General features: G+C 41.2%; 10 protein-coding genes across 11 annotated transcripts; 8 read left to right on the forward strand and 2 right to left on the reverse strand.

Annotated features, from left to right (window-relative positions):
• Positions 1 to 11,067: 11,067 nt before the first annotated feature.
• gpc2 (glypican 2) lies at positions 11,068 to 23,957 on the reverse strand. The gene is made up of 11 exons (XM_034093145.1): positions 23,741 to 23,957; positions 21,876 to 22,034; positions 20,589 to 20,723; positions 18,917 to 19,092; positions 18,719 to 18,799; positions 18,027 to 18,192; positions 17,159 to 17,289; positions 15,942 to 16,088; positions 14,861 to 14,997; positions 13,836 to 14,008; positions 11,068 to 13,487 (listed from the first exon to the last, which is right to left on the reverse strand). The coding sequence occupies exons 1-11, from the start codon at positions 23,916 to 23,918 to the stop codon at positions 13,213 to 13,215; spliced, it is 1,758 nt and encodes a 585-aa protein (XP_033949036.1). The 5' UTR covers positions 23,919 to 23,957; the 3' UTR covers positions 11,068 to 13,212.
• A 1,586-nt stretch (positions 23,958 to 25,543) lies between these two features.
• On the forward strand, positions 25,544 to 77,408 carry LOC117454067 (cohesin subunit SA-1-like). Its single transcript, XM_034093144.2, has 31 exons — positions 25,544 to 25,847; positions 26,541 to 26,637; positions 26,918 to 27,148; positions 28,236 to 28,332; positions 28,650 to 28,726; positions 29,070 to 29,274; positions 43,929 to 44,080; positions 44,346 to 44,543; positions 48,219 to 48,317; positions 48,878 to 48,957; positions 53,889 to 53,996; positions 55,926 to 56,022; positions 57,318 to 57,420; positions 60,680 to 60,783; positions 61,215 to 61,307; positions 61,886 to 61,978; positions 62,091 to 62,291; positions 63,314 to 63,381; positions 63,478 to 63,565; positions 64,592 to 64,672; positions 66,382 to 66,474; positions 67,129 to 67,297; positions 68,968 to 69,095; positions 70,230 to 70,331; positions 70,529 to 70,662; positions 70,994 to 71,116; positions 71,976 to 72,151; positions 73,789 to 73,978; positions 76,149 to 76,250; positions 76,398 to 76,500; positions 76,911 to 77,408. The coding sequence occupies exons 1-31, from the start codon at positions 25,819 to 25,821 to the stop codon at positions 76,959 to 76,961; spliced, it is 3,672 nt and encodes a 1,223-aa protein (XP_033949035.1). The 5' UTR covers positions 25,544 to 25,818; the 3' UTR covers positions 76,962 to 77,408.
• Positions 77,409 to 78,260: 852 nt separating this feature from the next.
• On the forward strand, positions 78,261 to 88,408 carry mcm7 (minichromosome maintenance complex component 7). Its single transcript, XM_034093495.2, has 15 exons — positions 78,261 to 78,490; positions 81,069 to 81,148; positions 81,816 to 81,980; positions 82,310 to 82,434; positions 82,577 to 82,757; positions 83,610 to 83,747; positions 83,843 to 83,992; positions 84,126 to 84,240; positions 84,368 to 84,499; positions 84,757 to 84,840; positions 85,125 to 85,336; positions 85,426 to 85,691; positions 86,070 to 86,238; positions 87,202 to 87,311; positions 87,813 to 88,408. The coding sequence occupies exons 1-15, from the start codon at positions 78,460 to 78,462 to the stop codon at positions 88,033 to 88,035; spliced, it is 2,181 nt and encodes a 726-aa protein (XP_033949386.1). The 5' UTR covers positions 78,261 to 78,459; the 3' UTR covers positions 88,036 to 88,408.
• A 1,763-nt stretch (positions 88,409 to 90,171) lies between these two features.
• On the forward strand, positions 90,172 to 92,518 carry LOC117454475 (uncharacterized). The gene is made up of 4 exons (XM_034093730.1): positions 90,172 to 90,228; positions 90,564 to 90,608; positions 90,691 to 90,851; positions 91,518 to 92,518. The coding sequence occupies exons 1-4, from the start codon at positions 90,177 to 90,179 to the stop codon at positions 92,274 to 92,276; spliced, it is 1,017 nt and encodes a 338-aa protein (XP_033949621.1). The 5' UTR covers positions 90,172 to 90,176; the 3' UTR covers positions 92,277 to 92,518.
• Positions 92,519 to 93,963: 1,445 nt separating this feature from the next.
• cops6 (COP9 signalosome subunit 6) lies at positions 93,964 to 99,617 on the reverse strand. The gene is made up of 10 exons (XM_034092864.2): positions 99,507 to 99,617; positions 98,138 to 98,263; positions 97,924 to 98,055; positions 97,559 to 97,647; positions 96,939 to 97,001; positions 96,809 to 96,856; positions 96,604 to 96,718; positions 95,365 to 95,457; positions 95,036 to 95,136; positions 93,964 to 94,391 (listed from the first exon to the last, which is right to left on the reverse strand). The coding sequence occupies exons 1-10, from the start codon at positions 99,547 to 99,549 to the stop codon at positions 94,251 to 94,253; spliced, it is 951 nt and encodes a 316-aa protein (XP_033948755.1). The 5' UTR covers positions 99,550 to 99,617; the 3' UTR covers positions 93,964 to 94,250.
• A 59-nt stretch (positions 99,618 to 99,676) lies between these two features.
• LOC117453848 (F-box/LRR-repeat protein 12-like) lies at positions 99,677 to 103,279 on the forward strand. The gene is made up of 4 exons (XM_034092863.1): positions 99,677 to 99,756; positions 99,943 to 100,183; positions 100,319 to 100,394; positions 101,125 to 103,279. Exons 2-4 carry the CDS (start codon positions 100,083 to 100,085, stop codon positions 102,166 to 102,168), a joined length of 1,221 nt encoding a protein of 406 aa, XP_033948754.1. The 5' UTR covers positions 99,677 to 99,756; positions 99,943 to 100,082; the 3' UTR covers positions 102,169 to 103,279.
• Positions 103,280 to 103,679: 400 nt separating this feature from the next.
• On the forward strand, positions 103,680 to 113,445 carry aurkb (aurora kinase B). Its single transcript, XM_034092827.2, has 9 exons — positions 103,680 to 103,784; positions 104,685 to 104,723; positions 104,893 to 104,974; positions 105,055 to 105,100; positions 105,218 to 105,406; positions 106,664 to 106,802; positions 110,221 to 110,369; positions 110,487 to 110,661; positions 112,876 to 113,445. Exons 1-9 carry the CDS (start codon positions 103,779 to 103,781, stop codon positions 113,047 to 113,049), a joined length of 999 nt encoding a protein of 332 aa, XP_033948718.1. The 5' UTR covers positions 103,680 to 103,778; the 3' UTR covers positions 113,050 to 113,445.
• Positions 113,446 to 118,704: 5,259 nt separating this feature from the next.
• On the forward strand, positions 118,705 to 136,422 carry bod1l1 (biorientation of chromosomes in cell division 1-like 1). Its single transcript, XM_034093494.1, has 30 exons — positions 118,705 to 118,942; positions 119,705 to 119,829; positions 119,969 to 120,162; positions 120,719 to 121,174; positions 121,799 to 121,945; positions 122,053 to 122,207; positions 122,390 to 122,486; positions 122,576 to 122,678; positions 122,759 to 122,816; positions 122,912 to 124,613; positions 124,704 to 124,762; positions 124,954 to 125,077; positions 125,206 to 125,331; positions 125,414 to 125,457; positions 125,531 to 125,582; positions 125,666 to 125,730; positions 127,540 to 127,621; positions 127,742 to 127,800; positions 128,154 to 128,229; positions 128,844 to 128,890; positions 129,044 to 129,206; positions 131,263 to 131,315; positions 131,707 to 131,833; positions 132,208 to 132,260; positions 132,813 to 132,888; positions 133,412 to 133,479; positions 133,701 to 133,788; positions 134,017 to 134,161; positions 134,544 to 134,615; positions 135,520 to 136,422. Exons 1-30 carry the CDS (start codon positions 118,826 to 118,828, stop codon positions 135,650 to 135,652), a joined length of 4,866 nt encoding a protein of 1,621 aa, XP_033949385.1. The 5' UTR covers positions 118,705 to 118,825; the 3' UTR covers positions 135,653 to 136,422.
• Positions 136,423 to 144,829: 8,407 nt separating this feature from the next.
• nkx3-2 (NK3 homeobox 2) lies at positions 144,830 to 147,232 on the forward strand. Its single transcript, XM_034093424.2, has 2 exons — positions 144,830 to 145,441; positions 146,145 to 147,232. The coding sequence occupies exons 1-2, from the start codon at positions 145,069 to 145,071 to the stop codon at positions 146,567 to 146,569; spliced, it is 798 nt and encodes a 265-aa protein (XP_033949315.1). The 5' UTR covers positions 144,830 to 145,068; the 3' UTR covers positions 146,570 to 147,232.
• Positions 147,233 to 152,306: 5,074 nt separating this feature from the next.
• On the forward strand, positions 152,307 to 181,724 carry rab28 (RAB28, member RAS oncogene family). 2 transcript variants are annotated; one of them, XM_034093610.1, is made up of 8 exons: positions 152,307 to 152,768; positions 157,421 to 157,517; positions 160,473 to 160,561; positions 163,043 to 163,172; positions 174,894 to 174,997; positions 175,094 to 175,171; positions 178,062 to 178,163; positions 180,817 to 180,904. In XM_034093610.1, the coding sequence occupies exons 1-7, from the start codon at positions 152,694 to 152,696 to the stop codon at positions 178,155 to 178,157; spliced, it is 669 nt and encodes a 222-aa protein (XP_033949501.1). In that variant the 5' UTR covers positions 152,307 to 152,693; the 3' UTR covers positions 178,158 to 178,163; positions 180,817 to 180,904. The 2 variants fall into 2 exon arrangements, with proteins under 2 accessions (XP_033949501.1, XP_033949502.1); XM_034093611.2 differs by lacking the exon at positions 178,062 to 178,163 and having other exon boundaries at positions 180,817 to 181,724.
• Positions 181,725 to 288,358: the final 106,634 nt, after the last annotated feature.

Genomic DNA, 288,358 nt, shown 5'->3' on the forward strand with positions numbered 1-288,358 from the left:
CCTTGAGGTTTCTCCCATTTTTCCCTTTAAACTGTGGGTTTTCTCCGGAAGTTTTTCCTTGTACGATGTGAGGGTCTAAGGACAGAGGGTGTCGTATTGTCATACTGATATTCTGTACACACTGTGAAGACCACTGAGACAAATGTAACATTTGTGATATTGGGCTATATAAACATTGATTGATTGATTGATTGATTGATTGATTGATTGATTGATTGATTGATTGATTGATTGATTGATTGGTTGATTGATTGATTGATTGATTGATTGATTATATATAATGGAGGTGAGCTTCCTTGAATCGGTCTTAAGTGATAAGAAAGAATCAATTATCGAATCAGGAGGCCGGCCTGGAAATTGGGGGTATTTCTTTTCCACAAAGTGCCTGATCTGAAAGAATGGGAACAAGTGAGAACTTGGAAGGTCAAATGTGTTGGCTGAATCTGTAAACGAAGGGAAAACACCACCAGCATAAAGGTCGTTAATAGACCGCAGGCCTTTGTCTGACCAAGTCCGAAAGACAGGATCCGAGCACGACGCGAGGAAAAGGTGATTGCGATAGACCGGGGCTAGACCTGATGACACTTGTATGCCAAACTGCTTCCTAAACTGACCCCAAATCTTTACGGTGTTAGTTACAATCGGATTGCGAGCAACTTGTTTAATTGGAAATGGCAATTGAGAACATACCACCGACCAAAGTGGGAGACCCGAAGAGGAAGCCTCCATCTGGGCCCATCGAGGGTGTTCGCCCTGTGCCAAATTAGTGTTCCACAAAAGAAGCTTATTAATATTACATGCCCAATAATATTGGCGGAGATTAGGCAGGGCCAGGCCACCTTCAGACTTAGGGAGTTGAATAACTACTCTTCTGATACGAGCCCTCTTGTTGCACCATAAAAAGAGTTAATCTGCTGGTCAAGTGCTGAGAAAAAGGATTTATTTATAAATATTGGAATGTGTTGGAAGGAATATAAGAACTGAGGTAGCACCACCATTTTTATCAAATTAATGCGTCCCATTAAGGAGAAAGGCAAGGAGGACCATCTAGCTAAGTCTGCTTTGAAGCACTCTACTAATGGACTAAGGTTCTTGGCAAAAAGCTCTGTAAACGATTTAGTAATATGGATACCCAGGTATTTGAATCCCTCTGAGACCTTATTAAAAGGAAAGAGAGCTTGGGGAAGTTTTTCAGCAAGGGTGTTAACAGGGAAATATTCGCTTTTCTGGAGGTTGAGTTTGTAGCCAGATAGCTTTTTAAATTGCTCTAAAATGCTTAGAATTATAGGAAGGGAGGACGATGGGCTGGAAATGTACAGTAAAAGGTCATCTGCATACAAAGAGAGCTTATGCAAAAAACCAAAGCGCGTGATGCCCCTAAATCCTTCCTCACTACGAAGCCATAAGGCTAGAGGCTCGACGGCGAGCGCAAATAATGACGGAGATAGAGGGCAACCCTGCCTATTCCCGCGAGAGAGCGAGAACAGACCAGACTTAACACCGTTGACGTTAACTGAAGCTACCGGAGATGTATAGAGGAGTTGAATCCATGAAACAAAGTCCCTGCTGAAACGAAATGTGTTAAGTACATAGAACAGATATCCCCACTCTACTCTGTCGAATGCCTTTTCCGCATCCAAAGAGAGAACAACTTCAGGGGAACTAGTAGAGGGAGAAAAAATAATGTTAAACAACCTTCTGGTATTAAAAAATGACTGTCGTCCTGAGATAAAGCCTGTCTGGTCGGAATCGATCAGGCCCGGTATCACCCTCTGGAGACGGCTAGATAGAACCTTAGCCATGATCTTAAAGTCTACGTTTAAAAGGGATATCGGCCTATAACTGCCACACAAGAGTGGGTCCTTGTCTTTCTTCAACAGTAGAGTGATTGATGCCTCAGACAAAGTAGGTGGTAACTGGCCTTTCAGAAAGGCATCATTGAATACTCTCACCAGGATCGGAGAAAGTACAGAACAAAAAGTTTTTAAAAACTCTGTGGAGTAGCCATCAGGACCAGGCGATTTACCGCTCTGTAAAGATTTGATAGCCTCTGTTACTTCAGAGATGGTCAACGGAGCTCCCAGATCACCAGAACCTCTTCCATCAACTTGGGGATAAGCTAGAGTGTCTAAGGGGTTAGGGTTGTCCCAATCCTGTGGAGTAGACTCTGAAGTGTATAATTCAGAATAGTAGTCTGAGAAGATATTACTGATTTCAGCAGGGTCTGTTGTAATATCACCTGTTGGCGACTTCACTCTAGGGATCAACCTGGAGGCACCGGCCACTCGCGATTGATATGCAAGTAGTTTGCCTGCCTTATCTCCCTGCTCAAAAAATCGTTGCCTGGTTTGCAGAAGTTGCCTCTCGATCTTACCAGTTGATAACAGATCATATTGAGATTGAAGCTGAAGCCGTTTTTTATACAAAATAGAGTTGGGATTAACCGAGTATTGGCTGTCTACATTTCGGATATCAGCTGAAATTTCTGTCAATTTGGATTGCTCCGATTTCCTGAAATGTGAGACAAAAGAAATGATCTGCCCACGAAGATAAACCTTAAAGGACTTCCAGAGTATATCACTACCAATATTCAGAGTGTCGTTTATCTCAAAGAAAAATGTGATTTGTGTTGCAAGAATAGCCTTAAATTAGGGTTCGGACAGTAAATGAGGACTAAATCTCCAGAATTTAGAGGGTGGTCTACCATGGGGAAAATTGATTTCTACAGAAGTGGGTGCATGGTCGGAGATAACTATGCTATGGTATTCACAGGAAAGAATGTTATCTAATAGTTTATCGACAAGTAAGAAGAAGTCTATCCGAGAGTAAGTGTGGTGGACATGTGAAAAGAAAGAGAAAACTTTACTGGAAGGAAACTTAGTCCTCCACTGGTCCCTCAAGCCCAGCTGGTCGGCGTGACATTTTAAGACTTTGGTCGATTTAGTAAACTGCTTAGTGGACGATCTATCAAGCTCTATATCCTGGACCAGATTAAAGTCACCTCCAATTATAATTTGATGCTCATTGAGATTAGGTATAGAAGTAAAGAATTTGGATATGAATTTGTCATCGTCCCAATTCGGAGCATATAGCGAGGCCAGGACCACAGGTGTATTTTGTAATTTGCCAGATACTATAACGTACCGGGCGTTCGGATCAGATATAGCAGTGTTTAGTTCAAAGGCAATATCCCTGTGTATAATGATAGCTGCCCCTCTAGCCCTCTCGGAAAACCTCGAATGAAACAAGTGACCCACCCACGGCCTCTTGACGCGAGACATTTCCGCCGTACGGAGGTGTGTCTCTTGTAAAAAGCAGATGTCTCCTCTAACTAAGGTAATTTCTAACAGCATATCAGTCACAGGAGTCATGTTTCTGCAAAACAAGTACTTTTACTTTTGATACTTGAGGACTTTACTGTATATGCAGGAATTGTCTTTGATTTGTACCCAAAATATCTGAGTAAACTTCAACATAAAATACTTATACTGTAACTGTGGCTGCACAGTGAGCTTAACTTGTTTGTGTTTTCCAGAGTTCCTTCACAGTAAAGGCATAAACAACCAGTGGATGGGAGTGAGAGTGGCGAGCCAGGGTCCTGGTAAAAATGTAATGGTAAGCTAAACACCTCATGTTGATATAAAGAAATAAAAAAATTCATTTTTTCATCTTTCCCTTGTTAGACTCGTGCTCATCGGTACAAGCAATGGAGCCCTCATGGAATATGTTCCTAACTTAATGACGGGTCAATGTTACCTCTTAGGAGAAGACCTGCAGGTCGGGAAGGAGGACAGGACGTGGAGGAGGGTCGTTTGTGATTATGAACACCTGAGCAGACGACAGAAAGATCATGATTGGTTTGAATACTGCCAACAGGGTCATGGAGCATCTTTTGCAAAAGACAACACATCTCTGATATTTGGGGCACCAGGAGCGTATCAGTGGAAAGGTAAAAAGAAAACTTCCAGCTCTTGTTTCATTCACCAAAATGAACGAGCATATATGCCAGACTGAGTGGAAATGAACTTAATTATTTAATCATTTATTGCATCCCAAGAAATAGAAACACAATTATTATTCAATGCACTTTTCAACATGAAACCCAATATAATGGATGCTGGTCCTCATAAAATGGCATTTTTGCACATCTCTTAATACTCACCATCTTCCCCAGCTTTCCTGTGGCTGGCAATCCAAGCACTGGATGAAGATGTTATTTCTTAAAAAATGGGCAACAAATATATTCATTGATTTTTTTTAAAGGCTTAGAAATTACCTTAAACATCTGAGTGCTCTAGTTATTTACCACCAGGAGTAATTAGAGCATTTGTCAGAGGTTTTAAGCCTGAAGCTATATTTAATCAGATTTGATATAATCAATAAATGCAATTGCTTTATTCATGTACATTAAAGCTTTAATTGTCTTTGATAGGGCCTAAGACCAGGCTTAAAACCCGAGGGCATCGAGCTTTCGCAGCGGCTGGCCCTAGGCTCTGGAATACTTTGCCCCTCCATGTGAGGTCGGCCCAGACCCTGGGGTTTTTTTAATCAACACTTAAAACTCACTTTTTCTCTCTGGCTTTTGTTTAACTATTTATTTATTTAGTTATCCTCAGAATTGATACTATTTTTAATATTATTAAATGTTATTAATATTATTGGGGTTTTATGGGGTTTCAGTTTTTTATGATTAGTAGGTTGGGGGCGGGGAGACCTTGGAGAAGGTTCTGACTGGACTGACTGGTTGCTACGTCTGGTTGCTTGGAGCTGAGTTGGTATAACCCTGAATTAGATTAGAACATTTTAGAAATATGAGGAATAACCTCTTGGTTTTATAAACCGTTTTGTAATTACTTCTTGATCCATTTTTGGATCTCTGCTGGGTTTTCTTTTAAAACCTTAAACCCCCCCCTTGGGCTTGGTCCCTCCCCTCTCCCTCTGCGGATCTAAGGTCCGGTAGAGGGAGATGGGGCACAGAGTCGCTTATCCAGGCGGAGGAGTGCATCTGACGAAGAGATAGGTTGTTGTGCTCTCTATCTCTGTTTCTTATCCTACATTTTCACCCTGGACTAGAGGGAAAGCGTTCTTGGACGCCTTCTCAGCTCTGTTTCTTACTATATTCTTCCTACCCCGTTTACCTTGAACTATTCTAAGAAAGTGTGTTGACGTTGACTCGTTGGGCCTTTCCTCCTGTACTTGTTTGTTCCCCAGTTCTTTCCTTTAACTGAATCTAGGAGAGGGCATTTAGGCCTCTCTACTTCCTTCTTTTGATTAGATTAGTTTTTCACCCCCTTTCCCTTGAACTAATTTATACGGGAGAGTGCATTTACGTAGTTACGTTGTGCCTCTCGGCGTATACTTTGACTTTCTGTCTCTTTGGAGCGTGCTAGTACGTTGGAAACGTTGGGCTTTTTCACTGTTGTCCCTCTTCACCAGTATCCCATGTCCCCTCTTAATAATTTGGGTCTTCATAATTTCCACCCTATTCTAAGGAGAAGCATGATGGTGCCTTTTCTTTTCAATTTCTGGCTTTGTGTTTCTTCACCTCTTACTCGTTTAATATTTAGGAGAGTGCATCTACGTAGTCACGTTGTGCCTCTCTTCCTCTGTTTCTGGCTATTCTTTTCATACCCTTGTTTCTCTGAGAAGAGAAGAAATACTATTCTAAAAAGGAGCTGACACATGGTGTCTCTTCACTTGTACACTTGAGGAGTCAGAGTTCATATGGTGAGGGATTCCATGAGCGATATGCGCCGGCCTGTGCCTTTACCTTGGACTTCTAATAGAACTGCTCGGGTCTTGATAGATTGAGTGGGGAAGTTCATGAGATCTTTCTAGAGGGTTATCAAGAATAACTTTTATCCAATGACCTTTTCCCTCTCTGTCTGTGTCTGTGTATTCTCTTGTTCCGATTAACCCAGCCAAATCTTTTTTCTTGTTTTGTATCTATATCTACGCCGGGATCCGGAGTCGAGGCTGATCCTCTTGCTGTAGTCCTGTGTCTTGGATCCTCTATCCTGAGTTCTGGATTAAGTCGTGGACTTCGGGTCGTGGCTGAACCTGTCTCTGCGGTCCTGCCTTGGGTCTCGTCATGCTGCTTCCACAGGATTGTAGCTGACATCCTCGTGGATTCATCTTCTTCTTACAGACACATGCATTTCCTAACATTCGGTCTATATGCTGTAAAATGTATTATCTCTTCGATTTACACACGGCATCTATTGCACGTATGTCCGTCCTGGGAGAGGGATCCCTCCTCTGTTGCTCTCCCTGAGGTTTCTCCCATTTTTTCCCCTTAAACTGTTTTCTCTGGAAGTTTTTCCTTGTACGATGTGAGGGTCTAAGGATAGAGGGTGTCGTTTTTCTCATACTGATATTCTGAACAATCTGTGCTGTTGTATTTGCTGTAAAGTGTCTCTATTGTAGGCTATTTTTATTATTTGTAAAGCACTTTGGCTCGACCAAAAATCGTTTATAAATGTGCTATATAAATAAAACTTGATTTGATTTGATTTGAAAGAGATGCAGAAGGGAGTAGCATTGTTCAGGTGTGTGTGTGTGTGTGTGTGTGTGTGTGTGTGTGTGTGTGTGTGTGTGTGTGTGTGTGTGTGTGTGTGTGTGTGTGTGTGTGTGTGTGTGTGTGTGTGTGTGTGTGTGTGTGTGTGTGTGTGTGTGTGTGTGTGTGTGTGTGTGTGTGTGTGTGTGTGTGTGTGTGTGTGTGTGTGTGTGTGTGTGTGTGTGTGATTATTTGCTCCCCTCAGGTCACTTTTTATGTCCTATACTCGCAACATCTGGCATCTCTTTGAGTACAAAAGATGTGAATGTCACCCTGCAACTTGAAACGTCAGTAGGTTTATCACGTTGGAAACTTGCATACAAGTTGTTGTTTTTCTAAGTTCTGTGGATGAATAAATAAAAATGTGTTATGCCTGTGATGCAGGTCGAGTGTGCAGACTATACAACCAATTGAGGTGTTAGCCAGAGTAGTTTTTAAACTAGAGCTGCAAGTATGGGTATGTAGAGTTGCTTTTTTAAATGTATTTTAAATTGAGTTATTTCACAAATATTTTATAGTTTCATAAATACGTGTTATCATTTCAAGACAAATGTAAATTACCCATCCATTTTTATGATCATGCTATTTTTAAGTGGAGAACAACAGTTAAAATTGATTTTTTTTAAAGCTATTTGCAAAAACCGTTGGTCTTAAAAATGTTTTTATATGCTTTTGAATAATCAAATAATGTAACATCGTGGTGTATCATTGTTTTTCAGACTAGCCAGACCTTCTCAAGTGTCACTTGGTAAACACTTGCTTCTCTTCTGTTAGAACTAATGGATTAATCTCAAAACCTTTCCCCTTACACCGTGGTGTGAGGCAAGGGTGTCCAGTTAGTCCCCTACTTTTTATCATGGCTCTAGAACCATTAGCCTGTGCAATTCCCTCTAATGGTGACATACATGGTGTGAACATTCATGGACACGATTTCAAATTAAATATGTACGCTGACGATATACTTCTTACTTTGAGCAAGCCAGCACTCTCTATACCCGCAGTTCTTGATATGATACATTTATTTGGCAGCTTCTCTGAAGCAATCCCACTTAACTCATACACATATAAGCACAACCTAATGAACACCCCCTTTATTTGGAAAACAAATGGAATGAGGTATTTGGGAATTAACATCGTCTCTCCTATCTCTAAAATCTTTAGCCTTAACGGCCCTGCTATTTTCCAGTCCATTAAAGAGGACATCCACAGATGGATGGCCATACCACTTTCTCTATGGGGCAGAGCAGAAACCTTGAAAATGAATGTTCTCCCAAGGCTTTCTCATATTATCTCCTCTATCCCTCTTGAATTTCCACTAAAATGGTTTAAAGATATCAAATCCCTATTCACTCAGTTCCTTTGGAATAATAAAAAGAATCGCACATAATAAGTTGATCATTCCAAGATCAATGGGAGGTTTGGGAGTCTCGGATGTATTCCAGTATTAGCTGTCCTTCAATGCAAAGTATCCATTATCGTGGGCGTACAAAAGTGCCTCTCCGGTAGGCAGTTGGCAATGGCTGGAGCAATCCATCATGTCTGTAAACCAAAACATATCTCTGGCATCAATGTGGTACTGCCCAAAACCACCACCCTCAATGGATAATACCATCATCCGCTTTTCATGCTCTATTGTAAAGCAACTGCACAGGAGACTCAACATAGAGGGGTTCTCTTTGCCATCTTGCCCCATTTGGAGTAACCCCTGTCTTTGTGCAGGAGGAGGCACCTTAAGTAATAATATCTGGCAGATGGCTGGTATTACTGCAATTGGACAGATATATAGAGACCCCCCCCCGTTACGTTTTGTTTAGCTGTTTGTTGTTACATGTTTTGTAGTAAGTTGAGTTCTGTAACTTGGTAAACACTTGCTGGGTGAAAGCGCCATAAAATCAATAGACGATATTGGAGCTTGAGTTCAATACGAATTTAAGGTGAACCATAATTGAATAGTTATCTTACTGTTAGACACTAAAAGGTCAAAGATAACGGTTCTTGTGTCTTATTTTTCCACCAGATAACAAACTTAGGGAGACCAGTGGCGTTTTTACATGTACACAAGTGGTGGGGCACAACAAACTTAGATGTCTATAGCTTCTGCAGTGAGGTTCATGGCTGGTGAGGCACTGGCACTGACTCTTCAGGTTTACAAATATTATATTTTGACCTAAATCAAAATATAATATTATTTTCAAAAGCTTTTTTTGTCTGATGCTTCAATTAATTTTAAACAGACAGTTCAACAAAAGGATACCCAAAACATGTAATTTTATCATTTAAATATTGAATTGTTCTCTCTTAGTAAGATCCCATTTTCAATAAAATTGCAGTCTTACCTTGACTTGAAGATTAAGTCCATTTGCCTATCCCTCTGGACAAAAATCTCTATTACTTTTTTGTAAAAGTCCTCCTTATGTTCTTGTAGTTTCAAAAGTCTATCATAAATCTAATCTAATCAATAGATTTATGATTCGGAAATTATAAAAGTAGGGTAGACATGTGGATATTATCCGGCTGAACAAAACGTGCATTTATCTAACAGTTATGTTTCCCACAGACCTTATTTGGAGCTATTTTCTAAAATCCTATGGGGAAATCTCATTGCTTTTTTGTCGAGGGAAGCCATGCGCAGCTTGCTTCCGGGTTTTATGACGCCTCACTGCAGGGTTGCGTTCCAATAGTCCATTTAGCTTAGGAATCTTCCTAACCAAGTGAAATGACCCGGAAGTACGTCAGTGGCAGCCATGATATATGCCGTTCCAATTATCTAAAATTTAGAGAATTGGAATTCTAAATGAAAGAAAAGGAGGTTTCAAACTTCCTTTATAACCTCCTTTAGCTTAGGAACCACTGGACCTCCCTTACCGAAAGGAGAGGAGAAAATGCTGACCACAATGCCTTGCAGCCGCAGCATTTACCGTCACACAACAGTCAACAAACGATTATGACGGAGAAATTATATCATGAAAGTTACGGTGCTTATTAAGCATTTTAAAACGTATGTGGTAACTTGCCAAAGTGCTTTGTTTTGAACGTTCATCAGTATTATAATCAAAAAGAGAAATATGAACGTTAGTTTTTAGTTGTCCAATGTGCTTTGTTTTTTGGCTTTCAGACCGGCTCTGATGGACTGAAGTGTGTGGAGCTACGCTGTCCTCTGCTGGGTTTGGACAGTACTGCAGTGATTGTCCTGAATTCACGCTTGTGGAACACCACATTTACAGGGGTGATTTATTTCTGTAAAGCTGATTTACAATTGGACTCTTTGATGCATGCTTGTAGCCCTATCATCATTTTTTGACTGTCCCATCTAGGATTACAGCTCTTGGAACTACCTGAACATTGTTGTGGATGATTCTCTCAGTTTGACAAACTCTCCAGAGAATATTGGACTTAAAACTGAGACACCTGGGACAAAGGTAACACCAAAATGTTCTTTGATTTGTTAAATTACTTATATACGTTGGAGATATTATAGCTTTGGGCTTGGAAAAACATTTTTGATTTTGCAGTACAATCACAACATGGAACTAACATGACAAATGTGTGAACACGGTAAAATCTCTATATCCACAGGTTACATTTACAGTGTTCATCGAGAGAGAAAATGTATCCAAAGTTGCCTGGTGGATAATCTTCTTGACGATCATTGCATTTCTCCTGTTGTTGGCAGTTCTTGTCTTCTTATTATGGAAGGTAATCAAAATCAAATGTATAATAGTGTTTTTTGTAGCTTTGGTGAACTAACTCAATGAAGATAATAATGCAATTGCATGTATGTTATCCAAGAAATTCAAATGATTGTCCTCTTAAATAAGCTCACTGTTCAATAATGATTTTATTATTTCTGCCTCCATGCTAAATATTTACTGTCTACGATTAAGATGTTTCAATGCATTGTCTGCATCAACGGAATGATACACCAGTCTTAAATTAAACACTAAACTGTCTAAAAGTACTTATACTTAAATGTCTTCAAAGTTTAAAGTAACTGGAGTATGTTTACCTTTGGGAGATATTAAATTGCATTTAATCTAGAATAGTTGATATTCTATAATGTGAATAATCTAAATTAAAAAAGTAGTGAAATACATGAAATGCCTGCTATTATTTACATTGAGGTTTAATATGTTGCATTAAGTGATTTGTCACTTATGCTTTATGATTGTATTCACTTTATACTACCTTTTTCATAGTGCCTGAGTAAAATGTGGTCTGTGAATGTTGTTTTGACTCTCCTATATTATCTGTTGTCAGCGTGGATACATGAGCTCACAACAAGAAGCCCTTGCACGAAAAAGACCCAAACACAGAGAACGCTCCCCTTAAAGCCTGAAGCTTCAGTGCTATGAGACACAAATAACCATGAACACTTGAGGTTAAGAGTATCCAACCCATAACATCTAATTACATACATGATTTGTTGTGATATATTTTTGAGGCAGAACTTTTCTTTAACATTTGTTTCATGTTTTGTGCTTTCTTAAAATGAAATAAGAGAAAATAACACTCTTTTCTTGAGGATATTTTTAATGGATCAGAAAATATCACTTGTTCGATACCAAAAAACTGTTACAACATGAAAAAAGTTGTGCTTTACTTTCACCATGAAGAAATGTGCCAGTGGTTGGGATGGATGAGTGGTCGTAATAACTTACAATTTACCTGAAATTCAAGGGAAATATTGCAGCCACATCCTTTTTTGACTGCTGATAATACAATCGATTACAATACTGTTGCTTGTGAAATACTGTGTTTTCATTTGTAGTTGTGCCACATAATACTGTGTTTGTAGTGAAGTTGTGTATAAGGTCAAACAGACTTTGAAGGGTTTTATTCCTTACATTTCACATTAAACGTAACAATTAGATTGCTAGTGATTAGGAGTTAAATGTGAATGTTCTTAGCCAAATATGAGAATTAAACCCTCCTCATTTTCAACAGGACATTTGTGAATTTCCTCATTCAACAGAAATGTTTATTTTCACATTATCTATAGCCTACATTCTTTTAATATCCGCCATCCTTATCTCTGTCATTTTTTGTAATCCTATCAGGATTTCAATATCTTTAAAGAAGTGGTTAACCATTTTGAAAAAAATTGCTTTCTTGCTAAAAGTTGGAAATGGTGCAAGCAGCTAGTTAGCTTAGCATAACATGTAATTATTTTCAAGGGTAAACAAACACCTCTCAGGCTCACAAATGTTATTTGGTTAACTTATATAAAAACCTAGGTATCAAAATGTGAATTTGCAGTTTGGGTGTTGCGTGCGGTAACAATGTTTATGCTAAGCTAACTGGCTGCAGCGTCACCATACAAAAATGAGGGCCATTGATTTATCCTCTTCTCATCTAACTCATTAAAACTAGAGTATGTCAAATCTTTTAATTTGATCTAGTCCTGCGCACTGTCCATGTTTCCCTTCTTGATTATTCTTTGATTTCATCTTCATCAAACAACATTCAGCGCATGATAATTAATAGCCACACTTGACAGCATCTTTCTGTCAACATTTGGTCCAAGTTTACACTCGCTCAATGTTTTCATCATATTTTGTTGCTTTTAAGAAAAAGGGGTAAAAAAGCACGGCATTAAAAAACATCCCAATCTTCTCAACATGACCCCTGAACAGTGAAACCAGAACATACAACAGACAATATAAAACCATCTTACAAACACACGCACTTCTCCTTAATCTCTGACTGAAAATAATCAATATAGTCTTTTGACCACATATTGTATAATAGGCTAATTAAGTGTTTGGTTGTTATTGGTTCAATAACAATATTTCATAATGATTGCTTTACGGAAATGATCAATAAATACAACTTGTTTTATCCTTTTTCATAACACAGAGTAAAAAGGCTGACACCTTAAAAAAAGATAACACTCAACCCTTTCCAAAATCATAACAATAAGAACAATGACATATTATATTACAAATAAATTAAAAACATCAATATATTACATTAGTTAACCCCTTGTTGTCACACGTAACCCCAAAGGATCTTGAGCTTTTCGGTACATTCAAAATAAATGTTGTTTGGTTTGAAGAGTCACACTATTGACTTTCTTTTTTAATCTCCAAGCCAAAATACGGAGGTTTAATTAAGTAAGTAAATTAAATCCTACTACTTCCACAGATTAAAATGAACCACCACCACACTGAAACCAAGATCGATTAAACAAATTAACTTAATTTCATGAGAAAGCAGCAATAAACCACAAGCCTGCTAACTGAAATAACATGGTGATTATCTCCATCTAAAAGACCACCAAACCATGAGAACATGACCCAATTAAATTCCTGCTTTTGTACTTTTTGTTTCCCTCAGACGTATATGTTCCAGCAATACATTCAGCATCAACACTCCAATAGGTCAAATGAATGACAAAAGAAAATGGCAGTAATTCTAACGTATTGTTCATAGGAATCAATGCCTTGTTATACCTCTTTTGTAGCTTGGGCAGTAGGAATGATATTCACTTTAACCTATTTATGATGTGCTGTTTAAAGGTTTTTAATTATTGCTAAATTAGCCTGATTGTGTCTATTTGTTCCTGCTGGTTACAAAATGGAATGACTTATTTATTCATAATGTGCTTTAGACTCTAGTGTGACATTAAACCTCCACCTACAGACTGTATTCACCAGCTATCTCCACATGGGGGCAACAGTGACCATGAAAGGCAACAACAAAGGAACCGGGGAGAAAGACAGCTTGCTTGTTGCTGATTTGATCCGACCTTGGCCGTTGTTTTTGTTCCATTTGGATCCGTTTCTTTCACGGACCCGAGGTGGCTTTGCAGGGTTTGAAGCGGGGCTGCGAGGGGGTTTGTTGTAGGGCGGGGAGTAAGGCCCATGGCCGGGCCAATCATCATTGTACCTTTCCCCGTCATCTCCACCTCCTGAGCCACTGCCCTCCTCACCTGGAACAAGGAAAAAGAGAATTAAGACTATAAGTTGTATCGCTTGTTTTGGAAAAAGTTCCTTTTTGTAATTGACCAATTGTCCTTCAATGTTGGATAGTTATTATATTACAAAATACTTAAATTTTCATATGTTTGCCTGTAATTCAATATTTGACCCTTTATAGGTCAGATCATTGTAATAAAATAAAAAGTTCAACATATTTCCCTGAAAAATAGCTGTCAATGGAAAAGATTCAAATAAAGAACAAATACTCTAGTAAATGTATCTAGTTGCATTTCACCACTGCATACAGGAAATGCATCACTTAATACTCCTTTAGGTTATACAGCGATTTGAACACTGACTGTCCATGAAGTCCATGTCCTGTCCGGTCTGAGCGTTTTTCAGTTTGTTGGTCACGACCCTCAGCTCCATGATCAGCTGCCTGGTCCTCACATCCGGCCGAGAAATGTCCACTTCCACCTCGGGATTATTGATCTGGCTGGCCAGCCCGTCGCCCATCACATCTGGCAGGTACCTGAAAACACGAAAACACACGAAAACAAACACACACACGAGAAAACACACACACACACACACCAAAACTCAGACATCATGAATGCACACAAGCACAGATATTTTTAAAGCTATGCTGTGCAATTTCACACAGTTTGTGTTGATAGGAAACAGTCTGTAACACACAATTAATGAGCATAACACCACATGTGAACATTGTGTATTTTTACAATAACTATGTTCACCACAATAACTAGCTTTGTTCCCGAGGGGGAGCAACCCACTCTTTTTTATTAAATTGCAGCAATGTGACCCAGACTTATTTAAAAACTTCCATGTGTAACTTTACAAAATTCCATGTTTTTAATGACACAGCTGGCCTTGATATGAACTTCAGTCAGCATCAAGTCACAAATGATATATAACAGTACATTGTTACATGTTATACCTTTACCTGTTGTGTTTAACAACAGCCTTACAGATCTGCTAACTAGTTACTCTTGTTCGAAGCCATGTCCCTTTTCTTTTGGACTGTCTTTTGATTTTTCAATATAAACTGGACAAACTATTCCACATTTTCATTCCATTTTTCTTTTTTGTGTGATATGAAATACATGTCTGTGTTAGGCTGTCTCTTTGAACATAAAATAAACCAGCCCCACACAGAGAGCATGTGGTGGTGGTGGTGGTACAATTTAATTAACACAATTCTATCTGTTGCATGCGTTCCACCTCTGCACCATCACTCACTCCTCCTCCTCCTCCTCCTCCTCCTCCTCCTCCTCCTCCTCCTCCTCCTCCTCCTCCCTCCTCCCTCCTCCTCCTCCTCCTCCTCCTCCTCCTCCTCCTCCTCCTCCACTCTCATCTCGCTCACCTCCCCCGGGTCTGCCCGTTCCAGCAGCGGTCCTCATTGGTGACGTCGGCAGCTATCCTCTCATCGTTACAGATGGTGTGTGGGAGGGACACCCAGAAGCCACGCATAGGCCGCAGTCTTTCCTTCAGCTCGGTAACCTGAACGGAGGCGGAAAGAAATCAGTTATGAGTAAGACCTGGTCAAAAGTAACCTTGTTTGGTATGGCTGGCCGGGGGAAACATATTGAGCTTCGGTGCTGACGCTGGCCAAAGTCATAAACTGACTTGACACTGTACTTCTCAGACCACATCTCTTTTTATGTTTTATAAATAGATATGAATACCTATCTTCCTCCTTCTCCCTCCTCTGCTCTTGGTTTCAATTATTTTCCTGCACTTCTATCTTTCAATACCACTCAGCAGTCACAGGAGTACTGTCTGGCCTCTGAACTCTATATTATTAGTTTTTCGCACCTGGCTACATCACCAGTTTGTCCTCTTTTCTTCCTCCTCAGTCGCTATGTCTGAACCCTGACTCATGCTCAGTGCAAACATGTTGCCTTTTTGTCTTTATTACAGTTTCAAAAGCATGTACTGAAATCCCACTCAACACAAAAATATGACCTGCACCAAACATTTTTGGTCTGCTGAGTCTCTAAAACTGCAATATTGTGAACACAGTAGTGATTTCATCTGAGGTCCATGCAGTTTTTCATCTTTTAGCTCATGGTTTTGGTTTCCTTGCATGCAACTAAAATGTATTGAATGATGGCTGACATTTATTTATGCATTTAGCAGCTAAAGAGACCAATAATTCCATAATTTTGAGTCTATTACAGACCTAAAAAAAGAAAGAAACTACGCACTTATGCTTGTCTTTCAATGGTAAACAGGCCAGGTACTAAATTTCAAATGAATGCTTATGTTACTGTCTTTGCTGGATATTTAATAAGCCCTTTTTGCCACAAAGAGATTAAAGTTTTTTTCTTTGTAGCTTGTTGTGCTGACCAAAAGAGCCATTCGTGCAGTTTTAAAGGTGTCTCAATTTCAGTATAGTAAACACATCTGACTGAATGAGTAGCTACAGTATGCTTGTTTCTCACCAGTCGGTCCAGGTTGGTGCCTGCAGCCGTGGTAGGTTTCTCCTCGGGGGTGTAGGTGCGGAAGGGCCTCCTGTTTCCCCCTGACGCTTTAGGGGAGCGTTTGGACCGTCCTGGAGCTGGACGGGGGCTTCCACAACCTTGAAACACCTGAGGTAAACAACAACAAATCAATACAGTTGAAACCGCTGTATAAAAAGTATTATAACAATTGTAATATACCATCATCATCATCACAACAGGCTTTGAGGAATCTCTGGGATAATCTTGAACATATCTTCTCCAGTCTATAGGACATAGTTAAATAACTCTTTTATTGCATTGACTATCCTTCAACCTGCATCCTTTTCACCTTCTACTTTATTTGGTGATACTTTGCGGCATCCCATGTTTTAGGAGTCAAGGCGTCCTTTGTTGCATTGCATTCTATCTCTCTTCTAGTTTACGGTCATTTCTTTACTTTCAAAATCTCTAAGAAAAGTGTAAAAATAACCTGCCAAAAACACGTGAAAGTGATCAAGAAACAAATATCTGCATCTACCTACCTGCAATTATTTTTGTATTATAATTGCAGCATGACTCTCTATAGTGGTGTTCAGGATAATTGTTGCATCATTATCGTATGTTTACAGAATAACGTAATTTAATTTTATTTAAAAACTTTATTTCGCTTTTAAAAAATATTGAGCTTCATGAAATTTGGACCAGTTAGTATTGCGATTTTGGCGAGAATTCCAATGAAATCTTAACCGCTCTATTTTTTACACCTGAAGGTGCTGCAGGTAAACAGAAAAAGTCGTCCATGACCTCTAGAATTACGCCAAATGACTTCAAGGCAGCATCACACAAAGCTGAGCTGTAAAGGAAAGAGCTGCCTCTCCTGAAGCACCGCTAACACAAACCAGGATTTTCTGGATGTAACGAGATGTGGGTGTCTCTCTGGTGGATAAGCTGCTGGGATTTCTGCCATGTTTTAATCATACTGTGAGGCTGCCATGCTCCCTGTGAATAATTCCTATCAGGTTTAATGCATGCTGTCACATTAGAAAGATCCAGATTTATTTTTAAAGAAGGTGAAAAATGATCTTTATGCACTTACAAAGGTTTGATAAATACTAAAAGAAAAGCTAGTCTGCAAAATCGGAAACCATTTAAAAGAAATACATCCATTGAATTCCCTATTTGTAGGGGAATGGTTGGCATTGGGCTCTCTTCCTTGCCTTAGTGGATATGGTGACGCTGTTTTCCTGCATGTGCATGATGGCCTCCGACACTTTCACAGAGATGGAGTCGGCGGCAAGCTCCATGTTGAACGGGCCCTCCAGCTTCTCTGAAACCTGGTACAGAGCATCTGACAGAGGAAATACAAACATTAGAGATGCAAAGGTAATACGGTTCTACTATAGTCACTCAACTTCTGATTGTATGGGGTTAAATACAAAGAAAAAAAGTGGTTGATGAGCCTATTAGTAACCCTGATAAACATCAAGCCGGTTTCCTGTGTCTTGAAACTCATGTTGAACCAACTTCAAAGATGTTCATCTGTGTCTGAGATTACAGGATTGGAAGATTGGGAAGCAAGCCAACACAATATGAAGAGAAGTGTGAAGAATAATGGATGGTTAAAAAGGGTACATGGGGGTGATATGGGTCCGGGTGCAGTGCACAGGGATTGAGTGATGAAAGGTGAGAGGAAGCACTGCACATGAATAGGGGGGAAAGGGGAAGGGACATCCGGGTTTGATGAAAGGGGAAGGGAAACATAGGAAGACAGATCAATTGTGAAGGAGCAGAGAAGCATGAATGATTAATGGATGAGGAATTCATTATGGGGAGAGAGGAAGTGAAATTAAATGAGTGACAGAGGGCAATAAGAGGTGTCTCCTTTTATCTATGCACAATTGATAATAATAATAATTGAAAAGGCTTTTAAAATTTCATCTGGAGCAGAGCAGTTTTGTTCCTTTACGACCTTATTTAATTAAAACTGAAGGTATTGTTGCCCTTTGACATATGAATAATTTGTCTCAATGGGTCATGCACCTGACCCTAAAGCTACTTCGAGTTGTTGTTTTCCCTACCACCCACCTATGAAATTGTTCCATTCGGTTTCCAGGTCCGCCTGATTGGCTAAGCAGCCCTTCATCACGTTAAGGCACAGGGAGTGGCAGGGTCTCACTGAGGGCATGCCCCGACACAGAGGGCAGTACCACTGACGCATCAGACCACGCACACACTCTGATTCTGCAGTCAACTAAAAACACACAAAGCAGAGGGTCAGAGGGTCAGGACAAGAAGAATAACATTAACATTATTAAAGACACCATTTATAATGTTCTGCCACTAGTTGTATCTGATAGGGAATTATTCATATGGCCCTTTGTTTTATTCTTAATCATCCTGTTGTTTACCTCTCCTCTTACTACTCTCTCCTAGGGTATGCAGAGGGGATACATTGCCATTATAACTCAACAGATGAAAACTGTTTTAAGTTGCATCACTAGACACCTTTTCTAATATATTGGAGTCCAACTTTTTAAAGGTCATCCCACATTTCAGAACTTCCTGGCATCTTATAGAAATAAAAAATAAACGTGTAATATATTTGACACAAACTACAGATATTTTAAGTTGCATCACTTTTTCTAATATAATGGAGTCCAACTTTTAACAAATAAACTGAAACTTCAAGCTTTAGGATTCTTGATGAGGTTTTCTCAAACTTTATTTTGCAGATTAGACATCCGTACAAGAACATCTCAGTACAAATAACAACTCACCTTTGTTGCTTTGTTAACAATATCCCGACCAGTAGCCAAGCCCTGGGATAAAGCTCGGGCTGCGATAAAAGCCCTCATCACCTGATTTCAAAAGGAAAGAGAGCACAATAACGTAAGTCATTTGATCATAGTAAATCTGCATAACTGTGAATGCAGTTCTGCAGTATCAAAGCCTTCTTAACGTGTTTTATCACATACTTGTACGCGTAGTCTGCGGGGCACATCCCCAAACGGCTGCAGCTGTTCGGCGTGTTTACTGACACACTCCAGGTAGTCCTCACTGAACTGATACTGGGGGTTGACCAGAGAGAAGACCCGCTCTACCAGCCTGGACCAGAAGTCTGAGAGCACCTCTGACAGGCTGACACTGCCCCCTGTGTGCACAAAAACACCCGTCAGCAGTTGATGTATGCTGTTCCAGAGCTTTACATTGGGATTTTCATCTGAAGCTCCATACACACTTTAGAATTAAACCCTACAGAAAATACAGACGACATTCAGAAAAATGCACCTAACTTTTGTTATACAGTGTAAATGTTGACTACACACACTGTACTCGTGTTTGGAGAACTTTGATGGTTATAAAGATAGCCAAGTAAACTTCAATGTTTTGGAAAAGGCTTAGCTGAAAGTAACTATCAGGGCTAACCACATTAAGTGGTCCAAGCTCCAGTCCTTCAAATGTTTAGGAAGTATCAAATGTTGGGAAAGTATCTCTTTCTCAACAAGTGTATATTGTGCTCAGTAATACAACTCTGGTTGGTGCAAGCAGCTACAGGATATTGTCAACAACTAAAGTTAAAGTATATTGGCACATTTTTCTTAACAGACTACATAAAAGTGAAGAAGTGACAAACCTTTCTTCAATGAATATTGTCTGTTCAACCCTAGCATTATATGTGATGTGCTCAGGTTTTCCTCATGACCTTAAATGTGTATGGGTGCTTGTCATTCTCCGTGCATTAGCCAACTGGCAGACTAACATGTGACTCTCCAATGTGTTGTCTACAATGCGGCCTTAAATAAGCCATACATGTTGTTTGGCAGACAAAGACAGGTTGACTAAGCAGCAACAGCCTGCAGACAGACTCGCCAGCAAGCCGCTGTCCTGCCAAAACGGAGCGATCCGGAACACAAATAGAAACTGTCGTCTGTGGAAATCCAATTCTCTCTTTAATTTTTCTCCAATTCTTCTTGCCATCCCTATTCTCCTCAAAAGGCAATGCTTCCTTTTTATCAAAGTGGCTGTGGATTTACCTCGGAAAGGATGTCGACTGCTAAAACGAGACTAAACTGCGACTGCAACATAGAATCATCACAGCTCTTTACCAGATTACCATTTTAACCAGACCAGCCAAACACTTCTCTGTATTGATTCATTCGTATGGTGGTGAGGTAGGAGTACGGTTATTTGTCTGAATAATTGTCTCTTGAAGGGTATTTTTTGTTGTCAATTCAGGCTTTTGACTTACTCAAACATCTAGTGTTCATTTCATTTGGAAAATATTTTTTTTGTCATTTAGTTTGAAAGTTGGGAATGAGAGAATAAGAGAGCATGGACTTGAATTGACGTTTGCATTCCATGGTATGCATCTTAAACCAACAGGATGTCCATGATTTATATGGCAAAATCAAACCCACTGGGATTTATTTTGCATATACCATTAGATCATTTCAATACATAACAAACTAAAATACAGTGATCAAACTATTTAAAACATCCCAGTTTCCAAGGTGGTGTCTTAACAAGTTTTCTTTTGCTCGTTTTAAACCCAAAGATATCCAGATCTACATTTGTGAGAGGCTGAAAGCAGCCTTGTCAATCGTCTACTCAGTTAGTTGAATTATCGTTGCAACTGACTAAACTAACCAGAATAATATCTGCGCAGCTCCACAAACAGCTCCTGGAACACGTGTGCGTTCTGGGTGAAGAGCCGTCCGTAGGTCTTGGTAAACATCTGGTTCATCGACTTCTCTGACAACTCGATGAGCTCTCTGAAGAATTCTGCAGACAACAGACAGGAAAAGCAGGTTAGATATTAATTTATCATCCATTTTATTCTCTTCCGATATCTTAGCCAGGTTTCTAGGTACGTGGGCGCACGATTAACAGCTCATAGGGACAGTTACATCAGATCCTGCACGCTGTTAAATGAGAATAACAACGTGTACTCTATTTAGAACTCGTATGTAGTCTCCCACTGCTACAGCTTCTTTAAATGATTCACCATGTCCATTATATAAACGGATGAGGAGAGAAAAAAAGGTGATAGCAGTCCACCGGAGGTAGGAGGAGAACGTGTAAATTCAGCTCTGTGCTGGGGCTGCAACTAACCCGCAGCCATACATACAGAGATTGAGACAACGTGGGCTGAATTCTCTGAAATACAGCCACTAAAGCTGTCTGGGTAGATTTCCCTACAGCCACCATTTGTTGACAGGGAAACTCGACCAATTTTTATACAAGTTCAGTTTTCAGCTACGGTTAGGTTTTGTTTATGAGGTTTTCTGTGGCTCCAGAGGCAGCGCTCAAACATCTGAAAAGAAAACCTGCTGGTGTCATAGTGATGTCATCAGGGCTACGGTTGGCTACCGCAAAAAGTATAATAATTTGTTACAAACTGGAGCTGTACATTTGTTTAGTGGGGTATTTACCATTTACCAGGCAAAAAGGAATCTAATCAAAGTTGTGTTGCATTATGGGAATTGAGGATCTAGTTTTCTGGATCTTAACCCATACTAGGGACTAACTGTCAGGATATCCCAACCGTTGCTACTAATCATGATTCAATCATTTGTATATCCTGTCTCTTGTGAGTCCCTCAACTTTATGAGAGTGCAATGCTAAAGTTTCTGAAGTTACTTTGGTTTCAGCAGTTATTGTGTGTCGGTTAAACATGAATAAGAACCATGCAAGCTATGCAGGAACTTTGCAATATTCATGCACTGCTGCTTATAGATTCCAAAGTGAAAAATTGAGACTCAGAATCCAACCATCTGAGAGGAACTGTGCCGTTGAATATCCTTAATACGTTTTTAATCTCTGCACTCCATTAACTCGGTAGAAGAGGGTGATGTGAGGAGAGAAGACTTAGACTACATTTAAGAACAGATAATATGACCATAAAGAATAACTGCTTCTGAGTCAGCCTCTCACCGTCAAACCTGCGGTGTCTCTGGGTAAAAGTAGTCAAAAGGAACTGGCTGTTCTCCTCGACGGCTTTTAAGAAATCCCTCTCGCTCTGCAGGGCCAGCGTTTCCTCCATCTGACTGGAGCAGCAAGTGTAGTCTTGAGGACAGAGCCGCAGGTGCTCACCTACACAAAGCCAGGGAAGAAGGTCAAAACATAAGTGGAGAAAATGAATTTGGCTTAAACACAAGATATTCTATTGTTGTGTTTCTGTAAGGCACTTTGGGCTGCATTTATGGCTAAAAGCTGCCATTAAAAAAAAGTCATAATTAACATTTTAATGAAAACAAAGCCCTTTTTTCAATGACATCAGCATCTTTTATCAGGTTAAAGCAGATGTTTTAATGGAAAACCAAATTCCTCCAATCATCAGTCTGTTCAGTTACTGAGGGGAAATCCTATCAAAGATAAGGATGTGATAGATACATTTAATTTCCCTGCATGAATTATTCAGCTTCAATCTGTCTTTCTTTGTCAACTCAGGTTGGCTCTTTGATATGTCAGAGGTAATGATATGCAAACGACAAGCAGGGGAGACAGACAGACAAACAAAAAAACAGCGCTCTGAATGTGGAAAAGGTTTGAATTCTTTGTCTGTATAATTCATCTAACATGAATATTGCTGCTGTTAATACAGGGGAAAGTCTCCCAACTCCACCCTCGCTGATGTCCCCCTCTGCCTCTTTTGTTCTCTCTGTGTGTCTCACTATTAGCCCCTCTCTCATCCCTCTATTTCCATTTCTAAACTGCTTCTCTTCCTCCTTCGCTCTCCCGGCCATCTGCTCCCCTGGCCCACGGGACAGGGAGCCAAGACTCAGGCAGAGATAACACACACACTCACACACTCAATCAATATTGCAGTTGTCTCACTGACTCTCACACACACACAGATAAATTGCCACAAAATAAATCCTCACACACCAGAGATCCACTGTTTTGCATAACTACAATTTACTCAAACATTTGACAATTTATTTAGGGAAAGCTCCAAGTCTGTCTAAGGGTAAAACACACACACAATGTTATTCTCTCACTGATTTAAATGCAAGGCTGAACTTCCAAGAGGTAGACACATCTTTAGCCACTCATGTTCTCCAACATTTGATCCCTCACTTGGTCAGACATCAATATTTAACCAAATGTTCCCTTACTTCCCATCTTTCCTGTATCCCTGCCTCTAACCAAAACTTTAAATTATCCAAAACCCACAGATATTAATCCATGTGATATGGTTCAATTTAGCAGATAAGATTATCTCCAGTACACAGAGCCTATGGGTATATGCAGGGTTTAACATTGGCTCAGTAGGCAAAGACTAATTAGGGGCGAGGTTCTTTGTTGCACCGGTGTTGGCAAATTGCTCATCCCCTTAATCATCCTATTTAAACAGCACCAGGGGGAGGAGGGGGCGGGTGTAATTTGTTTTAAACCACCCGGTATTGTTTTTCCGGAGGAAACCTCACCATTGATATTCCCACATTATGTCTCTGGTGGATATAAGTGAGTTGTGTGCAACCTTGTACTTTTAGATATTACTTTTCTATCGTGACTTTAGGTATTTTATTTAAAGATAACCTAGTTTTTTGCTATAATGTTCCCATGATAAATAATTTGTGGTGGTGAGCAGCGAGTTCATAGTGACCTGGATGTGCATAATGGTGTTTGTATGCATGTCATGACAAACAAGGGCATTTTGCTGCAACATGTATCTTACATTTGAATCAAAACTTGAATTAGTCACTTATTTTCTTATGGATCATGGGACGGTTCTGCATGAGCCTCTTATCTAAAAGTGTGTGATTCATCCCACTGCAGGGTAGATGCAGTCTTACCGGAGATTTGAGTCACCGGAGCGGTGCCGGTGCTGTAGCCCTTCTCCGCGTACACCTGCCGGGTGTCGGCGCAGCTCCTCCCGGCAGAAGCAACGGGACTCCGGCTCCCCGACAGCGAACACACCGCACACAGAAGCACCAGAAGCGGGTACCTGGAGGAAGAAGAGCGGGTATCCATCTTCACCGCAGGACGTAGAAAAAGACAGCAGGGGAGAGGGCGGCTTTAAATAAAACCAGACGGTTGCAGCACCTTTTAAAAATGAATGAATGGGCGGTTTGGATGCACGCAAAAGTAAAAACAGTATCCCAAAGCCTCAGTCGTTTAAAAGAGTCATAGTTTTCCCCGATAAGTGCAATGAACAGATGCATCCGGGCTGGTTTTTACATCACACATAAGTCTCCATGCACCGTGTCCAGTTAATTTACAGTCCTTCCTGGGAGATCCTCTGTTGTACTTGGATGTAAAGGGAGTGTGAATGGGGCACTCCCGTCGCTCAGACTCATCCAGCTCATTCTGTCAAGAGGGCAGGGCTGGCAGCACGATACCGGAAAAGGGCCTGTTTTCAAAATAAAAAGCTATTTTAATGTTTTTTACAAGGTTTTTTTTTTATGCCATAAAATAACATCATAACATGTATAGGCCTATTATACAAATGACATGTATTTAAAGGAATATAAAAAACAAGAGTTTTTTTTAAAATGACATACATTTGGTGAAATTGAATCAAATATAAAGAGAATAACAGTGCCATAATAAATAAATGATCAGTCCGAAAAAAGCCTCCTAATATGTAATTTTGTATAGATTTTGCATTGAATGATTATCAACATATAATCTCAAAAATCATAAAATTCTGGGGGGGGGGGGGGGGTATTTTCAGTATTTGAAGTTTCGACTGTATCTGATTTTTCTAAAAAAAAAGCAATTTTAGGCAAAGGCATTTTATTTTAAAGGTTCGTACCAGAAGTTGTGTGTTACTCCAGCTGGTTTGACCATGGTGGTTAAGCCTATCAAACCCAGAACAATGGACCGTGCAGAGGAGGATCAACAGGGGAGAGAGGGTGAGGAGCCCGCGGTGGAGGGGCGGCGAGCAGCTGAGACACACCTCAGGGTCCTAAAAACTGGACAGACAGACAACAGACAAACACAGAGCAGACAGACTGCAAGAATATAGACAGTAAATAAAGAAACGTGTAAAATAAATGTCCTTTAACAGTGTAAATCCAAATGACATCCTATATTGTGAATGCGTATAATTATACTTATTTAGCAATAATTAAATGTATAGTTTGATTTTATTATATCATTTTCAAATTAATTCAGTTTGTAATGACGTCCGTTGAATTGCATGGAGATAGTCACATTTACGTTACCGCCGGGTGTGTTGCCATCAGTCTATGGTTGCCATCTACTAAGCAGAATTACTTGTTTTGAGTGACCAATGGTCATCCAGTGACCTTCTATAGGGACCAATCACCTTCAGATCTAAGGAGGCGTTGGCCAATCAGCAAAGATAATCACTTTGCATACTTTTACGCGCCCTTGAATCTACTGAGGACAGAATAATTCACGCTAAATCCTCAAAGATTGGAACAAACTGATCGATTATTTAAAAAATCATTACTTAAAACGCCGTAACTAGTAAGTAATTATTCGATTAGTATGTGTCGCTGTAGTAGCTAGCTGGTTACACGTCTTGGAAGCTTACCTTTTCTGTTTTGAAGCTAAGGGATCGTCTGCTAATGCGTCTTGTCCGTTAGAAACTCATAACGAATAATCGGACATTTCCTTCATTAGCCAGTATATTTTTGTCTCATTTAATTAATGTCGGTCGACAAAATATATATTTAAGCTAGTTAGAATTGCGGTTGCAAGTCCTTTAACTAACTAGCTAACGTCATTTTAGCTAATGCTACGTTCATCGTTAGCTTAGCCAATGCTAGGTGTTATCTATTGGATAAGGAGTAAAGTTAGCTTACTAGTCTTGTAACCACTTTCGTATCTTCTCCCCTACAGTAACTGTCACTGCAACAGTGCAAAGATCAACCTACATGTAGATCTAAACCAATCACTGAAAATGGCAGCTGGAGACTCCTCATTTGAAAGGTAAAGACAGACACGCCTAGATGGTTCCTTTTGCCACCTGAATGTGTTTAAACCCACTCAATACTTTAGTGACTAAGTAAAACTTAATCAGTTTTGGATATTTAATTTAGGATATTTATCATTTATCCTGCATACATATATTTCTAATAAGAAAATGCACACAAATGAACAGCACAGTAACAATCTGCTATAATTGAATAAAGAGTTGTCAAAGACAACATTTTCTGCTTCACAGCCACAACTCAAGTATATATATATATATCCAATTATGTTTTGCTCTATATACAATAATAAAGCTTGTCATCTATAATTGCCTCATTGATAATATCCACAGATCTGACATATGAGTTCATTTTCACTGCCCCAGCAATATGTGTGCATCTATAACAGCTAACACATAGCCAGTTAAAAGTGCTGGAATAAAACTATGAAAAAGTAGTTTGAAGAAACACAGTTAAATGGAGTAAATACAATGATGATAACATATTGAGGTACACTGGGAGTCTCCTAAGTTATTCTACTATTGGCCACAGAAGCAGAGTGCTACAGTAATGTAAGGAGTACAAATACAAACTTCTGAGCTCAAATTATCAACATGTGTATCTAAATACCTGTCTGGCTTTGTATTTTTGTTAACCTTCAATATTTGTTTATGCTGGAGGAATGTATTCATTCTGTTTTCTTGTCCATTAGTCTTGACGAGATAGGCAACTTCTCGGATTCTGGCAGTGACTACGAGGCGACATTAACATCCACAAAGCGGAAAAAACAGGCAGTGACTGGTCCAAAGGTAAATTATGTTGTTCTCTCTCAAACTACTTTACTCTCATTTACAAACCTATAGTTTGCATTATTCACAATGGAGTAGATAAGGGCAAATATACATTTGTTATTAATTAAATTGCATCATTGTCGATTATCTTTCCGTTCTTAAAAAAAGCCTATCCAGAGTCGTAATAGCTGTGATAAGCCTGTACCTTATCTTACCATGGCTACCACTAATTCAGTTGACAACATCAATTCACCTCAAATCCTCTGCTGAGCTGCCCTCCCTTTTCTTTCATCTAAAGCTACCCAAGAGACCCAGGCATAAAGCTGCATTGAGGGGGTCCAGCCTCAGTAGCACTAGCAGCTCCATCCCCACCCCTCCAACCCCCCCCCTGCAGCAGCAGCAGCAGCAGTCCCGAGGGAGATCCAAGCAGGCCTCTCCTAGACCGGTGACGAGAGAGAAGGAGGGGAACCGGGGAATCAGTGCAAAGGATATCTATGATGCTGTCCGCTCTGGAAAGAGTGCCATGGTGGTGAGCAAACCCTCAGCTGAAGAGCAAAAGGGGGAAGGGGTTATAGAGATAAACACATGCAGGGATGTACTGTAGGTGCTGAAGGAGCCATGTGTAATGAGAAGAGAAACAAGGCTCTAAAGCAACAATGACAGAGATTATCATCTGCTGTCAGTGGCTGACTGATCTGACCCTACAGAATTAGCTTTGATACGCAAAGAGGAAGGAGTGCTTTCACTGGGATGTGTAGTCAATGATTGACAGCATGCGTCCATCCCATCCTTTGTTGTTCTGGTCCCAGTCTCTTCTGGTTAAAGACTACAAAAAAAGGATCACATAACAATAGGAAGACAAAAAAGAGTGGTGAGCAGTAGTAAAAAGAGTCTGTCACTACAGTGTAGAAAGGCAGCACACTGCAGATGGTATTTCTAGGTGAAGACAACACATTCAGCAACTCTGCATTTCACAACATTATAGTCTGTTACGGAAAGGTTTCTCAGTTATTTTTGTCAATATTCTCCTCCCCCCTTCCTTTTTTATATATATTTTTATAAATATTTTTGAATTATTTAAATGTTACACTGACAGTATTCAAAGCAGATTCGAGTTGCAAAATGTAGTCAACTAATACATTTTCCAATCCACTGTTTTCCGCCTCTCAAATATGTAGATTTCCAGCTTTTATCTTTTTATTACACTTGATATATTTGGGTTTTTGACTGACATAACAAGACCTCTAAACAAATCATCTTAGACTTAGAGATACTGAAATGGACATTTTTTTACACATTTCTCACATTTTATTTACCAAAAAGAATCTGGATTATTTAATAATACAAATAATTGTTATTTGAAGCCCTACAGCAGTTTCTTAGGTAGTGTCCATTTATTTGTATTGGTGTCATTGTTGCCAAAAAACATGAGCACGAATACAAGTGGAGAGAACTTTAGGGCATACCCACATATGTGACTGAGAAAAACAGAGGCCATTGTCACGAAGAGGCTGAAATCCATAATTGTATTGAATTATATATTGTTATATGATTCATCCACCCTATGATCTAAACCCAGCGTTCTCATTGGCTGCTTTCTCCTTGTCAATCTGAAGACGGTGGTGGACGAGTGGCTGGACAGCTACAAGCAGAGCCGAGAGGCGGGGCTGCTGGTGCTCATCAACTTCATTGTTCAGTCCTGCGGATGCAAAGGTCAGAGGTCAAGAGGGAAACCACGCGATGGGGGGGATGGGAGTCAGAGTTCAGGAGATTATCTTTCAAATTTTAAGCTCAGGCAATGATCAGCACTCAACTATCGATCTCCCAATGCGGTAACGATGCTATGTCTAGGTGCTGTGTTAATCCTCTGTCCATTGACAACGCAATATATCATATTTTGTGAGAGTAAAATAAATTGAAAATAAGTCATACCATGCCATTACATTTTTTAGGAGAACCAGAATGATTTCATTTCTACCTTTATCTATGTTAATGTGTTTATCTCTCTTGTGTGGAATACTTGTGTACAGGTGTGGTGAGCAGAGAGATGTTGGACAGCATGCAGAACGCTGAGATCATCAGCACGCTAACCAAAGAGTTTAATGAGGTAAGATAATTAAGATTTGTTTCAATACTTACTAGACGATAAAGGTTATTCTCCCAGACCTGCGGGTTCAAATCTAGTTCATCACAATGTTTCTCATCCAGTCTCAACTGTAATTTGCTGAGAAATCAACAACCTCTATATCCCAGGATATTGTTATCCCAAGGACGAGTACAGTGTGATTGAACACACCAATTAAAATCTCATGCTGATAATTGGACACATTAATTAGTTAATTACTCCGGTTTGCCACTAAATTGTCATTATAGCAAACCTCTGCCTCAAATAGCTATGGTGAGAAAAGTGTAAGATATTTTCGCTTTCTGTTTTTTCTGTCTTCCTCCAGGAATCAGTGAACTACCCTCTGTGTACTCCAGGCCCTGAGCTGAGGCGTTTCAAAGCCAGCCTGTGTGAGTTTACTCGGGTTCTGGTGCGCTCCTGTAGGAACAGCCTTATTTTTGACGAGTACCTGTTCCCCTCCCTGCTGGCTCTGCTCACCGGCCTGTCCGACTCGCAGGTCAGAGCCTTCAGACACACCAGCACCCTGCTCGGTAAGTACATCTGTATAGTAATGGTGCATGAAATCAGGGTGTCCGCGGGGTCTTAAAAAGTATTAAAAGTCGATCAATCAATTTAGCGAAAATGAAGGCTATTAAAAAGTATTACAAAGTATTAAATGGCATTTTCCAAGGTATTACATTTTGTAGCTTGTTTTCAATAAGTATATAAATTGTCCAAAGGGGTTGTATTCTACAGTTTGCCTGAATGTAATCATTGCATCAGCAGTGTTTCCCCTAGGATGGAGTCATAGCAGCGTTGCTAAGACACGTGGGCCCAGCATAATGTGAGCGTGGAGCGTGTGGAATTTTTTTAGTGTGTGCGAAGTGCGCCCCACCAATTTGTTTCTATGTGTCTGCCAGCACAAGAAAGGCTCTTGAGGCCTAGTACCAGGGCCGGTTCTAGCCAATTTGCTGCCCTAGGTGAGATTGTATATATAAAGAATAAATGAAAAATCTCTACAAAATACACAACAAAAACAGAAACTTATTGACATAGGTAATATACGTCAAAATGGCTTTAAATGTATTCAGTATTGTATGAACTTGTTTTAATTGGGGGGTGGACGTCACATCCTCTAGGGCAGGGGTTCCCAACCTTTTTTCCCAAGAGCCCCCCCAAATGACTCCTGTTGGAAGTTGCGCCCCCCCCCCCCCCACACACACACAAAGGGGGAGGGGGGGGGGGGGGCAACAGCGGTAATTAAAGTTTAAAAGTCTCAAAAATGCTACAACTACTGTCACAAACTGGATGAATGTGAAGTCTTTTGTTAAAGGAGGATGAACGCGTAATTAAGGAGCACTATGGAGTGACTTTGATGGTTATTGGACTCGGGATTAATTCATTTGGATTCCCGCTGTATGAAGAAATGAAAGGACAACGCAAGTGGAAACAATTCACAAAGGGATTAAACTGTTTAAAACACATGCTCAAAGTAAGCCGGATTTTGCCGATGTGTTTATGTGGATTCAAAAGTCGTAAATATCTACAATATGGAGGAGACCGATCTGATCGGAGCAACTGTGACAAATAATCCAACTGAAACCGGCATGGACAATGACTATGTTTGAAAAATGCACTTATCCAGACAAGCCCGGTTTGGAAACTTTATGAGCAGAAGAAACATTTCTATAGAAAGAATGATACATTTCTGTCTTTTTATGCCTTTTAATAGCTACTAACTTGAATTTTTATTAAAATTAATTCATCAATATTTTTTTATATTTTATTGTAATGTAGAGACAAGGCTTTTAGTGACAATCATGTATTGCCTTACAATTATATGTACAAAAAATAATAATTGAAATGTAAAAAAAAGAAAAAAAAGTCTAAATATGATATTTGGCCTCAAATCATCTGAGGCCTGGCGCCCCCCCTGTGATCTTTGGCACGCCTCCCTTGGGGCCGCGCCCCCCAGGTTGGGAACCACTGCTCTAGGGGGTCCGGGGGTATGCCCCCCCCGGGAAGATTTGTTTTGAACATTTTAAAGTAAAATGCTTCAATCTGAGCACACAATTACTAGAGACTAGATCTATGGGGTACAACTCTAAAACACCCATATGAAATATATCTCTCCAACTTAAAACAATATTTTTGGTTTACTGTCCTATAGTATACATTGGAATGATTTCAAACCTGTTTTTATTTATCCTAATCATTTTAAATATGTGCCTTGGAAATATGTGTTTACATAATTTGTAAACACATATTTGTTTGAGACCCACTGTGATAACTTAGACTAAAATTAACTATCTAAACACTCAGAGAGTCCTTTACCTCACTGAGCCTCTCAGTCTGACAGGAGAGCTCTCCTCCACCCTGGTTGTAGAAACATCTACTTCTTATATCCGTTAGCGCAGCTAGCACCAGATTCTAATAACAACAGCGCCAGTAACGGTGCGCCCTCTCTCTCCCACGCTCGCACTTTGGCTGTGAGCTGCGGGCGCCTGATAAGCCAACATCCCCCACTTTCATTACTTACAGCGCCCATCCTACAGGGCAAATGAAAAGTGTAACCGGGGTGAAAAGGGTGTTACATATACTTAATTATGAATGTTGTTACATCAAGGCCAAAAATTAGGATGAGCGCCAACGGTCCAAAAAATGTTTCCCCTCCCAGAGCTACCAGCGCAGCGCCCCCCAGATCTGGCGCCCTAGGCGACCGCCTATGCCAAAAATCGGCCCTGCCAGTACAGACAGTGGCAATGTCTCAAGATTTAGCAAAAATACACCTCTATTGAACATACAGTAACACAAATACTACAAATCCACATAACAAACAATCAAAAATCTATTTAAAAATCTATGTAGTTTATTTATGGCATCCCGTCGGATTTGACGTCATCTGAACAGGACATCGCACGCTCACTGCTTGATAGCGTGCAATGGTCCGTTTACGTCGGTTTTTAAACAACATCGTTATGGGGAAATGCAAGTTTGCGTCCAAATGGTTGGAAGATAAGGAGGAAGGACAATCAATACTGCATATAGTAAAAGTGAGGTAAAGTGTGTCGCCAATGTAACCGGTTAAAACTCGAAGTGGCGATGAGGTCTAAAATGTATGGAAAGGGTCTTAAAAAAGGGTCTTAAAAAGGTATTAAAGTTGACTTCAGGATTCCTGCATATACCCTGAAAATGGAAAAGTAAACACACTCAAAACACACTCAAAACTGACTTCACAAGAAAACTTTAAATATAGTTTTGAGTCTAAACCTATTGATTGGTGGTAATCATGTTTGCTAGGCATTGAAGTTTTATTTTTTTATTTATTCTACTAAAATCATACAAAAACGTATAATTCATACACACAAATGAACAAAATTAGTAGAAGCGGGAGGGCTGAAGCATAGCTTATGGGGAGTAGCCCTCACGTGCATCATCATTAGCATCAATATAATAATGGCACTTATTTCGTCAAAAACGTATAGAAATTAAGGAGTACAAAAAAAATAAAGAAAACTGGAAAAAAATTCATAAATAAAATAAAAGTTAGGGCAAGAAAAAAAGTAAATGCATATATGAGTAATACTGGGAATATCAAATACTTGTTAGCTGGAGTAATCTGCAAATATAATTGTTTTTACTTTAGTTTTGAATTGTTGATGACTAGTAATACTTGAAAGGTCTGAGTGAAGTCCATTCCACGTTCTAACTCCGATTATGGATAAGCTGTGTGATTTGATGGTTGTTCTACAGGGCTTGCTACACAACCAGTTAAGATGCCTGGTTGGGTGTTTCCTGACTGTGGTTTGGAACTGCTTTTGAATGTTAGTAGGCATTTTGTTATGGTAAATGTTGTGCATAATCAGTACTGTTTTAAGCTTAACTATATCAACAAATTTGAATAGATTGAGTTTTTTTAAATATGGGAGTTGTGTGTTCATATTTACCAACACCACAGACTATTCGTAATACTTTTTTTTTAGATGTTATTATTTTTTGTAGATTTGTTGCGTACGTGTTTCCCCATATTTCGGAGCAGTAATAACAGGGTGTCTGCGGGGTCTTAAAAAGTATTAAAAGTTGATAAATCAATTTAGCGAAAATTAAGGCTATTAAAAAGTATTTCAGTCAGACAACTCACGTGTTCCTTTAACATGTTTATTAGAAGCAGCATATAGTTGAGTTTGGCGACTAGGCTCGGGCATCATCACTCCATAGATATACATAGCACGATGAGTGATGATTAAATAACTAACCCCCGAGCCTACAGGTGGAAGCTGGGGTGGTGGTGGGGCAGGCAAGCAGCAGCAACATGAAACACAGCAGCACGAACATGAACGCAGCAATAGCAAGTGAACGCAGCAAGCAGCAGCGACGTAGCTGCAGCAATAGCAGCAGCAAGCAATGCATGGAGAGAGATCTGGCAGGTTAAATAGAGCGGCATATTAAGGAGACTCTGTTTGGTTGGTTGTAGAGCGGCAAGGGGGCGTTATGTATGAATGCAGCATAAGTGCTCGAGTTGACTGCCTGAACTAGCTCGCAGGCTTCGCCCCATTTCAGTCAGACAACTCACGTGTTCCTTTAACATGTTTATTAGAAGCAGCATATAGTTGAGTTTGGCGACTAGGCTCGGGCATCATCACTCCATAGATATACATAGCACGATGAGTGATGATTAAATAACTAACCCCCAAAACTGCGTGGAGATTAGATACTATCCCCCAAAACTGCGTAGCCCGAGCCTGACGCTGGTGATGTGAGACTGATAAGTAGAGGGCCTGGCGAGCTGCCATGTGGCCATTCCCCCTAAGCACAGCGGCTTTAAGGGGAATATACTACTAAGTGAGACTGCTATGTGTAGGCCTGAGGAATAGCCCAGAGCCGATTCTTCCCTGAGCACAGCGGCTTTGAGAGGAATATACTACCTATATATGCTACCTAATGAAACTGCTATGTGAAGGCCCGGGAACAGCCCGAAAAGCCATCCCCCTTAAGCACCGCGGCTTTCAGGGGAATATACTACCTAGTGACTGCTATGTGAAGGCCCGGGAACAGCCCGAAAAGCCATCCCCCTTAAGCACCGCGGCTTTGAGGGGAATATACTACCTAGCGAGACTGCTATGTGTAGGCCTGGAAGTGACCAGTGCCGACCCCCCCCCCCAGCACCGCGGCTTTGAGGGGAATATACTACCTATCAAGACTGCCGTGTCTAGGTCTTGAGGCAGCGACAATGAGCTTTCCCCCCCAAGCATGCAGCTATGAGGGGAATATACTATAATGAAATAAATATAATCTAACCCAGCAACCACCTGGTATGCAATAACAGGATTCTACAGATATACATCTTGAACGTTACTCATCATCGAGTAGTGCAAGAGCTCATGGTTGTTTGTGCTGAAAGGATCTCATTCATGTGAGGCATGATATAGCGCTGATGGGCAGAAGATGACCGACGGCCCAGGATACTCAGGGTTGAGGTAGGCGGATATAGAGCTGCGGTTGTGGCTGTGCAGATTCTTAAACAGTGGGAATAGCGATCTGGGGGCAGGTCGCAGCTTAGGCAGAGATCACGCAGCTTGGAGGAGAACCCTCGTCGTTGTGTTTGCAGCCATCGAATACACATGGGTGCCAACGCATGTGTCAGAGGGCAATGATGCGAGAAGTTCAGCATGGAAGATAAAGGACAAAGAAAACAGTGTTAGTTTTAGCAATCATTATTCGGGGTTCCTTGACTCCCCAATCAGAAATGTCAGACATTGAATGTTTCAAAAAAGTGTGTATATTTGATCTCCAAAGTTAATTCAGTAAGGGAGAGATTATGCTGAGGATTAAAAGGTGAGAGGTCTGTGTCGCCACCTGAGAAACCAATAGAAAGCTGTAACAACTGCATCTGACGTTTATCAATGTATAGTGAAACCCCTTTGCCTGAATTTATACATTAACCTTTGCACGGGTGCGAAGTTAAGAGGCAGTCTTTATCATTGCGTGGAGGACGTGCCTTCTTAAGGCCCTTGAGGAGCAAATTAATGAACTCTAGCGTGGCTTAATACTTAGCACTTGAAGATTGCAGGATTCGAATGAAAATACAATTAATGCATGAACAACTATTACATCTATTGCATAAGTACACAGAAGAAGATAAAGTACCAAGCTGAATTGTATGCTCTGAATCATGCTCTTGGTTGGAGGCAGAATATGGGAAATTCTTGAGGGCTTGACGTGTAGATCCAGAGTCGTTTGGGGCTGGTGGGGCAAACCACTGCATTGTGAAATCCCCCGAACCAGCAGAAGGCGCAGCATCTGTAAGTAACTAGAGAGGATCTGAGAACACCGCAAGGTCATTATAAAAGAATGAACGTAACCTTCCACTCGTCGCAGCGGGGCTAAGGACCAAAGATCTGAGCAATAGCCATCTCTAAGATTGCATTCATGCTGAATAGTCCGCGTCTTTACACCAGACGCAAGTGTATTACATCGTTTCATTTGCAGAAGGTTGGGTTTGCGTTCACCCAGTCAACCTCAAACAGACTATGAACTGTAAACTAAAGTCATTGTACGGAGATGCTTTTTCAACAATTGGCGGGACATTAAGCGGATAAAATGCAGATCCCAGCAATTCCTACAGTAGCCTGCATCATGGAGCATTGGCAGGTTATTTTCATACTGCTTTTAATCTGGAGAGCACATCAACAGACTATGCGGCCGGCGCATAGGATTATAAATCAGACAACGTGCATTACAAACATTATAACACATGATGAGACGTTATGCAGTGAGGAGGTTTCACCGATGACAGGTGGCTCTGATGAAATTGTACCACTGCCTTTTCTCTGTACACAGGGGACCAGTGAGGTAAGCAGTCACCAGAATGAATGCATGACCCTATAGGTTACTGGATGTTGCACACAGCATAGATAGCAAAACAAGCGATGACGCGCAAATAGTTGTTTCCCATGTTTTGATGCGGACTACGTCACACCAGCAATGAACCTCTCCAGAATTTACTAGCGAGCGACCCGAGACCACCTCTTTTAGGCGGAGCAGAGGTATCGGACTGCTTCCACACCAATCCAACGAACCACATCAAGGGGTTAACGCTACAGGGACCGATTCAATAGTACTAACCAAGCAGGTGTGAACGTGACCTAAGACTATGGTGCCTTAAGGTCATCACGTCATTGGAGGCAGTCGCAATGTCTACAGGCTCGCACTACCTGTTAGCATCTGGCATCTGTTAGCATCTAGCTCTCCTGCTTACAAACTTTTAGCCATCCCTGCTTATACAAGTAGTAGTTTTAGTTGTCTGCGATCTGCCGAGGCCGGCTGTACTGAGGTGTTTTACCTCCGGAGACGGAGCGAAGAGACGGAGCGGCTCCACCTGTTGCTGCCTGCGATCTGCGATCTACGGAGGCCTGTTCCCACCTGTAGAATACGGCTGTACTGGAGAGGTTTTTACCTCGGAGTCGTCGCGGAGAGACGGAGTGGATCCACGCTTCGGGCTTGGCCTGCTTCCACCGGGCGTGTGCTGCTGTACGGAGGAGGATTTTACCACCGCTGGGGCCTGCTTTCCACCTGTCCTGGTTCTGCTGTTGCAGAGCCTGCTTTCACCCCGGGGATACCACGGAGGGACCGGAGCGCTTCCACGCTGCTGTTTTCGCCTGTCCTTTGCTGCTGTACTGATTTTCTCCAGGAACATCACGGATACTGTCTGCTGGTCTGGGAAAATGGCCCATATCGGGATTCTGCTGTGCCTGTTAACTGTTTTGGACTATGAGAAGATCTCTAGTCATTCTGAGAAGTCTACTGGATTCAGGTCTGTTCTGCCACCCGCAGTGGGCATCCCCTGCAAAGGTTCGGATGTGTTGCTCAAACAATTACCGGTTACCTTGACACAGACAATCTGCTCGACGAAATATGTTTCTGCGATGATGGTTCTTCAGGACTGCTTCTTAAGCTCAAATCACACTCTCGCAGACTTTTCCGGTGTTTCTAAATGAGATGACAATGTATATGTGTCGTAGAGAATCCAGCATAATGCTTCTGGTGTCAAAGAAACGTGGGCTACTATGGCAACCAAATGCACATTTGATTGTAAAACCTTAAAATATATATGCCACAGAAGGCATATGGGATGTCTGCTTTCCCTGCCATGTCATCTACAGAGCAAAGAAACTGGAACAATTTTAGTAGTTAATACTCTTAACAGAATAATTGTGAGGAACGGCTCAATAAAGAAACGTTGCTAGAATAATTCCTCCTAGCACTAGGCTAGGGGCCTGTTGTGTTTTTAAACGTTTAAATAGCAGCACGTGTAATACTCCTGGCTCCTTCAGTGCAAACTTCAGTCTTGAGTGCAGGTTTCAACAGACATGGGTCCCTGGGAGCCAGCATAACTTGCTAAGAAACCTTGATTTAAGCCTGTGATAAGGTAATTTGACGAACATCTGTGATTAGGAAGAGCTTGGAAACGATTTGCAGCATGAAGCCTCCTGAGGCACACCCAGCGAGGGGCAGATATTGCAGGTAGAGCTTAATTCCTGTGAGCAAAAACTCTTCTTTGGTAGGTGATTAAATGTACATGGCCGCTTGGCAGAGAATGATTCATGGTATTCATAGAAAAGACACTGTAGGAGATTGAAGTCTAAAATGATGGTCAAAAATGTATCGAGCTTCCCTTCATATGCACGTGATGGAAATTATTAATTTATTTCCGTGTTTAATTTCATTGATTTATAGTAGGCCTAGTATAAATACTTATATACAATCAACTTCTGTATAATTGCCTCAAATATGACTTACTGCAGGCCAAATATTTCCATAATAAAACATTGCGTATGCAGAATAGTATTATATACCTGTCAGGAAGCAAGAACTCGTGGCTGGATCTGGGACTCCAATTCCCAGACTCCCCGGGAGTGTGACGTCAGCGGCACAACGTGGTTGAACGCGGAAGTAGAAACATTTGTTTACATTGCAGGTAGAGGAAATCGAGTTTGTTCACGGGAATATATCGTGCAATTAAAGGCTTCAAGCGCTGATTTTACTTCGAGAAGGTAGGACAGGATGGCAGGTATTTTGGGAATGCAGGAGTCAGCTTGCTCCTGCCTTTTTTGGTGTTTAAATACCCACCGACCGAGAGACAGTGCGACTCTTAGCTGACACACAAGAGAAGGGTTGTTACCAGAGCTGGCGTAGAACTCGGGACTTCCTCTGGCCCAAAGGATATTAAAAGTTACTCCAGATGAGGACGGAAGGGACACCTGAATGTGTGTCGTGCGGGAGCTGTGGCTCGTTCCAGCGGCGTCTGAACCATGCTCTGAGCTAGCCTGTGTTTCGGGAATGAGGCATTTCTTACGGCTTCTTGCGTATGATGATTCGGTTCCGGAGTCGGAGATTGCAATAGACATTTGCAAGGACAGCACCGGCAGGCAAGCAGCAGCAACATGAAACACAGCAGCACGAACATGAACGCAGCAATAGCAAGTGAACGCAGCAATAGCAAGTGAACGCAGCAAGCAGCAGCGACGTAGCTGCAGCAGTAAGCAATGCATGGAGAGAGATCTGGCAGGTTAAATAGAGCGGCATATTAAGGAGACTCTGTTTGGTTGGTTGTAGATCGGCAAGGGGGCGTTATGTATGAATGCAGCATAAGTGCTCGAGTTGACTGCCTGAACTAGCTCGCAGGCTTCGCCCCATTAAACGGCATTTTCCAAGGTATTAAGAAGGTCCACAGCTACGACAACATGAGACACCCTTTAATTTACTGAAACAACATGTCGGGAAACCCCTCAAGGTGGCCCCATGCATAGCGTGACATAAAATGCTGCTTCTTATTTTAAGTTTCGTTGCCTTGCTCCGCTCTGTGGGGGGGGGGGGGGTTTATCTGCTGGTGGACTACCTGAGAGATATACAGCAGGAGAATACGCCGTCCACCGCGGAGAATAAACAGAAGGGCAACCATGACAACCATGCTCCGGGGTCTTCTTCCCTGCTTTTGGTGTATTTTGTGGCGGCAGCAGCGCCACTTACAGGCCTGGCATATGTACTACAGCGTTTCCAGCATTTCCAGCGGTCTAGTGTGAACGCACACGTTAATGAATCGAATGCGTGTGAACGGAAGACTTTTTTTCGTTTGCGTATGTGTTTTACTGTATGCGTCCTCGTGGGGCCGGGGTCTAAGCCAAACTATATCCGGTCACAGAGATCTGCTATTTTAAAGTAAGGTCAACACATATCGACCCTAAATATAGTCTATATTAAGAACGAGAAAAGTCTTAACATGTATATCGTCTTTTGTAAACATATGACAAATGTGAGAGGGTGATGACGTCAGAGCATCGTCCTATGTGCCGGGCTTAGCCCCGGACAGCCCCAGCCCAATTTAACCCCTGGGTATTTGTGAGGGAGCTCCTATATGGCATTACCCCGCTGAAGCTCACCAAAGTTTCATATATTTCATAGTTCAAAGTTTTGTCAATTGTTTTGTTTATTGGTCAAATACTGGATTCTACTGGTTTCTGAGGAGCTGTACTGGAATGAAAGAGCACAGAAGCAACAAAGCAGCATACTGCATTAAACCTGACCTTCACAGAGAGGTTGAAGTTCATGTGGAGAGGAGGCTTCAGTAGTCTGTCTGCACTCTGTTTAGTTGTGCTATCTTACAATCAATATAGTAAATGTGAGGTAAAGTGTGTCGCCAATGTAACCGGTTAGACCTTGAAGTTGCGATGAGGTCTTAAAATGTATGGAAAGGGTCTTAAAAAAGGTCTTAAAAGGTATTAAATTTGACTTCAGGATTCCTGCATATACCCTGAATAAAGGTAAGGGAGAAATAGACTGTTATAAAGAGTTCTGAGTATTTTTTCCTCAAGAATGTTCTTGGTACGATACAAAATACCTATTATTTTTGACAGTTTAGTTTGCACATAATTTATATGGTGCTTGCAGTTGAGTTTTTCATCAACAATGAGTCCTAAAAATGTACATGCACCAACTTTCTCTATCTCAGTATTGCAAATCCGTATAATACAGTCATCTCTACTCTCAGACTTTGTATTAAATAACATGTAATTTGTTTTGGCCACATTAAGGGATAATTTATTAACTGCAAACCAGTTACATAGTATTTATAATTCTGCATTAACAATTTTAACAAGATCACCAAGATTATGATAGGTGCAGAGAATGGTGGTATCATCTGCAAACAAAATGAATTTGAACATGTCTGAGGTGTTGATAATGTCATTAATATAAATCAGGAACAGTTTTGGACCTAAAATTGGTCCTTGAGGGACTCCACATGTTATAGGAAGATTGTTTGATTTCGCCTCGTCTATGTCCACATATTGTAGCCTATTTATCAGATAACTCTTGACCCATTCTCTGGCTTGACCCCTTATGCCATAATGTTCTAATTTGTGTAGCAGTATGGTATGGTTCACAGTATCAAAAGCCTTTTTAAGGTCAATGAATATACCAGCTGTAATCATTTTTTCCTCAATGTTGTTGGTAATTTCTTCAACCAGTTTAATTACTGCTGAAGAAGTGAAAGTGATTTTTCTGAAATCCATATTGGCTGGGGCATAGTATATTACATTTGCTGAGGAATGACTCCAGACGGTTGTTAAAGAGTTTTTCCAGGAGAATTGTGGTAGTAATGAAATGGGTCTATGATTATTAAAACTAGATTTATCACAAGATTTGAAAACCGGAATCACCTTCGCGATTTTCATTTCATTGGGAAAAATACCTTGTTGGAACGATTTATTGCATATATTTACTAGGGGGGCTACAATGTTTGGTGCAACTTGTTTAACAATATTCATACTAAGTCCTAAATAATCTTTGACTGTTTACTGTGTTGAGTATTAACAATATCAAGCAGTTCATTTTCTGTAATTGGGTTCAGGAACATACTCTGTTGGTTGCAGTTTTTCAGAAAATCATCCACTTTAGATGAAGTTGGGCTGATTTTACTCGCCAGGTTGGGGCCAATTTCAGTAAAGAACTCATTAAAGCTATTTGCAACATCCGTTGGGGTTTTTCCTTCGGTTTGGAATTTCTTGAATTCGTTTCTGTTGTCAATTATTTTCTTCTTCATTATGCTATTTATTACCTTCCAAGTGGTTTTCATATCTCCTATGGCATTTTCAAATTTTTCAGAGAAGTATCGTTTTTCACAGTTTCTAAGGATTGTAGTCAATTTGTTTTTATACAATTTATAACCACTTTCATCTTCAGTGCTTTTACTTTTCAAAAATGTCCTATAGAGTGCATTTTTCTTACAGCAAGCATTTTTCAGTCCACGAGTGAACCAGGGTTTTGAGTCATTATTATTCCTGTTGCCAATCTTAATTTTAATATATGGACAACATTCGTTCATGTTTTGCATGAAAATCCTTACAAACTCATTATAGGATTTGTTTACATCTTTAATCTCAAATACTTCTTGCCATTTTTCATTTTTTAAGTTAATATTTAATTTATTTAGAGAACTGCCATTTAATGTCCGCTTAGTTATGCATGTATTTTGTTCTTTGTTATTTACAGGTTCTTTTCCGCAAATTGTGAATATTGGCAGGTGATCACTGACATCAGTGATGAGGGCCCCACTATGATGTTCCGTTTCAAGGACGTTAGTGAAAATGTTATAATTAACGTTTCAGTAGTGCTAGTTAACCTGATTGGTTTGGTTATTAGAGGGAGAAGCCCGAGAGAAGAAAACATATCCATGAAGTGTCTCGCCTGTTGGAGCGAGTTGGATTTTATAAATTAACGTTGAAATCTCCACACACATAAAGGTTTTTAATTCTATGAGGTCTGAGCATTTTTTCTACTTGTTCATTAAATTCCTCAAGATTACTTCCAGGCTTTCTATACATGCATGAGACGAGTATACGTTTTTTCTGTTTTAGCTCAATGTCTACGGTGACAGATTCAAGTAGGTTGTTGCAGCAGAGGGAAAGACTTTCTACCAATCTCGCAGAAAGTGTGTTTTTAACAAACAGTGAAACCCCTCCACCTCTTTGGAGTTTGCGATTCATATGAAAAGCCACATAATCGGGTACAAAATTCTCAACAGTGTTTGAGTCAGTTTGCCAGGTCTCTGAGATTGCAATGATGTCAAAAGATCTATTTATGAGTTGAAGATATAGTTTGATTTTGTCACTATTTGCATTAAGGCTACGGGCATTAAAGTGTATTAATGAAAAGCTATTAATAGCTTTAAGTTCTAAGTTAAAAAGTGTTTCACTATAGTAGCAGCTGTTGTTGGTAAGATTCCTGAAGAAATTAGAGTCTGGGTCAATGTGGGAGTCGAAACAGTTATGTCTTATTAGATTTTCATCAAAGAGATTTAAATCCTTAGAGTTCACTGTGGTCACTGGGACCGGGGGATTTGAGTCCATGGTGCAAACACGGAGGTAAGTTCATGACTGATCATACAATACAGAGGATTTATTTTAACACTCAGGACAAAATACAAAACTGAATATAACGGATTATTATCGAGTGGTCGATGTAACTTTTGACTCACGCTTAATGAATGAAGTGAGGGAAAAGAGAGCATAGATGTAATTGCATTATTTGTCAATACTTTACCAATAGCGGGAGTAATATTCTTATCCTCAGAGTTCATTCAAATATAGATAAGTCCTCACTGTCCTTCACAATCGATACTTTTCCTTCGTTTGTTTTGATGAATATTTTACAGTCCCTGGTCCAGGTAGCTTCGATTTTGTTCCTCTTCCTCAGGTCTCTCGCAGTTCTTGCGATATCCGCGTTCCTTTTCGTGAGGTGCTCGTTAATGTAGATTCCGGTCCCTTTCAGTTTCTTGGCATTTATCATCATACGAACTTTTGTCTTTCTGCTCACAAGTTTTATGATCACCCTTTGGAATCCACTTTCCGACGGCTTCCCAAGTGTGTGGCAGATCTCAATCTCCTCAGACTTCAGGTACATGCCACGATCGTTAAGTGCCTCGAGCACCTGTGTTTCGACCGAATCATGTCCGTCTCTGTCTGTAGAAGGCGCAGAATCTCCTTTCACTACCTGGGAATATGGTTTTATGATTTTTAATCCGGTCACGATAACATCCTCTTTTCGGGTGTGTTGTTCAAGCTCCTCGATCCTTCTCTCCAGCGTGACAATCTTCTCGTCTTTTTCCTTCATTATCCTCCCCATGCTTCCGATCGTTTCCAGCAGTTTTTTAATTGTTATGCTGTCATCCTTTCGGGTCTTATTTAAGTCACTTATATCCTTGGTAATACTGAATAAAGCGCCCTTAATTTCTAGGAGATCTGCGTTCGCAGCATTCGCTCGTGTCGCCATCTTGAGAAACAGGTGAAGTCACCTGCTCAGGGAAGAAATCTATGCTCCGTGCGCTCCGTGACACCAGGGGGTTTTCTTTTCTTCTTCTTACTCCATTCAGCTGACATCTGTTTCAGTTGTTTGAGAAGTTATTTTGTTTTTCAGAATGTACTCCTCCTGTAAATGTTTCTCGTTGTTGTTTTTTAAACCTCAGCCTTTGAAAGCCCATTAATTTGGTTGATTTCCACTGTTCAACTAAAACCACAAAATGAAAGTCCAACAGCTAATTTACACTTGGAGCAGGCTGGTTAGTACTGTTTGTTGGGGAATAATTTTCTTAGGTATTCAACCTTTGACACAGTTCATCATTTTCTCCTCTCACTGTCTCCTTTCCCATGGCCTAGGTCTACAGCCTTGGTTATTGCTGCTATCTCTCTTAAGGAGGGGCAGCTTGGGCGCATTGTTGTTGCCAGTCTGTGACAGCACAAGCCGCCATGAGGTAGTTTATTGTTCAGGGACGTAGGTTCCCTGGCGCACATTCTTTCCTATGGACGAGAGCTCTAGTTAGATTCAGTGTCCATAATTGTTTAGTCTCGCTGATGAGGAATGTTGATTATTACACTGCGAACTAGTTAAAACCTGGAGCTACAGAAAGAGTTCTTCAGAATTGGTTTGGCAACCGCTGTGTCAACTCGTGACACACCACCTGTCTTGTCAATTATTTTTTTACTCCAAATAAACCGTCAGTGTTTGCCATCAAAGCTCCAGCTCTCCTCGTGTCTCTCTGAGTCCTGTTTCCAATTGCTTCAGAAGTTTCCCCCACACTGTTGACCGTACGATACATTTAGATGTGTCAGTGCTCTCTATCGCTGACAACCTGCATGCTTCTCTGTGTTAGCCATGAAGCTGATGACTGGGCTGGTGGAAGTGGCTGTCATCGTGTCTGTTCAGCAGCAGACCACCCAGCGGCAATACGACCAGGAGAACAGCAAGAGAGCATCTGACAGAGCCTCTGACGGACTGGAGGAGCTGCGGGCCACCATCAGTCAGGTGACACACACACACACACACACACACACACACACAAACAAACACTGGTATAAATGCACGCACACTATCTCATAATAAAAATGTGCTGTTTTTTTCCATGGGAGAGGATACAATTAGTGCTTGGAGAGATCCTACTAAAGTATTCATATTGAAGACACTTTTGCAAGTAGGAAAAAGAGAACATGCTCTTTGCCCTTTTTTATGTTTAAATGATGTTCATAATAAATAAAATCCAGAAATTCTCATTGACATGTTTGTGTTGTAGCTGCGGGAGAACAAAGAGGAGGTATCCTCCATGATGAACGCTACGTTTCGTGGTGTGTTTGTGCACCGTTACCGGGACCGGCTGCCTGAGATCCGGGCTGCTTGTATTGAGGAGTTGGGCGTTTGGCTGATAAATGACCCCGAAGACTTTCTGAATGACGGATGTATGAAGTACCTGGGGTGGACCCTACATGACAAGGTAGACACATAGAGACAGGACTAGAACGAAAGAGTTAAGAAATGTTTTTGCATTAAGCTTCTATTTTGGATAAGAGTCAAGCTCTGATTGTCTGTATTTAGGACGAAGAAATCTGCAAACGACCCTCAGTTTGGATTAAGTTTCATCAGATTTTTCATTCTTATCAAATCAACTTTGAATGCTTGCCATGTTGATTTTCTGCAATTTCACAACTGTTGTTTTGTGCAATTTTATTTCTCGATATTTTTGTTTTTGTGGCTATACAAATATAATTTATGTTGCTGTAATGCCCCTTTCACACCAACGCGGTTCCAGGGCCGGTTCGGAGCTAGAGCCTGATAAGCACAGTTTTTTCCTGTTCACACCGAAAACCGGTGCTTACCAAGCACCAACAAATTGTCGGTCTAGAAGCAAGAACCGCATACGTCACGCTTACGTCGGAGGGGGGCAAGATTAACCTGAGCTAACAGTTTATGGCGAGTACGGCAAATACAAGTTGTAACAAGCAGTAGCGCTGAGCAAAGTGACTAGAACGTAACCACACACTTTATAAAGTCAGGCAACACTAACCAGGCTTCTTGTGATTCTGTTTATTTGCGCCTTACTTTGACCATCCGTTCGCTGTCATTGATCATAGTGGAGAGCAGGCAGACGTTTTGTTTTGTATTATAGCAGCTATCGGATGGAATCAATACATGGGCTGCACAGGTTGTCATGTCCAACTATCACAAGTAGAATCATAATGGAAAATACGCCGGTATAATGTGCCTGTAGAAAACGGTTTATGCCACAATAGGATAGCAACAACAAGTAGTCAAGATAGTCAGTTTAGCTTCGGTTGCTATGCTAACATCACCCATTTTATACCAGAGGAACTTTCATAACAGCGTTGTGAGGCCAAACCAAGCCCCCAGGAAGTGCGCCGGAATCTGATGAAGACATTCGTTGTGTCCAAACGGCGGTACTACCGCAAGTGCTAGGACTGTCTTAGGGAAGAAAGCTTTTAGTTGTGCAGCTCCACTAACTTGGAACAGTCTGCAAAAATGTTTTAAACTGAGAACTTTGGTTCCCCTGCATCATTTTAAAACTCGGCTGGGTGACATGCTGTTTGATACTCATGGTACCTGTCACTAGGGATGGGTATCGTTTGAAATGTATCGATTCCGGTTCTGCTTATCGATTCCGGTTCTTATCGATTCTCCGTTTCAATTCCAAAATTGTAAAAGAAAGAGGTCAAACTGTTAGATAATAAAAATATCTTTATTCTTTTAAGCTTTAACTGACATTTTTACAAATAAAAAATATACATGCAATACAAATGTGTTGCACAATAGCTGTGCTTTATTTTAACTGAGCTATGCCTGTGGCAAGCTATTAACAGGCATTACACTGTGCCAGAGTTGGGTGTAACGCGTTACTTTGTAACGCGTTACTGTAATAATATTACTTTGTCGGTAACGGAGTAGTGTAACGCGCTACTTTTATAATCCAGTAATCACACTACAGTTACTAACATTGCCCCGACACTCGTTACTTCGTTACTTTCTAAAATCAGTCATAATCAAACCTCAACAAACACCTGCAAAGAACACATGCTAGGTGAAGCTAACGCACATAGCTGTTGTTTATTTATATCACACACACGTAGTTCTTCTTCTCTGTTTTCCGGTTGTTGCTTGTTTTGAATGACGAATACACACTACCGCTGCCTGCTGGTAAGGAGAGTTATTGCCACTCACGCATGCGCAGTTCGTACGTGCTCGGCTGAAGTCTGGCTCCAGTGCAACACATGGCCAACACGCAGGAGAACACGCTGACGCAACAGCGTGAGCAGAGATAGACTGCGCAAAATATACAGATAGCAGGAGACAGAGAACAGCCACGGTCAGATAGCAGGAGACAGAGAACAGCCACGGTCAGATAGCAGGAGACAGAGAACAGCCATGGTCAGATAGCAGGAGACAGAGGACAGCCACGGTCAGATAGCAGGAGACAGAGAACAGCCACGGTCAGATAGCAGGAGACAGAGAACAGCCATGGTCAGATAGCAGGAGACAGAGAACAGCCACGGTCAGATAGCAGGAGACAGAGAACAGCCACGGTCAGATAGCAGGAGACAGAGGACAGCCATGGTCAGATAGGAAAACATTCAGGAGCTATCTGGATCAGTCTTATGCGACAATGGAAACTGAACTAAAGAGAACATTTGAAACTTTAGCAGTCTGCGTGATCTGCCTGTAGGGAGGGGCGGGCCGGCCCTGCGAGTAAAGTAACGAGTAAAGTAACGAGTAAAGTAACGAGTAAAGTAACAAATTACTTTATGTAGATAGTAACGAAGTAGTGTAATATATTACTTTTTTTTAAAGTAATATGTAATATATTACTTTTTTTTAGTAACGACCCCATCTCTGCACTGTGCCTTGTCTTTTTCTTTTTTAGTGTAGTGGAGCCTCACTTTAGAGCATTTACCGCGATCCATCTTTGGTGTTATGAAGTGACTGAGCTCGTGAACTGTCTACGGGAGGGCGGGGGAGCCTCGCTGCGGCGCAGCTTACATGATGCCGTTTTTAAAAATTAAGGGCGGTGCCGGCCGTCATGTTACCGAGCCGGCCGTCAACGGCCTGCTGACGACCGGCCGTTCTGTGATTCTCCAGAACACACAGATGGCCAGTCCGCCCTTACCCTGTATTCAGCAGCACTGCAGCGGTCGATAAATGCCGCTGAAACACATTAATAAACAATGAACCACGGCACTCTGGAGAAAAGTATAAGGTTGGAGAAGTCGTTATTTAATTTAATCTGGCTTCGTGTGATTAAAAGTAACACGATCATCGACCTGACGCAGTCCCCCATTGTTGTTGTTGTTGTGAGCGCCGTTGGGGAGAAAATCAGCGACGTAAACGGTGGCGTCATGACGCAGCAGAGGCAGCACCAGTCGGGCTCTGGGCGGTGTGAACAAAACGGTGGCTGAAAAGATCCGGTTCCGAAACCAGAAGAGCACTAGCACGGAGCTAGGGAACCGCGTTGGTGTGAAAGGGGCATTAAGATTGCTTCTAGACCTGCCACCTATACACTTGTGTGTATCCCTCTATATTAGCGAAGACGAGAAACATTTTCACACAGTACAAATTATGTTTGAAAGGGCTTATGGCCAACAAATATTGATTCTGTTGGATAAGATCATTTCCGAAATTCAAGGTATGTATTTAACCAACTATTTATACATGTTTTTATAATTTAATACTAATGATATTAGTTCATCTTAAACCTAATCTGCAATTAAGCAGAACCACCCAGTTCAAACAGAATGAATAAACATGCAAAAATAAAACCTGTGCCCCATTCAAATGTTAATTTATAAGTTTAAGGTCAGCGTATTTTGAATGAAGCTTGAAACTGTTCAGTACGGCCCTTGAATCTCACCTGTGTCACAGTGGCAGCAGCTGTTTGTCTGCAGCTCTCTGCAGGGCAGCAGTGGACTGCAGTGTACAGGCTATAGGCATCTTTTCATGTTATATTCAAGATTTATAGTCAGAAAGCCTCTCACACCAGACGGCGCTATTGTAGAATATCTGTACACATACCCAAGAAAGTTCACTCTACCTCACACAAAGAGAAATGTCCTCTCGGTCTTATATCAGTCTGTATGTAGTTACAGTGTGTTTCTTTCTTCAGCAAAGTCCAGTGCGTCTGCAGTGTGTCCGTGCCCTGCAGGCCGTGTACCAGGAGAAGGAATTCATTGGCCGCCTGGAGCTTTTCACCAGCAGATTTAAAGTGAGGCCTCCCTCTGGATTGGACTCATCTCATTTAATGTCTCTTTTCCCCCTCCTTCTCCCTCCTGTCTGTCTGCCTGCCTGCCTGTCCATCTGTCTGCCTGCCTGTCTGTCTCTCTGTCTGTCCTTCTGTCTGTCTTTCTGTCCGTCCCTCTGTCTGTCTGCATACCCTTTCTTTAATCTATTGTGTCAGCTTATTGTTTCTATTTTGCTGCCTGTCTTCGCAGTATTATTGTGCCCCTCCCACTTCTTTGCCTTTTTTTATTTATTTTCTATTATTATTCACCGTTCTGGTTTGTTGTGTTGGTCTTATCCTTTGTCTCTGGGTGTGTGTCTGGGATCATTAATTGCTGCCAATTACTGTTGGTTAATAAGCTTTGTTCAAACACATACAAACCCTCCTAAGCCACATGTGCTGCTGCAGATAAATGGTTTTCATGCCATGGCTTTGTGCCTAATCAGTTGGTTTGTATGCGTGCATGCATGTCTGTGGGTACTTTAATGTGTGTCATTTTTACACCCATGTGTCTGCTGGCATGGCTGTTCTTCTGTCTGTTTAAGGAGAGGATGCTCGGCATGGTGCTGGACAAAGACCTGGATGTGGCAGTGGAAGTGGTCAATCTGTTGCTGCTGATCCAACAGTGAGCACTCTCTCTCTCTCTCTCTCTCTCTCTTTCTCTCTCTCTTTCAATTCAAAGGGGCTTTATTGGCATGAAAGTTAAAAGAAACAATGTTTCTACGTCATCGAGTGGAGCCGAAGGACTGTTTTTTTTTTTTTTAAATCTTTTTATTGGCTTTTTGACAGACATCACAATGGCAGTACAGTAGGTACACATGTATAGAAGATGGTCTGTAGGAAAATTAAATAGTTACCTCACCCCTATGGGCTATGATCACATTATAAACAAGACATAAATCAAAAAGTTACAAAACATAAAACACCAGCATCAAAAAAAGAAAGACAAAAAAAGGGTAGAAATTACATGAAATACAAAGACCAATAACTGAAAATTACATACAAATACAGATGCTTCTTCATGTTAATAGTCAGTAAAAAATAAATACCAGGGAAATAACGGTACTGCAAGTTACATGAGGAAACAGAAGACAAAAAAAGTAATGGTGAATGTATTAGGGAGATAAGGAAAGGGGGAAGTGAAGGTCTCTCCCCCCCCCCCCCCACCGGGTTCACTCACACCTTATCAGCATCAGGGTTGATTGTAAGGTCATTGATTAGCAGCAGTAAGGGAGTCCAGGTCTTATGAAAGAGTGTCAGGGATCCTTGTAGTGAAAATCGTATATTTTCGAGATTAGTACACTGTAATAGTTCCTGTATCCACCTGTCATGTGTGGGTGGGGAGACGTGCTTCCACTTAAGAAGAATGGAACGCCTGGCCAGCAGGGTTGTGAAGGCGATGACCCGCTGGGTCGTGGTGGGCATGTTCTGTGTTGCGGGGACGCCAAACAAGGCAGTTAGAGGGTTACGGGGTATGGGTGTGTTAAGGGCCTGCTCAAGGGTTTTGAAAATACTAGACCAGAAGGCATTCAGGCTGGGGCATGACCAAGACATATGTGTGTGCTTGGCAGGAGATTGCTTGCATCTGTTACAGGCATCGCTTCTAAGAGGAAATATTTTTGGCTAGTTGAGCATTGGTAAAGTGAGCCCTGTGGAGCACCTTACACTGCATTAGACCATGCCTAGCACAGATAGGTGAGGTTTGTCCCAAACAAAGAATGTCCCTCCACTTACTGTCAGATATGTCTACACCCAACTCACCCTCCCAGGACTCTTTTATAGATGTAGTAGAGGCTAGGTCAAAGGAGGCAAGTTTCCCATAAATAGTAGATACCAGCCTTTTTTGGTCACAATCAAGGGTGAGAAACTGGTCAATTCCTGACTCAGGGGGGGGCGGTTGGGAAAATGGGGAAATTGCTTTTGAGCAAAATGCCTAATTTGGAAGAAGCGGAAAAGATGACTGTTTGGCAGGTGATATTTGGCTGACAAGGATGCAAAGTCAGAGAAAACCCCATCCTTGTAAATACTACTGATTGTGACAAGCCCGTTGGCGGCCCACATTCGGAAGGTGGGTTCCGAGCAGGATGGAGAGAATGAGTGATTATTTAGAATCGGGGATTGAGGCTCTGTGTAAGCCATGTTGCCTTCTGAATTGAAACCAAATCTTAATAGTACTGGTAACAATTGGGTTGACTGAGATTGTGTGCGTCATTACGGGGAGTTGGGAGCAAATCACAGAGTGTAACGGTACGTCCACACAGCAGCTTTTCAAAAATCTTGAAAATCTTGGAGCTGGGCGTGTCTGACAGCTTGGGGATTTTTTGCGAGCAATGCGACCAACAACCAATCACATGAATCTCCCGCCCCCGACATACAAAGCAAAAAACCCCGGGGATTTTCGCGAGCAATATATATATATAAACTCCCCAAACAGGCGAAAACCTACCAGTTTCACCCACTGTCTCTGCCACCTCCCTCCATGCCTGGTTCCTCCGGTTTGTATCCCGGTAATAGTTCTGGTCGTAAAGAACCGGGTGATTTGCTACCGTAATTTCTCGTTTGGAATATGAGGAAATGAACTGCGGTCTGGTTCTCCCTGCTTACACGCAGTTTGATTGGCTAGCGCTTCTACTGTCAGATTTGCATAAACGTGTTTGATTGGCTGGCGCTTCCAGCTCAGCTTCAAAAGTTGAACATTGCTCAACTTTGGAATCCTGGACATCCTGGAAATCTTCGCTTCGCTCCCCCACAATGCAGTTCGGCGAAAAGCATGGCAAAGTGACGTCATCCCCATTCAAAGTCAATGGGCAGAGAAGCGTTGGAAGCGGTGGAAGTTTCTTCTGAAGCTGCTGTGTGGACGTACCGTAACGGCCCCTACACACGGCGGCGTGCGTTGGCGGTGGGCGTGTCTTGAGCTTGGGGAATCAACGCGAGCAGCCCGACCAACAACCAACCACATGAATGTCCCGCCCCGGACATACAAAGCAAAGCATTCATGCTACATCCATGCTGGCTAAATATACTGTCTATGCTTGCTAGCTGTCCATTCAAACGAAATACACTGGATATAAACTCCCCAAACAAGCGAAAACTTACCAGTTCCCCCCACTGTCTCTGCCACCTCCCCCCATGCCTGGCTCCTCCGGTTTGTATCCCTGTATGTTCCCTACCGCCACGATCATTTTCTCCTCCTTTTGTTGACATATGGGAAATAACTGCGGTCTGGCTCTCCCAACATACACCCGGTTTGATTGGCTACTGCTTGTACTGTCAGATTTACATACGAGGGATTTGATTGGCTGACGCCTACGTCGAGGCGGCAAAAGTAGAACATTGCTCTACTTTTGCAGCGAGCACCTCGAGAGAAGCTAAGCTTTGCTCCCACAATGCAGTTCGGCGAATCGTGACGTCACCCCATTCAAAGTGAATGGGCAGAAGCGTTGAAGCGGCAGCGCACGCCGCCGTGTGTAGGGGCCGTAAGGAGCTAGAGGAGGAGGAGATCTCCATGTGAACCCATGGTGGGCTGGAGTTAGGAGTCTTGGGGCCAGTCCAGTAAAGGAGTCGGTTAATATTAGAGGCCCAGTAGTAGTGACGGAAGTTCGGGAGTGCCAAGCCGCCCTCCGACTTGGGGAGCTGAAGAATTGATTTTTTAAGACGGGCGGGTTTGTCATCCCAAATGAACGCATTTAGTTGACTGTCAAGACTGGTGAAAAAAGATGTATTGATGCAAATTGGGATATTCTGGAAGAGATATAAGAATTTCGGCAGAATTACCATTTTAATAAGATTGACACGGCCAACCAGGGATAAGGTAAGGGAAGACCACCTAGATAGATCCGATTTGCATTTAGCTAAGAGTGGTTGAAAATGTTTGGGAAACAGATCTTTAAAGGAGCTGGTGATGGATACCCCCAAGTATCTGAAGCCGTCTGATGCAATATTAAAGGGAAAAGCGGTTGGGGGGAGTGTCTTCGCCAGTTGGTTGACAAAAAATAGTTCGCTCTTTTGGAGATTTAATTTGTAGCCTGATAAACGACCAAACTGCTCAAGGATTGACAATATAGGAGGGAGAGAGGACACAGGATTGGAAACGTATAGGAGAAGGTCATCCGCGTGAAGGGAACGTTTGTGATGCCCTCAAACCCATTGTGGCCTCTGAGCCATATAGCTAGAGGCTCGATGGCTAAATTAAACAATAGGGGAGAAAGCGGGCAGCCCTGGCGTGTCCCACGTTGGAGAGGGAAGGCAGACTATTGAATGCCATAAGTGTTTGCCGATGCAGAAGGGGAGGCGTATAAAAGCTTAATCCAAGAAATAAATTTGGAGTCAAAGCCAAACTTTTCTAAAATGAAGAACAAGTAGCTCCACTCCACCCTATCAAAAGCTTTTTCCGCATCGAGTGAAACTATGCCTTCGGGGACATTGTACGGGGGCGAGAAAATAACATTAAGTAGCCTCCTGGTATTGAAGAAAGAGTGTCTCCCTATCATAAAGCCTGTTTGGTCAAGCGGAACTATAGAAGGTATCACGAGTTGGAGGCGGAGGGACAAAATTTTAGCCAGTATTTTACAATCAACATTTAGGAGGGAAATTGGTCTGTAGCTGCCACAAAGAGTAGGATCGTTATCCTTCTTCAATAGTAGAGAGATGGATGCCATGGACAGGGTTTGAGGTAATCTGCCCCATGATTATGCGGTGATTGTCTGCGTTCGGGATTTTAGCAAAAAGGTTAATAAAGAATTGGTCATCATCCCAGTTGGGTGCGTAAACGGAAAGACTGTTTAAATGCATGTTAAATGCCCAGCATTCGGGGCCACTCAATTACGTAGTATACTTGAAATGGCTCTGCAGCAGGTATACTCGACATTGAGAAACGGTCTCTCTCTCTCTCTCTCTCTCTCTCTCTCTCTCTCTCTCTGAAGGATTCACCTTTATCTGCAACATACATTACAGGAACTTAACTGGCATAGATCAAAACAAACCAAATATTGCAAGTTTTTTACTATTTCCCTCTTTTTGCTTGGATTGTTTTGTGCTTTATTAAAACAAATGATATTAATATAATTAGTTATAATGTTATCCAGTTATTTGATTCAGTTGGTCTTTGATACATGAAAGTGCCTGAATAAGAATCTTTTTATACCAAATTCTCACTTAGAAATGTGAGATGAAAATCCCAAATACTGCAAATAGATCCTGGTTGTCCTCCTTCCAGGTCCAGTTTCTCGACAATAGAAGTGAAATGGTTACTCATAGGTGTGATAACACTCTTTGTCGTACATGTGGATGAATCACAGTGTGATTGGCCAACATCTCCCACCACTGACTCCACTCACAACTTAGATGTAGATAACTGAAAGAGAAGACAATGTGATTATGAAATGTATGGAAAAATCCTACTGATTGTTAATAAAGGTTATATAAATAGCATAGTGTACTGTGTTAAATACCTGTTGAAATAAAACTGAAACACTTTTAGACAAGAGGCAAAACAATGTCGGTTTTTAACCTTGTGTTTTACATTGTCCAGTAAGAGTTGTATGTGCACATATGCAGGAGCACAGAGGGTGGTCTGAGAGAGGAGGAGTGCGGACACATCTATCCGCTGGTCTACGCTTCAAACCGAGGCCTGGCGTCTGCCGCTGGCGTCTTCCTCTTCAACAAGTACATTTTCATGTTTCCTTTCTGCAAACTTTCAGACTGTTTTAGAACATTTGTAGAGTAGAGAAGCATAAAGATAATACTGATTCAAACCATGGATGTATAATAAGAACGGGATACAGCGTCGGAGGCGGGGTCTCGTTCTTTCCTATGAGAGCTGCTCATTGGTGCTTGAAGACAAAATGGCCCAACCTTTGAGAGCGAAACGTCACAGATTACCCATCATGCCTGACTGTAAGAGTCAATGTTAGTCAATGGGAAAGAGTATTTCCGGGCCCAGGGACATCACGGACTGATACGGATGTTGCAGTACCGCCGTTTGGACACCATGAATATTTTCCTCAGAGTCCGGCGCACTTCCTGGGGGCTTGATTCAAACCGGTTGATTGTCAGCTAATCTGCCGTCAATTGTTACCATTGTCTTAAATTCCCACATATGTCCTGTCCCACATAATGGTTTTACGTTGCACACAAACACACCGGTGCAGACAGCAACCACCTATTGTCATAGCAACACACACAACTGGGTTGCTAACGTGTGGACTTTCTGCCTAAGTGATGCGTCTTTCTCTTAGCATCTTTTTAGGACTAGCAACACATTTTGCAACTCTCACACCTTTACAATATTCCTCATTCATTTATGGTTTGGTTTAAACAAATACATTGCTCTAGATAGATAATAAATAGTTGACTCTCTGTTGTTGGCTTCTCCGTGGTAGAAAATATGTGATGCTGTCTTATAGCTATAGAAAGAAAATTGGAAGTGGCAGGTCATAAATAATACAAATGAAAAAGAATAGAAACTGGAATTTGCCAAGGAAATTGCATCCCTAGTGGTGTGGCTCTTCCTGTAGTGGACAGATATGTTTCAATTTCTATTTGTTGATTGATTTTTTTATCAAAGACATTCCGCCAAATCAAATCATTAGATGTCTTTCATGACCTTGATACATACTACATGTTACAAGCAGTGTAAAACACATATGTGACCCGCTCTATCGAAATCAGTCGGAAGTCGCAACGGCTCATTTCAAAATGAACGTGGATTTGCGTGTGTTTTGTTTGATTTTAAATAAACAAATTCTTGACTTTCAGAATATGATACTTTTATTTCCAAAGTCACACGATAAATACATGTTTAAAGCTTGTAAAGGGAAGATGACAGCCACCTCTCACTCGCAATCTGCTCTTCCGCTGCGCCGCTCCCCCTCCCTCCGGCTAAAATGATGAATGTAAGGCGTATAGTGATCATAGATAACACGGCAGGGTCCGTTACAGTTTGTTTTCATCTGATTTCAAATAAACAAAGTCTTGGCTTTCAGAATATTAAACTTGTTTCGGCAAATTCAGATGATAAATACAACTTTGAAGCTTGTGACGGCATAATTACAAGCGGAGAACGGAGTAACTTGACGTCACAGCAGGCACAACAACAGCCGGTGTTTCTTGTGAGTGTTTTCCCCGGGAAACAAACACAATACACACAAATGCAAAATTGTACAAACACACACGTATACACACACTCGCGAGCTTCCCTCAGACCAGTAATCCAAACGAAAATATTTTCCCTCCGTAGTATTTTGATCATTGGCTAATAATCAATCAGATCGATGGATTCCAGAGAAGAGGAAACTTTGCCTTTTTCTCAAAATGAGGACTCGGTGACAGTCATTATATCATGTGACATATTTTGCTTAATATGTGGAGTACAACAACCATCCTGGTATCATTAGAAAGCTAGGAATCTCCTCTTTCCAACAGTATATACAACTCAAAATGTGTCTTGGGTCAATGCGACTGATTTCGATGGAGCAGCTCACATATGTATACTTCCCTTTGTAACTAAGCATCTGCCTTAAATCAGTGAGCAATGTTCCCATGCCAGTTCTTTATTTTTGGTTGATGTAAATATTTTGTGTGTTTGTCTGTCAGGCTGAAAAATGTGATTGGCAGTGAGAACCAGGTGAATGGTACAAGTGGAAATGCAGACCTCCTTCAAATCCTCATCTCCTTCTACATGCAGAGTGAGGTAGTGTCTCTTTCTGCCCTCATTTCCATCTTTCCAATCATGTTTTCTGATTAAAAGTACTGTTCAAATCCTATAGAAACATGTAATCCAAATCCTTGTTCACCTTAACACAAAACCGTGGTTCAGTTAGGTCAACTTTTGGTCTTTAAAACCCTTATAAAACTTGCCCCTGGGAAACGCTCTAAAGTCACGCAATAAGATTAATTCTCTGGCAAATCCATGTTTTATTTTGAGTTCCCTATGGACGACTACATTTATCCACCAGGCTTAGCAGGACATTTTACAGAAGAAACAGTAAAACAACACTCATGTAAAAAAAAACGTCAGGAGTAAGCCAAGTCTCACAGCAATGAGTCGATTCGCAAGACCAATTTTTGTAACTCGTGGCCAATTCTCAAGTCTGCAGCTCTCGGTTAATGCATGCCACGTCTCAGAAGTCTGTATTCTGAAAGTCTCTGCATGACGCAGTACATGTTTTTATGCGTTTGAACTGCAAACTATCCATGTGTCATGGGTAAAGTAAATGCCATAGAGAGGCCAAGTCCCGCCCATCTACTTCCGACCCATGGGACCTTATTTCGGAAAAATTATGTATTGAAGTCAATGGGGAGAGAAAGATTATCTTTCGATCCCGTTTGAATTGTGCCACGAATTACACATATGATGTTTGTCAATCTTAAAAAATCATTTCCATGTCAAAAAAGTCACAGTTTGTCGTAAAACTGTTGAAATATAAGACTATGAAAAATACGCAACTAGAAAGACTACAAATCCCAGAATCCTGGTCCCGCATGCTGGCTCTTACGGAACCGACTAACTCCCCTTGTGTGTATGTACAGCTCTCAACGTGCCCAGACTTGGAGTGATTTTCACCTCGTTCAATACTTTTCGCCTCATTCTGAAAGAAAGAAGTGAAATGTGCCAACGTGACGGCGGTCTTGGTGTGTGGTGCGAGGCGGGAGATGTAATTCATGGAGCGGTTTCACACAAAAAAAAGTGTTACTTCACAGTTTTACGAAAGAAAAAAAAATGTACTTGCAAAATTATCTTTTAAATTGACAAACATCATATGTGTAATTCGTGGCACAATTCAAACGGGATCGATAGATAATCTTTCTCTCGCCATTGACTTCAATACATAATTTTTCCTAAATAAGGTCCCATGGAGCTCCCCCGGAAAGGGAGGGACTTCGCCTCTCTATAATTGTTCAGAAGCAGATAAGTGTTTTGCAGCTGGGTATTAAAAGTACGTTTTTAGAGTTAATCTAAAACAATGTCCCTTCTCCCCCTGACAGTTCCACGAGCACGGGGCGTACCTGGTGGACAGTCTGTGGGGCGTGGCGAAAGCTGAGCTGAGAGACTGGGAGACCATGACCACGGTTCTGCTGAAGGAGTCTGGTGAGGAACAACAGACCTCAGTCTGAGCTGCAGCAGAGATAGAGCTCAGTGAGGATTTCTACAAGGATATGAAGTCCAGCCAATGGGAATAAAGTAGCCTGCCATGGGACCCTCTGGAGAAATGTTCCATCAAAGCCCTAACATTGGTGGCTTCATGCACATTATAATGCCAGTATAGCTTCATACTCATTATTAATACATATTTAAAATCATAAATATTTATTGAGTTATTGGAACAGGTTTAGGCTTCATGTGCGTTTAAACCATTCTGTAATCAGCAATGTACTACTACAACTATTTCTAAATGAGCAGTTCCAAAATGAAAAATCATTTAAAGCTTGTTTTTTATTGATTTATTTAGACATGCCGTAATAAAAACTGAAATATGGTTGTGGTATGTTTTGTTTGACTAGAATCATAAATACACTCTTATACCATGACAATAGTTGACGTTTTCAAAAGAGGGCAAGTATTGGTTGTAATTTAAATTATTCATAAGATAAATGTATGTTGAATAGAAAAGTGTGACCGCATTGATTAATCAGGTGAAACTACTGAATCAACTCGACCTTTAAAAGCAGTCTGTGAATAAAGATAATCAATTTAAATGTATATAACTCATGTTATATCTCAGTAAAGGCCGGGACACACCAAGCTAATTTCGGCCGTCGATGAGAGTCCTGTCGCCCTACTCAGATTGGTGTGTCCAGCACCGTCGTGTCTTTTCGGCCGTGCCGACACCTTCCGCTCCCGATTCAAGTCTGTCGGCAAAATAAATCACTCTGATTGGCTGTTCAGCTTAGCGAATCAGTGCATGAGAAGCGAAACTTCTAAAAAGAAGTGAATTAATAATCTTTTTTCTCAAAGCAATGATACGCCTGTGTGTTGGATGTAGAAAAGTCAGAATCAATATAGAATTTTTTTTATTTTAAAGTAAATTCAGATTGAACACAGTAAAAATGTGTTCAATGTAAATGATTGTGTCAGTCCTAAAACAAACCCATTACTTATAGTGAAAACCACCCTTGAATGATGGAATCGGAGACTAAAAGCTTTAAGAATCCAAACTATAACATATAATAAGTACCCTGTATCAAGATTGATGCAAAACAAGTGAAATTTGACCTTTTTAAGAGAGATTTAGCACAAAAAACACTTCTGGGGTCATTTGGGTGGATTTGACCTATCTCTGGCCCACCTCGGTATATTTGATGATTGACATCTCTTTTTAACCGTTAGAGCCAATAGAATCGAGAGGAAGTTCCTAAAATCCATCTAAACATTACCCATTGGTGAATGAGTGATGCGTAGCCAGAATGCCCAAAACCGGAAGCTGTCATACACTCTAGTAGCTATCGTAGCAGCTAATATGAAAACTCCGTTATTGACATGGGCTGCAGTCGGATAGTTTAAAAATCAGCTCCTAAATTCTAACCCTATCGTCTATTCCTTGACCTCTGAGTGAAACGTCACGGGGTTAAGGGATAGTGGATAGGAGAATCCAAAAGGACTTAGGAGAAGAGACTGCGGTACTTTAGAGAATCCGACTGCACTTTCACTATCCGACGTGTTTATAATGCGCCAGCGGACGTCCTGAATGTGCGTCTGCTGCTGTGGGGAAACCATGGAAACCACAGTTTTCTATACAGCGGACTACAACATGGATGTTTAATGAGAACGAGGGACTACTGTAAACTCATCTAGAGACTCTGCCCCGTGCTCTGATGCTGCTGCTTTGCTTTATGAACGTGGACAACAGAGAAACATATTCTTCAGGACCAAAGTTGGAATTGAAATAAAAAAGGAAAGTGAAACTTATGCTCGTCGCCCTCTCCCTCCGGTCCACATTAATACTAATGATCCCAAAGATTGTATGAAAATCAATACAGATGTATTTATTATAAACGTTAGTCCTTAACATCTATCACTGTGTATATCACCATTCAAACATCTTTTAAAAGTTGAACAAACCCCACACAGCTCAGTAAAGACTGAAATGTTGACTTTATTTGATAATTTCAGTAAAAACTAACGTTCATATTTCTCTCTTTGATTATAATACTGATGAACGTTCAGAAAAAAGCACTTTGGCAACTTACCACCTATGTTTTAAAAAGCTTAATAAGCACCGTAACTTTCATGATATAATTTCTCCGTCATAATCGGTTGTTTCCGTGAACGGCCGACTGTTGTGTGACGGCAAATGCTGCGGCTGCAAGGCATTGTGGGGCAGCATTTTCGCTTCTCCTGTCGGTTAGGGAGGTTCAGTGGTTCCTAAGCTAAAGGAGGTTATAAAGGAAGTTTGAAACCTCCTTTCCTATCATTCTAGAGAATTCGAACGGCACTTATCATGGCTGCCACTGAGGGACTTCCGGGTCATTTCACTCCTTTAGGAAGGTTCCTAAGCTAAATGGACTATTCGACTTCAGCCTTGGAATGATGGATTATCAGTAATCATTTGAAAGTGACACAGACACACTGGATTAACCTTCAGCAGCGTTGTTATCGTTTTAATGCCATTGAACACAACTTTTGATCAGAACAACAGCAAAGGTAAGACAATGTCCCGTGTTTGCTCCGTAAAGCTACGTGGTGTGATATCTGGGATTGTTTCCCATGCTGTGAATTTTGATCGCTCAGTGATGATACTTATATTTCTGGAATCTGTGGAATCTCAGCTTGCTAATCGATATCTTGCTTGTGCGGATCCGATAATTAATAAGGGTATTTTACAGTGAGTTCTGTGCTTAGTGCGTCAGCATTTTTTCGCTCAGGGCTAATTCAGAGCCTTTGTTATTACCATTGTGTTTCGTTTAGCTAAAAATGGTTAATATCGTCTGATAGCTGAGTTTCTTCCCGTTAAGTGAGTATGACACATTCATAGTTTGTTAAATGTTAAGAAACCCTCAGACGCTGTTTCTTGCAAGATGTTGCATTTTTCCCCCTGCCGTCAGGGCCGTCGAGCTTAACTGGTTAAGAATACACACTACCGCCACTTGCTGGTAAGGAGAGTTATTGCCACTCACGCATGCGCAGTGCGAACGTGCTACTGAAGTCTTTGCGGTGTGTTCCAGTGCGACTTTTTGGCCAAGACGCAGGAGACGTGAGGCGACACAACAATCGGGTCCATTGGGACGTGTTCTTTGGTGTCAGTTTGGTGTGTCAGGGCCTTAAGTTGTTTCCATGTGCTGCTCCCTCGCTGCATGGTGCCTCATCAGCTGTCATCCTCTCACTTCTGTTCATCTGTGTGTGTTTTCAGGTCTGATGTACGAGGAGGAGGGGGCTCTCGTAGAGCTGATGATATGCGCCCTCAGACAGGCAGCACAGGCGAGCCCCCCTGTTGGGAGGACTCAGAGCAAGAAGGTGGTGACACCCAAACACATGCATAATAAACCCTGTAGTTTGTGTCTAATCTGGAACAGTCAAGTTAGTGGGCGAGAGAAATGTCTTTGTTTTTACTTCAAATGTAACCATCATACAAAAAGTTTTAAAGCTTCTATACGCAACTTTGTGACACTGTGTTCATCTGTTCATGTCTTATCAAAAATGAGTGCTTATCGTGATATCGTTATCTAGTTTAAGTAACTTTTATTAGGATAGAAAGTTGCATATATTACAGTTTCATAAAAAGTATATCCTTTTCATTTATAATTGTTTGAACTTTACTGGAAATGTATGGTCACATTACTTTGAACACAGGAAGCACACACACATTTAATCAATTTCTCAATGTTTCTTTCCTCACATATGGTTGAATTGCTGGCTTGTGACTGTTGTGTCTGATGTGGGATCAGCTTCTCAGTATGAAGGATAAGAAAGCCCAGGAGCATGACAGGAGGCGCCTCACCATGCACTTCATCCCGTTACTGCCACAGCTGCTGGCCAAGGTACGCTCGAGGCTATTGATATTATACCGTTACATTTCTTACATATTACACAGTGTCCTGCACGAAACAGTTGCACAGTATTGCCTTCACCATAGGTCTATATATAAATATACTTTGGAATGTAAGGGAATATATGGAACAGCATTATGTAATAAGGATAGAAAAGACGGAAACAATGAGTGTATGAGTAGTGTTTCATTTACTTTTAGTAGGATAACTATTTAAAATTCATTACGAAATACTTTTTTTTTTTTTTTAAACTACCGAAATATCCAAATGTAATTCTATTGATATTTCAACATTTGCATATTTGTTAATAAGGTAATCAAACTTAAAGTCATCAAGTTAGATTATTTCAATATTGTGAGAATTGGATTAGGCAGTTGACTACATTTTGTAAAAGCTCATTTGTACTTGTATCTGAAAAAAAACAGTGTTACCCTCCCGACTTGTATATTGCTACCTCATTTCATTGTGAGTGAAGGTAAAATGTCTATGCCAAGTATAGAGAAGCAGTATTTCTTATTTTCTTTGTTGATGTAAAGCCAGTGTTTCTCTCCTCTCTCCCTGGGCTGCAGTACTCAGCAGATGCAGCGATTGTGACTCTCCTTCTCAAAGCTCCCCTCTACTTTAACCTGGAGATGTACAACAGCGTGCCGCGGCTGGAGAAGGTAGGAGTGAAGAATAATCCATTGAAAATGACCCCGTCCCCATGTTTTAATACTACTAAATCTTATTTTAAAGTACTACTAGTTAACCAGTTCTCTATGGATCTCCTCCCAGCATCTGGACCAGCTGCTGTTTCAGTTGTGTGGGATCGTGGAGAAGCACACGGCGGTCACTGTGCTGCAGGCTTGCGCCACCCTGTTCAGCGCCCTCTGTGCCGACAGCTACACCTTCTCCTCCCGCTCTCACCTGGCCTTCAGCCAGCTGCTGGACGGCCTGACCGAGTGCTTCAGCTCCTACCTGAGCGACCTGCTGCAGGTGAGAGTGTGTGTCAGTGGAGCTCTATACAGGCAAAAGGAGCAGGTTAAACATGCACATACTTGGTGTTTATTAGTATGTTGTTATTGGATAAAGTCATGCCCACCAACTATATTCAATTAAACTATGCCAGGACAACTAGGTCTTTGTCGTATACAAATGACAAAGGCTTAGAAACCATTATATATAACAACTGACAGCTTGCGTACCATGCTGTGTATGGATCTGGCCCTTCCTACATCCAGGACATGGTTAAACCATACAGCACGTGCACTCCGCTCTGCGTCAGCCAAACAGCTCGCTGCACCCGCACTGCGAGGGGGACCCAAGTTCCCATCAGCAAAAACACGTGGGTTTGCTATCCTGGCTCCAAAATGGTGGAATGAGCTCCCCATTGACATCAGGACAGCAGATAGCTTACACACCTTCCGGCACTGACTGAAAACTCATCTCTTTCGACTCCACTTCGAGCGATAGAACTATTAACAAAGCACTTATATACTAATAAAGGACTGGCTTATCTAAAGCTAGTTGAGTAGTACTTGAAATGTTTTGGCTCTATGAAACCTGATGTACTTTATGATTCTGTTTTCTTCAAGTTTGTATCTTCTTGGTCGAATGCACTTTGTGTAAGTCGCTTTGGATAAAAGCGTCAGCAAAATGTAATGTAAAGGAATACTACTCCTACAAAATGACCATTTGTTTAACAACTGTTTACCCCACGTCACCTTGCGTTCTTGGAAGAGCATTTTTTTATTTGGCATGCCTAAACTATAAATAAAGAATTAAAAAAACTAAAATTGGGTCATGTTAAAGAACAGCAAAACCATATCAAAACATCCGTTCAAAATCTATAATCCAAATCTCATTTATCTAATTGTATGCTCGCTTCTTCCCAAACACATGCAATTTCAAAAAATAAATGTATGGTTTCAGGTCAGCACGTTGTTTTCGTAGTTGGACTGAAAGAAAGGGTTGATGAGCATGGGTTCTCTGAACAGTGAGTGTGTTTCTGTACTCAGGGCACTGCAGATGACGATAGCGTCTACAGTGCAGCCACTACTCTGAAGAGGATTGCAGCACTGAGCAGGTAAGTGTGTGTGTTTATGATAAACATGGCAGCAGGAGTACATGTTATTTCTTACACAGAAGTGTGTGTGTGCATTTTTGTTTATTTGTTGCGCAGTGCCAAGGACACGACAGTCTGGAAGCTGTTCGACCCTTGCCTTGAGCTTCTGAAGAGTAGGATTGAGTCCAGAGACCTCGACAAAGAGGTTTGTGATAGGGTCGGATCATTTTATATTCTAGAGAGAGCCTTTTGATAACCTTTCAAACGAGGCATTTTATTAGAATTACATGCATTTCAGCCGCCTCTGAAACTGCTCCACGTTGTATAACTATCGTACAGAACATTATAGAGAGGCGAAGTCCCTCCCTTTCCGGGGGAGCTCCATGGGACCTTGTTTCGGAAAAATTATGTATTGAAGTCAATGGCGAGAGAAAAGTTATCTTTGGATCCCGTTTGAATTGTGCCACGAATTACACATATGATGTTTGTCAATTGAAAAGATAATTTTGCAAGTCAAAAAAATAAAAATGTCGTAAAACTGTGAAGTAACACTTTTTTTTGTGTGAAACCGCTCAATGAACTACATCTCCCGCCTCGCACCACACACCAAGACGGCCGTCACGTTAGCACATTTCACTTCTTTCTTTCAGAATCAGGTGAAAATCACTCCAAGTCTGGGCACGTTTAGAGCTGTACATACACACAAGGGGAGTTAGTCGGTTCCGTACGAGCCAGCATGCGGGACCGGGATTCTGGGATTTGTAGTCTTTCTAGTTGCGTATTTTTCATAGTCTTATATTTCAACAGTTTTACGACAAACTGTGACTTTTTTGACATGGAAATAATTTTTGTGTGTAATTCGTGTCACAATTCAAACGGGATCGAAAGATAATCTCTCTCCCCATTGACTTCAATACATAATTTTTCCGAAATAAGGTCCCATGGGTCAGAAGTAGATGGGCGGGACTTCGCCTCTCTATAGTTGGGCTGAACTAAGTGTGTAGGTTCAAACATTTTAATCAGGACATTTTCAGCTCTGAATTTGTAATGCACACACATGACAAAAATATCTACATTTTAAAGGGCATTTTCTACTAGTATTCTTTTAAAACAAATCCTGTAATACCGCAGTCTTTCCGGAGGTGTTTATCAGGCAAGTTGACATTACATGTTGTGCAGCCATGCATTGTACAAAATCTAAACAAATTGAATTATTTTTGTCTGATTTCAGCTCATGGTGCCGGCTCTGAAGTGTGCTGCCTTTAACCTGATGTGGGCTAAAATGAACGCAGTCAACTCAACTCCAGCTGAGGTGTTCTTCTGCAGCAATGTTTCTTTTCTCCGACATTGCATTCACCCTTTTATAAGACGCTTAAAAATAGTTTGACCTTCTCTCAGTCTTTCTCACACACACACACACACCTTGGCTCCTTCCTACCTGCTCTCGATCAGAGCAAACCCTCAGTGTGTCCTTTCTGTGTGTTTGTGGAGCTCCTCTCGTCTGTGTTGTTCAACAAGTCACCGGCTGCACAGACAGCAGGCAATTAACACAACAATCTGTTGCGTTTCCAAGCCCACGATGACACTCAGACATTTATTTCCCACTGGTTCACACTTTTTCATTCTGTTTCTTTTAATTAATTAATTATTTGTCCTCCTCTCTTGAGCTAATTGTAACTTCTTTTTTTTACAGTATTTCTCTCACTTTCTCACACATTATGAGATTATTATTATTGATTTGGGTGTTTACATAAACCAGAGTTCGAGAAAACGCATGCTATCTCCTCCTTGTGTTGCATTTTGTCTTTCATGTATTAATAGCAGCACAGTTTGGCAGGTTCTTCACACACACACATACACACACTCTTGTAGGCTAGAACAGAAGCTGAAATTATGGTGACTTTAATTTGTGACTCATCACTTTATCAATGTCTAGTTTGACAACAGGACGACAGCACTTGTAGCAAAAATAGTTTTTTCTTTCCTTTATCCATCATCAAGAATCAACATGTATATTTTCTACTTTCTTGTTTATTTCTAGTCTTTTATTTTTATTGTACAATGCCTTGTCTTTTTCTGCTGCTGCAACACAAACATTTCCCAAATTGGGATCAATAAAGTACTTCTTACCTTATCTTATAGAGTGCCACAGTGAAGAGTCCTAAAACCCGGAAGCACTTTGCCACTTCCGGTTCCTTCGCCAGAAAGCAATACAATTTCTCCATAGGATTTTGGAAAATAGCTGGAAACAAGGTCTGTGGTTGAAACACATTTAAGAGACGGATCACGTTTTGTTCTACGACATTAAATACATCAGCAGTGACCCGCTGGTGATCTTTGAAGAGTTTACGTGTCTGAGTTAACAAGTGGCTGAATAGGACTACAGAAGTTGTCGAGGCCGTTTTACGTCATTGCACCGAACACATAAACACTCCCGCCAAGTTGGTTTTCCCCCGTGTTCTGCTTGAGAGCAAGTACCTGCCTCCTGCAAACTTAAAACAAACGCTTCAACTTGTACACTTTTGAATCTGTATTTTTTAATATGGATCTTAAGTTGGCGTGACGTTGAAGCAGCGACCCTGCTGTAGTTCGCTTATAGCATAACGTTAGCATTTTGCTTCTGGCGACTAGATTTATGTTTAAAAAATTATAAAAGTAGGGGAGACATGTGGATATTCTCCGGCTGAACAAAACGTGATCCTTCTCTTAAATGTGTGTCAACCACAGACCTTATTTCGAGCTATGTTCCAAATTGCATTGCGTTTTTGTCGAAGGAACCGAAAGGAGTTTACTTCCGGGTTTTAGGACGCGTCACTGTGGCACTCTATACTGTGACCCTTTTGTTGAATGACAAATAGACGATCTTTATAAAGCATTACGTGGACTTTGGTAATCATCATATTTTATTGCCACAGTCTTAAATCCATATTGGTTAACTCTTCTTGCCCCTCATCCTGTCCTGCACACAGACATATAGAAATGTAATAATCTGAACTGAGATCTGCTCACCTTCTGCTCCAGGAGGAATTAAAGCGTCTGAAGAAGGAGATGCGCTCGTTCTGCAAAGTGTGTGAGATGTGTCTGTCTCTGAACCAGACGGAGATCAGAGATCAGGTGAGAAACGTCGACCCATGTGACCTCAGTGGGACAATGTTAATTATGTCTCCTGTTATGCATTACAGATAACTAGTTGCCCTGTTCAAATGAAACAAGTCATTTAACTGTATAATAATTACTTTTTTTCCAATAAATGGTTAAAACTCGGTAATACAGATGGAAAGCCGATGGCGTTGCACGACATTGGTGACCAGCATTGCCTGGAAATATGCCACCAGAACGAATGTAATCTTATATTTTCACAGAAAATTATAAATATAGATGCAACCACTTTGTAATTACCAACAATTTGATTAGTAATTCAAATGTCCTTCACTAACTGTAACGGATTACCGTTCCTTCATTGTGTAATTTAATTTGAAGGGAACCAGACACTCCTCGAAACAGTGAACTGATCGTGGCCTTGCACACTAAGACTGTATGTTATTGGCTTGTTGCTTGGGGAAAAGGTTATTTTTTCTTTTATGCTCTTATATTCTGACAACATTCCTGTCAAAACAGGTAGACGTATTTGTCCTCGAGCCCTCCTTTACACAAAGACACAAAAAGACTCCTCAGACAAAGTGCTGGTGACCTTTTTGTAAGCGCTGACGTGCTTACCTGTCTGTCTTTTCAGAGATTTCTTATATAAAATGGTCCTTTCCTCCGCAGGCGTTCGAGCTGCTGTGCGACCTGCTGCTCCTGTACAGTCAGACTTCGGTCTGCTCGGCGCCCGCCCTCCAGACGCTGGTCCTCCTGCCCTCAGACTCCCTGCGCTCTGAGATGGCTGCGTTCCTCGTGGACTACGTCTTCTCTGACTCTGATGATGACGAGCTCAATGGTATTTTCAAAATAACGCCTACTCTAAATAAATATTTGCATTAACCGTGGTACTTTCCAGAACCACTTCCAGGTTGCGGTCGGATAATCCAAAAATCAGCTCCTAAATTCTAACCCTATCATCTATTCCTTGACCTCTGAGTGAAACGTCACGGGGTTAAAGGCCCTGTCACACTGTCCCGAAATGGACACCCGATGGACACACGATAAAGGAAATGTTCAAATTCGGCTGTGATCGTAGCAACATCGGGCCATTCGTGAGGGCATCTAAGCCATCGTATGACCGCCGGTGGAGTTTCTCAGGCTCCGGCAGCAACTTCGTGAGCGGCAACTTCGTAAGGCACTCGTGAGGGCATCTTGTCAAATCGTGTCATCTTCGTGTTATCATCGGTGCATTCACACTCACTCTGATCGGGGCGAATGCCCGATGGCACCGAGGATAACAAGATGCCCTCACGATGGCCTTACGAAGGGCAAAATTGACACACTAATTCAACACGAAAATGAACCTTCGCAAGGTCCTTCGGCAATTTTTTGGCATGCCAAAGATTTTGCCTCCGCTCACGAAGTTGCTGCCGGAGCCTGAGAAACTCCGCCAGCGGTCATACGATGGCTTAAGATGCCCTCACGAACGGCCCGATGTTGCTACGATCACAGCCGAATTTGAACATTTCCTTTATCGTGTGTCCATCGGGTTGTTTTATTGCACAACAAAATCATGTAAATATATTATGTAAATAACCCAATTTCTGTTCTGTGAAACTAAAAAGGATATAATATATTATTTTGAAGGACAGTTGACAGGAAATTGTTGTTGTTATGGAAACAACATTACGGAGAAAACGTAATATCTTCTACATATAAAGACGGATAAAGTAAAGAACAAAGTCTGAAGATATCAGTACAGTATCATAGTACTTTAACATAATTGTTTTTGTTACTTTCATTGCAGTTGTATGTCTTAAATGTAATGTAAATGTTGCCTTCGTGTGTGGTTCGGGGCCATCTTCGTGCGAAATTCACAATTCCATATTCGTGTGTCCATCGGGTGTCAATTTCGGGACAGTGTGACAGGGCCTTTAGGGATAGTGGATAGGAGAATTCAAAAGGACTTAGGAGAAGAGACAGCGGTACTTTAGAGAATCCGACTGCACTTTCACTATCCGACGTGTTTATGATGCGCCAGCGGACGTCATGAATGTGCGTCTGCTGCTGTGGGGAAACTATGGAAACTACAGTTTTCTATACAGCGGACTACAACATGGATGTTTAATAAGAACAAGGGACTACTGTGAACTCATCTAGAGACTCTGCACCGTGCTCTGATGCTGTTGCTTTGCTTTATGAACGTGGACAACAGAGAAACATATTCTTCAGGACCAAAGTTGGAATTTAAATAAAAAAGGAAAGTGACAAATCTTAACTCTGCCAAATCTCTCCCAGAGGACCCTCTCCTCATTTATGCCTGCAGATATAGTTTTTGATGTCTTGTTTTGAGAATCTGCTGCTATAACAAATCCTTTTTTTCTGTTTTTACAATGTTCTGCTAATTCCCAAACAAAATACCAGTCTTTCATCACACGTTTTGCCTGTGCCTTTATCATAACCTGACTGTTGTTTTGTTACTGTTGCTCCTGCTCTCCTCCACCCTGGTTCTGCTCTCCTCTTTAGTTGAGGAGGAGATGAAGATAACGCTTCTCCGGAGGAAGCGCAACCAGCTGGCTGGCTACTGTAAGCTGGTGATCTACGGCGTGCTGGACCTCAACGCCGCCACCGCAGTCTTCAAGCACTACAGCAAGGTGGAGATGAAGGGTTTTAAATGTCACCTATCATGCTATTTTTAGGCAATAGCATACGTCTCAGATATATATAAAAATATAAAAAACATGTCTATGAAGTGTAACAGTGAACAGATCACCCATTCTAGCCATATCCCTCTATTTCACTTCCTGTTTCAAAAGTGCTGATTCTGGGTATAAACAGGTCTCTCTTGAGAATGAGACCCTGTGTCTCAATGAGATTTGCACCTGTATAAATAAAGGCAAAATAAAAATAAGAGGGGGCGGAGCTTATGCCGGCTCATGCGTCTAAAATGCTGCAGTGATGAAACGCAAGGATTATTAGATCAAGGATTATTTCTGAAACAGTCTGGAGCTCAAAGGCTTTCTCTCTTGCCGGTTATACCACAAGGTGAGTTCCTTTCTATTTCCTGCTTCTTCACACACATGCTCTCCAGTTCAGGTTAGCTCTGAGTGTTAGCGATGCTAATGTAAACACCGACCATATTACGTCCAAAACAGTCGGGCATTGTTTCTGATAGCAACGTTTCTGATAGTGCTGTGGGTCCGCCGCCGATATTACGTCATATCGGCGGCAAATCTGTATCAGCTCCGTTGTACCCCCGTTTTTAGAGATATGGGTACGGAGGAAAAGAGAGGGTTTTATGACATAAAAGATATTATGTATAAAAGACATCAAAAAGTGCACTTTGCATGATAGGTCCCCTTTAAGGTATAGTTACATTTAATTAGATACACATGTATACTTTAACATTAGATTGAATTGGTGTGAGGGTTGGAGATAATAGCCCTCTAGAATATATCATTTCCAAGTAAAAAAACTAAACATTTGAATTACCCACATCCATGATATGAGCAGTTCAATGTAAGATTTTTTTCTCTCAAGGATTACACCCATAAAAACTAGCCTCTTGTCAAGAAAAATAGATGAATAAAAGCTGAATACTTGCGAGGATGTGTAAGAGAGTGGAGGATGGTGATAAAATCTGTTTAATGAACCAGCGAGGTGCAGAGAGTGAGGGAAACTGATTTTAAAAAGCACAGATGACTTAAAGGGAATTATCACAATGCTGATAACTTAATCTGTTAATGATCATGCTTGAAGTAACTTTGAATGTTTGTGTTATTCTCCAGTACTTTAAAGACTTTGGCGACATCATTAAAGAGACCGTAAGCAAGAGCAAACTCATCAGCCCCGTCCAGAGCGCCAAGACGGTCTGCCTCAGTCTGCAGCAGGTGGGCAACAAAGGGCCATAACAGACTATAATCATTACATTTATGCAATACTTTAATTGAATCTGTCCAGTGAAAGATAATTATATCACTTTCAGTGTGAAATAACAGCTAAAACAGACAGATGTTTATCAGCTTGTGGCACATCAAGAGCTTTTGGTGTAACATGTTTATGTAAAGTCATGTTTGTTTGTGCTCAGCTGTTCTCGGAGATGCTGACGGAGGACCACAGCCAACAGGATCTCAGTGAGATTAGAGAATTGGCCAAGAAGCTTGCCATGAGCTTTGGCGTTGATCTTCATCGCGTCCGCAAACCACTGGTGGCCTTGCACATGTACGAAGCACACACACGCGTCTCTGACACACACACACACACACACACACATACAGACCAGCTCTGACAGACATTTTGATTTGAATGTTTTTACAGTCGCTTACACCTCATAAGGGCACGGGTTTATATTTATATTATTATCTCTGTCATGATAATCAACTCGACATTGGTTCAAAGAAATGTCATTTAACTGTTACAAGTTTTTTTTTGTTTTTTATGTTGCGTTTTTCTCCAGTGCTTTAAAGACTTAATTAAAGAGACTGTAAGCAAGAGCAAACTATTATTTAGTTTTTTATGTTAGTTCTATTGTGCTTGTTGTTTTTGATCCTAGGGATGGTATACATTTTGCATTTCGGAAGCCACGGGAGGGGGAAGAGACGAACATGAACTTGGCCTTCCTGGAGATCCTCAGCGAGTTCAGTTTCAAGCTGCTGCGTCAGGACCGCACCCAGCTGTGAGAAGCAAAAAACTCCTTCACATGAACATGTTCAGTCAAATATCAGAGGAATACTAATATCACAATATAAGCATAATATATAAACAGACATACCATACACTTGCTTTCCTCATTCGTCGATCACCACGAGGCACCTCAAAGGACAAAGTTACATTTTCCTTTAGCCTACTAAATCAAGATATTTATATATTGATAAGCAAACACAGAAAATAATGTGATCATTCTTGAAATGTCACTCTGTTAAGGCTTTTCCACACGTCGTTTATTCACATTCGAAGCTTGTATTTAGATTCCAAGTGAAAAAAGTGATGCATTTGATTATTTAATAAAACAACTGATTTCTCTGACGTCTTTCTACAGTTGTTAGTATGAGACTGATAAAACTGTCTTCATGGTGTTCCAAGCGGATACATATTTTGATATTTTATAACGACCTCAATAATTGATTCTAATAGTGTTCGAGCAGAGACATGTTTTTTGTTATTTTGGTTTTATAAATGTTATTTTTTTATGCGGCTTATGATGCTTTGTATGCGGCAAACTGTTTTTATTTAACCGCAAATATTATGGGGGAAAATGGATAAATACCTGGACATATGGATTCCAGAAGAATATTTTATGAGATAAAAACATATTATTCATTTTGGAAAGGGTTTAAACAGAACGAATAAACGTGAATTTAAATGTTAAATGTTATCTTAATGAAGCTTCAAACTATTCTCTACAACCGCACAAATTGAAATGGACTCATCATTACTAAGAGAAACCTGAAAAAGCTCTACATAACCTGTAAATATTAACAAAGGGTTATCTGTCTTTGTCCTCATCTCTCTGTCACTCTGTCCTCCCCTCCCAGCGCTGCCTATCTGAAATCAGAGTGTCCCTCTGCTGCCCTCTCCTGGCCGTCCGTCAGGATGTATCAGTGCTCCTTAGAGGGCCGCTCCTCCTCTAAACCCAGAGAGAAGGAGGGAGGAGATGCCGCCTCCTCTCACGATACACCTGCAGCTAAACGCAAGAGGACCACTACCCCGGGTGAGATGGACACACAGGCTAGAAACACAACAAACTGTTCAAGGATTCACAGCTCGTGTTAACAGTTAAAGATAAAAAGATGATCTGTCTTTGATTCACTTTCTCAAGAGATGGGTCAGGTAAGGATCGGGCTGAGTATGCTAAACTAGTGAGAGAATCGCTGGCAACATATGAACACAAAAATGAACATATTTGACCGTGATTTAATTGTAATACACGTTTCAAAATGATGCCGAAGTAACAACATACTGATACCGGTTAGTAAAAACCATGAATTAATGCTTTGACAAGTCTGCAGACAGACGGCAGGTGAAAAACCCTTTAAAATGCGTGTTTTCTGAATGGAGATCGGCTAAGCTAACGTTGTATATGCTCCGTCCGTCCACACTCACAACAACGGCCTACAGACATAAATAAACCAGCGATTGTATTCGCCATGACACAGGCAGTCTGTGGTTTGTACTTGTACTTTTGTCTAGTTTCTGAACAGATATGAGGAGCTGTGAGCTCTGAGGGCTAACAGCTAACGGCTGATGTTGGTTTTGTGGTTCGCATTGAAGATGGCGTCACGGCTCCGCCTACACTGCATTACTATAGTTACTTCCCCAGCTACTAAACTGCCCGTGCGAGGCCCTGCAGTGGAAATGCGCCATAAGAGATTATTTTAATAATAATTATGTGAATGGAAGATGGCTTCAACTCCAAAATGTAACTAATGGCGCGTTTCCACTACAGCGCGGAGCCCCGTTTAAGAGGGCTGTGACGTCAGCGGCCCGCTTTTGGTTGCGTTTCCACTTGGCCTAGTACCGGCTAGCGGGTCCTAATTCACAGTTTTTCTGGCCCCATAAAATCGGGGTTCTAGGGCCAGGAACAACCAGGCTGTGACGTCACTCTCGTCTGCTGATTGGTCAGAGAGAATCGTCGCATATAAATATATATATATAAAGCGAAGCTTGCAGCATTTTTATAAACAGCATTTTTGTTAACAGAGGATCAACAAAAATGGCAAAGAAAAGCACACCGTGGTCCGCCGAGGTTACGACGTTCCTACACTTTATTGCAGATGACAAGATCCAGCGGGAGCTCGACAGGACAACTCGTAACATGAAAGTATTTCAGGAGGTCTCTGTCTTGCAGTGTAGGGAAAAACTGATGAAGAGTGAGTATCGCGTAGTGAAGGACAACAACAAGCCGATCGCTCCGCCTACACTGCGTTACTATAGATACTACCACAGTTCCTAAACTGTAATGGAGACGCGCCATAAGTGAGCCAGTCCTAACGAGCGAGCCAGTCCTAACGAGCGAGGCTGTGTAGTGGAAACGCGCCATTAGTAAAGGCTACAACCAATATACTTTGTGGAGTTTTTCTGTAGTCTTCTTCCTTTTTTCACAATTTATCACAAAAACAGTGAAAATGCCTCACGACTTCCACCAAACCTAGATTTTTTTTATTTTACATTTGTAACTTGTGATTCAGTTCTTGGAATAAGACCCCCCCTCCCAGTTTTCTTCTACCTACAATGGCCTTAGTAAGCCGTTGTAGGGCAGGACTTTGTGACTAAATCTTGTCTGCAATTGTAAAAACCCACACATTTAACAAACAGTTAGTTAATGTAGTTGTCTCCTGTCTCCTCCAGGTTCAGTGGCCAGCTCAGCCAGAGAGTCTTTGTTGGACAGCCTCAGTTTCCCCAGCAACCTGCCCACCCCCGCCCTCACCTCCACTGCCCTGAGAGTCGGAGCCAAGCAGAAAGCCGCCTCCGGAGCCACACAGAGTGATGAGGGCAGCGGCTTCACTGAGCCCGAGTCTGAGGATGACTTCTCCATAGGGTCAGTTAACGTGTATCCTTCACATTTCAATATCTACGATCTCTATAGAGAACTGTAGGGATGGCTTTGTCACTCTCGTTCGCTCTGCATCTGGCATCTTTCCATCGGATCTTGGATTCATTTACAGGGTGTCCGTTGGGTCTTAAAAAGTATTCAAAGTTGATAAATCAATTTAGCGAAATGTAAGGCTATTAAAAGTATTAAACGGCATTTTCCAAGGTATTACATTTTGTGGCTTGTTTTCAATAAGTATATCAATTGTCCAAAGAGGTTGTATTCTACAGTGTGCCTGAATGTAATCATTGCGTAGGTGTGTAGTGTGACTCTGTGTAGTTTATTCATGGCATCCCGTTGGATTTGACGTCATCTGAGCAGGACATCGCACGCTCACTGCTTGATAGCAGTGAGACTACCTATGTTGCAAATGTATTATCTTTTCAATTTACACACGGCATCTATTGCACGTCTGTCCGTCCTGGGAGAGGGATCCCTCCTCTGTTGCTCTCCCTGAGGTTTCTCCCATGTTCCCTTTAAACTGTGGGTTTTCTCCGGAAGTGTTTCCTTGTACGATGTGAGGGTCTAAGGACAGAGGGTGTCGTATTGGCATAATGATATTCTGTACACACTGTGAAGACCACTGAGACAAATGTAACATTTGTGATATTGGGCTATATAAATAAACATTGATTGATTGATAGCGTGCGAAGGTCCGTTTACGCCGGTTGTTAAACAACATCGTTATGGGAAAATGCAAGTTTGCGTCCAAATGGTTGGAAGATAAGGAGGAAGGACAATCAATACTGTATGTAGTGAATGTGAGGTAAAGTGTGTCACTCGAAGTGGCGATGAGATCTTAAAATGTATGGAAAGGGTCTTAAAAAAGGTCTTAAAAGGCATTACATTTGACTTCAGGATTCCTGCAGATACCCTGATTTAAGATGGAAAAAGCTCTGGCAAACAAAAGTTTATGATATTTAGAAGTTTTGTTCAGCAAGATAATCATCAAAACAGAACACCTACAGTATGTTCACATGAAGTTAATATTACGGTTCACTGTCCGCAGCACTCCTATCTGACCCTGTCAATACGGCATCTCCTGTGTAATGTCTTGTGTATGTAACAATTTGCTGTCTTAGGAAGTCATCCTTGCATCCCCCCCCCCCTGTTATGTCTTCTTTAGTTGCTTGTTGTTGCGTGTTTTGTTGTTTTTTCTGTTATCTGGGGCAATGTCTGTGTTTATCTTATAACTGGAAAAAAAAAATATATATAAAAAAAAAAAACATGAAGTTAATATTAATAAATCCAAGTTAATCCAGACCTCTGAAATGTAGAGCAAGCTCTTATTCCCACATCTATTTAATAATCAAGTGCGACAACAAACTAAGACATCCTATTGTCCAAATTACATTATGTAAGTTTCGCTACAGCTGACCTGACTGGGTATATGTATGTTCACTTTCATTCATTTCTTATTTTATAGTTATTTACCATTTTTAATTTGTATCTTTTTTTAAAAATTGTATCCTTAATCTGTGTGAATCTGTGCTGTCGTCCTGTTTTTCAAATCTTACCCTGTTGCTGTTAAACTACTGAATTTCCCCACGGTGATTAATAAAGGTCCATCTTAATCTTATTTTTCAGGATAATACACACAGGGTTCTTACGGTCATTAAAAACCTGGAAAAATTATGGAAAACAATATTTTTCCCAAAGTTTTGGAAAAGTAACTAAAGTTGCATCAAATATAATTTATATTTGATCTAATCGCCGAAATAGTAATACTATAACGATAATACAAACTGTATCGTATAGTAATGAAACGTAAAATGGCATTTAACTGTTGAGGTATTTTGCTGGTGAGAGATTTGAGTTGCTTTAGCGTGTAGAAGCTAGTAAGCCTATTTGATTTGTTTTAGATAGGCACAACATGTTTCATATGCAGACCTTATTTTCCTGTAATAAACCATTTTCAGTGGTACCGCTGAGAAAGAGTAATTTTTTTGGTCATGGAAAATTAGGCAAAGGTCATGGAGAAGTCATAGAAAATCATTGGTGAAAAAGTGTATGAACCCTGGACACAGAACAAATATAAGCACCTTCCACAAAAGATGCTGGTGAGCTCCACATGTAGTATTCCTCCCCCTCATGTTAACCTGCTGCTGTTCAACAGGTTCACTATGCGCAAGGTGAAGCCCGCCAAGCAATGCCATCTCTCCTCCAGCCAGACCGGCACCTCTCTGGATCAGCGGGACCTGAACTCCAACCTCACATTGTAAGTCTGACGTTATAACGTTAGAGGAGAGTACCAAGAGAAACGTTTAAATATTTAGAAAATGTGAATATATATATATCGTGTCTTTCATAGCTTTTATCCGGCAAGAATGCATTACATTAAAAATGAACATTGTTTTCTCCCCAGACTCTCTCTGATTGAGGATGGTGAAGAAGAAGAAGCAGAAGAAGAAGAGCCTGAGATTGATGATTATGAGAGTGGCTCCGATCATGAATCTGAATTTTCACTGGTAAAAAAACTAAAATGCACTTAAAAGAATTTATTTCCATCACATACTTCTCTTACGATTGATGAGTCTGCTTTAAATTACACAGTTGTCTGCATTATTTCCAAAGTTTGGCTATTTTAGACAATTTTGATTCAATTCAGGTATTTCCAGTCTTCATTCAGTTCAGTAGCAACTTATAATACACTGCTGTAACGCTTTGGTGGACTTGATCAGCTGAGCTACAATTGAATGAATGTCTGTAAAAGTGCATTATACTGGTGATTTGTGGAGCTGACTAACAGCCTAATTAATGGTACATTATGGCGGCAAACAAAATGCATGATTGGGGAACTGTGTTGGAATGGCACTTTGGTTTCCAATGAACATTCCTGTCAAGCTCCAATTTTGTTCGTCCTGTTTTTTCTCTGCAGCCCTCCACGCGCCAAACCTCCGCCAGCGTCCTCGATGAGCTCTTTGACTGAGGACACGGAGACCTGTACCGTCGGGGGAACAACCGTTGTTTTTCGTTAAAGTATCTCTTCAACACTACTGCGTTTTCTGTGTTCTCAGTACATTTCAGTGTACTATGTATTTGGGGCATCTGTTTTTCTACATGACCACTTACCAAGTTTATCTATCAGATTTATTTCAGTCACTAATTTTGTTGGAGGTGAAAAGGAAAAACTAAATGATTATGAGTTTTGAGGGGAACATTTTATGCCATTTCACCAAAAGGAAAGTTTATGTTTTGAAATAAAATGTTTAAAGGAGTGTTCATGTTCAGTTAGATTCTTGTTGGTTGATTCTTGTCTGGCAGCAAGTTAAAAGTATCTCCTGTGTCCCACTTTTTGAAGTTAGGTTCATAACATATTTCACTGTTGTTGACTGTTTTTTTCGTGTGTAACGTTTGTTTATATAATTATTATTAAAAGATCCTTTATTGAGCAAACGGTGTTTTAATGAGATCACAAGAAAAGATATGTAAAAACAGATGAGATGTGATGCACATGCATGCATTTAGAGAATGCACAGTACATCAACACCTTTTAAACAAGTTCAAATATGTGATTGTATGTATTACTGAAAATAACTAATAACAAGTAAGCTTTGCGTTTCTGTTTCCTTTTAATATCATGCATTTAGTAATGTAATTTGTGAACCAAACGATTACAATTAAACAACCAGAACACAATTCACTGGAGGAAATGTCTACATCAGAAAGTCACACCCTTTATATTTCACATTTTGAAAAGCCAGATGAAAATACAAAAACACCAATACTCAGTCTCAATTGCCATTGCATTTTATTTATGTATTTATTACCCTACAATGATTTTGCTCTAAAATAAGTGTTACTAATACATTGATGGCAAAAACCTTTACCCCCTGAGGTCATTACACTTTCTGCTGACGTTATAAACCTGTATCTTATTTTTAAACAGGTATCTGCTTGGAAACTACCCACATGATCAATATGTATACAAGTTAACACAATAAATATCTGCATTAATTATTATTATGAAGATTGTATAACGTTTGCCTTACAAATAGCTTGAATTGATATTTGGAGTATTTGGCCATGACTCGGCAGTGTTTACAAAAGTTGTACTACAGTCTGTTTGAGTTCACTCTGGGTTCACTCTGTTGTATAAAATCCAATCATTGCATTTCGCGCCAATCCTGACTAACAGGGCGGAAGTTTGTCGAGTCACGTGACACGTGAACGCCCTCAACTTTCGCGCCACCACGAAAACCCCGCCTCTCACTGCGGAAAGAAGCCACGGGATTGGCTGCTGGCTACGTCAGACTCGCGCCACTTCTTGCACGGAGACCGGGGAGAACCGCAAGCTGCCAGTGAATGAATACTAGTCTCCGGTGATATTGGAGTCATTAAACCGTGAATTTAAACTATTTGAGTCTGTAGGTATCATTAGGATTTTGGAATCAAGTTATCTCACCTGAGGGTCAACGTCTGCAGTCATGGCTCGTAAGGATTATGCGGCAGAGAAAGGTAATGTGTTAACTTTCACAATAACGGCATGGCAGCAACAGGTTGGCCCAAGTTAACGGAGCTTAACTTTAAACTAAATATCTTCTTCAATATCCCTTTTTGAAAACTTACGTTCCTGATTTGTGTAATGCAGTGTAGTTGATAAAAATGCAGCTAATCTGAAACGAGTCGTGTTTGTGCACAAACAATTGAGTAGCCAGTTTGGTTACTTTACCTCTTCGTTTTCCCTCTCCTCTAACTCCAGTTCATTAGCCCACAGCCCATTAGGTCATGCATGTGTATTTTAAAACGTTAGGTGAAAAAGAATCCGGGAAAATAAACGTTGCAGTAACTTTTCTCCTAAGTAACTAGTTAAGCATTACCTCTGTTAGACACAGTGAGTGACCCGGATGGAACCGTTTAAACAAAGGAGCAGGCGCCACTGTGGAAGCACATGTCCAACAATAACTTTTTGAAAAACGAAGAGGAATTTCTCAAACAACATATTTCGCTTAATATCTAGACATCATATGCTCATTGTTATTTCATGTGCATTTTTACGATTTAAACTCACAATACACAACCTCACGCATGCAGTTTAAAAATAATGTGTGAAGTTAGACATTCACGTTTTTTAAGTTACTTTGTTCACATTACTTGAAGCATACCATTTAGGATAACAAGCTAATGTTGTTTCTTTGGTTTTAAAAAAAAAGGCTCTTTCTCAATGATTAAAAAGGTACACTAGTAAAAAGTCAATAAGTTATACAGTTGCGTAACCTCCACGTTTACCCATCAATATATACAAGGCCAATCACTTTGCAGGACTTTAAGTCAAAATGAAATAACTAAACTGGCACTAATTAACTGCTAGCTTCCACAACCTACGTTAGCATGCTAGCCGGTTAGCTAGCGGTGTTGCTTGTCAGTTGAACAAGTTAACGTACCGTTTTGCATCCAACTGTTTTGATAAAAAATGGCAGATGGGTAGTCACCTTGTTGCCCTATGCTTTGCTAAGGATACTTGCTTGAAATGCTGGTTTATGTAGGGGATTGAGTCCACGAAGTTATAAATAAACTAATGGTATTTGTTTTAATGTTAAGGGCACCCCAACGGAAATGCCTAATATTCAAAATGATTACACAACAATTGAATTTGAGTTTTAAAATGTGTAACCAACCATGATTTTCCTATTTTATTTAACTAGTAGTTCTGTTAGACTGGCATTTTATTGAATTTGCCTTCAACTTAAAAGGCCATACCTAACAATACACCGAGAAAATGTATGTATTTATTCCACTGTACAGTATTTAATTGTACATTTTGTTCTTGTTTATCTTATTCTATCTACACGTATATAGACACACATTTATTTATTACTACAATAACTATTTATTCCACTGTACAGTATTATGTTCTTTATCTTATTCTATTTACATGTATATAGACTTCTGCATTGACTTGATCACTTGCCAGATTTAGTTTATTGCATTTTATTTTAAATGTATATCGTTTACTTATGCATTAATTGCCCATTGGTCTTGCAACATACTCTTTATTCCTACTGTTTCTTCTTGCACTATTTTGTTTTTATTTTTGTATATCTTATATATTTATGTTGCATTGTTGGAGGAGCCTGGGACCTAACAGTTGTATTGCCATAACTACTCTGTAGCTATTGTGCATATGAAGAAAAAGCCTTTGAATCTTATAAGTTTTACTTGGAGGATAGGATCCATCAGAAATCTTGGAAGTTTGAGTCAAGTCGGCGACATTTTACCGGCTAGGGATTATGTAAATAGCGGCTAATATCGACGGACCTGTCCGTGTTAGAAACACTCAGCTAACCCGAGCTAACGTTAGAAGATGGCTGGCCCTGCTTTTGAAAACAACAGCCAGGACTAGTTTTAAGAGCGGAGGGATACTCAGTGACGAGGCTAAAAAGCCATGTGCTGCTTTGTTTACAATAACATCCTCGAACAGAGAAATAATAAACCAGATGTGCGGATTTTCTGCTAAAGCGACAAAGTAAGTAGAGTGTTTTAATAATCGCGGTAGGGCTGATTTCATTTCTTGTAACGTGGAATTAAATATTGTTAGTTGCTGTGGCTCGTTCGAGAAGTGAAGGATGTTTTTGTCAAAGAAAAATGGACCCTGAGCTGAGCGCTCCTGTTGTTGTATTTACATTATTTCACCGAAGAAATCTGCTGCCTAATTGTCGGTTATTTCACTTTAAAACTTTGATAGTTGGTACACACGAATGGAATTTGGTTCATGTATTACAGCAGAGGCACTCTAATGAAGGCAATAGTGACTCATCGAGATTACAGGATGCCATGTTACTCAACAAAGGGGTCGTCGCATGACAACAAATTAGCTTCCAGGCCCGGTGGTGGTGTTGTTAATCACACATTTATACTCAGAAAAGCAGCTTTAATATATAAACAATTTAAAAGATAACTCCAGAAAACAATGATGTATCTGTTTGAATAATATACAGTATGGTGGACAAACAAATCTCCACCTGGTGTTTACTTGATGTAGCCTGTTTTGATTTTTTTTGCTGTGAAATAATTCTGAAGATTTTTCTTTTTGCAGACAAATGCAAAAGGGTCCTGCAGGAGTTTTATTCTGAGGACGACAATGGGAAGAAGGTGTTCAAATATGGAGCTCAACTTGTAAGTAGTACATTTATATTTCTTATTTTGATAGTCAATTAATGTTCAAAGAAGATTAAATAGTATTTTAGCACCTCAAACAACTGCTTTTCTGTTTCTATATTATAATAAACTGATGTTATCTTTAGATTTTTGACTAATAAACGAGATGTTTCAAGATAAAACCTTTGACTTTAAGGGACAGGGAGGGAAAATGTTTTATACCAAACAATTTATCAATATAAACACCAGCTTAAGCAACAAATAAAATAATCATGAGTTGCAGCCACAAAAGCTTTAGGAAGTGGCTTTCCCCCGGAATATAGATTTGGACATTATCACACAAACATGAATAATTTAAGTGGAGAAGCAAGCTCAAATTAAATGGATCAACTCGTTATCTTTTGTCTTTAATAGTTTAGCAACCATTTTGTCCTAATGTAATTTCTGAAAGTATTGACTAATCTATTTTCTTCAAAACTAAAGGAAGGCCTCAAGCAGCAAAATGGTATTAACTGATAACTTGGGGGCATCCATGTTGCTTGGGTGTTAATAATCTGAAAAATACTTTTTTCCCACATTATAAACTCAAATTTATCACAGTTTGAAAGTGTAAAGGTGTCATTGAGCCTTATCTGTGCATAAAAGGTATTTTAATGAAGTGGCTCATCATGTTGTCTGTTCACAGGTGGCGCTGGCCCACAGGGAGCAGGTGGCTCTCTACGTGGATCTGGACGATGTGGCCGAGGAAGACCCCGAGCTTGTTGAGAGCATCTGTGAAAACGCCAAGCGCTACATGGACCTGGTCGCTGACGCCGTCCACGAACTGCTGCCAGAGTACAAAGAAAGAGATGTACGTGTAAATGCACAGTTGAGCTTTTACGTTTCAAAGATAAAAGCATGATTAGACTCAACATACATCTATCAAGTCACATTATCTAACACTTTATTGTTCTTTTTGTAAATGGGTCGTGACGTTTTAAATGGCTTATTTTTAAAAGGTTAAGATTATCTGTTACTAGCATAATGTTAAATATGAACCGCTGGTAAAACAAAGGGACAACATACATTAGCTGCTGGTATAAAACCGTTTATACACATTATTTTTTACCAATTTCATGTTAACTTTCAAGACTATAAAGGCGGGTGTTATTTATTAAATGGAAATGCTTTTATATGTAGATTGTTGCCAAGGATTCTTTGGACGTGTACATTGAGCACAGGCTGATGATGGAACAGAGGGGTCGCGACCCTGCAGACACCAGAGACCGTCGTAACCAATACCCTCCTGAACTCATGAGGAGATTGTAAGTTGAGACTTATTTAGGTTTTCATTTTTAATAATATTTCAGGCTTTTTGATAATGGCTGCTGTGGTCTTTCTTTTCACTAAAGCACATGCAATTACATTTTGGATACCTTTCTCATGAACTGTATCCTCCTTCCTCAGCGAGCTGTACTTTAAGGCTCCCACCACTTCTAAACCCAAAGTGGTTCGTGACGTGCGAGCGGACAGCATCGGGCATCTGGTGAACGTTCGCGGAATAGTGACTCGCGCCTCTGAAGTCAAACCAATGATGGCTGTCGCTACGTACACATGTGACCAGTGTGGTGCGGAGACCTACCAACCTGTAAGAATGGATTTTAGTCCTCTGGGCCCAGAAGTTCAACACTTGTAATTCAGATCAAATTTGGATTTTGGGTAGTTCAAAAACAGGATTAGGAAATCCAATCCAAGCTTTAATCCGGATCAAATCTTCAAAATGGGTAGTTCAAACAGACAACACAGGATTGGGATCAGTTTGATACCAAAAAACTGGATTATCCTGATCCCACCAGAGGGGTGGATTACCAGAGCAACATTTACTGTACACTTTATTTTAAAATATGTTTCAATTTAAATTAGATGGCAAAGTTTGTTACCTGAAATAATACACAATGTTTAGCCTTAATGGGAAATACATTTTATTTTTCCATTTTTGCTCACATTTGTGGTGGCCTATTTTGTTTTCAACCAAATGTTGATGACATAAATGTTTATGCTCATAAAAGTATCACAACAAAGATTGTCAATCACAAATGTAATTTACATTAAAGTAAAAATATCTTCAACAAAAAAAAAGTCTGTCATCACCTTTCAAATTGGACATTATAGATGTCTCTGCAATGTGGTCTCTTGTTTTCCTTGTAGTATTTTTCATATCCACTAGATGGCGATCGGTAGGATTAAAGCACTGATATTCAGGATCTAGTAATCTGGAAAAGTCTGAATCTGGATCAGGGTGATCCTATCCTGAATTGCTTTGAACTACAGGGACAACATCTGGCCGACTTGTCTGATCCTGGATCACAAACAATTGGATTTCAAAATCTATCTGATTGAGATTAAAAGTTTTGATCTCCTGGGCCCAGATCATTATATACTCGGACAATTCAGACATTTATCACGTGTTGCTCATAAATCAAATGTTTTTGGCCTTCAGATCCAGTCTCCCACCTTCATGCCCCTCGTCATGTGTCCCAGCCAAGAGTGTGTCACCAACAAATCTGGAGGGCGGCTCTACCTGCAGACCAGAGGCTCAAAGTTTGTGAAGTTCCAGGAGCTGCGTATTCAGGAACATGTAAGGAACTTCAAATAACAAAGTTCCCCTCACTGTTGCCATGACTTGTATTCTTGTGTTTACGGCATGTTTCTATTTATTTTTTTTTGTCACAGAGCGACCAGGTGCCCGTCGGAAATATTCCAAGGAGCATGTCTATTTATGCCCGCGGAGAAAACACACGTCTCGCCCAGCCAGGAGACCATGTAGCCATCAACGGAGTCTTCCTCCCTCTTCTTCGCACAGGATTCAAACAGGCCACTCAGGTAAGGGCTTTTATCCTGAATTAAGTATTTTTATCTATCTTAACTTAGCGCTCAAGCATACCTGTAGACATTTTAAGGCGCTGTATTTGTTTGTCTTGACATCTTTAATAATGAAAATGCATCCCATCTCCAGGGTCTTCTGTCAGAAACATACATGGAGGCTCATAGCATCACACTCATGAACAAGTCAGAGGACGATGAGCTTGGCAACGATGATCTGAGTGAAGAGGAGCTGCGCAGCATCACAGGTGAGAGCCTGCATGCGTGTGATGGCTCTATTCAATAACACTAGAACTGTATGACTGCCAAAAACTGACATTGATGATAACGTTGTCGCTCTTTTAGCAACTGACGTGATTTTATTATCTGTTACAGAGGAGGGATTTTATGAGAAGCTAGCCGGCTCGATAGCACCAGAGATCTATGGACACGAGGATGTAAAGAAGGCTCTGCTCCTGCTGCTGGTGGGGGGGGTGCAGCAGGCTCCCAAAGGCATGAAGATCAGAGGTGAGCAACAACTAGAGTTCCCTTTGAAAATCACTTCTTAAATAAAGCTGGTCCCAGTGGCAATTACTGAAAAACTTATTTCATCTAACAATAAAGTTTATTACAGTAACGACATTAATCTTAAGGTTATGCAAATGTGATGTTATTAATTCAATAACAGATTGTGTGCACGTCGCCAACTGCTTTCCTATCCATATGTTCGGAGCACAAAGCCTTTTATGAAATGTTCTAATAGCTGCAATGCTCTGTCCCTGAAGGCAACATAAATGTCTGCCTGATGGGAGACCCCGGAGTGGCCAAGTCTCAGCTGCTGTCCTACATCGACCGTCTGGCTCCTCGAAGTGAGTGCAGTCCTGTTTGTGGGAGTGAAAGTCCTGTCTCTGGTTTAATGTTTCATCCAGTCAGGCATTTACTTTCCATTGAGGCTACATGGGGAAATATTAACTTTTGGGATGGGACTGACTTACTACAGAAGACTAAAGACTGTTGTATTGTTATTGCTTTGTGGGTTTTTAATAACTCTACCCACGACTTTGACAACAATATTATACCTCTCTAAATACCAGTTGAATAAAATGCTGCCATTCCATGTGTTTGCTCACTTCCTCGTGTCTTCGTTTTTCAGGTCAGTACACGACGGGTCGCGGTTCCTCCGGGGTGGGTCTGACTGCAGCGGTGATGCGTGACCCCATGACCGGAGAGATGACGCTGGAAGGAGGAGCCTTGGTGCTCGCTGACCAGGGAGTCTGCTGCATTGACGAGTTTGATAAGATGGCCGACGCTGACCGGACAGCCATCCACGAGGTTATGGAGCAGCAGACCATCTCCATCGCCAAGGTAAAGTCAACAGCACTGTTCATTGAGTGAGATATTTAAATCTAACGCCTGCATCACATCTAAACTCATGTTTTTAACTATTTTTCCAGGCCGGCATCATGACCTCCCTCAATGCCCGCTGCTCCATTCTAGCAGCCGCTAACCCCGCCTACGGCCGCTACAATCCCAGGAAGAGCATCGAGGCGAACATTCAGCTTCCTGCCGCTCTGCTCTCCCGTTTCGACCTGCTGTGGCTGATCCAGGACAAGCCGGACGCTGACTCTGACCTGCGTCTGGCCCAGCACATCACCTACGTCCACATGCACTCCCGCCAGCCGCCCACTCACTTCACCCCCATCGACATGAAGCTGATGAGGTAAACATCTGCTTTGTGTTTGAAAACGTTTAAGAGGAGGCGCTACAGGTTCTTAGGGCAATAGATCCCATCATAACATTCCCCAATAAACTACTTGCATGAAGACGAATACATTACTCTGCACTGCATTTTCTAATTGTTTAGATGCACAAAATAAGCCTTATCTGATGTTCTACTTTGCCCTGTTCACAGTATCACTGGTACACCTTTGACAGCTTTTTTAAAAGTCTGAAAGAAGACATGTTATGGAAACACGCAAAAAAAATAAACCAGTGCATGTACTGTCTCGCAAGTTTGTCTCTGAACAGTGTTTCAAACTAATAATTGATTGTAATACTCAAGACATTTTAACAAATTCTCCATGGTTAATTCCTCCAGGCGTTACATGGCTGCGTGTAAGAAGCGGCAGCCGGTGGTGCCGGAGTCGCTGGCTGATTACATCACCGCTGCCTATGTAGAGATGAGGAAGGAGGCCCGAGTCAGCAAAGACACGACCTTCACCTCGGCCCGAACCCTCCTCTCCATCCTGCGTCTGTCCACTGCCCTGGTGAGAACTTCACCTCCACTGTGAAAAGCTTGAAATCATTGAAACTGTATGGGTAATTTTTTTTCCAACACAGGAGTGAATTTGACGTCCCTGTATGTCTTTCATCAATCGTCCAGTTTGTGATAAAGTGCTTACAGTGCAGGTAGTGATTATAACCTGGCCTACTGCAATGTGAGCACTTCTTTCCCACGGCGGACAAAATATCTACCAAATATTCATCATTCGGCAAATCGCATAAATAAATGCAAGTGTTCTTAAATGTATTTGGATCTCTGGAATGGCATCACTAGAAGTTAATTTCCTGAATTCAACTGATTCATGGTCTGTTCTCTGCCGCTGGGTGTCAAAAGTGCTGTTTGTGCAGGTAGCAGTCATCCACCTACTGCAAAACCAGCACTTCAGGCACACGGTTCGGCCCTGTGCTGCACACTGACGTCCACCAGGAGGCGAACTGCTGCCGTCCGATTGAGTTGTACATGATTTAAAGAATGAATGTATTTTCTGCACATAGACCAAATCGTGTGTTTGTTTGTGATGTTTTCAGTTAATCGTCTTGAGGGAGCTCTTCCTCTGATCCTGGCCAGCTTTGCAGGGTCGGCAGTCAGCCTGTGTACTCTAGGTGCAGCTGTGCAAACCCATGCAAAACTGACCATGGCCAGAACCGTCATCAACATGTTCGATCCTCTTTGTGTGTGATTTGAAGAAGAAAAGACTTTGAGCTTCAATGTTATTTGTACCCTATGGTGTGTTTAATTTTCACATGTAGAGAGACTAGCTGGTGTTGAGAGGCGGAGACTTGGGCAATTGCCGGCCATACCAGAGGGCATTGCACTTGTCTCGGTCTGACAGTGCCGGCACAGCGCAGCCTTCGTTATCGAGAGATCAAACCAAATATTAAAGCTGCTGCGTGATTATTCTTTTCCATCTCAATCAGTCCCCACTCGTTTTGTCCCCTCTCTGCAGGCTCGCCTTCGCTTGATGGAGACAGTGGAGAAGGAAGACGTCAACGAGGCCATGAGACTCATGGAGATGTCCAAGGATTCACTTCAAGCCGACAAGTCCAGCGCCTCAAGGTCAGTGTTTACACTTTCCTACTGATGGCATTTGATTATCTGCAACACGAGTGACCGGATATCGGCCAACCCCAAGTCCCCTTTATGAGTTTGTTATTTGCCCGTAACGGTAGCTGCGTGTCCTGGAGGAAGCCGTAAAACGTCTCTTAACGAGCTCTCTTCACACGGAAGCATGTATACTGAGAAACATGTTGGCGCCCCTTACCTTATATAGATTTTAAACATTCAGGAGGCTTTAAAAAAGAAATGTGAAAGGGAAGGAAGCCAGGTTGTTTTGTCCTTTCAAAATTGTTTTAAAACAAAAAGTAACTTCTTAAAGATATAGCTTTATATTATATATGTTGCTTATTTGCCATCTTGCTGAAACTCCGCTAAGTATATATGACGCTCCTGTTATTCAAGAGGCAGTAGATGGTTAGCTTAGCATAAAGACTGAAATCATAAAGTGTACAAAAGCTTCAAACTGTCTTCTGATGTCCTCTCTGATTCCCTTCTCTCCAGGGCTCAGCGTCCGGCCGACGTCATCTTCTCTCTGGTGCGAGAGCTCTCCTCCGAGGGCGCTGGAAAAAGTGGCGCGGGCGGGGTGGTGCGAGTGACTGAAGCAGAGCAGCGTTGCACCTCCCGTGGCTTCACCCCAGCCCAGTTCCAGGAGGCGCTGGAGGAGTACGAGGAGCTGAACGTGTGGCAGGTGAACCAGGCCCGCAGCCGCATCACCTTCGTCTGAAGAAACACCCCTTCATGCACTCCGAGGGAAAACTCTTTGTTGTGGGCTTTCTACAGACTTCTATCGGGGCTCTGCTCATGTCCTCCGACAGCATCAAGCAGAACCTGGACATTTTGAAGCCTGGCTATTTTGCAAGAGTCCCTGCTGTTGGAAAGTCCATCGCTTTTTATGTTAGGATTCCTGTTGTTCCTAAATCTCTTGTAAATATGTATGTCAGAATTTGGGATTGTGTAGCATTTGCAGTTACGAGTTTAACGCTTCCCCTTTTTTTGCATTTCTGTATATTTCATACACTTTCAATGCAAATCTTGAAGATGAATTAGTGTTGGGCCTTGTATTGTGAATGATAGTTATAATAAATGATGGTTCATTACTTTAATGTGGTTCATTGAGACTCCACTGTGCATGATCGCGGATGAAGAAAGTTGGAAATGTGCCACAAATCCCCCCCCCCCCCCCTGCTAACACCTGGTTTATTGTTTGACATAATGGCTGCTTTCAGGACTTCCTTAACATGCCTTGAGTTGCTCATAAAACATGCTAACATGCAGCGCTGCAACTAGCAATTATTTTCATTATTGCTTGGTTTTGAATATCCCGTTTCCTAAAAGCCCAAAGCCGTCTTCAGATATGATGGTTTAACAGAGTCTGCAGTGATAATTCTGATATCATTTGAGTTGATATTTCAATCATTTGTGCAAAGAAAATGTTAAACGCTCCTTTAGTTCAATATTTGGCCACAATAACTTGTCTTTTCTGACTCGCAGTCTAAAACCCAAAGACGTTCACATACCGTTTGTAATTTTTACTTTAAAAAAACGGATTAATTTGTAAGAAGGACCTTTTTGGAGTTCACTACCAGCTGTATGTTTGACATGTATTTAGTGTCTTAAATGATACCTCTCAAATACAAACCTTTTAAGACAACAATTGGGATTTACTTAAGGTGCATGGTGAAACCTAAGCTCGAGTCTTACCTTGTACGCCCACCCTTTTTACATTAATTAGCTTGTACAGTTTAAAAATCTATTTTACATCTATACACTCAAACGTATTTTGTTTATCTTTAAAAGTACCAACCATCAAACTTGATAGACGCTTATCCAACAACTTTTGGAAGCATCTTAAGTTTGACTTTAGTGTAGTTTTAAAACCCTCAATCTCTAAAGTTCAGTGAGTTTATAATAATAGTTGTTTATGATAACGTAAGAGAGAATAATTTAAGAATTCAATCTCATTCTGATATTGAGGGCTAAATGTAGCCTACTATTGAACATGTCGAGACAGAGAGTTGATCGCCAGTGTCCACGTCTCTAATGTTGAAAAGCAGGTGTCCTCTGGGTAGAAATAACAGCCTTGTTGAGCCGACAGCGTTTTAGACATCTCTAACAAGTCATAAAAGTACATTTTAAGGCCGAGCCGGTCGTCATCTAGGAGTTTTACTGACTTTTTGGCTGAGATATTATGTTGGTAGGCAGCTTTTTCCCCCTCAGTTGCAGTTGTCCCAGCGGGTGATGCTTTCCCTCCAGACTTAATGGGAATTTTCCATTTGAAGTCTGTTCTCTTTATGGCTTTGCTGCTGAAGCTATAGGGGCTTTTTATATCCATAATTGGCGCCAAAGGCCCCTTATTAAACGGTATTAAAAGAGAGGTGGAGTTTTGTGTCAAAGTTGTCGCAGTCCTATTGGACGGGAGGAACTGTATCAGGGGGTTTGACACACGGATCTGTATTTAACCCTCTTGGCCCTCTGAGTGCAGGAAGACAGCGTCCTGAGCTAGGTGAGTACAACATGGAGGGTCTTTATCATCAGGCATCCAAAGTGCTGTTTAACTTAAACTGCATTTAATTCAGTTACATGGTATAGCTTTATCTCCAGAAGTTTCTCTAATATTTCATCCAAATGTGTGTTTGTTTAAAACTAAATTAGGACAGTTTACCTGGAGATGTATAGTATTTATTTTTGATACTATTCAACAATAGTCTTAAGAAATGTTTTTGTAATACACTTTAGGTTTTTATTTAGTAAGAAAATCAGTTATAAAAAGGACCAAGAAGTTACTAACGTGCACTTCAAGATGTGCTTTTCTATGTACGTTTATTTTCCTCTAAGATGATCAAATCTTTTCTACAGGGGTTCGAGATGATTTCTTCATTATGGTTGTTGGGGGCCGTGTGCTGTCTGGTGCTCCCCGGTAAGAGCTGATTTTGTGTTGAACAACTGCGTAACCCTCTATTTCAGAATTTAGTTTGTGCACATGACATAAATGTAAGCAATAAGAACCAACAAAGGCACTTGTAAACTAACCAATTCATTTAAATGGATAACATTCTGAAACGATCCTAACTGAAGATGGTTGAAGTGGTAAAAGAAACTATGAATTCATAATTTAATGGCAGTTTTTTTAATGCAGGCCTTTTTGTCCTCTAAGGAAATCTGAGCAACCTTTAACGTGAGGCACAAGGGTTAGAAACATGTATTAAAAGCATGATAACTGAAATCAAAGCAATGATCTGTCTCCTCTTCCAGGCCTGCTGGAGGCCAAATCTTTGTTAACCGACATGCAGCAGGAGGGTAAGCAGATCCTAAATCATTTCAAATAAACCTGTTAAGAAATATCTTATTTTCTAAGTGACTTGATCTGATCTGTTTACAGAGATGGTACCAGTCGGTAACGTAGGTATCGACTCACAGAGAGCAAACAGCTTCCTGAGCAACTCCAGGCCGAAGCGTAACGCGGACCCTCGGTGGTACAGAGGGAACCCAGACTTCCAGTCCTACTACCGCTACTACAGCAGCATCGGACACACTGAGGGGGTGAGCACATGAAAGACACGAGGCTTTGTGATTAGATACTTTTCACAGTCTAGTTCTGGGAGAGTTTAGTGAGAATGAAATGTCTTGCTCTGGTAGAATAGCTTGGGTAATTATAAAAGTAGAAATGTATCCTAAAACAGATTCCACCCAGTGTACTTCCAGTGATTCTGGACAGTCAATATCTACAGACAGTCCACTGGGTCCCTAAAGTGTTAAATGAAAGAATAAAACATATTGTATGCAACATACATCAAATCAAAACATGAAATATTAAAACAATCTAATGTTTGCTTTGAAATACTACAAATTCATATATGAAGCATACAATGTAAAATATAACATTAATTATATTTTACACATGTATTCATCCAAATTAAAGGCTTCTATGACAGCTGCTGTATCATGTTTTAGTAACATTGGAATTGTCTTCCCTGTAATCTTGTATTTAAAGGGGTTAATATTATATTGATATGTATATTATTAATTGCTTCTACCTCACAACTTCTTATTTGGTCACCTACTTGTCTTTGTACTCATACTTTAATTTATTTTACTAATGTGTGCTTGGCCCTTTTTTCTATGTTAGTCACTTATGTGTTACAATGTAAATGTCTCCGCTGCGGGACAAGTGAAGGAGTGATTTCTAACTTTATTTCTCCCTCTCAGATCTATGAGATCGACAAGCTGCGGATGCTGTACCAGCAGATGAGGGCCCTGGAGCAAACCTACGGCCCCGACGCCTCGTACTACCAGAACAAGCTGGGGGTCCCGATGGCTCTTCCTCCTCCTCCTCCCCCTCCCATGAAAGGAAAGCCCACAGCTCCCCCCGCCCTCCCCCCGGCTCCTATCATCTCCCAGGCCGACATCCTGTACCTGTGCAACAAGAAGGACCCCCTCTGCAAGCCCCACATCGTCTACATGCCCACCGGCTCTGTGCCCGTGCTCTGCGACCCCCGCTACCACCCCCACTGCACCCCCCAGAAAGCTCCAGCTCCAGTGGCAGCATTCCACCCTCCTCCCCCTCCTCCACCACAGAAGTCCGCCCCGGCTCCCCCTCCTCCTCCCCCACCTCCAATCCTCGTCAAGAAGACCTTCGCGGTCCCCATCCGCTCCGTCAAGGGCATGGAGTACGACTGTGACCCCTACTGGGACCCCGACTGCCTGATTGACCACCCCCCCCGGCCCATCAAGGCGAAGACTATTGTGGTCCAGCCTCCACCCCCCCCTGTGGTGGAGAAGAAGGAAGTGGAAGCAGTGCCTGAGATCCCTCCTCCTGCTCCCAAAGAGAAGAAAGGACCCATCTTCCCTTACTTCTTCCCCAAGGCCTACAACCCCATGGATGATCTGTACGACCCGATGCGGTTCCAGTACCCGCAGCCCGTTGCTGCCGCCGAAGAGCCCGCAGAGTCCGGCCACAGCCAGTGAACCCCCCGATGTGTGGGAGGCGAGGAGTTTGTAATATTACATCAAACAGACATTGATTGGAATTGAACATTTTCATATTTTGAGGGATTTTAACATCTTGCAAATGTACCATCACTACACATCCTTTACTAAAGCATTGAAAAGTTGCAGTATTTGTTTATTCAATTGAACTGTTAATGTGTTTCCTACAGTTTGCAGTCAATACAAGTATGTATTGCCTATGATATCGGACTGATGAGATAATAAAGTGTCACAAAAACAGTTTTTCAGCTTTGATTGAGTAGCATTTTAGCTTTGAGTACACTGGAAAGGAAAGAAAATGTTTGTCCGGGTTCCCAAACTTTCATAATTCCCTCAAGGACTCAACAGGTGATTTAGCCTAATGATACAGCACTGAGCATTTCATGCAAAAACAATACACTGTTAAGTTGACCAATAGAGACTTATTTAGGTGCTGAAGATCTAAGTCAAAACACGTCTAGTTTAGCACAGAGTATAACAGTTCAAGACTTCCTTAAAACATGTCTCTCGTTCACAGACAAGTATATAAAGAAGCTGTGGGAGCCATGTTGGATGCACTTTTGAAAAAGGTGCAGGAAGACAGAAAGAAAAGAGTGCCACATGGCAGGTAGAGCAGACTAGTAGGTGCCAGCCTGCAGGATGGGGGGTCAACATTATGTCTGGTTCCGCTGTACATTTAATACCCATAAAAACGCTGACTCCTGTCAGACCTCCGACTCTGGAGCTATAACTCCCCCCGCCCCCTTTCTCCTGCTGCGTGTCTGTGTTTAATCCTCTGAAGGCAATCGAACAGCAGGAACACAACTTCAAAAGCTGCGCAAACTGCAAACACTGACAGTAAACCTGCAGCTGCACATAGCTGCCCTCCAGAGTGCAGCTCTGATATTATTATGGGCTATCTGTTGTGTAGTTAGTCATTTCTACTCTATTTTAATAATTTGTATCTACTGAACTCTTTTATTCATGCCCAATAGATTGTGGAGGCGTGGCCTCAAAAGCAAGGAACAGAGAAGAGTCCATACCATTAAGAAATAATACAACTTTTAACTGGTCAATCAGGCAGTCGGGGTCCCAGTAGGGGTCACAGTCGTACTCCATGCCCTTGAAGGAGCGGATGGGGACCGCGAAGGTCTTCTTGGAGAGGATTGGAGGTGGGGGAGGAGGAGGGGGGGCCGGGGCGGATTCTATTCCTTTTTTTCGACAAATTATACTATGACTTTTCTAGACACCCCTTACTATGACGTTTTGACATACCATAGTATGAAACTATATTCCCTTTCTGACTTTTTCCTACTTCGCTATGACTTTTTAAGGCATTAAATCAACAAAAATACTATGACTTTTTAAGGCATTAAATCAACAAAAATACTATGACTTTTTCCTCATTTTATGTTTTTTCAAGGCATACTATTCCATTTTTTTACAACATCTTATAGCATAATATACTTGTTTTCAATGCTATTATTCACCAGGGCATTTGTTTGGCACACAATACTATAACATCCAATACAGGATTGGAACTGTTGATACAACATTTCTAAAAAGTTCAAAAGGTAAAAGTCAATTTATTTTAAATGCTGTATTTTGTTATAGAAATCAGGGCACTCAAATAAAAAGCAATGTTTTCCAGGTTTAAGCTTTGAAATAAGAGGAGTCAAAGTCCATGAAAAAAATCAGCAGATCATTTATTACAAACAGAAACATGAAACAATATAACAAACGGGTAATATATATAACGTTCATGTACAGTGAATTCCTTCCTGTGCATAACCAAGATAGACTTGAGCCATTTTCTCTTACTGATCGGTGTAATTAGGTGCTTTTCATTACACTTGTGGTTGAAAATGAGAAACAGGTTTGAGAAGATCCTGTAGAATTCGTTTTAGCAAACCAAAAATGAAACAAACCAAAAAGAAACTGCAGCGCATGTCTCTGCCTCGTTTCGCTGTCAGCTCAAAAGAAGAGTCCTCTCATCCTGCGGCCGATGCCCTGTCTGTCGTACAGGACGTTGAACTTGTTGATGAACTGGTTCATGCTGTTGCAGGTCTTAGTGATGGTGCCTAAGTAGGCCATGAGACCCACGTCATTACATTGCTGCAGGGGGAGAAGAAAGGCAGCGTTATACAAAGCAAAACAATCAAACACAATGTAAGACTGCTTGTCTTGACAGATCATGACAATGTAATCATTCATGGTTATACGTTTCTGTCTTATGTGGACATTGTATTTTGTGAATATAAATATAGCATTGGAAAATATACGGTAACCCAAAATTAAGTGTTCATCTTTAGGATTACTGGGAGAAAAAATCTGCATTGTTCAAATGTTTTTTCTGCTACATTTAACATCAATTTTGTTTTTTCCAATATCAACAAATCAGATGCAAAGACCAAAACATTTGATTCATCCTAATGATTCCAAAAACAATTAAAGACACACCGTCATTATAGTGCTGCATAACATGTTTCTGCATTATGATTAACAAGAATCTATAAAATCAATAAACAAGTAGCTTAAAATAGTTACCCAAAAATGCATTATTTACTTCTATCTGAGTAACGTTAGTTAAAAGATATCACATTATTTGTTGGAATTAGCCGTTATATGGGATTTGTTCCTCGAGGAAAACATAGACTCATCATGTCAGCCATATCTTTTGACTTTCCGATGAAACAAATCTCCATGCATTAGGGGGGATAAACACTTCTTATATGTGAAGGTACACAAAGCTTGCTTACATCATAGAAGTCTGTTTTGAATTTGATGGTGCTGAGGACCGGCAATCTGTGGCAGAGGGCGTTCGCTTCTCGGAGGATCTCGTGATTAAATGGCACCTCTCCTGCAGAGAATAAAGACAGAGGGGAAATATTAAAAAACATGTTCAGCTCAGTATACTAAAACAAAGAGGTAAGACTATGTGGTCAAAACAGTATCTTACAGAGGCTTATAATTAAGGCGGTGTGTTCGAGGGGCCTGGAAACATCTTATCTATGAACAGCTGTTTTCCAGACTTATTTCCACATTCTTCGCTCTAACTGCCTCATTAAAAAGGGCTGTCGCCTCTCACCTGATTCCACGGCTTTGACGTACTCGAGGATGATCCTCACCCGGCTGTGGAGCATCTTGATCGCACTGTGCTGGGCTATGAGGTGCTCAGCCACTAGAGGAGAAGAAACAGAGAGTCAGTTAACCCTTCGATGCACGAGTGACTGGACCCTACACTCTTCCATAAGTGGGTCAAAAAGGACCCGTATTAGAATAATGTGTTTTTATGCCATTTTTGGTTAAGAAAAATCACTTGTATAATATTTAGTATTATATTTGGGTTCACACTAGAAATATTTGATATTTAATTTTTCACTAATTATAGACATTTTTTTTACATTTTGAAAAAAAACGAAATTCCATAGGAAATGCATGCGGTTCATTTTTGACCCACTTATGGAAGCTTGGGGTAGTAATACAAAAAGTACAATTTATTAAAATGTATAACGTTTACATTTTGAATGGCATGATATCCAAAACATGTTTTTTGAGGAATAGCTGGAATATGAAATGATGAAAAAATGTAATTACAAAGATACTCTAAGAAAACCACCTCACCGGGTCAAAAAAGACCCACTTATGCACCTAAGGGTTAAAGACCTGTTCAGACAAGTCATTTTTGATGACAGCGTTTAATATCAGTGTGGTCACAGGACGGCAGGTTCCTTTGAAATGTCCATCACTATTATCAAAATCTAAATGATCGTTATTTTCGAGAAAGACTTCTGAAAAGGACTTTAGTTAACGAAGATGAAACAGTCACCGATTTAACCGTAATGCACGTAAACTTCTAGCTTATTTGTATTATTGCTTTCTCTTAACATTTCTTTAAAGTCCTTCATTTTATATTTAATCTATTTTTAGATTTATGACATTTAATATCTAATCATTAAGGCATCAGTACAATGTTAATACATTTTCTTTAATTATTACAGTCTATTTATGAATGTGTATATGTGCAAATAAATAAATGATACTACTCACAAAGATACAGCACAAAGTAGTCAGAACAATAGTGAACTAATGTTAAAAAGTTCAATAGTATCTTCAGAAGCTGCGAAAGCCACAGGATGTAAATGTATCATCGTCTGAGACAAGAGCTGTGATAATGGCTGTTAAATAAATAATGTGTCATAAAAGCAACCTTAAAAACAATGCCAAAGTGCAGATGGTTTACAGGTGACATGATATTGTTGAGTATATAAACTCACTCGCAGCGTTGAAGCTTCAAAAGGTAAGAACGTGTCCCAATAACTCGTACCTGTTGAGTTTTCTCCGGTGCCGGTGGCGGTCATTCGAGCTACGTGGTCGACACCGATTCTCTCCGCTTCCTCTGTGGCCAGAGTGTACGTCAGCTCAGCAAACAACATGGTAGCCTACGTTAAATAAAAAACATGTCAGATCAGACTTCTCCGTAGGAAACTGGGTCACTGCTTTTGAACAGGATATTTAGATCAAAAGATTACCTCGCCGTTGATGATGTCAATCACAGATTCATAAACACTGACAGGAAGCTGAAGGAGAAAGAAAACCTTGTTAAAAGCAGCTCTATCTAATAAACAACTTATTTATGAGGGGAAATGCAGAGAAACTCACATCTGTGTGTTTGGTCAATGGGTTGAGCTTGAGGAAGAGAGGGCTCTCAATGATCTCACACACCTGGCAGCAACAGGGAAATAACAGTAAACTAAATGTAGAACACACAATCAGAAATAACAGAATTACAATTAGATCAGCGTTTCCGTCAGGGGGGCGTCTTGCCGCCATTATTCTGCTCGGAACGCCCTGAACCCGAGCCGAGGGCGTCCAAAAAATATTAATAATTCGAGAGAAGATGGATTTGGACGCGATGAGCACTGCGCCGGAGCCTCGCAGCGGCGAAACTGAGGCTCCGTGGTAAACTGTGGTAACACGAAGAGCCGTTTGGGAGCCGAAACAGCCGGCGCCTTAAGAGAGCCGAGCCAAATGATCCGGGTCACTAACGTAAAGAGACAGTATCTATAAGGGACGGCTCATAGATACTGTCAGCCCTGGTCTGGCGGAAACACTGAATTAGATATTTAATTTTGAGAGCAGAAGCCCAAAAAGGAATTTGTCACACTCAAAATAGCCATTAACTTTGGATGAATCTTACAACAAATAGTATTTACTCTTGGACAGATGACTATGTATTACCAAAAACAACATTGACTGTACATATCGCCACTTTTGCGTACCTGCTTGTGAATGTGGATGTCTGATGCGTCGGGGGGTCCGCCTGTGGTGTACCAGCCCAAAAACTCCATCTCTTTAAAGACCTGTTTGACTGAGAGACAAAATGAAATATAAAATAAGAACTACAGCAAGCACGAGCATTTCTGTAATAAGCATCGTAGACATTTTTCAATGAGTGAATATCATTTGCAGTCCTTTGATAAAGCTACTATGTACTACTAATATAGTATGCTTTTTTAATGACATTTTTATGAGATCTAATGCCAAGACAAAGGACATGGCTTTACTACATTTCTTAAAATAATGAAAGGAGAATTAAAAAAAAAGAGTATAGTTTTTTTGTCATTCACAGACACAATCTACGTACATTGTTCCTCCTTGGTGTAGTAGTACTCCTTGTCAATGTGTACCCGATCATCTATGGTGACGGACAGCAACTCAAAGGAGTTCATCACCTCGATGTTTCTGCCCTCCTGCTTCCCGATCATGGCGCCAATAACTGAACAGGAAGTACAAAATTAACTTGTGCATTAAATAACTGTTTACGTGCCATCTCTCTTCAATAGAGCTGTCTTACATACCCTGCATTGGACGTCCCTCTTGAGAGCGGATGCGTATCCAGTGGTCAGATATGTTGAGGATCACCAGAGGGTGTAAGGCCACAGACACGCTGCCGGTGACGCCTGCAGCCATAACACTGGGGCTGGCTACAGTCCAACAGAGACACAACAAGAGGAGCTTTAACATCTACAGATACTTCAGAAGAACAACACAAGCTAATTTACAACGTCACATTTTTCAGTCATTTACTGACAGCTTTTAGAGGATTGATCAGACAATCATAAAACAAAACACATACATATATATCAGGACAAACAGTAGCTGAAATAAATGAATATCATTTTTGAACTCCATTCATTGATGTGTGTTTGAATCCAATCAATTATAACAATCATTTATGTTGTAATGGTGTTTAGGCCAGTAATAGCTTAATACACATATATATATTACATTTCAACATTATAAGACTTTAAAAGTTTAATAAAACCAGCAGAAAGCCAGGACTACTTAGACTTTAATAATTGTTGATTTATTGCGAGTTATTTTGTCAATGCAATATTCAATACTATCACATATTTTCATTGATTTGGGGGGAAATAAAGGACAATGAATAGGTCTTTAGACTGCATTACACGAATCATGTTCCTATTCTCAGATTTAGATCTTTAGTTTTTCTCATAATTGGTATATAGATTTATTTTATCATTTATTTGGAAAATGTTCCATCATTTGATCATTATGAATGTTTGTTCTATGTTTTCTCATCATGTTTTTATCTTTTTGAGTATTTATTGAACTGTATGGAGGCCTTAGGTATGGCGAAATAAAACGCTTTTTTAAATATTACTGTTCTAATCTCAAAATACTTACTACACATTTGATATTATCTTTTTTATATCTCTGAATGTTTGCACATGAACTTAATTTAAATTAGTATTAACACAATAATAAACTGTATGTATAGTCTTCTATGGTTCAATACAAACATGTGATATACATTTACTGAAAGCTAGAGATAGGCCCATTCATCACATGGACAGCGGAACAGCCTTAAATAGAGATTGGGTTGTTGTTATGACTAGTCACTCAGTATGTTCTCCATCAATCCTGCCTGAGCGGACTGACTTATGTTTATATTCCTGACGCTAACTCGAGTAATAAAGCAAGATGAAAAATACTGATTAAAACACCACAAAGTGATGCATTTGTTGACAGCTTTATAGCAGAGCCGTGTACGTTAGCCCGCTTATGTCAGCAAGCTAGCCAACTACCACCTTAAACATCACTAAATCAACACTTACACACACCCACAACACACATGTAGGACATATGCTATGGTGTTTGTGTTAATATCAGGCAGAAATGTTGCGATAAGTGAGAAATACTCGCCTGCCCCATCCACTTCCATTCCTCCACCATTGCTGGTCGCCATCTTGTCCGGTAATCCGCGCAGGCGCAGTGCGGTCTTCACCTCAACGACCGTTAGGTGGCAGTGTTGCAAGAAGTGTTCACATCGGTTTTTATTTTTTTACTTTATTTCTAGTACTTTCGCACTAGTACAACATTGAACTAAATGTACTTAGTTACTTTCCTCTACCGTATTTATATCATTTAGTATATAAATCCTCCTTCTCTATTCGTAAGTTTTGAACATGTATTTTATTATGTATTGTCTGCGAGATTGTGTCTTTTAAATTATCAAAAAGATCATAATCTTGTAAAACAAGCTGTTCCACATAGTTACTGTCCTACATTACACAGTTTTACATAGATATAGGCTGATGTGATCTGAGACAAGCTGTGTTTCTGTGTATTTCACATAAAGAAGTCCAAGATATTGCAGGCTAACTGCCGCTCGGTCCTTCCGCGGAGGGACATGTTTCCGGGGGACTAGCTGAGGTAGCACATCCTGTGTACGCTGGGATACCAGTCCGTGTTCAAGGCTTTAATAGTTTTGTTTACAAAATGGATGAATATAAAGCCTGTAACCTGGACTATTTTCCGGAAAATATCTTAATTGATGTCTTGTCGTTTTTGAGCGTACGAGAGGTTGTCAGAGCCGGGAGGTAAGATACATTTAACTTTGCTGACATCTGTTTTAACCAGTTATTCGTCTTGTGAAAGAAAACTGTGTCTTTTGTTGTGACTCATTTATGTCACATGATGAAGTTATTTGTTTGTTTTTTTACGGTGTTTCTTAGAGTGTGTAAGAGATGGAAACGTCTCGTTAAAGACCAAAGACTGTGGAGACTTGTGGATCTGACTACATGGAAAGGGGTAAGAGTGTTACCGGCGATGTGGCTTCACCTTTGTTTCTCTCCATTAATCATTTCATAGTGTGGTGTTACATTTATGTAGGGAACATAGCCATGTCATTAATTAAACAAACATGTAGTCATGAATGACGCCTCTTGTTTTATGGCAGCTTATCATATTCGAGTCTCTATTGTTGAGTTTGTTTGTTCTCTTACGTATTTTTATTTTAAAGACCAATTTAAGCACGTATATTGCAAATTATCTTGGGCTGTGGTGTATGGCAGTGGTTCTTTCTACATACTTGTCACAATAGAAATACACATACATAAACAAGTATAAGCAATCTTAGCAAGTGGCCTCTAAAAAGGTACAATGTATTATACATTATAATCACATGTACTGTACCTATAACACTTCACCAAATAGCGATGAAGAAAATGCTCTACTCTGTCTTTGAAATCTAACAACCATGTCAAGAGACTTGATGTTGTCATTGAGAAACGTATATTAAAGTGTTGAACGTCACATCAAATCAAAAACAACATCTGTAAAAAATAAAACAAAAGACAAATTAGAAACAGCAACCTCTATCAGAGGCTTCGTGTCCGGACATGACTCAGAAATATGTGTTCACCTTTACTTTCTTAGGCCTCATTAGGTCTGTGTTCTGTGCAATATTGAATGAAACTGTCTCTTTTGCCTTCCTTCCCCCCCCACTCAACACATACATGGACTGTCCATTGTGTGTTAGGTAACATCCCGCATACTCTGGCTCCTGCTGCGTCAGTACCTGGGTTGTGGTCTACGGTGCCTGCGGTTGCGTGGTTTGCTTCTTTCTGCCCGAGGAGGAACCTTTCTGTCTGAGTCTTGGCTAAAAGCTTTGTCCACAAAGTGCCCTCGCCTGAGTAAGCTCTATCTTCTGCACGCAGACCTGCGAGGCCTCCCCAGTTGCCAGCTCCTCCCTCCATCTTTGCAGATCCTGGAGTTGCGTGGCTGTGAGCTGCCGCGAGAATTTTTCAACCAGACTTCCCCTGCTAGTTCCCAAGAAACACCAGAAGCCACATCCAGTGTTGGTGCTCAACAGAAAATAAGGGATCAGAAAGGAAAAGGGCAAGCCTCTCCATCAGGGATTGGCATTGATACGTTAGTCCTCAACAACGTACCCTCTTTCACAGACCAGCATCTGCAGAGTCTGACAACATGGGAGAGGCTCAGGCGCTTGGAGATGCGCGACACCTTTCGTGTAACAGCAAACGGGCTCAGGAGCAGTGCTGCCAAGGAGGGCGTCTGTGGTGTGGAAGGGCTCTCCAGACTCAAGTTTCTGGAAATAGGCATCACTGGGCGGCAAGGCTACCAGTTACAGATGGCCTCCCTCGGGCTGGGGGCAGGATGGCTGGGCCTGGAGGAGCTGAGTCTAGGGGGTAAGGAGGTGGGGCCGGGCCTGCTCTGCGCCAGCCGTCTGAAGGACCTGAAGTGTCTGTGCCTGTGGGCCTGCACGCTCAGCAAGATGCAGATAGTGCGGAGCTGCAGGATGCTCCGTGGACTCCGCCGGCTGGAGTTTTTGGACGTGATCTTCCAGCCTCCACAGTGTCCACCTGTAGTGGAGGGAGAGGGTGGTGGAGGAGGAGAAGAGCAGGACAATGATGAAGCAGCAGGTGGAGATAACAGCAATGATGAGAACAGGACACAAGATGTAAACGATCCCATACCCAGTTTGCGTCGCTCACTGGCTGCCCTGCTGCCATCATGCACTGTAGTTTTCACCAACTGCTCTGTTCAGATTAATCCAGACTAAATCTCTACTACTTCATTATACAGGCAGTAGCAAATAGAGATACAGTTTCCTTTCACAAAAGCATATGTCATTTTATGTAGCGTTATAAATACAACAAACAACTTCAGTTTTTATTATTGTGTCATGCGTATATGTATGATACGACAAGATATCACAAATTAAGTAAAGCAGGTTCCAGATATCGGAATCAGATCTTTTAATTTATACATTTTAAAAAGCATCGCTGTCAAAACATTTACTGTATAATACTGATGAAATTGTAGTAAACTATACTGAAAAAAGTCCACCAACTGGCCTACTTGTCCAGGCTTTTAAGACTGTTTTGCCACCTTTTAATAATCTGTCAACCTCAAAAGCCAGAAGAGTCAAATCTGATTTCAAGATTGCAAATAAAAAATGGTTGGCTTCTTGGTAAGCAAAATGTTTAATATGATTCAGGGACATAATTAGTTTTACATCCATACATATCTATTTGTTTTTAACAGAATATTTTCCAAACATTGTTCTTCAAACTTGAATAAAAGCTTACTTTTTTTTTAATGGTGCTATATATTGTGAAGTACATTATAAAAACCGTTATGGAAAACCAAATGAGAAGCTCTTGATGTATGAAATAAGGAGACTGTCAAGGTTATTCATATGTACTCTTTAAAGTCATACTAAAATAACACATTATGAAACTGTCACAGCTAGAGGGTGAAGCCACAAGCAGGCGTATAACAGGAGCGTACCGCTGGCACCTGTTTCCTGTTCCTTCGCTTCACAATGTATACAATCAGAAAAAACATCAACATCTGATACAAGCAGGTGTTTGGTTTTGGTTTGACAGCAAAACAGCAAGGGATATTTAAATGAGTCTTTAACAAGTCCCAATTCTGTTTCACTTTTATTTGTAGAAATAAGAAATGGTAATTGTTAATGTCTGTTTGATGTGTTATTGAAAACTATTAATGTATTATTGGGAAAACCATTGCCTATACAATAGTGGAAAACATGGAAGATGTATGTCTTTGAAATGAATTGTGATGCATTGGTACCAACCATTTTCATTTTAACACTGTACAATACATATTAGAAATTGTTCTGGATAAAACTATTTTGAACAAATACATATTTTGTATCATTTGTCTTTTTTTTCTTCTAATTGCACCACATACTAAAAACTCCATAAAAGATTTAAGTTTTGATTGATAGACTGACATTAATGCATATTAGAAAAAAAAACGTGTAATGTGATTATCAAATATATTGATATAATAAAAATGTATTCAGTTGTATTTAATATGAATATGATTAGGTTAGGTTCATGTGGCCAGGCCATAAACTGTTTATATAAGGTGCCAAGCTTATGAAGAAAACAAAAGTAATGTACCGAGAAGATAGGACACTCTAAAAATAGGTGGGGAAGTATCGGGAACGATACATCCATCCATGGAACTAGTAGGGCGTGTCGACGTTTTACTGACGTCAGTGTAAACCAATCACATGCAACAAATCCGGCCAATCAGGTGCGTGCAAGACAGTTTTAAAACGTTGGCGGCGGAGGGAGTTCAAAATAGTAACTCGGAGGTTTCCTTACTAAAACGTTTATACGTTCATCCTTCTCTACAATGCAGGTACATCTATTGTTTTAAATCTTTGATAGAGAAATAATACCGTGTACTAGATTAGGCCAACAAAAGATTCGCAATACGCGCCAATTCTGAATGGTGTAAAAGGGAACAGGGTTTTTGCTAAATAAATTAGCTTAAGCTAATTTAGCATTACACCATGTTATATTGTGTTAAACGCCGTATATAACGTACGTAGATATTATTTACAATAGCAACAGTGGTTTAATCCAAATTAACCGGATTAGTAGGTTACATAGTCCCTGCATTACACCCAACTTCAGACCAGGGAGCCAACGTTAGCGTATCGTAGCCTAACAATGGCCTACTGGACCTTTCTCATTTTGAAAAAAACAAACTTCGACGTTATAATTTAAACGTAGCCTACATACGGAATCCACAGGAAACACCTGTAGCTATTTAAATAATGCATGCAGTAACTAGGAATATGGCAATCATCTGGCGTTAGAATACATTTGACAAAAAATGCGCCTTTGTTATCCTTATACAACGTAGTAAAACCGTGCATCAATATCAAACAGCAGATATTCTCCAACGTGTTGCTGAAAATGTACACTATAATACAAAAAACACACAATCCACTGCAGTAGTACAGATTGTCTGACTCTGAACTGTATATCCAACTGTACAGTGTACACCTTTTTGAGCACAACATAGTTTGTGATCAAATAAGGTTCACTATTAAGTACGACGTGGGCAAATAGTTAAAAACGGACATTTAAAAATGTAATTGCACCGTTAAAAAATAATCTGTTTCCAATTCGGAGTCTTGCAGCATATAGGTTTGAACTTTCACCTCAGTTTAGAGTCTGAATGACAAGAAAATATGCATTAAGTTCAATTGTATGGTAGATTAATGTGATCGCTGTATTTATTTATTTACAGAATAAGGAAAATAATGAGCCCAGGGGTTTCACACGACCGGTAAGATGTCAAACAATATATACATATATATTTCCAGCTGGGATCAAGAACTACTACTGACCATTTATCATGCCAATATTGGTATCAAAATAGATCAGAAACTATTATTGGCTGGAACAACATTTTAACAATGGGTTTCTTATTATTTGTGTTTGCTTCTGTATAACAGTTCGCAACCCCAAGCATGGTGGCAGGCCCACAGCGCGTTCAGGTGAAACCACGAGCAGAGATGGACAAAAATGCCATCACAGGTAACATTACCCGCCTCTTCTATAAATAACATTCAAAAATCATCAGACATTTTCCAGTTTTAATTGTATTATCATTTCAGGCCCAGGACGACAGTGTGTTGGCTCATCCTCCAGTGCAGTCGCAAAGTACGTATAACCCTTAAAAACATCACGTTTTTGTTGCCAGTTGTTTTTTTTTGTAATGCTTTCCCAAATCAAAGTGGTTAAAATGAGTATAAATATCCATCTTTTTACTTTCATAAGGAAAATGTCCATCAATGACTTTGACATCGGTCGACCCCTGGGGAAAGGCAAATTTGGAAATGTCTACCTTGCGAGGGTGAAGTCGTTGCAGGCCGTCGTGGCACTGAAGGTGTTGTTCAAGTCACAGATGGAGAAGGAAGGCGTGGAGCATCAACTCAGGAGGGAGATTGAGATCCAGTCACATCTTAAGTGAGTATCCTAAAAAACATTTGATAAATGACAAGGAATTACACCTCTCAGTATAACTTCCTTGTAGGTTATTTGCTACTATCTACCAATGGTTACAGGAACATAACAAAATGCTCAGGAAATTATTTGTAGGTTAGATGTGCTTAAAGCTTTGTGATTGCTAATAAAGTGGATTATAGTTTCACATTTTTTGATTTAATTTCAAACCTTTATTTACCCAGGTATATCCATTGAGATCATTGATATCTATTTCAAGGGAGACCTGCTCAAGTAGGTTCCACATGAAACATAAAAACATAAACCGAACAACAAAAAGGACATCATACAGCATCATTACAGGGTTTACAATTTACAATAACTATCCACATGAACAGGTACCAACAGCATCCGAATGAGTAGCATCCAACCGAGCTTTAAAAACATTTAGTGGCACCAGATTGCTCAGTTCCCATTTAATTTGCAGACTGTTCCAAGACAGAGGAGCTGCGCAGTTGGCACATTTAATAAAACCACAGCATTCGATCTCAGGCAGTAGCCACTTACAATTCTCCGAGAGATCAGGGAGCAGATATAAGATGGAAGTTTCCCTAACATGGCTTTGTATATAAAAATGTACCAGTGACTGAGCCTCCGTACAGTTAGTGAAGGCAAACCAGCCCTTGCATACAGGGTACAGTGATGGGTTAATGCTTTACAGTTTGTCACAAATCTCAGTGCGCTGTGATACGCAGCATCTAACTTGACCAGGCAATTGGCAGGTGCATTCATATAGACCAGATCCCCATAGTCCAGCACAGGTAAAAAGGTCACAGTGACTAGCCTTTTCCTGGCCTCAAGCGAGAAACAGGACTTGTTCCTGTAGAAGAAACCTAGCCTAACCCTCAGCTTTTTTAGCAGGTTATGAAGTTTAAAAGTAGAGACAATCATCAAGCCAGATACCAAGGTATTTGTAACGGGTAACCACTTCAATTTGTATTCCTCGCGTAGTTACAATATCTACAACAGGCTCTGGTGTCTTTTTAGCTTTTGAAAAGAGCATTACCTTGGTTTTATCAACATTTTAAAAGAAGCTTTAGTTCAGAGAGCTGAGTCTGAATAATGTTAAAAACTGCTTGCAATTCAACACCAGCCTCATAACATAAAATAAAACAGGATGTTTGTATCTTCTACCACAAACATGCTGACCTGAAATGTATTAATTTGTTTTCAAAACAAAGACTAACAGTTTCCTCAAAACACCCTCGGTTTTCTCCTCAGGCACCCCAACATTTTGCGCTTCTACAATTATTTCTATGATCAGACCAGGGTGTTCTTGGTGCTCGAGTACGCCCCACGTGGTGAAATGTACAAGGAGCTACAGAGATGTGGAACATTTGATGACCAGCGCACTGCAACAGTAAGACATGATGTTGCTTCTTAACCCTCTGGAGTCTAAGGGTATTTTCTCGATTTTTAGATGTTTTCTTAAATCACCTTTTTAAATGTATTTCTTCTAACATGGCACCCCATGTGTTACATATCAAAATGTTCAGGACACTCTCTGGTCTTGCTATATATGAAAATTGCTCACCTTAGAGCACTGTTTGATGAGATAAGTAGCTCAAAAGCTTAAAATGTGACATCCGATTTTCAGAAAATCTTCAACTCTTGTGAAAACACAAATTTACTCATGTGATCAAATTGTTTTGGTGTTTTAGATTTGGTTACCAAAGTCCTAGGATCACAAAAGTAGTGAAATATTTGAATTACACTGTATATAAATGTGTTATTCATGTCTAAAATGAAAAAAATGTAATTCGAATTTTGAGTAAAATAGGTGTTTATCACTCTACTTTCACCACAGCAGGGACTGAGATACATTAGGACTGAATAATGACTTCATATTACATACCAAGGTTCATGTGATGTGTACAAATTGAGCATTCAACCTTTTTTTTTCAACCAACAATTTATTATAAATATGTTTTTTCAACCAACTATTTATATAAATATAAGAAACTGAAAAATCTCACTATTTACAATATTGAACATCAGAACTTTCAACCAACTATTCATTATAAATGTCAAGACAGTGTCAAGGTCTTTGTCTGTCTTCCAAGACAGTGGGTCTGGCAGCTGTGTCGGTGGGGGTGATGGTGCATGGGCTGCTGTGTAGGTGGGGTGTACAAGTGCTATACGAGACCACCACGAGACCTCCTTGCTGGCTGGGTTGAAGAAGGTGATGGCTGTGGTGGAGCCTTTGTGCTGAGGTGTATCTTGACCTGGTGGCAGCCGCATATGGAGGTGGAGGCAGCTGTAGTGATGCTGGTCCTTGGTGGTGATGGCTCTGGTGAAGGCCCTTGAGCCACAGTAGATCTTGACCTGGGGGCCGGCACAGATGGATGTTGTGGCTGCTGGATAAACGCCGCCTGTGGGCCACTAGGCCCAGACAGCTGTGAAACATCTCTGTAAAACAAATTAAAATGTAGGACAATAATTACAACTAATTTCATTGAAATAAAGTTCAAGTAAAATGTTGCTCAAGCACAAGTAACAATGCACACATAAAAATAAAGTTTGGGAGGTTGGAGAAGGAGTCTCTCTCGATCTCTCTCACACACACACACACACACACACACACACACACACACACACACACACACAGGCTACATCTGATTACAAAGTCTCATCTGTACAGGAAGGTAAAATAATAACAGGCACACATATAAATAAATCTATGACAAAGTCTCATCTGTACAGAACAGTATGATAAAATAATCGATGGCAAAAAACATGTCACTGTAAATGTCTCCGTTGTGGGACGAATAAATGATTAATTTAATCTACACATGTAATGTAACTTTTACACACCAAAATAACGTTAACACAGAGTAAACGTTTGCAAATGGAGTCTATTTTGTCCGAATAAAAATGTTCATGACTATCGATAAAAAATATATATCAATAAAGCTATTGTTCATTTTCGCGGTATTCCCCACACATTGCCAGTACACTATTACTGTAATATTTACACTCACCCATGTCCAAATGGATCCTTGTTGTTGTCTTTGTATTCTTCTTCAGAAGAGTCGAAGACTTCAGGTTCTGAGGCTCCATCTTCACTGCTGCGAACAAAACAAATCTCTAGCGAAGTCGGCAACTGTAACGTTTTTTTTTTTAGCCATTTTCTCTCTCTCTCTCTCTCTCTCTCTCTCTCTCTCTCCCCTCACAGACGTAAACTGATGGGAGACACGTGGGTTGCGTTCCGATAATCCAAAAATCAGCTCTTAAATTCTAACCCTATCTCCTATTCCTTGACCTCTGAGTGAAATGTCACGGGGTTAACGGATAGTGGATAGGAGAATTCAAAAGGACTTAGGAGAAGAGACTGCGGTACTTTAGAGAATCGGAATGCACTTTCACTATCTGACGTGTTAATGATGCGCCAGCGGACGTCATGAATGTGCGTCTGCTGCTGTGGGGGAACTATGGAAACTACAGTTTTCTATACAGCGGACTACAACATGGATGTTCAATAAGAACGAGGGACTACTGTGAACTCATCTAGAGACTCTGCACCGTGCTCTGATACTGTTGCTTTATGCTTTATGAACGTAGACAACAGAGCAACATATTCTTCATGACCAAAGTTGGAATTGAAATAAAAAAGGAAAGTAAAACGTATGCTCGTCACCCTCTCCCTCCGGTCCACATTAATACAAATGTTCCCAATACGTATGATTGTATGAACTAAAGATCTTAAAAGCAATACAAATGTATTTATTATAAACGTTAGTCCTTAACATCTATCACTGTGTATATCATCACTCAAACATCTTTTAAAAGTTGAACAAACCCCACACAGCTCAGTAAAGACTGTGAGATGTTGACTTTATTTGATAATTTCAGTGAAAACTAACGTTCATATTTCTCTTTTTGATTATAATACTGATGAACGTTCAGAAAAAAACACTTTGGCAACTTACCACATACGTTTTAAAATGCTTAATAAGCACCGTAACTTTCATGATGTCATAATCGGTTGTTTCCGTGAACGGCCGACTGTTGAGTGACGGCAAATGCTGCGGCTGCAATGCATTGTGGGGCAGCATTTTCTCCTCTCCTTTCGGTTAGGGAGGTCCAGTGGTTCCTAAGCTAAAGGAGGTTATAAAGGAAGTTTGAAACCACCTTTCCTTTCATTTGGAGAATTGGAACGGCACTTATCATGGCTGCCACCGAGGGACTTCCGGGTCATTTCACTTGGTTAGGAAGGTTCCTAAGCTAAATGGACTATTGGACCGCAACCGTGGTTTTTTTTTTTTTTTTACTTGGTGGGTAGGTCCTTAGTGATTTCTCGATGTCCATTGGTCATTTCAGACCATGATGGCTGCCGGTTGAGATTTCCTTGACGGACACACCAATCCACCAATCCCACACAGTGTAAAGTCAAGCTGCTTTGAGCGGCCATATTGGCTGCTGTGCCCTGGTTACAGTCTCACAGGAGATACCGCTGGAAAGCTACTCTTCCAGCGATTCCGCGGATATCTGAATCATATTTCTACTCCTTATAATCGAAAATATATGATTAATTACCTAATATTATGCGCACCTGGACGCGCCGGCGCGTCCACCGACTCCAGAGGGTTAAAGGCATTTTCTTTGCGCTGTTATTGTTTAGTCAGTGAACCTAGTTTTGGAATTCTTAATTCCTTCAATCCTTGCTGTGCCCTGTGTTCAAAGAGAAGTTTGACCGATCTACAATTTAGTTTGTCATCTTGAAAAATAAGTATTTTTTTAAAGTCTTGTCTATTAAGTTAACCTCTTTACATTTTTAGTACATGGAGGAGATATCGGACGCACTGTTGTATTGCCATGAAAGGAAAGTGATTCATCGTGATATCAAGCCAGAGAATCTGCTTCTGGGCTTTCGTGGAGAGCTGAAAATTGCCGACTTTGGATGGTCCGTCCATGCACCTTCTCTAAGGTGAGGATTCAGTATAAAGTTCTACTGTGTTTTATCAGAGCTGTCTCAATACTGATGAGTCACACGATGCTTGTTGCTGCTTTTCTTAGCTCACTTCTTGTTTTAAAATCCCTCCAGGCGTCGTACAATGTGCGGGACTCTGGACTACCTCCCTCCAGAGATGATTGAGGGTCACACTCACAGTGAGAAGGTGGACCTGTGGTGCGTCGGGGTCCTCTGCTACGAATGCTTGGTCGGGAACCCACCTTTTGAAACTGACAGCCATTCAGAAACATACAAAAGAATTATGAAGGTTGGTGTTGGACAAATATGAATGTTGAGTAATCTTTTCTATAGGAACGTTTAAGAGAAACATCTGGCAGAAACGTATTTAACCATTTGTAGATTAACTTTAAGATTGTCCCTCTATATCAGGGGGGTGAAACTCAAATACACAGTGGGCCAACATTTAAAAATGGGTACTAGTCGAGGGCCGAACTTGGTTCAATGTTTATTGCAAAACGTATTGAAATTACTTATTGCACATATTAAACCTGGAACTAACAAAGCTTAAATTTAAAACAACATTAATCAGTTGCATTAATTTCTTATGGCTCTATCTGCAGCTTTTTCGGAGTCATTTCTTATGATTACATTTTTCCACAGGCCAACAACAGCTTCAAAAAAACTATTTCCCTCAAAGAAAGAACTAGGGATGCTCCGATCGAGATCGGCCGATACTCACTCTCTAAACATGCCGATCGCATGACGTAAAATACATGACACTTTTCTCTGTGTGCGGCAAAACACGCTCGCCAAAATGGCTTCACCGGTCTGGCAGTATTTTAAGGTGTCCGAAAAAGACAGTAAAATAGCGGAATGCAACGTGTGTGAAGCAGAAATCCTGCAGCTCCGCCCGCCGGACCGCTGAGCGGAGCGAAACACACAAGAGTTAGACCTAACACACTTAGCTATTTGATCTACCTCTGGAACTAGCTAAACTAGTTATACATATATTTATTCTTCACTGTTGGGTAGTGTTGTCACGATACCAACATTTTGGTTTCGATACCGATACCAAGTCAAGAATTCCGATTCTTTTTCGATACTTTGCTTAAAAAAAGGGAAACAGTCTTAAATGTAATTATTGTGCTTTATTTCACACCAGAACCATAACATAACACAATTTAAACAATGAGAACGATAAACAAAATAAATGACAATAATTCGTATTAAATCAAATTAAGCATCATCTCAAACAACTTTTTTGTTTTATAAAATATAATTTTTTTTATATTTTATTAACATGTAATATAAATAATTATTGACAAAATGTATATTGCAGATGTTAGCCACATTGGTAAGTTAGCTAAAAATATAGCCATATTAGACCGTTATCATTGCCATTAATTGCCTCGTCAAACTACGAAAACGTTAGTTTGTCACAAAATAAATTATACTTGTTTGACTTAGATTTGAGGGCTTGAGCATGATGTAATTATGTTATCTATCACATTCGCTAACCTGTCTGTCTTTAAATTCTTTAAACAGCTCTGGATGCTGGTCGGCGGGTGCTTAGCCAAGTCTGATGTGTTGGCTCCCTTGGTTTGCAGGGATCTAAAACATTTCTCACAGCCAGGCCTCGTGGTGTCCGTAGGCTTGCCCTCACTGTCAGAGATATAGCTCAAATACTTCCAAATTTCGCTTTTGTCAACAAGCCGAGGCGCAGCGGCAGTTGCACTCCCACTTGCAGCCATGCTTCTCGTTTTCTCACATGCTCTGGCAGCTAGCGCGTGGCCGAGTGCACGAGAGAGGGGAGGGACTTAGAACGTGCTTGAGAGGGGCGGGACTGCAGGCACGGCTGCAGTGCAGGGAGTGGAAGCAGAGAGCTGCGGCTGAACACACACGGCTCTTATTAAAACGGAGCTTTCTCACCGGAGTACTTTTCCCCGTCATTCTTAAAGTACAGATACTAATGAAACGGAGGAATCGTACCGTTTTTAACGGCAGGGTATCGGTACACCGTGCGACACTACTGTCGGGTCACTCATTACTGGATCAGTGAGCTGCATGAGACGAAACTGACGGGCTGCCAGGAGAGGAAAAGAGAGCGCTTCCGCTCATTTCTCCCGTGTTATTATCCAAAGTGAATGTAAACTTGAATAATGTACATCATTTGAATGTAATAATTATGTTGATGGTTGTTTGTGGAAGCTCCAGTGAATGAGCCCCATTAACTGAGTTGTAATCATCACTTTAAATGGAAGATATAAAGTGATGTGTAAATCTTCCATTTAGGCCCCGCCCACCAACCAAACATGCCCTGTTGTCGCAAGAAAAAAAGTGTGTGCTCTATGCACATGACTCACAAGCGCCAAAACAATCTAGATTGATAAATAGCATTACAGGTGAACTATAATTGTTTTGGGGGAAACTGTCCCTTGACTGATTTGAATTAAAGTCCAAGGTTATTTTATACCAGTCATTGTTCAGATTTCATTAATAGATGATATCCTACTGTTTGCAGGTGGATTTGAAGTTCCCCAAAAACATCTCAGACGGTGCACAGGACCTGATCTCTAAGCTGCTTCGCCACAACCCCGCCGATCGTTTCCCACTACAGAGTGTCATCGATCACACATGGGTGCGTGCCAACTCTCGCAGAGTCCTACCGCCCGTCTGCCCTGGGGACCAATCCTGAGCCCGTCTGCCTGCCTCCCACTGAGGGGTGTTTTATCTGTCCTCCACAAGAGACTGGGCCTTTAGGTGTCAATGTCATGGACTTCAAACTGCCATCATGTCAGCACATTGTATGATTGGGATGGTTTACCCACTTTTTTTCTTGTACAGTGTGATGTCCTTATCTATGTTTATCTCGAGGTGTTTTTATGGTCTTTTCCTTCTTGAACCTTTGTTTTCTTTATTTTAAATGTACACGGTTCTATTTTGACTTTCTGTATCAGTGTTGACAGTTGAAAGTACTACTGTTGGACTGATTGAAGCTGACTTTTCTCAATAGTTTGAGGGTTGTGCTGGATAGCATGTTTTATTTCCCCTCAAGCTATGCTTTTAAATTCTAATAAATATTCTAAAACAATGGGTTGACATTTAAGTAATTGAGGATCTAAATGTTTTTGTCTTTCTGCCAATCCCAACAGTTTGTCATAACAAATGTTATATTCTGCTTTTTAAACAGTTTTACAAAGTTGTTCATCGAACTAATTTTGGAAGCATTTTTTATTTTGTATCAACCTTATTTACATATATGAAGCAAAAAGAGTTTAGTTAAAAACAAAACTGACCATTGGTTGATGTATGAAGGTAGGATTCACTGCTGCAACAGTTTTTTCTAGTTCAACCTACCAAAACAGAACTTGGTGTAAGAGATTTGCTGAGATTCTGGCCCATTATAAGCCCATCCTGAAAAACATGTTCATAAAGCTCCCAGAGTAAAACCTCTCGGTATAACTTATTGTAGGTAATTTGCTACCATCTACTGACTGTTACGGGAACACACAAATGCTCACAGAATAATGTGTAGGTGAGATTTCCTTAAAGATAGATAAGACGGAAGAATTGTCCCAACTGTGAAAAGTAATTCATAACATTTAAATCATTGTTACGTAATTGCAACAAAATCTGATCATGTGGCATTTTTTTCAGATTCGCACTTGATCACATATGGCTGCACGGTAGCGTGGCCGAGCGGTCTAATAATAGATTTAATTTGTTAGCCCTTTTACAGGTGCTCATAGACGCTTTACAGATGTAGAGAAGAGAAAAGGAATGAACAACAATAAATATATAGTTAAAGTCAAATAATAAAAATCACACATTAAAAGCCAGATTGAAGAGGTGAGTTTTTTGCAGTAGTCGTGAAGTGATGAATGCATGAATCAGGGTTTCAGCAGCAGAGGAGGAGAGTGATGGGCGGAGACGGGCAATGTTTTTGAGGTGGAAAAAGGCGGTCCTGGTGATGTGATTGATGTGGTTGTTGAATTTGAGCTGACTGTCGAAGATGACTCCGAGGTTGCGGATGTGAGGGGGGGGAGATAGTGTGGCTGTCAATGGTGAAGTTGAAATTCTGGATGTCTTTGATACGGGATGGGGGGCCGATGATGATGTCTGATTTAGCACTGTTCAGTTGGAGATAGTTTGTTTGCATCCATGCTTTTATTTCTGAGAGACAGTTGGTGAGAGTGGAGTGTGTTGTGGGGGTGATGGTTTTTGTTAAGATATAAAGTTGGATGTCATCGGCGTAGCAGTGAAATTGAAGGTTGTGGCGACGAATAATTTTGCCAAGGGGGAGCATGTGGAGGATGAAGAGGAGGGGGCCAAGCACCGAACCCTGGGGGACGCCTTGGGACAGAGGAGCAGTGGAGGAGGTGCAGTTGTTGATGTTGATAAACTGATGTTTGTCGGTGAGGTAGGATTTCAGCCAGGAGAGTGCAGTGTCAGTGATGTTGAGTGATGATTCGAGGAGGGACAGCAGGATGGCGTGGTTGACGGTGTCGAATGCTGCGGTGAGGTCGAGGAGGATGAGGATGTTCAGGTTGCCGAAGTCAGAGGAGAGGAGGAGGTCGTTTGTGATTTTGAGAAGAGCTGATCGGTGCTGTGTTTTGATCGGAAACCAGATTGAAATGGCTCAAAGAAGTCATTGGAGCTGAGGTGGGATTTTAGTTGTGAGGTAACAACATGTTCAAGTATTTTTGACAGAAAGGGGAGATTTGAGATGGGCCGGAAGTTGGACATGATGTCAGGTGTGAGTCCAGGTCTTTTGAGAATGGGTGTGACAGCAGCCAGTTTGAGAGAGGGGGGAACTGATCCAGATCTGAGGGAGGAGTTAATGATGGTGGCGATGAGTTGGGAGATGGCAGGGAGGCTCTCTTTAACAAATTTGGAGGGCATTGGGTCAAGTGTGCAGGTGGAGTTAATTCCAGTCATGAAGTCGGACAGTTGCTTGGGGGTCTCAGGGGAGAAGTGGGACAGGGGCTGTGGTGAAGGGGGGGGGGAGCCAGGAGGGGAGGTGGGGGGTGCTGATGAGGGTGTCAGATTGCTGTAAATGTTGCTGATTTTGGTTTGGAAAAACGAAAGGAAGGAGTTGCACTGTTCGGTGGTGAAGGATGAGGTGGCGTTGTCACAGGATTTGAGAAGTTTGCTGAAGGTGGAGAACAGACGCTTGGGGTTGCTGGAGCCAGACTGAATGAGTTGTGAGTTTATAGTTTATAGTTTATTAGGATCCCCATTAGCTGGTGCATAACAACAGCTAATCTTCCTGGGGTCCATAAATAACATAAAACATGACATTCGACAGTACATTACAAGACAATGATACAAATCAATCAAATCAATTTTCCTTCAAACAGTGACTTTCATATCAACCATCACATACAGCTTATTTTCTGATTCCCCATTTCCTTGGAAAGAAAAAATAATAAATAATAATAGTGATTTTACAAATGTCTCCCTTCGCTTCTTTTAGAGTAAAAACAAACTAAACAAATACAATCCTCATCATAACTGTGAAAGGCTGTGTGTGTGTCTATGTTAGCGAAAGTACCATATTCCTGCATGTGTTTAAAAAACCTATATGAATCGGTGTGCTGCTGTATGTTTACCATAACCTGTCTGCTGCTTGTGTAATTTACAATCTTTGGGCTTCTAGATGCCTCTTCAATCGTCTTTTGAAGCTTGCTTTAGTTGTTTCTTTAGGAATCTGATCTGGCAGTGTGTTCCATGCAGCCATGGCTCTATACAGCACTGTGCTCTTCATAGACTCTGTTTTGGCTTTAGGGATTTGATAGCAACCTCTTGTGGCATGTTGGTGTCTATATACGCCGGGATCCGGAGTCATGGATGATCCTGCGGTCCTGTGTCCTGGATCGCGAGCCCTGGATCGCGAGTCGTGGATCGCGAGTCGTGGCTGTGGTCCTGGATCATCGGTCCTGGATGGATATTCTCGTGGATTCATTTTCCTATTATACACACATGCATTTCCAAACATTTGGACTACCCATGTTGCAAATGTATTATCTTTTCAATTTACACACGGCATCTATTGCACGTCTGTCCGTCCTGGGAGAGGGATCCCTCCTCTGTTGCTCTCCCTGAGGGTTCTCCCATTTTTCCCTTTAAACTGTGGGTTTTCTCCGGAAGTTTTTCCTTGTACGATGTGAGGGTCTAAGGACAGAGGGTGTCGTATTGTCATACTGATATTCTGTACAAACTGTGAAGTCCACTGAGACAAATGTAACATTTCTGATATTGGGCTATATAAATAAACATTGATTGATTGATTGATTGCAGCTTTCCCAGGTCCCTCTTGTTTGCCCCTGATCAGATCATTGAGCAGTAGTCCAGTTGTGAAAGGACTAGAGTCTCAATGACTTGTTTTGTCAGTTGCGGTGGTAAAAACACTGAGCACCTCTTGATGACAGATATATTCCTCCCCATCTTTGCCCCCACTGACACTATGTGTTTCGTCCATGATAAATTGTTCACTAGGATGAGTCCCAGGAGCTTTGTTTCCTCCACCTGCTCAACCTCTACATTATTCAGCATCAGATTCAACTGCGGTTTAGACCTTAGTATGTAATTTGTGCCAAATACAATACTTTTTGTTTTTTGAATGTTGAGCACTAATTTGTTGCTGGTCACCCATTCCATTACTGTTTTCAGTTCTTTGTTCAGAATATCAGTTATCTCACCGATTGTGGGAGCCTGTGTATATATTGTCGTGTCATCCGAGTACATAGAGACTTGTGCTTTTTCAAGAGCTAATGGAAAATCATTTGTAAAGATTGAGAAGAGTAAAGGACATAGTGAACTTCCTTGTGGAATTCCACTTGCAACACATCTAGCACTAGAGATACTGCCATTAAAGTATACACTTTGAGTTCTGTTATATAGATAGCTTTCTAGCCATGATATCGCCTTTGGGGCAAAACCATAGCACTCCAATTTGTCAAGTAAAATTCTATGGTCTATCAAATCAAAGGCAGCGCTATAATCTAATAGTACTGCTCCCACCATTTTCTTCACATCAATCTCTTTCATCCATTGATCTGTCATTTGTGATAATGCTGTGGCTGTTGAGTGACCCTCTCTATACGCATGTTGATACTCACTCATCAGACTGCTAACAGAAAAATAGCATTCTATTTGATTGAATATAATTGTTTCAAGTAGTTTGTTTAGAACATGTGACAGGCTTATTGGTCTGCTGTTAGAGCCAGTGAAGGCATTCTTTGCATTTTTAGGGAGTGGAATAACTTTAGCTACTTTCCAGATTTGCGGGCATCTTCCAGACTTATGTTAAACATATGACAGATGGGTGCAGCAATGAACTTGGCTACATTCTTTAATAGCTGACCGTCTAAGTTATCAATACCTGGTGGTTTATCATTATTGATTGCCAACAATAACTTTTTGTCCTAACTTTACCCAGCTCAAAGGTGCAATTTTTATTTTTCATAATACGTTCTCTAATATTAACGTAGGACGACTCGCAGCTAGATTTTGGCATTCCCTGCCTTAGCTTCTCCACTTTATCAATGAAATAGTTATTAAAATAATTGGCAATATCTAGTGGTCTAGTGACGTATGCCCCCTCTGATTCTATAAAGGATGGTGTTGAGTTGTTTTTCCTACCCATGATGGTATTCAATGGTGAGTAGTAATTAGACCAGGCTGCTAAGGCGCTGGATTAAGGCTCCAGTCTCTTCGGAGGCGTGGGTTCAAATCCCACCGCTGCCAGAATTTGTTTTGTTCTCTGTCAAAATTCAATTTCCAATATCATCATCCAATCTATACTCGTTATCCAATGTAGACTGGACCTGAGCCAATCACGCCGCGACTAACAATGGACAGAGCCAATCACCTCGCAAGGTTACAATGATATTATACCGTGAAAGCACACATAATTATTCGTTACTTAGCCTCGCTAACTTCGGAAACAAGTTGTGTTTACCTTATTCAATTAAAAACACAAATCGATTCATGAGTGAATGTGTAAATGAAATGTGGATTATTCTTGCTGCAATAATCATTCAAACCACTGGATGTCGCCAAATAACAAGAAATAACTAATTTCCCTTTAGTCATTCAATCTCATTGAGTTCAACAAGGATATATAAATCCATAACGCTGAATCAAGACCATTTCCGACACTGACTTTTATAAACTATCATGGAAATCTGTTTCAGGCATGTGTGCAAAAATAAAGCGGTAATTAACTCGTTTCACGGAAAATGTAATAGTGTTACAAGCTTTTATTTAGGTAAGCAAGTCATCCCTTTCAAAGCATTTCCGGTTCAGTGGAAGCCAACCGTTTTTTTCTTTCCGGTTCAAACCCGCTTCGAACTGCACAAACCATAACAGAAGCCTGGGCCGTTCAAGTCGGATATATCCTCATGTGGTTGTCATTATTGCCTAATTTTATTTAACCGAGTGCAAGATAACGCTTACTAGATTCAGACATGGCAGGTTTACCGCCCGGAGACCCACAGCTGGTCTCCATGATCGTCAATCATTTAAAAACTCAGGGTCTCTTCGACCAGTTCAGGAGGGACTGCCTGGCAGACGTTGACACAAAGGTAAGGAAACAGTCATAACGTCTAATAATGTGTAACTGTTTACTGTCTTATATAACTGGTAATGTAGCGTCAACATGTGAATCTTTTTTAGGGTACATTGATAGTAGATATCTGTATTGGGTCACCAAAGCTACTCCTCACTTTAGGTGGAAGAAGTACTCAGATGATCCTATACTTAATTAAAAGTGGAAATACCACAGTCTAGGACAAGTAAGAGTCTTGTATTCAACATGTTACTCAAGTTAAAGTACAACAAGTATACTTAAAGTACCAACACTAAAAGTACTCATTATGCAGATTGGCTCATATTATTATAACATATTGTTTATGTGTTGGTTATAATGAGTGATGCATTCATGTGTTTATCACAACTGTTAAATGTTAGGTAGCTTGTGAATGTTACTCCAGGTGTAACTAAAGTCTTATTTAAGTGTTGTCTATATTTCACTTCATAAAACAAAATCTATCGAAAGTAACTAAAGGTACTTAATAAATGTAATGGAGTAAAGTGTTACCTCTGAATTGTAGTAGTAGGAGTGGAAGTACAAAGTAGTAAAACATTGTGTTTAAGTAGTGTACTTCACATAATTTCATCATAACTATTTTCTTACTACAATTCAATGTATTTAACTATACCAGTGGCTACTTCAGAAGATAAGTTAACCACTTACATTTGATGTACTAAAAGAGAAGTAAGTATTTAGTAAACATGCAAAAGTAGCTTCTCCACTGTGATCATGTTGTTGTTTTCTTCTCCTGCAGCCAGCTTACTTGAACCTGAAACAAAGAGTGGACAACTTTGTGTCCAATCACCTTTCTAACCACACATGGAGCCCTCATTTGAACAAGAACCAGCTGAGAAACAACATCAGACAACTTGTGCTGCAGTAAGTGAGAGAGGAGAATTATACATGTTCCACCTTCTATTATTTAAATCAGCTTATGCTTTTCAGGAATGGCTATGTATTTTTTGCGTTATGTTGTTTTAAACTAGTTTTACTTAGAAAATGAAACTGTTCCTCTTAGATCTGGGATGCTGGAGCAGGGGGTGGACAGGATTGTGGCCCAGACGGTGGATCCCAAAGTCAACCATATCTTTAGGCCGCAGGTGGAGAGGGTGGTTCGTCAGTTTCTGTTCCCTGGCAGCTGCTCGGAGGAGGAGCCGCCGCCACCACCGCCTTCAGCTGAGATCAAACCAGACATCAGCATTCCTGAGCAAGGTACACCGCTTTTGATCCATCAGTCAACCATGATAAATAACATGATGAATTTCTCACAAAAGTTAACGGTCTCCTATGATGCAAAATGCACTTTTTGATGTCTTTTATACATAAATATGTGTCCCCGGTGTGCCAGTGAACTCACAGAGTGACAGAAAACAAAACCCTCTGTCTTTTCCTCCGTACCCATATCTCTAAAAACGGGGGTACAACGGAGCTGATCCAGATTTGCTGCCGATGTGACGTAATATCGGAGATGTGGGCTGGCTTTAGACCCACGGCCCTATCAGAAACAATGTGCGACGTGTTTTGGAAGTCATATGATCTTTGTTTACATTAGCAAGCATCGCTAACACTCAGAGCTAACGCTGTACTGGAGAGAGTATGTGTAAAAAAGCCCCCCCATCTCAGTTTGGTATTTTGAGCAAAACACTTCATAGACATGTTTTTTATATTTTTATATATATCTGAGGCCTAAAAATAGTATATTAGGAGACCATTAAAATAAAAAGGCTCACACTTACATAGTTAAAATGCAACATCATATTTTTTACAGCCTCGTCATCTGCTCCAACTACCACGGCAGCCAGCGACGCCATGTCCATCCTGGACACCATAACCTCTCTAAACCATGAGGCCAGCGTGAGGGCGAGCACCGATAGAGGACGTAGAGATGAGCCCATGATGGGGGAGGAGGGCGAGCAGGACATGTGTATTGTTGAGGAAGGGGACAGCCACCATGAGGACGAGGAAGAGGAGCTGGCTTCAGAGGTTCAGGCTCTAGAAGTGAAGACGGAGGACACGCAGGAAGAGGTGGATCTGGGAAAAGAGGGGTTAATAGAGGAGGTGAAGATGGAAGAGGAGGAGTCAGGAACTCTGGAACAGACCGAAGAGGAGAAGGAAAAAGATGCAAGCCAAACAACTGGGAAACCCACGGAGGAGAAGCAGGATGAAGATCTTCTGAAATCCCCAAGTCAGGATAAGCAGAAAGCCAGGGAGAGGATTAAAGAAGGTGAGCTGTTGTACTCTCTGTATGCACTTCCTGTTACACTGTGATTTAGTCAGCATGCATAATAATATATCTTGATAAAACCACGTGTTAGCAATCAGGGTTTTTATATTCATTTTCTTCTGGTAGATAAAAGATCAAGCAGAAATTATTAGTTGAGTAGTAGTCCAGCGACAGAAAACTAACTGTTACGAAGATTTTCTACATTTATCTAGTTTTATGTCATTGTACAATTAATATATTGTTATGGTTTTGCATCATTGGGTGTATAATTTAAAGAGGACCTTTTTAAGAAACTGTGATGGGCATTTTCTGGATTTCCTTTTTTCAGAACTTATAAAACAATTCTATCATTGTCCAGATGTGTATGGTGCAAACATCTGTATGCCTAACGCAATAGATAATCCACTGAACTTCAGTAACATAATAATAATTACATTTTGGAAAACGGGGACTTTTTTTGTGGATATTTGATGCACTGCTGTTGTGTTGTTCTCTTTATTTCCTTATATGAGTTATTACAGCAGATAACAAAAGGTTATCTCAATGCTAACCATTTATATGTCAGTAGGAATTGCAGTTTTTGCTGGATTTTAGTTTAAATATTGATGTATCTTTGCCCTGCAGAATACTTTTTGGAGGACTCTGACCTGGACGGGCTGAGTGACATCACAGTGAGCTCCGTCCACACCAGCGACCTGTCGTCCTTTGAGGAACAAAGTGAAGACGACGGGCTGTCGGACTCTTCTGAGGAGGGGGAGCTTCCGTCAGATGGTCTGAATCCTTCATCCCTGTGTTAATTGTGGTCGCTACTACCAAACATTGCATTTTCAACCCTGTCTCTATGTTAGAGTCTCATGTTTCAGTTCATCTTGCCTCAGATCAAGATGAGAATGCAGAGAAGAAGCCGACAGACGCAGAAGAAGTGGAGTGCAAACCTCGCCGCAAGGCCTACGTTCACAAGCCCTTCCTTTACTCCCGTTACTATAGCGACTCGGATGATGAAGTCACTGTGGAAGAACGAAGAAAATCTGTGGTGAGTTTTGTTAATGTTGACATTGAAGGCATGGTGTTAGCAGAGCATCTTTGCTTTACTGCTTTGACAGTTAAATCAAAGGATTTACTTGGCAAATGAGTTGATCGTGAGCTTTAAAACAACACAGAATTGTTTTAAATGTACTTTTCTGTCATGTTTGTCCTTCAACCTTTCTCTCATAGGCAAAGGACAAAGAGGAAAGGCTGCTCAAGAGACAACAGAACAGAGAGCGAATGGAAGAGAGGCGTAAACAGAAAGCAGCACAGGCCGAAGAACAAGGTACTTTCATCTTATGTTTTAATAAAATCTTGTTTTTATGTTCCTCCAAACTGAGAACTACCATTTATCAGGGTTTGTTTCCTGTACAGATCAAAAAATGCAGAACCTCCCCAGAGCCAAAGAGGCTCGCAAGGAAAGGAAAGTTCTGGAGAAAAAAATGGCTCTCAACAGGAAGAGGAAGCTCGACTCAAGGTAGTTAACGCTGCTGATGACAAACAAAACAACCAAAGTATACACAATATATAAATGCATTCAATGATTTCTCCCTTTAGGAAAGATGGAGATGTTTCAAGCAGAAAGAGAGGAGATACGGAAGGATCCAAGAAAGCGGTATGTGAAAGACTTCATGAATAAAACTATATCATAGGGAGCAGGATTGCTGGGATGTAACAAGCGTCCTTTTTGTTTTGTTGTTTTAATATCAGGAATTGAGACCTACACCTTTAAAGCCTCCACAACCGAAATTAATGAGAAATTTATCAGAATCAGCTTCGTCTGAGGAGAGGAACAGAAGGATGAGCGGCAGCGTCTCAGAAGACTCCAGTGAACCCAAAAAGCTCTCAGAAAAAAGCCGGACTCACTCCTTCATCCTGGAGCTGGAGCAAGGTTCCCAAGAGACCCTCAAACCACGCACCGGTGGGAAATTTGATCGGTTGTCCCGTAAGGAACCGCACCCTAAAGAACGCAAAGACAAAGAACGCAGCTTGTCAGGTGAACGTTTCAAACTCAAACAAAAGCAGGATAAAAAATCAGAACAGCAGGCAGAGGAATCTCAGCAGAAGGAAACTATTAAAGTGTCCTCTGAAGACAAAGGGGAGAAGAAGCCTAAGATTAAAAGTGAGAAGAAAATGGCCGGGACTACTAGAGAGGGGAAGTCGTCAGAAGCTGTGGCAGAGGAGGGTCCTAAAGATGCTGCTGTCAAGAAGGTAAGAGCTCCATCTATTGATACTGTTAAAACAGAGAAGGACAAGATAAGGGAAAAGGGTAAAGACAAGGTCAAGGGGGAGAAAGCTTCAGCGAAAAGTGAATTCAAGCAGCTGCTCCGCCACGATTCTGCCGGCTCTTCTGAGGACCGGTCAGACCTGGAGCCGGGGTCCGACAGCAGCAAGAGGAAAGAGAAACCCTCAAAGGAAGTCCTGAAAAGGTCAAAGAGCCACACTGAGAACAGGCCAGGAGACAAACCCAAATCTAAAACTGAAGGTAAAGACAGCGAGAAGGAGAAGAGCAAAGCAGATCAAGACAGCCAGAGATCAATCAAGTCTGGCTCTGAGATGGACAAAGATTCAAAAAGAGTCAAGGCCACCGAAAAAGTTAGAACCGTGGATAAATCTAAATCTAAATCTAAAGAGGAAACAAAGACTCCATCGTTATCGAAGACGGATATTAAAGTTCAGAGTTCAGCAGCAAAACCTGAGGCGTCAAAGGAGAAGAGAAAAGAGGTAAAGGAACAGCCAAAGGTTTCAGAGGAGCCTCCTCAGGAGAAATCTGAAATCAAGACTGCAAAGAAAAAAACAGAGAAGAAAGACAAAGTCCCAGAAAAGACGGACGATAACGAGGAGGAGAAGAAAACCCCCAGAGAAGACAAATCGGACAAATCTTCAGTGTCCTCACTCGACGCAGAGGAGCAGCCGAAGAAACCTTCCCCTCTGCAGGAAACCAGCACCGACTCGGACCCCGTCACCACCCCCTACTCAGACGATACCTGCGACGCACTGAGCGACATCACCCCCGAGCCCCCCGAGGGCGACACAGAGTCCCGACTCAGCGAGATCCCCGTCCTGCCCGCCGAGGCCGACGCCCTGCTGGCTCTCATGGACGTCTGTGCTTCAGCCGAGGCCAGACTCCCCCCCGAGGAGCCGGAGACCCTCCTGCAGGACGCTGATTTGATGAAGGAGGCCGCTCTCACTCTGCTGTCCATGGATCCTAAAGGTGCCTCCAAAATAATTCCCCCAAATAAAGGGGAGGCCCCAAAGGAAAGTCAGACGGCCCGACAACTGGAGGAAACTCCTGAATCTGAGCCGTCTCCAGCTGCTGAAGCTGAGCCGTCTCCAGCTGCTGAAGCTGAGCCTCCAGCTGCTGAAGCTGAACCGTCTCCAGCTGCTGAAGCTGAGGAACCAAGCACTGCAGGTAAATACAGAACAGTGGGAAAATGTGGGCATTATTTACTACATAAACATATCGGGAGGTTTCCTAAATAGAAACATGTTTCTCTTACAGATGTGTCTGAGTGTTCAGAGAAAGAAAAGGATGTAGGAAAGGAGTCTCCTGCTCCACAGGTAAGAGCATTTTCCACATTGTCAAATTAAGTTGCCTTCTTTTTGTTGCTGTTTATGGATAAAAACATTCTTCCTTTGGTTTCCATTTGCTCCTATTTTCAAATGACCTGGTACATTTCTACTACTTTTCAAAGTACCATTTTATAAGGTGTTATTGTGCTTTGGAAAATCACAATTTTGCTTCTACACAGGATGATGAAACTACTTCAAATCAATCTATTTCAAATATGGATGAAGCTAAAACTTCAGAAATCGCTCCTGAGAAACAGCTGGATGGAAACACGGCACCGGCATCAGCATCAACTACCAACGAAGGTAAACGTTTTACTGTAATGATTACCACTCAGTTTGTCGTTTGGTAAAATACCTTTTTGACTAAGCATCAGCTGTGTTTCAGCCTGACGATGCTCATTCATTTAATTTGACTGTCTACGATATTTCAGATGCTAGTACTTTAGTGTCAGAAGAAGTTGGAGAAACCACAGATGAAAGCACTGCTGCAGTTGATACCACGGAACAAGCCTCAGATATTCCCACTGAACAAGTCTCAGAAGTTTCCACTGAACAAGGTGAGTGCTTGAAAACATTCTTGTAAAAAAGTCAAAGATGTGTTAATCTGACTGTTAACTTTTCATGTTACCGTTATTTTAGAGCAAACTGAGGCAGAGGTTGTAGACGCAAAGACGAGCCCGAAGGTGAGGTACCATTAATATATTGTATTTGTTTAATTGTAAACAAAACTAAACTCGTTTATCTATTGTAAAACAGGCCGAGGAAGTGGTAGCTGATGACGACCAGGACAAGATGGATGTAGATCAGAGTAAGATGTTTTCTCATCTAACTTTGACAGACATTCTTAATACTGTAGGCACCATCTTTAACACTGCTTCTTTTCACCACTAGGTGAAGCTGAGAGTAAGACAGTGGAGGAAGGAAACGTTACCACAGAAAAGAGTGAGCCACAAACTGTAAGTGTTCGCCTCCGTCACGCTCACTCTGTTCAGATGTAAACCACCTGTAACATTTCCCCATGCTCCGCTCTGCGTCAGCCAAACGGCTCGCTGCACCCGCACTTGCGAGGGGGACCCAAGTTCCCATCAGCAAAAACACGTCGGTTTGCTATCCTGGCTCCAAAATGGTGGAATGAGCTCAGAGGCGAAGTCCCGCCCATCTACTTCCGACCCATGGATCTTATTTCGGAAACATTATGCATTGAAGTCAATGGGGAGAGAAAACGTATCTTTCGATCCCGTTTGAATTGTGCCATGAATTACACATATGATGTTTGTCAATCTTAAAAAATCATTTCCATGTCAAAAAAGTCACAGTTTGTCTTAAAACTAAGACTAGAACTAGAAAATACGCAACTAGAAAGACTACAAATTCCAGAGTCGCGTAAGTGAGCACGTTAGTTAGCATTACAGCCTTAGCCTTGTCATTTGTATTAACCTTAACATGAAGTAACATTAAAGGAGACCTATCATGCTATATTTGAATAAAATATTGTAGGGCCATACCTATATAAGGTATATTTATACGTTTTCTTTTTCAAAATACCGACCAGATCATGCATTTTAGCCATGCCTCATTTCGCTCTATTTTGCTCTCCTCCACCCTGTCTTTGCATGCGCTGCAGCTGACCACGCCCCCTGCAAAGGAGGGGCCGAGTTACGAGCGTCATGTTACCATGCTGTTACCATGCCACGGCAACCTCTCATTCCCCTGATTGGTGGATAGTTGGCCATATAAGCGGAGCTCCTCGTCACTGAAGCCCCGTTTTTAGAGATTTTGGGTATGGAGGAAAAGAGAGAGGGTTGTGTTTTCTGACACACCGGGGACACATATTCATGTATAAAAGACGTACAAAGGTGCATTTTGCATGATAGGTCCCTTTTAAGTAACCCAAAATGTTAAACGGTAAGAGTAGTAGTCATATTTCGTGAACCCTTTGAAGAGTACTGTTACACCGGTGTGATCATTCTATAATACACCGTTTAAGCCCGGATGCCCGGGGGAGACATGCTAACGCTATCGCTACATTAGCATCGGCGATCTGTTCTACTTCATGCTATCTGCACAAATGGTAAACATTGAACATTAAAAAGATCAGGCAGGCAGGCAGCTTTGCATGACATTCTTCTGGATGTGTTTCATTGTGGTGATGGTAGTCAACCCCTTGTTTGGCAAGACAGTAGTGACGGCCATCTTGGTGTTGGTGACGTGTGTTGTTGTGCGAGACCAGAGATGTAGTTCATTGAGCGGTTTCACACAAAAAAAGTCTTACTTCAAAGTTTTACGGCAAAACATTTTTTTTGTTACTTGCAAAATTATCTTTTAAATTGACAAACATCATATGTGTAATTCGTGGCACAAATTCAAACGGCATCGAAAGATACATTTTCTCTCGCCATTGACTTCAATACATAATTTTTCCGAAATAAGGTCCGGGGACCTCTGACATCAGGATAGCAGAAAGCTAGCACATCTTCCGGCGCAGACTAAAAACTCATCTCTTTCGACTCCACTTCGAGCAATACAATTACTAACAAAGCACTTATATACTAACAAAGGACTGGCTTATCTAAAGCCTGTTAAGTAGAACTTGAAATGTTTTGGCTCTATGAAACCTGATGTACTTATATGATTCTGTTTTCTTCAAGTTTGTATCTTCTTGGTCGAATGCACTGTAAGTCGCTTTGGATAAAAGCGTCAGCTAAATGCAATGTAATGATATTATCTGATCCAAATCCTTTTGTTGCTCTGTAAATGATATCCAGATGGAACACAATGCACCGCAGAAGACTGAGGAGATCAGAGAAAGTGGATCAGTGGGTCAGTCCGTACTGGTCAAACAAATTAGTGAGTCATGTGACTTTTGTATCATACAATTTTTCCTCAACTGCTGCCTTTTAAATAAGATATTTGAGCCATGTGTCATCAACTCCTCTGTCGGTCAGCCATTTTTGTTTGTGTTTTCAGGTAATGTCTCCAGTACAGACAGCCAGGAAGATGAGAAGGGGTCCGATCTGTCAGAAAAGGTAATGCAACAGTTTGTGTACAATGTGGCTCTTACGGCCCGTCCACTTTGAATGGTGTGACGTCACGCTTTGCCGAACATTGTGGTTCTGTCGCTTTGCTTTGCTCGCTTTGCTTTGCTCGCGTTGCTCGACGGAAGCGTCAGCCAATCAAATCATATGCCAATACAAGCTCTAGCCAATCAAACCGCGTGCTTGTGTGTCCGGGGCGGGAGGTTCATGTGATTGGTTGTTGGTCGAGTTTCAGACATGCCCACTGGCTAGCTTCAACGCACGCCGCCGTGTGGACGCTGCGTTACAGATTTGATAAATGTAGGTGTGGACGCAGTGTCCTAACCTCTTATCTTGTGTCATAGGAAGAGAAGACGGAGGGACGAGGAAGACGTAAGCGAAAGCTGTCCACTCAGAAAGTTGCCGCAGTGAAGGAATCTGGTGAGATTTTCTTTCCTCGCCCACTTTTCAAGATTCAAAGCCTATAATTCATCAAAGTTTCTGGCGAAGATTTTATATTTTCATTACATGTGAAAAACTAAACATTTAGCTTAAGACATTAGAGTTGCAATGATAAGTTTAAATTAATGTGTTAAGAGAGAATAGGGAGGGATGAAACCCTCTTTAATGGTCCCACAGCACACACAGTGAAATGTGTTCTCTGCTTTTAACCCATCCTAGTACCAGGAGTCTAGTACTAGGAGCAGTGGGCAGCTATTGTACAGCGCCCGGGGAGGGAAGGGGGATGTCCGGTGCCTTGCTCAAGGGCACCACGGCAGGGCAGGAGGTGAACTGGGACCTCTCCAAGTAGCAGTCCACACTCCATATTTTAGGTCTGGTCGGGGACTTGAACCGGCGACCCTACGGCTCACAGTCCACGCCCTTACTGACAGAGCCACTGCCGGTTATGAGCTATCCAACTAAATAGAAACCTTTTTAAATGTTATATCCAGTCAGTAGATAACATTTTGATTCCACTGAAGAGCGCACTTCATAAAATGTATCTGCCTTTGGGATGAGTTTCATGTGTTCACTTGTTTTCTGTTCCTGATCAGGTGATGAGAGGGATGAAAATGAAAGTAAAGAGCAACCGTCTGCTGAGGTAAACGCAGCCTTTTTCCTAAAACCACCATGTAATTATGAAATTGGTGCAATGTGTTTTTTTTGGGGGGTTTAAAACCTTTCTTGAATTGACTTCTGTATAAGTTTATTTTGACTACACACTGATTAGCTCATGGATTCTTGTTACCTTCAGGAAATGGACCAGGAGAAGGTTGCGGAGGTCAGGACGCCTCGCAGGGGTCGATCATCCAAAAGCAGCGAGGAGGCCGAGAAGGAGCAACCTGAGAAACCAGAGGAGACACCGAGCCGCGGGAGGAGGCGCTCAGGAGCGGCTGCCAAGGAAACCACCTCTGCTGGTAAGATTTAAAATTAGCAAATACAATTGTTGTTAACGTCTGATCCAGGATTTCACTTTGAAGAGAACTGTTCTTCCTGGTCATTGTGCAATATCAGTCCATTGATATAATGCACTAGCCAAAATATTCAAGTTGAGTCGAGATATCAGGATCTGGAAAATATAATTTAATGTATTCCTGAGGAACACTGTTGCACAATATTGATTAAAAGAAGCGGCACCACTTTACAATAAGACTACCCTTATAAAGGGTTTATAATTAGGTTATTAATTAGGTTGTAAACACTTTATTAATCATTGAGAACCATTTATAAACCAGTTCTAGCATACATCAACACAGGCTCACTATTTGGCAAGATGACTTGGGCCCTAGCCACACGAGAACGGTAACGGTTGTATCTGCTACAGTTCTCTATCATATATACGGTTCGGCCACCGGCACTTTTCTAATTTTGTCTGGAAGATTTAAACTTTAACGGACATGTTGACGTAAACTCGTCCCTTGGAAGAGGCGGAAAGGTGGGTGTTTTTCATCTGCTGGTGGAGTACCGGAGAGATACAGCAGGAGCAAACGCTTGCCTCGGGGAGGGAGAAAAAGAGCCAGAGCGTCCACAGCGGAGAATAAACAGAAGGGCAACCATGCGCAGGAAGTCATCTTCGCTGCTTTTGTGGCAGGACTACAGCGCCACTTACAGGCCCGGCATATGTACTACAGCGTCTCCAGCGCTTTCGAGCGGTATCGAAAGCGGTCCTCGTGTGGCTCCAGCCTAAGCCTTGTATTGGCTACTTAGCTTACTTCGTCTTCTTCATCAGCCTTCCTATCTGTTGTTCACTGAGTTGATTCCCCCCATCCATCTTGATGTTTCTTGGCATCTCTTTATTAGGGATGCCAGCGATTATTCGATTATTCGAATATTCGTTACAGTCTCCATAATCGAATATTATTTTTAAAAATCGATTTTATTTATGTATTTTTTTATTATTATATATATTTCTTTTATTATTTATGTTTTTTTTTTTTTTCTGGCTTAGTTTCAACCAAAATATATATATATATGCTAATAATAGTAATAGTATTAATAATTGTAAATGGCCATTGGTCACACCACCAGTTTGTTTTACTGTAAACTTGGAGGAAGCCTGCGTGCAGAGCAGACTGCTGCTGCAGCACGCTACACACCGACCCCACCCCCACCCCCCCTCTCCCTCACACGTGCGACTAAAGATGAACAAAGCGGCAGCCGGCAGGTAAAAAGAGTTCCTCCTTGTGGAACTACTTTGAACATACAAGTCCAAAGGAAGTTAAATGCAAGCTCTGCGAAAAGACGTTGGTCTATCACAGCTCAACCTCAACAATGCGTTCGCATTTGAGTGCGAAGCACGCCAAAGAGGTTACAGAGAAAGACGCAGCACAGCTGGCCATTACCAACTTCACTTCAAGGCCACGTCGTTGTGATGACAAGCTTGTTTGTTGTTTGTACTGTTATACATGTTACAGTAAAGAAAACAACGGAATTCCTTTTGTCTGAGTTTTTTTTTCTTTTCCTTTTAGTTTTTTCTCCCGCGGGGGGGGGGGGGGGGTCCGAATAATCGATTATTATTCGCCAGGGCTGCCGAATAATCGATTTTGATCATGGTCAGTTTCTGGCAACCCTACTCTTTATGACCATTTATTTACGAGTTACTAACATTTATAACTGCCAAAAGGGAGCCTTATTGTAAAGTGTGAAACAAATCACCATTTATTAATGAGTTACTACCATTTCTAATAAGGCTTAGCTGTACAGATAAATGTGGGCTCACTATTTGGCAAGCAACCGGTCACAGTTGCCCTGTTTATCTCATGTCTTATAAAAGCTTATTAATGATTTTATAAAGTATTCACAACCTAATTATTCGTAAACCCTTTATAAGGGTAGTCTTATTGTAAAGTGGTACCAAAAAAGCTATAATAAAAAGACTATAAAGGGTTCAGTTGTATGTCCTTCTCTAAGCTAGTGTAGCTAAAAAGTGTTGATTAATTTGAGTTTTCTTTCGTGTTCTTTTTCCAACCTCAGATAATCAGAAGAAGGAGGAGAACAAAGACGACAAGAGCACCGAGACAGAAGAGGTACGTTAACAGAAATGCAACATGTACATTGATAATAATATCAATTGTCTTTAAAGCCACTTTCAAAACTAAGTTACTAAATGCTTTACAAGACAAACATCAGAATCAGAATCACATTTGTGTACAGTCTAAAACATTGAACAAAAGGAGCTACAATTAGGGAAAAGTACAATTCCACAATATAAATTGATCAATCAAATAAAAGTTAAGAGAATGCCTTTGTATATAAATGGGTTAAAATAAGGCAATAAAACCTGATGTTCGAAAAATTCTACTTTTTATATACACTTTTCTTTCATTTCTGATAATTGAGCCCACTAACAAAATAAGCAATATTTCGCTGTATCTGAATTTTCATCTTGTTTTTCACAATATCTTTTCAAATCTGAAGGCAACAGAAGAAGAAAGTGGACCGAGGAAATTAACACGGCGAGGAAGTCAAGTCGCTCTGCCGTCGACTGTTCCAGAAGAATCTGCCGCTGCAGGAAGCTCCGACTCCAAAGACGCCACTGACACACGTATGTTCAAGTCTTTTTTGTGTTTTGTTGTCCCTTTTCTTTAAATGACTGACACCACTGTGCCTGCTATGAATGGTGAATGAGTTTCTGGCGAGATGTGGCTACATGCAAGCTAAAAGAATAAGTGAGCCAAACCTCAACAGCTAACTGGAACATTTCATAGCATGATGTTGAGAGTAAACCACGTTTCATTTTTCTGTCATCACCGCTAAAAGCCTGTCAAATAGTATGATTGAGTATGTTGGCATTGGTAGTAGACGTGGGGGAAGGCTGGCTGCGTTGCTATGAGTTAAACAAAACCAAATATTTTCAGGGTGTTCCCTGTATGTGAGAGAGATAATAGGATACATATTTTCATCATGTTTCCATCCCAGGTAAACCAGCGGTGAAGAGGAAGAGGTCCGAGGATACGGAGGAATCTGTGGAGGTGAGTTTTGACGTATTTGTGGATTAAAACCTTCGCTGTCTCCTGGTCTGCAATTCCTCCACCTAATTCTGTATTTACTTAAAGGTGGGGTAGGTAATTCACTTCAGAAACACTTTTTGTTGTATTCCATGGAATGCTCTTAACATCCCGATGGCAATGAATACATTAAATGCTTTGACAATAAATACATACAAAAATGTCATCTGTGGAAGCCGTGGCGCTGTAAAACGCACGACCAATCATCTGAGCCGGCCCGGCTAAAATAACTGGATGGCCTACCTGCCTGTCAGCCTTCCATCGGGGCACAAACTTATCTCGTGCCCTCATTGGTCATGTGCGTACACATTGGTACTCATTAGTACTCATTGGTCATGTGCGTACACACGAACGTGTGTGTTGGAGGAGGGGCTCTGTAAGGAAGTCTGAAGGAAGGGGCAGATTTCTTTCGGCTGTGTATTTTCAAATTCCAGCGCACTCGAGCTGGTTTCTCCATTCTTACCTACCTTTAACTTTTGATGTGTCTAAATGTGTATTTCAATGATCCTTTTACAGGAAACTCAGGCTGAAGAGGAGGAGAAGAATGACTCCAGTCAACAGGAACCAAGTGAACAACCTGAAGAAGACAGTGGTGAGAAAGCACGCACATCCAAGATAAATCATTACTCTGTCATTTTAGCAAGGGTCCTTGCATACTGTATCTAAATAAAAAACACAAGGCCTGGATTAGTGCTGCTCAAGTATCGTATTTTAATCGCAATTACGATTTTGGCTGAAAACAACATAATTGAAATAAAACGATAATTTTTTTATTAGCTTTTCAGTTGAATTATCCTTAGAGTTCAGGGTAATCAACTGTTAAAAACATAATGTTCACATTTTTTTTCAATAAATGGAGGTTTTCAAATTAAATGGATAATCGTTTTTAATAATCGTGATATCAATTATTGACCCAAATAATCGAGATTATGATTTTTGCCATAATCGAGCAGCCCTCGCCTGGATACTTATTTCAGTACAGTGTTTTCTTTGCACCTCATGTTGAATTGCCTTGTTGCTGAAATGTGCGTTATAAAAAATAGCCCTCCTTTTAGAATGAAAATGAGTTACTTTGATCATTGAAGTCTCTGTATTGTACATTTATCTTCTTCCAGTTTTGTCCCCTGCAGCGAGCCAGGCAGAGAGTGAAGAGGAGATCTGCAGCGAGAAGAAACCAGACGATGTATGTTGTCCGCTCAGGCCTTTAAATATTCATCTGTATGTTATTAACACTGTATGTGCATCATTCACTGTCGCCGTACTATCTGACTTGTCTGTGTAAGAACTTAAAAAGCGTGGAACTGCTTACCCTTTGGCTCTGCGCTGCTCATATCTCATTCCCCCAATCTTTTCCAAACTCTGATCAGACATTGTGACTTTTAATATTTGTTGTTTTTTCTCCAGGTTGAACAGGAGGACGAGGAGGCGACTCCAAAGAGAACCGGTCGGAGGGGACGGCCGCCAAAGTCAGCGGCAGCCCCCGAGGACCCAGGTGAGGAGATTAACAGCTTTATCTAACAAAAACAAAGTCAAATGATTGTTACTTTGTTGTTATTAATACTTATTATCATTCTAAGCTTTACACTAGCAAGTACATTCTTGTCTTAATGTTATGGATGAGCACCGACGAGTCGCTATAGTTTCTAGCAAGTTCCTACCATCCATGTTGACTTGGCAATAAAAAACATAATTTAGAATGTAGTGTCATGCTAACCCACAGATAAAAAGGAAGGAAAGGCAGACGAGAGCGAGCAGAATGATGATGAGGAGGACGACGACGACGATGACGGTGATAGAGAAGACGGAGACAAAAGAAACGCAAGGAGAGCAACGACGCGATCTGCAGCTCGCCTGGAGGCCGAGAAGTAATTGAACATGGACACAAACGCACCACAATAACAACAACATCACTATAAAACGTACCACGTAATTCAAACTGTACTGTAACATCATTATTTGGTAATTGCAGTAAAAAGCAAGTCATTAGAATTGAATGAGACCAATTAACTCTTTTAAAAATCGCTCGTCACAAAACACATGCTGTTAAATCCAGACAATAATCCATCTTTGATATCGTGCAGTCGCAGTGATGAGACTCTCTGTGGAGATGAAAGGGTTGTTTTAGTGCTGAATGTTTACTCTCTGAAACACCCAGCAGGCATCATCACTGTCACATCCTGTTCAATGAAAGCGTGAGGGGGGGGGGATTTAGCACTATGGTTCATACTTGTTTTGATTGCTCCTCAGGAACAAGCCGAGTAAACCCTCCACCCGGGCGAACCGACAGAACGGCCAAGAGGAGAGCGCAGCTGGCACACGGTGAGTTCCTCTGAGGGATCCGACCAAAACTGAGCGCTATGAGGTCGCCGCTCGGAGAAAGACAACATTAGAGCTAAAGCTTTCCCGGAAATTCTAAATAGCTTTTAAGTTAATACCTCCCCAAATAAGACATACTTTTGAATGGCCTCTGTTGTGTATCAAACATTGGGCATTGCACGTAAGCTATAGGATCAAAAGAACTTGTAACGTTTTTTATGATTTGATAATATAAACAGTATTTTTATTTATTAATCCAGTATTTCAGGTGAGAAGCTTGTGTACTTAATATGCGTTTTAATAAATGTAAGTCATGTTAAATGATAGAAACCTCAATAAGTAGTCTCACTTTTTCCATTTTACTTTTTATACACTCTTAATTGTGTAACGACTACAATATGAGACTATAATACACGCAATGCCTAATTCCTCTCACCTAAACATTTTATCTATTTTTTTAAGTTTTACAATAACAATATCCCTGTGTCTTCAACAAAGATACACTATCAGTTGCTTTATATATAAGGTAAGAAATGAGATGATTAATTCACATTACTACAGTATTATTATTTGTTTTAATTACATCCCTGAGAACATCTTTCTTCCAATTCCACCCATTGTTTTTTCCCATGAAGATTTAGTCAGAAATGTTCCTTATTCTGTCTTTGATCTCAGACTAAATTAAAGTCTATATGGGTCTTTTAGAAATCTGTCTCGTGCACATTTTCTCTATTTAAGTGAATGTGGACACACCAAGTCCGGCCCCGTCTCGAGTTGTTCGTGAAAAGAGTTGCAATAACAAGTATTCCTTCACTGCAAACAAGTGCACTGAGACACATCTCCCAGGGCCTGCATATGAGTCTTTAGACAAACGGCCTGACACTTGTTCCTTGTTTCCCTCCTGCAGCGGGACGAGGGGCCAGGCAGCAGCAGCAGTAGCAGTGAAGGGGGGCCGCAAACAGGAGGCCAGCCCCCCTGCTGTGCGGACGCGGGGAGGACAGAAATCTGAGGAGCCCCCGTCCAAGAGAGCCAAACGCTAAAGCCTCAGACTTTCTGTTTGCCCCGGCGGCGTTTTCTCTGCACTCCATATTATTAAAGTCCGTTTTGTTGCCGGGGGGTCAGAGGGTCTCTGCAGTCAGTTAGCATGTCGAGACGTTTCTGCTTCACTGACTGCAGATATTGAAAAGCTCTGGATAGTATTAATCTGATGGTTGTGTGTAAACCTGAGGATCTGTGCGGGAATCCCCCCAGAATACCTTCTACCTTCTACGCCCATATGGTTTGCATCAGACTTCATCATCCCACCGTTTATTCAGTAATGCCCAGCGAGTCAGAGTTCCAGCCCAATCTCAGGCCTAACAGCAGCCCAGTCGTACTTTCAGGTAAAGAGGCTGAATTCAAATCTGCGTTCCTGCTGGGACTTTGTGTAAATTCAAACACTTCAATCATTGTGAAGCGTCTTATTATAATAATTGGGAGTTTTTCAATATTCATTCTGTGAATGAAAGGAGAGGTTTTCCCTCCCAGTCTTTTTTAAGTTGTGTTTTTTATACTTTCCACACAGTAAGGGACACGTATTAGTTTTTTTTTTTAAATAACGGCAGTGTTAGCATCAGACAGGAAAAACCTCGAACAGTGACTTTATGAACTGAATCTACTTCATGACACAAGTGTAACAAAGAACAGTTTGTTGGTGTGAAACTCATCTAGTTATGTGTATTGTTTTAACTGTATATCAATATAATGGTGTTAGATATGTTGCCTACCTGTCAATGTAAAGACATCTTTTTATAAATGTAAAAATACCTAATATTGCTTCCCTTCCTTTTTTCACTGTTTCAAGCTATCTACATGTGGTAAGTAATTATAAATATACATACCTATTTTAAAGTACGGTATCACTTTTTCCTTTTTACACTTCTGTGGTTAATTCATGGATATTATTTCTGGAATATGTTTAAATTACAGAGCTCATAGATTTCCACTTTTCCAAAACAACCTCTACAGTAAACCCTAAACTGTGTTACTTCTGTTTTTCAAAGATTAGCGTCTGACAATCTAAAGCATTTGTTTATGAAAAGATAAAACATTGCACATTTTTGATTTATACCCCCTTGTTATGTCTCGAGCGTTATCGCCTGTGTTTCCTAAATGGATGTGCTGTCTGTAAATGTGTAAATAGCCGAAGACGGGAACCAATCGCCTCTTAGCGGAGAGGACATTCCTGCCTGCTAATGGGGGATAAAACTGACAAACTCAGGATGAAATATTCCCCCATCATTAACACGTTAGGAGGCTTTAATCGCACCTGAACCTACGGGACCCAGAAAGCCCGGAGAGATGTTACGGAAAGAGACTTCTCGGGGAAAAGTTTTCCAACCATTCCTGTGGATTTGCTAAATCTGATTCCTGAAAGGTGTACCTCTCCCAGGTATTTCCTGGTGCTGCAATCCAAGCCTTAAAATATGAACTCTCGTTTCATTTAGCCACCAGGCCTGGCACACAAACAGCGCTCCTTTCACTCACCGATGCCAATTGGAGCCACTTAAGACGTCATTTTATTATGTCGTTTGCATTGTAGTCCAAAAATGATTTTCTGCATTTGCCAAGCAGGTTTCTCGTGCTGAGTTTCAGCAGTTTGAGGCACATTAGAGCGATTTGTTGGCAGCATGTTTTATGTATGAGGTTTCAGCTCAGCGGGGACCTCACAGCAAGAATCTAGAAAGTTAGAGAAAGCAGCAACACAAGTTAGTATCCAACATATATCTGTAAAACTGCTGCTGAAGCACACATCTGGACACATGCTGACCTGATGTGTATGGTGCTTTGAATGGACGTTACATTCTGTAGAGAAAGAAGTGGCGGCTCCCAATCACAAACAATAACACATTTTTCAACTTTCTCTGTCTATCTCCTTTATCATTAGGTTGCTCCGAGTGTCCTTATACACAGTCCTTCAGTCAATAATAGATTAACTAGATAACATTCAGCTAAAGTTTTCATTCAAAACAATATTAACTCAGATTTAACAGAAACATCTACAATATAACTGTATTTATGAAATAATACAACATATCTCAAGACCTGCATCCATCAGTGCTACAGAAAATAAATGAAACAATAAGTCAACTATTTTTGTTGTGAAAATGATAAACATTTCCTGTTGGCTAGTTTCTTGAGGATTTGCTCATTTGCTCTCGTGATACCTTTTCCCATCTTTTTTGCATTTCATTGACTCCTAAACAAATGAGGGAAAACTCAACGAATGAATTGATAATGCAAATGTTCATTGGTTGCAGCCATTCATATCGGGATCAACTTTTGACAGCACTCTCCAGCAAAGATGTGTTTTATGCCAATGCTCTGAGCGGTATCTAATTTTTCTATCAAATGAATCACATTTGTTGCAGCTAAGGTGGGGTTAATACTTTTTATAATGATGGTAGCTTCATCCATCATAACATTTAATCATTTAATTATATTTTCTTTGAATAATCTGATACATTTAGGGGAGTTAAAAGTACGATATCTGCCTCGAAACTGTAGTGGAGTTGAAGTATTATGTGTAAGTAAAGTTCAAGACAGTACAGTTAGGGGCTCTTCATGATGGTACGTACAGGTCATGTGTATTCTGGCACCGGCCTCACTTCAGCATTTAAAATGTGAAAGAGAAAGTGAGTTTGATACAGGACACCAACAACATAAGCCCCCTCACATCCCCTCACTCTGCCTCTGAAGCAGGTCTGCTGCCGGGCCGCTGCAGAGAGCCGGAGAGATGGTGGTTTCACGCAGCTGTCAACTGGAATAGAGGTAACTGTTGCTGGGAACCTCGCAGGATCCTGCCTCTCTGCACGGGGAGGGGTCTTTCCTCTACTGGGGATTTGGCCAGCGCTGAACATAATGCTCCCCCATTCAGCCACTCCTCTCACAAGACATAAAAGTTAACAGGTGTTTAACGTCAGAAGTGTTTCATGTGAGAGTCAGAGAAATAGCCAGCGACAGGCGGCAGGGAGGGGTGGTGGTTTAGGGTCTTAAAGGTTTTTTTTGCAGTATTGAAATATTGCTGCAGTTGAGCCGAGATTTTGATTGACTGCTGGCATCTGAGGCTGGAACAAACACACCAGAGTGCAGGATTATATGTGTTTACTGACCAACATTTTTGGGTCAAATTGAGGCCGAGTATACCAGCAGTGTGTGAAGTTTATAAACTCCAATTTACTTTGGAGTAGAAGTGGCAAATATTGTACCTTTGTATACTGTTACTTTGCACATTCAGATTATATCAGAATATAAATCAGGACATTTGGATTTTGTATAGGTTAAGCTAGCAGTTTATAAAAAGGTTATGGTGAGCTGCACATAAACTTAAATTAAATTGATGAGCAACCCAATTCATATAAAATTATAATCCAATAATATAATTTAAATGAATGTAGAAGGGCTCATTCTGCATAATGCATTTACTACTTTTGGTGCTTTGCAAGTATAGGCCTATTTTATGCAAATATCATTGCGCTTTTACTTTAGTTAGATTTGAATGCTGGACTTCTACTTGTAGCAGAGTATTTCCTGCACAACGGTGTTGCTACTTTACTGCGAACACATCTGAATACCTCTCCAACCACTGCACCTGTCAGAGGTAAATCTGTTTTCTGAAAATATCCAAAATGCAGCTGCAGTCAGTCACTTAAAGAAAAAGGGCCCATATAATATCTCAAGAATTTCTAAATGATGCTTGACGTTTTCATAAGTACATCAACTCTCATGTTGAAAAGTGGTATTTTACATGTGATATTAGAACCCCTGAAAGGGCTTTGCTGCTTTGAAAGACGTCTTTATGAAGGCATGAGTGCAGGAGAAAGGGAGCCGGTCACAGAGACCTGAGCCGCAGCCAAACCCTTTTCAGGAGCTCAGAAGCCTTTCATGATGTGCTTGAGCTGCACGCATTATCTGTTGCGTGCCAGAGGCGGCTGGAACCTCGTTTGTCAGCACAGCAGAGCCGAAAAATAAACTATAAATCACGTCTGCACTATCTACACACATTAATTGGAGTGTAACAGCGGGCTCCCCCCCCCCCCACTTCTGTGTCTGCAGTAATGCAACCATTGCTGGGATGTTTTGAATAGCTTCCAAGAGACGGAACTTCTCCCTGCTTGTCTCTTGCTTCCATTTACTGTATTAAGTGTTCTGTCCCAAGGGCTCTTCCATTTAGTGCTCCATCGCATGCAAGGATCATTTTTCTTTGGAGAAGAGGGTTCAATTGTAATGTAGGGTCTAAAAGCATACTTCAAGCTGGCAGCAACCCCCCCGTCCCTTCCCTTTCCTTCCACTTTCCAATGTTGAGGTTGATTAAGGCTGCTATCAGGGCGGATCTGATATTTGGTGAGAAATCTAGAGGGCATTTTGGGAGCGTTTACTGCAAATGACTCTTGGCAGTGCCCTCTTATGTATTGCTCCATCTGAACACAATTTGGCAGCTATTCTCAGCAAGGAGCAGGGGGGGCTAGTATGGCGTGCTGTGAGCCTCCTTTTTCATACCAGCACGCAAGAAAAAAAATTCAAGACCTGTCATAAACACACCCAGGAGAGAGGAGGGGAAACAGAGACGTTACCAAGGCAACTGGCGTGTTGCTGCATCAGGAGTGATTTCAGTCTGAAACACCAGGTTAAAGTTACAGGAAGAGGCAGGAAAATGGCTGGTGGGTGGAGAGGCAAACGTAATAGTGTAATATGCCATTAAAGTTTATTTCCTTACTGGAAAGGTGGTGGGAATTTCACCCCGGTGTAAAACTGGAGGGGAGCAGACAAACAGTCTGGGGATATTAAGAGGATCGTGTCATTGTAGATAGAAAAAAGCTGAGAAAATGTACCTTTTCCCGGCAAGGCGATTATAGTGATCATCTCATCTTTCCATGACAGCAGGGCAGCTTCCCACCAGCAGAGGGAGACCTCCTGTACAAAAACAGAGACAAGGCCTAATGATGACTGTTGGCACACAAAGGGGGTTTATACAAAGTGTCTTTTTCATGTTCATTTTTCATATTTTTGTTCACAGAAATCCATCTGATACAACTAATCAAATAGTTCCAATGAATTGTCTAACATTCATCGTCATTGAGGTGATTTATGAAGCAGAAATACTCAAACATTCACAGGTTACAGCTTTTCCATTTTCAGGTTTTGCTGCTTTTCCCCTGTAAATAATTTTTTTTGTGTTTTTGAAAATGTTTTACATTTGAAGACCCCAACATATGATGATGTATTGGTCTTTCTTTCTTCTATATTTTATCAGTTAAAAAAAATAAACAAGAATTTATAACAAAAGTAATTGACAGATAAATCAATAATGGAAATATAAGTTGCAGCCCATATGTATTTGTTTTATGTAATGTATTATATATTTTATTGCAAATGTATAGCCAATTGTCGGTTGAAATAATGCTCATATTATACTAAACTACTTTTACTGCTATTATCTCTACTTCTACTAATAAAGTATGAATAATTATTATAGTAACGATGCAACAGCTTAGGTTAAAACACTTAAATTAATACAAAGCTGCAGCATTAGTGGAATAAGTCTGTACTTTTAGTTTTGAGTTTCTATTTCTTGACTTTTATTACTTTTTAAATATTCCATGATATGCTACTTTACCTCTGCACTACATCTTTTGATACCTAGAGAAACTGTACATGAGATCAGTATAAAATCTAGGATCATTAAAGATTCAACATAACAACTTAAAATGAGCTTCACCTTGACCAATTTAAACATTAAAATGGTGCTTATAAATAACTGTAAGAGCTCTTTTTGATACTATAAGTACCTTTTCTTGCTAATACTTAATTATTTTTGTCGCTATAAGTGCTATTTTGATAAACTGTACTAAACGAAAGCTGTATTTTGTAGCTACTTTTACAGCTATTATACGTGAATTAGCTTCATTGCTGCCATCCCCTAAGGAATGAGCACCTGTCGACCTAAGGTAAAACTATGTTTGTTACATTTCTATTTAATTTTCTTCAATATTCCTTGTTTTAATGAAATAATAAGGTCTCAGGAAATAGCCGTAGTTTGCTTCAGAATTTTTTCAAGTGAATGATTACATGTCATTCTCTGATATGAACACCTTACACTGTGATTGTGAATCCCATCACACCCGCAGTGTACCTGTTGTAAATGCCCCTGCAGTTGTCTGAATGAAAAGCAAGCTGCTGTTTACATGTCCTGCCACTTACAGCTACTTACTGCTTATTACTCTTCCTCCCAGTGTGGTTACCAAAACACAGAGTAACCCGTGGAGCTCTGCTCGACTTCACATCGATGGACACACAGACTCACTTTGTTGGGGAATTGGCAGACGGTTGTATTTATTTTCCATATTGTCTTAAAGTAAAGCCCACTGTGTACGGGTCAGTGAGGCTGGTGTTAGGACAAAAGAATGAAAAACTGCATGAAGGGCGCAGAGAAAACAACTTGAACAATACAAGATAATTTTAAAACTATGTCATGTACCACTTGGGTGGAATGAGTAGTTTTTAAAAGGCAGGGTGTGTGAAAATATCCAGATGGTGTCAGTGGTTTGTGCTTTTCCCTTTTCCCAGTCTTGTTTTCTTTGCTTGCGGTGATTCAGGCCGTCACTCAGCTCTGAGACAATGCCAAATCATTTAATTCAATTCATTCTCACAGAGCACATCTCTTAGTACATTGTTTAAACACGTCTTATAATAATCTGCATAGATTCTGAAGTTCTGTGTGTTTTGACCTCAAAGTACAAGATGTCAAAAAGTCAAGCTGCAGAGCTATTTCCAGTGGCCACTAGATGGTATAACGTATGCATGCAACGAGTTTGCACAAGGTGAGCAGCACAGAGGTCGGATTAATTGAATGGCTATTAAAACGTGTAGCCATTTTTTATTCATTTTTCTTATAATGCACATAATATTAAGGACAATAAAGATATTAATTAGTGTAATATTTTATATAGCACGATTTATTTGGAGTGTAAATATTACGAATCAGGTAACATGAGGAAGATAAATGATTCCATTATTTATTTTTACGTGTTCTTATTTTAACAAGTGTTAATGTAATCCGCCTTTAAACGGTCTTTAACCAGCAATCATCACATGAGTCATTCCTAAGGGGACATATTGGATAATGACACATATTTAGACATTTAAAACCAGTTAAAAATCAGATTAATTTGTCTCAGCTGTTACGCAATTTGTTTTCATTCGCAATCGTTTCGTGTGCCAACAAACGACTCAAAAGGCTGATGCATTTTACAATAAGCAAAAACAACAAAATACAATAAAAAAAATCCGTTTTGTTGTCTTCAGCAGCTGATCTGCTGACAGCATCATTTTTGACACTGAGGGGATATTGTTCTCGATTTGAACATGTTTTTCTATACTTCCTAGTTAAAATGTTTTTAGCAGCGAGCAAGATAACCTTAATGAGATTGTAATTATGACTTTTATATTTATAAAGAGGCTTATGATCAAATGCTTAAATTATGTTTTATTTAGTCCTTCGTTTTATTAAACAATACTTGTATCGGTGCAGCACCGAGGTCATCAACCCACTTTCATTCATTAGCCTATTACATACCGCGGGAATCACTTGCTTATGTTGTAGCCCATTAAATCTTCAACAGTAAACAAATGTAACAAGTTCACAGAAACAATTCATTATAAGGAATTAAAATCATGAAAGTTTGTATAGCCTTCAGGATGAAAAAGCCTCAAAGCATCTTCACTGATTTATATAGCCTACGGGTTAAGATAGAAGCCATCAATACATTAAATGATAGACGCCCTATCAACTTATAACATTACCCCATATATGCGTTTAGCCGAGTCGATACTTTTATTAAATATCATTAACAAAATATATTCTGAAGAAGTATTTACATTGTTGATGGTTGGTGACTGAGAACAGTAGAAAAGCAGTGAGATCTGTTTTGTAGACTGACGACGTAAAAAACTGCAGAGGTCACGATCCGGATCCGCAGGACACTTGTTGGTGCACTTAAAACCCGAGGACCGAGCTGTTTCCACTCTTTATATTTAATCAAAAGTAAACATATTTAATAAAAATCATCTTCGGCAATTCGGCCGTTTAAAGATATAACAGGGGATTAGTTAAGCAAACAAGTATTAATACGCTGCGTAATATGGGATCTTAAAAGTTATTATGCTACATATCAACGTCTTTATAGTCAAATATTCTGATTGTAAACATTTCAGTTATTTCAGATGTTTCAAGGTTTCATGTGTCCACAAATATGAATCTGTGCTGCTGCAAAAGCTGGCTGGTGCTGAAAACGAATATGTAGCCTATTTCAATTATTACATTTATATATAAGACGTTAAATACAAGCGTACACAGAAGGTCGAGTTACTGATTTTTGTTTTTTTGAAAATGTAATATTTATATTCAGCAAAAAAGATGATCCGCGCACAGGCTGAGGCCTACCTGGTCATGGCGATCCATGATGCAGGCTGTCAAGGAAGTGACACTTCGATAACTTTAAATGTTTAATACAAACGTAGAAAGAGGAAATCGGTAACAACCTGACACAAATTGATCAGTGCCCAAAATGTTCCAACAAAAAAAATTCCCATTACGCACTGGACTCTCGGCAGACCCGTAGCATGATGATGAGGGGTTGAGTAAAAAAAAAAGGGAAAAGATGACATGTCCTACGATTTATTGTCCTCATGCTGCATTCAAGTATTGCACGGAAATGGAATACACGACTTTCCTGGTTTATTTTTTAACTTGTGTTGCTGCTAATTTTCAGCTTCTTGATCGCGGACTTTCACGCACGGAGGCTTTGCTTTTCTGACTGCGTAAACGTTGAATATTACCAACCCAGAAAATGTTGCACTCTGGCAAAAACAAATCATAAATCATTGATAAAATTCAACAAAAACAGTTAATTGTCAAAAACCAGGTAGAAACACAGTAAGCTCTCAAGTTTTGGAAACACTTTCAGGTGAAATACTTTGTGTGGTTGTCAGTTCAGCCTCCAACTTTTTCTTTAACTTTTTCCCACCCGGTTGAAAGCAGCATGACGTAGTTTACAGTGGCCAATCGTAGAGCGACTTTCATCCTGTCCTGGCCAATAGGAGGCCACTAGGAGTGCCTGTCAGTCACAGGTGAAGGTTGCTGGTAAAAAAAACTAGGTGAAAAGGGCCGGAGACTGGAGGCAGCCCGGGCTGATGGCAGAGCTATGCGGAGGAGCAGCATCGTGCCTGCGGATGTAGCAGAAACTTTTCACGGCTTTTACCGCGGGGATGTGACCAGGAACCAACACTGGAGGGAAAGATTTAAGCGACAGCTGTGCTCCACGGAGGGAGTAGTCTAAAATGTGGATGAACTGACATGTATTGAACCGGTTGATTACACTTAAACTTGAAGAACCGAGAGAACTCCGCTTCTTTGAAAATGGCCGTTCGTGGAAACTCGCTGATGCCTTTCTCCATCCAAGCCATCCTGAACAAAAAGGACGACAGCCGACACTTGCCAGATTTGGACATGTGCTTCTCCAAGACGGCTTGCTGGAAAATATTTGGGGAGATGAACGGAGGATCTCGGAGAGATGATGGGGAGGCTTGTGAGCCTGCGGACCAGAAAAGCTACGACTCGGACTCGGGACTCAGCGATGACAACGACAGCAAGACTCCGGCCGTGTGCAAGTCAGAGAAAGACCGAGACCCTGCGTCTGATGTGCCACAGGAGAGTTTGCAAGAAGAGACGGACCAAGAGTCTGCAGCTGCGGAAAACGCAAAGAGTGACAGTGAGCCCAACAATGCTACGGGTGAGTTGGACTGAAAGAATCCCATGCAACTGATACAAAATAAAGTATGGCACTCTGAATACAACTGTAAAGACTTGAGGAAAGTTATGTTATAAACAGACACATTTGAAAATGTTTTAATTGTAATTGTAATAGTGCAGTTTAATACTGCTCGTTTTTGCAGAATAACAATGATGTTGTTATACACACTGATGCTTGAATAACAACTCTGATACGACATTTTCCACTTCAATTTGAAAACCAAAGCACCAAGTATATTTGATTAATTCATGGCAACTCATTTCCAACACATTTTAAAATCAGAAAAGTGAAACACCCTAAGGTACAAGTGTGCATACTTTGAATCTGCTTGCTTTATGTTTTTAATCAGTCTCACCCAAAACACGTACCTATCTAATTTCAAATCAGCACATGTATTAAAATAACAAAAACAAATCCTGGAATTCACTTGTAGTCTATTTTACATGTATATAGTTGACTTCTGACGCATTTACCAGCACATTGGTCACTTGCAATTCTCGGGCACTATTTTATTTGATTTCTCTTCTGTTCTTCTTGCTTTATTTTGTATTGTTTCATTGTTATGTCTTATATATATTTATGTATGTTGCATTGTTGAAGGAGACTGGGACTTAAACGTTTAACTACATGGTAATACTGTGCATTTGAATCTTGAATCATGTTGCATCTGCGTGTCTCACAGACTCCAGCACCCTGGACGAGAAGAGTCAGGATCAGCCCAAACAGAGGAAGAAGCGCTCGAGGGCCGCCTTCTCTCACGCGCAGGTTTTCGAGCTGGAGCGTCGCTTTAACCACCAGCGGTATCTGTCCGGGCCGGAGCGCGCCGACCTGGCCGCCTCTCTGAAGCTCACAGAGACCCAGGTCAAGATCTGGTTCCAGAACCGCCGGTACAAGACGAAACGCCGCCAGATGGCCGCCGATCTCATGGCGTCGACTCCGGCTGCCAAGAAGGTGGCGGTGAAGGTCCTGGTGCGGGATGACCAGAGACAGTACAGCCCGGGAGAGATCCTGCGGCCCCCACTACTCTCCCTGCAGCCCTCCTACTATTACCCATACGCCTACTGCCTCCCTGCATGGACACTCTCTGCATGTGCGGGGAATCAGTGAACTACGTGACTGTATTTATTCCTTTTTATGTTTTATGACCCCGGAAATCAAACAAACTCTCTTTCTGACAAGAGGACGAGACCAGATGGAGACTTTTGGTCTCATGGTGCTTACCAGGTCTGGGTTCCCAAACGTCTTTATCACATCCTCAAATACTTAAACAAGACTCAGGCTTTAATTAAATAAGAGTCTGTTCCAAGGAACCCCGCTGAAGAAGACATTTCGATGTAGGCTTTAAATCACAAGACTTTGGACCTGATGTTTAAATGTTAACCTCTGAAGAGTGACATTAATAACATTAAAGTGTTCCTATTTTTTCTCGGGAGCCCCTCAAGGACCTCTGAAGCCCCACGGACCCCCCCTGTGGGAACCAGCGGCCTGATAGACTGTAAATGTCACCTTATGTTGGTTTATATTTTACATGCGCCTTCCTACCTCTGCAGTGATTGGACATAGGCATATTCCATTGACTTTTCATAGAACTGTCTCTGTTACAGGTTGTGTTTTTTTTTCTTGCTGTGTTTATAAAGGTAAGATATTTCAGCACTTTGAGCTATATACATTACTTTAATGTAAAATGCGTTGTAGTGTGTGTCAGACTGAGAGTGGGCGGTCACTTGTGATAGGCCTATTCGTGATCTCGTGGTACAGGCTATAAAACCGACCGACTTCTAATTGTTAATATTGTTCTCATTGTTCTAATTGTACATGTGTTATTTGTGTTAAGATCGAAAAAAACATTAAAAACATATCAGACATTATTTTTATTCTGAATCTGATTTTATTTTAAGATCGTAAATTACTAATTGTAATATTGGGACAGTCGCGTTTTTTCTGTCCGATTTTACGAACTAACATTGGATACACTACTATAATTAGACAACTCGGTGATAAAAAGAAAAATGCAATTATCATTACTCAGTGCTGAAAATACTATCTCTGCTACAACCTGAGTTTTAAGAAGCCTGGCTTTATTGTAAAAATCGAGACAATCGCAATGTTTTTTTCTGACTAAAAAGCCTCGGTATAAGAGTGAAATTGGAGGTTGGTTCAGGACATCTTTGTGTGTTTTTGACCAAATATACAACAAATATACGTTTATCGATGTTTTTCATATCAGCTTTATCCTGCGCATTGTTAGGGTAAAACGTGTGGATTTTTACCAAAGCTTTTTCTTCAAATACCAAAACTTCCATATGAAGATTCCCACCGTTGGGACTTTGGTGTCCTCTGAGCCACTATGGCTTTTCCCCAAACACACCTGTCAAACAATGATGAATAGCTGTGTGATTCCCGAACAGGGCAAACTGACAGCTATACATTTAGGGCTGCATGTCAACACAAGGAGAGGAGTATTCCGAGGTTAAGGAGGCCCATGTCACTGCCCGTACATTTCAGTCAAAGAAGGAAGAGTTGGCACATCGCAAACAATATTTTGTTGTCAACTGGCAAATACTTTAAGCTTGTCTCTCTACTTTTAGGCTTAATACTGCAATATATTACGGGAGTAGGCTATATTGTATTATGTATCCACTAATAGCTTGGATGTTAAGTCAGGGTCAATGTGGAGCATGCCTTATCAGCCATCCATCTTTACCATTAAAGAATATCTACTGTACAACTCGTGCAGTGCACTCTCACAGTCTGTGGGAGGCTGTATTGTGATAAACGTGAGTAATACGAAGAAATTAAATGAATCACAATTTGTACAACACCTTGCATACGATGATAAAAAGAGCATAAAAGTACCAACGATCAAAACTAACAATAGGGCCATTCCTGTGGACCAACCATGAGAAAGTATTTCCCCCCTGACAAAACTGCGCAATGGCAATCCGGTTTTACGCACCAACATCCGGGCATATGTTAACCTCTATGGTGTGGTTTTTGGCTAATCAGTGCCCCATCTTCTTTAATCCCATATAGAACATCATAAAAGGCGCCTATGTCCTAACATCAGATCTACCTGCATGTGGAGATATCTGATATAGAGAGATATTTCGCGGTTGTTTTTCCTTACAACCTTCGATCGCTGAAATGCAAACACCCCCATAGGTGTACATTCCCCGTTACTTTTTTTTCCTTCCTTCATTGTTTACGTGACGCGCGTGGGAAATATAGTCTACTTACTTACAGGCTGTGATTGTAAACCATTTGTTTAGGGTGTATTTCACCACCTGAAAATCATAGGGGAACCCAGAAGATTTTTTTTTATTATTTGCAACCTTTTTACGTCTGCTAAATGATTTATGCATTGAGTGTACGCACAAGTCGCTGATTTTGTCTTTATTATTGTTCAACAGTAAACAACAATCTCTACATTATTTTGAGTATTTTCTTTTTGGAGCATCACTTTTTTATTTTTGTGATTTCGAAAAGACAACTCTGCTTGGTTAAATTATGATTTCCCAAACAGAATTCGTGTTCACCTCGTAAATCACGATTTCGTTGTTCTTCGATTTATCTGGAAATGACTTACACAAGCTGTTCCTTTCTGGCCTGAACTGATATGCTTCTGTGAGATGCTTTAACCCCGCAGTAATTATTTTTCTTCTGCAGAGACTCTCCACAGTTGATATTGATTATAGAAAACTGGCATTTGCAACAGCTGCAGTTTATCACCCGGATCCTCTTTTTTACATAATGGTTTGCATTTGTGGGTTTTTACGGCGGAGCGAGCACAGATTGTAAAATGCACTGATGTCTCCTTTGAACGTCACTCCCGGTTAACCACCAGATTAAACTGTAAAACAACTCAATTTTAACAAAACTTTAAATATCGTATCCTTAATTATGTACGGTTGGGGTTGATTTGCTTAGGCCAATTTCTGAATTTCCTTTTTTCAAACTATTTTTTAAATGTATCATTATGGTAGTCTATTATGATATCAGAACACCAGTGTCTAAAAATGCACTACCAAATGACAGATCCCACTAAGAATTGTTTTTTTATATGTAGCCTAAGGCTTAAACAAATGCAATAATTCAACCATAAATAACCGATATTTTGCTTTAAGATATTTATTTTTAGTAGCAGGAATCAATAAAGGAATATTTCTCTCCCTGAAACTTAATAACCTGAGTTCTAATTTCCTCAACCTGATCATATGTAACACACTACCAATCAAATACAAATATGCAAAGTTACTACATTAAAATAGATATCTAAAATATGTTTAAATTCGTGCCACAGGTCCCTTTTGTTTGTTGTTTATTTTGGCCCATGCATATGTTGAATGTATCCATGGCCTAATTTAGATTAAGCCTTATATTGCCTTTATTTGAATCAATGTTGTTCACTAATATTTAAAGTACAAATAAAAACTGAAGAACTTGTTTCATTGTAAAAGCTCACTGAAACAACATTGGGCGTTTAAGGCACTATCTAAAATATTGTAATTTAACTATAAAAATGATCAGAAAATAGCATTTTTGTAAGCTATTTTCACAGCTTCCATGAATTTTCGTGCAGCAATTTAGCTTAATATGTAATAAAGCCTTCTCCATTTATGCGATACAATGACTATCCAAAACCCATGAGATGAAAATAAGTCAATTGACAGATTTTTCCAACTGCTGTCTCTCTCTCAATTTGCCTTGGTCATTTCTGTCTACAACCTTTTTGAAAAAACAATTAAGCTTAATTTCCCTTCAAAGCTTTGTGTCTGTTCAGAGTTAGCTGTCAATCACACCCTCATGTTGGAGCCACTGACCTACCAGTCTCTGCCACCTGCTTCATGGCCCAGGTGCAAATTCCTCTGCTTCCCTCATGCTGCAGCGACATCCTCCCCTGCAGAGCAAAGAGAGTGAAAGACGAGGACCGTGATTCAACTTTTGGCCTGTAAAACACTGCAGCTATAGCATTTAGACGGGAATCTTACAACACATATAACGTAAAAGCGAGTAACTGAGCGAGGAGTCAATATTAACACTAAACATATATGTAGTGGACTTTAGGGCATTTGAAGTAAAAAGGGTTAAAAACACAGGAATATTTTTTATTTTTTACGTATAAACAAATACAAATACAGGAGATCCTCCAAATTATTTTTAATATAGATATTGTTCTTGGGAATACTTGTGTCTTAACTCTCCTTTTGGACAGATTCTTGTTTGTTAAGACTGTTAGAGATCAAGGTCATCAAGGATCACAATGAAAATCCTCTCATTTGCCTCATGTTTAAACATTTTATAAATACAAACATGCTGCATTTTCAAGTCATTTATATATGACAAAGGTGTATCCTTGTTGTTCCTTAATATGATGCAATGTATCTTCTGGACTCCAAACCTAAAAAATAACTATGTACTGTGATCACAAAAATGGAGAATAAAGTTTCTCTTGGCAATAGGTCGTGGAGAAACTAATTCAGCCTTGAAACGTGATTCTTTAACTACAATTTGTTCATGTTTATGTCTTGAAATAATTGAGCATAATTGACCATTACTCCAGAGAAAAATGTCACAAAAATAATTATTTAAATGTTCTGTCTTTGCATTTTGTCTGAGACCAATGTTACATTTTGCCAATAATAGTCATACATCATTTGGTAAATACATCAGTGTGTCATCACATTACACAGCTGGTAAGATATTCTTCTAAACTGTGGTGAGACTGAGCTGTGAATTTAGCTGTGGAAAAATTAAATATGTCCGTCTATCTATGATTAAGAGGCTTTAGGAATAACTTTAACCTCATAATAGTTGATGAACACTGCAGACTCTATAATGATTTAAGAGGTAAAAACCTAAAAGGTGGATTTCAGTGTGTGATGGAGATCTTCAGACTTTAGATCTCTGTTTTCATAGCCATGCAACTTTTGATTCACTTTGACATGACATATAGGCCTAGTGCACGTGTGTGAGTGTGTCTGTGTCAACACAGTGAAAGCATTTTGATGTTGGAAGCACATTATACATCTTCTATATGTCAAAATGGGGTTTCAGATATTAATATATTATCATATTTATTAAACTGTATTACTAAAGTCAATGAGACCATGTATGTGTGTGTATTTGTGTGTGTTTATGTGTGTAGCCTATACGTGTGACTGTCTGTCTGTCTGCCTGTCTGTCTGTCTATTTTTTAAGAGAGAGGCAGAGAGAGAATTGCATTCAATATAAAAAAATATATATAAGGGTATCTCCATCTTTTTATGAGACAGAAAATGGAGGCATTGCAGCAGCAGAAAGTATGAAATAAATACATAAGTGCAAGAAAAATAAAACAAAAGGTAGTTTTATACTTAAATAAAATAGAAATTTGACAGTGACAGTGCCAACCTTGATAATCACTGGCCATGTAGGACAGATCAACATATTTAAAAAAACTGATCATATGTTTTTTTGTTTAAACTTGGAAAATAATTAACCTGACAGTTGTCAATAAAACTAGCAGAGTCAAAAGAAGCCCCTATTTAAGTAAGCGATAAAGTAGGCAGAAAACATCTTTCCTACATTATAAATGTAGGAGTAGTTGAGCTATTTTTATTGCTGTGTAAACGGTTACCTCCTTTAAACACTTTTTAGGCAGATGTTTTTATTCTTTATTTTGGATCACATAGTATGTGTAATACCTTTTGCTCAGTATAATCTATTTAAGTGACCCACACAGAGCAAACAAACCAAGGTAAAATAAAATAGCCTACTTAATAAATAAGCAAAACTGCTTTGAGGTATTTCTGTTTTCATATTCACACGTTGACCTCTGTTACCACGGCAACGGGAACGCGTCACACAGGACTCAACCACGCCGCTGGTGAATTTGGGTTTCCGGTTCTGATCGTTTCCAGTCAAAGCAAAAGGCTTCATGGCAATACTGTAAATATTTACAAACTGAGAGTGGCCTCCGGTTTGTTTTTCGGTTGCTGTTACCCTCCGATTAACCGAAAATTAGTGGAGGAAGCACATTGCGTGAGTGAGTGGATCATGCCGAGTGGAGCAGTGTTGTGTTAGTTGAGTCAAAATGGCGTCTGCTGCTTGCCCACTCAACAATCGTTTAATCCATTTGTGATTACACTAGTGTCATAATAACATCCAGACAACCTGCGACGGTGTTTTTATTCTTCTAGTGTTTTCCTTTTTTGTTTTGCACGCTGATAAAGTCGGAGCACATTTCAGCGTCATGTCGGACTCGGAGGAGGACAGCCAGGACAGGCAGCTTAAAATTGTAGTGGTTGGAGACGGTGCTTGTGGGAAGGTGAGACCGTCACAGACATATTCAACGCACACATACTGAAAGTAACTACAGATACAGTCTAAATTCAACAAAGATAGTTGTGTTTTATTGTCTGTTGTTGGACGACAGCAGGCTTCTGTTTACGTTGCTCATCCAACCGCTGCAGTCTTCCCAGTCACCATGGCGACTGACGCTATGTAGCTTAGCTTGCTAATGCTAACAACATCCAAGGCTACAGGCAACATAGTTCGATATAATTAGCGAACACTTGGTTTGTTTCTTACACTTTACGACACAGGGAGACTTGTTACCTTTATCTCATGTAATAGTTGTTTAACAACACAATACGCACTTAATATAACTCATGTACGTTGTCTCGAAAATATCAACAACATGTAATATATTAGCTCAAATGCTCCATGACTCCTTAGACAAAATCTATCACTAGAATCTGACAACATCAGTTAATGTCAAGTCAACCGTCCCGAATGTGCAATTACTGCAGCAGGAAGCATAATATCATATGAAACAATATAACATGGATATCCAGCTTTTGTAGACAATTGTCCGTATGACATTAACTACTCAAAAGCATAGGCCATAGTAACATACAGCATTATAGTGCATGTTCCCTTTTATTACTCCAAGTTTATCACTATCAACAGTTCAACAAACATTAATTGTGATACTAGCAAACAAACAAAACACACAATTTAATTTACCTACATTTTACTTATTACCCTTGGAAGTCTTATGTATACAATTATAATAATTGTTAATAGCTCTAGGGACAGGCAGGGAAAGATAGCAGCAAGGTTAATCTCAGTCAGAGTTTGAGATGGTTGAATTAAGATATGTCAACTAATTTATCAGTTAATGGTCAGTAAAAAATAGCCATCTTTGATATTTCAGCCTCTCAAATATGGAGATTTCCTTACATCTCTGTTTTATTTCATATTAAATTAAACAGCTTTAGCACTGACAAAAGAAGACCTTTAAAGACATCACCTTGGACACTACTTTCTGACATTTAATAAATTGATGGGGGAATATGGTTTCTCAAATTAAGTTTTGGACTGAAAAGTTATTCAGTATTAATCACAATGTGTAATGACTGCATGATAAAGTAAAGATGAAGTCTGTATAAATAAATGTTTCCTAATTCTGTTATACCTTTGTTGACGGACATTCTCCCACCTCTAAGATAGAATTAATGATTTAAATGTGGCACGTTTTCTGGATCTAAACCTATTAGGTCTATCCAGTCCTTAATCCACTTTGGATTTACCATTGAACGTAGTTGTACTCTACGTGCTGGTGGGGCTGTGGTTTATAGTAACTAAGAACATAGACTTACACGGTGGAGAAATTATATGATGTTGTTTCGTTATTCTTTTCAAACTTTCTCATCAAAAGGGGCCGATTTTAGTCAACCCAAATTAATTCACCACTGATGTATTGCCTGCTTTGAAATTGTATGAGAAATTACAACAGGGTAAGCTTGAAGGAAAACATAACAACATTCCCTAGATTATTCAAATAAAATGCATCTTTTAATTGTTTTAAATTGGAAATATAGCTGGATGATTAATTGTCACAGTCCCCATATTTATAGAACACTTTGGGACTGCAGCTACTGCTCAATTCACTTGGGCTAAAACACTGCACTGTGCAGTGTTTTACAGAGTATGACAGTTTTTCAGCCTGGCTCTTGCAGCTGGTGGTTGTTTTCCATCAGTGTACCTCTTTTCTCCTGGCCAAGCACCCCCTGTATGCATTTGGCTCCAGAGTGAGGCCCCATTTAAGAAAATTATGTCTGGACAGCCCATATGAGAAATGTTTCTGTTTTCTCATTTGATAGATTACAAATAACAAAGTGTCATGTGTGAAGACTGAGTTTTATGACTGTCTGAACTTTGAACAAATATAGCTAGGCCTTTAGTGCTTTTTTTCTCTTTGCTAAATCTACACGGGCTTTATGACTGCTGTTCCCTTTCAGATCTACTGGACTGGATCCTGAGTGCGATAATGATGTAGATTAAATAAACCTAAATTACCTCCACAACAGTGGAATATTTTCCTACTCACACCAAACAATCATTTTCAGCAAAGCAGGGAGGTTGTCATGACAATTTAGCTATGGTTCTTCTTCACTGCATCTCAAATCCTCGAATGTAAGGCAGGGACGTCAAGTGCTTTCAACTACACATCCCCTTTCGTAACTAATCTCTCCTTCCTTTGGGAGAAAGAAAATGAATGTAGCAGTAATAGTGAGACCCAATGAGAAAAATGAATGTTCTCATTCTGGAGAGTCGACATTTTCTTTTGGGGGAGGGGGGTGAAGAGAACACACACAACTCAGTTCCCAGTAGATACGCTACATTAATAACCCTCCTCACACTGCTGCCAGGTGTCAGCTCGTCACTGTCTGAATGACTTACCTGCTTGTCTGTTTTGGGCAGAAAACAGGAGCCCTGCCCCCCATTTTGAGTAGGCACCACTGACTGACATCTTGAATGCCGTTTCCCCCCTTATTAATGTCAATTTGCTGAGCAAATTGCAATCGGATCAGTTTTTCTTGGACAGCAGTTTCGGTGGTATTTTTGCTTGTGGTTAGTTGTCCATTCAGAAATATAGGGAAATGTGGGAAGGCAAGATGTTTTTTAAATTTGGAGTTGCACATTTAGCCAGGCTCGTAAGGTGCTGCGGGGAACTTACACACAGGCCTATTTTGTTAGAAGTCACTGAGTTTTCTGAATATTTGCTCTTTAAAAAGGCTCTTTAGGTGCAGGTCCTGTACATTAACGGATGCTGCTTCCTAGCAAGTGTAGTCGAACTTGTCAGCAATATACCAACATTTATATCAGTCTTCACTGTAGAGAATATAGAGAAAGCTGAGTGCAATGTTGCAAAAGTGCACCGCATCTTGAGTTGCATCACATGGAAATGGTCAGCTTGCCATCTTTTTTTCTCTCGTAGTTTCTTGTTTCAGTATAACTTCCCCCGTTTCCCGGCATCGGTGTCATTGGTGACCCTGTGCTGTTCTCTGTTGGAGTGTCAGGATTACGCCAGCTTTTACATTGGCTGGTTAGTTCCAATTGTACGTTGGAAAAAAAGGACTACGCTGAGGGAGGAGAGCCAAGCTACTGGAATGCCAAGACAAATGGCCCACTAGGCCAACGCGAGCATGTGGAATACATTTTTGCTGTCCGAGCTTGTTATTCCTGTGTTGTCAATGTTCGTTTGGGCTACTTAAATGGCCGATTTGCTCCTTGTTGTGTCAGTCACCTTTATTAATTTTTCAGTCACTCTTGAGCATGTGACAGGCTCGAAATGCTGAGATTAAATCAAGTCTGTAGGTCAGTGAACTTTTAAAAGAATTGGATGGATAAAACTGCAAAAAAGCCGCTGGTAAAGTCCAAGATTAAACATTTCGTAGGTTTAATTCAAATATGAAATGTCATTCCAAGCTGGCATAAACGTAAAGCTTTAGTAATAAAGTTGACTCCCACAATGACAAAGTATCCTAAGGAAGCCAAAGATACTATTATGTACTTGAAGAAGATATGGGTCAACCATGGTACAGGTTTGTCCTTCATAAATTAGCCTGTGTCCGCCCTAAAGTTTTATTTGAAACTTTGTTTGGCTAAACTTAAACTACCTTTGCCTAAATGGAGGTAGATAAGGACATTGGCTCAAGTGAAGGTTTACTGGATTGAAAGAAAGAATTTAGTTTGAGATCCTCTCTAACACTCAGTGAGTGGCAAGTACCACATTAAAATGCATTTGCTGCCACATGAACACTCAGGGAATCCCATTGCTTCACTTCTCTGTTGTGTTTATGTAAGCATACTGCTCTAAAGATAGCTAATAGACATTCAGCACTTCATTTTTTCCCTATCCTCATCCATCAAAATGAATTATACTTGGCATGTCAAGCCTGTGCTATGAATTCCCATGGATTTCAGGAGAGATCCTAACATGCTTTTTCCCCCCCTCCTCAAACACAACAGTGACAGTGATGGACGCTTTATAATTTGTGGCAATTATTAGGTCTGCAGTCTGTAGACATGACATACCCCGGCACCTGTTTTTGTAATTCACGTTGATTTCACTGTCACAACCGTGGCTGGGGAGCGAGACGGAGGGGAGGAGGCAGACAATTACATCAGCGTACCTTTCAATCAATAACAACGGTTTTGAAGGTGCCCCGAATGGATTTGTAATAATGAAATGAATGTCCTACAGGTCATTCTTAAAGGTTGCGACGCATAAGAATTATGGCTGCACACAAGTGTTGTCATATGATAAATTGTATTTTTAGAAATATTGTGAAAAGCTTTCTTTGGCGTTACCGTTAGCTCAGTTTGAGTTATATCAACGTTTTCCTTCTTCTGCTCACCACCGAAAGTAACCCTTTTTCAGGAAGTCTTTTAATATACTGTATATTTTCTCTGGAAGGCAGTATCTGCTGCAGGCTATGCTGCGATTTTGCTTTGGTTTTTATTTTGTGTGAATATTTGTTGTTAACCAAATACTATGCACTGGATTGAGGTATTTTCTTTTAAAAACACTTAACTCCTGTAAATGACTTAATTATTTTCCTGTTGATCGCTGAGGATTTAAGATTGGTGCACTTTAACCATGTCTCTCACGTTGTCTCTCTGTTTCAGACATCACTCGCCACCAGGTTTGCACAGGAGGCGTTTGGGAAGCAGTACAAACAAACCATCGGCCTGGATTTCTTTCTGAAAAGAATAAGCCTTCCAGGTGAGACACCTTCTAATCTGTTGGGAGCGCTCGCCTGTTCGCAGACTCAGCACAGACACGCGTGTTGCACAAGCACGTAGTGGCAGACTTGTTCATTCCATAAAATACTGAGGATTTAGTCCTTGGTAAGTATCTACTTAGACGGACGGACTTTACTGTTTTTGTTTGTAATACTGTAAAATATACATTATGTCAAGGTTTTCGATGTTTGTGTGTACTTTACAAAGTCAGAAAGTACCAGTCCAGAATATGAATTCAAAGTCGGACAAAGAGGCCTGTTGTTCCAACATCACTTTCTGTCATATTTTAATTTCTCATATTTTCTGGCGCTGTTCATGTTTTCTTGTCCTACCATTTCAAGGCAGAGTTTGTTCTTCAGGTTAACTCTTGAATGTGTCTATTCTGGTAGCTCCTCATTGTAGAGTGTCTGCCACTTCTCAGGCTTATTCGCTCTGAAAGCTCTTCTCTCCAGAGCAAACAGCACACTTTTGAAAAAAAACTCCACAAGGCCAATGTACAGCTTATGTAGGGCGAGCCTAGGGCGAGCCTTGCTCATAATTCGGTGGCACCGTACAGAGTAAATACATTAACATTTCACTGATCCCCAAGTTCAACCGATCTTTGTCCTGCACCACATAAAACATTCATGTTCCTATTTGTTTATGTTGAACCCGCAGAAATAAAGCCACACTCTGTGCCCCCCTTAGATCTGTAAAATAAATGTTTATTGACTAATGCTATATTTAGACGAAAGCACTCAATTTTCACTTCCTACCATGTGAAATGGGGATTTTCAGCATTTTGAAATGGCATTTTGAAAAACTCTGCCAAGGCCCTAAGCTGCAGAAATCTGCAAAGTGCCTCCATTCTTTCATTACTAATAAAACAACATTAAGCAAGGGCAAATTAAGTGCTAAAAGTAAAAGTTATGCTGATTTGTGAGTTGGCTGAAGGATTGTATTTTGATTTTGTGTCAGTTTCAGCTTATGAGACTTAGGAGAACTAAACCCCCAAAAATGTTGTGGTGGATGAAAAGAGCCAACCATAAGCACAGACCGGGCCCAAACGTCTTAATGCAAACTCGAACAAATGCTGTTAATGGTTTGACTTCTCTTTCCAGTCAGTTTCTTTCCTGAAAGGGCTCTACTGACAGTGCTGAACTGTAACCTTTGTTCAAATATAGCGCACGTATCACCGGGGCAGCAACAACACTGGGTCCAACAGCGGAGTTGTTAAATGGCCCATTTTCTGGGGAATTGGGTGTTGATGAGCTGATGAAGAGGAGGGTGGCTCTGCGAGCTGGGTGGTCCCAAACGTTCGTTAGGACCTCCACCCTGCCTTGTATCGGAGAGGTTGTGTGGCTCTCCGGGTCTCTATGGGGCTGTAAGGGTCTTTTGCAGCAGGGGGGAGAGTAGCCTTTAGCCAGGGTTGGCCCCTCTCACCATGAAGGCCCAGCTTGTCAAGCTTAATGTACATTTTCCAACGCGGGGAGAGGTGAGGTGAGGCCGACTGGCACACAACAGCCTCCTCTGTGTGTGCTTTTATAACAATACCTCTTCCAGATGTCTCTGCCGAACCAATGAGCTACAGGCGGTGAAGGGGATTGACTTGAGGTGAAGTTTACTTTAGAAATCCTCAAACTCTCTGGCGCTGCTTTGTCTGTGTCCATTTCACGTCACATTAAGAGGTCAATTAATTGTCAACATGTGTTTTTTTTACCCATTAACCTTGTTATCAGTTTTAAGGTTCATCGCTTGGTTCCACAGTTGCACATTCTGGAAATTGGGACATTTGGTCCAGTAATCGAGACACGGAAATAAAAAGCACGTTGTGACTGGGAGATCATTTAAAAATAAGTAAAAACAAAGTAAAAACAATCACTTTAAAAATAAATATGACATTTAAGTGCAAAGCATAAGCAGAAAAATGTCAGCACTGTGGAGTCAGCGTGAATCTCTGAAACATAAATAAAGCCAGTGTCCCGGCCTGGAGGACGGGTCTCTACAACACCAAGGAGCCGTTATGCATCGCACTCCTCAATGTAGCTTTACATTGACACTGTATAGTCTAGATGTAGTGACTGTGAACCTCAGCGTTTCCTTCCTGTAAAAAGGGGTCTCGTGAAGGGGTGAGTCGTCCAGCCGTGTCCACAGCTCCCCATCACACCAACATAAACTCCCCGCTGTCTGGTCCACCCTCTTTTTGACATCTTTTTTTTTTTCAACCACCCCTTTCATTTTCCAGAGGAAGAAAATATTTATTTGGATTTGGTTTTTGTGCCCGTCTTCCTCTCTCTCTCTCTCCCTCTCTCCTTTTTTCTCTTTCCTCAGGCATAGGGACAACAGTCTCCTATTCCTCTCGTTTTGTGTTAATTATTGCTATTTTCCTTAACAGCACATCATTCTCTTCACTTTCCTAACTTGGCAGGATATGGCACAATGCAAACAGCTCTTCCCAGGCTAATAAGAAGTCACGCTTTTTTCTGCCTGTGTATTGAGCGTGTTTAAATTAGAGGGTAAGCGTACCTATTCCTCCCCCTCAATCTATGGGCTGGATATTCTTGGATGTGAGGTGTGGGTGACCTGCCAGGCAAAAGCGCTTAGCATGAAATATTAATCGATGATTTATTGTTTCTATTATGTATATCAACAATGTGGACTTTTATTATAGAAAATCGCTCGCCGCAATTCCAGTAACAGCTGACTCTCTATTTCTTCAGGATTATGAGCTTTGTTCAAATAACATGTTAATGAATAAAAAACACAAACAACGAATGGAAACTGAGAAATTGTAGCATTATTTCTTGTTTTGTTAAATCTTTTTAATCATTATTGGAAAAGAGCATTTTCAAACAAGACATTGGGAATTTGACACATGAATGCCTTCTTTATACAGTAGAGCTGCATTATGAGGTCTTTTTGATATATTAAGTGTTTTTTCTTTTCTCCTCTGTAGGAAACTTAAACGTGACCCTGCAGGTGTGGGACATCGGAGGCCAAACAATAGGAGGAAAAATGCTGGATAAATATGTATACGGAGCTCATGTAAGATGACACGCACGCTCTCTGAACTTCAGAATCGGATTCCTCCAAAAATGAACATTCTTTGTGAAGTATACTCGGATGACGGTCTAAGAAGAATACATTTCTTATTCGCTATTCGTCCTGTATTGGTGACCGTTCGTGCTTATTAGTACAGCCACTCCCTCCCTCTGCAGCCAAATCATAATAAACTGTCATTTTGGATTCTCAGTGAGCTTAGCAGGCCAATAGACCTTTTAGAATCTCTGCATCGCTAATTTCCATTTTCTTTTGTTACAGTTTGAGGTAGGCCTGCTCAATTAATCGTATTTTAAATCGCAATTACGATTATGGCTTGCAACGAATACGAAAATAACGTAATCAATTTTTTTTTTTTTTTTAAAAATTGGTTTTTCAGTTGAGTTATACTTAAAGTTTAGGGTACTCAACTGTTAAAAACATACTGTTCAAAAAAGTTTTCTCCAATAAATTGATGTTTTCAAAGTAAATGCATAATCGTTTTTTAATAATCGTGATATCAATTATTGACCCAAATAATCAAGATTATGATTTTTGCCATAATCGAGCAGCCCTAGTTTGAGGTTTTGTGCCAGACTAAAGAAATGTGAATCATACTGCACACGGTAGGTTTACAGTAAGCATTTTCAAAAACAACATTTCTAGTATGCTTGAACTACTCCAAAAGTAGAATTAATTGAACTTTTAAACTGAAATCGTTGGAAGTATTGCCCAGTATTCGATATTAGTCATTTCATTTGTGAGTCTATGGAAAATATACTTAAAATGTATCCCTCACTCTCATTTAATGATTCTCCTATGGAAAACACCTATGACAACTGAGCTTTCTGCAAACACTGTAATTTGTGTCATTGCGTACTAGTTTGTACATGTGTCAGCAACATCAGGTAGCCGTGTTGCTACAGACGAGTGCTATCTGTCACCTCCAGGATGTCTCTTGTTTGAAGAGGACTACTTAAAGGACGCAGTTTGTCGAATCTGAGACCCGTGCTTCAGCATTAGACCTCACATTCGGGCACAGGCAGGAAACTTTTCACCATATAGCAGCTGCAAGCACACTTCTGTCATATTTGTCCATAGAAGCTAGACAAACATTAGTTGGAGGTTCTTTTCCATTCCATGAATCTACTTGGCATTAAAATAGTGAAAGTGACATGTTTTTTTTGCTCTAAATTGTGCAATAATACCGTGCAGTGTACAGTATATTAACCATGTCTGCAGCACTTCCTTTTAAGGAAGGGACAATATAGGATTGAGTAAAAAAAAAAAACTCACAATAAGTTGATTGTGTAGAATATCCCTTATGGGGTAAATTACACTATTATTGTGTAATTTTAAATATCATCACGAGTGACTTGAAAAAATAGTCTAGCTCGTTATAAAAATAGCAAATACAAAATACATTTATTGTATAAAAGAACAATGTTTTTTTATTTAAGCAGGGGGACCTTTTGATAACCATATTTAAGATAGTTGTTCTATCCGTTGTGCAATAGTTGTTTCCTAAACACATACAAGGTAAAGTCAGTCTGTGTAAGTGAGTGTAATGAGTTGTAACAATAGGTGGATGATTATGTTGAGTATATTGTGAACTGAATTTATTTCGGCCAGGATCATCATGTCGTGAGTTATTTTATTTTGTGCGTTACTGTCTTATCTCATTCAAAAGCAAAATGTCGCCCATCACACTACGCCACTTTCCTCGTCGGCGCGGTATGGAACGTTCACACCTTTTGTTCAGCGCTGTGCGTCCCGTAATCAATCATGGCTGTTTCGGAAAGACTTGCAGTAATTGTCAGAGGGCTGAGCTGTCGTCACCAACCGTGCGTGTTGTGACAGTGCGTGTCTGACGAACAAAAAGCAACAGACAACCCTTCAGTCGTGTTGCATCATGCAGTAAAAGTGGAGACATTTACCGCGGCTCAGGTTTAATTACCAGCCCTTTTTTAGACGAGGCAACAATTTCAGCAGCGATAGCAGAAAGTTAAACTACGTGATTATTTGTCTTGATCTGCGCCAGCAGCTCTTGTATCTGTGTTTACTCTTTGATTCATTGAAGTGTCCGTGCGTTTGCTCAAACATGGCTCTGGTGTTGTTGCATGCGTGTTTCTGCAGTGTCGAGGATTACAGAGGGAGGAGGAGAACGCCTTTAGTCAGACAGCGTGCATTCATTATCAGATAGCAGATAATAACCAAACCTCACCTTAATGCTGCACCAAATTCTTGACTGAATGTAATGCTAACAAAACTGGGAACACAGCTTTCATTTAAAAACCGTCCCGCAGTCTTACCTGAATTATAATACTAGTGACCCTCAGATGAAGTGTGAGTGAGTGTGTCCCCGACTCTCAGTAGAGGAGCAGTGCCATCTGCTGTTCCCTTGCTCCCTTAGTAATACTCAAGTCAATATAAAATATGATGTGTACTCACAGGACTCTGTTGTTTCTCTATGTGTTCCCAATGCAGGGGGTTCTCCTGGTTTACGATATCACCAACTACCAGAGCTTTGAGAATCTGGAGGATTGGTTCAGCTTGGTGAAGAAGGCCAACGAGGAAAACGACATCCAGCCGGTGGTCTCCCTGATTGGGAACAAAGGTGAGAATAAGACGTGACTTGTTTCTTGTCAGCAGGGATGAAGAATTACAGTCAACTTTAAAGAAAATGGTGTCTGTCTGAGTTTGGAACTTGCTATATTTTCTGCAAAATGAGAGTTTTTCACTCTTCATTTCACCTCGACACATGTTTCATTCTGCGTGTGTGTGTTTGTGTGTGGAGGAGTGAGTGTGAGATGGTAGCAGACGTGTTTGTTAGAGCACCAGATAACTGATCGCTGTGATAAGCCCGTTGATAAGAGAGTCAGGTTCTGGAGCGATGGGAATGCTGATGTTTGTGAACTTAGGGGAGAGACTGACTATGATTTAAGATCCCCGGGCCAACGGACCTAGGGCACCGCTTATCTGTGGTCCCCCCCCCCGCCCAGTCGGTACCCGTCTGGACCCCTCCCCCCCCCCCCCACACCCTGAGTCTGCGCTCCTGTCCCAGGTCGTTGGTTAAGGAGAGGAACTCGACGTTAACCAGACGGCTCTCCTCCTATCAGCCTGCACCCACCTCCAGAATAAAGAGTAATAATGATGACTCTTTTTAAACATCCCCTTGACAGATGTGGAGTCATGGCTGCCGCCGTGTTATTGTAAAGTGAGGCGTCAGTGTGTGTGTGTGTAATGGTGACTGTCCACCTTCCCGGGCAATGATGAACGGTCAACAGAGTGGTGCCTGCACACAGGAAGCGCTCGCTAATGTTACTCAACGGGGAGCAAAGGTCGCGGTCTAATTCGCCTGTCTCGAGAAGATTCTCTTGTCCTCGCATCCGTTGCATCTCCTAATGCCCCGGCTTTAACGGTGGGCGCCTCTGTATTTAGGCTAGGTTTTGGGTGTATGGATGAGTGTGTGTACTGTAATGTTTAAGTAGTGTCCATCCTGCTGTCAGGCTCCTCACCCCCACACTCCCACAGTCATTCTCCCCCTAATGGCTCAATTGCTGAGAACGGCCCATGTGTGTTTTTTCTGTTCCTACAGACTGAAAAAAGGAAAACAAAATCCCACACAGATTGCCCCGCGAGGAGCAATCAATTACCTTGCAAGACTTTATGAATCCCTGAACCCTCCCATGGACTTTTCAGTGAGCTTGAAGAGTTAGTCTGGCTATCTAGCTAAAAGTGTCCACACCTACATTTTTGTTTTACTTTTCGTCTCCACACCCCATCGTAGTTTTTTCTCTTGCCTTTTTTTTTTTTAGTATTGTAGCATTTTTGTTCTTTCTCCAAAAAGGATACTTGGCACACACAAACAATAAGCTGAACATATAAAAATACAGAGCATTCTTTTGCGAGCGGAGTTGAGATGACTTTTGAATGGTTCCCATGATGTCGGACTGAGTAAGGCATCATGTTTGTGACAACAGAAATAGACGTACAGACATAACAAGGGGCTTTTAAAAACACTACAGATTTATTACTCTGTGGGGTCTTTGGGGAGATTTTTAGTGTTTTCACTTAGATAAACTTTAGGTGAACACAGGCTGGAGAAGTCATTTCAGTGTAGTAGTACTTAATTTAGTTGCTGGTTCGAGCAGAAAGAGTTATACATATGCAGCCAGTGTAATAAAAGTCCTAAGATAAGTAAACATGGGGGCTACAAATCAAACTTGACCCTGTTTGGCTTATTAAGAGATCATGTGCTACTGTATACGTCGAGTTTCCTGAATTACCCTGTGCCTGCCGTTTGGTTTTAACACTGTCTTCTTTACCCAGTGTACGGTAATTGAGCCTATGGACTGGTTCATTAATGATGCTGTCCCCTCCTCTCCTCACCCTGGCCTGACTGCCCTTCCTGTGCCATGTCACTTCTGGGGAACAACCTTCCCTTTCTTCGGTTTAGCATGGCCGGTTGGGGTTAAGTGTGCTTGTTAAGCGTCAGTATGCTGCAACCCCATATGCTGCCCAGAGCCTTGTGTTAAATAATGGCACCACTTGTAACAATTCAGAGAGGAAGCCAATGAAATGTTTTATTGAGGGCACACACATGCGAGCACACAATTATTTATTCAACTGCACACACACACACACACACACACACACACACACACACACACACACACACACACACACACACACACACACACACACACACACACACACACACACACACACACACACACACACACACACACACACACACACACACACACACACACACACACACACACACACACACACACACACACACACACACACACACACACACACACACACACACACACACACACACACACACACACACACACACACACACACGTACACAGACACTCACAGAGGTGCATACACTTAGGTAGAGCGACACACTTTCTGGGAACGCACGAGTAATGGTAGAATGCTAAGCTCTTGGTCCGTCTAAACATACTATAACTGTTTATTACAGCGCAGTGTAACACTGTATGGTACACAGGATCTTCTCAAGAGATATGTTGGCCTGTAGGGAAGTCATCTACTCCAATGTTTCATTTTTAGTCGACTTATAAGTGCTGTAAGATTTGAATGGGCTCTTTTTAAACACAGGTTACAAAGTGCATTACAATTAATTAAGTAACAAACGATGTAACCAAGCCATAAGCTCGAACAAGAGAAAAACGCAACGCACTTACTAACAAAGACAGCATACAGCAACAATCAACCCTAGAACGAATACAATATTAATATAGAAAGTATAGAAAAGTCAACTTAGATAAGTGGGTTTTAAGATGTTTGTCTGTAATGTTCAGTGTAGCTCATACCAGTGATATCATGGCAGCCTTTTAAAATGGAAGTCATCTGCTCCAATGTTTCATTTTTAGTCGACTTATAAGTGCTGTAAGTTTTGAATGGGCTCCAAACGATAAATTCTGTTGCTCTTTGCTTAACAACAGCTGCATTCGGCCTGTGACTGTTTGCCTTTGAGACCAGAGATTGTCTGATATAAGAAAACAACATGGACGTATTGTTAGCAGTCCTAATTCATATTTTGCATCTTTCTGTAAACAATTTAGTAAAAACTATTATCATTGCAACTTTTTTAACACGTGTTACAAAGTGCATTATAAAAAACGATGTAACCAACCCAGCCATAAGCTCGAACAATTCATACAAACGCACTTACTAACAAAGACAACATACAGCAAGAATCAACCCTTGAACGAATACAGTATTAATATAGAAAGTATAGAAAAGTCGACTGAGCTGTTTGTCTGTAATGTTCAGCGTAGCTCATACAGTGATATCATGTCAGCCTTTTAAAATGGCTTATATTACAGTTTGAAAATCAGAGCACACATTTCATTTTTAGACATTAAGCCTGTGTCGTTTATCAAACCAATTTGTTTTTATTAAGTGGGGATCGCAGGACCCCTGCTCGCTCCTCACCCATCACCCTTCCCATTGCTAGCGCTCTCTCCCTCAGGAACTCCAGAGCATCCATCATGGACTTGTACAGCCCTTATTTGGGTGACTTAAATGGGTTCAGTTCTCTTAACCCCTCCTCATCACTCATGGCTTTTTGCTCAGAGGTTCTAACACTGTTCACTGCTGATCCACTCAGGCCTGCCATGGGAAACGTTCCCCTCTGCAGGAAGATAAGGTCCCCGCATGGAGAGAACATGGAAACTTAGTTACGTCTTACCTGCCTTTCTCTTCTGCTCTATTCCTTTTTGCCCTTTCTTCCTCCTCTAAGTCCTTCCTTATCTTGCGCCATCTCTCAAACATGCACACTCATTTACATCCCTGTGCAAACATGAACTCTTTCAATCACATACTTAGGCCTACCCTTAGCTCTTATCTCTCACATGTGTAGACTAACACTTCTGCTGTAGCTGCCTTTGCTTACAGTAATGTCTTTTCATTGGCTCAGACTCTCTGTTGTGTTAAACAACATGCGTGTTTGCTTTCTGCACGCTACGGCAGATCTCACTGCATACCTTTTACCCCTCGCACTTCACTCTCCCCAGTTTCCATTCAGCCATGTGAAAGTTAAGACGAAACATGAATCTCCCCTTACTCTTGGTTTTTTTGTGGAGCATGTCCATGCCACCAACATTGTTGGTCTTGAGTTGTTTGCCATCTTGGCAAGGCCTCGGTTGAAGCCCCCCCCCCCCTCCCCAGCTCTCTCACCCCCGTCACCTCCCTGCCCCCGTAAAGCTGCCACAGTTCCTGTCTGTTCAGTGCAGGCCTGCATATTTCTTAATAGAGAGATGCTCAGAAGTCCAGGAGCGCAGAGGAGCTCAATGCGCTTCTGTTTTTGGTTTAGCTCAAAAATGTTTTTCCTGGCTCGACCCACTCGTACTTAGGTCCTCTTACAACAAACTAAAAGGTCCTAATTGCCCCCAAGGGAAAGGTTTAGCCACAATAGACATGTGGTGGGACAAAAGCCCAGTACTCTTACCCCAGCACCCTCCCAAGATAGAGGGGATGAACACGTCAGCAGTGTCTGTTTTGCACTGTGGGTAGCGCGACCACAGGTTTAAAACTGTAAAACATTATATATACAATATAAAGACCTAGGCATGTCTTGAATGGTTCGGTAACGATCTGGAATGTTTACAGTTTACACCAAATCCAGTGTTTCCTGTCTCTTCACATTTTGTTAAAGGTAAAGGGTCAGAACAGACATGCGTATCGAATTGTCTCAGTAACCGCACTAACTGTAGCTTGCTATCTCTCTGCAAGTCTGGAAAAGATGGGAAATAGAAATTCACGTTAAAAGGATACGGAGGGATGAATGGAGAGTTACAGCTGAATTACCCTTTAGTTCACAACTCAAATCACAGCTGCAGACGATGACATGTGTCCAGCAGTGATCAAGAAATACTTTCTAGGGTTTGTTTAAGACCCGCTCGGCGGCTGATAGGAGGTCTTTAAAAACAGAGCAATGCAACAATCACAATCTGGTACCATATTAAATGCTAAGATTTAATTGTATCAACAGCTGACCCAGCTTTGGTCCATACACTCATCTCTCTTAACTCTCTGGCCTGTCGAAACATGGAAAGTCCTCATTCATTTTAGCCATCCATAAAGCAAATATTGTTCCACATGCAGTAGATGATCAGTCTTCACATACCTTCTTGTGTGGCAAGTCATGGGCCATTTGAGTTTCACAGCACAGCTTAGCCACCTGACCTGAGTGCAGCCTGGAACCCTCATCACGCTCAGGCTTCACTTTATTTCTCTGCTTCACAACATTGATATGGAGGAATTCCTGGAAGGGGCCTTGCTGACAAGGGGTTGGGTAAATAACTGATTGATCTGGATCCACAGGCATTTATTTTAAATATGTGGGAAATATCAACATATTTTTTCTCTCCTTTTTAGCTGAATCTACTTGTTTGTGGTGTGAACTATTACATCACTGTCTTTGCATACTTCTCCTGCTTCAGGTTTTTAACTTGTTTGCTCAGGCAGTCATGAGCAGAACTCACTCCCCATGTTACAGTTCACTGCTGCGGCTTGATGTTGAATATGCAGGCCGGTCCAATGCATCATTGCTCGTAGGAAGACTTTATAATTATGAATAGACCTATAGTGATGCGATGCATACGATTACAAAGGCTCCCATGTGCTCCGTATAATTATTATAGCTCATAGTTACGCTGCCGGCTCACAGAGGCATGTATTACAGCTCGGCCATAAAAGTCCACTTAGTTTAACAGCAACAGGAGAGCTCGGAGGACATGGCCAGTGAAACCAAGGGCAGCGTCTTGTGCGGTCGACTCAGAGTTGGGCCTTTTGTTCACTTTTCATGAGTCCTGGGAGCCCGTCAACCCAGGCTGCGAGGCCATGTTTTACTGAAGCAGTGACAGGCCGGTACTCCAGCTCTCTGCAGAGCTACCGCTGGACACTCTCTCTGTTTTACATTCCCTGACCGGAGAGGAAGAGCACATTGTTTTACAAGCCGCCGCGGAGTATCTGATTATGTTCAAAAGTGTGAATGCGTGTGTGTGTGTGTGTGTGTCTGCACATCGTTTCATGAAGAGCGATCAAATGACAAGATGAGCTGTGATCAATGAGCTGTCGACAGAACACTTCTGACCTAGTGGAAAGCGAGTCCCCCGACGGTCCCGGCCCGTTTCAGGCCACCGGGGCAGGGGAACCGCGGCACAAAGAGTGCTCTGTCTCTGTCTGGAGTCCCACAGGGCTCCTGTACGGGCCCCGCTCACCTCCACAACACCGAGCTACTAACAGCACTTCATCTGTCTGTCCTCACTCAGAAATAGTCATGATAATATTATTAGCTCTCCTTAAAGTTCTAATACACTGATAATTATCCCTAATTATTTAAGTTATATACTCACAAATCTAGTTATACAATGTCCAAGGTCAGTATAGAATGGGCCACACATTGATGACATATTATGCAATTGTACTAATGCAGAAATTACTATTGAATACAAAAATAATTAAGACTTACAGTTATATATAACAGTTACATAAAAATTATTTTCAATTTAGATGTTCCATTCCCTCTGAAAATCAACTACTGTAAACAAAACGCACACTGTTCAGATCTAATACAAAACTATTTCTGGGACGATTCTGTATAATACTGTAGCCAGCACTTTTTTGAAGGAGGATAATTAATATTGTTTACACAATTATGATGTCCATATTTATAATACCCGTACCGACCTATCCCGCCCTTCATATTTCAAAATACTTTTTATGAGCTCTCACCAAGTCATGTAAACCAGTTGGACCCAATCATTTAAATGCTTCACATAAATTCTACTAGTCATTTTTTTTTATTAGCCACTGGTGTTGTGAAAGTTAAATCAATGTCTTATTCAATCAGACATCACCCAGAATGATTCATTATAATTTCTACTGACTTTTAAGGTAGTAAAGGTTTCCCCGTATCTTGTACCAGAACATTTAAAAGTAAATAAAATGTCACATGCAATTCAACTAACCAGTGAAACTATAACATATGGAGGGTAAATGTTTCAGCTGCTTTTTCAGCCTCCTGCAGTTTAATATCAACGTATGATGATAGATTGTGAAAGTCTAATAATGAATCATTTCCCACTTGGTTTCTTTTGCAATTCAGAGTTGACCAAGAAAGCATAAAACAGAGCACAACCAGGCAATGCATTTACAGTACGAAGACTAAAATCAGCATAGAGTAGTCATAAGCCAGAGATATCAAACTCCTCAATTTGAATTGAATTTGTAGACTACTATATTACTGTTGCAGAGAAATGGTCAGACAGTTGTAAGTCAATTCATTATGGGTTGGACATGGTTTGATAATCCTTGTCCTCACCAAACAGTCTGAATTGTGTCATGGTCGTCATTGAGGGGAAACTGAGGCAAACCCTCTTAACAGGGTCTTAAAGACACAGTGTGAGGTAATGTTGGAAGTGATAGGTTCTCCCCTGGGGTTGATTAGGCTCAACCCTGTAACTTTCACTTAATGTGATATGACCCCTCAGAGCCCCAGGTTTCTGACAACACACACCCACCATACACAGACACATAGACACACATGTAGTTCACACATTCCACCCTCAGCCCTCAAACTCCCCACTGCATCCACTGCTGTTTAGTTTAAAACGAGGCTGCCGGCAATTAACTGTGTTATGTCAAGCTTATTCTCTGGCTGTTGCGCGCTGGGTAAACTGCTTCAATTGGTCCCCAGCAGCCGACTCGGCAGAACAGTAAGTAGGTGTCTCTGTTATCACAGCATGGTTTTAAAAAGCCCACTGAGGATCACACAGTGCGGTGTTGGGTTTCCAGGCTGGTTGGCCAACGTAGAGCTATTAGCGTATTGTTTTGCCTTGGCAACATGTGTTGGTGAACTGTAAAAGAAATAGTCACCCCTGAATTCTCACATCGTCCACATTTGGCCCTCTTAATGTGTCAATGAGAATAACTTTAGAGTGTCTGGAAATGCAAAGTATGTGCCAGTTGACTTTGGTTCTGGTGTGAATTTTCCCATTTAAAGCAAGTGTGGATGTTTTGTAAGAAGAAAAAGCTCAAATCCTCAAATTAAAACAACATTAAGTTAAAGGTGGGGTAGGTAAGTTTGAGAAGCCGGCTCGAGATCGCTAGAATTTGAAAATACACAACCGGAGAAAATCTGCCACTTCCTTACAGAGCCCCTCCTCCAACACACACGAACGCGCACATGACCAATGAGGGCACGAGATAAGTTTGTGCCCCGATGGAAGGCTGACAGGCAGGTAGGCCAAAAAGTACAACCAATCCGTTTAGCCGGGCCGGCTAAACGGATTGGTTGTACTTTTTACAGTATTACGGCTTCTTCAGATGACATTTTTTATGGATTTTTTGTCAAAGCACTTCAGATATTCATTGCTATCGGGATGTTAAGAACATTCCATGGAATATAACAACAAGTGTATCTCGAGCCGGTTTCTGAAACTTACCTACCCCACCTTTAAGGTGGCCTATATTAGCATTATCCAGCAATCATCACCTGCTGCCACAGTGGCAGTTTAGCTAAATTAATGATATAGGTCGGGAGTGTTTCAAAAGGCTTTTAGTAATAACAGCTGCTTTACCAACCTTTTTCGTTACAATAGGTAGGCATCTTTTTCACGAGGGATTCATGTAATGTTATTCACTGGGTTGAAATTTGGCTTTCATGACTTACTGGGAAAGGAATAAGATATTATTTATAGACGTTGTACAATATTCAAAGCTTTTTGGCAGATATCTCTTGACAAGGTTTGTTTTCCAAATACCAGAGGACTAAGCTTAAGTAACAATGCCTCTTCAGTTAGTTTAAAGTCAGTTTTGGCAGATGTTTCTATTATTTAAGAGAAGGTGATATCGCAACAGCGTTGGTTTGAGAGCATTTTCTGGCCAGATCCATCAAAAAAATAAAACCTTATTACTAATTCCAAGTTTTTAGTGACTCCAAGTCTGTGTGCTGTCAGGATAATCAGGTCTGCCACTGAGCAGAGTCTTTCCATGAAGGAGCTCAGCTGACATCCCCACAGACACCAACATGTGGAGAGGAGCCTTCATAGTTTGCTCTCATTTGGTTGTGTTTCCTTCTCTGTAATGGATCACCACAATAACAAATCAGATATTTACGGTAAAAGCCCAATTTGTCCGCCAGATATTAATCTCCAACTGTTGTCTTGTAATTCACCGCAATGACAGGCAGACCTTTTAAATAAACACCGACGGTGACCAGAGCGAGGGAGGGCCATCGCTCTTGGCGAGTGATGATCCTCTCCACTATCTCCATGTGCTCGGAGGACTAAACAGTTTATTTCGTGTTTGCAGTCACTTCCTCGGGGTTGTTAAGCTGATGTACAGTTTGACAGAAACAGAGGGAAACCAGATCATCGGAGGAAGATTGTCTTGACCTGATAAGTAGAAATGGGTACATTAGGGAGAAAAATTGAGCAAAAGACTAAAACTGTGGGATTAGTCTTCAGTTTACAAAGACACATGCCACATGCTGAACAATCTTTTGTGTGAGAACATGAAAGGAGTAGTTGTTCACAAATCATGGACTCAACAAAAAACAAAAATAGGTCTGTCATTTTATGCATATCGGGGACATTGTGTAGATTTTCCTCTGGCTTTCTCTGTATCATCTGATCTTGACATTTTCCCTGAGTTCTTAAAATAGAAATCTGAACATCTACAATTCAATGACAACATGCCCAGAGACTCAAACCTGCAGCTGCTACACATCAGCTCACACTTCATTTCTTACTTTTCAACTAACAGTTTGAATACTTCAACTCCCCGCTGTTGTCACTGCTTACATAACAAATGACACTTATTTACACAGCACACACTTAAACTATCTTTGCTGCAACTTTAACTGAACTTATTGAACTGAAACTAAAATGCACTCATAGTTTACACTTCAATTGACACTGACCCCAATGTCAAAGGCCTTTTAGCGACTACATTGCAACACCTACAAATCATTAATGCTTCAAATGCTATACAAATGATATTATTAACTTCTAAGGGGTTTCCACCTGCGATGTACTTAAGAAATAAGGCCTCTTCTAGTTCTGTTGAAGTTATTCCTTTTCTCTTGCCTCCTTCCTCCTTCCCCCTCCCCTTGGTGCACATTCCCACAGGCAGGAATCAGAAACCTCACTACACCTTTTTGACTAACAGTAACGTGCCTTCCTCAGCCCCCGAGCCACCATGTTAATGTTGGCTAATCTGACTGTCACACATGATGGATAACCTTTCCCAAGTGTGCAGGATCCAAAGGATTAGCAGTGTTTACTTCTAGTAGCATGCTGGGTACCTCCACTGTTAATGACTGGAATTAATAACCTGCTGACGCCTATGAGACAGCTCTGTTTATGTACAGGCCGAGACATGACAGTCTGCCCTGGACACTGAGTAGTGGTAAAAGTGTCTAACCCTGCCCAGAAAGGTTTGTGTTTATATGTCACTTATGACGACATGATGATGGTAATATTCGTTTGAGTCTAAAATGATTCTTTCCAAATGTATTTTTTGTGGTCGTTGTGGATTGGCCTTTAACTTTTCTGGGTTACTGACTGAGTTATTAATAACTCAGGATTAGTTCACTGTTTACAATTGTATGTATCTGTCTCTCTCTCGCTCTGCTTCTGGTTATATCCCTCCCACACGCATGCACACGCACGTCACACACACACACACACACACACACACACACACACACACACACACACACACACACACACACACACACACACACACACACACACACACACACACACACACACACACACACACACACACACACACACACACACACACACACACACACACACACACACACACACACACACACACACACACACACACACACACACACACACACACACACACACACACACACATCTTCAATGAAACCTCACACAAAGAATAAAACTCGGGGGGACGAGAGAAACGCTACACCGTACAGTAGCCTGACCTCCTCCAGCTACCATAGACACGTACACACCAGATACCGGGCGTGGCAGCCTTTCTGCACAAAGCCAGAAATAAAGAGCCAAGCTACTGCTTTCAGCTGCAAGACCCCCAGGTGACCTTCCTCATCGACCCCAGCATGACCCCATAGTGAGGAAGGAGAGAAGCAAAGTGCCCGGTATCACTGCACAGGAGTCGAATGCACATCACAATGGCTAAAGAGGAAGGCGTGTCATTGTGAGCTCACAGTAAATCAGCATGAAGGTGACAGTCCCAGTTCTAGGGCCTGTTTGCCAACCTTAAAGGCAGACGCACCCATAAGTCAGTCTGATGTCTCCATCCGCGCTCTCACTGTGAGAGTAGCCTGAAGACTTTGGTCATCAACGTATTGTGTCTTAAGCATTTCTCCACAGCTGGGCTGGTTTGTCTGTTTCGGGTCAAACAGAGGTGCATGGCTTCGGGGTTCAACTGTACGAAGCTTACACCGAGGAATGTGTCACATCCAGCTTTTGGTAATGGACGCTCAAGGCTACCGAGACGATCATTTCCACTCTCAAACTCCCCGAAAATGACCTCCTCCATAAATACAAATATTAAACTAGCAGCCGGGTTTGAAAGCAACATAACAATTGAATTATGCTTTGTTATACATGCCTATTCTTGTACACTAGGCAGATCCCATTCCATCTTAACTCAAGTGTAAACAGTTATCTCTTTTGTTTATGTTCAGATACGTGACAGTTAACCCTGCAAGAGTGCTGTATAACCACCGCATAAATCTGTCTATCTTGTAAGTGTTCTTACGTGTCACGCTGTGTTTCGTCCACAGTCGACCTGGAGCACATGAGGACAGTGAAGGCTGACAAACACCAGCGTTTCTGCCAAGAGAACAGCCTCATCAGTCAGTTCGTGTCCGCCAAGACAGGGGATTCAGTAAGTACCAGCTGATTCAATAAGTCACTATTTAAAGTACAGAGTGACTTTGATTACACCTAATGTGTCCTATTCTTTTGTTATCTCTCCCGCTAGGTGTTCCTTTGTTTCCAGAGAGTGGCTGCTGAGATTCTTGGTGTAAAGTTAAACAAAGCAGAAATTGAGCAGTCCCAGGTGAGCCATAATGGCATCAAGGTCACTCCTCAAGTGTCACCAAAAGCTCCATGCAGCATTCATACTTTAAATTGTGTATTTGTTCCGAACAAGATAGAAATGGACACTTTGTTTGGAGCCAGCCACTGTTCAAAGTGCTTCATTTACCAATATGTTGCTAAGTTACTTGAGAAGGTCCTAAGAAATATTATGTCAGATGAAGTTCTTAAACAGTACATTTGTTTGTACCAGTGTCCTTATAATGATCAATCCCATTGTCCTTATAAATTAAGCAGGTTATTCACAACTAAAGTGCCGTGTGTGCACTAATTAATAAGAAAACACGAGGTAATTAAGTCAAGAAGGCCAGGATACAAGCCTGATGAAGGTTTTAAAACCGAACCGAAATAATTAAACTTAGATATCTCTAAAATGGATGAACTAATGCAGGGAGTGAATGTGACACGTCATATTTAGTAGCGCTAATAGTGGTTAAGAAATAACATAAAACAGATGCATGGGATGCCATTACTCTTTAAGTGTTTACGAGTCAATGAAAGTCTATTTCTTCTATTAGACCACAATGCTGTGTAAAATATTTAATACAATTCTTAGAGAATATTATAATTTAACAAATATTACTGTAATCTAAATTCTATATCACAGAAAAATTATTTATAAATGTCAGAACATTTGTGAAAACTGCGTAAGTTGGTTTTAGGGACACATTTCTCCTACAGAAAAGTTGGTATATTTTCTCAAATGTAAAACTGATTGGTAAAAGAATGAAAGTATCTGGTGATATTTAGCCGCTTCCTCTCTCCTAATGTCACGTGTAGTGCTCCCTGAAGTTAAGGGAGGTCACAGTGAGTGTGTGAGGTCAGTGGAGGTCGCCACACACTGTAAAGGACCTTTTGTTGTGTAAACACGAGTTTGTTACGTCTGCCTCCTGTGATAGTCTACCTGCCACTGACACTGGCCATCTGCAAATAGACCCACATTGACCACATTAACGCGTGAAGTCAGAGGTTAAAGGTAGTCCGTCGTAGGGGTGAGGAGGTTAGGATTGGCTGTCTGATTTATTTGGTTTATCTCCCACCGTTTTGGGCTGAAACGGGGTCTCAGCTTGCCATCCAGACCAAGGTGCCCAGTGGTGGCAGCTGTAGGATTTACAAGGTCACCTCCCCCAGAAGCATTAATCCTGGCTCTGATATGACCGCTTGGAGCCACACTGGCTGGGCAGTGGTTGATGAGCCTGGGGGCTACAGAGAGGTCAGGACCCCCAGGGAAGGGAGAGCATGTAAGGGAAACACTGGCCAAATTCTCAAGCCCCTCTCCCATCACCAACACGGCCGCTGACTAACTGAAAATGACTGTCGACTAATGGAGCTGTCCGTCTACTTTCTTCTTCCTCCCCTCCCTTGATAGCTCTGTCAATAAAGCAAAGTGCTTTAATCCAGGCTAATCGTTGGTCTTCGCGGAAAAAAGGCTAGTTGACAGAAACGTAAAAAGGTCAACATTGTGAAGTGATTTTAGTTCCAAAATGATATGTATCAACTTCTGATGCATGGTCATACTACGTGCACTTTTTAGCAGCCAGCCCAGGTGACTAATGGACTCTAAAAAACATATGATCAAAATCAAGACGGCATTTCATTTTCATGTTCTGAGACTTTATTGCTTTTTGACCTGCTTTGATTATTCCGTCAGCAGAGAAAGAACCGGCAACTATTTAAATAATTGATTTAGCATTATTTCAGTTTCTTAGCCTCTCAAAGATGACGATTCCCTGCTTTTCTACATTTGATATCATATTCAACTGAATATCTCAGGCTTTTGGACTGAATAACAAGACATTCTTCAAAAGCCAAGGTTACGTCTGAGCATCTGTCCAAAACACGTTTAAAATTGAAAACAGAGAAAAGCAGAAATATTAGTTTAAGTTGCAGACCCCAATTTTGTTTATTGACTAATAGAGAACTATATCCATTTCTTTCAGTTCATGTTTGGTACATCTTCCATCTAAAAAAGCGCTCTCCAAACACAATACATTCCTAAAAGTTGAAGACGTTCGGAAATGCATATAGATCTGAGGCTCTTGGTGTAGCTGTGGGGCGAGCGAAGCCTCATTATCAGCTGTCAGCTTCAGAGAGCTGAACACGAGGGTCAGCACCCCGACAGTATTGTATCTGCCGAGCAGCCCCTCCGTCATGCTCCTCTGTCGGTGGATCAGATAGCGAGGCCGGGATCACTCAAGGCTCCGACACCAGGCTTCGGCAGCTCGTTAATCAGACAGCCAACCAGGGCCTGCGTTCAGCCGTGTGCTCTGCTCCTAACGGTCATGCAGCCTGCCTCAGATTCAACTGCTGCCACATATAGCTTCAAAATGCTTTACTGGGTGTAAATATATTTATAAAATAGTTCAACTCACTGCACATTGGTCATAAGAAAGGGATGTAGTGGCTTAAGGATCCAGAGGTACACATATAGCATTACATTAGATCACTTTAGACTTCCCTAGTCCACTGTCTTAATGATCCAGGATATACACAAGGCACAACTTTCCCTTTATCTTTGCCGAAGCAATTATCCTATTAAAAGATTGGAAAATGGGTAGTAGATAAATAGACACATTTAAGTTAGATGTTCTGTTAGATATTAGATGGAAGATATGTCTTAATATTCTTGTCTTCACTTTCTGTTGATGCACATTAATGTCATGCTTCACCTTTTTGTCTGTTTCTCCCATTTATTTTTCATTTGTTCTCAATCCATGACCCTTCCCTCGTCGTCTCCTGTTCATTGTCCTCCCCCTCTTGGCTCTGGTCTGCATTATCCCTCTCTCATGTCTTTGTCCTTGTCATTTTGCTTTCCTCCATCCCTCCACTGCTCTGCGTGTTGAACTGCTCAGATGATTGTGAAGGCTGAGCTGGTGGCGTACCCACAGGACGAAGGCCCAATTACACAAGAGAACAGCCAGCAAAGCAAAATATGTTCTGTTCAATAGTTGGAAGTATGTCTCCACAGTCACACAGATATATTTCATCAAACCTTTGTTAGAGCTGTTAGAAACAGAGAACAGTTGCGTTGTAGTAATTACCACATAGATGTATTTTGTTCTTGTGGTTTAGATTAGAGCTTTAAAATAATAAGAGACACCCCATAAGTACACCTCCTGCGTTGTCCTAACTGTGGAAGTATATTGCTAAACTGTCTTATGAATCTCAGTTATATCTGTGGATGTTGATCCCTAGAAATAATCATATTTTAATGTTTTGGGCGGTTTATTTATTTCCTTTAGTCACATGGGAATTCAGATGCCACTCTCTTTTGTCTGAAGCTACAGCCAAAGGCCACTAGATTCATATTAATTGTATACAGACCGTTCTTATTATAAATCCATGATATAGACGCACAAGTGGAATTCACTCTCCTCATATTACCCTTAGCCCGTAAGTAAAGGAAGTCTTGTTTCCCATCTGTCTAGTTCTTAATAATTTCTTTATTAATATAACATCTTCTTTTTAATTTCCGGTTTTATCTCACTGTAATAAACAGCAAATCTAATCCTTTCCCCTGTAGTGCTTTTCAGCAATTTAGACTGTCCTGGTGTGAATTACCAAGTGTACGAGATGTCTGCTTTCTCTCAGATATAATGGAGCAAGATGGTACTATTTTCTTAATAGTGCTCGTGGGTGTGGTTCGGTAGAAAGAAAACATTTCACTCACATTAAAGTGCTCACAACAAGGTCTGTGGATTATCTTTAGTAACCGGGTCTTTGTTCCTGGAAAAAGACACTACATGCATAGCATCATCTAGTTCAATTATACTGGAAAAAAGTCTCTATAGCGCTTTCACACCAAGTACTTTGCCCTACCGGAATACATCCCAGAGGGAGGATTAGGCAAATGAAGCCGCTTGTCACTACCCGATCTGCAGCTCTGGCCGATCTGCAGTGCGCATGTCCGAGATGGTCCGCCATATTGGACAACTCCGGACGGCAACCCAAGTAGGACAACATTGACACAGTGGCTTTTGGCCAAGCTCAAAAAGAAAACTCGAGAGAGATGAGTTATTGTTATTACAACGTGACTTCACTATTATTTAACAACTCTTTTTATTGGGTTCTTTTATTTGGGGTTAAGTAAATTGTCAGAATAAGTGAGAAATGAATTTAACTTCTGTTAGACAGCCATATGCCATACATTTTTGCATACATTCCGTCCGGAGTTGTCCAATATGGTGGACCATCTTGCACATGCGCACTGCAGATCGGGCAGAGACACCGCTGACGTAACTTCTTCTTCTTCTGCTTTGGGTTTACTGGCAGGCCGCAAACAACTTCATGGCGTATACTGCCACCCGAAGTCCCCGGAGTTGGGGACTGGCTTCAGTAGAAGCTGCTGGGACTCCCAGCAGCTTCTACGCCGACACTTCCTCATCACTCCACCGCTCCCATGTTTTTTTTTGTGTTGCCATAAGTTAGTCTCTCTCCGTTGGTGCGCTGGGCTAATGCTAATAATGCTAATGCCAGCAAATACAATGGCGGCTTCACAAAACTTTTCCGAGTTTTACGGGGCGTGGTTTGCAATTCGCCCAGCCAATCAGAAATGGGAACCTTTTTCTCCCAGGAAAGTACCTGCTATCTAGCAGGGACTAACAAGAGGCGCATTCACACTGCGGTACTTTTCCCACAAAGGTTCATGCGAACTTAGTTCATGATCGCGTTCACACCAAAAAGAGCCGGTACTAAAATGAGTTCATGCGAACCTTTTTACCCCCTCGAAAGTCCCTGCTAGAGAGCAGGGACTTTCGAGCGGCTCTTTTGTGAGAAAAGAGCTATATTTCTGATTGGCTGGGCGGATTGCAAACCACGCCCCGTAAAACTCCCAAAAAGTTTTGTGAAGCCGCCATTTTATTATCCTCGCATTAGCATTATTAGCATTAGCATTAGCCCAGCGCAGAAACGCAGAGAGACTAACTTATGGCAACACAAAATAAAACATGGGAGCGGTGGAGATGAGGAGGTGTCGGCGTTCTGGCGATTTACTCGGAAGGCTTCAGTAGAAGCTGCTGGGACTCCCAGCAGCTTCTACTGAAGCCAGACCCCAACTCCGGGGACTTCCGGCCGGGGACTTTGGGCGGCAGTATACGCCGTTAAGTGGTTTGCGGCCTGCCAGTAAACCCAAAGCAGAAGAAGAAGAAGTGACGTCAGCGGCTCCATTTGCCTAATCCAGGCAAATGGACTTTTTCCGGTGTGAACGCGATCTGTACTTAGTTCATGAGAACTAAAGAGTTCGCATGAACTAAGTTCGCATGAACCTTTGTGGGAAAAGTACCGCAGTGTGAATGCGCCTAAGGGGGTGAAAAGGTTCTCATGAACTAAGTTCTAGTTCTGGAATTTTTTTGGTGTGAACGCAAAATTCCAAGAACTATCGGAACTATACTGGGAAAAGTACTCCGGTGTGAAAGCGCCTTATGTCTCAAACACTTGGTAACTCCCCCCAACACAATGTAGATTGATAAATAACACTCAAGGTTATTGGTTTTTGAGTTCAACTGTCCCTGTAAACATGTGTGAGATTTAACACTGTGATTATTTGACTCTTTATTTGTGTTTTTGTGGCATCCTTTTGATTCTACATCTGTCTCTGTGTCTCTCCAGCGCGTGGTGAAGGCGGACATCGTGAACTACAGTCAGGACACCGTTGCCAGGACAGTCAACCCCCCCCGCAGCTCCATGTGTGTGTTGCAGTGACGCCTCCAGCAGTCACACACACTTATACACACACAAAGTCACACTTAAAATTTGCCTTCAGTCAGTATTCCTCTGAAATGTATTCAGAGTGTGTTCTCTGTTTTCCTGTGTGTCAGTTGTACGGGTGAGAAAAAGAACAGACTGTGTGGTTTCCAAGACCTTGGCCTCCAGTTCGGATATTTAGCAGGAACGATTTCTTGGGTGGTTCACCAAAAAGGAAACGGGACCTCTTTTTTTCAAGTTTACGCGCAGCTATGAATTAATTTCTATGATTCACCTTAAATAAATATTAAAATAAGACTTGATTATGTGTTAGTATGAAGCCTGTAGAACCCATGTGTCAAGCTGAGCTGAAACGTACCACATCTCATTAGAAGTCTCTGCATAGCCTTATTCAGCTGTCCGTTATAGAACAGAAGTTTGCATTTAAAATGGTTATTATGACGCATGAAAAGCTTCATAGGATCTCCATTTTGACCACATTTCATTAGCCTGTTAGGCAGTATGTGTATTGTTGTAGACAGTTGGGAAATTGTGCGTTTGACAAGTGAAAGTAGTTTCTACATGCTAGTACATGTTGGCATGATTTAATGTGTTTTCCACCTACAGAAATATCCGCTATATGTGTCAAATATGTATTTGTACAAGTAAAGCTGCTTTCATTGATGAGACGTGATCATCCTGTAAATTCTCATCATGTAAACAAAATGTACGCTTTAAAAAAAACATTAAGAATGTACAGTTTTAAGTAAATGTTTAGTTTACCTTAAACAGTGACACAGTTGTGTTTCTAAATAAAAATGCTACATGGAAAACAAGAACAAGGTTTTTGCAGTGAATTTGTTGGTACATGATTTGTGATGTGATATTGTTTTTAGAGTAAGCTATTCTTATAAATAATAGAACATCTGTTTTTTTTTGTAAAGGTCTTACATATATTTATTTTGCCTGCCATTAGCAGTGATGTTTTTTTTTTCTTCATTCAATTGATGTCTGTTGGACAGGGACGTTATAGAGCTTGTAGATAAAAAGTATATGTGTGCAGGGTTCAGTTTAATCCTTCTTAAGGAGTCTCTGACCTTCTGCAAAGATTTGAATGACCGCTAGCCACAGAAATGAACAACAAGTTGTGGAAAAAGATCCTTTACCTAAGTCACTTCACTGGGAACAAACACTGAACTCGATTAAAAGTATTTTGTAAGTAGAACAACTGTTTTCAGCTAAATCCTGCAGGAAAATGATCCTGTGAGATGTGTGGAAGTAATAGTATCTCCAAAGCAGAAATTAAAATACTCAAGTAAAGTTCCTCAAATGTACTTGAGCTTCTTAGTTATATTCCACCACTTCTAGGAACCTCATTGTCTCATAATAGGTGAGTTTTGATTCAAGCAAGAACTTAAATAAACCTAAAGAAAACAATCCTTTTGAATCCATCCATTGTCTTCAACTTATACAAGTTCAGGTTTCATCACCAGGGAGTTATTGTTCTGTAGGCGACTGCTGGGAAGTACTGAAAAAACATGTGCAATAATAATAAATTATTCTCAGCCACATCTTCCTAACCAGTTTTCTTTCAGACTTTCATTCTTACTCTTAAAAAGTACTACAGTCTTATGTATGATCTCTGTTTCTTTTTCAAGCACATGGCTCTCGGATAAAATGTGCTATATAAATAAACTTGACATGACTCTATGTGGAATTAAAATGTAATTTGTTGAACCCTGCAAAAACCTTGAATTAGCAAATGAAGTGAGTTGAGTGTATAGTTTTACTAACATACGAGCTCTCCAGTATGAATGTGTGCAGGCCTTCTCATCACTCAGCCTTTGTTTAGCTTGTTACCACATCGGAGCCTCGGTTTCAATGCCATTTTTCACTCCACGCTGCTAACACAAACCCAGTCCTACAGGCCCGGAGGTGCTCATGTGAGCGGCAGGTGAAGGGAACTGGACTATAGCTGATGAAGGCACTACAGATTAAGGATCCATGTGTTGAAATTGAAGCATAAGGAGTGAAACTTGACCACCCCAGAGATCCCCTTCTATACAGACCCAGCTAAGTCTCTGGTAGCTAATGAGCCACCTGGTCTTTGTTCAGTAAATCTTCTCTGAAACAGCGCCTAAATCCACTCTGGACAGGTGATACAAACGGCTTTATAAATGGTTGTAAACTGTATTAATTAATCACCTAAATAGTCTGGCCTTTTGTTGCTGTCACACAACTGTAAGAGTTTTGTTTTCTTTTTGCTGAGTCAATGTCATTGAAGCCACTGCTTTATTAAGAAGGAAGGATTAAGTGCATTCGAAACCAAGGACACAAACAAAACAAAGACTTTCTTTCCGGGAATGTCTTGCATTTGACCTTCTTCCAGGTGTTTTAAAATGTGTGTTGCAGAGCTCCTACAAACAACACAGAGATGTAAAGAAGAGAGCCCAGCTGGGGTCACTCCAGCACATGTGCATTGTTTCGCTTGAGTGGACGTCTTAGGAATTGTCTCTGCTGAATTTTTGTCAAGAGCTGTCAACGACGCTGACAGCCGAGACTTGCCCTTGGCTTTGCTGCTGTTTAGACAGGTGTTTTTGCAAAGAAAACAACTGCAGCCCGTTTCCAGCTTAGACGCTCATCACACTGACGTTCCTCAAAAGACGGAAGGAAAGAATATCACGGATAATGCCTCGGAAGGGTGAGGCTTTTTTGACAGATTGGCAAAAGTCACGGCCGATTTGCGTCCAAATGAATTTGTCTAGCTGTTTCCTCCAGTCGGTTTGTGTGTTAGTCGGTTTTGGTGTTTGCTCACTCTCCGTTTGTGTACACATACCAGCGAAGATGCAGAAGTAAACAGACAAACAGTATTTGTTCATATTTAGTCGACCACACTGACACATTACATTTGCTCGCTACTTTGTAATCTCAGAATAAGTTTGGGTCCACCGTGAAACCCAAACACTTCCTCCCTGTGAAGCTCTTTGCCTCTTCTCCCAGCTTCCAGCCTGTGTTTATTCAGCGGGCACACATCCTGCTTTTCTGTGTTTCTCTTTCCTCTTCCTGCGGAGGTCTGTGTTTCTCATTTGCTGAGCGCCTGTGATGACAGTCTCAAGAAACCACACACGACAGGCTGGTAAGAGGGCCCATAGTTGTGGGTTGTGCTTTTTTGTGTGGGCAGAACGGGGCCTACACACTCATGATTACCCACTCACCCTCTTCCGTTTTCCACCTGTGCCGAGTGCCAGACCCACAGTGCCGAGGGAGTAGCCAGGACTGAGTCAACCCCTCTGATGAGCTCCAGTCCCCCTGGTTCCCACACTGGCTCCTATTCTCTGGGAGGAGGGACAGGCGAGGGGGGGGGGGGCGCTCCCAGCTAACCTCCGCTCCCATGGTACTGTAACGGATCGCTCTCCTCAGTTGTCTGTGGGCAGAGATGGCAAAAGTACACACATCCTTTACTCAAGTAGAGGTACAGATACTCGTGTTTAAAAATACTCTGGTAAAAGTAGAAGTACTGACTAAACTTCTTTACTCAAGTAAAAGTAAAGAAGTATGGGCTTTGAAATGTACTTAAGTAAAAAGTACCCATAACTAGCAGCTGTTTTAAAGAGTACCTGACCTCCCTTTATATTAATAGAACAATAATGTCTTTGTTAGCTAATGAATGTTTCCATGCTGAACAACGGCAACATGACAACGTTTTCATTGGTCCCTCTTCTTTAGAGAAGACCAGGAAATGAAAATCAATAGGTTAAAATCAATAGGCACGCAATGACTCTAAATAATAATGATCACGCCACCAAACACACTTTCAAACTAAAGTAACCAGCCTGTTTGGAAAATGTAAGAAGTAGAAAGTTCAGGTATTTGTGTTCATAATGTAAGAAGTAAAAGTAAAAAGTCGTCAGAAAAAGAAGTAGTGGAGTAAAGTACTGATACCAGAAACATAATACTTAAGTACAGTAACGAAATATTTGTACTCCACTACTTCCCACCTCTGTCTGTGGGTGTCCCTAAGTGTGTGTGTGTGTGTGTGTGTGTGTGTGTGTGTGTGTGTGTGTTGTTAGATTGTGATCCGACAGTCTCGTTTGCAGCGTGTGTACACACAGGACAGTCCTGCTAGGGGCCGTGTGTCTGCCCCCGCTGAAAGGCCCATGATTTATTTTAGGGGCGAGGATGTGGCCATTAGAGGGGTCATATTTATAGTCCGCTGCTCTGGTGAGGAGACCTGCCAGTAAAAGCAGAGATTCTGAAAAAAAGGCACGGGGACAGAAAACTGGAAAGTATTTCTCTCGTCAGAGGGCACACAGATGGATGGTATTTTCAGTGGGCTGTAATGAATAATACTTCAAACTGAGAAGCTTTTGTAACAGATTTTCGATGCAGACAGGAGCGAAGCAATGGGGGAGCAATAACAAAACAAGAGGCTCTCTACAGGGCAGGTGATATTCTTTCAATGTAACAAAAGACAAAACAAATCAGCCAGCGTAGGTTTAAAAAATAATAATCATCCATTAAAATATAGAAAATCTATTACCCTTCATTCCCAGTTAATGGATGAGCAATAATCTGTTTAAAGATTTTCAAATAATTAGAGCTTTTACACTTCAAAGTAGGGCTGCTCGATTATGGTAAAAATCATAATCTCGATTATTTGGGTCAATAATTGATATCACGATTATTAAAAAACGATTATCCATTCACTTTGATAACATCAATTTATTGAAAAAAACAACGTGTAGTTTGTTTTTAACAGTTGTATACCCTGAACTTTAAGTATAATTCAATTGAAAAACCAATAAAAATTTTTTTTTTATTAAAATAAATAATAATAAAAAAATAAATAATAATAATCGTTTTATTTAGATTATGTTGTTTTTATAATCGTTGCAAGCCAAAATCGTAATTGCGATTAAAATACGATTAATTGAGCAGCCCTACTTCAAAGGTGGCTTCAAGAGTTCTTTTGCTCACTTAATAAAAGGTCTCTCATGCCTTATCTTATCTTATCTTAAATTCAACATATTTCTTAGAGTGCAGTTCCCCCAAGATGTTTCATAAAGACCTATATGTTCAATGAAATACAAACCACGATTGCCCATATCCAGACGTCTTTTTCTCTTTTTTTTCTATTATTATTTCCCCCGTTATTTTATTTCCTGTATGACTTTGAGTTATTGAATAGTTGTCTATTGGTTGGTTACTTTTTCTGCTCTTTTCGTTTACTTCTGATTATCATTTGAATAAAGTAAGGTTATTTTTTTGCAGGTTTTGGTTGAGTTATTGAAAGCATTTTGTGTTTTAAAAATAGAAACAAACTGGAAGGATGCTCTTTACAATCTTTTGCAATCTGTAATATATATCTATTTTGAGGCTTGTTCTGCCAAATGTCTCCTCATGCGAGCGAGAAACAAGTTTTTTAAACTTCTACAATCTGAGCTAAAGTTTGATCTCAGATATCGTGGCACAGGCAGACATGTTGTGTACATATCGTGATGAAAAGTCAGAGTCCGTCTCTCTCCTAAGAGGCAGATGATAAATGGCCTTTTCAGAGCTGATAACTGAGACGTCCTCTGACTTGCAGGCTTGAGCAGATCATGTGTTTGATAAAGGATCTGCTCTCTGTGAAGGAAACACAATGATATCATCGTGTAGAAATGACAGTAATGATCCAACACTTACCCTCTTCTCAGCACCTGAATTCAGCCGGTGCCATGCTTCAACAAAGACACAGGTAGCGGGTGGGACCAGAGTTGGGTGTCATTACATTCACTGCATCGGTTGGAAGATAAAAATACATAAAAGAGTTGATAACACGATGAAAATATAAGCGGCATATTTTGAGGTGGGAAAGTATGGCTCTGTGGAGAATAAATGGCCGTAGCCAAAATGAATTGAGCATTATTGCTAATTTCAGAGGGCATTTCCCATCTGGATTTGTGAAAGTATGCTAATACCATGTTGATCTCTACCTCAAATGATGTCCCATTTAACGTGACAGACTGGAACCTTCACTTCATCTTTCAACTGGAAAATCCATTCAGTGTGCAGCCTCAAAAATGAGTCAGGCCTCAGTGGAGGAACAGCAGTGTGTGAAGATGGCATGTTATACAGTACTAGTCTATATTTATTGACATCCATGAGTGACTGCCTCAGGTGTTCATTTCTCTCTAGAGACGACGATCGCTCAAAAAGAACGATTCTGTTGAAATGAGTAAAAAAGATGTGGTCCATCTCTTTCATTTTGCTTTCCAAAGAACAAAAGAGTGAGGGATATTCCTTTTTCCACCAGGTGTCTTCATGAACGCCGTGCTTCATGATGTGTTCAGAGGGTACATGTCATCAGTGAACCTCCAACATGTCAACTTCTTTGGGGAATCAAGAAAAATGACTTATTTTAAGCTCGACTGCAATTCATTTCTCATGTCCTCCAAAGGGAATGGAAACAGCTTCAACAGATAGTATTTTTAATATATCGACGAAACGCTACATTTATCTGAAGTCAACATGAAAATCACCAAGAGTTCAAGGTGATGAGATGTATGCATAATATTTGATGGATGAAGCACATTTGTATTGGAAGAAAATATGTATTTTTAGGCAATGTATAACCAAGTAGCCTACAGTGCATCAGCTTTTGGACTGTCATGGCCTGCATAGATGATCAATAAAGTGCCGTGGATCAACTTCACTGTTCAACTTAACGGCACCAACAACAAAAGTGTACATATATAATCTAAATATAGAATTTAATGAAAAGCTAAACTAGAATCGTTAATCTTTGGGTAAGTGAAGGTTGGCTTTACTTCCCTTACTCCAACAGGTCTGATTTATTTTCTATAGTGGTTCTATGTTCTCCTTAGGGTCAATGTCTTTGAACATGTCGGAGAAGTTGTTAAATAGTAGGCTACTTAAAACATTTCTGACCATTCCATGGGGTGCCATATGTCTTGTATTTTTATTGTTCATTACTGGTGTTTTTCTTGTTTTGTCAGGGTTGGTGTGCCGGTGGTCCTGGGGACACCGACTTTAAGGGGGTGGGTGTGACGACCCCTGCCTTGTTATCTCTGGTGTGTGTATGTTCCTTTAAGGTTTTCCCTTTGGTCTATCAGCTGGGATTGAGGACACCTGGCGGCCGGTACCAGAGTGTTAAAGGGCCTGAGTGAGACCTGCAATCTCTCTCTGGCAGGAGGACGCAACCCGAAGAGCAGCCACGACCAGCTGACCTCTTGTTTCGTTGTTTGTTTCGTCTGTTTGTGCAGTGAATAAACTCTCTTTTCCTATTCACGCCCTCGTTTTCTGTTGCGCGTTTGTTGTGGCTGAGAGCCAAGCCATGACAGATGGGGGCTCGTCCACTTCTTTTTATCTGTGATACAGCAACGGATAGGTGAGATTTGTGTTTGGAGTTGGTGCGCGTGTATGAAGTTTGTTGGGAGCGCGTTTGCAGTGCGGTCGGTTTCTTTGTTTCGGGTCGTTGTGGGAAGGACATTAGATTTCAGATTGTTGTTTGGGGACTGATTTTATTACTTTGTGAGGCTTTGATTTGTTTGGTATTATATTCGGGAGAGTGGTTGCTTCTAGTTGTTGTTAGCCGTGGTCAGCTGTTTGTTTTTGTTTTTTTCCTTTCTCTTGTGTGGGTTTGTTGGTGCGTTGCATGCGGAGCAGTGCGGAATTGTGCGGAGTTTACCCTGGTAGATTGTAGCGACGGTTCCCTTGGGATCGTTGAGCGGGGTGTGTAGTGTTGCGGAGAACGTGGTTGAAGCTTTGGCTTGGGAGCATGGCCGTGGTCTCAGGCTGCGGCCCCACGAGGACGAAAACGGCTAAACGCATAGGATTAACGCAAACGCAATCGCAAACGGCTTCCGTCCACATGCAATAATTATCCGGATAGTGTCTGCCCACACGAGACCGCTCCGTTTAGCTCCAACCGCTGGAGAAGCTGCAGTACATATGCAGGAGCCTCTACGTGGCGCTGTAACTTCCTCCACAAAAGCAGCGAAGAAGCATGGTTGTCATGGTTGCCCTTCTGTTTATTCTCCGCGGTGAGGGCCGAGGGAACCGGGCAGAGTTTTTCGCCAGTCAACGTGTATTAAAGTTGAAATCTTCCGGACAAAATTATAAAAGTGCCGGTCAAAGGTCTTCTTTGTTATTTATTGAGCTTTAAAACAAATGAATAACGACTCTATATTATAATAATAAAATACACGGAGCCTCTCTTTTTCCCTCCCTCTCTTCAGACAGCGTCAGTGTCTGTCTCATGCAGCAGCTCATCCAGTAATCAGTGACCCGGCCGACTGTAAAAATAAACATATTTATAACTAGTTTAGGGAGTTTGAGAGGTAATTAAAATAGCTAAGGGCGATGATCTGACTTGAAGTGTGTGTTTTGCTGCAGCGGGAGGAGCTGCAGGTGAGCAGAGCTGCGTGTCTCCGTCCTGTCAGATTAGACTTCACTCGCGAGAGAAAGATAAATAATCTGAATTCAGGGTGCAGTCTACTTTGACGTGGGGGTGAGCAGCAGAGGTGGGGAGAGGCGGGGCTATTGCCTCATCATTATTGCTGTAGATGTTGCACAAACAACTGTAGCATGGTCAATAGCGTCCGGAGCACGATAGCAACTCTGCGATCCGCCATTGTTGTTGGTGGCGAAACACTTCAGCACTGGCGCGGGGTAAGCGGAGGTGAGCAGAAGAGGTGGGGAGAGGCGGGGCTATTGCGCAATCACTATCAGTGATCTGAAAATGTCCGTAGACCCCCCAGAGAGCTGCGTATGCCTTTCTATCCACCTTGGGACCCGTTGTCGTTTCCTCAGTCGTTTAGTGCCGTATTCAGTCGTCCTCGTGTGGCCGAACGGTCTATATGACACTAAACAGTAACGCAAACGACCGAATTCGTCCTCGTGGGGCCGCAGCCTCAGTAGTGTTGCTAGCTTGCTAGTCGCTTTGCTGGATTAGCGGTCTCCAGTGCATACATACCCACCACAAGTAACTGCATGAAGACTAGGGAGGAGATTAGTCAATGGGATGGTGAGTTAGTGGGGAAAATGTGTGTTCCACTTTGGACGCGTAATAAACGTGGTGGTATCTGTCCGGTTTCTTTTTGTTGTTGTGTTTTTGTTCTCTTCTTTCGGTTTAAAGGTCCGGTGAGGGGTCGGTGTAAATTAAGATGGCTGACGGAGTCTCTTGCCACTTTCTCAAGAGAGCAGCTGCTCTTAATTGCTGAACATTTTTCTGTGTCTATTGTCGGTGATAGAAGGGTGAAAGACAACATAAAAGACTCTATAGTGTCGACATTAAGTGAGACAGGAGTGTTTGCTGCAAAGGAAGAGGGTATTTTGTTAAAACCTCTTTTTCAGGCTAGTGCACTTTCTTTTGAGCAGCAGAAGGAAATGTTGTTGTTGCAGCTGGAACATGACAGAGTAAAGTATGCATTGGAAATTGAAAAGGAAATCACAGTGGAGCGGATACGACAAGAAACTGAGAAAGCCAAGTTAGAGTTGGAGGGACATCGTCTGTCTGTTCTTGGCGCGTTGTCCGGTGAGGGGCACGGTGAACAGGTGCCCAGGTCTCATCGTTTTGATGTTAATAACCTGCGCTTGCTGCCTCACTTTAATGAAAGTGATCCCGACAGGTTTTTTAATTATTTGAACGTGTAGCTAGGGCTAGAGATTGGCCTGATGCGGACTGCGCTCTGATGCTGCAGTGTGTTCTCACAGGAAGAGCGCAGTCAGCATATTCCTCCTTATGTCTTGAGGATAGCTCTAGCTATAGTAAAATAAAATCGGCGGTGCTTAGAGCATATGAACTGGTGCCAGAGGCCTATCGACAGCGTTTTAGGTCCTTTGAGCAAAAACAAGATCAAACATATGTGGAGATGGCGAGGGATTTGTCTGTTCATTTTAAGCGTTGGTTAACTGCTCTTGACGTCACTACTTTTGACGATTTGTGTGAGCTCATGACTTTGGAACAGTTCAAGAATATTCTTCCAGACAAGATTGCTACTTACATAACAGAACACAGGGTCACTTCTGCGGCTGAAGCTGCTGTGACAGCTGATGAGTTTGTGTTGCTTCATAAGAGCAGGTTCGGAGCGCGCTCTGGGGCCCTGGCTGTTTTTGAGGAAAGTAGAAAGGTTGGTTCATTTGGGATGGAGCCAAGGAAATTGGGTTTGGTCAAATCTGAGGGGGATAATAATGATATTTGCCACTACTGTCGCGAAAAAAGCCATTGGAAGGCACACTGTCCTGCGCTTAGAGCAAAATCTGAGGGAGGAAGATATTTTGTTAGGCCTGTTGCGTTGGCTGCTCCTGTGAAAAGCTGCTGTGTTGCCGATGTGCTTACATCCCACTTAGGTGGATCTGAGGTTTTGGCATCTTATGCTCCATTTATACGAGACGGCTTGGTGTCATTGGTAGGTAGTAATGTCAGAGTTCCAATCAAAATCTTGCGAGACACAGGGGCTTTTGACTCCAATATTGTTGACTCTGTTTTGCCTCTGTCTTATGAAAGTGACACCCTTCTGAGTTGGGGAATGGGATTAAAAGTTCTTCCTATTCCTGTTCATAGGATGTATATTGACTGTGGTCTTGTTAAGGGTGAGGTGGCTGTTGGTGTGCGTCCAGCTTTGCCAATCAAGGGGATACAGTTCATCCTGGGCAACGGTTTGGCAGGTAGCCGAGTCTGGACTGATGTTCCCCCTGTGTTTTTAGTGACTAGCGGTCCGATTGAGTCAAGGTCTGAGGAGAGCTCTACAGTGTTGGCAGACGTCACGTCCTCTTGTGTGATCACTCGTGCTATGGACAAAAACATGTTTAGAAAACAGAAGACCAAGCATTGTCCCACTAGTCAAAGTGGTCGTGGCGGCGGTGGCGTTGATGGTGGTCATGGTGGCGGCAGCGTTGATGGTGGTCGTGGTGGCGGCAGCAGGGGTCGAGGAAGAGGCAAGGAAATGTCCTGCTATTGGTGTGGAGACCAAGGACACATGGCTTGTGACTGTGGGCATGCCAACAACCGGAAGTGCTATTCCTGCGGTGGGCTTGGTCACATCCAGAGACGTTGCAGTCGGGTGAAATGTTACAGGTGTGGCGACATTGGCCACGTTGCGGTGTATTGCAGTAAAGCCAGTGAAACTAACTGCTACAACTGAGGAAACATGGGCCGTGACGGTAATGTATTGTCTGTCATACTGTTTGAGAAATCGTTCTCGCTCTGCCCATCCTTTTTAAAGTGTGCTTCTCAGGTTGCTTACCTGTGTTGCTAAAGATGTGGCTGGGTGTGGGAGGTGCGGATGGCAGTGTGAGGGTTGTATGTTGCAATTGTTGGTTTTGTTGGAAGTGGGGTGCCATATGTCTTGTATTTTTGTTGTTCATTACTGGTGTTTTTTTTTGTTTTGTCGGGGTTGGTGGTCCTGGGGACACCGACTTTAAGGGGGTGGGTGTGACGACCCCTGCCTTGTTATCTCTGGTGTGTGTATGTTCCTTTAAGGTTTTCCCTTTGGTCTATCAGCTGGGATTGAGGACACCTGACGGCCGGTACCAGAGTGTTAAAGGGCCTGAGTGCAGGGCCGCCCCTGGCCAACTTAGGGCCCCAAGCGACATTGTGAGATGAGGCCCCAACCGACAGGAGTCAATGTTTATTTATATAGCCCAATATCGCAAATGTTACATTTGTCTCAGTGGTCTTCACAGTGTGTACAAAATATCAGTATGACAATACGACACCCTCTGTCCTTAGACCCTCACATCGTACAAGGAAAAACTTCCGGAGAAAACCCACAGTTTAAAGGGAAAAATGGGAGAAACCTCAGGGAGAGCAACAGAGGAGGGATCCCTCTCCCAGGACGGACAGACGTGCAATAGATGCCGTGTGTAAATTGAAAAGATAATACATTTGCAACATAGGTAGTCCAAATGTTTGGAAATGCATGTGTGTATAATACGAAGATGAATCCACGAGGATATCCATCCAGGACCTATGATCCAGGACCACAGCCACGACTCAAGATCCAGGGCTCGCGATCCAGGACACAGGACCGCAGGATCATCCATGTCTCCGGATCCCGGCGTATATAGACACAAAAAAAAAAGACATTTGGGGAAGCTGGGTTAATCGGAACATGAGAGTACACAGGTATAGACAGAGAGAAGGAAGAAGTAAGATGTCCCCTGACAAATTAAGCCTATATCAGCAAAACTAGGGGCTGAATCTAATCAGCCCTAACTATAAGCTTTATCAAAAAGGAAGGTCTTAAGCGCACTCTTAAAAACGGATAGGCTGTCTGCCGCCCGAACACAAACTGGAAGCTGATTCCACAAATGTGGAGCTTGATAAGAAAAGGCTCTGGCTCCCATTGTACTTTTAGAGACTCGAGGAACAACCAACAACCCTGCATTCTTGGAACGCAATGCCCTAGTAGGACAGTAGGGTATAATGAGTTCCTTAAGGTAAGATGGCGCCTGCCCATTAAGGGCTTTGTAGGCGAGAAGAAGAAGTTTAAATTCTATCCTGTGTTCTATAGGGAGCCAGTGTAAGGCAGCCAGAACAGGAGTACTGTGGTCCCTTTTCCTAACTCTGGTTAGTACACGAGCTGCAGCATTTTGAATCAGCTGAAGCGACTTGACTGACTTCTTGGTACTCCCTGATAATAAGGAGTTACAATAATCCAGCCTTGAAGTAACAAATGCATGGACTAGTTTCTCTGCATCGTTTTGAGGCAAGATATGCCTGATTTTTGCAATGTTACGTAGATGGAAGTAGGCGGTCCTTGAAATTGATTTTATGTGGGCGTTAAAGGATAAATCCTGATCAAATATAACACCAAGATTCCTTACAGTCTCACTGGAGGCCAAATGAATGCCATCCATAGTTAGTATGTCTTTAGATAATTTGTTTCGTAGATTCTTCGGGCCAAGTACAATAACTTCAGTTTTGGTCGTGTTTAACATCAAAAAGTTTAAGGTCATCCACGTTTTTAAGTCCTTAAGGCAGTCTTGAATTTTATTTAGATGATTAATTTCATCAGGCTTGATTGATAAATATAGTTGAGTATCATCCGCATAACAATGAAAGTTTACAGAATGATTCCTTATAATATTGCCTAACGGAAGCATATATAATGTGAACAAAATAGATCCAAGCACTGAGCCCTGTGGCACTCCATGGCTAACTTTGGTTTGCGTGGAAGATTCATCGTTAACACGTACAAACTGAGAGCGTTCAGATAGATAGGACCTAAACCAGCCTAAAGCAGTTCCCTGTATGCCAACTAAGTGCTCTAGTCTTTGCAATAGGATATCATGGTCGATAGTATCAAATGCAGGAGTGAAAACAAAGTAGGCTACTACTGCAAATATAATTCCTGTTTATTATTATTATTATTATTATTATTATCAACAGTTACTTTTTTATACAGTGAGGTAAATGGTAAATGTGCATGTATGTCGTTCAGTATGCGTTTACAGGTGAACACGTCTGCATTTTCTGCCAAATACTAGCCTCAAAAAGATTAGAATATGATTAATGCAAATAAACTACTTCTAATAATAATAATAATCATCATAATCAATTCAATAATATAAATACTATATTCTTTTATTATAATATAGTCAAGACAAAACTTATGACATGCTCAAAAACTGATATTTCTTAAATCTGTATTCTAGTTCCCTCTGTCAGCAATGTGTCAACAACTACACACACATTTCGATCAGTATTTCTCTGTGTTGTGGTTGACATGATGACTGTTAGGAGTTAAGGGGGAGGCTGAGCATCACCACGAAATGTGCAAATTGAAATAAAATGTGCCTGTTTTTCAGGCTGTAAACTTTAACTGTTATGTAAGCCAACTAGACAGACAGTTTATCACTCTTCCTCCTGTACATTAGCAGATACAAGGCATAACATACTTGAATGAATGGTAAATAAAGAATGCTGGAAATAACTGCATCTCCATTAGCCTATATGCTATGCAGAGACTGCCTTCTTCATGTCGTGAATTGCAGCTGATGTTTTAATATGGCAATTGGCAATTTGACTTATACAACATTCGCAAGTTGTACATTTGACTCGTACAATAACCCACCTTCGAGAGATGCTCTAGTTTCTTCATGTTTTGTTTTTTTCGCCGGATTGAAACTGTCTTTTCACCGACATCTCTTCACCTGCACTCGTGGCCGCATCAAAGCCGTGATTGGTCAGATGTCGATTCATTGCAACGGTGTCGGGTTACAGACGTGCTCCCCTTGTCACCTCTCACTCTCGCGTGTCAGCGGGGGGTGTGTGGAGAACTGCGCACAGCAAGTGAGGCCCTCTGGTCAAGGCGGGGCCCCATGCAGCCTGCGGGATTGGCCTGTAGGGAGGGGCGGCCCTGCCTGAGTGAGACCTGCAATCTCTCTCTGGCAGGAGGACGCAACGCGAAGAGCAGCCACGACCAGCTGACCTCTTGTTTCGTCGTTTGTGTCCGTCAGCAGCAGTGAATAAACTCTCTTTTCCTATTCACGCTCTCGTTTTCTGTCGCGCGTTTGTTGTGGCTGAGAGCCAAGCCATGACAGACACGTTTGATGAAACATTGTGGCACAGTTAAAGACATTACATGAGCATTTGTTGAAGTCATTATTGATTTTCGTCCACACTTAAGTTGGGCAAGGACATCTATTGTGCTGATATCTTGCAGTCTGATCTTGGCATTAGATGGCATTTGGACTGAAAACATCCATTCATTGAAAACATGCATAAACGGTGTTGCTTTAGATTCTGGTGAGACAATGAATTAGGTTAAAGGTAGTCCAGTTTGAGATTTATATTTTTAGATTGAAGGTTTGAGCAGAAGCTGCACTGTACAGCAGTTTGTAATAATGTTAGACAGGATCGTACAAATCAGGAATATGATGCTCAACCTACAAAGACATTAACCAGTATTGTGTGTACTTGTTTGGCCGATGTAGCACTTCAATCGTAGCCAGGCTGATTTCTTTTGCCAAATTTCCTTACATTTTGTTGCAGGCGCCTCATGTGTCTGCACCTCCGCTTTCTCAATGGAGCATTACTATTAAAATGAATGAAGTGGCTGCGTTTTTCCACATCCTCTATACAGCATCCCCTCAGAGCTGCATCCCTACAGCTGGTAGGAATTCCATATCTTGCTGAAGGGCACCTCAGCAGGGTGGATTTTGGCTGTCAAGGAGAATTGAGCCCAGGCCCTCTGGCTGAAGCACTGTGACACCAAACACAACACCACCCTGCTGGTCCAGCCAACAACAATATGTAGTCAAATGGAGGACTGGCACGACACAGAACAGCGCCAACATGTTTAAATCAAGGGATTTTTCTTGAAATCTTTGAAAGATATATGCAGAGACAGAGCCTGGGTCATTGCTTGGTGGTAACAGACAATGTTCTCTCGCTGGATTTGCCAGAAACAAAACGTGTATGCTGGAAAAAGTATTGAGAAGCACGAAAGCATTGATATAATGCGAGGTGACGTTAGAATTCCTTTTTCTGTCCAACACAATGTGGGCAGTGTGGAAAACCTGGATGGTGTGACTTGTTTCAGAGTATCCATCACGGTGTCACAAACCCTGCAGGTCTCACTTATGTGGTGCACAGCACTGTTAATCAAAACCAGCCCGTTCTGGGGGCTCGGAGGTCATCAGGCATGGAGAGGAAATTATTGATGGAAATAAAGGTGCTGGACTGCCCCGAAGCTTCACCCGCACGATGTGGAGTTTCTCTGAACAAGGCAGAGTTGTTCACATCTGATTTAAGGGCTGCTTTTGTCATGACTTACGCCAAAGATGGGCTCATGCTTTCATTGGCTTTTTAGTCTGTTTCCATTTCTTGACCCGCATTGAAGGTCCACTAAAAGTTAATAAGTCTTTAATGTTTTCTTACTTTGAAAATTGCCTATGGACAGAGCGGAGCCTGTGATTTACTGACTCCAACCGCTTGAGCTGCACATCAAGAGCATTTTTCATGTCCCATATTATAACATATGAAATCACTTACAAGTAGCTACTAATTCACAGTGGTCTGTCAAACCGCTTTAATCGAGACACAGAGTCATTACAAAATGTGATGACATTACGTGTTTGCGAGGCATGGCAGGCCGCCATTATTTCGAGAGAGAAGTGCCACAGAGAGAAGTGCCACGAAAAAAGAAAGGGACCCATGAGGGTTTGGGTTCCCGTGTGCAGGCTGTTGTGTGAAGTGTCTGGTGATTTCCAGGCTGTTCTGAGGACGAGCCGGACAGGGAGGTGAGAGGCAGGTTAATTACTATACTGAGAGAGATGCTTTACAGAGCCCTTTGTGGCCCGTGGGCTTGGGTTTCCAGCACAGAGAGGTTTGAGCAAAGGTTCCTCTGGAGGATGGCAAGGGGCGCGATGCACGGGCCACGTCCATCCTGAAGTCTGCACATCGATCATCGAGGACAAGAGCTGCAAGTCTGTGTGAAAACATTCTCAGTATGACTGTAACCCCATGTGTGAGCACTCAAAGGATTGGGATTGTATGTCAATAGAAGCTTGGTAATCAGACTGTATTGCTATTTCTGTTCATTCATAATATTTGTATCCAATACATTAACGTTTGTTTCAGCTCTGTTTTTGGTTTACTGAGAGAAATATCTGGCTCTTCAGCTCCCAGTGATTCTATATCTTTCTCTTTTGGCTGTTTGTTGCTGAGCAGGTAGTGCAGCAAACCTTCTTTGCTGAAAAAAACCCTATGAGAAACTGAAAAACAGTAAAGTTGTGGCTGTAAAATCAAGTAATTGAGCTGTAACTCGCTGTAAAGCCCTGGAGAGCAGAGGGGAGCTGCAGAAATTGGCGATAAATCCCTCTGGGTTTGGCAACTACGAGCAACCCTTTTTAAAATGTAAGTAGTCCTGTGAACCATTGCCATTACAAAAGTAATTATTGAAGGAGCTTAATATTTCAGGAATAGATTACAGTCAACATGGTTTGGAGTAAAGTACAAAGAACGACGGCCAGTCACATCACAACTACAGAGGGTTGATTGGAGTTGTTATTGGATATTGCATTGACTTTAAATGCACGGCTACATGGCAGCACACCTTTTCATTCGTCCCTTTTTGCTCCACAAATTGTCATTTTCCTCACCAGCATCTCTCCCACGTGCACACACATGCAGGCAATATCATTAGTACAATCCAAATGGTTTCTTGTGGATGTTTACTTTATTTTTCTTATTTCTGCCCCAGGCCTCATGAATCCCTTCATTATGTTTCCAGTGGAAGGCCAAAGGGAGGAAACCCTTGATTTAGGGTCCCTGAGAGCAGCTCCAGCCTGTCTCTACAGGTAGATTAACAAAAGCACGATATTTACTTTTGACTATTAGAGGTTCATTAAAGGTCTGTATGTTTTCAGACCACTATGTTATGGTTTGTTTTCATGCCCATGAACACAGTGCCATGTTTTTTGGAGTTCATTAAGTAAATGAACAGGTGCTTCCCGCCCTTAAGTCTTCATACACAGCTAATGAGCCAACTTAAGTGTTTTTAAATTATTAGGCAATTAGGGACGGGAAATGTAAAAAACGCTGGACACAGGAAGACATTAGGTGTGTGTACACGCAAGGCTAACTCGTACAATGTGGAGTTTTCATGTGTGGTTCAGCAGAAATGCAGCCATCTTTTTTCGCGTGTGTTTTCAATGCTAAAGGTATCATTAGTGATTATACACTTGGCAAAGTTTAAAAGGATGTTTGTTCTGCCTCGAAAATGAATGCAGCCTCATTCATGTTAATTAACACGTGTTTTAATGTGGAGCTAATGAATACAAATGTGTTGGTGTATGCTCGGTGTCAGGGGTTGGCAATTTGTGGGGCAAAAGTTAAAGAAAAATAAACACATTTGTGGGTAACTTAATGTTAGTATGGTCTTTAGGCTAAATACAGCCATTTGTCTATGGAGTTTGAAGCCACAGAGAATTGTTGATGTAATGATTTTAAACGTGTTATAGTTAGGCTCTGTTCACAAATGTATATTAATATGTACATATTGTTTTTATGTGCTACTGGTACTTGTTTTAGTTCTCTCTAAGAGCTGAACTGTTTAATGCATAATTAGCCAGGCTAGCGGGTTAGCTCTATGAACGGCAAGGTCTGTCCAACACTTTGAATCAGACCATGAACTGTACATCAACAAATATGAATGAGGGATGAATTAATTTTAACTGGTGTGAAATTGAGTGTAAACATTCATTCATTCACCTTTAGGACTAATCGCATTACTTTCACCACTGATTTTACTTTCAACACCATCAGCACAGAGATCCACTGTGCTGATGATGGTGCTATGGTTGATGACTTTAAACCAAGAAAACAAAATACTCTTTTTCAAAAGAGTCATATATATATAAGCTTAAAGGTGGGGTAGGTAAGTTTCAGAAACCGGCTCGAGATACACTTTTTGTTATATTCCATGGAATGCTCTTAACATCCCGATAGCAATGAATATCTGAAGTGCTTTGACAAAAAATCCATAAAAAAATGTCATCTGTAGAAGCCGTAATACTGTAAAAAGTACAACGGGCCGGCTAAACAGATTGATTGGATTGCCGCCCTGTCGGTCAGCCTTCCATCTCGTGCACGCACAAATGTATCTCGTGCCCTCATTGGGCGTGCATTGCAGCAGTACTTCAATGACTCGCCAGCAACAGGCGGCCACTTCCACCAGTCTGCTGACGTCATGTGCGCGTTCGTGTGTGTTGGAGGAGGTGCTCTGTAAGGAAGTCTGAAGGAAGGGGCGGATTCTTTTCGGCTGCGTACTTTCAAATGTTAGTGCACTCGAGCCGGTTTCTGAAACTTACCTACCCCACCTTTAAGCACTAAACTTAGATAGTGAGCATGGTAAACACTATAAATGCGTAGACCATGGCAAGTCTATACTAACAACCAAGCGTATTGCAAGTCATTTGTTTCATCTGTTTCAACTTTACAACTCCATTTACTCCAAATGATGTTGCCACTTTTGATGACATCACTGTTAATTGAAACAGGGCCTGGTATGTGATACGTTTTCCACCCATCCTGAAGAAAGTAGAGCCAATCACAAAACTAGTTCTGCCGTGTTTGTCTTGAAGAAATAATCAAATAAAAACAAACGTAAAAAATAGAAATTTTGACCAACAAACTCCTGGAATGAAAATAAAAATATCATCCGTCTTATTTATTTGTAATATTAAACACTTTTCTGCTCACTATACTTGTTTGTTTCTGCAACCCAAATAATACCTTACATTCAAGCTGATTACACCTTGTGTAAACTTAAATGATGCTATATAAATCTTCAACTCAGTTAACCCTGTAACACAAGACATTTTCCGTGAAGCACTTCATCGAGCAGATTTAGTTCAAAGAAACACAAACAAAACATTTGACATGCGCGCTGACGGAGGACTGCTGGTTGGCACTTCATCAGCTTGCTGTGTCTCAATTATTCACCACAGTCACAGTTGGCGTATGAAAAAGAGAAACCATGCAGCGCTCTGGGAGGAAAAACCTGATCCGTCCCTTAACAAGAGTCAAGTGTGAATACGACAAAGCCCACCCATCTGACACCCAACCCAACAAACAGCCATCTGTCATCATTATAAGTGCATCAGGCGGCACTTAAGAAGCTCCTTGAATCTGTTATGCACCGCCGCCAATTAAGCTCGGCCAATTATCTTCTGAATTATTGAATCAAATTTAGAAACCAAATCTCTTTTTCATAACCGCACCAATAGCTGTGTTTCATGGTCAGAGGTGGCTCCGATGAAGAAGATGCCGAGTACCATCCAAAGTGTCCTCGCTGCGTTACTAATTCATACATTTCGATGAGCTAATCTTGTCTTCGTGTCAGCTCACTGCCAAAAGTCTTCCCCCTTCAGCGACGCCAACCCTTTGGTTATTCATATTCCTAGCCTGGGACAATGGGAACCTCTTCAAACTCCATAACAGATAATCCCCTCGCCGCAAAAGTCACCGGTCTCAGGTGTATGGAGGGAGAAACATTATCAGCTGAAACATTATCGCCGCGATGGACCTGGCAAAAAATACGTTCTCCCTTTTTGTTCGTTTGACACCACTTACAGGCCTTCTGACGGGTCCAGTTATATTTTCCACCATTATGTTCGGGGGTGTGGAAATTAAATCATGCAACAGGGGATTTGATGACATGTAATATTCATTTTGACAGGACTCATTAATGTCTGTGGTATCCTGTGACTAATCCCAAAAAGAATGGCACAAAGAAGCGGGGAGGAGGAGAGTTGTAAAAGGTTTCCGTATCATCTCACCGTCCGTCAGCCTCCACCAGGACAGAGAGAGACATCTGAAAGACATTAAACCCCACTGGGAGGAATGTGAATGAAATCCAGTAAAACGAGTTCACTATGGTCTGACACAATTTTTCATAGGTTTAGAAATATAAACATCTTTTTTAAGAGTTTCTTTTGTTTGCTCTGGCATTAGAGCACTGATTTACCGTCAGTGTAAACGCACAATCGGTCAATTCCACCACAACGGAGAGATCGTTTCCCAGTACTGCCACGACAATGTGAGACATCTCAACTGCAAACTAAACTACTGCTGCTCCCTGACATTTAGGAGTACAACTGCAAAGGGATGATAATAATCTTATCCATACAATGGTTTTGCATAAGTATGATAAACAAAAAAGGGAACAAAGCTAAGTAATAATGACAGAAGAGATGTCAAAATGTGTCTGGGGGAGGCATTTGAAAGATGATGCAGAAACAGTTGAAAAAAACCACACAAAAGATGTTATTATCGGCATTATGTTAAAAGGAAATTAGATTAATAATATCAACCAGCGATGTTGGATCTGGAGCTAACATGGAAGTGAACAAACAAAATAAGAAAGCTATGAGGGCAATGATTTAAAGTAACATATCAAAATAGCTGGAAAAGCAAGAAACGCATAAATAGAGCATTATTGTACTTTTTATGTTTTTTCTTTTTTACATTTACTGCCTCTATAAAAGAACCGGAAGTTGTGAATGACAGAAATAGAAGAACAAGACAAATGCAATAAGATTTTCATTTTTCTTTAAATGCGTTTCATTGATTTTAAGTCATCAGCAAGGCGCACGTATAGTTTGAACAACATCTGAGAAATGTTCCACTTCAATGATAAGGGAGAAAAAGGATGTACAATGATACAAAAAATCACTCTCCTATTAAACATTTAAATGTGAAACAAAGACATTTTCATTTATTTCCTGTTGCATTTCTGTACTTTATGAGTATACTGGAAATGGGAAGTTCTGACATGAAATAGTAGTTTTTAGGGTGGGCAGCATTGTATCTGGAAACCCTCGCCCCCCTGGTGCAACCTGCACACAGTCAGACCAACACAATTATGTATCTAATATATCATATCCCAGTTACTCATATATAGACTCTCCTTGCACTATTTCTATTCTATTTTATTTGAATTTACTTGCACTATTTTATCTGTTTATTGTGTTGCCCTGTTGGAGGAGCCTGTGACCTAAGATTTGCATTGATATATCTACACTGCAGCAGCGCTCCCACCGGCTGTGAGGGTGTTGCTGGTCCAGGTCCGGCTGCTGCTGCTGACTGACAGCAGGTTTAACTTTTGATGAGGGACTCGCCATGAACCAAAGGTTGGTCTCTCAGAGTGTGTGATGCAGGAAACACCCAAACCTCCACTATTGTCCCCCCCCCTCGTCCTGCCCTGCTATTCATAGAGCGGAGGATAGGGTTCTCCCACTCTGAGAGTTTCACCGCAGAGAGAAACACAATGAAGTCGGAGTAACAAAGGTGTGTGCACTTCTCATCACTATCATGTGAGCTGCCGGCAGAGTGATGGACAGTTTAAATGAAGGAGAGGGCTCGGCTTGGTTTTCTGCACATATTATGCTGCAATTTACAGTAGTGCACAAAGACCTTACACCTAAACAGGTTTAAGAGCAATCTAAAAGGATTTGTATCTCTTTGTGCGAAGAATAGAAACCACTACTGACGGGAAGCATTCTGCATGAGAACACATGTTAGTGTTTAAACATTTGAACATAGCTCCTACTTTAAAAGTGTATACAAATAATGGTAATTGGAGTTTGTTAAATAAAACTCCAACTTTGCAACTCTGGTCACAAAGTGTTGTTGAATGGAGTGATATTGTCATCTCCAGTGATGGAATGTAACTAAGTACAATTAGTATGTCTTTTAAATACTTGTAAATTCATTGTATGCTACTTATATTGCTACACCGTTGCATTTCAGAGGGAAATATAGGATTTTTCTTTTCACTGCTAATTTTTTTTGTTACTTTTCACTCTTATGTAGAAAAAAAACACAAGTTCATATGGTATGATATTATAAAAATACAATTTTTTCAGTAGAATACAATCCATCTAAAAATCAGTCCAAACTGCATTAAATAATTTTAAATGTATTTATTAGTTATAAAAACATATTTTTAATTATAAAACACTTTCAAATAAGCTGTCCTGTATAGTAAATATCTTTATAATTTATTTTATTTAAAAAATGTGTTTGTAAAAAGAGTTAATAACTCCGAAAGACATCACACACCCACAGAAGGCTACATAAAAGTCTTACGAAATATGCTTTTCATAAATCTTTCTCAAAGGGTATTTAATGATTGTAATCTGTTTGTACAGATTGAGACTTGTGTGTGTAACTTCCTGCCCGGCAAAGCTGTATATTCACATTACATTATTCTTCTGGTATTGTGGCTTCCATGTGTTTTTTGACATGTGTCTTGTCTTCAGCGAGACCTCTTTAATTCCAGATTTTAAACACCGCCTTCACGGTGTTATCTCAGCCCCCTTTTAACCAGCACCACCCACCTCGGGGACCCCTGACCTCTGACACGCTGCTAACAATATCACCATCACTCTGCACGCTGCACACAACCCTCAGCTCCATGTAACAACTTCACACTCTTCAAAGGTTGTTGAAAGGAAACTCAGGAAAAGTTGGATTGAAATGGAGAAAAACGAGGCAAGTGAAGTGAGATTTCGTCAAGATATAAATCATGCAATCATTTGAATGTCACAACTTGAAGATGTATTAGAGAAAAAGTCTTTTAGACCAATACAACACGGTGGATGCAGATATCATCCATATATGGTCGTGTTACAGTTGCTGTTGAACTGTACTTTGCAAATCAATTAATCTTTGCTGTGAACAATAATACAAATATGATATAGATGAATTAATCTGTTCTCGATTTTAGTTTAATTATCAATTCAGGAATTGTTGAGAGACCTGACGGCAGACTCATAACTAAATAAGGAGAAATAACAGCAACACAAATGCAGGCTGAATATTTCCGTAAACAATTATTAAGCCTTGTTTTTTATTATGTTATTATTTGAATGTAAAGCTGTACGTAGTATTTCCAAAGTGTTCATGGTTTCATTTACAAAGACATGTAGCAGTGTGGAGGAGTAGCGCTGCAGAGTGATGATAAAGTCTTTCTGCGAGCTAAAGCCGGGCTAATGCGTAGTGATGGTGATGTACCTGGGCTCAAAGACTGGAGATGAAATATACAGTATCATGTGTCCTGCAGGTGTCTGTCTGCGGCTCACTGAGAATCCGCGGGATTTAGAGCTGCACTCTGTTCATCCCTCCTCTGGCAGCGTGCCTGAGGGAATCAACAGCTCCGGCTTTTTTTTAATGACTGTCAGGAAGACCATGAGGGAAGTTTGGCAGGTTGGAAAGAAACATTGAAACTGATCCTCCTCCGTTTGGCCCTTTTCTGCTCAGCTCTTAATCCATAAAACATCCCTGAACATCTGGCATCTGGTGGCCTCCTCATCGACGCATGACGGCCTGCGAACTAACTCCTTTCCTTCTCAGTGTCAGTGATTTGCCCGTGTTTATAGAGTCGGCCTGCACGCCCTACGGGGAATTAAGTAGCATCCAGCAAAACAAATACTTGATTCGTTTGAGGAAGAAATCGGGATCTGGATTAAAATAAGGATGCTTGTCACCGAACAAAGGTGCATTCAAAATGAGTTGATAATGTTTTTGGGTTGAAATCGGGTGTTTGATTATACCACCCTACCCTCCTCACTACGTGGACTTTGACTCTTTACTTTATTCGAGGCGCAGATTGCTCATTTAATCAGGAACAATGTTATAGTTGTTGAGGTGGCCAACTCCTTTCAACAAGCCTCTGATAGATGTGAACATTGGTGCTGTAGCCAATACACTAGAGACCTTCCTGTGATGGTATTGCTACCCGCTTGTTGCCCCTTTACTTGCACACTTTCTCCTACCACAGCTTTCGACACATCTGTTCCCTGTTTCCTGACTGCATGTTGCACACACATTTGTGATGCAATGGAAGTGACATGAACCTGCCATAGGCTCACTCAGAAGGGGAAAACATGTCCAACACATTTCAAACGTCATATCTCGCCCCAAATATGAAACGGCTGACATACCAATGAAACCATCATTTGAATTTCACAGAGAAAAAGGTCTGCGCTAAGAAGTGTGATAAATAAAGTGAACCATATTAACTCTGGATTCTTCAATCAAGATTATTAATTGTCATACTCATGATATGTAAAAACTAAAAGGAGAACCGTGTCAGGCCACACTGGGGTGAAAGGTGAGTTTACAGCGTTTCCATGAGCTCCCCACACACAGATCAGCTCCCAGCAGGTCTTCAGGTGCCACTTATTTCCCTCAGAAGGATTTTTCTCCCTCTTCTTCTCCCAGGAAACATGCTACAGTCCCTCTGCTTTCTCCTCATCCCCCTCACGAAGCCACAACACAAACAGCAGTGGCAGTATCGGCCCCAGCTGCCGACACGTCTGCTCAGCAGCCTATTTATTTAAACCTGCCGCTGGCCTGGCAGTCCCGCGCAGGCCTCGCCGGGGGCCTCCCCGGCTTGTTTGAGAATCCATTCACACCTGCGCATTAAATTACTGACACTAATGTTACTAGTAATGCTTGGACCTGCTCCCACTTTTAAATGCATAAACCTGCAGGAGCTGGGAGATATTGGGCATGGTGGTGGGGGAAAGAGACAGGCTCGGTGGGGGGGTTCTGTTAGATAAGCACAAGCCCGTCTGTCCTGTGTTTTATTTTCTAGCTTCCCCAATGTTTGTGTCTGGCTGTTTTTGTCCCTTTGGTGTGATGGAATAATATCACATGCTGTAAGACATGCAGTCGGGTTAATATGTATATTATTATTGTCAGAGGGTGCTGATGACTTGACTGAGGCGTTTTAGACTCTTTAAAGCCCAGCGCTCACACGGTAAAACAGAAGATCGCCTCAGGGTGGGGGTGGGTGACACATTGTTTGACTGTTACCTGGTTGCTAAGGACTCAATGGCTTTTGAACTTGAGAGGTGTGCAGGCATGAACACCTGCACGCCCCCCCGCTCCTGAAAACGCCTGGATACCTTTCACCTTGTCTCACTCTGCGGCACTCAGCGAGGGGCCGGGAAGAAAAGAGCTGTGCAGCGGAGAAAGGAAAGTATCCGAGAGACGTCTCCTGGGTTGTCAGTCTGGGGTCAGGGGTCAAAGGTCGGCACGAAGAGGGCATGTCAGGTGTTAAGTGGAGCAGACAAGCCAATGGAGGGCTTGTTTAATGCTTACCTGGAGACCTGCTAACCTGCGGCCAGGTGGGAACACAAAGCAGCGGCTTTAGAACGAGATCCCCCAAACAGGATGGAGATCAGAGGAGGCAGCACCTGATATGCTGAACGATGTTATTAAGAAGTAATAGTCTTAAACTCGAACTTGTCTTTCAAGCATGAGATGCCGCACATTTGCAGGTTCCTGCTTCTTCTACCATATCAAATACTTATTTTGTTTTTGGCACCAATGGAATGTAACTAATATGAATTTACTAAAGTGCCTCACTTTTAGGATTTAAGGGCACATTTAAGAGTAATTTGACTTGAGTCGCTCCATTTCTACTTCTCTACTTCAAGTCCACCACACTCCACATATATATTGTATTTGTAACATTGCAACGTTTCTGGTATTGCGTGTGGAGCTTTGTTGCAAATACAAATCCTGAAACTGAACTGAAAAAGGCACCAACAAATCCTCAATAGCAGCGTAAAATAAAATCTTTAAAACGTATGCAGCTAAAGTTAGTCGTGTGAGAGAGGTCATGTTTCCCTGTACACGATGTACTCTGACCAGCGAGTCGGAATCACAAAGGAATTACATTTAAAGGTTAAACGTGGCATCGCTGCACTAATCCGCAGCGCCAGTGACATGCGATCGTCTGAGCAAACAGGCTGGGTCCAATTTAATATGGATGCAGATTACCGCAGCGTGATGCCGGTCCTACAACGTGCTAAACTGGGATGTCAATAAGCGAGAATCTGCCTGATGAAAAGGCTTATTTGCTTTTGCGCTGTGTTTGTTTCTGTAAGCAGAGGGACGAGAGCCACTGCCCTGAGGTGAGCTGTACGTGGAGTTGGCATGCAGCTGTCTATTATTTATTGATGCTTATTGTCCTGTGTGGGCACAGCATGGAAACACGCACGCACGCACGCACGCACGCACGCACACACACACACACACACACACACACACACACACACACACACACACACACACACACACACACACACACACACACACACACACACACACACACACACACACACACACACACACACACACACACACACACACACACACACACACACACACACACACACACACACACACACACACACACACACACACACACACACACACACACACACACACACACACACACACACACACACACACACACACACACACACACACACACACACACACACACACACACACACACACACACACACACACACACACACACACACACGTGAAGTGAGAAAGAAACACTTCGGGCCAACTATGACGCTGCAAGGATGAGCGGTACACTTTGAGTGTGTGCAACAAGGAGCTTAACTACAAAGACATGTCCACTGCCTTCAACACTTTAAAGAGAAACTGGGAAGTCAAAACATTCAAAAATAAAGTAAAATAGATTCGTCTGATTGCATAGTGCAACTCGGCAAACCAGTTAGTTCAGTGTCTTATTCAAAGCATGTCTGACAAATACACCTGGATCCAATTACATGTGCAAACACTTCTATGTGCGTTATCATTTAATATTAGTATTTGAGGTCTTTAGGTAAGAGGCCTGAACCTGCACCTGCGAATGATCACTCATTCATATATTTATATTATTTGGAACATGAGATCAGGCTTAAATGCAATTATGTCTGCAAACAAATGTATAAAGTCTGTAGGGACCAAGTGAAGGAAGAATACATTTGATCTATGTCCAACTTTTGTTGACAGGGTTGAAAACAATACAAAAATAGATGTATTAAATGTATTTATTATATTTAATTTGGGCTTAGAACTTTTGTTTTAGTGTTAGTTTTAATGGTTTGATCAGTTAAAAAGTACGTACTATTTTGATAATCAATGATCAATTAAGTCATTGTTGGATCTGACAAAACAATGCAGGATGTCAGGAATACATATCATTGTTTAACTATTTGTATGACATTTTAAAGTCAAAATGTGGCTCTTTAAGGAAATTCTTGGAAAATCAACCAATAATTGGAAGCCATAATTCACTGACTGCAGTTTTTAGGTTGCTGTACAGGTATTTATTTATGTCGCCTACTTGATGTATTTCTCATATGATCCACACAAGATATAATAAGCAGTTGTTTTCTCCTCTAGACTTCACTCACGCTGCGCCACAGGTGATCTGCAGGTCATCTGGTTCGGTTTTGATCTGTTTCCCTAAATGTTACCAACCGTCCGATCCGCAAACACGTTTTTTTACTAAGTGAGCGGCTATTGTTCGTGTGATTGTGGCCCCTGCTCTTTAAGTGCTTCAAACCAGGAAATGTTTAAACGGGTCTAATTAGCCGTTATTCCCTGCCGTGCGCGGCTCTGGCAGTTCTTCTCGGGGCTGATCTGACAGGAGTCGTGCCCTCTGGCGTCCTGCGCATCAATTATGGGGCCTTTCACAGTTTGCCGTTCTGGAAACATTAGACAAGCTCAATCCCAGGTTTGCCCTTCACTGCTTTTGTGCATGACATCGGCTTAGAAATCAGTCTGTGGCGTCTTTAGGAAGACTTAGGGTTTCTTCTGGTCAGTGAAAACAACCCTAGGTTTCATGAGAATGCAAAGGATGATGGGAAAAATAAGCACTTATTGAATCTGGATGGTACCAACTACTGAGGCTGGTCAATGCCAAACCTCTCTCTCTCTCTCTCTCACCCTCTCTCACCCACCCCCCCCCCCCAACACACACACACACACACACACACACACACACACACACACACACACACACACACACACACACACACACACACACACACACACACACACACACACACACACACACACACACACACACACACACACACACACACACACACACACACACACACACACACACACACACACACACACACACACACACACACACACACACACACACACACACACGCAGAATTCCCTGCAGACAGTGCTATACTCCCTCTGCTGCCTCTCCTCTGTAAACACAGCTCCCCCCTGCCTGCTTTCACCTCATTGTACAAACACAAGTCGGCATCAGATTAATATATAAATCAGCGCATGACTAATGCAACACTGATTTGATACTCAATTTCTATTTGGAATAAATATACTTTATTAGGTTAACTACTAGGGGGCATTAAGACTTATACCTGATAGTGTACATTTTGGGCATGATGGATACTAACTTCTATCCCTATTTTCTCAGAAAAGGTAAATAATAAAACAGTGAATTTGTGATACAAGAACAGAGACATTTATCCTTAAGTTTGTAAGTAATGTTTTGATCACCCAGCTGGCTCAGGGTTTTTTATATATGTGGCTTTAACCTATGTTTAAGTTGTAAGTAGTATTAGTTGTACTACTTTTATTGATTTGATTTGTTTTTGGACCTTAAATGGTACGATCCAGTGCCACATCATTTTAAACGGAGCTAGTTTGCAAGATCGGCTTTAAAAATACACAGAGCTCAAAAAGAATAATATAAAACTCAATATCAAGCACCAGATTTCTGCGTGACTGTTGCCTTTCTAAAAACTGTTTGGGTTTAAAATGATCCTAGTCATAATCAACTACCGGCACTGAAGCTCATCATTAACGATATCTGCAATTGTTCAAAGCTTTACGAAACCTGAGCTAAAATGCACAATTTAAAATTACTTTTGTGTGTTTAAAATACTGCTAAAGACTGACTTTGATCAAATGAAATATATCATCATTAAATGTGCAGTGCCCTCGGTTTGAGTACGGCCTGGTAGCTCTGCTGCATGTCTTATGTCTCTAATCTTTTTTCCTGTCATATCATTACTGGTAACCCTCAGTAAATGCTATCTATGGCATTTCAATATATACATATATTTGAAGTCAGTCAGTTTTTACTTAAACTGAGATACCTGCTTCAGAGTGAAATGAAACATGATGAACGCGACAAAGCACCGGTTATTTTTTTGCATGAAAAAAGACATTGTGCTTGGAGTTGTTCCAATTTTAAGTTGTCCTTGTGAAAAAAGTGCACCTCAAATTATCTAAAATGTAAGATAAACAAGAGTCAGACATGTGTCACCTTTTTGCCAATTACCATTAATAAGGGCCGTATTTTGAGGGAGAGGCTCAAACAAAAACACTCGGCGCTGCTCCTCAGTGATGAAATTAAGTTGTCATTGGAGCGTCTGCCTAAATCCTGCACGCTTACGGGAAGAGAGAAAAAAAGAGTTCAGAGTGCCATGTAACGTTCAATTACAATTTAACAGACGGGTCTCTATTAGCCGGTGTCCATTTCAGGGTTGTAGGCGTGAGGTCACGACCCGCTCCTCTGTAAGTCTCAGACAGGTGCTTATGTTATTCTCAATTTTAGAAAAAGTACGACCAAACACAAAGACTAAGCCGATACAAAACACACCTGGTGACAAAATGTCCACGTCATCCTTTACTGGAGTTTGTCCGTCACACACAAACACACACTGGAGTGGAAATTCAAGCTGACAGTCAACATCTCAAATAAATATATTCCTCCGTCTTTTTTGTTTTAAGATATTAAAGTAATTTCTATAATTGTTTGAAACAAGTCCACTTTTCCTAATTCCCATCTGCGTCCTTGACAACGGGGTCACAGCCGCGTCCTCTCCCGGCAGCTGCGCCAGATGGCGAAGAGGAAGGAGAGAAGAGGAAGAAAAGAGGGATAGAGAGCGGACTTTTGTCAACTTATTCTCCTGCCTTTTGAGTCGGCTTGTCTTCTTCCGCCCTGAAATGACAAGCTGATACCCTCGAGGCAATGAAAGTCAGCAGCGGAGCCCCGGTGAATCCCTACCTGTTCAAGAATTGTTTGAACTCCTAATTGTGCAGAGCTCTTGGTAAATCGCGGGGTGTTAGGGAGGAGGCCTTGTCCAAACAGAGAAGAATAAGACGACTATCCTCGCTGGCTTTGCAAGAACACGAGTCAAGACAAATAATAGCGATAAAGGGATTGATGAGAGGTGGGCAGAGGGAGCTGTGTGTGTTGTCTTTGGACACATGGCAGGTCAGCTTGTCCTTCATTGACGCTAAACAATATGAGATTTGAGTTTGAATAGAGTAGGCACTCACACAAGTACATGTGTGTATAGGAAGTAGGAAGTCTTGGTGTGAACAGCTGCATCTGCCAAGGGAACTGTCACTTTGAAGGTCATTTTGGAGACCAAGCTGATCTTAAATCAGACACTGTTACTGACTTTTTGCTAAGTTTGAATGTTTGTTTTAAAGCTCTCTGTGGAAAGAGCAATAGATTAAGTAGATTACCCTGTAAGTGAGGATGTTCAGCACCTTTACTTCGACACTGTCTTGTTTCTATACATTTTCTATTTACTGTGTGGAGATTTGGGGAGACACGTACAAAACCAACCTACAGCCGTTATGCACATTACAAAAGAGGGCTATAAGAGTTATCAATAATGTTGGATATCTTCAACACACTAAAGTATTATTTTTGAAGTCACACATATTGAAGTTCACTGATCTGGTTACATTTAAAACGGCACAAATCATGTACAGAGCCAGACATAATCTACTTCCTGTGGAAATTAAAAACAGTGTTCATAGACAGAGAGGGTGGGTATACTTTGAGAGGAAATCTACATTTTAAACAACTCAAGGTCAGAACAACTCTGAGAAGTATGAGTGCAACAATCTGTGGGGTGACTTCATGGAATGGTTTGGAGCAGGAGTTCAAACAAAGCACAAGCATCATTCAGTTTAAAAGGATGAGAATGAAGAGAGGTGATTGAAGATGAGAAATTATTGTATATGTATGTATACATGTAAGTAGAAATAACTTGCATAATGATTTAAAGGACAATCATTGATCAAGTAAGGGGTGGGAATTAATAAGCATTTGCTTCCTCCTGCTCCCTTTCGGACACATATGATTTATTATTATTATTAATATGAAGACTTTTTTTGTATCATGAATGTGGAAAATACTGTATTTTAACAATACGGTATTCTGTTTTTTCACATTTGTTATTTTTTTTATCTGTTCCAAATAAAGATTGAAATGAAAAAATGAAATGAAAATGTGTTAGCAGCAGTGTGCACTTCTTTAGTAAAATGTACAAGAGTATTGCAAGGTATAGAGATGTATGTATAGCTTTCAGAGAGCAATATTGCACTTTTTTCTCTTAATCATGTTTTTAAACACTATGATTACAGTTACTAGTTACTTGCACATTGAATTGTACATGCAAAACACCAGAAAGTACCTCGTCTGAAATAAAAACACAGTTTAATGAACACATCTTTTTATGAAATCTTCAAGATGGTGTAAAGTATTTCAGGACTGTTGTTGCAGCTACAGGTCTGCCTAATAAACTGGTAAATAAGGGAATGACAAACTGAAAAGAATGACTGTATGGTATATACTCCGTTAATGCAGACAGAATATCAGATTTTCACTACTCGATTATCGGGGAACGACTGAATCATCCGCTAAAAATGATCACACAGGAGGAGTGAATGAACAAAAGCACAGAGTGCACGGCTCAACCAGATAGTGACAGTAATGCCTACACATGAACATATATTCTTCTTTCATTCATCAACTAATTATTTGAAGCAATACGATACAAAAAGAGACAAAACATTGACCTCCTGACTCTGAAGAGGTCACCCGGCACACGGTGGAAATATTTCAGAACAATTTAGTCTCCTGAATGTAAGAAATATGCAAAATGCTTAATCAATCAATCAATTATATTTGAGATACATTCTGCTAAATTATAAGATCAACTGTTGTAATATGCGTTAACAGGCTGCATCGAATGAGAAGCTCAAGATGTAGAACAACTAAAACGTGGCATGATGGAAACAAAAGGTAGAGGCTAGGAAAAAGTATCCTGGATTCGATAAGACTGGATTTTTAAAATTCAATATGCTATTTGCGTGAAGAGGATAATTCTCCATTTCGTTTTTTGCACCCAGCAGTGTACAGACGAGGTATGGTCTTCATGAAGCAGGCACCTTCACAGGCAGCACTTGGGGACTTTACAAGAAAGGGGATGATAATGGTGTAAGTAGGTGTCAGAAAATATTCCATAAATAAACAGTGTGCGGCTAACTGGAAACATTCTCCACACACACTCAAACCCGTTAAAATAAGGCTCTTAAAACAACACTGAGGCTGTTTGAGTCGACCCACAGGAGAAGCTAACCAGAATAGCTCGGCCTCTCTCCTCTGACAAAGCACTTGAAAGGTAACATAATAGGGGCGAGCTGGCAGAGATAGAACAGACTACACTGTAAGACGTTTTCTAACCTCTCTCTCCGTTAGCCTCCTCTCACCCGGTCGCTGCGCAGCGCCTCAAGAGTTAACTCTGGTTCTTATCTTGCAGAAAGTCAAATGTAACCAAACAAGTGTAGGGGGGGAAAGTGGGCACCGGTCTGCACGTGTTCAGTCCCAGAAGAAGCATGAAAAATAAGCAGCCGGCCGCCTGACGACATCCTGAGCTCCACTGGGGACGCCTGAAAGCTCTGAGCACTCCTGCTGGGGCCGCGTGTCAAACTGAGGAGGACAACGGGCTTTGAGAATTTGCTTTCTTTTACTTGGCGAATTCAACCAGGTCAACCTCGATGAAAAGAAAGTGACAAAGTACATTAATCAGTAGTGCCTTTCCACGTATTGGCCTTTCCTTTAGTGGAGAGCATATTGCCTTTTAGGATTTATTCTGCAAGCTGTTTGTAACTAACATGTATAGTTTGATTGCATTTCTTTTGGCCATTAAAAAAAACAGTAAGGCGTAAATATGAACTTGATATATGAATATGAACAAATGTTGTGTGATAAGATAAAAGGGATTTAACTTTTACTGAAAGTTCTGTCTTGTTTTTTCCCACTAACATATCATAACCTGAAGCTTCAAATCATAAACGATGATAAAAGGGGACACAAGTTTAACATCTACAACAAAGATTTTGAAATGACACCATGTTCTGTCGGGAACTATTTACCTTTACTGTACCTCACAGTCTTAATCTGCACATTGATATGAATGCATCCAACATTAGGGGCAACCAATCCCATAAAAAGACAAAACACAGTATCATTTATCCAACTAAGGCTTTGCTGATACTGTTATCCATCTGTGCCAAAGACCCAAAGTGCTTTTCAGAAACCATTAAAACATATAATCAAATACCTGTGAACAAAGGCTGGAATAGAGAATTCATCTATGAATTCAATTCGATCTCATAAAGTAGTCAGAAAGCTCCTACATTTCCTACAGAATCTGGTTTCCTTCAAAGTGCTTGGTTTGAGCAACAGTCCAAAGCCAAGAGATACCAAATCTTATAATTAGGCCAACATTCAGGAAATAACTTGAGAAACTGGTACTTTTGAAATATTAACCCAAAAGCAATAATCCAAACACTTGCTAAACATTGAGTAATTGTTTCTAAATAGATGGTTCTCTTATAAAAAAAGAAAATATAATGGATTTCAAATATTGTTCAAATGTCCATCCCACACAAACACACTCACTCAATACACTCTTACACACACGTCAACCCTGCCACTTGTCATACTTCATTACGGATACAATCAGCCAACGTCTCTCCTCAGCAGCTGGCTCAGGTCTCCTCCATTCATCACTGCATCTCCTCTGTTGGAGACCTTTCCCTATTATTAGTGTTAATACAAGGCCAGAGGACATGGAGGGAAACAGGCCTGGCAGCGCTTAAAAAGCCCAAATGTCAGACCATGACATGCCGCCAGCTGCCGGCCGCTTTGATATCGCGGGGGTTGGATGATGCTTATTTGATCGTTTCATTAGAAAATTTGGTCTAGGTGTCAAAGAGGTTCCCTATGTCTGTGCTGCGGCTATTAGGCTCAATTATAGCTGCCAGAGAAGAGAGAACTGAGCTGGCTCTGTACGCCACGTTCAGAGTGGCCTTAAAGAGCCACTGAGTCACAGCAATTGCTATTCATGACACTTAATGGCTTATGAATTAAGTTTTCCCTCTAATTATGCACAATCATACATGCACAACCAACACAAAAAGTCATCACATATTTATCTTTGGGAGGTAAAGGTGTTTGATTTATCAGGATTTGTTTAAACTTTGATCGCATCTACAAATAATAATAACAGACAGGGTTAAAAACGTGTTGAAACACCTCGAGATTGATTTAATTCAGCTGCTATCAAATAATGGTCGAGAGCAAAGTGACAAGATAATTTAAAGGGGTTACAAAATTAGGCTGAATGAAATCGATTAATTGACATTGTAGTATTCCACAGTGCATGACTACAGAGGCTCATATTCTTCCACAGCTTCCTACGCATCATTTTGACTTACAGTATGAATAGTCCACAATTTCCCCTTAAAACATATTTTAGAAAATGAAAAATAATAATAATAATTGTGTGGAGGGTCACAATTAGAAGCTGCTTCAGAGGGCACACAGGTCAAACAGCTGGGAAGCATTGCATTAGTGACGTAAGAAACAGAAAACTGAAACATTAGATTTAAGAAGCAAATCATTATTTGTTGGTTTCTTAATTTTTTCAATCACAAACTCAAATGTGTTCTTCATTTCTTTATCATACATGGTAACACACACTAAGTATCTTTGGGTTTTGGGCGGCTGCTTAGTGAAAAGAAAACGAGCTATTTGAATACGTCACTTGGGGCGCTAATTAGTTATTAGACTTATTCATAATGACAATGCATTTACAGCCCTGTTTTATTATGAACAAACAAAAAGGACTGTAGCACGACAAGAAACTTTCTCTGCTGAGTTTACAATTTGTATAATACGCGCACCCCGAGGAATAAAAACAGTCAGGGCCATTTTAACATTTCGAATGTCGATTTTCAAAATTGCCTGTATGACGTGTGCGCACATACATGCAGCTCATTTTTTTTCATTTTTTGGGACCACTTACAGATTAGATGTAATAGACGTGCCGGGAAATGTGCCGCTGGAGGAATGTCAACCACATGTTCGAAAATAAATAGACCTGGGACAATTGAAACAAGCACTCATAAGGTTAATCAAATCTAATTTCTTCATGGTTTGCTCTGCTTTGGTTCCCCCAGCATATTCCCTGTCATTTTATTATTCTAGATTTCTTTCTGGGCAACAGTAATCCAGGCATAACGAGGCCCTGCCACACTAAATTAGAGGCAGGCAGACGTAGAACAGAGTGAGAGTGTGCATGTCTCACCTTTTGCATAGCACTTCTGCATACCAGCAACGCGTGGGGAAATTAACTAATTAGAAAATGGAGGAGTGGCGGTTTTGGACTGGGCCTCGAATTACACAAAATACTTTTCTTCTTATGCCGCGTTTCCGTGGTCGCTGTGGTGAAGGAGAAACCTCTCTTCATCCGGAGCAACTCTGATGTGATTGACTGGTCAGAACAAAAGAAATGAAAGGTTAGGAGAGGAAGACGGAGTGAGGTCTGAGCCTTTTCCTCTCACTTGTTTTCTCTCTTTTCTCTCTGGCGTGGCAGAGACCCAGCCTGAAGGAGTGTTAAAGCTCTCAGGCTGCGGGGAGAAACATGACAGAACCGCTTCAAGCTCCCCTCTGTTCTTCTAATGGACTCCTCCATCGACATGGCAGGGCTAGAAACATCATAACGTCCATATTCCCCACATGAGACCCTTTTTTTACCCTTTCCCCCTTTTAGCGGTGTTGCCTTTCAGATTCCTCAATGGCTCCATCTCTTTTGCCCAAAGAATCAGAGTCCTATCAGTGAAATCAAAGGCGATTACACAGCTCACTAGTCATTTAGGATCTCTGTGGCTGCGGTGAGTATGTAACGCAGGCCGCAGCCCCAAAGTCTCTGTTTATTCAGTGAAAGTGCTCTGTAATTTATTTTAAATAATCTATTTTAACAAATAAAGAGGTCATTGAGTGAGCGCATTGCTGCAGGCGCACATTTAAATACCTCTTTAAGAGTCTGACTGGCTGACAGGCTGCCGAGCTGGCTGGACCCTGAGGACGAGGAGGCAGGCCTCCTGCTCTGAACAAAGTGATTCACCCAGATCTGCAGGGCAACATCACATGCTTAGTGAGGGAGTACTTGCCCTCTGTTGATCTCTGAGCACAAATCAGCACGTCTTTTTTCCTTATTGAGATGTTTGGTCCGCATCCAGAGGGCTTGTTTGAAGAGGGGGTGGGCTCTGGCCCTCGTGGCGTGGAGTAAATATGACGGATGGGATTACAAGGAAACCCTCTTTGCGATTTTGAAGGGCTTGAAATAGAGCTGGTTTTTCCTGCATACCAGAACATCTCCCCACTTGCTCTCTGTGGTGGCTTCAGCAGCTCAGGTGCACTGTATCTAAGTCATGTCTGCCTGCCTGATGGGATCTGACTGCACCACAGAGCTGGACGCATCAAAGGAAGTCAAAGAGAGGAGGCCAGTCCAACTGTAAGAGGCCCAGTTATATAAATGGAGCCAAAGTACTTTGCTTTATTTGGACTTGTTTGGGCTTATTTGTTTGTACACCACACAGCTTCATACTTGGCAAGATGCAGAGCACAGTTTTTCCTCCCACTTTAAATACCTACAGTATGCAACTTGTTGATGCTGGGTTATAAAACAACTTATTTCCATCATTAAAATGGTATACAGTATGGTTTTCTTATTTTAGCCAACAATAGTGTCATCAAAGACGCCATTAAGGTCACTTTTGTGAACGTTTTTCCATGCAATATTGGCAAAGCTGACCTGGACTGTGAATGCAGCGCACTGGCTGACTTACCACCGACGAATCACAAACATTGAGTAGACGTGTGAGGTTCAAGGGCTAACAAATTGGCTAATTCTGAGAATATATATACATATACCGTACAGGGGGGGACGAAAAAGACTGACATTTAACCAAACTTTTCTATAAAAACATCAGCGGACCATGACTGGCATTTGCTGTTAATAGTGGTTGGTTTGTAGCAAGCTTTTTCTGTTCAGGCCAAAGAAAACCCAGTTTTGAGTAACCGCCGTTTCCTCGTGTATCCCGAAGAGAAGCAGAAGAAAGGGTTGAGAGTTTTTCAAGATGTTGTTGACGTTCCATTATGAAGCTGTAGGTGTATGTGCTACATGTCTTTGTCTGAGAAAGAACTGAGGTACTGTATGAGACTTTGTTTTCTTGAAACTCCGCCCGTTGTCAGTCATTTTGTGCGATCTGCGAGTTCATCCTCTCCAGATACTGACAGATAAGCTCTGTGTTACCTGAACGGTGAAAAGCTCCGTCTGTATTGGCTGACATTGTGGTTTGGGTCATTGAGTCAGGGTAAGGCTGATGGATCACTTTACTAATGATTTTGGCTGGATAGTGAGCTTGTTTTAAAAAGGCAGACATTCGGCCGGTCAGTTTAGGTTTCATACGATGTTATGGATTGGCGGAGTAGTGTGTAGAACTTCTCTTCAACGGCCAAAATCGACACTTGATTATTTAATGTTCTTGTTTGACAAAACCGGTCTAATCTGCAGAGCAAAGAAACAAGAAATTCAATTGGCATGGCTAATTTAAAAAACTTTGCGTAGGATGGATTTTCTTCCACAAAGAAAACCTGAAGACTGAATGGTAGACGCTTTCACCGTAACTTAATACACTGATTCAAATTTGAGATGTTTGCATGTACTGTACCACCAGCGGAAGATGTCCTCCGTGATTGAGCCCACCCAGACTGCAGTGTTGTGAGGGAGCGTGCCCCTTACCTCCCATCGGGGGCAACAAGGTCCTGTGTCCACATTTCCAGCAGGGCTGTCACTCACAGTAGGGGAGAAAGGGTTCTGTCTTGGGGTCAACACTTATGTTCTCCAGCTAAGAAAGCAAGGCCCGCTCTCGGAGGACAGGCAGCAGTTCAACACAGCGAGCTTTGTGCTGCGTCCACACCGGGTGGAGGAGCTCAGAGATGAGCAGCATGGGCGTGAAAAGTGACAGTGAAGAGACTGAAAAGGGGTTTTAAACTTTGTAGTTCAACCACAGTAAGATTTGAAGTTGGATTATTTGCAGAATGTTTGGATACATTTGGGTAAATTAAATACTTTCTATTTTATGGACATGAATGTCTTCTAACTAAGGCAAAGATAAAAGGTTCATGGTCATTAAAGGTATGTGCAAACAAACAAGATTTGATTAATTGTCGTGCAATATCTCTAGTGGGCTTAAAAAGGATTGTATAAATATGGATGACGATATGTATTCTTGGAAAGTCTGATTTTATCAATGTCCTGCAACACATTTCAACCAAATGATTTGTTTGCAAGCTTCTCTTCTCCAGTCTGAGAGCTAGAGGAAACTTTAACAGTAAAAGGCCATAAAACCAAAACAGTGAGCGAAAAGATGCTAAAACGCTTCATAAATCTGAAAGGATCTTCAGTAGGAAGAGATTATTGTTCATGGGTTTGTTCCACGAGTGATATTCATCGATGTTCAAACAAAATATTGATAAAGCATCTTTGATGAATGACTTACTTACGACTAAAGCTGCAAAACAGATGCCCTATTATGAAGTGGCTGAAACAAAATGCTTATTCCTTGTGTTAAATTGTTTATTATAAAAAGCTATCAGTTACAACTTAAACATGTCCTCTTTCAAGTGCTGTGGTTCCTGTGTGGATGATTCAGGCAGGTTGCAGCTCTGCACTTACACTGATGTTGTTATATCTGTTTCAGTAAAGGGCAGAGTGTCTGGGGCCAATTTGTCCATCTTTGAACTTCTAATTGAGTTATCCAGGATTAGCATGCATAACAGACCCTTTATGAGTCTGGAGGAGATAAAAGGGGAGGGGGGCGAGTGAAAGACGCAGAGAGGCAGATCGACACATGTTTGGGCCGGTGTCACCTCTTAATGTAATTTGGCACATGGTGCTATGTGCTTCTTCTGGTGTAGGGTTTCTTTTAAGTGGCTAATGCCTGCGGTGGGTGAGCACCCACGGGGGACAAGAGAGGTCAGTGTTTTGGGTGGAACGTGTGGAGAAGGTGTGGGGGATCTTCCTGTCATTCACCGCTCAATCCTCTGAGCCCTGCTGACCTTTGACCCCCCATGCAGGCACGCCAACAACTTCAACCTCATCGACTGAGCAGAGACGCAGCGTTGGATGTTAGTGAAGAGAAACTGTGTAAGTTCAAAAAAGTGGGAAGAAAGTATAATAATGACGTTTTTTCGTAGCTTTTGAAAATAGGAAATTAACACTTGAGATAAAAAGTATTTGTGATTATGTTTTAGCTAAAGGTTACCAAACATTTAGATGTTATCAAAAATAAGTTGACGCAAGTTGCATGAGAACTAATCTTGATATTGTATAAGGGCCATATTAGGTTTAAATACATATACAAATGAAATGACATGGCCTCTGGAGGGAGGTAATATTCCAAGAAAAAAGCTCAGAATTGTCTTTATAAAGGTTTTGAATTAAAGACATTTTTTGTGGACATTCTCTAAGAATAAAAAAGTACATTTACTAGAAATATATATCACATATTCATAAAAACAATTATCATACTATAACATAATATAAATACATAAGAAAATATGTATTTTTTGTCAAAAGCTTTTGTGCATGATGACAAAAGGGGAGGGGGGCGAGTGAAAGACGCAGACCAAATATAACTATTCAAGTGAAGCCATTTGGTTTCTTGACCAAAACAATGGCAATTGTAGGACTTCATAATCTCAGAAGAATGTTCCAATAGATGTTTAATTTTAAAGTTATTTCTCTTAATATCACCAAGCCCTGTATTTTTCTTTAACCTACAATGGAACAAATACGCCTTTTTTAGTCATCACATTTCTTATGCAGCTGAAGTCAGTTTGTGTAAAACATGCTAATATTTTGAGAGCAGATATAAAATGTATTGGACATCATTTGATCTAGTAGTGTCCAAAAAGGGTTGTCTCTTTTTCCCGGAGGTTAGGGCCCAGCGTCACCCTGACATTAGTCATCCGAGGTAGGTAGGAAAAGGTTAAGATAATGTCCAAAGTGGAATTCTTTTTGCCATTAACTTCAGACTGACCTTGAACTGGAAGGCCAGCTATTGGTCACCTGGGGCGTTCGATGGCTGCCACTCAAACTTTCCATCTCATTAATTCCTCCTCTCTTCTTATAATAAGTACAGATGTAGAGGGAACCTCAATCAGCTTCATGATGACACAACCTCTCCGTTTTTATGCTCTCTGTCCAACGTGCCACTACACACACACACACGCACATACACACACTTGAATGGCAAACTGACATCTGTTGATAATCATTGCCCAGTCTCAGCAGAGAACTTGTGATATTTAATATTTCCTCACCACTTGAACAAATAAGCTCTAATAACTGCAAGGTACTTGACCACAGGAGTAGAGGAGATGTGCAGCATGAAAGGCACTGTGTGCTCTTTGGTCGAATCAGCGTTGTTAAACTTTCCATAGTATTTCACCCTCGACATATATACTGAAAAATAAAATCAACTTGAAAATCCGCCACCCACCATCCCTCAAAACCACAGAAACTTAAACAGTGAACAAACATGATAAATCACTGCAAGAAGATATAAATAGTTAGAAATACTCACAAATACCACTCACAGATACTGTACACGCACACACACACATTTGCATACACACACTTAAAGCTGATGCGCTGCAGAGGTGTTTTAGAGCTGCAGAGCATCGAGAGACTTTCATAAAACACTCATTAACTTCCTTTACAAAGCCGCCTTTGTGACCTGCCAGACCCTTGGCCACTCTGCGCTCCTCTCTCTCTCTCTCTCTCTCTCTCTCTAACACACACGCACACGCACACACACACACACACACACACACACACACACACACACACACACACACACACACACACACACACACACACACACACACACACACACACACACACACACACACACACACACACACACACACACACAAAATAGGATTAAGGCTTAAAGTGTAACAGCTACCTGGATATTTTTCAGCTATGCTCCATGCGGCCTTTTAAGAAAAATAAATAAACTACTTTGCAGGAAATACATTAACTAATGTTTGATCTGTGCCGAAACCCACCACAACCACTTTTGAAAATACTTCAATGTATTCTTCTTTAGGATATTTCATTACTATTACATTGGTTTCTTTGGAGACATTTGAGGACAAATACCAAAGACTTGGATTCACACCTCAGCCCTGAGAGATAGCCGTGTCCCCTGCATCAACTGAACACAATATTCTTTATTTCCTCATAAATCACATATTACACTAATATAATACCAAGTGTACTCTCAGGGAAAGGTTCCCTTTGACAAAGAAAATAATATGTCACGGTTGAATTGGAAATTGAGTAATAAAATGACAAAGTGTCCTAAAATGTGGCTGAAGTGGAAATATATTAAAGTAAGATTTGTAGTTTAAAATGCCTTTCTGCTTCTTCAGATGTTCAAGCCAAGTCTCAACACGCAGAGGTGGTTACATCAGAGTCGCAGTGAATATGGCAGCTCAGATAGCTTTGCTTTGGTGTAACTTGGGTCAAACTTTTGCCCATTATTTCTTTGTGGTATGATCACATTGTTCTTGCAAAAGTAAAAGGTGACATGTCTTCAGTAAAGTGGAAAAACAAGGCTGCGAGACAGGAGCGAACAATCCAGCCATTTAGCCACATTATCTTGATCTTTGGTGGATGTTTACAACAACAGCTGGGATAACAGTTTCCTCCAGTATTTGCTCTTTCAGGTCAGTTAGTTAACTTTGCCGTTTGTTTAAACGCTGTACGATAATCCGTCTGCTTATAATATGTCAGACAGAAACACAAGCACTGTCCCTGCAGTCCCAGATCTCAGCGATACATTTCCTGCAGCTGGAATGGATGTAAACAGTGGTTAATGTTAACCCTTTACATTAACAACAGTTTAAAACCTTCATGCATATAAACAATGTTTCGTCTATTTAGAAAACTCCAACTTCAATCTGCAGCAATGTTGGTCATTAGTTAGTTGTTTAAGCCCTTTCTCTCAAAATTGCCAACAACAATTGCTCAAGTAATCAGTAGAAGAGATAATGCTTAATTGCACTTCCTACTACACAATTATCATAGAAAGCAAAGATGGTAAACTATGAATGGTCAAGCTTGAAATAAACAACGCTAAAACCTTAATTTAAAGATGTAGTTGTTTACTTTAACAACATCTGAATCAGCACGTTCTACAGAATCAGCAGCGTGACAAAGCTGCATTTCCACAGTGATGAATTCACCGCAAGGCACTCCTTCCTGTCTGCCCTCAGATCAAAACCAGCAACCTGCTCAGGTTTCAGCAGCCAGCAGGACCAGCTGAGGGCGCTCGCCTGGTTCACTTCCAGCAGATGAGTGGAGAGGTTTGGGGAAGAGGTCAGCCGCACACCGGGGACTCCCTGACAGCAGCAAAGACCACCAAGGTGATCGGTAGATGTAACGACATTCTTATCCTCGCGCCCCAAGGGCAAAGCAACAGAGAGGGTGCCGGGCGAAGGAGCATATAAGTGACATGTTTCACTTTATTTTGGAGTTCATTCTGTTTGTCTGCCTGAAGTTGTGTGAAGACATCTTCATGCACTCCACCATTTACATTCAATACCCTTACTGTACTGAAATGTGCCCGAAGAGAGGTCGGCGTCGGGGTGCTACATATTCAATAAAGGCATACTTGTTAAGTACAACTTGAGGAAAACTGCTACGGAGTCAACAGCGCAGAGAAGTAGGGAAACAACCTCCATGATGGATGACAGAGAAATAAGTATCTGGGCTGGGGGGGAAACTTCTAATTACGAGAAGGGAGGCACACGTTCATTCATCCCAAGGGGGGCTCTCAGAGCCTCGGCCTCATGAATTGAATAGTGTGGTGAGGAGTTAAGGGATGGACCAGAAGTGGCACCTTTGCCAACCACAGCGTCCAGGCCGCCTCGACTCCTTTACCACGTGCAATTGGTCCCTCCACGCGCCGCGAACCATCACATAATCAAGCCCTTCTCGCTGCCTCACACACAAAAAGAGACACAAATCTGAATACAACCCCCCTCTCATTTATTGCCTTATAAAAAGACTTTTGGTCAGATTTTGCATCTTTTAAACGAGCAAGCTGGTTTTCTACCCACATAGTGCTCCATTCATCATAGGCTGGTGTGGGAGACCTACTGCTCTTACATTTCCTGTAATTGGAGTGGCAGAGCTCCAAAGGTTGGCATTAATATTAAAAGAAAGTAGCAAAAAATGAATTATTTCCTGACAGTTTCTCGCCTGGGCCGACTGGTGTTTGTGTAATCAGTTATGTTCCAGCATGCGGGTGTCTGCATATGTCTTTGTTTGGTTACAAACCAATTTGTCACCTTTTATACTTCTGACTTCCTCTCAGGTCAAGAGGCCCCTGCGGCGCCCTAAATGCTCTCCACAAGCTTATGAGGCTTGGTGGTGAATCTGGTGCCTGTGAGGCATAACTCTCCCTGTCAAAACAGAGAGGGAAACCATGATTCTTCGCCACCACGCTGCTCTAATAAGCCAACAGACATGAGGTCCTTCTAGCAATCACTTGTTAGCATCTATTGAAGTTTACTGCATTGAATAACTTCACATAAGCTGTTAAGAACGTGATATTTTAAACATCAGATATGCTTTAAGTGTGTGTGTGTATGTTCAGTTTACAGTTTACATGATCCGTAGGTGCTAAATCCTGAGAAGAGAGTTATCTCATTATCGCCACAGGGCAACTTGGGTTTGCAAGAATTTGATGTTGAACTTAAAAATGAAAACTTGGAAATGCTCCTTTCCTGCTTGACCACTTTCTCAAAGTGGGCCGTTGTCCAGCAGCTACATGTAGTCACTTCACGGTGTGTGTTACAGTACATATTGACATTTGAAGTGAATGTTTTGAAATATCAGCCAATCATATATTTTGACAAGACAAACGTGAACCTCATTGAGTGTTTCTGTTTTTGGCTAAAAAGGAAAACATGATCTGATGGTCATTTCCAGTAATGTTTTCTTCCAATGTGCATTGCTGAGTGTCCATGCTGTAGACGTTAAAATTAACTCAATAAAAAAAAGGGGGAAAAAGAGTGAAAAAGGAGCTTTTGATGGAAAGAAATGCACCCAGCTGTGCGCTGGACGCCACACGTGATGTATAAATAAACTTGTATCTCATGCCAGGTTTTCAACAAACCAGCGGATAAATGGGAGATTTTATTTCAAATTAGAATTTCCTCGTAGATTTTGAGATATCAGACTTAATGATAATAAGAAGTGATGGGTCTTTAAATATTGTAGGTTTGATTTAGGTGTTGAATGATTTGCTATGAACAACGTTTTGCTTTATTAAGTTACCTGAACCCGCTGAAAGGGAGTCAAAAGGTCACAATTAATATTACATTTAATTAAATCTCAAAACAAAGTACAGTTTAGAGAACGTGAGCTTCCTGTTCTTCACTTCGGTTCATGTTTTATTTAACATTTGAAATGACAAAAAACGAATTTCCCTCTTCTGTAGTAATAAACGTTTGATTAATGAAGCTGCAGCAGATAAACTCATTAAAATAAGTTGTTTATGTTTTCCTTACACTCTAATTATCCACTTTGCATTTACATATTCACACGTAAACTTCACAAGATAAAAGTCACATTCAAAGGCCTCTTTTATTGGCAAATTGGAATAAATACCTTTGCTCTTGACCATCACACGCATTAAGATGTTTTCTTTTTCTGCGCAGTCAATCATGCGCTTTGACATACAAAAACAGACCCGGGACACTTAGCAAAGAAAACCTCATTTATAACACGCTTCAGTGCGTACATTACACATATTTAAGAAACACTCGTGGATGTTGTGGGACTGCTTTAAGAGCCACTTGAGCCAATGTTTGCTTTAATTAATACAAATGGAAATGGCAATTAAAATTAACACTTCAATTATCTTTGGAAACATAGCCTGCCTCATGTGGGTGAAGTTCAACTGCCTAAACGTGGGGTTGTGTCCCGGGAAAAAAGAGAAGAAGTGGACAGCCTTGTGAAGAAATACCCCACGAACATGAAAGGGCGTTAAGAGCGAAACCCTTCGTGGTGGGGAGAGTTTTTCTCGTTTACTTTTAGCCACGTAAGAGTGATAGAAGGCAGATTTCCTCTTCCATTCATTCACTGTGAGTCTTGGATGCTGCGTACAACATGAAATATTTGTGTGGGAACATCATCATGGTTCGGATATATTGGCAATGGCAACAGGGCATAAGGGTTTCCCTATTTGTGCCACAAGATGAGAGGGTGTTTTTTTTCTCTGGCGCCAGAGGCCCTGTGAACCATGAGCTGATTAAATGGGCGACTTCATGTTCGTGCGGACAGTGGTAATGTTTGAATAAAGCTCTCAGTGTCGCGGACAATGAAAGGTGGTTGAACTCAGTGAGAGGAAAGGATGAGACGTCAGTTTGGGATGTGGGAAGGAAGTGGGGGTGTGACAGTTTTTTCAATTTACGTGTGTCAAAAACGTCATCAGTGGTTTGTGTGAGTGTTAAAACAAGGCATGTACAGTAACTGGCACGCTGTGGGGAATCTTTAAAGGGTCAGTTGAATCAAATGACCTTTAGTCGTTTCTAGACGGTTTTGGTTTTGTTTGCTGAGGTCTCTGAGACTGCTGCTTCTGCCCTAACACCACAGAGGAGGTGAAAACACATTCACTTGTATGCTCAGAGCAATATAAATTGATGTTAAACATGACTGCCCAGAAACAACAACCATAATCCTGTTATTGTGGACACTCCACAGAGGGTTACATTGGGACTACTTTCTTTAGGGGATGCAACAATCCAAATATGTTGGTCTCCTGATTGAACATTTCTCCCAATGCTAATCCTATCTATTGGATAGCAGTTCTCATTTTAATCCAAATAAAAACTCTAACCCACTCTATAATGTAAAGTAACAAGACAATGTGGATGTACAGGGAGACATAACTTATTGCAGCTGTCGTGTAATTGTAGATCTCAAAAAATGTGAGTACTTTAGGACTTATTGTCAACATTGTAATCACAATGTCAGGAACAGCCGTTGAATAAACCGCATTTCATAGCAGTTTAGCGTCCTGTTCTACAACTTGTAATTGAGCAAAGACTGTCCTCTCTCAGTAGTAAAGAAGGAAGCAGTGTGACTTGATTTGGACGTACATAGTGTGTGACAATGGAGACTGTGGTTTTACTAAAAGGCAACACTGATTTATTTTAACCACGAGGTTGATCTTTGTCCTAACATTAACCTTTAGTAGATTGTATAGCCTTACTTAACCAAACCTTAACCATAGAAGAAAACTCTCATGTGAGTCATTTTGGACTGGGTAGAACTTCAAAAACATGTCACATTCATATTCTCTGTGCAAGTAAGATCAAGAAAACTGGAGGACACATGGTGAAAAATGTAAAGCATTCAGACATTGTGTTGACACATTGTACATCTGAATGAATCCTGATGACTCATTACACATGACAAAAAATATCATGTCCTAAAACCCTGCTGACAACCGCAGTCGTCTTCAGTCTGAAGATGCCGTATGATATTTATTAACCCACATCATATTTTCCATATGCAGCGTTCAACTCTGTGATTCCACATCAAGCGAGCCTGTTTTTAGCACGAGACGTCATTATAGACACAATGTAATCATCATGATTTGTCTGAGGAACAGTCATGGTAGATAAAACAAAAGCAGAACTGACAAATCTTAAAGGGCTGATTATCTCCCACATTACACTGGAACATCAAAAAAAGAAAGAAGGCATTCCTCTTTTGGGTTTACAAGGAAGAGGGAATCCAGCTTTTCCCCACTCCATTCTGTGGTTATTTATCACCCCTGACGGTGCGGCTCCGGCCCACAGGAAGTGAAGCGTAAGTGCAACAGGAAGAGGAGAAGGTGGACAGTCTGATCCCCAGCATCTAAATCAAGCTTTTTTTATGAGACCCGGCCACCCTGGAAGATGAAGTGCTCTTGTTGTGAGAGAAAACAGTGGAGCGGTACACATGTCATAACATTGACACCTAGGAGGGGGTCGGCTGGGATCCATCCTCCGGCCACAGCTCCCATGTGCCCTCTTGGCCTGAAGCATCACAACCCCCAGACCCCTGAAAGTCATTCTTCTCTCCTCACACACTCCTTTCTCTTATACTGTCCCCTGCATCCCTCGCTACGGATCTGCCTCAATTGGTTACCTACAAAGTTTTTAAGAGCAGTGCCCGGCTTCTGTCCACCAAAACACTTTCTCAAACAATAAACAGAGGGCCTAGGTGGTCCTGTCAGAGCTGCTGTCTTCGTAGAATAACCAGCTACCAACGAATAACCAGCTCTTCTCCTCTGCACTCTGGACGGCCTGCACATTTATACATGCACACTCACTGTGTACTCCATTGTAAAAACCTCTTTAGATTGTTTGGCTACAAATGTCTCAGCACTAATGACTGCAAATTGGATTTAGTTTACACATAAGAGGATGAAACACTTACAAAATTGACTCGGTACTAACTGTTAGGCACATATACACTGAACAAAAATATAAACGCAACACTTTTGTTTTTGCTCCCATTTTTCATGAGATGAACTCAAAGATCTAAAACATTTTCTATATACACAAAATAACCATTTCTCTCAAATATTGTTCACAAATCTGAAAAAATCTGTGATAGTGAGCACTTCTCCTTTGCCGAGATAATCCATCCCACCTCACAGGTGTGGCATATCAAGATGCTGATTAGACAGCATGATTATTGCACAGGTGTGCCTTAGGCTGGCCACAATAAAAGGCCACTCTGAAACGTGCATTTTTGCTTTATTGGGGGGGTCTGGGGGGGTCCGAAAACCAGTCAGTATCTGGTGTGAGGGGTAGGGTTAGGGTTAGGGGTAGGGTTAGGGTAATGATGTGAATCGAGTGGCCTGTGTTCGTCGTCCATAACATACACCTGCCCATACCATAACCCCACCACCACCATGGTGGTGGTGGTGCAACCACCACCAAACCTAAGATTAACATTTAAGATATGATAATATGGTATGATAATCAAGTACCTCACAAATCATCCCTATTTCTATTTCTGGTTTTGTCTATTTCCTTCAATGCCCATACACAGATGAAGGGACTTAATTTACAAGAAAAGGTCAAAACGCACAAAGAAACAAGTTTAAGATGGATTTGACTGTTAGCATTAATACCATTATTTTCCAAGATATTGTGTTGCTATCATTAGGAGACAATTTTAGGATGTTTAGGCATCACCAAAATTTGCTTTGGTCAAGTTAGGAAACGATCAGAGTTTAGGTTGAATGTTAATAAAATAAACGCTTTGCTATAATTAAACCAAGACCATGATTGTTACCCTAATCATAAAGTATTAACAAAACCATAAATACTTTTAATCATGGTTTAGATAATTCAGCTGATATTTTTGGGAGAAATAGTGAAATACATTCTTAGTTTGAGCTTCAGTATTATCATTTTGTGACTAGTCGTATATGTACCTTAATTAGTAATTACAAATGTTTCCTGATTATGTTCTGTCTGGGTGGCATTACGTTTCCTTCAAAATACTTTTGCAAAGTGGTTGCATGTAAACATTATTTGTAGGAGTTGCAGGTGTAAGCGTTGGTTTGGAAAGGCGTTTTTGGGGTATTTAGTTTTAATGCCTCACAGAAATCCACTCCGCTCCATACTGCTGTGCTGAATGACCTAATGGTCACGTCAATAACATGCGTGTGTCGGGGGGAACACCTTGGTGTTTGTGTGGAAACAGTTTGTTACATTTAATTAGTTCACGTCGACCACTTTGCAAGGTGCTCACCCAGGTTACATCTACTCTCTGTGGTGGCTGCTAGACAAATATTACAGACCTGTTATTAACCGGCCTTCTCACGGTAGATTACGCAACGTCATGGGATCGGACATCTTTGTTTTCAACGCCATTTACTACGGCGTAGATTTAGAGCTGTTGTGGCTGATCTAATTGCAAGAACACCAGAGGTATTTTTGCAGGAAGCTCTGTGTTTACCTCGAGTGTGTGACAGGAGCCGAGGAGATGGCTGGCATAATGGGGTTTATTTACGTTCACACACACTTACACTGCCCAGTGTCTGGCACTTTAACCAGGGGGACACATTCCTGCTCAGAGACGTCATTGGTGCCGCTGCACATAGAAACTGTGTTCAGGAGCCGTGGGGTCACTCAGAGGGATTATTCAAATTCAATGACCAGGTCTTGTGCAAGTGCATTTTAGATATTGCCATCAGAACGTTGAGACCTCCCTTTGAAACTGTTTTTCTACTTTATATTTAGGAGCTTGGATCTGTTTGCAGTCAGTCAACATAGTATGTATTTCTAACCATCATCATTGGCTACTTTATGGAACAGGTTATATTAAAATCTGGATCAAAGAGGCTTTAAATTAGGACTGAAGAGGGAGTGGAAACACATCAGAGGAGGGAACACTTCACACACTGCTACAGAAAATAATGTCAGAGTGAATTTGAAGGGAGACTCTAAATAAAACGTTTTATTATTATTATTATTATTTATCTTGCAGGCATGACAACATATTTGCAAAGGTCTATGACATCTGCTTTCTGCTTTGATTTTGTTTATACTTATGGTCAAATATAGTTATATACATATATCGTTTAATAAGGATTGACTGTGTTTAAAGGGACAATTTTAAAAGTTAATTCTTAGTAAAAGTAACACTTGAAGCCCTACAAATAACCTTACAAAATATATTTATCCATCATTCATGACGGATAAATACAAACAAATTCATTTCAGTTTATTTTCAGTTAACTCATTACTATAGCATTTCAGCAGAATACTGTAGAAAAATAAATGAAAAGTCTGAATTTATAAGAGCTGTTCAAATTGATGATAAATATCACAACACAATTTTGTTTTTAAATCCCAATTTCAAGAATGGTAAAAATGTTGTACTGGGAAAAGCTAATATTCAGAGCAACTATCTATATGTTGGCCTCACATGACAAATAACCATGTTATTTTTATGTCCAAATCTATATGTGTGGTCTAAAAATACTTGAAGTCGTCACAGTAACTTGGTATAGACGTGCACAGACAAGCAGTATTTGAATTTGGAGCGACCAGTATATTTGGAGTTACTGTATATTTATGCTGGACTGTTTAGCTTGGCATCTCTCCGCTGATAATTTATGACACATCTGGTGTCAATCTGCCATCACCTTCCTCATAAAAGGTCCCCAAATTGTGAATATATTCTATAGATGGCAAGAAATGCTCGTTATGAGCAGAGACTTGATTTGTGGAGTCTATCTTTTTTACAGTTGACTGGATATTTGGGTAAGAATCAATGTGTCTCAGACGACTAAGTGAATTTATATACTTGGGAGCGTCTCCACGCCCGGCCCTGTGGCCAAGTGTGGGACACATGCAGCACCACAACGGAAACAGCATTAATTGACGAGGAGGGGAAAAAAAGAAAAACATCACATGTGAATTTCTTCTCTTGCAGTAATTCAGCATCATGAAACCCTATACTTCCCCTTGCTAGGCAGACAAACTGCAAAGCAAGTGCCAAGCAGCTCAGAGGCCAAAGAACAGAAAATGCAACATTAGATTGCTTTTTAAATTAAGTGTAAAGGTACGCTATGAGTCTCTGTATCGACAAAAAAAGCCTATCATTTATAATCAATCAAATATACTATTTTAGTTTTTTGTAACTCTTTTTTTTGTTTCTTGCAGAAGGGAAGTCTCATCACCTGAAAAGGTACCATATCAGGAGGAGGGTTTGTGGTATACTCAGGGGCGGAAGAAGATATTTTACACAAGTTAATACCACTGTGTACAAATATTCTGTAACAACTAAAAGTCCTGCATTCAAAATGTTACTTAAGTAAAGGAACAAAAGTATTGTCATCAAATGTACTTAAAGTACCAAAAGTAAAAGTACTTATTGTGCGTAATGACCCATTTTAGAATCTTATATGTTAAATGACTGATTATTTATGCGTTAATGTGTTCATATTTTATGGATTTGTTTATTTATATTTTGTATTAGCTTACACTCTGAATATGTAAAGAACTTACTTTCTAATTGTGTTAAATTATGTAGTGGAGTAAACATAACAATAATGGCTTCCAAAATGTAGTGAAGTAGAAGTATAATGTGGTATTAAATGGAAATACTTAAGTAAAGTACAAGTAAATGTATAATACATTACACCACTGGGTAAACAGTACATGTATATATGTTGTTGTCACTACTGAAGCATGCATGGTGATTGAAAGCATAACTGAAGGAAACAAAAGGACAGCAGGGTTTATTTTCACTCTTTGTAAAGGTTTTCTATCATATCTAGTCACAAACGCATTTTGAAAGCACCTGGTCGACTGTGTAAAATACAAAAACAAAGAGCAGGAGTGATCAAGTGTTTTTTCTCCTGGCCTTGTTGCTCTGGCATGGTCTAAGCTGGACTATTATAACAACTTGTAGAAAGGTTTCAGTCAGAATATCCTCCGCGGAAGCGAGCGAGGAGGCTGGAAAGAGGGCCGGTCAGTGAATGTTTCATTATATCTAATGTTGCCTTCCCTGAAGTGCTCTCCAAAGTAAGCGAGCTGCGTGAGCCATGGCTCGAAACGCTCAAGCCCCTTGAGACCACTTGGAGCAAAGCAACTCTCCACTTTCTCAAAGCGAGAGCCTCTGCATGGATTATGTGTTCGAACACAGTGGTGCTTTTTATTTAACTCGATTTTTCGCTTGCATGATATGAAGTGTAGAGGTTGCGCTACAAGAGGGCTTGACATGATTAGAACAGGGGTATTTATTTTGGGACGATAAACAGGCAAAGTGTAATACATATTTTTACAAGGGGATCACAATCGTAAAGAAAAGTGAACGTTTTAGGGATGAGTGACTTGTTTTCACTTCAACTGCAATTACAATGTGATCTGCTCATGACATTTAGCAATATAGGTCAAACCAAAATAGAACAAGTTCATATGCATATAGAAGCCACATTTAGATTATTTACTAAATATATTCAGATATAGTTCATAAGAGAATACATTAAAAAAAGTGTAAAGACTACGTACACTTTTGTTTTATCGAAGTGCCACTACTTACTGATCCTGCCTCAAAAATCAAGACTGATCTTAATTGCCTCTTCATTTCACTAAATGGTTAAAGACAAGTGATTTAATACACACAGAGCTGTTTGAGTGTGTGCACCCTCCCACAGCTGTGTGTGTGTGTGTGTCGTGGTGCTCAGCCTGCTGCTGAGGTCTTTGCTTTGATTTCTCTGCTCCGGCATGTGCAGGGACTTAGCGGGCCGAGCTCCCAGACATCTGTTGAATATTAGGGGCAATAACAGCTGGGCGGACCTCAAACACGGTCACCCACTTCACCTCCCCGTGTCTCTGAGGATAACCCCAGCTGCCTCGCACTCCAGATGACAAGTGCCCGTTCACCGGCCTGCTGAGTTTTCTGGGCCTGCCGATGGGCTTCCAAACAATCAGAAAGCCTCTCCTCTTTCTATCTCCTTCTCCCTTTCCCCTGCTGAGCATGGGAACAAAGTGGGTGGTATAAAGTGATTTCACCGCGATAACATCCCACCGTGTTTGATTTCCCATAATGTGTCAGCTTGTTGTTGAAATAAATGTTGGCTCTGCGGTGGTTGTCCGTCAAAAGCTCTCCTGTGGCTTTCTCCTCTTAAAGATCAAGACAAAGAAAGAAAGAGTTCAGCTATGCAGGCAGATGTTGAGGTCACACTTTTGGTATTCCAATAAATATTTATTTTAATTCTAGTTCTGCTTGCTTCACAAATTTAACGTAGAAATTAAATAGGAACACATTTTTTCTCTGACATAAGAGATAAGCAACCAGTATTCGGAGGGTAGAAACCTCGCCAAGGCCAACATTTAAAAATAATGTGTATATGCCCTTGGTTTCAGATTAGCTTTAGAAATGTTATAACATTAGGTTTTACTTTAAACCTGCTGACAAATAGACTTACAAATCAAACCAAAAACAAAGCCCCCGAGGCAGCACTTTAAAAAATAGCCACAGTGCTCAATTCAATACACTCACTTGGTGTTGCTGCTACAGCCCCACTTGTTATGGTGTGACCGTTAGCTTGTGGTGGCTAATGTGAATACACTTTAGATATTAAAGATAACTTTGTTTAACTTACACAACATGTGCTACTTGTGCTACTTTTACACTTTATTCATAATATAAGAGCTAACTGATATTTTTTATTTAGTAAGTTTGCTTGTTTTTATTACTCGTCTCTACAGGGGCTACTGAGTAGGCCTACCTTTTTTAGGGAGGTAATGTAAGCATTTTGCACCATTTGTTCAAAAAAAATTCACCACATTAACTAGTAACTTGTTGCCATCACTAACTGCCAGATGTAACTGTTGCATTAGCCAACTGAACTAACTGACAAAGCTAATGTTAGCATGCTAACATTAAGTTTTACAGAGTAAGGAGTTAGTAATGGAGGTAGGCCTAATGGAATATTTGTGTCAAGTGTGACTTATTCAAAATGTTGTTTTGAACTGATTTACATTGATAACATTTCTCCAAAAACGTTACAATTCAAATCATTGGGCTGATAAAATGTTGCTAATGTTAGATAGACAGCTCATTCTGAACTGAATGATTACTAATATCTATGTAATATATTTCTGTGTATGAAAATTAATTCAACAGTCATATTTAAAAGTTTTAATTAGTGTTAACTTTGATTTTCTGCCCCTTAAAACTGTAATTGTTCAAAGTCTTTGAGCTAAAAATGCATACTTTCCGATGTTATTCACCAGCTATGACTTACATTTCAATAAAGCAACCTCACGTTTCAACCTAATCTGAAGTTACTATTAACTTGAGAATTTATTACTCAGAAAATCAATTATGAATTTCCAAATAGCTGTTGCACCCCTAATCTTGACCCGCAGGTATTAAAACGTTTCTAAAAAGTTATTACGCTTTAAACTGATCATAGTAACTAAATCAATAAGCACATTCATGTGTAAGTGCAGTCACTTGTTGGCACACTGCTGCACTTGGTCCAACATTTTAAGACGCTGCATTCTGGGTGTCGTTATGGAGTCACATTTTATGACCTTGTGATTAGTGTTTTTATGGCAGTAGGGAGGTCTGCAGATGGTCTATGTAAACTCGTCACACTGAGGGTCTCTTGTGGGGCGGTAGAGGAGAGAAGGAGAGCTCTGTTGAACCTGCAGGCGTATAAACAGAGATGCAGTGCCCTCTTCTGGAGGCGTTCACATTTTACACTGTGGACGATTGTACATCACAGCAGCCGACGCATTTTAAGGAGCGAGACATTTTGTAAATGTCCAAATTACTGAGTGTGACAAGTGATTTGGACATTTACAAAATGTCTCGCTCCTTCTCTGTGAAAATCGTTAATAAATAGTTTCAGCTTCAGATTATTTTCTACATAAATAAGTAAAACAAACATATTTACAGTGAGTTATAAATAGAACACTTTTAAGGTTAGCATCTGATATCTTATATTGTCTGCATTGGATCTTGAAACTCTTACTATGTCATTATCCAAAATGTAACAAACGTAGAACAAAACAACGTGTCTCGGTGTGTGTTCCCAGATCTGATGACGAGTTTTAAACAAATGCTGTGACCCCGGACAGACAGAGGTTCTGTTGTCTTGGAGATACTGATGACCCTTACATCCTGTTAAGCGTTTTACAGATTATGTGTTAAGCGTTTCACACATTCTTCAACTTTCAGGCTCTGGTTTCACACATTTGGTCTGTGTCTCTCTCACACATGTGATGGAAGAGGAACAAAGGAGAAGCTTCTGGAGGAATAATTAAGAAATTAGCGTCACTGTTATGTTGTCCATGTTTAATGATTATATAATACCAGGGAACCACTGCATTAGTTTAACAATAACTGTATTATTATTATTTGATTTGTATTTCAAATTGTCTTTATAAAAGTATCTGTGTTGAGCTTTTGTTTGAATGGAATGTGCGTCTTTGGAGATGAGATGCATTTTTTATATCCTCTCTTTTCACCTTTGTCTCAGTTGTGTGATTTTTTAATGCTTAAAATCTATTTGCTGCCTCAAACTGTGATGAACATAAATCTTCCTCAGACAGAAAGCACAGACTCACATGTAAGTAAGCGTCTTGTTTCCAGACCCCATTAAAGAGAAAAACTCATGTCTTACATTTGGCAAAATATGACGTCTTCTTCAAAACAACATTTTTGACCCACATATTTTAGTTCACTGACTATTTCAAATATATTCTTCTATTTAGGTAAGCTTCTACGTTTTCTTCACATATATTCTTCTATTTAGGTAAGCTACTAAGTTTTCTTCACATATATTCTTCTATTTAGGTAAGCTACTACGTTTTCTTCACATATATTCTTCTATTTAGGTTAGCTACTACGTTTTCTTCACATATATTTTCAAGCTTGTTTCCAGTCGTGTATTTTTTTATTAAGACAAAATTAATAGTACATCATTCAAAGTCAATTTGAGGTCATTTGTAATCAGGAGCTTACAAAAACTCTTTGGGGCAAACCCAGTTATATAATAATGAGTGTGTTTCTAAATGTAAAAACACAACAAGTACGACTGTGTTCTTAACCCATAAATGAACACTTTACAACTGAAAAAAGCTCTGGTACTGGAGAGACATGTTTTTCACCGCATAGCAAAATGACTGTATGTAAGTGCATCAATTATTCTTACCATTTGCTGCATTCATAACTTGAATTTATTACATTCTTTTCTATTTGGGTCTGTGACAATCAGCCTTGTTTTTTACGAGCGCTGCCTCATTTAGAAACAGTGTTTATATGACTTAATAAAACGGTTAAAGCAGTAATATGCTGAGTCAAATATCATTTCACAAATCATTACTCTGAGCTCCCGCTGTTTCATTTGCTGCCGGAGTAAATCATGTCGATGAAGATGTAATGAAACAGACGGGACATGTCAAATGGAAAATATGTAACAAGTAGCATGAAACTGCCCCATTGTGAGCTATATTGAGAGTGAAATGCATTTCTACAGTTGATGGGGGTTTCGCTAAATGACGCACGCACACACTGAGGATGAATGGAACATGTTTTTCTTAGCAAAGCATCATTATGAAGCCGTGAATCTGTCAGCGAGGGCGATGCGTGCACTTTGGTCCCGAGCTGGTCCTGCAATTATTACAGAAGTCCTTTTAGCGAGGAGGGAAAGATTGACAAACTCAGGCAACAGGTGTTTCATTGCTTTTTCTGGACCGCATTCACAGGCACTTTGGCATGTTGTCGGTTTTTGGTTAATTTTGATGAAAATGTTTGCTTCTCTGTCAAAAATAATAACTTAATACATTTGTTTTAGCTAAGTGCTTTGTGCACCAGTATTGCTACTGTAACCCTGAGCTTTCAGATCCACGATTCAGTAGACTTCAAAGGAACAATTCAACATTTATGGGAAATATGCGTTTAATGAGGATTTCTGTACTAATCTATAAAACTACAACAAGTAGCTTAGCAGCAAACAGTTAGCCTGTTTCTGTCTAAAAGGAAATACATCCAACCAGCTTAAGCTCATTTATTAACACAATATGACTCGATTGTTCAATCTGTGTAAAAAGACTGAGTTGCAGTATTTAAGTTTGACTTTATTTAAATAATTGTCATGCTCATTTTCAGGTTAATACTTGTGTTTTGCGTTTCTATTATAACATGTTATACGAGTATTTACCCCACTGTCTGAAATGCTTAGTTAGCGCTAAGGTCTAAGAGCCACTCCCCAACAACAACAAAAAACCAGTCTGCTCTAATTTGACATTGCTTTCAGGTCTTTTGCATCTGTTGGTATGTCTGTACCACTTTTGCGACCCTGAAGATTACCTGAAGTGTAGTTCTGACAACACAACCTTAAAGAAGTCCTAAGTAGACCTGCTTTCAATCCAAAAAGATACAACCATTTCACTTTTGGACTTTTATACACATGTTAAGAGTTGTTATATCTGATGTCAGGTAAAGGATTCACAGGTGTGATTCTCTCATGCATTAAACAATGCAATCACAATTGAATGAAATAAGTGTTAATATACGTTTCAAAGCTCTTTCCAGTCTCTATGCTAAATTGACGAGCTAACTGGTTGTAGCCTTATATTTAGCATACAAAATCAATATTACTCAGTCTCAGTGAGTCTGAGTAATATTGATTTTGCCACAAAACTAAGCCTTATTCCCTTAAATGTCAAACTGTTCCCTTATGTTGTCGGGATGATTATAGTAGTTTGCATGTTGAGGATTAGGCAGCCTCTTTTGATTCCTTTACAGATCCAGGTTTTGCACAACAACAGTGCACGCTAAATGTCTTTGTATTCAGAGAAGGTCAGTTTATTGAGAAACTGTCCATCTGCTTCTGTTTTCTGCTCGTTTGTTGAGCCACTGTGGGATTTTCCTGAACTCACCAGCTCTCTACCTCTGCCCATGTTGGCCACATCACAGCCTGGCTCCCTCTGTTACCCACTAAGTGCTTAAAAGAAACTTTCTCTGCTTGTCCAGCAGCTTTCAAACTGCCAATCACAGCAACAGCGCTCAATGTGCCCAAACTAATTAATCACGGTGTTAATCTCTCATAAAAGCATCGTTAAGGGCTTTGTTTCAAATGTCGCTGTCATGCTACACTCAGCATTTTCTCCTTTCTTTTACGATCACTCTTTGTGGTAACCATCCTGGAAGAAAGACATCTTTAATTTGTTTGGATTCAGCTGAAAGGGAGGGATACTACTTCTATATTTAACTCCATGCTGCCTCCACTTGGACATGACTCTGGAGCCCAGCTTATTTTTTCAGGTGCTTGTACTTTGGAGCACGGTGAGCCACAGCCTTGGACATTTCCACTCTGCGGAGCCGCTGCTTTCTCTAGGGCAGAGACTTCTGGGAAGGTGTGTGTGTGTGTGTGTGTGTGTGTGTGTGTGTGTGTGTGTGTGTGTGTGTGTGTGTGTGTGTGTGTGTGTGTGTGTGTGTCAGTAGGGTTTTAGCGATGGGTGGCGAATTACGATGCAACAATTAATCATGACATGGTCCGTTAATGCTGCAGGGCAGGAAAGAGTGCAGGACACGGACGATGGCAGTATTGATATAAACATGGAGTCCTAATTTACAACAGCCCGTTAGCACCTGTGAGGTCATCAAGGGAGGGTTAATCACACTATGGATCCACTTCCTGTTCAAGCAGGCAGCCTGTCACTCACTCTTACCCTCATGCATTAATACTGATGTTTTACTCACACTGTTTTTGCATCTCTTTTAACTAACATATTGAAATGAGGACTTGCTATTAATTGACAAACTGGCAGTTGCGCAAATCAAAGTCGGCATTCAATCAAACGTCAAGCTAAAAGACGGTCTCTGTAAATACTGAATGACAGCCAATTACATTCATATTATTTCTCTACATTGTTCTCACATTTTCCCAATATTCACTTATTATAGAACAAGATAAAAGTCAAAAGCTCTTATAGGGACAAAGTATACAACATATTTTTTAATTTGTAAATAATTTGTACTTCAACCTTGTCGCATCACCATAATCAGAAAATCAGTTCGAGGCATTTCCAAATAAAACATTATAATATAAAAAAATCGATGACAGCCATTTGGTCAGAGAGGTGGTAATGTGACAACAATTCAGTTCATGTCCTACGTAATAGATTTTAATTTGGGGCAACTGTCTCTTTAAACTGCTGAAAGTGGTAGAGAAAATGCCCATCAAAAATACTAACCATTGATAGATATATTGTTGAATCGCTAATTCAATTTACTAATAGATTGAAGCCAAATGTATCTCATTTCTGTCTGTCTTTTACTGTATCTGTGTTATATGGTATAAAAACAAACAGTAGTGCCACTCGACACTTCACTCCTTCACCTTGTTCAACATCTTAAGAAGGATAAGAGGTGCAAGACAAGAGATAGGTGACACTAACATTCATTTCATGCTCCTTTTTTGCTTTTACCTTCATACTGCTCGAGGGAGAGACAGAAATAAGCTCATTCAATGTGATAAGTAAAAGAGACAGAGATGTGACAAATACCGAGTGCAGCAGACAGTAAAAAAAAACTTGAAATAGAGATTGAGGCAGAGTGAGCCGCGGTGTGGCAGCATGTTTGTACAGCTGAACACAAGCTGAAGAAGCCCAGGCCCCTCTCTCACACTCCATTAGGCCCTAAGCTCCACGGAGTGCTGCACTCAACACATAAACAGCCTCCTGGAAAAGCTTCGGGATGTATGGGAGAGGCGGGGGGGGGGGGGACGCCAGGCTGGCCGGTAAGAAACAACAACTGCCTTTTCACATCAGCACAATGCCTCCAAATTACAGAGGGAGACAAGAGATGGAGACAGAGAGGCCTGGCAGAAGACCGGAGGATTCATTTGTCAGAGTTTCAAATGCTTCGATTTTTCTTGAACAGAGAGAACATAACCAAAGACAAGAATAGATTACAAATTATGGAAGTAACAGTTGTCTCACTCAACCAAGGATTTCACTGTATTAGTATAACTGTATAAGGTCACATTTCCAAGAACCAAGAAAAGAAAAAACATTTTTTTTCCCATTCAAATACCGGATAAAGTAAGAGCATATTTCTGAGCTGTTTGAGTTGGGTATCAGTCACCATGGGGTCGATCTATTCAATAACAATCTATGTTTACATCTATGATTATTGAGATACATAGTGTTCGTATTTTAAAGTTTTGGATCTCGAGGTGTCCCAATTGAAACTCTTTAGCAACTTAATGCTCCATGATGTTCACCAGCGAGTCTCTCAATGTGTCTGTTTGCTGTGTGGTGTTGAGCAGGTAGCGTACACGGATCTGACAAGAGCTTTGTGACTGAAAAGAACTACAGTCCCCACAACACAAGAAGGCTGAGAGTCAACCAGAACAGTAAAGCTGTAGGTCGGACAGTAGATCAAATACAATATACGCTAAAAGCTCTGTAAAGCCTTATTATTCCATTCTTTCACTTTGAGGGATGCCTTTCACATTGTTTTTAATAACACACCTATTTACTTTTTCTTTTTGATTCACGTTATGCATTTCTTTAACAGCCCACAGCAGATGAATGATAGGAAATGACGGGTAAGAAAGATTGGGAAATGAAATGCAACAAAAGACGATGTTGAAATTCAACGTCAACTCCTAAACCCCAGCCACCTTAGTACTTAACAGTTTTAGTAAATGACAGGCAGCCCATCATGTATTTTCAAACACACAAACAAAAGGAAGTACATGCAAAGCCGCAGAAACCTTTTATGCACTCCAGGAAGCATACACTTGACCTGCAGGGTATGTATAGACACGACAGCGAGGTTGATGTATACACAAGCAAGAATGTACATTAATGCACACTCACAAACATGCTTCCTGTTGGACACACCCCCACACACACACACACACACACACACACACACACACACACACACACACACACACACACACACACACACACACACACACACACACACACACACACACACACACACACACACACACACACACACACACACACACACACACACACACACACACACACACACACACACACACACACACACACACACACACACACACACACACACACACACACACACACACACACACACACACACACAATCCAGTACAGGGCTCCTATCAGAGTAGCTGGCCATAAACACAATGTAAGCTGATGTAAACAGGCACCATGTTGCGCAAGATGTAGGTCCATCGGGTTCACAGAGCTGTGACATTTCTAAATAAAGTCAAAGTTTGAAACTGAAGTCCATTTTTAAACCTTTAGACTGGAAGTGTTTTCATATATAGAACATTTTATAAATGTACTTATTACCTAGTAGACATACACTCTTCCAGTAACTGTCCTTTTTCGCAACAAACTCTCCTTAAATAGCATTTTGCTGATTTATTACTGATTACTTTCAGGCACCTTAACATCCTTCAAAAGAAACAATCCCCTATGTTAAGAAATAAAGTAGACAAAAAGATTTGGCGGCCAAACTAATATTAATTAAATTATCATTTTAAAACAAGTATCAAAGATGTGCGGGTTGATCTTCAAAAGTACAGAAGTACAGAAGTTACTGGCAATGGGAAGCCAATGTCAGAGTAAAACTACCTTGGAAAATGCTCAGCAATAATACAAAGTGTATATGATTTCTAGTAAATGAGCTAAAACATGTAAAAACCCAGATGATTCCTTTGGCTGGAAGTATAATATTTCATGATCAGGTTCATTAACTCCTGGTAGTTCTGGACCTACAGGAGCACACCTCCACCCAGAGGAGCTCCCAGCCTCTGGGTCAAGTCATGGGAGGGATCAGATCAGTTTGGGCCGGTGCTGGGAGAGACTAAACACTCGCAGAGGGGAATGTCATTGTTTTGGAGATCTTCAGGAAGGTTTTTATGTACTCAGCTGCTCCCAAGCTACAGCGCAGAATTAGCACTGGATCCAAGCTGCATGCAGATTAGTGTTATTATTGTTTTCTGTAGGATGAGGTTTAAGCCACACACACTGATAACTGCTGTCTCACATCCAAAGAGAAATAGAAAATGTTCATAGTTTAAAGACATGTGTGCTCAGCAAGTAAAATGACAGAAATATTGCAACAGGATGGCCTCTTAAACTTCTCAGCCATGTAACCAACTTCTCTTACATGACATTTTCACTGACTCATGCCACGTGCAGCCTTAAATCAGACCATGTTTGCTCACTGAACGATGGAAAATACTGATTTATTTGATAACATTGCAGTTTAGCTTCCCCTGGACCTGTAGTTAGCCTATAATCAGGATTCCTGTTATAACCGGTACACTGACAAACACCTCAACTATTTCAACACAGCTTTTGGGGAAATTGTGATAGACATCTTCTTTCCTAAATTCTCACAACGGATGTACCAAACAAAGCGCCCGTATCCTAACAGTCGATTAAACTTTATTGAAGTTATAATTATAAAACACAAAATGGTAACGGTTTTTACTTAGCGTCTAATATAAAAGGGCTTTCCTGCCATTCATTGTTCCTATAAAGCAGTGGAGGAGTAATCAGGAGGAACAGGGTGACAATGGTCAGTTGTTAAAATCCTAAACAGAGCAAGTGCTTCTTTCATCACCCTGGGTATCATCTTTTAAAGACATTCCATTAGGAGCTGGCACCGTCTCAATCTTTACACTCACATCTGCAGAACACATCCATGTATCCCTGGATACGGATACGGGACCCGTATTAACACACCCTGCAAAATCGTCTGATTTGTTGTGTACGTGCAGTTTTATTTTGCAGTTTGAGTCAAACATCACAGCCTTCAGAGTGTTCTCATACTGTAGCTGGTTTGATAAATGTGGCACAACATACGCTTATATGTTCTAAATGTGTTCTTAGCATGCAAAGTATGTGTGGGGAAGCTCCTTCACATGTAGTGTAAAGACACCTGAACCACACCTGCGTATGTTTGGGCCAATACATCTATGAAATCCAACACAGAGAGATGTTTCAGGTGTCCTGACTGAAGCTATATGATGAAGATGTCAGTGACCCCTCAGCTGACCCCACCCCTCCTCCTCGGGACGCCTCCACAACCCGAGTCACTTCCAGCCTGCAGAGCCAGACATGAGATGTGCCGCAGCGCTGTGACGAGGAGAGCGTCGCTCGAGTGTGACGGCCAAAGAGATGACTGTTTTCCAGCGGTGGAGTTTTTGAGACGCTGCAGCGAGGACCACACAGAAGAAATGGCTCGTCTCCACCGGCCGACTGATGATTAAGCGAGACATAGTGTATTTTCTTATGGCTCCATAAAAGACACAAGCTGGGAGAGCCGTAAAAAAAACGGCGCAGAAGGACAATCGTCTGGAAATAAATAAAGCAGAGTGGGAAAAGAGGGGCGAACACTTCGCTTCTCACCAATAAAATCCACACCATCTGCATTTTTCTTTGCATGCTTATTTGTTCAAATGTCTAAGCTTGTTCGTCATCCTTTGTTAACTGGAACTCAGCATGCATCATTTAAGTAACGTAGGTAAACTCAGAAGTCATTTCATTTATCCCCAGAGCCCCTGGATGGGAAATAAAAGCGTAAAAACAGCAATATAAGGAAGAATAAGAGGATTAGGTTTAAAGGCTTATGAACTTTCCTTTACATATTCCAGCCATGATAAAGTGTTTTGAGATATAATGCACCCCTATGAGCCAGCTCCTTCCAGCTCTTCTTCAGATTAATGGGCCGTGTTGGGAAAAGTGTGCAGCGAGGCAGAGAGCATAAATAAGGTCTTTAAGTAGGCAGCTATGGCGGCTGTGGGCTCAGTGGACGGCTCTGTCTACACACAGACAAAGACCGAGCTGTGATTTACTGATCCTACAGTACCGCTCGGCTCATACAGATAAAAGGGAGACGCAAAGAATGCGGTCCGTGACTGCATGAGATCTTACAAAGTTACATAAACCACCGAGCACCGTCAATGGAAAAGTCACCCGAGTACTTGGAGAGAGTTTTATGCTTGTCCAGACAGTGCTTTCTTTTATGTTTTCTGAAGCTCACAACTAGAAACAAGGTCATGAATCCTGTTAAGTGGCTGCCTTGCTGCTGGATGATGAAGGCTGTCTGGGTCAGAGTTTGGACTCAGATGAAACCTAAGCTTAACCCGTTTTTTTACTTTCAATTTCAGTGCAGCTGTGCAATTTAGCCAAGCTGTAGCATTGAAAACAGACACACAACTCTCGCCTATGCAACATACGGTTACTATCCTACAACATCCACTCATTTCCTGACCAGTCCAATTGCTAATGAAAAAGCAGTGCCCTGATATTTTAAGTAATACTTGTTTTTGGTTAATGGAAAATATTGATCTTTCTTTTTGTGTGTGCTTGTATTAATTCATGTATAATAAAGCAGGACCAAACTGGTTAATTCAGTGCATATTAACAGCAACATGAACATCCCAAATGTCATTTCTTTGTATGTCTTGTATGTATGTGCATATATTGCATGTTTTGAAAATCACTTGAACATGTAGTATAATGATATCCAATATGATGTTTTCTTTTTCTTTTACTCACATAACTTTATTATCATATATTTTATTATATCGCTTTTAATCTCTGTTTTAGTAGTGAATTTGTAACATCTGTCCAGGGAATACAGATGAGAAATAGCCTGTTGGCTAACTCGTTTATGAACGCACCTTCTCTGTTAAATGCACCAATAAATAAAGTGAATGTGGGAACCTTGAGAAAATATGTCTTAACTGTGCCAACAGGGGAAGCAGCAGCTGCAAGAGATCTGGTGTGGAGGACATTACAAAATGCACCTGGAAGACACATGTAGCCATGTTTGTGACTCATCTCAGATTGTAGTTAAACAGCCTGGTGCTGATCCGACATAAACAGAAAAACACATGGAGAGTGTTTGGGATTCCTCTGTGGATTCCTTCAGAAGGAGGGTGGACGTGGAGCACAGAACAGTCGAGTTAATTTAGCATTAAGAGCATTTGAAGTAACCTGAAACAGTGAGAGCAGATGTTCACAGCCCCAGCAGCAGAGACGTTAAGAGGTGGAGGGGTGACTGTATTGTAACATACCGCAGTGGACAGGAGTCAGCGCACTTGATCCATGAATTTAAGAGCTGAGCAGTGAATACCACCCACTGAATACCACACACACACACACACACACACACACACACACACACACACACACACACACACACACACACACACACACACACACACACACACACACACACACACACACACACACACACACACACACACACACACACACACACACACACACACACACACACACACACACACACACACACACACACACACACACACACACACACACACACACACACACACACACACACACACACACACACACACACACACACACACACACACACACACACACACACACACACACACACACACAGCTGTGGTGCTGCTGGGGAGAGCTGACGTACTGACATGCCTTCCCCAGCAGAGTGATAACAGATGGAGATACGGGAGTCAGAGCTCCTAACCCAGCAGTGTGTTGTGCTGGTGTTGAACTCGTGTAGCCCTTCATACAGAGGAAGAAGGGAGATGTTAAGTGGTCCTATCCCCTCTTCATATGCAAATGTTATTGTACAATGCCATGTCTTTTTACGCTGCTGAAACATAAACATTTCCCAAATTGGGATCAATAAAGTAGTATCTATTTTATCTTATCTCATATGTAGTAAACATACAGGAGATCACACACACATAACCAACGTAAACAGCCAGTCTGTCCTGTCTTTATTTTTAATATTTTAAGGAACACTTAGACTTTGCAATTCAAACGTACTTGCTTTCTTGCAGAAGGTTGGATGGGTCCATTGATACAAATGTCACCCAGCTTTGCTTCCTTAGTAGGAAGTCACTGTGTCTAGTGCCGCACATAATGTATTGTTAAATCCCGACTTGTTTGTTTTATAATTTGCTTTTGGTACCAAAGGAATAACAAATATATATAATTATATAAGGTGGATTTTTGTTGTTTGTGGACAAAGCTGTTTTCAGTCTTTGTGCTATGCTAAGTTATGCTCATTGGCTGCTGGCTGTAGCATCATACAGACATGAGCATTTTGAATCTTCCCCGGGTATAACTACAAGTGGCACAGATACATCAGGGGTATCGGGATCGGGGTGTTGTATGTATTACATTGACTCCATATATGAAGCATGTGGTTGCATGCCAGTTGAAATGTGATGTTTGCAAACTGATAATGCAGGGTTTAGAAGAGCTATATTAACTCAAACTGAAATTATTAACCAGATCATTTCAAATACAGGTTCATTAATACATTTGATTTACTAATGGATACAAACTCAAATCTAAATATAACCACAAGATTGCTCTGCTGCGTTGAATTGCCTCTTCAATATGTAATTTTTAAACCGATTGTGCTTGTTTTTTGTAAATAGTTTTATGTAGTTGTAGTTCTTACCATATGTTGTATACATTACATGTTTTTACTAAGTTTAAAGAGAAAAGCAAAGAAGAGCAACCGGGCCTCCATGGTCCGTGTAGCTTCAGTTAATCATAATGGACTCATTGTAACTGAGCTACAGAGTGAATTTTCCGTAATGTCAAACTATTCCATCAAAAACCTAAGACCGCATTTATACTTTAGCTAAAGTGGACCTTTGAATGAACCACCAAACCCTTCTCCAGAATGATATCCCATTTCAGGTATATCTGATTCTACTTAAGTAAAATATCATTCTTGGCAGTAGATTCACCGCAAATGAACCTGCTCTCCCATTCTGATACAGTTTTGAGCGATGTCGAGGAATCAGTCATCAGCACCACAGAAGAAGAGATCTGCCAACTGAAGGAGGCCCTTGATTTAGTAATCAACTGAAATAACAGTGAAGGGCCAAACAGATCTGCGTGTTGATGGATCACTTTAGCGAGCGCCATGAATAATGAATACACTGACGAATGTTGTTCAACTTGGCTGTGATCCCTTGCAGATTGACTCCGCTGTTACAAATGACCTCTCTTTTTCGAGGGGCAAATATTATCTTTTCAAAGAGGAATGCATGTCGTGCCGCAGCAGAAAGCCTCTCCTGCTTACAGTGTTTTCTTTGCAAAAGTCTTTGTTAGCAGAGTGAATTGAATTGAATGCTGAATCCGTTTGCACTGACATTCATGTTTTTCCCCCGTAGATATGTAGAGGCTGAATCAGGGACGTGCACAGACATTTGGACGGGCTATTGCTCTAAACTGGAAAAAGGGCCTCCCCCCGGAAAAAAACATAAGACCTTTTGAAAATTGTAACTTAATGTAAAATAAACCAAACGATTATTACATCAACTAAATTGAACAGGCGACTACTTGCGACTACTTGCATTCGGTGACTTGATTTTAAAAATGAAAACCAGGGACATTCTTTGTTTTGCGGTCCATATCTCATTAAAATACCTAATGTTAGACAAAGACAAAATGGGGACAATTCTGTTCTAATGTATTTTGACCAGACCATTGTAACTGCTGTGTAGTCCAGACATACTGATACAATAAACTTATATAAACTCACTAATTAATGAAACCAGTTCAATACGCATTATTCTTATTCTTATCATTCTTTATGAGCGCAGTGACGGTAAGGTATCTAATGACTTATTTATTTAGTATTCCTATCACTTAATAACAGAGATGGTCAAACTACAGTAAAGTGGTATAGACATGGCAGAAATCCTACAATGAAGCGGGACATTGAACTGTTCACCCGTGAGAGGGCGATCAAGAAAAGAGAGCGAGCGGCCCCGTTGAGGAAGTTTACAGATGAAAAGACACAGAAAGACAGAAGCACAACAACAAGTAGGCTATATTTAGGTGTTGTTTTGTAAATAACCGACGGTATCAAGAGGAAGTAAAGTAACCCTAACTGCCATAAGACAACTCAAAATCAAGTTTCCAAAATCCGACACTGAGGTGGTCTTAACGCACCGGCAGATGACAGCGCTGACAAAGTGTGTTTCGCGCAGCGAGACGCTACAATACTAATTGTGGGCTTATCATGTTGATTCGGTCACAACAGAAAAAAGAAAAACAAACTCTCGCTCTCTCCAGAGTGGCAGGTCAGTCAAAAAGGCCAAACGGGCCGTTGCCCGGGCAACATTAGCCCGTACCTGTGCACGTCCCTGGGCTGAATGCACCAAATAGTTCGCTGTTGTTCAGTTTAAAGCTGGCATGGCGATGGCCTTGACTCTCTCATGAAGGTAGATCAAATTAAGAAGCTCATATAATATATCGGTACCACTTTACAATAAGACTACCCTTATAAAGGATTCATAAAGGGTTTATAATTAGGTTATGAATTAGGTTGTGAACACTTTATTAATCATTAAGAACCATTTATAAACCAGTTCTAACGTAGTTTTCATACATCAACCCAGGCTCACTATTTGGCAAGATGACTAAGCCTTATATTGGCTATTCAGTGAGAATCAACTCGGTGAACAACAGATACCAAGGATGCTGGCTGATGAAGAAGACGAAGTAAGCTAAGTAGCCAATATAAGGCTTAGCAGTACAGATAAATGTGGGCTCACTATTTGGCAAGCAACCGGTCACAGGTGCCCCGTTTATCTCATGTCTTATAAAAGCTTATTAATGATTCATAAAGTGTTCACAACCTAATTAATTGCAAACTATTCGTAAACCCTTTATAAGGGTAGTCTTATTGTAAAGTGGTACCAATATATCAAATAAATAACCATTTGATATACTGAAATCTAGTATAGTAGGGCGTGGGCCAAGATGGAAAAGTATTCAGATACTGTACTTAACTACAAGTAACTATACTATATTGTATAAGTAAAAGCCCAGCATTTCATATTTTACATAAATGAAGAAAAGATTGTCATGTCATTTGGATTTAAGTGCAATCTGTCCATCTTCTCACAACAACATATTCTCAGATCAAAAAATGAATAAATCCAACGCTTTGTTGCGTCTAAATGAATTTCAAAGTAAAGACACATATGCCAATATTTTTTTTTTGGGCTGTTCCACTTTATTTAATTTCTGTTAGCAACTGGCACTGCGTTCCTCTGATACATCTGGATTAACACCACAGCTGTCCGTCTCATCTACCCTGTTAATACTAAAATTCACTTTTGGCTATAACAATGAAAATGACTGACATGCTAAAGTCATAATACAATTTTATAAGGCAAAAAAAACTAGTGTGACAAGATGAGAGATAGCATAATTAGAATTATTGTAGAAAGAGTTGCTAATGTTCAGCTTCATGTTCATAATAATCTCTCTAAATCACTCACAATGACTCGTAACAACACTAATTTGGACAGGATGCTCGGTAAAGGAATAAAAGGATTTTCTTTTTATTAAATCTGACGCTATGTTGATCGAGACCATGATCGAGACGTCTTTAAAGTATCCAACGTTTTATGTTTTTAAGTGCTCATTTTCAGAATGGCTCCATTCAGGGAATTATAACATTGAATAATAGGAACATAATAACAACACATTCATTTGTAAGCTGTATTTGAATGTTAGTTGAGTGAAGCTTAGTTTAACCACGTAAAAATAAATTAAGACATTCCATTTACGTCCAAGTCTTTGAGTAGTGCACAATACTGAGAGCACTTTGTTGAAAAGGGCTACATTTGCTTTAAATGTAATATTTTACGAGAGGGACACGATGAATATACAGAAGATACATTATACTAGACATAAGAGGCCAGAAATACATAGAAGTGTAGCTTGTCTCACTTTGCAGACATTACTATGCTGCAGTTATACTGAGCTGAAAGTCATCCAAATGCTTCAAAGTGCCTTTATATAGTTTTATGTCTGGGCCTCTTAAAGATACTTATTTTCCCATTTTACGTGGTTTGCATGATTTGAGAAATTATCGACATAAATATAGCAACAGTAACTGCAAAATAATGAGTGGGTTATTGGCTGCTTACTTTAAGAACTTGAACACAGAATACAGAAAAATGAGCAAGCTGGTATTTCCTTAATGGTTTACTCCATAATTGGGGCTTTATAGTTTCCGTACAGTACTGTTACCTCACTTGTGTTCAGTGCTGGTTGTTTATACCCGCAATTTGTGTCTCTGTATGGAAAGAGATACAATAATGAGTTATAATAGTTGTAAATAAAGAACATTTGCTCATTTAAAGAAGATATGTTGCAATACAAGGCTTTTTCACAGGGGTCTCAAACTCAAGGCCCGGGGGCCAAATCCGGCCCGCGACTTCATTTTATGTGGCCCCGCAAGCGCTTGCAAAGAATATAATAAGTTTATTATATCATTACATCCCACTTTACAGAAGCAGGTTGCCCATAAACTACATGTCCCACAATGCACCTCATTTTGTGACATGCCACTGAAGAGACTTGCAATTATTTTTTACTCCTTTCATATGATTTTATTATTATTATTATTTATCTATATTTGTTTGTTTTCCTTCAAGTACAAAAGCATTTTGCGTTCAAGGCATACGATAAGGATTGCTTCTTTGTGTTGTTTTATCATACTGTACGTAAATAAGTATGCATTTGAAACAAAGTACACAAATGGACAAACTAAGTCAATAAATGAAAAGTAAAAAAAATAAAGAAGAAAATGTATTTTAAATGTTCAGTTGTGTATTTTAGGGAATAACTGGATTGAACAGTGTGTCTGAGGCTCAAAGTGTTGGCCATGAGTTCCATTTAAAGGTCACCTATCATGCAAAATGCACGTTTTCATGTCTCTTCTACATCAACATGTGTCCCCTCTGTGTAAAGAGATTCTGAAAGTTTCAGGAAAAAAGATTCATTGACTTTTTGTCCTGATCCATTTATATAAAAATGAGCTGATCAGATTTTGGCCACTTTATGATGTCATAACGATGTTTTGGCTTGCGTAACCATTAGCCAATTACCAACCAAGGTAACCCCCCCTCCACCCCCCACCTTATCACCTGAATCTCCTCCTAGAGCACCATTGTGTTCTTTTTAACCAAATCTCTCTCAGAGGGGCGTGGGGAGGGGCTCCTTATTTTCATCTAACGTAACAGACAGAGAATCAGCACTTTTGAAACAGGGCTGAAACAGAGGGGATTATGGGTAATGCTGCAATGATCTGTTTGGTGTTTGGAGCAAAACGCTTCAGAGAGATGTTTTGTATATATCTGAGAACTATAATAATGTAATGAAAAACAGTATAATAGGGCACCTTTAATACTTAACGTTCACAGAAATATACATATTATAAAAAACAAAGAGACAAGTTTGATGATTTAAAAAAATGACATCAGTTGAAGAGAGTATAATCGTGTCTAGGAGGAGAGCACCCTTCCCGACAGCAGAGGGAGACATCAGCTGACGGCAGATTCAGTCTGCAGAGCCGAGAGAGAAGATCAAGACAACATCAAGACTGAAGACTAATTGTTTACCGGACAGAAAATCCACCACTTCTTTAGATTTTACTTAGAATTAAGGCTTTGAGTGAAATGTCTATGATTATACTCTGTGATATTTATAACATGTCCCCACTGTCAGATAAAGGCTTTCTGAGCACAGGTCTTTCTTTAATCTTAATGACACAACTTATTCCAATACTTAATAATATCACTGCAACTTGGGCACTGGTACAACTAGTGCTTTATTTGCTGGTGTTCCTTACAATAGTGGTTTTGTGGAAATCATATCTGCATGTATCATAAGTTTGATTTCGTTTTTTCTTGCCCTTTATTTCCTTGTTTAATGTGTGACAGTGTCAGAGACAGACAGAAGAACATGTTCTGAATCCAAACACGATCAGAGCAAGGCAAGGCAAGGCAAGGCAAGGCAAGGCAAGTTTATTTATATAGCACTTTTCAACGCAAGGCAATTCAAAGTGCTTTACAAAAAATGAAAGACATTAAGCATTAAAAAAGAAAAGCTAATAAAATAAACATTAAAAGAAAAAGTACATGGATAAAAGTTACAGTGCAGTTTAGAGCGACTACATGAAGGAGAGATCTGCAGATTAAGACAGAGTTTAAGCCCAAATGAGGCCGTTAAAAAGCTACCTCACCACAGGGGGCTTTGGCCAAAGAGTTTCCTAAAATACTCGGAGAGACAGAAGGGAAATATCAACAAAGAAAAATCAAAAGACTATATTTACAGAATGTGGAATCGAATACGGAGCTTTTTTCTTTTATATGATTAAATCTTCATTAGAACTTCAATCCATCTTCATTATTACCCAAGTATATTGAAACAGTATTTCTAGGAAATAAATGAGCACTTACAAATAAATTGTATAAATAAGGTGTAAATAAGGTATATTATAGGCATCAATCAATCAATCAATCAATCAATCAATCAATCAATCAATCAATCAATCAATCAATCAATCAATGTTTATTTATATAGCCCAATATCACAAATGTTACATTTGTCTCAGTGGTCTTCACAGTGTGTACAGAATATCAGTATGACAATACGACACCCTCTGTCCTTAGACCCTCACATCGTACAAGGAAAAACTTCCAAAGAAAACCCAGTTTAAAGGGAAAAATGGGAGAAACCTCAGGGAGAGCCACAGAGGAGGGATCCCTCTCCCAGGACGGACAGACGTGCAATAGATGCCGTGTGTAAATTGAAAAGATAATACATTTGCAACATAGGTAGTCCAAATGTTTGGAAATGCATGTGTGTATAATAGGAAGATGAATCCACGAGGATATCCATCCAGGACCTATGATCCAGGACCACAGCCACGACTCAAGATCCAGCGCTCGCGATCCAGGCATAAGGACTTGTACATTAGTAAGGGGTAAAGTTTGAGGCTTATCAATGTTCCTCCCAACAGTTGAGATGAGAGGGTCGATGCCTTTTATGCCATGCCATTGATAGTAAATATGAAGCTACAGCAAGGAGCTTGTTAGCTTAGCAAAAACACTGGAAGCAGGGGAAACTGCTAGCTTGGCTCTGTCAAAAGGCAACAAATCCCGCCTACTTTCACCTCAAAGGATTTCTAATTAACACGTTGCTTATTTGTGTAACCCGTGACAAATCAAAGTGTAAAAACAGCAATTTGCAGACTTAACAGGGGGCTCTGTGCCTGCACATTGTTATAATTTGCTTCCTTTCTCAGTGTCATTGTCATTCCTTTTAAAGATGTCATAGACCAAAGATGTATCTATTAAGAGGTTACATTTTTGGCAGATGATCTGATAACTCGGCTCACAACAACATTAGATTTGAAACATTTATATAAAGCTTTTAGGAACTCAAAAGGAAGTGTCCAAACAAATTGTTGCCCTGACTTCTCCGTGTTGACTCACCTCAGGCTGAAGATATGTTCGACATGGAGAGGCACATAGAGTGTCTCTTATATCAAAATGTATTTCTTTTGGAAACCTTGAAAACCCTCTTCACTACAAACAAATGTTTTTCTGAAACTGCTTTTAGCTGCTTTTTTTCTTAGAGGAAAAGAGACAGACTGCCTCTCTGAGTCCTTAGACGTAAAGCTTCTTAGTTTTATGTCCTTCGAAAAGAAAAGACTGTTCAGGACTACATATATATTTGGACACAATGGTTTTATTCATTTCATACGTTAGGAGCACCATCATTATCAATAACAGCGAGCCACAACATTCTTGTAAGCTGTAGTATAGGCTCCATTTATATTTGAAAATGTTACAGCTTCACCTTGTGTAAACCAGACGTTCTTTCTACAACACACAGCTACAGTACAGTGTATAGACGGAGAGTTAATGAGTCTGTTAACTAAGGTATTAATGTAACCAGTGTCATTGCTGCTAAAAGCTACACACAGGTACCTGTTTCTGTTTCTTGGAAGCCACTAAGATGCTTGGGATTGATTGTGGCTGTGTGTTGCCAATTGCATCAATAAATTAAGCATTTGTTTGCCCTGTACTACCTGCCGTGGCTGGACTCCAACAGAGAATACGCAAAGCTTATCAGCACGTTCCTCCAGCTGCCTTCCAGTCGAGTACACACACTCTTGGGTATCTCACACACTTTCTGGATATTAGTCAGCGGCAACAATCCCTTCAGTGCCTTCCCCAATTGATAGTATTTTTCCCTCTTCGCTTCTAAGCTTGTGAACAGATAAGCAAAACTTATTTACGCCAACACACTTGATATTTTTGATAGAGGGCCATTTTTCTTTTGTCTTCCGTCTCCTGCAGGATTATGTTTCAAGGAATTTCCATGAAACACCATTTAAGCGGGGCTGATAACTAAGGCCTCCTTTGCACAAAGATAAGAGCCTATCCACACTATTGATCTTCCTCTGACCTGTGTGTGGAGGAACAGCTGGAAAGGGTAAAGCACTTGTCAAACAGAGAGAGCTGTACCCACGAGAAATGAGGTGGAGATAGAGCTGAAGTATGGAAATGCGGAAAAGAAGAGACAACAAAGGGGAAAAGAGAGAGAGAGAGGTACTGTTTTTAGTTTGTGTTTAATTTTTTGATGTGGAAGATGCTTTGTTTGATTCTTTAAATTTGAGTCAAGTTAGCTTTTCTCTTTGATTTGATGCACTACTACAACTAACAAGTGTATTTATATTGATTAAACTGTAGATTATTTTATCTTTTAGAACACAATTTATTTCAATTTGCAAAAAGTTAATTTACTATCAGACATAACAAAGAATAAGTGAATAGTTTGCTGCCTTTATGCTGATGTATTTACTGATTAAATCACCTCACCCAACCCTCCTCTGGCATACAGTATCATTTAGAAAGCAAATGCAGAATTTGCAAAGAAAATAAGGTTTATTTATTTAAATATACACAATTCTTACGTGAATTATGCATGTAGAAATGTTAATATCCTTAAGAAAGCCAACAGTGAGATGTGAAATGAAGCCTTGAATGCAAAATGAAAAAGGGAAGTAAAACTAGCTCCCTGCAAACTTTAAAAATGCTAATGTGTGGCCTTTCATTGCCCTCTGTTCATACTGTAATATACATAACTGTTTCTGATCAGTTTGCCTCTCCATTAAAATATATTTGGTTGCAGCCACAGCAGTAGCGAGCTTTTCTCCTTAAGCAACCCACTCAGTGCTGCTTTAATTCTACAAGCCTAAAAAATAGAATAATCCAACCTCTGCTGGACAAGTAAAGCTAAATTGCCTGTGTCCCAGGCCCATCCTGAGTGCGCCTCCAGCTTGATGCACAGAACAAGGAAATGTGCCCGTGGCGAGCGCTGAGGCTTGGGGGGAGAAAGCGTTGTCGTGTCGTGGCATGCCAACAGTGCACCCTTGCTGCGTGCTAGATGGCAGACGCACACTAGGGGCCGATGCTCATGACCTTCCGCTATCAGAGCAGACGCGCTCATTTATCACCCGCAACCTTGAATCATTGTTTTACTCAGCGTGAGCCCTTATGCTTCTGCTCACGCAAAAAATAGAATAAGTGCATTTTGGTTTGAGGCAAGAGCAGAGTCAGCAGCAGAACGGCTCTCCCTCCGTCTACCACCTCTAAAGTCCTCCTCATACCATGTCCACAAAATGTCGATTTTTTCTCTTGCATCAATTTGTTTTAACGAGGCTTTCTTTATCTAGCTGCACCCTGAAACAACGAAGCATTACACCTAGGAGGCTTTCCATTTCTTACATTGTTTTAAGGGAATTTGATTATTTATAATGCAGCAGGGTTACAGCTCATAAACCTAATGAGGATTCTTGGGCTGTGTGTTCCTGTGTGAGTGTCTGCCTGTGAGCTGCATCGCAGACTAAAGACATGGAAGGGTCTTTAGAGGAGCAAGCTGGCAGACACTGTTCTACAGATCTGCTTCAGAGTGGCAGAGCAAAGAGGAACAAAGCTGTTAGTGAGGACAGGCCAGTGGTGTTCTGTGTGAGGTAGATAAAAGCAAGATTTCTTATGTGCAGCAAGTAAAAAGGCCAAAGACGAACAAAAAATCCTGAGCAAGAATTGAGCCCCATCCATCAGAGACAAGCCTTCACTTCTTTTCTAATTATATATCAAGATCTCAATACTTTCTTGTTTTTCTCATCTGCATCCTTTCCAATTAGCTGTTGATGTAAACTCCCGCCGTATTCACTTGCTGTCTTGATTTATAAAAGGATGATGTCAATTCCACCTGCACACACGCTTATCATTTGGGCTACCCCAAGTTTCTCCTCTGTAATTAAAATACTGTTTTCATTTACCAAATGTTTACTTTCAATTAGCCTTTTTCAGAATACCTTTGAGCCATGTGTGTGAGATTAGTAACATGTCATAAACTAAATACTGCAATCACAAAGATGCCACTGACTTTATTTTTTGTTTTCTCAGATCTTCATTTAAGATGGACTTTTATTAATCCCTCGTGGGGAAATTGTTTCTCTGCATTTGACCCGTCCTACTGTCCTGCAGGTCTCCCTTGAAAAAGAGATCTATGATCTCAATGGGACCAATCTGGTTAAATAAAGGTTTGAAATGAAATGAAAAGGAGCAGTGTGCTGCCATTTCGAACGGCGCCCGGGGAGCAGTGTAGGGAACGGTGCCTTGCTCAGGGACACCTCGGTGGTACTTGGTCTTGCCGGGACTTGAACTGGTGACATTCCTGTTGCCAAGCCGAGTCCCTATCGACTTTGCCACCACCGCCCATGGAATCATCTTCCACAATTTCACCTGTTGTGAGTAGCTCATCTATTTCCATTTTGCATTGCATTGTAGGACCAAGCAGCATAAATAAACTATACAGTACTCAAGCAGGTTTTGAGTATGTTTCTAGCAAAAACAGGGTAAGTGACTGATTAAGGAAAATGCTAAAAACACATACTCTCACACAAAAAGTGGGAGGGCTTCTTACTCACATAAAAAACTGAAATTTTTCACATTTTCAAATCCCTCCTTAGAATAAAAGGCATAGCACGACACAAAGCTGCCCTTTGTCCTCACTTCAAAATGGATTGTTTAAAACAAAAGGATACATGTGAAAATGGTTATTATAGCTAATTATGTTATTAATGATGTGGCTTTACATAACATCAACTATGTTTCAGTCTTGCTTTGATTCGCAGCCTTTGAGGGGTCTGACAAGCGGAGTGAAGCAAAGTTTAACAGCTCAATGATTAATAGTGTCGCCAGTGAAAAGGTATTTCAGTGTCAGCCGAGTGGACGTAAAACGATTGCTCCCTCACTCTGCCAGAGTCACCCACTTCAACCAATCACACGCACTACCTGTAAAACGCTCCCATTTGCACACATGATACACTCAACCAATAACAGCAGGAACATGCAGAAATGATATTCAAGGTTGCAGTTGGGCATGTAAAATGAAAAGGTTTAGTGCCTGTTGGGACAGATGAGGGAGCTCAAGGGGACGAGAGAGAAAGGAGGGAGAGAGAAGTGATGGATAGTCCAACTTCCTGCAGCAGATAGGTTTGATTAATGGCCATCCACTTGGCAAAACACACCAGCTGTGAGGGGAGATAAGTACCAATACAAAGAGCAAATTACTGTCTGTACAGTAATAATTAACCTCAGAGACCGGCACACACAGGAAGTACAGGTTCCTTTCCAAACAGCCTCATTTCCTCTATCTCACAATAAAAAAACCCCGAAAAAAACAGAAAGTCTACTTTAGCGCTGAACCCTTGTTTTAGTTCCAGGATTTAAGGCTTTTTTTATGGCTGGGTGAGCTGTTCCCAAAGATGTATGAGCAAATTACTAGCTGGAGTTATTTGAAAAAAGGGAGTGCATTGTGGAGACGATTGTCAACGCACTGCTGCCAAGCTCATCCCCCCCTGTGCAGAATGGGTATCCAAACAGTTTCCAGTGAGATATATGTCGTGGAATAATTGCTTGTCGCGCAGTAGGCAGGAAAGGAAACAAATAAAATAACTTGTTAAGGTTTTTGGACTCGCAGTTGGCTATAAGTTAAGTTGTGATCCAGCTGGAGGAGTTCTAGATGTGTGTAAAAGGGTGAGAACATGCTGCAAAATGTTTTCCTAAAATATTTGATTAACCTGGTGAAAATACAAGTTTGACCAGAAAAGCGTAAAGCACTCCACCTGCCTGAACCACTCACTGTGAACGTTCGTAATTATTCTTCGTGTTCCCGGTGGTTTTAAACCCATAAGTCCCCCCTCGAGTCTCCTCTCACTAAAGTTAGTTTTTGATAACAGCTAATGACTGTGACGGTGAACTCTTCAACCATAATATTATTTGAACTCCGGCTGATTAGAAACATGTGCCCGAGTGTTTGAGTGTCACAACGATTGATGGGACTCTCACTGATGACCTTTCCTCCCACTGTAAACGCTCGTGTGTTACATCACTCCGACAGACTCCTTGCCGAGCGCTCGCCTCGACTTGATAAAACACACTCAGAGGCAGAGCTCAGTTACCTTCCTGCACGCCTCACTTGTTTTGGCTTGGAGGTGTGAAAACTGAGAGAGCCTGCGTGCACTGAACTGCACATTCAAGAATTGATTATGCAACACAGAAAGACGTTGTGTAATGAAAAGTAAATAATCGCTCTTGCTTATCCACTTCTGTGGTAGGAAGACATGGCGGTGTTTTAAACTAAACATCCACAAGTGATAGTAAGTACATCGTTCATCAAAGCTTATTTTGATATAAAACTGTCTCTATGGGGAATACTAGACGGCACTATTATTCAAATTAAGGTTATGTCATGTTACATGTAGGTCTTATTGGATTTCTGTAGTTAATTGCCACCAATCTAGTCCTGTACAAATTAATCACATGGAATTAACGTTTGCTGCCCTGAGCGGAAACACCTGCCAGCTGGATAATAAGGATGACATGCTGCAGTCCGTTTCATTAAATGCCATCAAACGGTTCAAACCAACATAACGAGGAATGCAGCCACCTTCTGTGTGACCACCAGAGGGCTAGCTCCAGAGAAGAGGTGGATGTGACTGCAGCAGCACTGCTCAAGAAGCTAGATATCACCCGCAGGGCCAGATGGACAGAGGTCGTTGAATCAATCGACTTCACCCATTCTAGTCGCAAGGCGTGGCAGACCATCAACCAGCTCACAGGCAGAAATACAACACCCCACAGCTGCCCAGTCACAGCAAACGCCATCGCATCCCAGCTCCTGAAGAACGGCCGCTTCCCGGATGCTGACAAAGCCTTTGCCCGACTGACATCGCGTGAGGTGTCTTGCATCTCGGGAGCGGCCAGTGTCGATTCCAACCTCTCAGGAGAATTCACAGCAGAGGAACTCAGTGAGGCCATGAGCAAGCTCAAGCCAGGCAAATCCCCTGGCCGTGACAACATCCACCCGGAGTTCGTCATCCACCAGAGCACAACAACATCTGGCTGGCTCTGTGCTTTCTATACATCATGCTACCAGAGATTAAAGCTCCCAAATACTTGGCGCCGTGCCTCTGTCATAGCTCTGCCGAAGCCAAATAAATCTGCAGAAGACCCCAAGTCATACAGACCAATCTCGTTGCTCTGTGTCCCATTTAAGATCTTGGAGAGGATGATCCATAGCCGCATCGAGCCAGTGGTGGACTCTCAGCTCCCACGGGAACAAGCTGGTTTCCGTCGTGAAAGATCAACAGCAGACCAGGTAACACTACTCTGTCAGGACATCGAGGACAGCTTCCAGGACAATGAGAAAGCTGGGGTAGTGTATTTGGATCTGACTGCTGTATATGACACTGTGTGGCTCCGGGGACTCCACCTGAAGCTGCTGAGGACAATACCGGACCGCCACATGGTGAAGTTCATCATGGAGACACTTTCCAACCGTAGCTTCATCCTCCAGACCAGCAGTGGCCAGTGCAGTAGGCTCAGAAGACTGAAGAACGGGGTACCGCAGGGGTCTGTTCTCTCGCCGATGCTGTTCAATGTTTACATCCACGACCTACCTGATACAGCATCCAGAAAGTATGGCTACGCAGACGATCTTGCCATCATGCCGAGCCGACCAACGTGGAAGGCGATGGAAGAGGGTCTTAACGAAGACATGGGCACACTAGTAGCATACCTCCGAAGGTGGCGCCTACAGCTCAGCGTCGGGAAAACAGTCGCAGCGGCATACCACCTTAGCACCAGAGAAGCCAGGAGGGAACTTGAGGTGCGCGTCGACAACAAATGTCTGGAGGTCCAGCAAGCCCCGAAGTATCTTGGAGTGCGTCTGGATCGGACATTTTCCTTTAAAAAACACCTGGAAGAAGTCAAGGCCAAGGTGACATCCAGGGTCGCGCTGATCCGCCGCCTCGCTGGAACAACCTGGGGAGCCTCCGCTAAGACGCTGCGAATATCCACTCAAGCCCTGGTCTTCTCTGTAGCGGAATACTGCGCCCCAGTCTGGAGCAGAAGCCCTCATGCGAGAAAGGTCGACGTGGTTATCAATACCTCCCTCAGAATAATAACTGGATGCTTAAAGCCTACCCCTGTGTCCCTCTTGCCAGTCCTCGTGGGAATAGCACCGGCCGGCCTCCGACGGGAGGCTGCCACCCTCGCCCTGGCCAGGAAGGCACACAAGTATGACTGGCACATCCTGCACAACACCACAATAACTCCAGCACCTCCAAACAGACTCAAGTCCCGCCACCCCTACAACATAGCAGCTCAAGAGATGCTCAACTCCACCTCTGAGGACATCTCCAGAGATGCATGGTTGGCAGCAGCTTGGAAGCAGGAGTGGGTGTCAGTCGGGCCCTCCCGAATCCACCGTTACATCTGGGACCCAGGAGATGGCACCATTGGAGGAGACGACCTACCGCGCCGGCAGTGGACCACTCTGAACCGTCTACGAACTGGGGTCGGTCGCTTTAAAACCTCGATGAAGACGTGGGGCTTGGCGGACAGTGCGGCATGCGAGTGCGGTGACCCTGAGCAGACCGCTGTCCATATAATCACCATCTGCCCCTTATATAGACCACCCTCGGAAGCCAGCCTCTTCGACCTAGGACCAGAGATGCGGGCATGGCTACACCACACCGAGTTGGACATCTAATGTTATACGAAAGAAGAAGAAACCAACATGCACATATTTATTTGATGTGGAGTGAATTATCAAAAGTCTGATTTCTATCTATGTTTTGTTTTGTTTGTTCAACAGGCAAACTGATTTTCAAAGCCACGGATAACAACAAAAACGAACAAATGATTTATTAACTAAACATGATAAAAAAATTTAACTTGCTTTTCAAAGTGTAGTGAAAAAGATATGTATTGAGGCGTGACATGTGACTCAATCACGTAAAACAAAACATCACACTGTGTCTGAATTGTTTTATGTAAAAGAAAAAAGAGATCAATGAACTCAATGGGATTTATCTGTATAAATAAAGGTTTGAAATGAATGTAAATCTTGCCATGCAAGTCAAATCCTGTATTCAATCAGATAAGTAATAATAATTGGAAAAATGCAGCGTTTTAAACAGAAACAAAAGCAATAATTAAAGCAATACATTTGAACTGTATTCTCATACTGGAACAAACACAGTTAATCAAAAATACTTTCATATCTCGACAACAAAGGCATAATTCTAATATGAGATTGTTTGGAGGGGTCAGCAGATGAAATAAAAACAATAATTGGCCTCTTTACATTGAAGGCTATCAGGCCCTAACATATTGCCAGCTGAACAGCAGGGAAACATCACGTTAGACACAAACTATGAGCATATTGTGGAGCTGGATGTTTGAAGTGGAAAAGACCTCTCACTCTCACTCTTAACGCCTGACCTTTACTGCAGCCCCCCGACCGCTTCACGCAGACCCTTTTCCTCCCTGCGTTCTTAGAGATAATCACCTCACAAAAATGTGTCCGGCCCTCCACACATGGCTTCTTTTGGATCGCCCCAGTGGCACACATGTGTGATAAATGATAGGCCTCATTTCACTTTATTAGCCCACCAAGAGACTGGAAGGACAAGGAGATTTTCTTTCACCTTATTCGTGTGTTTACTGCGGTTTCTCTTACCTCAGATTTGGCGGTGGGTGTTATCGAGGGAGGCCGCCGTGCTCTTCATGCTGGTTTCCTTACAGTCCTCTTTTATTGACCAGGGCCTCTAAACAGCTGCCTTAGCAGGAGGGGAATAGAGTTCGGCGATGCCCCAGCAACTCTCAACAGCGCTCTATCAGGAAAAAGACACGAAGCAAATGGTGATAAAGGAAAGGCAGGGGAACTAAAGATAGAGCAGTGTTTTTCTCCCCAAACAGAGGGAAACATTGGGTTTCATCCCTGCGTGAAGCACAGCGACAATACAGAAATACTGAGATATATATAAAGTTGTTATTCAGTTACGTTTGATCACAGCTGTATGTTGATGTGAGGAGTTCTTTTGGAGGGGCTGGCAGGAGTCGGAGCCTGTAACAACACAACAGAGTCTTGGTTTAGAGATGTCCCTTTGTTTGTTTAAAGGGCAGGAGAATCGATGGCCCTGTTTTTTGAGGCATGGCTCTGACCTCTCGCGGTGACACCTGTATCAATCACCGCCCGGCTCGCTCTCTGCCTCGCTGCTCGTCACATTTGTCTCCGAGCTCAGGACCGTGGACGGAGGCTGTCTATCTACTCTCAAATGTCAGTCTGCAGCTTATGCCAACTGCCAGGCAACGCAGAGTAATACATAAACATCTTAAGAAATGTGACGCAACTCTCGAGGAGTGATCTATTGAAGGGAGAAATACATTTTTTACAGTTTGCTGTTGGGCTGTAAGGCCGGCGCAGTGAAATTTTTTGAATAAAAATGAAGTTATAATAATATTCTGACAGCCTTTTCATTTACTGAAATTCAAAGGAGCTCAAAAGGTACATTTATGCAGATGGAGTTTTGTTTGGCGTTTGTGTTATCTTGGGAAATACGAACTGAAAATAATTGATTATACAGAATGAAAATCCAATTGCCACAAGAACGCACTTGTTTTGATTGATCTGCGGATCTTAATGAGGTTCTAACACCTTCATATTATCAGGCTGACAGATGATTGTATAAAAATGTTCCAGCACTCTTATCTTGTGAAAAGAGGTTTTAAACACATTGATTTTTGGTGATTCAGAAGTCATCTAAAAGGCTATTAAAGCAGCTACATTGATAATGTCATTTGATGAATTATAACCATGTGAAAGAAGGCATTACATTTGACTGTGTTAAAATGCAGACGAGCCATCTAGTCATGTAAATGAAGACATCAAAGAGTTAAAGTTCCCCTGAAACTTTATTCAGTCTTCAGACGATTTAAAGGCTGTTGAATATGCATCACCATATGCAAGCGCCAGTTCCACAGCGGCACAAGAAAGTCACAGCAGACAAAATAGTCCAAGGGGGCATTGCTAACTCTCGCACTAACAACCAGCCCTCTGTTTTTATGGATTGGACCGCAGTTAATCTGTATGTATGGCCAATCCTTGTGAGGCGACATTGTAATCACCCAGCCAGTTCTCAGCGTCCAGGACTCCTGTCTGGGGTTGAAAGAGAGGGATGATTCCCATTATGGAGTAATTAGTCTTGTTGTCACTGCCGGACCTTGACAGTGAATCCACTTGCCGGGGCTCTAAAGGGATTTGGGAGTTTGCGACTGCTGAATCCCAATCAGTATCTCCTTTACTTGCCAAGGATGACGCATTCAACTTTAACTTCTAATGAACAGCAGCACAGACGTCAAGGTTGTCAGCTGTAACGAGTGTGAGCCAAAGTTTCTGATACAGTTTCTCTATTTTGTGGTACTTTTTAAATGTCTTGGCACTAGAGTATTCCACTGTGAGAACTGTTGGCTGATAAATGCTTATTGATTTCAGCAAGTTGATAGAGCTGGCAATACAAGCAGCTTTAATTACGTTTGTCTTGTAATTATGTTCAACAGTTTATGGGCAGGATGCATCTGCTTTCTATAGGCATATTAGTGTAAGAAACTATAGGTTACTTACGTAACCCCAGTCCCAGAGTAACATGAAGTGAGATGTCTCACTATGGTATGCACCTCATCGCGGAGCAAACAGAAGCATCAATCTCATTACGCCAATCCTGATTGGCTGGTGATCTTGACGTCAACGTCAGGGGAAATCACCCCCTATAAGTAGCCTGCGCCACGACGCATGCGTCATTCAAAATAAGCACCTCTTCTCGCTTCACCTTAGCAAGAAGGGCCGTCTGGTGAGACCTCTCACTTCATGTTACTCTGAGGACTGGGGTTACGTAAGTAACCTATAGTTCTCATTCATATAGGCCAAAGCAATTGCCTCCACAATCCAGTGGGATAGTCGTTGCTTAGTAACAGGCTTACCCTTGTGAGGATTAGCCCAGGACACGAAGAGTTGGTCATTAAGACGAAGCTCTTTTGATCTGTCCATATATGTGTGTAAAGCCCGGACTGGACACAATAGATCCTGCTGCTGCTCCCCGGAGGAAACCAGCTGCGGAGGAAATGCCTCAATGTCAATCGGGGTACACGAACCAACCACCTTTGGTGTAAAGGCAGGGTTGGGTTTCAACAACACTCTCGTTTGCCCTGGGGCGAACTGAGTGCATGAGGGATGTACAGACAGTGCGTGAATATCGCTGACCCGCTTGGCGGATGCCAGGGCCAGTAACAGCACTGTCTTGAGTGACGGATGTTTCATGTCAGCTCCTTCCAGGGGTTCAAATGGGGTCATTCTGAGCCCATTTAAAACCACTGCCAGGTCCCGTAAGGGCACCAGCGACCTGGAAACAGGGAGGAGCCTGCGAGCCCCTTTCATAAAACGGCAGACCAAAGGATGTTGGCTAGCCGTCTTTCCCTCAAAGCCCACATGGCATGCAGCAATAGCAGCCAGGTACACCTTGATCGTGGAGAAAGCTCTGTGTTTTTCGATCAAGTCCTGTAGAAATTATAAAATCACCCCGACAGGACATTGAAAAGAGATGTGTCCTTCTTGAAGGCACCACTCCTCAAACACCCTCCACTTACAGTCGTAAAGAGACCTGGTGGAGGAAGCTCTCGCACTCTGAATAGTGTTTATCACCTTCTGAGGGAGCCCCACTGTATTCAGATTGTACCACTCACGGGTCAGGCCCATAGTGCCCCGTGCTCTGGGCGTGGGTAAAGGATCGCCCTCCCCGCCTGAGACAATCTGTCCCTGCGTGGTGGGGGCTGCCATGGCTGCCCGCACAACAGCTGATATATCCCCGCCAGCCCATATATTGCGGGCTAGGGCGGAAACTTCAGAGTAAGTGTGTGGAGTTGCTCCTTCACTCTGGCCAGAGTTAGGGGTAACAGAGCCAGGGGTGGGAACGTGTACAGAGGACCCGGAGGTCAATCGTGTACGAGTGCGTCCCCGCCTAACAGTGCGTTTAAATCGTGCATTAAAGAGAACAGCTGTCATTGAGCATTTTATGCTCTTGCGAACAGACTTAACGCACCCACAGCGGACTCCCGATCCTTGGATGAGGAGTCCAGTCTGCAAAGAGTGGTGCACCCTTTGACAGTAATTCTGTCCCTAGGTGCATAACACCCGGTACCTGTGTCGCTCTCAGAGAGAGGAGACGTCTGCCGCTCCAAGGGATCAGTTTGTGTGCCAGTGTGTGTGACTGGAGACAACGCAACCTCCCCTGGCGGTTCATACACGATATCGTGTTGTCTGTCCTCACGAGGACATGATGTCCTCTGAGAGAAGGCAGGAAGCGTTTTTGGGTGGGGAACACCGCTAAAAGCTCCGGGTAGTTTACGTGCGCCCGCTGGAAGTCTCTGCTCTAGAGACCTCTCACCGGGCGACCTTCGTAAATACCCCATCAGCCTGTCTGACCTGCGTCCGTGGTGACCACCTTCCGTGAAAGGACGGCACCCGTAGGTGCGTCCCGCACTAAAAAAGGCGGGTGTAGTGCCACTACGCATTACATAATAACCAAAACTCTCCGTACACCGTGGCGTTCGGGCTTTAGTTTTATTATGAGGCCCATGTTGAGCGGGTGCTTTACGAGGACATTTTCCTCCGTAATCTGACTCCGCTCGGTGGGCTTTATAGATAAAACCCTTCTTTCTAGGAGAGAGAGAACCTCTCTCTCCAGAATATGGGTTGACTCTCTCTGGGTTTGTGAAAACAGATAAATTATAACTGTTTTGAGAAGCCCAGGCAGACGTCGTGAGTATCTCCTGCTGTATGCTCCTTAGAGCCAGCTGGGATGTCACGCTTACGGCTCCAGCCGGCACTGCGCATGCGCGTTCAGTCATGGTGGACTGGAATTGGTCCGTTTTTGCTGGCAGCGTGGGGTTCCTGCTTGGTGGCTGGCCCATCCTCGGTAGGAGGTGGGCTGCTACCAGCGGTTCCATAGGTGGTATGTGGAGCAGGCCGAGCCTCTCCATACCGTCACAGTCAAGGGTGTAGGCACCCTGGATTGGGGCCTTGTTGCTAAAGGGCCGGTCTCTCCACGAGACCGACACCTCATCCAACATCTCCGGGAAGACCGGAAGGAGTTGCCTCTTTGTCCTCGTTGTTTGGGAAAAAAGTTTCCCCTCGTAACGGGACCTGGAGGTCTCCTTGGCCCTTTCGGGCCACGGGATGTCTAGCCTGGACGCGGCGCGCTGACACACGGCCTGCAGGTCCATGCTTAGACAGGGTGAAGCTGGTGTGCTATCGCCCGGGAGAGCAGCCATCGCTCCCGGCTTTGCAGCCTGAGCCGATGACATGAAGATGTCGTCTTCCTGCTCATCCGAGTCAGACAGGAGGAACTCAGAGGTATCCTCTTCGTCCTCCATGTAGTCTAACTCTAGGACATCTTCCGCGGGTGAAACCATGGTGAGGTCCAGTCGGGAGCCCCAGCTTGGTATAGCGTGGGGCCCCGTTCCCGCGTTTCTTGCCGCCACCGGATCTCGGCCTGATATGGCGCGGGATTCTGGTTCTGCGGGTGCCGCTGTCGATGAGCCCCAGACCGCAGTGAGGGGCTCCATCTCTGCGGCGGACGCCCCCGTGTCTTGATTGCCGGTCGGCAGATCAGTGGACATGAGGGGGTCCCGTCCCGACAGGCTAGCTTGTTGCGCTAACCTTCGGTGGAGGCTCTTCACGGTGAGGCGGGCACAATGTCCGCACGAGCCGGGGTTGTCAATCAATCAATCAATCAATCAATCAATCAATGTTTATTTATATAGCCCAATATCACAAATGTTACATTTGTCTCAGTGGTCTTCACAGTGTGTACAGAATATCAGTATGACGACACCCTCTGTCCTTAGACCCTCACATCGTACAAGGAAAAACTTCCAAAGAAAACCCAGTTTAAAGGGAAAAATGGGAGAAACCTCAGGGAGAGCAACAGAGGAGGGATCCCTCTCCCAGGACGGACAGACGTGCAATAGATGCCGTGTGTAAATTGAAAAGATAATACATTTGCAACATAGGTAGTCCAAATGTTTGGAAATGCATGTGTGTATAATAGGAAGATGAATCCACGAGGATATCCATCGAGGACCTATGATCCAGGACCACAGCCACGACTCAAGATCCAGCGCTCGCGATCCAGGACACAGGACCGCAGGATCATCCATGACTCCGGATCCCAGCGTATATAGACACCAAAAAGAAAGACATTTGGGGAAGCTGGGTTAATCGGAACATGAGTGTACACGGGTATAGACAGAGAGAAGGAAGAAGTAAGATGTCCCCCGACAAACTAAGCCTATATCAGCAAAACTAGGGGCTGAATCTAATCAGCCCTAACTATAAGCTTTATCAAAAAGGAAGGTCTTAAGCGCACTCTTAAAAACGGATAGGGTGTCTGCCGCCCGAACACAAACTGGAAGCTGATTCCACAAATGTGGAGCTTGATAAGAAAAGGCTCTGGCTCCCATTGTACTTTTAAAGATTCTAGGAACAACCAACAACCCTGCATTCTTGGAACGCAATGCCCTAGTAGGACAGTAGGATATAATGAGTTCTTTAAGGTAAGATGGCGCCTGCCCATTAAGGGCTTTGTAGGCGAGAAGAAGAATTTTAAATTCTATCCTGTGTTCGATAGGGAGCCAGTGTAAGGCAGCCAGAACAGGAGTAATGTGGTCCCTTTTCCTAACTCTGGTTAGTACACGAGCCGCAGCATTTTGAATCAGCTGAAGCGACTTGATTGACTTCTTAGTACTCCCTGATAATAAAGAGTTACAATAATCCAGCCTAGAAGTAACAAATGCATGGACTAGTTTCTCTGCATCGTTTTGAGGCAAGATATGCCTGATTTTTGCAATGTTACGTAGATGGAAGTAGGCGGTCCTTGAAATTGATTTTATGTGGGCGTTAAAGGATAAATCCTGATCAAATATAACACCAAGATTCCTTACAGTCTCACTGGAGGCCAAATTAATGCCATCCATAGTTAGTATGTCTTTAGATAATTTGTTTCGTAGATTCTTCGGGCCAAGTACAATAACTTCAGTTTTGGTCGTGTTTAACATCAAAAGGTTTAAGGTCATCCACGTTTTTAAGTCCTTAAGGCAGTCTTGAATTTTATTTAGATGATTAATTTCATCAGGCTTGATTGATAAATATAGTTGAGTATCATCCGCATAACAATGAAAGTTTACAGAATGATTCCTTATAATATTGCCTAACGGAAGCATATATAATGTGAACAAAATAGGTCCGAGCACTGAGCCCTGTGGCACTCCATGGCTAACTTTGGTTTGCGTGGAAGATTCATCGTTAACACGTACAAACTGAGAGCGTTCAGATAGATAGGACCTAAACCAGCCTAAAGCAGTTCCCTGTATGCCAACTAAGTGCTCTAGTCTTTGCAATAGGATATCATGGTCGATAGTATCAAATGCAGCACTAAGATCGAGCAAAACAAGAATAGAGACAAGTCCCTTGTCTGAGGCTATTAGAATATCATTTGTGACTTTAACCAGAGCTGTCTCTGTGCTATGATGTGTTCTAAAGCCAGACTGAAAATCTTCAAATAAATCATTGTTTTTTAAGTAATCACACAACTGTTTTGCGACCGCTTTCTCAAGAATTTTTGAGAGGAACGGAAGATTAGAAATAGGTCTATAGTTGGCTAAAACCTCTGGATCGAGGTTGTGCTTTTTAAGAAGCGGTTTTATCACTGCTACTTTGAATGATTGTGGAACATAGCCTGATAATAAAGACATATTCATAATATTTAATAAAGAAGTGCTAATTAATGGAAAAACTTCCTTCAACAGCTTAGTTGGAATTGGGTCTAACATGCACGTTGATGGTTTAGAAGAGAGAATCATTGAATGTAATTGTTCAAGGTTTATGGCTGAAAAGCATTCTAGTTTACTATCTAGTGTAATATTAGAACTTACGATTCCGGGAGCTGTTGATAACACTATACTGGTCGAAGGCAAGAGGTCATTAATTTTGTTTCTAAGAGTAACAATTTTATCGTTAAAAAAGCACATAAAATCATTACTACTGAGTGCTAAGGGAATAGAAGGCTCAATGGAGCTGTGGCTCTCTGTCAGCCTGGCTACAGTGCTGAAAAGAAATCTTGCATTATTCTTATTCTCATCTATTAATGAAGAGTAGTAGGCTGCTCTCGCTTTACGCAGTGCTTTCTTATATTCATTGAGAGTAATATGCCAAATTAAACGAGATTCTTCAAGTTTAGTGGAACGCCATATCCTTTCAAGTTGTCTAGACTTTTGCTTTATTTTGCGGGTTTCGGCATTATGCCATGGAGCTAATCTATGTTGTTTTATTTTCTTCTTTTTCAAAGGAGCAACAGAGTCTAATTTTATTCGCAGCGCATCTATAGCACTATCAACAACATGATCAATTTGGGGTGGTGTACATTTTGTATAAGTTTCCTCCCCTACATGCAGACATGCTATCGAGTTAAGTATTGGTTGAATCTCTTCCTTAAATGTGGCTATAGCACTAACAGATAGGTTTCTGCTGCAAGAGCTTTTGACTAATGCTTTGTAGTCTAGTAACAGTACTTCAAAAGTTACTAAGAAATGGTCGGATAAAGCAGGATTATGCGGTTCGACTAATAGTTGCTCAATTTCAATACCATAAGTCAGAACAAGGTCGAGAGTGTGATTATAACAGTGGGTTGGTTTATTTACACTCTGACAGAAACCAACAGAATCTAATATAGAGTTAAATGCAACAGTAAGGCTATTTTTATCATCGTCAACATGAATATTAAAGTCACCTACGATAATTACTTTGTCTGTTTTAAGAACCAAAGTTGATAAAAACTCAGAGAATTCTGGCCTCCTGGGCGTGTTCCAGCCCGAGGCAGGACGAACAGATCTTGTGTGAGTCTGTGCCTGACACTTTCAACCCGCAACCGCAGCGCCGAGCCTCCGAATTCCTGACTCCTCTGGTGTGAGGGAGAGAGGCGTCCATCTCGTTCGCCGTGAGGCGTGGAGAGGGCCCGCTCGTAACAGGTACGTCGAGAAAAAAGTGTTACCAATCTGTCTTTAATCCGGGGAAAAAAGGACAGCGTGGGTCTTTTTTCTCAAAGGATATTACCTGGTGTGGTAATATCCCTGTAATCCTTTTCTCCTCCGTGGAAGAGAGAAGAAAAAAGCGTCCTCGCTACCGTGGTGTCGGCAGTGAGGGAAAAAACACAAGCTAGCAACGGGTGTGTTGCTAACTTGAAGTCAAAACCTTACCTTACTCCAGAGGAAGAACGGCGAGGTTGACTATAATACTAACTGGTGTGTTAGTACCATACTCTTCTGCGAGGCAGAATAGGGTAGCCGGCTAACGCCCGTCGACCGAAAAATTAGCTTTGGTTCAGTCTGTGGACTGTTAAGCTAGCCCGGCTACCATTAGAGATGTGCTCTGAAGCGAGAAGAGGTGTTTGAATGACGCATGCGTTGTGGCGCAGGTTACTTATAGGGGGTGATTTCCCCTGACATTGACGTCAAGATCACCAGCCAATCAGGATTGGCGTAATGAGATTGATGCTTCTGTTTGCTCCGCGATGAGGCGCATCCCATAGTGAGACATCGAACGGAGTGTTATGAATGAGAACAGTAGTATCTCGACAACAAAGGCACAATTCTAATATGAGATTGTTTGGAGGGGTCAGCAGATTAAATAAAAACAATAATTGGCCTCTTTATATTGGAGGCTATCAGGCCCTAACATATTGCCAGCTGAACAGCAGGGAAACATCACGTTAGACACAAACTATGAGCATATTGTGGAGCCGAATATTTGAAGTGGAAAAGACCTCTCACTCTCAACACCTGGCCTTTACTGCAGCCCCCCGACTGCTCCCCCGACAAAATGGTCTGCTTTATGGTCCATCAGTTATGAGAGCCTCAATATGTTTGTCTAAATCTTAATTGTGACAGACAGGAATGGGGACATGATGAAGTTAGTTTAAGACTGTTTTTTGTTCTCCTCCATTTGACTTTAAAAGATTAGATATTAGCAAAAAACAACATTAAATATCAATATGCAGGTCCAACTGTTACAGGTACGTATATTGGTACAGAAAAGCTGTGATAAATGGCTAAGGCAAGAGACGAAACGGCTTTTCTTTTAAAGTATCCAGTTTACAAGAGCTTGGCCAATCTGTGGCTTTTTTACTTTTCCTGATGTTGTACATTTTTCCAAGGTGATTGTTTCAGTACCGTCGTCCAGATACTTTAGGCAGGTATCAAAGCTCTCACACTACTCCTTTGTTTACCAGCTAGTCTCTAACGGTGCCTGTCTGGTGTCTGGTGCCAGTAGGTGGTGTACAGCGGGGTTTTGGGAGCCTTATCACTGAACACAGCTGCCTGCTGCAGCCAAACACAACACTATGAGAGCAATGAGAGTTAACCAAAACAGTCAAGTTGGCAGCTGACAGCTGAACAATGAGCTGACAGTCGCAATAAAGCTCCTTAAAGTTAAGGAGAGCTGCAGAGTTTGGGTATAAATTCATCACTAAAGGTCATCTGCTTCAATTCTGAACACTTTGGGTATTGGATTAATTATGCATCATATCCTGCAAAATCTTAAAAGGTGACTGTAGCTCTTAGATAAAAGATACTATCTTCTCTCAGAGCGTGCAGTTAAAAGGCTGAAGCCCATATTTCAATCTCAAGGGATCCAATCAGTCTGAGACCTTTGTCTTTTTCTTCCAAACTCTCCAGTTCTACGTCTCACAAGTGACAGGCAAATGTCAGAAACCGAATCCGTTGCTTCACTACTGTAGATGTATAATTCATATGAAACTAAAAAATACTTTTCTTTAAACAATTGGTAAATTCTAACAAGAAAGCTTTAAACCTAATTAAACAATGTAGTGGCTTTAAGTGTTAGTTAAATTCTCTTATTATCTCAATTGTATAATTGTTTGCCTCTATTTCAAGCTTGATCTTCATGTGTTTTGTTTTGCTTAGTGTCAAAGTCAATTATGTTCACAGCTCTTACTGAAGACTGCAGCTCGTGCCTGTAAAGGTCTGTAATTGCCACATTTAAGGTGGAGTTATATTTGAGATCATGTCTCTCTGAGAATGAAGTCAATTTCCCTACAGGGTCGTCATAAAGTGGAGATAAGGATTTTTACAGCGGGAATACTTTACAGCTAATGTAGTGTAGGTTACCGTTTCACCTCTGTAATTCTTGTATTGATTTTGACTTAATTACTCTTCTCCTATGAGGCAAAATCCATCTGGTGCTTAATGAGAGCGCTTCATGTGCAAATGGCTTTGAGACATTCATGCAAGTAGCAATTTCAACTGAAAACTGTAAACGTCTATAGACAGGGTTCCAACTACATAATAAAAAGGTAGAGAACTAGCCAGAATTACTGAGAGCTTATGCCAAAAAACTCAATGATGTTATATTTGTGTGATAACACTGCACAAACCGCAAAGGTTATTACTGGAAATGTTAAAAATGTTAGTTCATAGTAGCTCGGATTGCTTAATTGTTTATTAGCCTGTTTATTAGCCTTTAGGAATTATCTCAGAGACTTGGATTTTAGTAAAGAGGTGGATTGTTATGCACAGAAAGTTACAGTATGAGGATGAGAAGTCGGTTGTGAAGTAAGACAGCTATCTCTGTTAGTGAAGATATTAAAGGTGTGTCGGGCTCTTTGATAAGTGTTTCGGTGGACTCGATGACAGCTGAGAGACGGGATGGCTTTGGGCAGAACATCTATTGCATTTACATTGTTATCATAAATAAATGTGAAGTGCATTTGTATGATCCCCTTCAGCTGACAAATAATACTTCAACCCTGTATTGACGGTAATGAAGCACAGCAGGAATGACATACATACTTTCTTTATCCTATTTTTAAAGGCTAACGTTACTTGTGGGGTTTGCTTTCAACCCATTGACACAAGTTGATCTCACTACCTGCAAGAGCTTACTTTGGGTTGTCATCATCCCTGCTGCTTGCTGACGTTTGTTGTTCTGTAATTCTTGTGATGTTAGCTAGAAAGAGCTGACGGATGTTTACCAAGATGTGGCATGTTTAGGAAATGCTTGCAACATTCAGATGTACCTATCAAGGGTAATTTGACTTAGCTGCTCCATTTCTAAATACTTAAAATGCAGTACAGAAAATCCACCTTGTCGAAACAAGTGAGTGATTCCTCATGTGTGGTGCGTTTGGGAATTACAATTCGCTCAAAGCGTTAATGAGAATAAATCCAGGAGACAAAGGTGAGGTGCTTTAACATCTTAAATATACCGGATAGACTTTGGCTTGGCATTAATACTGCCGTCTTCACGCCTGCCCGACAGTAACGATCTGTATGCGATGTTGTGTAAGCTGAGTGATGAGGAAATGAGGCTGCAATCGAAACACGGAGCTTTTCATAATTACTCAGTCAGTAAATGTAAAGAAATTCATCAAAAGGCTTTGTCAAACATATCAGGCAGCACGGTGCTGCAATGTTCTTTTTCCAGGAAGTGCTAAATCAATGCTGTAGTGTAGCATGCAGCAGTAATTGTAACTGAATGGCACCGCAGCATAAAAAGCCTCCATTGAGCTGATGTATTGTATTTCAACATATCACTCATTGTCGCAGCAGTTCTTTCTGCTGAAGCTGCTCGTGCTGCACGAGGCGTGGCGGCCTTGAGGTGACACAAAGTGCTGAGTTACTTTTCCTGGCTTTCATTATGTACCTGATCCTCATCAAAAAACATCCAGCTGCACGGAAGGCAAAAAGAGTCCAGCTTCTGACAGATATTCCAAGGCCACATCGACAAGTCTCAAGCTCGGATTGATGACTCCCAAAAGTGAAAATAACTTTAAAATGACAAAAAGATGAAGCCTGCTTGATGTGAATCAATATAGTGACTGCAACAAGTTGAAATCATTATGTTAGGGTCATTGATTCCCATTAGGCGGAGAACTCACTAGAGTTTGACCGCATGTAACCCCCACTTCTCTCTCTGTCTCTCTCATTAGCGGCTATTTAATAAGCATAATCATCCGTCTGTTATGATTAGTTTGAAAGTGTATGAAACAATAACATAATGTGTCGCCCTAGAGACCATCGGCAATAACCCATCAACATGCCTATCAATAGTCCGTTGGGAAACTATAACGTCCTCTTAGATCATTGACTGAACTGGTGTGATGCAGCCGATGAAGACGGAAAGTGGCTAAACATCAATCGTGTTTTACAGCCTGTCAGCTCCACTCAATGCAATATCGAAAGTGGTAAGACGTATTGTGAAGCTCATAAACTGTCAAAGCCACATTAACCCCAGAGCTGGTGGTAGTTAAATAATGTATATCACTTAAACTTCCAGAAAGAATATTTTTCTGTTTCTTCAATAAAGCTTAGAAATGGTTTCATCGGCTTGAGATCAAACAGTTTTCATGCAGAAATCATACAACTCCAGTGAAAAAACAGGAGTGACACAGTTGTCAAATGAGCACGGAATAGCTTGAAAGTGTGTTATGGCAGAAAAGGGACTGCGTTACCAGTGTTTTGTGAGTGATATCGGTAAGATATTTGTTTTCTTTCAGAGCAGCATATTGGTATTATTCTAAAATAGAGAGGCTAGGAAATATCCGTATTTCAGAGGCTGACAAAAGCAAGAAATTACTTAACAATCCATTAATATATTATCTATATACTAATCAATCGGTCGACTCTTTGTTGCAGCGCTCTGCCTTGTGAACAGAGAAGCAGTCCATCCACCTCAACAGACCTTCTTATTCTTAGTTTGCCATGGTTACCTCGCTGTTCCCTTTGGTCACCGCCACAGAACATGTTGTGGTATTTGTCATACTGTGCAACACTCAGGTCGGGCTGTTATTGGGTGAACATCATGTAGCTAGACTCTAAACCCCTCATACAAAGCAGTAAATGTGCAGCACTGTAAACGTGGAAGATATGATGGGCAGTAAAAAAAAGTGATAACATTGACAAAAAGGGGATTCAAAAAGGCTTTAAAGCTGAAGTTATGTCAACATATAATGCCCACAATCCCATAGAAACCTGCAACCTGACAACAGATCAGCGACCTTACATTATACATGAATCTACCATCTGCTCAGTTAATCACACACAGGGGGTATTGAACAGGTGCACGTATTCAAAGACTGCACAATAAGAAAAGTATAGCTACGTAAAAACACTTATGATATCCAAAGTTAGCCATGAACACACATCTATTCATGTTGTCCATTTGACAAAGGAAAATGGGCTGATCTGAAATGACTATTCAACATTTAAAGGATAAAACTGAGGTGTGACTTGTGTTTAAAATGCTGGTGAAGCAGCTGTGTCACATTTACAGTGAAGAATGTTGGCATGTTCAAAATGAACAAGCTACATTTCAATTCAGAGAGGATTTACCAGATCAATTGTATTTCCCACTTCTGCAGTTAGCTGCCTTTTAGCTTTCCTCCCTCCTTCAAAGCAACGGCTTCCTTTAATCGTTAATTGTGTCCCTTGTATGTTACAGTCGTCTCTTTTTTGATCCAAGTGTTTTTCTGTGTGTTGTTTACCTAATGCTTCTTTCAATTATTGATGCTTCCTCTGGATTTCAATCTTTTATAAATTAAAAGTTAATTTACAGAGAACATTAATGCATTTAACACGCAAGGCTTTTAATTTGGTCACTTTAGTGAAGAAGCTTTGCCAGTGCTCTCTGTTCTTCTTCCTAGAGTTAAGCGTACATACAAAAGCTATTATTTTAAGATTAATGAGCAACGTCTGCGTCAAATAATTAAGCATAATAAAGCATTTGGACAGCATCCTGGCAGAGTGGGCACAGTATGTAAACATAAATTACCTTCAAGCTTTACCTGGGATTTGATGTGAGACATGCTGCTCTGTACAGTCATTCTGAGGACACTGTTACAGCCTGTTGGCTCTTAATAAATAAAACAAAATCCATCTGATCGCAGCTATTTCGTCTTTAATAAGAGAGAATAAGAAGGACGCACTGGCACCGCAGAAGATAAAACACGAGGAAGAAAAGGGGCCTCTTCACAGCAGGAGGCCCAGGAAAGCTTCTTGAGCGGCGATGGTGGAAAATGTCATGAGAAGGTTCTCAAGTAGCAAACAGACTCCCACACACGCATTGACTCGCAGTCACAATTACATTTATTTGACAAGTTAAGGTGCCAAATACAGAGTTGTAGTTTTCTAGCTCCATATTAATATTAGTGAATGTCAGAGTAAATGTTAATGTAAGGTAAGTATGCCTGTCTATTGCACATTGCGAATGTAATGTGTTGCATAGCGATGAATTTAACATGGCTTTTTATTGTCACAAATGATTTGCCTGATGTTGGTCTAGCAACAAAACAAGACGAATAAGTACAAATATTAAAGTTAGACATTGTGCAGGAGTTTCTTTGCCAACATTTGAGCAAATGACGTGTGAAGAGTTTTTTAAGGGTAACTATCCGTTTCTTACCAATGAGTCGTTGTTACATGGAGACGCCCAGTGACTGCTCAGTTTTTCAAAAGGAAACCTGTAGGACGAACAGGAAATAAGTCTGGGCGTGTAGCCGTGTCTTTGGCACGACACATGAGAGAAAAAACTGAACAAACTGATCTCAAAAACACCAAAGGATAACAGACAGAATAATCAATAATATCCAAACACAATGGTTCCACAGATAACCACCATCTCTGATCCCGACAAAGTTACAAACGGTCACCTCGACACGCAAAACAAAACAAAAGACTGACCGACCTGCTACGACTCCGTCGGACCCGGCGCCACGAGGGGGCATTGCCCCCTCAGTTGTATTCTTTGCCCCCTCACTTTGAGCATCATTAATCCATCAAAAAGTACGATAAATGTCACAATTATTAAATAACTTTAAATAATTATTTCCCCCAATATACGTTACTATGTTTGGATCAGATATGTGGGCACTGCAGGCAGTCAAGCAACGTGTAAAAAAGTCTCAACCCCAAATGAGCTTGTAGTTAGCGTGTGCGCTTAGCTGTAAACACAGTCCACAGACCAAAACGTCTCCGTTTTCCGGGCAAAGTCTTCGGTGGCCGGTATCCGGTTGAAACTCCGGAATGTGCATTACAAAACATAAAGCAAGGTGAAATAAAATGTTACATGATGTCAGTAAAAACAAGTCTATGGTAAAAACAGAGCAGAGTTGTGCCTGTTTGTAGCGTTAGCGTATTTCTTCTTCTACTACTTTTTCTTCTACCTCTACTTCTTCTTCTTCTAATTGTAATTCAATGTAGGCTACCTGCCCGCGAAATATATTATAAATATTGACATAGTGCAACAACAAAGCTTTAAACGAGGTAAATTACGAATTTATGTTCTCAATCGTCAAGTGTGGGATTGAATATTACATTAGTTTAGATTAGATTTTTACTATAATAATAATAATAATAATAATAATAATAATAATAATAATATGTTGTATATGATATAAACCGTATTGGTACAATGAGTGACATCTAGTGACGGATTGTGGAACATTGATTCGATTTTTCGGTACCACTTTACAATAAGACTACCCTTATAAATATTTCATAAATAATTAGGTTATTAATTAAGTTGTAAACACTTTATTAATCATTAAGAACCATTTATAAACCAGTTCTAACAGTTTTCATACGTCAACACAGGCTCACTATTTGGCAAGATGACTAAGCCTTATATTGGCTAGCTTACTTCGTCTTCTTCATCAGCCAGCATCCTTGGTATCTGTTGTTCAGTGAGTTTATTCCCCCCTTCAATCAATCAATCAATCAATCAATCAATCAATCAATCAATCAATCAATCAATCAATCAATGTGTATATAACCCAATATCACAAATGTTACATTTGTCTCAGTGGACTTCACAGTTTGTACAGAATATCAGTATGACAATACGACACCCTCTGTCCTTAGACCCCTTCCATCTTGATGTTTCTTGACATCTCTTTATGACCATTTATTTACGAGTTACTAACATTTATAACTGCCAAAAGGGAGCCTTATTGTAAAGTGTAAAACACATTCCCATTATTAATGAGTTACTAACATTTCTAATAAGGCTTAGCAGTACAGATAAATGTGGGCTCACTATTTGGCAAGCCTGACGATCTTGGGACAGAGGGGCCAAACCAGGTTATCCTGCAGTCCTACCCTGTCCGAATAATTAATGGCCAAAAACGCACCTTTACCAAGAATAGGTTTAATGGAAGAAAGTGGCTGGAATATTCAGTTGTGGCTGATGTTGCATTTTGCTTTCCATGTAGAAAGTTTAACATAGGGTGTAGTGCTAATGCAGACAAAGCCTTCACACAAACCGGCTTCTGTAATTGGAAATGTGCAACTGATAACTGATGTGTGTGTGTGTATGTCCCTTTAACGTTCAGCACTAATTGAGGGCACCTGGCTGTCGGTACGGCCATGAGGAGTGAAAGGCCCGAGCCAGAGACTTGCTTACTCTCTCTGTTGGAGGATTTGTTTTGGAGAGCATACCTGACTTATGATTTTGTTTCCCTTCACCTTAGTTTGGCATTCAACACTTTGCACGACCACACCATTTTCACACCCGCACACATACACTACTGATCTTACTGATTAACACATCCCATTGTGGTAGCTCTGTTTAGTTTAATGATAATAATACATATATTTCCTTACATCGCGTCCGTTTCACGTTTTTGGCCAAGAGCCAGGCCGTGACAGTTGTGAAAAAAAAGTCGCCCCCTCTGATTTTTTAACAGCCCCCTCAGTCATTTCATCCTGGAGCCTGGCCTGGACTCCGTTATCCATTATGTGGGTTATTTCCTTCCTCTACAGTGAGTTTGAACTTTACGTTGATACTGGATGAAGCACAACGATCCTATTCATTCAGATAAAGGGGATGAAACAAACTAAACTTATATGATTTACTACGATAGATTCCATAATAAGTGCTGTGTGATGCTTCATTAAGACACAGCATTTGGCTCAATGCTAATATGATCATAATGACAATGCTCACAGTTTATTCATAATTATGATAAATATGAATTTATTTTATTTTAAATTTCATTTCTTTAATAATTACTTTAGCACATGATAGTAAAACAGTTTTGGCATGTTAAATAAAACACTGACATATTTCATAATTCATGCCAACACTGACAGACAGCTGGAAAACATCAACACAAATATATTCTTTAAGTCCGTTTATCAACCCAGTGTCTGACATGTTCTCATCGACACCAGGAAATTGGTTCATTGTTTCACTCAACATGAATCCCCAGTGGGGCATGCATAATAAAACATAATCAATTATACTACTCTACAGTAGGTCTGCAATAAGTTCAACACATTATAACTATTGATTACTTTTGACATTTGTTGTGTTTTTTATTCATCCAGTTAAGACTCCCTGGAGAATAATGATCAACTCACACAGTCTTGTTAGCTGGAGCTCAGTGATAAAAAGCTTGCATCCTGATATATGATATGACCGTATGTGTCATGTGATTGTAAATTACATCCTGTTGAAATGATTTTCCCTCATTTTATTTACTATAGAGCCGGTCTATCTGATGCAGTCAAAACCTCTACTATAAAACCAGAGGCTGATGCGGGACTTCTTGTCAAGGTGTCTATGATTAAATGAGCACAAAAGACAAGATCAATGCACGCTTTCACCGGGTTTTAGGGGGAAGTGAGAGGTTATATTACCGTTGTCAAGGTCAGCGGTATGAAAGGCGACAAAGTGCATTATGCACATCTCCATTTGGCCCTGTCCCATGAGATCTGTGAAAATAAAATTACCTCAGATTGTGGCATTCATCAAAAAGCACTTGAGCAGGAATTTATTCAAGTATTTACTCTCAGATGCCATTTCCAAAAGGTCAAAAAGGGATTTGTTTTGTCTCTGTGGATGTGTTAAGGTGTCTCTTTTCTCTCGGTGATGATGAGAGCACAAATCTCGCCGTGATAGAGGGTAAAGAATTTTTCATTTAAAAGCACTCGGACGGGCATTTTCTCTCTGTGGTGCAGAGGTTGTGTTTGCCTCAGTTTAGCTTATCATTCATGTAGAGCCGTTTTAGATAAAGACATCAATCTCACAGCGGCATGGTGGCAACAAAACAAAAAGGGAAGGTTACAAGAAAAGTAGTTTCATGTTTTATGAACCCCTGACATTCCTTTTTAAGATGCTTTTGACACATTAAAAAAACTCCTATCTTAAAGTACTCCTGTTAAAAAATTGATGTTTCATTTAGAATATAAATGTATTTATTTACTTCAAAGTTATGGCTCCATGAAACAGGGATGGTGTGGGAGTATGAGTTGATTTCACGCCTAGAAAAAGCCCGATAATAATGATTGTTTGATAGCCGATTTCTCTTCAGTCTGTGATTACTGTAGGCCTTTCTAATGTTCTGGTTTATGCATTAAGGCTTTTCAGAATCTAATAAATAATTAAACCCTTGACTAATTCATGGCAACCTTTCTATTTTACCTCCACCAAACTTGCACAGTGTAATCCATATTAATTTAGTTTTTTGTAACACGATTGGTAGTGGGCAGCGTTTCCCAGCAGTATAATCTTCCTATTTGGATTCAAAGTTGCTCATTCAACAGAGAGTGAGGTTCACAGGTTGTGGCCACATGCTGGGCGTCTTTGGTGCCCACTGTGGCAGAGAGGGACCACATTCTGTTCTCCCACATCCCAGAAAAGAGACTTTGTCCTGGTTCTTAAATACTCTGCAGCTTGCGGCTTCACATTTCTCACCATGGTGATCATTTGGGTAAAAGTGGTCAATGTGTGGTTCCCTTGCTAAATAACTGAAGTGGAACTAAATGTTTTAGATTTTAAAGACCAACATTAATCGAACAATTGTAAAAAAAACATCTGTTATTTGTAATAAAGGTAGAGTAGAAAAGGAAATACGGTGGTGATGCAATTTCAAAAGAGTCATTATTGGCAGGAGGGGTGTTCCTTTGAAATCCCTCCAAACACTGCAAGATGTTTGGCCTGACACACTCACATACTGTACACACACTCACTCTCACATACACACCTCACATCGTAGGGAGTAATTCAGCTTTAAATAGTTTAAAACTCAACTTACTCAACATGTGAGTATCCATTGCTGTTGTACTCATGTTCAATTCCTCCATTGACACCAAGCTTCAGCCAAACTAAAGAATAACACCTGACTTTAGAGTCAAGTTGATATCCAAAATATAAAAAGTACCTAACAGAGCGTAATAAGTTACTATACAAACTGTAAAGAATATATTATTTTTTACTCAAAAACTAATTATCTAAAACAGAAATACTAATTTTAAAAACCTTTTTAATGACTAACGCCCTCAGTTAGCTGTAAATTAGTTTCTTTCAGTGCATTTTTAAAACGTTTAGATTTGGTGAAGTTTTGAGTGCTCCACAAGACCAATTTCAGCCGCTGCAAACACAGACCTGTGAAGTAACAATACCCAAAATCACATCTCTGCCCTTTTTTTGCTGCTTTCCATATCTCAGACTCTCCGTCTGTCAGTCTTTCATTGTCTACCTTGCGCCATAATAATAAAATGAGGCATTTAATTATCTCAGGATGAATCAGTAAGAGAGTTTCTAATTGTGCTCCAGACTTTTTATTAAATGGCATTTGCCAAAGATCCAAATGCCATTTTTTTTCAGTGGGTGTATGGGAAATTGCTTCCTCTTTATACTACAGTGAATGTCTCCCAAAGGGGCAAATTCATCAATTTGTAGGGGCTGAATAGATGCATCGCTATTAAGGCTGCGGCAGGTATTCATGTGCGTGACACAAAAGTTCACCTTTGTCACAAAAGACTGAAAAGATGAGCCCACATCGAGTGTCAGTCATCCTCTGACTGCTTTCTTTAAAGGTCACTCTTCAGAAAAGATGATGTGTTTGGACCAGTTTACGGTATTAATAATAGTTTTTCTCAGGCTTGAGATTGACTTGGTTTTATTTTAATATTTTTAATAGACTTACCTTGAATTCACTAAAATGTTGATGACACATTTGCAAATGTGCTTCAAGTTAAACTATTTGATCAGATCAGGGCCGGCCCTCAGCATAGGCAGTATAGGCGAATGCTAATGCTAATGCATCAACCCATATGGGGCGCCGAAAATTGGGGGGGAAAAAGAAGAAAACAAAGTTAGAAATTAAATTTTTTTTTTTTTTTTTTTTAATTTCATAACACAATTTCCCGATTTTGGATCAACAAAGTACATCTTATTATCTTATACTAACAGAACTACGACTATATTGCGTACAGCGCCCATAAAGTATGGCACACACCCCCCCCCAAAATCAAGTTGAACTGTCCCAGCCCCAGTAAAAACCAGAGGTTTATGTGAAATTGTTCTTTTTTTTTTTTTAAATAATGGTAGTGTGCAATTATAGGTTTTAATGTTGTATTTGTGTTAATATAAAATAATGCAAACTCCCTAAAAACGTACACAGCTTCTGTGGGCTTTTATTAACATTTACTGTGTAATCTCGAAAATCACCAAACCAACCAGAACTCAACAGGTAGAGCTCTGACTCAACCAGGTGCCCAGCACTGCTTGAGTCACACTGGGAGCAGAACGCCCAGCCTGTTAAGAGGCGGACAAAAGTGAACGGCGAGGACCAGCTCGCCGCTGCACCAATGTCTTGGGAGACATCCTGGACAGAGCCCAGGATGCAGCCAGACCCTGAGTCGAAAGAGCTCGCGGACCCGAGGGTGCCTGCGAACTCTGACTCGTATGGGCCCCAAAGCAATTGCTTCCACAAAACAGTGGGAGAGCCGTTGCTTAGTAACAGGCTTGCCCCTATAAGGGTTAGCCCAGGACACCAGGAGTTGGTCATTATGACAAGTACCCCTGGTCTGTCCATACAGGTGCGTAAGCACGAACTGGACACAGCAAATCCGGCTGCTGTTCCCCGGAGGGACCCAGCGGCGGAGGAAATGCCTCAATGTCCATTGGGGTACATGACCCAACCACCTTGTATAAGGACAGGGTTGGGCTTCAACAACACTCTCGTTTGCCCTGGGGTGAACCGAGTGTGTGAAAAAAATATGTACAGATAGTGCATGAAAATTACTGGCTCGCTTGGTGGAAGCCAGGACCAGTAACAGCACTGTATTAGAGAGACCAGGTGTAGGAATCTCTCGCACTCTGAATAGTGTTTATCACCCTATGAGGGAGTCTCACTGTATTCAAGTTGTACCACTCACGCGCCAGGCCCATAAGGCCAAGCGCTCTGGGTGTGGGTGAAAGATCGCCCCCCCCCCGCCTGAGACAGTATGTCCCTGCGTAGTGGGAGCTGCCATGGCTGCCCGCACAGCAGCTGATAAATCTCCGCCAGCCAGTACATAGCGGGCCAGTGCGGAGCTATTAGGATAAGTGTGTGGCGTTGTTCCCTCACTCTGGCCAGAGTTTGGGGAATCAGAGCCAGGGGTGGGAACGCGTACAGAAGGCCCGAAGGCCAAACGTGTGCGAGTGCGTCCACGCCTAACGGTGTGTTCAAGTCGCGCATAGAAAAGAACAGCTGACATTGAGCATTTTCTCTTGATGCGAACAGATCCACCGCGGCTCAACCATAACGCACCCACAGCTGGCTCACAATCCTTGGATGTAAAGTCCAGTCTGCATAAAGTGGTGCACCTCTGGACAGTAGGTCAGCCCCGGGGTTCAACACACCCGGTACGTGCGTCGCTCTCAGAGAGAGGAGACGCCCGCCGCTCCATAAGATCAGTTTGCGTGCCAGCATGTGTAACTGGAGAGAACGCAAACCCCCTTGGCGGTTTATATACGTATTGTCTGTCCTCACGAGGACATGGTGTCCTCTGAGAAAAGGCAGAAAGCGTTTTAGGGTGAGGAACACCGCTAAAATCTCTAGGTAATTTATGTGCGCCCGCTGGAGGTCTCTGCTCCAGAGACCCCTCACCGAACGGCCTTCATAAATACCTCCCCAACCTGTCAGACATGCGTCCGTGGTGACCACCTTCCGTGAAAGGACAGCACCCATAGGCACGCCCCGTACTAGAAAAGTCGGGTGCAGCCAGTGGCGCAGTGCCGTTACGCATTTCACAGCAATACTCTCCGCGCGCCATGACGCGCGGGGTTTAGTTTTAAGGCAGCTACCCAGCACTGAAACTCCCTCATGTGTAAGCGTCCTAGTCGTACGACCAGGATGGCTGACGCCATGAGCCCCATTAACCGCAGGCATGTTCTGAAAAGAACATGTTTGCGCAGCTGGAATTGAGCGAGACAAGCTCTGAAAGCTTTCACTCTTTCCGCTGACAGTCGGGCTGTAAAGGGTACCGAGTTCAGGTGTAACCCTAGGAAGAGTATAGTCTGTGCTGGGCACAGCATGCTCTTCTCTGTGTTTATTATGAAACCCAGGTTGAGCAGGTGCTTTACGAGGACACTTGTCTGTGTAATAGCCTCCTGCTCCGACTGTGCGAGAAGCAGCCAGTCGTCCAGGTAGGTCGCCAGGCGAATACCCTGTTGTCTTAACAGGGCTATCGCGGCTTCCGTACATCGTACACACACTCTTGGACTGAGAGACAGGCCGAAGGGGAGTACTCTGTATTCATAACAGAACCCCTGAAATGCGAACCTCAGATATTTCCTGTGTGGATAATATACTGGGATGTGGAAATACGCATCTTTCAGGTCGACTGATGTAAACCAGTCATCTTGTCGCACGAGACGCAGCAGAGATGTGTGTGTGAGCATTCTGAATTTGTATCTTTTTAGATATTTGTTCAGAACCCTCAAATCCAGTATTGGCCGAATTCCGTTCCCTCCTCGTTTGGGAACGAGGAAATACTTGGAATAAAAGCCACTCTGACTCTGCTCGGCAGGTACAACAGATATAGCTCTCTTTTCTAGAAGTGAGAGAATCTCTCTCTCTAGAACATGGGCTGACTCTCCCCGGGCTTGTGAATACAAAATGCCCGAGAAACGAGGGGGGGTGACAGCGAATTGGAGTCTGTAACCCCGTGTTACTGTCTTGAAAACCCAAGCAGATGTTGTGAGCATCTTCCACTGTGTGCTCCTTAGAGCCAGCGGAGATGTCACATCTCTTACCCTCTGAGTCTCTTGTTGTGTTATGGGGCCCTCTAGTGTCTGAACACGGTGGTACCCCATTTCAACAATCCCCCTTCACGGCCCCAACCGGCACTGCGCATGCGCGTGACGGTGGTGCCTTCACAGACCCGTTTATTATCCGCCTTTTGAGAGAGGCCGTAGCTGCTCTCAAAAGGGGATTTATAGTTAACGGACTGTTTATTGTTTTTCTTTTCATTTTTTTGAGCTGCGCCCTTGGTCGAAGCCTGGATGCGTCAGCGGAAAATGGTTTATTTAAACAACAAATATATGACATGTGTTTTATGCGGACTTGAGGATGACGTTGAGGCATCTCTCGAGGCAGCGGGAACACGTTTAGAGCCGGGGAAAGAACTTTCAGCTCTGTCACAGAGGGGAGAAGGAGGGGCTGGCAGGCCGCTCGCTTCTTCTTCCTCGACTGCTGGCCGAAATTCTGGGTTGGCTGCGCCTGGGCTGCAGCCGGAACCGGAGATTTTCTAGGCCAACTCGCCCTCGTCTCCTGCCTGGGCTGGGGACTCGGGGCGGGCTGCGACCTCTGCTGTCCTGGTACTTTAAACCTAGCAGGGTTCGGTGCAGCTTGGGCGAAGGGCCGCTGTTGCGAAGGCAGCGGCTGGACCCTTCGAGGGAGACAGAGGTGGAGGGCCTCGTCTTCCTTCTTTTTCGACTCGCACTTCCTCTGCATGGAAGCGAGAGCGGAGCCGAAAATCCCCTCGGGAACGATGGGCATGTCAAGCACATCTTCCTTTTCCCGGTCTGGGAGGTTGGTGAGGTTGAGCCATCTAGCTCTTTCCTGCACCACCATGATCCCCATTACCCTGTGGCCTGGACGGCGCAGCGTTGGGCACGGAGACAAATGTCTGTGACCGCGGCTATCTTGTCCAGAGTGGCCGGTCCAGGATTGCTCGACAGATCCTCACAGAGCTCCGCTTGGTACGCGGTTAGCATCGAGGAAACGTTCAGAGCCCTGGTGGACAATGCTGCGGCTCTGTAGGACCGTTCAGTCATGGTTGACTGGAATCGGTCAGTTTTTGCTGGCAGTGTGGGGTTCCTGCTTGGTGACGGGCCCATCCTCGGTAGGAGGTGGGCTGCCACCAGCGGTTCCATGGGCGGTATGCGGAGCAGGCCGAGCCTCTCCATGCCGTCACAGTCTAGGGAGGAGGCACCCTGGATTGGGGCCTTGTTGCTAAAGGGCCGGTCTCTCCACGAGACCGACACCTCATCCAACATCTCCGGGAAGACCGGAAGGAGTTGCCTCTTCGTCCTCGTTGTTTGGGGAAAATGTTTCCCCTCGTAACGGGACCTGGAGGTCTCCTTGGCCATTTCGGGCCACGGGATGTCTAGCTTGGACGCGGCGCGCTGACACACGGCCTGCAGGTCCATGCTTAGGCAGGGTGAAGCTGGTGTGCTGTCGCCCGGGAGAGCAGCCATCGCTCCCGGCTTTGCAGCCTGAGCCGATGACATGAAGATGTCGTCTTCCTGCTCATCCGAGTCAGACAGGAGGAACTCAGAGGTATCCTCTTCGTCCTCCATGTAGTCTAACTCTAGGACATCTTCCGCGGGTGAAACCATGGTGAGGTCCAGCCGGGAGCCCCAGCTTGGTAAAGCGTGGGGCCCCGTTCCCGCGTCTCTTGCCGCCACCGGGTCTCGGCCTGATATGGCGCGGGATTCCGGTTCTGCGGCTGCCGCTGTCGATGAGCCCCAGACCGACCCAGTGAGGGGCTCCATCTCTGCGGCCGACGCCCCCGTGTCTTGATTGCCAGCCGGCAAACCAGTGGACATGAGGGGGTCCTGTCCCGACAGGCTAGCTTGTTGTGCTAACCTTCGGCGGAGGCTCTTCATAGTGAAGCGGGCACAATGTCCGCACGAGCCGGGGTTGTCAATGGCCTTCTGGGTGTGTTCCAGCCCGAGGCAGGACGAACAGATCTGGT

The sequence above is a fragment of the Pseudochaenichthys georgianus genome, chromosome 10 (genome assembly GCF_902827115.2).
Source record: "Pseudochaenichthys georgianus chromosome 10, fPseGeo1.2, whole genome shotgun sequence".
In the NCBI taxonomy this organism is placed as follows: domain Eukaryota; kingdom Metazoa; phylum Chordata; class Actinopteri; order Perciformes; family Channichthyidae; genus Pseudochaenichthys; species Pseudochaenichthys georgianus.

What these genes read in the sequence shown, in the direction of transcription:
- gpc2 (XM_034093145.1), bottom strand. Translation starts at nt 23,918, where the DNA reads ATGGATACCCGCTCTTCTTCCTCCAGGTACCCGCTTCTGGTGCTTCTG. An exon ending in GAGACACCGCAGGTTTGACG is followed by an intron (nt 20,724 to 21,875) that starts GTGAGAGGCTGA and finishes TGTTGTCTGCAG; the next exon opens with AATTCTTCAGAGAGCTCATC. An exon ending in CGAATGGAACAATTTCATAG is followed by an intron (nt 17,290 to 18,026) that starts GTGGGTGGTAGG and finishes TTCCTCTGTCAG; the next exon opens with ATGCTCTGTACCAGGTTTCA.
- LOC117454067 (XM_034093144.2), top strand. Translation starts at nt 25,819, where the DNA reads ATGGCAGCTGGAGACTCCTCATTTGAAAG. An exon ending in AGGATTGCAGCACTGAGCAG is followed by an intron (nt 63,382 to 63,477) that starts GTAAGTGTGTGT and finishes TTTGTTGCGCAG; the next exon opens with TGCCAAGGACACGACAGTCT. An exon ending in TCTGCCTCAGTCTGCAGCAG is followed by an intron (nt 70,332 to 70,528) that starts GTGGGCAACAAA and finishes GTTTGTGCTCAG; the next exon opens with CTGTTCTCGGAGATGCTGAC.
- mcm7 (XM_034093495.2), top strand. Translation starts at nt 78,460, where the DNA reads ATGGCTCGTAAGGATTATGCGGCAGAGAAAG. An exon ending in CAGAGTACAAAGAAAGAGAT is followed by an intron (nt 81,981 to 82,309) that starts GTACGTGTAAAT and finishes TTTTATATGTAG; the next exon opens with ATTGTTGCCAAGGATTCTTT. An exon ending in CGACCGTCTGGCTCCTCGAA is followed by an intron (nt 84,841 to 85,124) that starts GTGAGTGCAGTC and finishes TTCGTTTTTCAG; the next exon opens with GTCAGTACACGACGGGTCGC.
- LOC117454475 (XM_034093730.1), top strand. Translation starts at nt 90,177, where the DNA reads ATGATTTCTTCATTATGGTTGTTGGGGGCCGTGTGCTGTCTGGTGCTC. An exon ending in AACCGACATGCAGCAGGAGG is followed by an intron (nt 90,609 to 90,690) that starts GTAAGCAGATCC and finishes ATCTGTTTACAG; the next exon opens with AGATGGTACCAGTCGGTAAC. An exon ending in GCATCGGACACACTGAGGGG is followed by an intron (nt 90,852 to 91,517) that starts GTGAGCACATGA and finishes TCTCCCTCTCAG; the next exon opens with ATCTATGAGATCGACAAGCT.
- cops6 (XM_034092864.2), bottom strand. Translation starts at nt 99,549, where the DNA reads ATGGCGACCAGCAATGGTGGAGGAATGGAAGTGGATGGGGCAG. An exon ending in TTGACATCATCAACGGCGAG is followed by an intron (nt 96,719 to 96,808) that starts GTAATCTTTTGA and finishes TATTTAACGTAG; the next exon opens with GCTACCATGTTGTTTGCTGA. An exon ending in CACCGGAGAAAACTCAACAG is followed by an intron (nt 95,458 to 96,603) that starts GTACGAGTTATT and finishes CTTCTCCTCTAG; the next exon opens with TGGCTGAGCACCTCATAGCC.
- LOC117453848 (XM_034092863.1), top strand. Translation starts at nt 100,083, where the DNA reads ATGGATGAATATAAAGCCTGTAACCTGGACTATTTTCCGGAAAATATC. An exon ending in GAGGTTGTCAGAGCCGGGAG is followed by an intron (nt 100,184 to 100,318) that starts GTAAGATACATT and finishes GGTGTTTCTTAG; the next exon opens with AGTGTGTAAGAGATGGAAAC. An exon ending in ATCTGACTACATGGAAAGGG is followed by an intron (nt 100,395 to 101,124) that starts GTAAGAGTGTTA and finishes ATTGTGTGTTAG; the next exon opens with GTAACATCCCGCATACTCTG.
- aurkb (XM_034092827.2), top strand. An exon ending in TCCTCCAGTGCAGTCGCAAA is followed by an intron (nt 105,101 to 105,217) that starts GTACGTATAACC and finishes TACTTTCATAAG; the next exon opens with GAAAATGTCCATCAATGACT. An exon ending in GAGATCCAGTCACATCTTAA is followed by an intron (nt 105,407 to 106,663) that starts GTGAGTATCCTA and finishes TTTTCTCCTCAG; the next exon opens with GCACCCCAACATTTTGCGCT.
- bod1l1 (XM_034093494.1), top strand. Translation starts at nt 118,826, where the DNA reads ATGGCAGGTTTACCGCCCGGAGACCCACAGCTGGTCTCCATGATCGTC. An exon ending in AGAGCACCGAGACAGAAGAG is followed by an intron (nt 131,316 to 131,706) that starts GTACGTTAACAG and finishes TCAAATCTGAAG; the next exon opens with GCAACAGAAGAAGAAAGTGG. An exon ending in GCTCGCCTGGAGGCCGAGAA is followed by an intron (nt 134,162 to 134,543) that starts GTAATTGAACAT and finishes ATTGCTCCTCAG; the next exon opens with GAACAAGCCGAGTAAACCCT.
- nkx3-2 (XM_034093424.2), top strand. Translation starts at nt 145,069, where the DNA reads ATGGCCGTTCGTGGAAACTCGCTGATGCCTTTCTCCATCCAAGCCATC. An exon ending in TGAGCCCAACAATGCTACGG is followed by an intron (nt 145,442 to 146,144) that starts GTGAGTTGGACT and finishes CGTGTCTCACAG; the next exon opens with ACTCCAGCACCCTGGACGAG.
- rab28 (XM_034093610.1), top strand. Translation starts at nt 152,694, where the DNA reads ATGTCGGACTCGGAGGAGGACAGCCAGGACAGGCAGCTTAAAATTGTA. An exon ending in AATATGTATACGGAGCTCAT is followed by an intron (nt 160,562 to 163,042) that starts GTAAGATGACAC and finishes TTCCCAATGCAG; the next exon opens with GGGGTTCTCCTGGTTTACGA. An exon ending in CCGCCAAGACAGGGGATTCA is followed by an intron (nt 174,998 to 175,093) that starts GTAAGTACCAGC and finishes CTCTCCCGCTAG; the next exon opens with GTGTTCCTTTGTTTCCAGAG.